Genomic DNA, 286,880 nt, shown 5'->3' with positions numbered 1-286,880 from the left:
AACTTTCATCCGTCTGGCAATGATTTTGCCTGGAGTGTGTGTGTGTGTGTGTGTGTGTGTGTGACTCGTGTGTGTGTGTGTTTGTATGTACTTTACTCCTCTTCCCAGGGATAAGGTAGAGATGGGCAGGTTTCCTTCTACATCATAATTTTCTCTCTAGTTCACCCTTGCAGCAAAGATATAGCCCTCTGGGGTCCCAGCTTTGAGCAGAGGGCTTCTTACTGGGTTCCCTTTCTTGGCTTTGTCTCCTGACCCCCACCTTTCATTGCAGCCATCAAAACAGAGATCCAAGATCTCCCATTGTATTAGGATTCATTTCGGGCATGAATACTAGCATACAAACCCAAACCACTTCGACTTACTTAGGATAGATGTTTCCTAGTCTGTTTCTCTCTTATGACCAATAAATCTGGCAGTGGTCAGTGCAGGGCTGGTTTGCTGATCCTCAGCATAAGGGGTCAAGGTTTCTTCTTTATGCTTCACTCAAGGTCCCTCACAGTCCAGAATGGCTGCTGCAATACCGGCCATTGTGTCCATATTCCAGTTATTGGGAAGGAGAAAGGGGATGCAGAACAACGTGCTGTCATTTTAAGGATGCTTCCTAGATACTTCACACAGCACTTCTACTCATGTTCTTAGGTCAAACTTAGTTATAGAGTCACCCCAAGTTTCAGGGGAGTCTGAGAAGTGCAGCCTCTATTCTGTGTGGTCCTATGTCCAGCTGAAAGTTGACAGTTCTGTTGTTAGGAAGAAGAGGAGGATGTGTGCAGTTTGGGAGCCTGCCACTCCAGGATGTGGTGGATACACTGAAGGAAAGCTGGCTCAAAGCTAGCTCTGTGACTACTTTGGGTTTTGACCTCTGAAGTTTCCTATGTTTGCCAGCTCAACAATGCAACTTAAAATATTTTAAGGTACATTTAATTAAGCTTGGTTCTTGTTTGTGTGGTAAGGAATTCAATGCTATTTAGTCTGCCATCTCGCCCGTAAAAGGAAGTCTCCCCAGGTGGACTTTTTTAAAATTTTTTTTATTTTCGGTATGCGGGCCTCTCACTGTTGTGGCCTCTCCCATTGCGGAGCACAGGCTCTGGACGCGCAGGCTCAGCAGCCATGGCTCACGGGCCCAGCTGCTCCACGGCATGTGGGATCTTCCCGGACCGGGGCACGAACCCGCGTCCCCTGCATCGGCAGGCGGACTCTCAACCACTGCGCCACCAGGGCAGCCCCCCAGGTGGACTTTTTTGGGAAAACTTGCTATTTCACACCTGGCTCTACTCTGTTCAGTTCCGTTCCTCGCACAGTGGTCAAACACATGTGCATGTCCATGTCGATCCTGGTGGGGCCTAAGTTGGGGTAGGGGGTGGGAAAGGCACAGCTGGGTCGCATAGACCCGCCTGGGGCGGAAGGCTGTTGCGAGTAGGCGATCGGGCAGCAGAACAGCCTCGAAAGCCCACGAACAATCCTCCAGAGGTGGTCTTGGTGGAGATGGTCGGGGGACCAGTATCAGCAAAGTCACAGATGCTGAAAGAACACACATGGGGCACCCAGGGTGCGGAGAGTGGGGTGCCCTGGTGCCAGAGAGGGGACGCCAGCTGTATGCGTCGGGGTACAGCACTGCTTCTTTAATTCCTAGCCCTTGAACTTGGACCAGTCCATTTCCATTCCCGTGAGCCATCCTTTCTTGGTAATAATTGACTCTTTAGAGCTGAGTTTCAATGCCTTGGATATAAAGATCTTACGACTCTTTAAGCTGAGCTGCAGTCGAGTTATTCCAATGAGGAGCTGCTTTAAATCACAGAACAATTTGCACTTCATGGCCTGTTGGAGAAGAGAGACTTGGGTCTTTTCAGCGATGGATAATATCCATGCAAACCCATTCGACTGTATTGCACTTTTTTGGTATTTATTAAAGGATTGTCTCTGTGGCCTTAAGACTCCAGCGATTGTAATTCAAGCACTGAAATGGTTCCCTGGTGTTCTGGCATCTCTTTCTGACTCTTGGCTTTTTGCTGGGAATGGTTGCGTCCCAGACCTGAAGATGCATTCGCCCCTCTCAGAGTCTTCCAAGGTGCCTTTCTGGTGGCAGGCTTCTAAGGAGGCGTAGCTTCTGCACCTTCTCCAGAACAGGGACCTGTGTCCTTCGGGCTCCACTGGACCTGCCCCACTTGCACCCGCTTCATCCTGCGTTCTGCAGAGCAGGCGTGGCACGTGGCGATGCTGCCGGGATGGTGAGGGCTGAGCGGCTGATCGCGACCCCGAGCGTAGCATCCACGGCGCATAATTAGCGTCTGCAATCACATCCCGTGAAAATGTTAGGGGGGCCCCCAAGGCTGTTATGGACCCCTTGACTGCCTTCCTGAATAAATGGGGTGGGACTGCTGAATCCTAACCCTCCGTACTGAGCTTTTCCGTGGAAGCTATTTAACTGTGAGCGTTGAGCTTAGCGCCTGAGAGCCCCAGGACCAGGATCCATCTTCCTGTCACCTGTTTACTGATGAAAAGCCCTGCTGATAGCTTTTGACTTCTGGTATTTTAATTGACTGTGTGGTCTGGCCACGGATTCACACTTAGGAAGACCTGCATTTGCCATCCTTGAAAGTGATCTCTCTGTATTTCTGGTGTTAGTTAATTTGTATCTTTCACTGGCCTTGCAATAATGGAAAGAAATTTGTGTCCAGCGTTTAAATGAGTGAGTTTTTGGAGACGTGCTCTGCCCTGGAGGCGGGGTCCTCGGGGTGAGGTGGAGAAGTCACCTGGGAGAATTCTTATTTTATGGACTGTCCCCTCCTCCCGGTTCGGCCCGTGTCACTCTTCCTCCATGAAGCCCTCCATCCTCCCGCCGCCCCTCCTGCTTTGGTTCCAAGCACCAGACCTGGACGCCTGCTGTTGCAGGGATAACCTCATCTCATCCTTACGACAGCTCTATGTGCCAAGAATCCGTATCCCGGCCTTACAGACAAAATTGGGGCTCAGAGAAGGAGGTGACTTTTTTCTCACAGCAACTCCATCCAACCATTGGTGGATCTGAGGTTCCAGCAAAGTCCCTTTGGTTCTCTCCTCTGGGCCACCGTGCGTCACCAGGATTTCAGAGCAGATGGGATCTCAGGGCAGCATTGACCCCCCTGCTCATTCTGTTGAGCGGGCTTGAGCCTGCCGGCCCACTCCTGGGTGCAGGCAGGGAGGTCTTGCACCCTGGGCCAGCAGCCGGCCTCTAATCCACCCTCTAGGTGTCAGCCCTGCTTCAGAACCAGATCTGACCACGCCCTGCCCTGCTTCAAACCCACTGGCCCTGCCCCTTCTCAGCCTCCCCTTTCTCCGCCCTCCCCAAACACCCCACCCCACTGCTTCCCAAACAATGCTTCTGTTCTCATAGAATGTGATGGCCAGTCCACAGAACCTGAAAGTGTGGGAACAGAGCCCCTTCAGCCTGCAGACTTGCAGGTGTGCCTACAATGCACTGTGCGTGCCTTCCCACTGCCAGGTCACTGGTCATCCCAGCAGGATACTCCCATGTCCCCCATCCTCTGCTCTCCCTGGTGAGGTCTTTAGTCTTCGACATCCCCCTCAGCTGTCACCACCTCCAGAAAGCCACCTTGATACGCCCTACAGACTTAAATACTCCCCTTTCTGGGCTCTTCCTCGACCCCTGGGCTTCCTTCCCTCGCCCTTTCCCCACCGTGCTATAAAGGGCTTTCCTCCTCTAGACCCTGAGCTTCCGGAGGGCACGGCCCATGTCCTGCTCTGTGTCCTTGGCCCAGAGCCTGGCAGATAAATGATCAGAATGGAAGCATCAGGGCCAGAGGGGCCGTGAGCATTGACACGGGCCCCAGAGGATGGAATGGGAGCTGTTCAAGTCACACCCCACCCCATCAGCTCAGGATAAGCTTTGGGAGGTGAGATGGGGCTGAGCCAGGAGGGTGAGGGGCTCTGCTGGTAACCCCCTCGGTGACATGTCTTTAGAGCATCATTGGTCAGTGCCCCCAGCCCCAGCCTGTTTGGATGGGGTCCACCAGACTCTAAACACAAGCCACCTGCTTCCCGCTTTGTATTTTATTTAGGGCTAATGCAACCTGGCGTCTTATTTTCCTTCATTACTTAGCAACTGTGCTCTGGGCGAACAGCTCCAGTGAATTTTTTTTTGACTGTAATCCTCCACGGGCCCGTTTTTCAGTCACAGGACTGAAGATCGGCCCACTAATGCCCTCTCCCTGGACTGCCTCCTTGGGGCCCCCAGACTAATTATTGCAAGACGTGCTAAGTCAAGTTCACGGTGTCGGGGAATTTTGGAAATCTTACCAGCTCTGAAATTACTGAGTGTCAGTGCGTTCGGAAGATGCAGTTAGCTGTGTCGAGTGGGGACTTGTTGGAAAAGGAAAGTTTGGGAGTCGGGCTCATGGCCACCCCACTGCCCAGACCCCCGTGGGCCCTCCCCAGACACGGGGCGGGTCGTACCGAGCTGCCCGTCACAGGAGGGTGCGCTTGGGGGTGAGCGTGTGGGGCTGGGCCCTAGAGGCTGCGGACTTCGCCCTCTCTTGGGACTGTCCGTCCCTGTGTCTGCACCCGCCTCTGCCGTTGCCTGGGTGGCGCTCAGAACGAGGCCCACGCGCTTCGCTCCATGACGTGTTTGCATAGTGGAAGCTGGCTCTTCTCTTGTGCTGCCTGGGGCCGCCAAGACCAGCACCCAGTGTGCAGCGAGGCCCCTTCTCCTGCGGTTGGGTGAGTGCGGGTCCCTAGGGTCCTCAAGTGCCTTAAAAATGCAGACCAGGTGAAGTGTGTGTGTGTGATGTGTGTGTGGTGTGTATGTGAGGTGTGTGGTGTCTGTGGTGTGTTGTGTGTATATGTGTGTGGTGTGTGGTGTGTGCGTGTGTATAATGTGTGTGTGATGTGTGTGTATGTGGTGTGTGGTGTATGGTGTGTGTGTGTGTATGTGGTGTATGGTGTGTGTGTGTATGTGGTGTGTGGTGTATGGTGTGTGTGTGTGTGATATATGTGTGTATGTGGTGTGTGGTGTATGGTGTGTGTGTGTATGTGGTGTGTGGTGTATGGTGTGTGTGTGTGTGATGTGTGTGTGTGGTGTGTGGTGTATGGTGTGTGTGTGTGTATGTGGTGTATGGTGTGTGTGTGTATGTGGTGTGTGGTGTATGGTGTGTGTGTGTATGTGGTGTGTGGTGTATGGTGTGTGTGTGTGTATGTGGTGTATGGTGTGTGTGTGTATGTGGTGTGTGGTGTATGGTGTGTGTGTGTGTATGTGGTGTATGGTGTGTGTGTGTATGTGGTGTGTGGTGTATGGTGTGTGTGTGTATGTGGTGTGTGGTGTATGGTGTGTGTGTGTGTGATGTGTGTGTATGGTGTGTGGTGTATGGTGTGTGTGTAGGGGCATATCGGGTGCTCACTTTTCCTAGGCATCCAGTCCATCACTCCCAGCAGATTCTCTCAGGGTTTAGAACCATAGAAGGTGAGGAATTCCTGACCTAACAAAGGCTCTACCAGGTGAAGAGATAATAAATATTCCGACACGGCTGGTGCTGTGATGGCACCTGTCCTGTGGGAAGAGAGGCAGCGGGGGAGGGAGAAGCAAGGACTCTCAAGCACTTACTCCCCAGGGGTGTGCAGGGCCTGGAGCTGGGGCTTTTTGATGTGTTATTTCATGCAATCCTTTGGTTACTGGCGGTTCATGAAGATTTCTAGCCAATGGGCACCTGGCCGTCCACTCACACCCGCTCGCTCCCCGCAGCTGTGCGCACACGTGGTTGCAGGAGAAATGGGGGGGTGGGCCCTAAGTAGCGCCGCGCCCGGCACATAGTAAGTGCCCCACTCCTAGCAGCTGCTGGTGCCGTGAAAAATGCAGACACCCTGGGGCTGAGTGACAGTTCTCTCCAAAGGACTATGCATCTCAAGAAAGAAACTATGACCACTCGGCACCCTGCGTGGAGGCTGCGTGGGACCAGCGCTTCTTAGCATTGGAAGGAGGCTTGAATGAAGCCGGGAACTTGGAAGTCAGCAAGACCCAGAGGAACTTGGGCCTCGGAGCCAGAGCAGGGGGCGGGGGGCGGGGGTGGGGGTGGGGGTGGGGGGCGGGGGGGTGGGCAAGTCTGGGCTGAGGTGGCGGGGGAGGGGCACTGAGACGAGTTCCGGGCTGCCTGCATATGGGGTCCCTCCCACCGCCCAGGTCCCTTTAGGGAATCAGCTGGGCCAGCAGGATGGAAGCACCCAGCTCTGCTGAGCCAGGAAGCCCTCGGGAGAAGTTCTCCATCCGTGGTTTTTTCACTCATTCACCTTAACGTCTGGATCAGAGGCGTCACCGCCCCGCCCATCCACGTCCCTCCAGAGGGCCAGCCCCAGGAGATCGGGACATGCACGGCTTTTCTACAAACAAAATTTAAGTGGTTGAAACAAAATCAAAAGAATGATCATCTTTCCCAACACATGAGCCGATGTCTGGTGTCAGCACAGCGGTGAAGGTTTACGGGCACACACCACCCCCGTTTGTCAACCTGCTGTTCCAGGCCACGTTCGCTCCACGGCAGAGTTGAGTAGTTAGGACCGAGGCTGTGCAGCCCGCGGGCTAAAAGGGTGAGTCTCTGGTCCTTTCAGAGCAGGGTCACCAAGCCTGGTCCTGGGCTGCTCACTACCTATGGTCTGGGGCAGGAGTCTCGCCCTGTGCCTGAGGGCTGGCAGGTTGCTGTCCAGCACTCAGGAGAAGGCTGGGCTGGAGGCCCACCTGAGTGGCTACAGCCAGGATGTTGGAGTTTTTTCATAAAACAATGAGATCACCTGGACAGGATGGAACAGGAATCCAAGATGGTTTCGTGGAGGCCGAGGGGTGAAGGCAAGGTGGCTCAGGCCTGGGAGGGAAGAGAGGGGCGTGGAGACAGCGACAGGCAGAGACACTCCCCTCCTGCACATCCCTAGGGCTCTGCCAGCCGTGCCCTCCTGCTGCCCCCCTGCCTGGTCCACGGCCAGTGTTCGGGGAGCAGACTGGGCTATCTCCTCTGCCTGAATCACCTCAGCGTCCCCTGGAGCGTGGCCCCGCACCAGGCATGCCGCTGGGCTGGGGAGGGGGGTGACGTCTGCAGCCCCTGGAGCTTCCACCTGAATCCCCCAAGAACAAGGCCTGCTCTGCTGTCCCCATCCTCCCTTCCGTGAACCCTGCGAAGGAGTGGCTGGGCCGGTGTGTTAGGTCCCTGCAGGTGCGCCCCCTCTCCACACCTTACCTCTCCATCAAGGGCCTCTTATGTTGGCAGAAAGCAATATCGGTAATAACCCCGCACATCTCTGCAGCAATTTCCAATTTGCCATGTCCGTTCACATCCAGGATGCCTTTAATCCTGCCCCGCGGGTAGCTGCCAGGACAAGGGCGATAATACAAGTTAAGCGCTGGTACAGGCCTGACCCACAGCAGGCACCTGAAAAAATGATAGCTGTGACTCTAAGAGGGGGAAGAAGGGGGGGGAAGAGGGAAAGAAAGGAGGAAAAGCAAAGGGAGAGGACGGGGAGGGAGGAGGCTTCCATCTGTTCAGGGGGAAGGTCTGGGCCCTGCCATCCTGAAACTTGCACTTTATCTCTTCATCCATCCACCCATCTACCCATCCATCCATCCATCCATCCACCCATCCACCCATCCATGCACTTATCTATCCATCCACCCATTCATCCATCCATCTACTCACCCACCCCCTCTCAATACTAATTTATCAGAGATTTACCTGGCACTGCTGTAGGTGCTGGGGATATAGCCTTCATCTGGAGGCTTCCTTGAATGCCCTCTCCTTTGAGCACCCCCATGCACACCTACGTGCACACACACACACAGAGCCATGGCCCCTGGCTTCCCTCCATCCTAGCTGGGCTGTCCTTTGTCCTTGTCAGTCACCCTCTACCCCGCAAATCCCCGAACAGGGTTCCACGTGGGCCAGGTCCTGAGGGAGTCCCATCTCTGTGGGTTGGTTAGATCACACCATGACAAAATGTGAGTTCAGTGAAGTGGCCTTGGCCCTGGATAGATTTTTCTTTCTGCCTAATTATAAAATCCATTTATTTCAGCAGAAATCACAGAACAGAACAACTTAGCTATTACAGGGACATGCTTTATACTCATAACTTAAAGAGCTTGTTTTAAAAACGAACTGTAAAACCACTTAATTACTTGGTTTTAAAACCAGCCATGTGGAAAGTCTGTTCCCTCGATGTACGTTCTGGAGGTGATTTCTGGCAAAGGGAACTCTGCGGTGATGCGGACTGTGCCAGGCTGCCTCGCACGTACATGGCCCAGACCATCCCAGGCTGCTCTCACAGAGTCCCAGCCGGCAGCCAGCTTGTCACCCCTCTCCACATGAAACGTGAGGGACAGAGGGACCAGCAACAGGGCTTTGTGATGCTTGCCAGCAGCTCATAAGAGTGAGGCCAGGACAAAATTCTGAATATTTTGCCTACAAATCTTGTTGTCTTTCTACCATGCCTGCATCCATCCATCCATCCATCCATCCACCCACCCATCCACCCATCCATCCATCCACCCACCCGTCCATCCATCCATCCACCCATCCATCCATCCATCCACACATCCATCCATCCATCCACCCATCCACACATCCATCCATCCATCCACCCATCCATCCATCCATCCACCCAGCCACCCACCCATCCATCCATCTATCCATCCATGCACCCACCCATCCATCCATCCATCCACACATCCACCCATCCATCCACCCACCCATCCACCCATCCATCCATCCACCCATCCACCCATCCATCCATCCATCCACACATCCATCCATCCATCCACCCATCCACACATCCATCCATCCATCCACCCATCCATCCATCCATCCACCCAGCCACCCACCCATCCATCCATCTATCCATCCATGCACCCACCCATCCATCCATCCATCCACACATCCACCCATCCATCCACCCACCCATCCACCCATCCATCCATCCACCCATCCACCCATCCATCCATCCATCCACACATCCATCCATCCATCCACCCATCCACACATCCATCCAGCCATCCACCCATCCATCCATCCATCCACCCAGCCACCCACCCATCCATCCATCTATCCATCCATGCACCCACCCATCCACCCATCCATCCACCCATCCATCCATCCATCCACCCATCCATCCATCCTTCCATCCATCCATCCACCCACCCATCCATCCATCCACCCATCCATCCATCCATCCACACATCCACCCATCCATCCATCCATCCATCCATCCATCCATCCATCCATCCATCCATCCATCCACCCATCCATCCATCCATCCACCCAGCCACCCACCCATCCATCCATCTATCCATCCATGCACCCACCCATCCATCCATCCATCCACACATCCACCCATCCATCCACCCACCCATCCACCCATCCATCCATCCACCCATCCACCCATCCATCCATCCATCCATCCACCCATCCATCCATCCATCCACCCATCCATCCACCCATCCATCCATCCATCCACCCACCCATCCACCCATCCATCCATCCACCCATCCAACCACCGAACCAAGTGCCATTTATCTGTACATTTATCTACCCATTGATGGTCCCATCCACCCATACAACTACCCACCCATCCATATGTCCATCCACCCATCCATCCATATATATTCAGATACACACCCATATATCCATCCATCCACCCATCCATGGGCCATTTATCTATACAGTCATCTATCCATCCATCCATCCATGTATCCGTCATCCACTCACCCATCCATTCATCTAGCCACTTACCCATCTGTTCACCCACCATTAAATCCACCCGTTTATCCACCTGAACACCAACCCACTCATTCACCTACCCACCCGTCCATCCATCCCTTTATCCATCCACCCATTCAACACGCCTTCATAGAACGCCTTGCATTTGAGTTTCTGGGCAAATGGAGGGAGGGGGGTGGGAACAGAACGCATTCCCTGACCTCAAGGAGCTCACGGTCCCCAGGGGGCTCATGAACCTCGATCCTGAGGTAGACTAAGTTCTGAAGTGGAGGTGTGTCTAAGTTTCTATGGAACTACGATGGGGGATTGGGCACCAGAAGGGAACAAGGAGTGTTTCCTAGAAGAGGGGACATTTGAGTTGGCCTTTGAAGGATGTATAGGTGTTGACCATGTGGAAGAGGGAAGGGCATTCTAAGCAATACTTTTAATTCTGAAGTTTAAGATCAAGGACCTTGAGTTCAGACTCTGGCTCTGCCAGCCCTGGCTGTGTTTCTGGAACGGGGTCTTAGTCTTCTCACTTGTAAAAGGGGAGACTCGCCTCCCACTGGCCTCCATGCCAACTCTGCTTCACTTTCTCAGCTCACTTTCCCTCTGGGATTCACGGCGGTGGGCGTGGAATGTTCCCGGATCCCCCTGCTTTTCCCTCTCACTTCCTCATCCCACCCAGTCTAATGGCTTCACGTATGCCCCCAGTTACCCCCAGCCCCAGTGTCCCCCGCAGACTCCGCGCTCAGATCTACCGCAGTCTCCACGACTCCTGCAGGGCATCGCTAACAGTCATCTTAAATCTGTCAGCTGCAGCCGGAACTCCTCCCATCGCCTCGCCGGACCAGGGGGCCACCCCCAGGTGGGCCAAGAGCTTCGGGGTCACCCTCGACCCCTCTGCCTCACCACCTACATCAAGTACATCGGCAAGTTCCACGCTGATGTGTCCAAGCTGCAACGCCCTGTCCACTTCCCACCCCACGGTCAGCACCCTGGCCCAAGCCACCCCCATGCCTCCATGTCCTTCCAGCAGGCATTTTTCTTAGACCAGCCCGGAAGCCTCAGGTCAGCAGTACCTCACTCCGCCCAGCCACCTCTGCAGTCCCCGCTCAGGGACGGGGGAGAGTCTCCTGTCCCGGCATCAGCATCGTGTAGCTGGGGGCCCAGCTCGGCCCCATGGAGTCTCTTGCCTGCCCCACCTCCCAGCCCCAGTGCTGGGGACCACTGGGCGCTTCTCACCCCCGAAAGCTCTTCAGCTGCTGAAGGTTCTGTTCCGGTTGGAGCAGACCTTTCCTGGACCAGCCCGTGCCACAATATCACTCTTTGTTGTTTTCCTCCATCTTAAAAGCATGAGGCAATCGTCCCGGGCTTTTGCTGAGAGCAGAGGCTTGCTTGATCCTGTGTCGTGATTCAGTGTGTGGCCGCTGGTCTCTGGGGCTTCTCAGCCTTTTATGGACCTGAGTCTTCACACTTCTGCAGCCCACGCTAATGGAGTCCTACCTGCCACGTGCCAGGCCCATGAGGACAGGGTGGCTGAGGTCCCCGCTGTCCAGGACCTGGCCCTGCCTCAGGAGACCACGGCTTGGAGCGAATGCAGCAGGCTTAGGTCAGGTTCCCCAGAAGCAGAGCCTGAGGCAGGGGTTTGGTGCACGTAGTGTACTGAGGGGGAGCTCTGGGGAGGGACCTGAGGGAAGAAGTGGCCGAAGGAGGATGTGCGCTCAGGCAGAGTCTGGCCAGGCCCTGTCCGTGATCTGTTCAGGGGCGTGAATCACAGAGCTGCCCCTCCTTGGGGCAGGGGTAGCCTTTCCCCCGTACATGCAGCACTGTCTGGGGTCCTCCGGGGGACGGTATAGGTTCCTAGGCCGGGGCCCTCATCAGCTGAGGGCAGTTTTCTGGGAAGGGGCTGGCGGCTAACGGGTCTGGGACTCAGCACAGCATCAGCCATGAGGCTCAGGGCACCATCGAGGTGGGCGTTTGTTACAAGCTTGATATGTGACAAAGCTGGCTTTGTCTCGGTTCCCATAGGCCGGCCTGCAGGTTGGCAAGGTGGGAGTTATCTGCCCTCTTCTTACAGATGAGACACTGAAGCGCGGGCCTGGGGGTTGGCGAGTTGGAAGGCCGGGACTGAGGGTCCCCAGGCAGGGGTCTCTTCCCTGGCCCTCCTGCTTCTTGGCCAAGAGGCCCGCCCTGAGGATTCCAGGCCACCCTGAGTGGTCCACTTCCCACCATCCTTCTCCTGTCTGCCACCCCCATAGTTAATCCACCAGCCTGAGACCCCTGGAGGCAGTGGCCAGTGGAGAGGGGAGGTAACTGGCTGTGGGTTAGACAGGTACAGAGATCTGGGTCCCATCCAGCTCTGGCCACCGTGGTGAAGGGACCCCCGGGTCCTCTGAACCTCAGACACGTCCCCTGTGGGGAGAAGGTGGGTCTGCCCCGGGCGGTGTGCTCAGGGCCAGTGGGAATGTGGGCAGCCTGCCTCGCCCAGAGCCGGCCCGTGGGTGGCGCCCAGCACACAGCAGCAGAGGAATCTTCTCCTTGGTTCTCCTGAAGAAGCTTTTCTTAAACACTCCTTCCCCTCGTTTGTAAACTGTGGGGTGTGTGTATGTGTGAGTGTGTGTGGCGTGATGGTGATGGGACAAAATCAATGCGCTGAACTATGTCTTTTTTTTTTAACATCAATACCTTTTGCTGAGCAAAATCCGATCAGAGAGGGCGGCTCAGCTGCTGGCCTGGAGAGTCCCTGTCACCAGCTCAGCCTCTTGTGAGCCGGGGGACCTCTGGGCACGGGGTCATCCTCTCTGGAAAGTGGGGACAATACCAGAACAGCTTCTCGGGAGGAGCCAGTGACTGGACACGCGTAAGCACTCAGAGCGGCATCTGCCCGGAACGAGTGCCCGCCGTGCTGTTACTATTATTGTTATTGCTGTGTGGTTATTGTCATTGCTAGGGTCATCGCCTGGCTTGCTGAGTTCTGTACATTGTCACAGACGCACCCTGTGACAGCCAGCCTGTGAGTTAATAATCAGCGTAATCAGGGATGGTGTGGGATTGTCATGACATGCTGGTCTGAGCAGGGCCCGGAAGTGCCCGCAGCCTCCCCAGAGGGCAACCCCTAACCCAGGCCGGCTCCCGGGAAAGGTGCCCACAGAGTAGTTGTGGGGGAAGTTCGGGACCACCGTGCTCGTCCCAGGGGCCTCCTCCCGTCGCCCACTCTCCCACCTCATCCTGAGGCTTGGGTAGAAGAACAAGACCGGCAGGGGAGCAAGAAGGGTGGAGGGTGTCCCCCTCCTTCTTAAAGGGTGGTGTCTGGGATCCCGGGTCCACTGAACTGACTCAAGGTCACACTGCTGTATGCGCAGGGCCAGAGCTCAGTGTAGGTCTGCTGGACCGCAAAGCCCTTTGTTCTGTGTCCTGCAGCGTTGAACTTGGTTCAAAGACAAACACACAGTCAGTAAGGTAGGGAGCCTCTCGTCACCGGAGGTAACCAAGTAAAGGGGCAGGGATGCTATTGTGGCAAATGCAGTATGGTCCAGTGAGTGAGCTGAGGGGCCCCTTGTCACAGGGTGTCCAGCAGAGGGACAGGGACCGTATCACAGCAATTCCAGCGTCAGAGATTGTGCCAGTCCGGCTGGGACTGTGGCCACCTCTGTGGCTCTGTGGCTTAGCCGACCACCTATTTCTGGGCGTCACTGTGTCTTGAGTGACAGGAGGGGCTGGATCTGCCCCATCCCACCTCCCACCCACCACCGTCTCTTCGGTCTGTGCCTTTGGTGGGGGGAAGGCCAGGCCCCCAGCTGGAGGGCTGTGGGGAGCCTTCATGCAGGATGGATGTCCATACTTCTCGATCCAGAAACATCAACACTGATGGTGTTCTCACAGGAGACCAGAGCCTGGGTTCACCTCGGGCTCCACGTGATCCTGAGCCCTCGGGAATCTCCTGCTGCAGAGCTCCTTCCCCAGGAACTTTAATTAAATCATCATTCATTTGCTGTCCAACGGATGAGAAGAAATTGACTAGACAGACTACTCATCTCTCCCGTTATCGCCGCGTGTTTGTCCAATTCATTTACCACTTATGAGGCATCTGTTCTGACATGGGCCGTGGGCGTGACCCCAGGGCCACTCCTTGTCCCTAAGGAGTAGAAGCCACAGGACTCACTGGTGACTGATGGCACGTGGTTAACAGGACAGAAAAAAGGGATGGCAGATAGCACCATCCCTACACCATCCCTCCTCTGGGGACACAAATGCCCCACCTGTGACGGTCAGTGGTGCCTGGGGACAGTAGTGCCCCACCTTTGACAATCATGGTGCTTGCTGGATCCTCCCCATGTCTGAGCTCTTTGTGGCACCGCCCTGTGCCCATCACCTCTGGCCCGTGGCTCCCCTGACCCTGTGCTCTCTGGTCCTCCTGTCACCTCTGTGCCCACTTCTTCTCAGTCTCCTTCTCTGGCTCAGCGTTCCTCCAACACTCCTTCCACCGGGGAGACTTTCAGTGCCACCGGCAAGGCACCGGGTCGATTTGGTTCACTGCTTTCCTCCCAGCATCCCAGGCAGGAGCAGGGGGTCTTTCCAGGCTCCCTGTTGCCCCAGCCAGTGGGTGTCCAGTCCCCCAGGTCTACCTTCTCCTCCCTTCCCCGCCCTCGGCCTCCCACCCCCTTCCTGCTGGACCCGGCCCACCTCACTCTCTCTGTGGTCTCGCCAGGGCCCTCCCTGCCCCTCACCGTCGTTAAGTGGCTGGGCCTTCCCCAGAGTCCATGATCGCCCAGGTATATGCTTCTTTGGTCGTTGTCTTCCCACTGCACTGTGTGCTCCTTGAAGCCAAGGACAGCTAGGCTGTGCTCACTGTGTCCCCATCACCAGCCGACATCGGTTCCGTGACGCACAAGTAAAGAGCAAGGGAAGGGCGGCGCGCGCCCCTGCCCATCTCTGCAGTGTGCAAGGAGGAAGTTCCCTTGGCCGCGTCCTGGCCTCAGCTCCCACCGTGTGACTTGGGAAGTCACTGCCCTCTCTGGGACTCATCGGCTTCACCCATCAAACAGGGATAATAACAGCCACCACCTCATCGGAGGGCTGTTGAAAACAGGAGTCAAGCATTCAGTACACTGCCTGGCATACAGTAAGTGCTCAATTAATGCCACGTAGATTACTTCATTACCAGTGCTGTTATCCGCCCCACATGATGTTTCATTCAGGAAAACCATGATACAGGTGATTTCAGCTATGGGACATTGACTGGGGGTCCCCCAGGTAGAGAGTCAATTTCCTCCCCCAGATACCGGGAAGCCGCCATAACGCACCTTTCAGCTGTGTCCTTACCTGATCCTACGAGCACAGAATGTCAAGTCCCTGCACTGAGGACCGTGGCCTTGGCCATGCTTTGCCAAGCCCGCACGGCAATAGTATCTCAGTCTGTAATCGCAAAGATTTGAAAAGAGAGCCTTTGGAGAGTCCACAGTCATTTCCAAAAGCTGTCATCTTTACCCAGGAGGCTGCCCAGGCAAGCCAGCATGCATGGAAAAGCCACCCTGCGAAGGTAGTGAGATCCAGTCCCTTGCTTTCTGCTGTTCAATTAGGGGCAGATGAATGAATAAGTTGTTCGCAGATCTAATCATGCATTGTTAATACAACTGTCCTGATAAAAGACGGTCTCCCCAAACACAGTCACTCCAGAAGATGAACTGTCCGCCACGCTCTGCCCAAGGAAGAAGGCTTTTTAGCTTTGTCTGCAAAGCGTCCTCAGACAGCCAAACGGAACACAGTTACGCTCTACTCACACCGAAGCCTCCGCGTACGCCCCTTTTAGAGAGCTCAGATCATCAGTAATTACGGGGGAGGCGGGGGCCTCTCATTTCACGAACGCTACAGACAAGGTTATTAATAAGTCCAGCCTCTATAATATTGGTGATGAATTGTTTTATATGTCCTGAAATACGTTTGCCTCATCTGGTTACTATCGATCAGACACAAGATCTTCCAAGTCAGCCTGCGGCCAAAGGGAAAAGGTTTGCCTCTCCGTTCAATTTACAGATGTTCTCAGGGATATTTCCTGGCATTTCAGTGCTTGTCAGGCTGGTAATTAAAACTGAGCCAATCCTTTCCTGACAATCAGTTCCTTAATTGCGTTTGAGTCGATGTTTTACTAAATCGTGTCGGATGCTTGTCGGTCTAGACACAGAGAAAGGACGAGGGCTCTCAGCATCAGAGTCGGGTCCATGCCGGGGCCAAGGCACACGGACTGTGTGGGCTGGAGCGGGTCATCTCACCCCTCCAGGCTTCTGGGTTTTCTGTCTGTAAAATAGAAACAAAAACACCCACCTTGTTGCTGTTGTGAAAATAAAATGATAAAATGCCTGGGCCTGGTGCAGGGCCGGGTACACAGTAGGTGCTCAGTAAATGTTATTTCCCTCTTACTCCCCCACCCCTACTTGATGGAGTTCAAGTTTATGCAGAGACAAGGCTGGGAGGCACAAGCTACTGGTGCCCACACCAAGAAGGGTGGATTCAGGGCTGGCTGCATGGTGATGGTTACAGCCGGCGACTGAAGTGTGCACAGGGCTCAGGGTGTGCAACATTCCCTCCCCGTGAGCTCTCTTCAGTGGGTTGATGGATGGAGGATGAATGGTGAATTGGGGTAGGGAAGGAGGGAGAGAGAGGGAGGGAGGGAGGGAAGGAGGAAGGAAGGAAGGAAGGAAGGAAGGAAGGAAGGAAGGAAGGAAGGAAGGAAGGAAGGAAGGAAGGTTGGATGGTTGGCTAAGTGGGGGATGAATGGATGGTGGATGGTGGATGGATGGATAGATGATGGACGGATACATGGATGGGTGGATGGGTGGTTGGATGTTGGGTAGAGAGAGGGAAGGAAGTACAGTTGAACTAAAATATTAATAACTGTTCACGGATTATCTAGAAGTAAACCTTCATTTAAAAAAACTTCTCTTCCTATCTTGTCTACTCAATAGAGAACTGAATACACATTCTTAGGCCTTTGCCCACAAGCAGATTCTTCTTCTCGTAAAATATACTATTGTTTTTTTCTGGTTACACATTGAACACATTTGCATCTTAAAATATTTATTTATAAAATGTATTTATTCACTCCAAAAATATGTATTGAGTACCTCTCCCATCTTAGATTACATATTACACACTAAGAATGGAACCAGAAACATACTCTAAGAAAGAAAAAACTTAATACCCAAAGTGTCATCAGCCAGAGACACACAGTGCTTTCTTTCATCCTTCTGGACTGTTTCATTCATTATTTTTCTATATATTCATGCATATGTATACCTCCTTACCCATACATACATGGAAGCTTGTGCGTCATATATACTGCGAGTTTATGCGTGTGTATACGTGGACACACATATGTGCATATAGTCATTTAATCACCTGATTTTCTTTTGCTTATAGTACTTCTCACTCTCTGAAATCATCGTATTCCTGCACTTGTTTGCCTCCCTGTCTCTCCCACTCAGGCCCACGGGAGGGGGATTTTGTCCCATCCTGTTCACCATCATCTCTTCAGCACTGGTGCTCAATAAATTTATGTTGACATAATCAACAAATTGAAAAGTAGGCATATCACATGTATGTCTTTCCGCCCCCTCGGTGATATGGGTCTTTGGGGCGTATCTCTCCTGAACGTCCTGCTCCCTGGGTTCTTCCAGATGCCCTCGGCTAAGCGGAGGGCAGTCAGAACGGCAGGCTGTAAGTATCGCTGCTCCAGGATGGAGGGGAAGACCGCCCACCTAAGCCCTGACGTCAGTCTGCTGAGCTCCTAAGACGTTTCCAAGAGGCGTCCGTGGATGGGCGTACCACGGGGGACAGGGGGCTCCCCTTCCTATTTCGGTATATTTTGCAAGGCTCTTTTAGGATCTGTGTTTTGAACAAATGGAGGCCTCTCCTGCCCTGATTTCTAGTTCACCAAGGGATCGTATTCATATTTTCGTTGGCAACGAAGTGCGCTTTAACTCACGACGTGCCTCTGTTGGTTGAGGAGGCACTGGAGGGACTTAGCCAAGCTCCTGGCCCTTGAGCTGAGAAGTCTCAAGACCTTTGGCAGGACAGAGCCCCCAAAATGTTTGGAAGACGCAGTGGCTGACGTGAAGGCCTGCGGCCGGGGGGTATGAGGAAGGGAAGCGGGATCAACTTGTATTCCGTAAAATGGTTCTGGATACATCACCAGTGGGAGCTTGATCGGAACACTCGAGGCCACTGGAGTGGGGAGGGGTTTAAGGCAGACACGTGGAGGCTGACGCAGTTGATGGGAGGCTGGGGGTGGAGGCCAGGGGGCGCTGCTGACGTCAGGAGCCCAGGAACCTCGGGAAACCACTGCCAGCGATGTCAGCTGCCTGCTGCAGCCGAGTGGGTAGTCCAGGGTATGCCGGAGACACCTTCGGCCGTGCGCCTGCCTGCAGACGCTGCTGGAGGCCTACGGCTTCCTCGTCTTACTGGCTGTCAGGTGAAGGCCGCCCGCTGGGGAGGCCGGGAATGTGGTCTCCGCGCGTCCAGCTCCTGGGCTCAGGGGTGGCTGGGCAGGGCTGAGATGGCCTGAGTATCAGCACAGACAGAATGCCTTTCCCTTATACGTTAAACTTTTGTGCAAAATGAGACTTAAATACGTTCCATCCACAGCGATCAGGAGATGATGTCAGAGCACCTACTCTGTGCCCCCTGAGGGCTTGGGACTCAGCAGTGGGCAAGACTCGTGTGTTCCCTGACGGCGGGGTGTGTGTGGGACCTGGCCGGGAAGAAAGTGGACCCGAGAATGTGCAAGGAGAGGGTGGGGAGTCAGTGTTTCGCGGGGACAGAGTTTCTGTTTGCGAGGATGGAAAGGCTCTGGAGACGGAACGTGGTGACGATGGTACAACCGTGTGAACGATGCCAATGTCACTGAACTGTCTGCTCGAGAGAGTGATTAACATAGTAAACTTCACATTCTGTATATTTGCCACAACTTACAAAATAATGCAAACGGATGTTTCTGGAAAGTGTTAATAACTGCTTTTAAGACAGTCAAAGGGTACCCTGGTGTCAGGACCTATTTAGACCGTGGGATCTCAGGAACAGCCGACTTAGAAGGTGGTCTTGGAGCTGAGCGAAGAAGGAAGCGGCCCCGAAGCCTCTGGAAAGGGCCCCCCTGGAGCCAGACCGTGGAACGGGAACAGTCTGAGGCCAGGCTGGCAGGAGCGAAGTGACAGAGGGATGGCAGGTGTGAAGCAAAGCCCATCAGGGCCAGTCACGTGGGACCGAGGGCCCAGGGGGACAAGCAGGGAGATCTGTGCGTGCTGGCAGCCCCAGGTGAGACTGCAGGAGGAGGGGATGGGGCAGTGGCAGACGGAATCTCCCTGCCCACCCATTGGCCCTCAGGAGATCCCCCCCTCCAGCTGCCCCTCCACACTCTCTGTGGGGTTCCTTCTGGTCCCCAGCCCAGGTCAGTTCTTTTCTCACTTTACGCAGCCCCTAGGGGGACTCATCCACTCCCAGGACCATGAGTCGCATGTCTGTGCACCTGCCCCGAACACCCACCCCAGTGCGGATTTCTCTGCAGAGCTCACCCCATATCCCAACCTCCCGAGCCCCTCCCTCCACCTGCGTGACCCTCAGGAGGCTCAGCTCCAGCGTGAGGCTCAAACTGGCCTCCTCTTCATCTCCCCTAAGCCGGCTCTCCCTCCTGTGTCCTCATCTCCATCCACGGTACCTCCCTCCACACACTTGCCCGAGCTGAAAACTTAGGTGTGTTCTCCTTATTTCTCCGTCTCTTTCCTCCTCACCAAACCCGCCGAACTCCGACAATGAAATGTCATGGACACCCGCCCTCTCCTCTCCATGACCTCTGCCCCAGTCCAGGTCACCAGGTTCTCTCACCTGGGTGAGCCCCGTGGCCTCCAAATCAGTCTCTGGCCTGCCCCCTCCAGGCCTCATTGCAGTCAGAGGGAGAGAGCCAGGGCTTCCAGGCCAAGGGAGTGTGAGGGTGCAGCAGACATCTGGGGACTTGGAAGCAGGCCGGGGTGGCTGGCCCCGGGCCGTGTGGAGGTCAGGTCAGCAGGGTGAGCTCATGGGAGGGGGGCGTGAACGCCAGACTCAGGAGCAGGGGCAGGAGAGGCCCTGAGGTGTTTCAAGCAGGGACACGATGCCGCACGCTTGCGTGTACGTCCATCCCCGTTATCCGTAAGGTCTTCAAGAATACACCTTTCTGGTTTAAGGAAGCACAAAAGTAGGGAAGAGCCCTTCTGTTTCCGCAGCAGTTTCGCATGCTGTGCCTAATTTGGAACCTCTACCCAGAGAGAGGATTGCCTCCAGTTTCAAGGTGAGGAGGGTGACTCGCCCAAGGTCACTGAGCAAAGCCGCATCTCCGTCAGACTCATATCCTGTGGCTTCTCCTCTGCTTATGGCTACTCAGGCCGGAAACCATCGCATGGAGTGATTTTCTCCTAAAGCTCTGGGTAGCTGATCTGCGTTTGTGCTGAGTAGCCCAGCGAGATGCGTTCATCCGCGAGAATGAAGCAGCGGGTAGGAGAGTTATTTTTGCTCATCGTGACTCACACCGGCGTGCATAAGACGCGCTGCGCAGATTCTAATTTGAGCCCCGGGGGTGGCTGCTGCTGCCTTTGTTTGTCTCCACTGTCTGCCTCTCCTGGCGTCAAAGCCAAGTTTGCTGTGTCCCCAGCTGGGCACATCTGTCTGGCAAGGAAGAGACCGGGCGATTGGGTTTCAAATAGAAAGGTAATTCCAGATGACACCCATCCCCAGGGGTGGGGAGGGAACCCTTTTAGGGCTCCCCTTGGTAAAGAGAAGATTAAAAGCAAATCCTCTCCTCGATAAAGAGTCTGAATGGAAAGCGGAGATCCGTGGCGCATTCAGCCCGAGCCCTGGCGGAGGTGAGAAGTAGTCTCTGGGCGCTGTTTGCTTTCCTTTTTTAACTCGGAGGTTCCACAGCTATGATTTGCATGAGCTTTGCTGCGAGGCAGACTGGCACGTTGGCACCGCCTTTTGGAGGAGATGGGTCAGAAGCCCAGCAGGGGACCAGGGAAGGTGACTTGGCACCTGGTGCGTGCAGGCAGGTCCAAGCAGGAAGCCAGGTGCACGTGATCCGGGCACGCAGGGAGGGTCAGGCCCGTGTTGAAGGGTCCCGTTAGGGCGTCCAGGGTGCCAGGTTCAGGCAGGTCTCCCGACCTGGCCAAGAGGGAGACAGGAGGCCCACGTGGGCATCTCACGCAGTCTTCCCGCCGGAGCGTGCAGCTCACCTTCGGGGAAACTTTCCAGACGGCCTCTCCTCTCCTCCAGTCCCGCCTGGGGGAGGGGCCTCCCTTCTCGGGGTCCCCTGTCCCAGGGCACTGCTCACACCGGTAAATGACTTCCCTTGTCTGCTATTAGCTCTTCCGGGGCAAGGATCCTGTGAGGTTCATCTCCCAGCTGCATGAGTCAGTGAATGGTCTTAAAGAATAGGATGGTGGACAAAGGAGAGGCAGCAAAGATGAAGGGGAAGAGAAAGGCACTCCCCCCGCTGCCCCCCGCCCTCCTCTGCCCCTTCATGTGGTCAGAAATCATCCCCCAAACTCGGGACGGACCTGCAGACGTCTGGAAGCCATGCCTAACAGTCTTGGGGATGGGAGTGGGGGGAATCTGTCTGGACCCTCCCAGGTCTGTTGCATCAGGATCCCCGTGTTGTTGCTACGTTCCGGGCCGAGGCAGTCACATCACTGGCCATGACATGATGCCGATGAGGGACACAGGGAAGAGCTGGGTGTGAACCCACAAGGGCTGTCTGGCCTCAGCTTCCCCATCTGAGAAATGGGGATGGTCGCACCTACTTAGCAGGTGTGCTGTGAGTATTAAGCGCAGGAAGCGATGCACTCCACCCCTCACCTGCCCCTGCCCGTCACCTCTACACTGCCTCAGAGCTGCCCTGCTAGTACTTCCTGCATCTCTCTAACCAGATGCTGGCAGGGCCCTGGGGCTGGCTGCCAGGCTTGGATGGGAAATAACAGAAGGGTTGTTAATTACCACGCATCCGAGCCCTGGCCACTTTGCAGGCTTCCCACCCAGCACATCCCAGCTGAAAGAGCTAAGCCGATCTGGTTTTTTTTGTTTTTGTTTTTGTTTTGCGGTACGCCGGCCTCTCACTGCTGTGGCCTCTCCTGGAGGCATGTGGGATCTTCCCGGACCTGGGCACGAACCCGCGTCCCCTGCATCGGCAGGCGGACTCTCAACCACTGCGCCACCAGGGAAGCCCTTTGTGGGTTTTGTTTTTGCCCCACTGCATGGCATGCAGGATCTTCGTTCCCTGACCGGGGATCAAACCCCTGCCCCCTGTAGTGGAAGCGCAGAGTCTTAACCACCAGACCGCCGGGGGAGTCTGTTATATACTTTGTTTCCTTTAACTCTCAACTCGCTTCTGCCATGGTAATTCCTATCTTCATTTTACAGAGGAAGACGTTGCAGCTCAGAGACGTGAAGTAATTTTCCTAAGGTTGCACAGCTCACAGGAGCAAAGGAGGGCTGAAGCCCAGCTCCATGGGCCTCCAGAGCCTGCACTGCTCCCGTCCAACCAGGCCTCTGCTGTGGGCTACGTGTTCCACGAGCAGCGCGGCCTGGACTCCCGGGGCCATCATGGGCACCCCCATCCTGCAGGACACCATCAGCGTGGCTGAGAGCAGGGCCGGGAGGAGTAAAATCCCGAGAACAGGGCTCTAGTTCACAACTTCGTCTCTTGGTGGGGAGCAGAGGCCAGGTCCACCGGCGTGCTCGGAGTTGCACAGCTAAATGGACACAGGGCTGAACCCAGCAGGAGCTGCGGCTGAAAGCAGCTCCCCCGCGGACAAGGGGAGGGCGCTCAGAGCTCACCGGGGGCGATGAGAAAATGCAGACCCTGATCCCGCAGGTCCGGATGGGGCCAAGACACTGTGTTCCTAACAGGCGCCAGGGAGGCTGCTACTCCTGGTCCCAGAGTTTATTAACTGAGTGGCTTTGGAAAGAGCCCACTTTATGGGTGTGTGACCTAGGCCATCGCAGGAGGACCTGTGCTTGGTGTGATGCTCCACTGGCACCATCTTGAAATTCCTAGTTCCTTTTGAACAAGGAGCCCCACCTTTGCATTTGTCCTTGGCCTGGCAGATTAAACCCTGGAACTCATGCTTCAGGTGGGCTGGCCATTAGTCCAATGAATCTATCAAATATTTGTCTGCAACTGTGTTGCCTCTGATTTTGAGACACCCACAGCCTCAAGGGCCCCCAGAACCTAGCTCGGGCGCCATATGCTTCCCCACAATAGTAAGCAGTGAAAATACACCATTTAAAGTAGTCCGGTTCCCAATTTGGGAGAGCAGTCTGCCGGCCTCCTCTCTGCACGATGCTAATTGCTTTGTTTTCTTTGCTCCAATAATCCTTTCCTTGTCAGCACTTTTTCCTTCCCCCGTCTTTCCTGGCTTGTCCCACTCCGAGGCCAAAAATAGCCCACAACCACGGATTGCTGGGCCCCCGGCCAGAATCACTTCCTCAGGTTCTTTTTCCTTCCGCCTCAGTTGCCACCACGGGTAGGGCCTTGGCTGTAACTGGGGGCTTTCGTGGAGAGGTGACCCGGTACCTAGAGCCCTCATTCTGTGTGGGAAAACCAACACCCATTTCTTGGACCAGGTCCCGTGCTCCGGCCTGGATGGCAATGATGAGGACCTGGGCCCTGCCAGGCTGCACAGCCTCCCCACCTGGAGGGAAAGGCAGGCTCTCCGAGGGTTCCCTGCGGAGAACCCTAGGAATGTTGGGCTGGAGCAAATGAATGTACAAGATGCTGGGGGAAGGGGCAGAGGAGGCATGAGAAAAACTCTGTTGGAGGATGTGTATCACAGAAGGCTTCCTGGAGGAGGTGACCTTCTAAAGGTGCCCCTGTGGATGAGGAGGCGTTTGATAAGCAGATAAAAGGGGGAAGATGTCCCATCATAAAAACAGGCTAAACTCATGCTGGGGACACTGGCAAAGCAGGGACGCCAAAAATAAATGAGAAACATTCAGTTTTGTTGAAGTTGCCCAGAATTCAGGGCTCAGAAAATTTCAAAGAAACCATTTTCATTATCACACTTGGATTTTGTGATGCTCTGAGATTTTAAAATCCGATTCTGAATTACCAGTGGTGATGTTGGGGGTGTGTTGATCCTGCTGGGCATTCCAGCCACAGGGGACAAGACACACAAAGGTGGTCAGGATGTGAACGGTCTCAGCGGGGATGCCGCCTGTTTGCCTTTGGTTATGCTGTCCTCTCTGGCTGAAACACCCTCCCCTGGGTCTGGATCAATTTTCCATTCGTTCTTCAAGGCTCGTCTGGGTATCACCTCCTCCAGGAAGCCCTTCCTTTTGTTCTGCACCTGGATGGTATTTTCCCCCTGCTCTGCTCCCGTAAAGCCCTGTGCATACCTAAATCCTTGCTTGACCTTGCAGTTTTAGCAGCTGTGGAAGAATGAATGAATGCACGAACGAATGAGCCTTCATTGCTGTGTGAAGCTTGGAGTGGTGAACAGGAATAAGTGAATGAGATTATTTATGCCTTCTGCTCTCCAGGCTACTTAAATATCCCTAAGGATGTTTTCCTCCCAGAGGAGAAAAACAAACAAACAGTTCTCTTAGAGTCACAAACTGAGCTGGAATTGCTCATGCATGCATGCATGCATGCGTGCATTCCTTCGTGTATCCAGCAGGGCTTGGTTGACCTACAGCTTGGGGTCAGGCCTGTGCAGGCTGCTGGAGAAACCAAAAGATTCCCTACCTCTGAGATCAGGGGGCACAGTCTAGTGGGGGAGGTAAATAAGCAAATAGTTGTATTGTAAAAACATTGTGGAAAATGCATCACGAGCAGAGTGCTTTAATGAGCTTCCCTGGCCAGACGGCCCGGATGGAGCCGGGCGTGAGAGCTGCTGCCCTGGGGTGGGGCGCAGAGCCAGGCCGACAGTGCCCAGTGGATACTGAATGAACCGTGCTGTATCCGGGAAAGATGTGGAAGGAGTCTTGGTGATTTATTTCATTTTTCCTGATTATCCAGGGAAGCCAGGTGCTGTGCAGAACATTTAGGAGTTGAAGGACGATGTCAAAGGAGACACAGGACCCCAAAAGACCTCCCAGTAGCCAGAGCTGGACCTATCTGGGCAGCAAAATAAGAAAATATTATTGGCTTCCCTGGTGGCGCAGTGGTTGGGAGTCCGCCTGCCGATGCAGGGGACCCGGGTTCGCGCCCCGGTCCGGGAGGATCCCGCGTGCCGCGGAGCGGCTGGGCCCGTGAGCCATGGCCGCTGAGCCTGCGCTTCCGGAGCCTGTGCTCCGCAGCGGCGGGGGCCACAGCAGTGAGAGGACCGCGTACCGCAAAAAAAAAAAAAAAAAGAAAAAAGAAAATATTATTGAAATACAACTCAAAGCATAAACTAAATATTTGTGGGTTCATAGTGATATAAATACATGATTGAATAAGTAAATAAATGGGGGAGAAAAGACAAATCTCCCAGGCGGAAGAATTCCATATAATGTATATAGCTACTCCACCCTCCAGGAGGGCCGCCTGCCTCTCCCCTCCCCCCGCCCCCAGGTGTGGGCTGCGCAAGACGACTTCCTCCCAAAGGGACAGGATGGAAGCAGGGAGGAATGGAGTAACGTTACAGGGAGACGCCTGGCCACTGCCACCTGGCCAGCGAGGGCAGCATCGTCAGTGACAGGTCATGTCCCCTGCACGTCCACTGCAATGAGGGAGGCACCCCTCATTTTGCTCCTTTCCCCCCCAAAACTCAGAACCACGGCATCAGCACAAGAAAAATATCAAACAGACCCAAATGGGGAGGGTCTACTGCAAAACCGCCAGCCAGTCCTCAAAGCTGCCATGTCATTAACAGCAAAGAAAGCCTGAGAAACTGTCACCACCCGGAAGAGCTGGAGGAGACATGACAACTAATGTCGTCACGTGGGAACCTGGAGCAGGGACAGAAAAAAACGTTGGTGGAAAAACGGGTGAAATGTAGCGTGTAGTTTAGATGAGACCCATGTATCGATGGTTGGGTCCTTAGTGGTGACGGATGTATGATCCTGACGTCAGCTGTTCATGAAAGAGGAAGCGGGGTGTGTGTCACGTGGGAACTCTGTGCTATCTTTGCAACTTTTCTGTAAATCTAAAACTATTCTAAACTAAAAAGTTTATTTTAAAATGTTTAAAAAGTCCTTCTAAACCCACCACTATTAACATCCCCCTGTGTTTCTTTCCATTCTCTTTTTAAAATGAAGATGTAATTGACATACGACATTATCTTAGTTTCAGGCGTGCAACATAATAATTCGATGTTTGTCTTGTGAAATGATCACAATAAGTCCAGTTGACATCTGTCACCATAGTTACAGAATTATTTTTCTTCTGATGAGAACTTTTAAGATCTACTCTCATAGCCACTTTCAAATATGCAGCATAGTTTTATTGATTATACCCACCGTGCCGTTCTTATTTATCTTATAACTGGACGTTTGTACCTTTTGATCCCTTTCACCCGTTTTGCCTACCCTCCTCCCCCCACCAGTCTGTTCCCTGTATCTATGAGCTTGGTTTTTTTTTTTCCTTTTTCCTTTTAGATTCCATACATAAGTGAGATCACACGGTACTTGCTTTCTCCTTCTGATTTATTTTACTTAGCATAACGTCCTTAACGTCCATCCATGTTGTCACAAATGCCAAGTTTCATTCTTTTTTATGGCAGAATAATCATCCTTCCATTCTTCTTTCTATGCATTTTCCACTGATAAAATTATACTTACCTTTATACACCTACCATTGACAAAATTATGATATACTTCCTTACAATTTTGTCAGTGTGAAATGTACAGAAATTAGACTCGCTTATAATTTTGTGCCCTGCTTTTTAAATGTCACGTGTGCATGAGCTCTCTTGTCACTAAACATTCTCTGTAAACATCTGTACACGCTCTCTGGCTCCCCTGACCATTCTCCCCCGCCCCATGTTTCCTGCATGTAAATCACACCATGAGGAACATCTCCGAGCACATCTTTGCAGGAATCAGGCTCCACGACCCGCCGTTTTCTGGGGACAGAAGGCTTTCGTGCTGGAGGAGATGAATGACCGCCCCTGGGGAGCTCATTAGGTTTCCCTGGAAAGAAAGAACACACTGGGTTATCATTTGTTCACACGAGACAGGAGTTTTGTGCAGTTCATTGATTGGTGCTCTCTGTGTTTAATTGTCTTCTAGAGCAATGTGGGAGGTTGAGGAAGGCCATCCTGGGGGGGCATCTCATTGCCCCACGCCCTCCCGGGGAAAGCCACCCATTTTGTGGACAAGGAAACTGAGGCACAGAGGGTGTTTGGTCACAGAGACATGGATTTGAACTGGGTTATCTGGAGACGGAGTGTGTGCCCCCAGCCCCCTACTCCACCAGCACACATGGTTCATTCACTCATCCCCTCATTCCCTCATTCATTCATCTGACTGCTGGAGTGCCCAGGCCCTGCAGGGGTGGGCTGGGGAGGGGGTCAGTAGTGACCTCCACAGACATGGCCCCTGGCCCAACAGGGCCTCAGTCCCTGGCGAGGAGGCCGCTTCCATGAAATGGGGTGAACGTGTGATGGGCAAGTCCTGGGTCCCCAGCAGCCTTGTGGCAGGAGCTCAGCCCAACCTGGGTTGAGGAAGGCCCACCCCAGGGTGGGGCTGTGGCCTATGCTGAGCATGGCCAGGGTGCAGGTGGAGGCTGGGAGGGAGGCCGGTCCAGGAAGGGCCTGGGGACCCTGATAGGGTGGTTGGTGTCTCCTTGGGGCTCCCAGGAACCATGAAGTTTCTACAAGGCCCATGTGTAGGAGACCCCCTGGCTTCCTGTGTGGGGAACGGACCTTCTGATGATGCTGGAGGTGGGAGTCGGGGCCACAGCGCTGGAGGGTGAACGACGCGGCTCGCGGCCCCTCCACCCCGCGTGCTGGTGCTCCTGGCACTGTCGCAGCCCACCCGGCCGGTCGACCTTCTCTGGCACCAGGGACACAGGAGCTCTCCCGTGTCCCTCCGAGGGGCCCTGTCATTCCACCAAGTGACCGCAGGGCGAGGCAGCCTCCCAGATGGCCCCTGCCTCCTGGGTGTACTTGACAGTAAGCCCTCCCCACTGTAGAGCTGTCGGCCGGGCAGGTCAGTGTGCTGGGGCGGCCGTACCAAAGTACCACAGGTGAGGCTGCGAACCACAGGAATCTGTCGTCTCGGTTCTGGAGGCCGGAAATCCGAAGCCAGGTGTCGGCAGGGCTGGTTCCCTCTCGGGGCTGCGGGGAACCCATTCCAGGCCCCCTCCCGGCTTCTGGCAGCTCCAGCAGCCCTTGGCTTGTGGGCGCATCGCCTGATCTCCACGGGGAGGCCTCACGCCCCACCATGTGTTTCAGATCATCCTCGTGAGCTCCGCTCTCAGCGACCGGGACCAGAGCCTCTTCCTTAGCACGGACGAGGGCGCCACCTTCCAGAAGCAGCTCATCCCCTTCTCCGTGGAAACGTTCATCTTCCACCCCCGGGTAGAGGACAAGGTGCTGGCCTACACCCGGGAGGGCAAGGTAAGCAGGCCTGGAGCCTTTCCGTCACGTGGGGCCCGGGACCCCCATCATCCCCTTCTCCCCTGGGCCGTGTGGTTGGACGCCACCAGCAGCTCGAGGCTTTGCAGGAGAACCGAGCGGGGGAGGTGAGCGGCGCACTTGGCACACATGGGCCCGAGAGCCGGTCGATAGATAGTGGGTGATCATGAGGACCCTTCCACTCTGCCCCCCTCTCTCTGCACTCCAGCCACAGGGCCTTCCTCTACTTCCAGAACATTCCACGCACCCTCCCACGCCAGGCCCTCCCCTCAGCCTGGAGGCCTCTTCCACCACCACCATGAGAGTGTATCGTCCTTCAGACCCCAGAGCAGCGTCCCCTCCTCTGAGGCGCAGAGCAGCAGGGCCCCAGGAACACAGGGCACCTTCACAGGGCGACAGAGGAGAGCGTAATGGGGGGCTCTCTCCAGGGCCAGCGTGGGTGGGCTAGGAGACACCCTGGGGCTGAGGGGGGAGCTTGCTGAGGGCCCGTGGAGGAGGGGCCCCCTGGCTGTAGGAAAGGGCTGTGTCGGTTTCCTGCGGCCACTGTAAGAAATGACCACAATACAATAGAAATGTATTCTCTCACAGTTTCGGAGACCAAAGGCCCAAAATCAGCTTCGTGGGGTGAACGCCAAGGTGTCTGTGGGCTCCCGCTCCCTCTGGAGGCTCTGGGGGGGATCCCTCCCTTGCCTCTCCCAGTCTCTGGAATTCTGTGGCGTGTGGAGGGGTCACTCGGATCTCCTAAGGCAGCGTCTTCAACCCTTCCAGCTGCATCTTCACGTTGCCGTGTGCGTGTGTGACCCAGGATAATCTTCCCAACTAAACATCTTCACTGAATCACACCCGCAGAGTCTTTATTTTCCTCCATCTGGTCCCACGCACAGGTTCCAGGGCTTATGACGTGGATGTTTTGGGGGGGCCTTTTTCAGCCAACCACCTTGCCCAGTAGGAGGCCAGGTCCCCAGAGCCATAAGGAACGGGCAAGGAGGAGGCTGGTCCAGGAGAGGGTCGCTCAGCCCCTAGGAACTGCGGCTGGGCAGTCGGAGAACAGGAGTCACGGTACCCAGCTCTCTCCCCTCCCGCCCTCCGGTCTTCTGCTGGTGCCTCCCGTGGTCTGAGTCCCACCAGAAGCCAGAGAGAAGGAGCCTGTGGATGCCGTCTACACAGGGCAAGCCCCCAGGGTTGGGAAAAGGTGGAGAAGGCAGAGCCGGGTCTGGACTAGATGGAAGCTGTCCAGATCGGGCGCTTCCTCGGAAGCCCCCAGGCCTGCTTGGGACCCACGGTGCCACACTCTCCCGGATTCCAGTGCCTCTCTTTCCCAGGACTGTAATTACGTATTTGTGCCACTAGTTGATTGTTGTCTGCGCCGAACACACACACTTGGGGTCAGCTGTTTGAGGGAAAGGGCTATGCCTGGTTTTTTTTCACCATTTTACCTCAAGTACCTGGCTGAAAATATTGGATGGATGGATGGAAGGATGGTGGATGGATGGTGGATGGATGGAAGGATGGTGGATGGATGGTGGATGGATGGAAGGATGGAAGGATGGTGGATGGATGGTGGATGGATGGAAGGATGGTGGATGGATGGAAGGATGGAAGGATGGTGGATGGATGGATGGATGGAAGGATGGTGGATGGATGGTGGATGGATGGATGGATGGTGGATGGATGGATGGATGGAAGGATGGTGGATGGATGGAAGGATGGTGGATGGATGGATGGATGGAAGGATGGTGGATGGATGGTGGATGGATGGATGGATGGAAGGATGGTGGATGGATGGTGGATGGATGGAAGGATGGTGGATGGATGGTGGATGGATGGAAGGATGGTGGATGGATGGTGGATGGATGGATGGATGGAAGGATGGTGGATGGATGGTGGATGGATGGAAGGATGGTGGATGGATGGTGGATGGATGGAAGGATGGTGGATGGATGGAAGGATGGTGGATGGATGGTGGATGGATGGAAGGATGGTGGATGGATGGAAGGATGGTGGATGGATGTGTGGATGGATGGAAGGATGGTGGATGGATGGTGGATGGATGGAAGGATGGTGGATGGATGGTGGATGGATGGATGGATGGAAGGATGGTGGATGGATGGTGGATGGATGGAAGGATGGTGGATGGATGGTGGATGGATGGAAGGATGGTGGATGGATGGAAGGATGGTGGATGGATGGTGGATGGATGGAAGGATGGTGGATGGATGGAAGGATGGTGGATGGATGTGTGGATGGATGGAAGGATGGTGGATGGATGGTGGATGGATGGAAGGATGGTGGATGGATGGAAGGATGGTAGATGGATGTGTGGATGGATGGTGGATGGATGGAAGGATGGTGGATGGATGGATGGATGGAAGGATGGTGGATGGATGGAAGGATGGTGGATGGATGTGTGGATGGATGGAAGGATGGTGGATGGATGGTGGATGGATGGAAGGATGGTGGATGGATGGAAGGATGGTAGATGGATGTGTGGATGGATGGTGGATGGATGGAAGGATGGTGGATGGATGGATGGATGGAAGGATGGTGGATGGATGGTGGATGGATGGTGGATGGTGGATGGATGGTAGATGGATGGAAGGATGGTGGATGGATGGTGGATGGATGGAAGGATGGTGGATGGATGGTGGATGGATGGAAGGATGGTGGATGGATGGTGGATGGATGGTGGATGGTGGATGGATGGTAGATGGATGGAAGGATGGTGGATGGATGGTGGATGGATGGAAGGATGGTGGATGGATGGTGGATGGATGGAAGGATGGTGGATGGATGTGTGGATGGATGGAAGGATGGTGGATGGATGGTGGATGGATGGAAGGATGGTGGATGGATGGAAGGATGGTAGATGGATGTGTGGATGGATGGTGGATGGATGGAAGGATGGTGGATGGATGGATGGATGGTGGATGGATGGATGGTGGATGGATGGAAGGATGGTGGATGGATGGAAGGATGGTGGATGGATGGATGGATGGTGGATGGATGGAAGGATGGTGGATGGATGGAAGGATGGTGGATGGACGTGTGGATGGATGGATGGAAGGATGGTGGATGGATGGATGCATGGGGGGATGGGTGGATGAATGGATGAATGAATGAATGAATGAATTTCTACCATCAGGGATCACCCAGGTCAGGGACCTCCGCATGGAGGCTCCTGGCTGGCCTGAGCCGTGGCTGTCTACAGGACCTGGCCTCCTCGCTGGTCCTCAGTTTCGTGTATCTGCTTTGACCTGGAATACATCACACCCATTCACACATCACTGGCCAAAGCAAGTCTTGTGCCAAGGTCTGGTCCTTGCAAACCGACTGAATTTCAGGATGTCCCTGAAATCTCCTGGCCTCACAGGCGGCCTCTGCTCTGGGTGCTTTCCTGTGGAGCAGCGTGTGTTCTGGGTATTAATCGTGCTACTTAGCCTTACATGTATTTAGACTAAAGCACAGTCACAGAGACTTATTTTCCCACAGAGACTGACTGCATTACAATTGCTCTTTAATTCATGGTGCCCTGAAACATTAATGGAGCTGAAATCTCAGTTATTTTCTTTGGGTCTTTTCTGTGACTATGAGGAAAGGAAAAAGAGGGAAGAAAGGTTTCACTGTGGTTGTAAAAGGAATGAGGAATTTGAGGACATTAATAACAGTGATAGCAGGGCTGTTTTTTTAGGCATTATGGTTTCAGCAGGATGGTTGGTCGGACAACACTGACTTTGACGCCAACAGACCTGGTGTGATAGGTAGGCGTCTGCTGCTATAATGCTGAGTAACACACAGCTCCAAACCTCAGTGGCTCACAACAGCAAGCATTCTTTCTTATTCTTGCATCTGCGAGTCAGCGGGGGTCCTGCCGGGCTCGCTTGGGACTGACTAGACAGGCGTGCCTCCTGGCAGGTTTCAGGTCTCTCGCTCTGGAACCAGCGGTTACTTGCAGACATGCCGTTCTCATGATGGAGGGCAGAGGCTCCGAGGGGCAGCCGAAACCCATGAGAACCTCCGTGTGTCCGCTTTGACCTGGAAAACATCACATCCTTTCCCGCTGGGCAAAGCAAGTCATATGCCAAACCCAGAGTCCACAGGCTGGACCTAAATGTCTCGCTCACAAGGACTTGTAGATTTTTACAAAAGCAAACGCTCTCTTCTATTCCCTCCCCTTCCTTTTCCTCCCAGATGCCTACCCCTTCCTCTAGCAAAGACTGTCCTTCCGCCCCTCAGACTGCCCTGTCTCCCTACTTCTAGTTCCCTCCTTTACTGTGTCATTAGAATTTGGGGTGCTCTGAGGCTACCTTATTTGGAGCCTGGACAGCTTCCTTGGGTGAGAGCTGAATGCAGTGGGTTTTTTCTTTCAAGGTTCAGCAAATTGCATCAGGCTCCTGGGATCAAAAGGATGTGAGAGCTGGGCAATCCCTCCCCACGCCAGCTCGCTGGGGACCCCTGGCACGAAACTGACCAGCCTGTTCCCCTCTGCTCAGACCTCAGACCTGCTCACAGGCAGAGCCCGGGGCACTTACCTCTAAAACATCAATAGACCCACTCATGTTTTATTCTGCTTCCCATCGAGAACTTCCTCTGCTTCCCAGCACTGTGAGAAATTGGCCTGAGCCTGAGACTGCCTTCCAGAAACTTAGTAGAGGAGACAAGACACCTTGGATGGCCAATCAGGGAAGCCTTCCTGGAGGAGGGGGGTTGAACAGGGGCTTAGAGAATGAGTCAGGATGTAAGTTTACTTTTTAATACAACTTCAGAACCACAAAGATGATCGCACAAGAAAAGAAAGAAAAATGAACCCCTGCAATCCTCCAGCCCAAATGAAGCCGCGTTTGCGTTTATATAGGCTGAAAAGGAGGAGGAGTGCTATCAAGGGGGTGGGGTGGGGCGGGCAAGAGCTCTCTTAAGAAGGGATGAGTCTTGGGCTTCCCTGGTGGCGCAGTGGTTAAGAATCCGCCTGCCAATGCAGGGGACACGGGTTCCAGCCCTGATCCGGGAAGATCCCACATGCCACGGAGCAACTAAGCCCGTGCGCCACAACTACTGAAGCCTGCACGCCTAGAGCCCGTGCTTGGCAGCAGGAGAAGCCACCGCGATGGGAAGCCCGCACAGCACAACCAAGAGTAGCCCCCGCTCGCCACAACTAGAGAAAACCTGTGCGCAGCAACGAAGACCCAAGGCAGCCAAAAGTACAATAAATGTTTAAGAATAGATAAATTAATTTAAAAATAACTTTTAAAAAAAGGGACGAGGAGAGGGTGCCGTCATCATGAGAACAGCTGTGTGCGCAGTGAGAACCTCACAGCTCAGAGTGTGTTCCTCTTTGCTCGGACTGTTGTGTTCGACAAGGCTCAGGGCAGGAAAGAGAACTCACTCTGGGTATTTTAAGCAGAAAAAGGATTTAGCGTGAGGCGTTGGGTGCTCTCTAAACTGTTGGGAGGGCTAGAGGTGCGGCTTCAGGCCAGACTCCCAAGGATCCTCCCAGAAGCCTGTCAAGCTGGGGGATTGGGAGCTCCACTGGGGTCACCAAGGTCAAGAACATGCAGCTGAGGCCGGAGTCCAGGCATCTGAAATCACCACTGCTGCAGCCCACACTGCCTGGGAACGTCCACAAAGACAGATTTGTCCAGCTGCTGCCTCCACCACATCTGCCCCTCCACCCCACAGAGCTGGAAGACGGATTCCGACCACAAGCCCATGAACTTGCTGGCCAGGAAAACAGAGTTACTGTATGAGCCAGCAATCCCACTCCTGGGCATATATCCAGAGAAAACTGTTATTCGAAAGATACATACACCCTCTATGTTCATAGCAGCACTATTCACAATAGCCAAGACATGGAAGCAACTTAAATGTCCATCGACAGATGAATGGATAAAGATGATGTGGTACATATATACAATAGGATGGAATATTACTCAGCCATAAAAAGAATAAAAGAATGCCATTTGGGCTTCCCTGGTGGCGCAGTGGTTGAGAATCTTCCTGCTAATGCAGGGGACATGGGTTCAAGCCCTGGTCTGGGTAGATCCCACGTGCCGTGGAGCAACTAGGCCCGTGAGCCACAACTACTGAGCCTGCGCGTCTGGAGCCTGTGCTCCGCAACAAGAGAGGCCGCGATAGTGAGAGGCCCGCGCACCGCGATGAAGAGTGGACCCCGCTTGCCACAACTAGAGAAAGCCCTCGCACAGAAACGAAGACCCAACACAGCCAAAAATATATAAATAAACAAATGTGGGTTTAAAAAAAAAAAGAATGCCCTTTGCAGCAACATGGATGGACCTGGAGATGATCATCCTGAGTGAAGTGAGTCGGACAGAGAGAGACATATACCCTGTGGCATCACTTATGTGTGGAATCTAAAAAAAATAGATACAAATAAACTTATTTACAAAACAGAAACAGAGCCACAGACATAGAAAACAAACCTATGGATATGTTAGGAGGCTGGGATTAACATATACACACTACTGTATATAAAATAGATAAACAACAAGGCCCTACTGTATGGCACAGGGAACTCTACTCGATATTTTGTAATAATATTTTGTAATCTATTCCTTTATAAGGGAAAAGAGTCTGAAAAAGAATATATATACACATATATACATATGCATATATATAAAACTGAATCACTGTGCTGTACACCTGAAACTAACACAACATTGTACGTCAACTGTACTTCAATATAATAAAATAAAATAAATGGCCCAAGGCAGCAGGGAACTGCCTCCATGGCCCCTTCCAAACCTCGCATGCGCGCATCTATCTGACCCAGAATTCTAGCTGCAAGGGAGTCTGAGCAATGTTGGATCTCAGCTTTTCAGCCTTTGCAGTATGCCCAGGTGCCCTACAGCAAGGGAAGGAAGGATGCTGAGTTCCAACCATCATACCCAACCTACCACTGAAAGCCGGGTGGAATTGCAATGCTTCTAATAATTGTGTGAGGCCTAATGGCACACATGTCTGTGAATGGAATGCACCTTCCCTCTGACTTCACCCTCCTCCTTTCCCTTTATTTCTCCCTTGTTCTCACTTCTGATCGTTTTACCTTTACATCAGATCAGAATATCTTCTGATCATTTTATTTTTCTTAGAGGAGTGGTCTAGAGGAAGTCGACCCTTCCCCAGGACATTGCTGTGCGGGTTTTAGCTGCAGTAACTAGGATGTCCCTGATGTGTTTATTTGCCGGTGTTTGTCCTTTATTCAGCAGAAATGTTCTATTTCTGCAGCAGTTGGTTGTGTGTTATGTAATCACCTCCCATGAGAGCAAATTGGAAAGGCTTCATGAAGTTCTGGGGCAGATGTCATAAATGCAAGTGCGTCGGTGGTGATGGCAACGATAACGCCATCCGTTAATCCGGAGGCTACATAATCCTGAGACTGATGGCCTCAGACTCCTTTTTATTCACTTATTGCCTGAGGATATGAGCTGTGCTCTCCCGATTTGCAGATGAGTAAAGTGAGACTGTCCTGAGAGGAAGGAGTCGGCCGGGGGGTGGGAGAGGGGAAGAGGGGTGTTCCAGGCAGAGGGAACCACATGTGCGAAGGCCTAGAGGCAAGAGAGAGAAAAAAGGTGGGTCAGCAAACAGCAGGTGCTCAGCAAACAGCAAGTCGGCCTCCAGGTGCTGGGCCTCAGTCTGTGCAAACGTGAGAAAACAGCAAGAGTTGAGTACAGCAGGAGCCTGGGGCTTGAGGGATTTGGGGAGGGGACACTGGCTCTAAGTAGCCAGGGTTTGGGGAGCCCTGGAGGGGTAGCTGGGGGCAGCGGCTGGCACCGGGTGGAAGACAGACTGAGATGCAGACTCTCAGCCTCTTTGAGTAAGAAAATCTCGCAGCCTGAGTGTTTTCTCCCTGCAGATGAGAGCAGAGGAGAGGAGCTTAACAAAGAAAACTCCCAAGTTTAAGAAAAAGGGACACAACTGTTATGCAATTGTCACCAGGTCACAAAGTGTCAGTCAGACAACTATTCAGAGTGACTCTCTTTCTAGAGGCTCTCGGTGATTTTTATGGGTGGGGACAGCCATCCTGAAGTGGGACGTCTTCTCACAAGACCCCGAGGTTAGGAGATGACCTGTTCAAGGAGGAATCACTCACGCAGGGGCCGGTCTGCAATCCCGCAGCCGCGGGGACGAGGGAGAGAATGTTTTCCTGAAATTTCTCTCCTAGGCAGCTGGGGAATCTGTAGTTTTCTGGGCTGCTGTTGGCAAGGGGGAAAGGCGATTCGGACACCCCAGAGCGACAATGTGGGCAGGAGCGGGACTGAACAGCATTGCGGGGCCAAGAGGGAGTGTTACACTCACATCTGCAGTCTCCGTCTCGCCCCGGGCAGCTCTGTCTAGGAGGACGGTGGGCACGACGCTCAGTCCGGGGGCGTCAGAGCCCCAGTTCAGCGCATGCCTTGCCTGCCTGAAGTCCTGACACGTGGGACCCACTTGAACCCTCCTGAAGGAGGATGTCACCCATGTTACAGCTGAGAAAAGCCGAGGTTCACCTGGGTGACTCCAGGAAGGGAGGGCAGGGATCTGAGCCCAGGTGTGCCGGCCCCAAGCTTGGGAGACAGGGGCCTGGGTTTCCGTGTTGCCGTTGGGGACTGCCCAGCCATTCTGGAGAGGGAGGAGGAGGCCAGGCCTCCTCCAGCAGGAGAAGGACCACTCCCCATCCCATTAGCCTCCCAAATAGAGCAGACAGAGGGCCACCACGTGAGCAGAGCTGCCACCACCTGCTTAACTCTTCCCTGACTCCCCACGCCTGAGAGGTGAAGTCACAGCTCTGCCCCATCCTCAGCACCTGGCTGTGCGCCTCACTTTTGCACAGACTGAGGCCCAGCACCTGGAGGCCGACTTGCTGTTTGCTGAGCACCTGCTGTTTGCTGAGCACCTCCCACCCCCTACCTCCTGCTCCCAGGCCTGTGCTCGGGAACTCCCTCCCCCTGGAAGGGCCTCTGCCCTCCTCTGCCTGCAGACATCCCCACGACCCCGATGAGGCACTGACACCAGGCAACAGGCGGTGTCCAGGGAGGAACAAGGAGCCTGCAGATGGCTCATGGAGGGACCCTAACCCGGGGAGTTGGTCACAAAGGCATCGGAAGGGCAACAGGCACAGAACAGGATGACGGTTTACCCCCAGAACAGAGGCTGCAGACATCCCCGCCACCCCCGGGCTGGAGCGGAGGGGAGGGGTATGTGGGGGCCAGGATCCCACATGCGCGCGCGTGTGTGTGTACGTGTGTGTATGCACGCTCCAGCCCCATGGGGCCAGGACCCAACGGGCGCCGGCTCCCTGCCTACCACCCGGCTCCAGTGAGGACTGGGGGGTTCAGGGGGCAAGTGAAAGTACGTGTTTGCTCGTGTGTGTGCGTGTGTGTCTGTGGGTGCGTGCACGCGTAGTTGTGTCTCTGTGTTTGTGTGCATGTGTGTAAGCACGTGCATGTCTGTGTCTGGGTGGCACGTGCGCTTGTGCGTCTCCCTGTGTATATATGCTTGAGTGTGTGAGCTTGTGTGTATACGTGTATCTGTGCACATGTGGGCTTCTGTGTGTCTGTCTCCGTGTGTGCATGTCTGTGAGTACACGTATGCATTGTAGGGGTGCTCGCACACGTGTTTCTGTGTGAGCTGTCCCAGGGCCCTGGACACCATCCTCCCTCCTGCTCCCCCAGCGTCTGGCAAGTGTCTGTGCTCAGGGACAATCCTTTGCCTTCGGGTCTGCTGTTTCTCCTCCTGGACCACGAGCTTTGCAGACGCAGGGCCGGGTGTGGCTCAGCCCCGGAGCTCTGGGCCGGGGAGCCTGTGCTGTACTTGGCTTCTCTTGGCCTCCAGGGCGTGGAGACGCATCTGGGGAAGCACCAGGGCTGTGATGGGGAAGCTCACACCTATCACGGCCACCTCTTGCACGTCACACTGGCTCCCAGGGCCTTGGTTTGAAAAATGCAGCTATTGAGGGGCTTCCCTGGAGGCGCAGTGGTTAAGAATCGACCTGCCAATGCAGGAGACACAGGATCGAGCCCTGGTCCGGGAAGATCCCACATGCCGCGGAGCAACTAAGCCCGTGCGCCACAACTACTGAGCCCGCGTGCCACAACTACTGAGCCCACGTGCCTGGAGCCCGTGCTCCACCAAGAGAAGCCACCGCAGTGAGAAGCCCACGCACCTCAACAAAGAGTAGCCCCTGCTCGCGGCATAGAGAAAACCCGCGTGCAGCAACGAAGACCCAACGCAGCCAAAAATAAATAAAATAAAATTTATAAATTTATTAAAAAAAAAGAAAAGAAATGAAGCTATTGAGTCCCAGTGGAGGTTTGTGCAGGGTGGAGCGGGTGCTCCAGTGTCGGTACTCCTCCCCCTGCCCTGTCCTGTGGTCCCCAGAGAGCTGTCCCCTCCCTCCCCTTCAGGTCTTGCCCTGTGGCCCCTGCAGGCATTTCCCAAGCCCAGTCTGCTCGTTCAAGGCTCTGTCCCCACCCGAGGTCCCCAGGTCAGAGCCCTAGACGCGGCCTCCCCCTTCCCTCCTCCCAGGACCTGTTCAGCTCTCTAAACAGGTCCCTTCCGGAGCCCTTTCCTCCTCTCCATGAGCCTGCAGCCCAGGGCCGGACCGAGGCCTGGCCTCCCTGGGGCCTCCCTGCCTCTGCCCCACGGCAGCTGGCCTCAGCCCTCCTGAGAGCCTCATCGTGTCCAGCGGCCTGGTGGTCTCAGACAGGGCTGGCTGTGTACTTTACAGGGTCCAGTGCAAAATGAGAAACGTTTAACAACTGGGACAAACCCTTTCTTCCATGGTCTTTTTCCAGCTGTCACGGTGTCTTTATGAACTACTAATATCATACTCCCTGTGCACAGGGACACAGGCAGGGTGGACGCAGACCTCCCAGGCTCCCAGGGCCTCAGGACTCAGCGCAAGGCCACCCAAGCTTGACCCTCCCCAGGCCCAGGCGCCCCCCCACCCCGGGTGGAAGGCGGCAGCGGCCCTGGAGGCGCTGGCAGAGCCACGGGAACCCGGGCTCCGAGCCCCACACCAGCTCATTGCTCCATCCGGCTCTGCTCACAGATCTCGAGTTCAGAGATAAAATTATTAGGTCTTTCGGGCTTCCCTGGTGGCGCGGTGGTTGAGAGTCCGCCTGCCGATGCAGGGGACACGGGTTCGTGCCCCGGTCCGGGAAGATCCCACATGCCGCGGAGCGGCTGGGCCCGTGAGCCATGGCCGCTGAGGCTGCGCGTCCGGAGCCTGTGCTCCACAACGGGAGAGGCCACAACAGTGAGAGGCCCGCGTACCGCAAAAAAAAAAAAAAAAAATTAGGTCCTTCAAGTTAGCGACCGCAGAGCATTAAACCCCAAGCACAGGCCCTGGGCTACCGTAGTGGTCAAGGCCCCAACCAGGCTTCAGACGTCTCTGCTGTGTCCTGAACTGACCATCTCACCTTTCCTGCTCCCTCCTCCAGAGCGCCCTCCCTCCGCCCCACATGCATAAAGGACATTCAGGTCCCTCCTGGGTGCCTGCACTCAGACACACCTCCTCCAGGGACCTCTGCCCCTGTCTCTGGGCTCCTACCAGCCAGCCTGGGGTCGAGACTGGCCCTTTATGGAGCCCCCGTGCCTGACCTTCCGCCTCTCGGAGGCTGGTCTGTACCCACCTGGAGCACAGGGCCTGCCCCCAACAGGTCCTCGCCAGGTGGGACAGGACCGGCCAGCCTCCCCCGGGGCAGTCATCACCCAGGGGTGATGCAGCTCTCAGGAGAGGCTCACTCCTCATGTCACGACCGAACTTTTCTCTCTCCTCCTTCTGCCTTAAAGCTCTACGTATCGTCTGACCTGGGGAAGAAGTGGACTCTTCTGCAGGAGCGAGTGACCAAAGACCATGTGTTCTGGTGAGCATGCCCCCGCCAGGACCCAGGGAGCCCCGGCGAGGCCAAGTCAGCCCCCTCGGCCCCCAGCTCAGGTCCCCCACCTTCTCTTCTCCTCCCCAGCCCTGCCCTCCTCATCCCAGGGGGGCCTCCGGGGCATCCTCTCTCCTCTGCTGGGGCAGCGTAGGAAAGGGTTGAGAGCTGGGGCTTGGTGTCGCTCAGGCCACGCGCGCACCCACGAACCAGCTGTGCAGTTTCGCACACGTGAATCTCCCTCTCTGGGCCTCCAATTCCCCCATAGTAGGGAGAGGCACTAATGCACATAGAGCTGGCCCAGTGCCCGACACACAGCAGGCCTACCGTCCCCCTCACCACGGAACCCCCTCCCCCCTGCCCCTGCCTCTCCTGTCCTGGTCCCGACTCAGCCCCCCGCTGACGGCCCGGCGGTGCAGCCTTCCCTGCCCCATGCCTTGCTCGGCCTCTGCCGGTCTTGGACCCTCACTCCTGCCCCAGCCGGCGCCCGGGCCCCCTCCGTGTTGGTGTCATCTCTTGGGAGCCACTCAACCATCGATTTGCGTGGAGGTCTAGTTTCACTGCCTCAGCGAGAGGCTCCGGTGCTCAGGAAACGCCTGGATAAGCGAGTGAGGCCCGCGAGGATGAGACATGGACGAGGTCCAGGGCTTCTGCAGAGGGAGCAGAAGCCAAAGGCGGGGCTCAGAGCCCGCGCTGGCGCCCCTGACCCGGCTGCCACCCACCCCCCGCCTAAACTACCTCTGGAGATGCATGCAGTGACACACGTGCTCTTTCCACCAAATTGCGTTTTCCTGAGTGTGAAAATGACACACACTCACGTCCTTTCCTTTCTTATCTCATTTGGGCTGCACACGTAGGGCCAGGCCTCCCAGCCAGGCGCAGCCCTGCGTCCCCAGGACAAACACCGTGGGAAGAGCTTCCCGTCCCGTCCTGTTCCGTCTGCGTCTTCATGCTAATCAGGGCCAGGAACTAGTTTGCAGACTCAGGGCCACAGGCTGAAGGGAAGCTTCGGTCTCGCCTCTGGAACAACAGCCTGGGGGTGTGCCTTCCGCCGCGGGGTGGGGGGCGGTGAGGGCTCCCTCCACGCGGCCGCCCTCGAGAGGTCCCGGGTCCTTCCTCGGAAACTGGAGCGCGGCATCAATCCCAGGCCCTGTCATTCTTGTCAACTGTTAGCCCGCAGGGGCTCAAGGAGGTGGGGAGGGGGGCCGGGAGGTGGGGTTTCTGAGCAGGGCGGCCTGGAAGGTTGGCAGATCAGAATTCGGGGGACTGGCGGGGAGCGGTTCTGCCAGTGTGTCCAGTCCCAGGGAGACCCCTGGGGCCACAGAGAGAAACAGCCCGCAGACACTGAAACCTGAGTTGGTGCTCATTCAGACACGTTGTCATCACGGGCAAATCAAATTATGTCTTCCCTCAGGTTTCTCAAATTGCTACAAGTCGTCATGCGAGAGGGATAATCACGCCAGACACTTGTCTGCTCGGGACCCGGGAGTCTCCCTGGGAACGTGGTGACAGCACAGGGACGGCGCCTCTTGTAAACAGTGAATAATGCTGTTTTGACAGCACTTCCAAGGCGCGCTCTGTTCTTGAACTGACAGCAGGAATCGCCAAAGCCCCGTGTTGTGTCTGACACTCAGACCCTTAATGTCTTGAGAAGCTTAAACAAATGAGCTCCTTAGACTGGCCTCGTGGGGCCGTGGCCGGAGGTTGGGAGACCTACTACGTTCTGGGCCCACGAATGCCCTGACGCGTCGCCTCCCTGCTAGTCTCTCAACGGCACTGGGACAAAATTATAAGGACCGCCCCGCAGCATCACGTTGTGAACACTGACTGCACCAGGCACCAGACCTCGGGTCCCAGTGCATCCTCTTATGAGATCCACACAGCGGCACCCAACTGTCCTCCCCTTAGGTTACAGAGGGGGAAACGGTGGCCCAGAGGGGCCAGGGCACTTGTCCTAGGTCACGGGCCATGGCTGCCTCTGTCCGTAGCCAGTGACCTTGCCCTTGGCCCCTCTGCCGGGCAGTCTGGCCGCCTGCACTTCCCCAGGCGTTTCCAATTCTTCCTCCGGCCTCGAACCCAACCTCACCCGTAAAGCCTCAGCCTTCCACTTCCATGAGCTCCAGTGCCTGCCCAGGTGTGAGGCGAGTGGCGGTACTTCTGTCCTGAAGGGAGGTGAGGGGGAGACAGAGTTCACCCCACAACAGCCCTGGTGGCGGTGTCTTAGAGGGTTGACCAGAACTGTTTGCATCAGAGCTTCCGTTAGCATCTAAAGGAGTAGCAACCCACTCCCCGTGCTTTGTCGAGCCTGCGTGGCCACAGGTCTTCTCATGTGACTGCTGTTCCTAAACAATAGACCAAGGGCCTTCCCCAGATACTATCTCCGGGGACCTTGACAAACAAGAAGGCCCAGGGCTCAATGCTTGTCCTTTCCCCCGGGGAGCCAGGCTTCGTCTGAGGGTGTAAATACAGTTTCACATGGTCTTCAAAACCAAGGGTTTCTGGGGCAGGGACCTCAGGCCCACTGTGTTCCCTGCCTGGCGCAGGGCCTGGTGTGGGCGTGCTGGGAAGTGGCAGGGGAGAGGCTCCGATGGGGAGTGAGAGACAGAGGGAAAGAGAGAGTGAGTGAGTGGATGAGTGACAGGCTGAGTGTCATGACCCCATTTACAGATGATGGCTGGTCAAACTAAAATTCCATCTGCCCAGCTGAGGACCAGTCAGTGCTCCTGGTAAAGGGAACAATGTCTCTCTTTATTCAGGAAAGAGAGGAACATGTCAGGCAGGAGACCTCCTTCCAAGGAGCTTACAAATGGTTTATTCACAAAACCTAAATCAACACTTCACCTTGCGATGAAGAGACTCTATGGAAAGCCAGAGTGATTGACGCTGACACCCATATTTGAAACATCACAGACTGCACATCCCGCCACGGGGGGCATCGTGGGTTTCCCCTGTCCACCTGGGACCACCTGGCCCCTGGAGGAGGTGAAGCAAACAGGCGCCCTGGTGCCAAGCCCGTTAGGAATCGGGTTGAGAGCTGAGAGAGGCCAGCTCCGGGGGCTGTCAATGGTGGGGACTGAGCAGTCAGTGGCAGGGACATCTCATTGGCCTGTCCTGGGTGCTGAGTGGCCGTGGGAAGTGACCTCTGCATCAGACTCTCCGTTTGTCTTTGGCAAAGTCAATGTGCTGCCTCAGGTTACTGTCCATGACAGGGTCAGCTTGGCGGATGGAGTTTAATAGTCAGACCGGCTGGAATGTACGTTATAACAAGTGTAATCAGCTCCCCACACCCATGACGCCCCGGGTTTTCTTGCTCTGGAGATGGCTGAGGTAGCTAGAAGGTTCTAGAGGGAGCTGACATACAGAACATGGCAGGAGATGACAGTCCAGTTGATACCTGGAACCGGAAAATCTGGGAAACCCTGGACCACATCACATCATCCGCTGAGACCCTGCGCTTCACCTCCTGGGTGCCAGGCCCTGTGCTGGGCTGGCGGGGGTCAGCGCCGTCCCCAGCTCCCCTGGAGGATGCAGCCCAGTCCCTGCCCCCCCAGGGTGTGTCTTCGTCCCGTTCTTCTCGGGCCTTGTTGAATGCTCCGTCATGGGCAGCCACGGTCCCCCTGTGCTCCATGCACTCCCCGAACCCCTGGAGCATTTTGGTCAAGGGAGGGGCCCGCGGCTGAGAGCAGAGCCTTCCCAAGGATGTACTGTGAAGGGGGCACGAAGGGGAGCAGGAACAAGGGAGAAGGACCCTGGTGTGAATCCGGGTCTGCGCCCTCGGGGGACTTGTTCTGTTCACTAACACACATGCACACGCGCACACACATACACACACCTACGCGCATACACACACCTACGCGCACGGATGTGAAAGTCTTCTCTAAACTACTCTAAATGGAAGAATGCCCAGCAAACCCTGGGCCCTGCAAGGCAGAGGCCGGGGCTCCATCGGCCTCCCAGGAGCAGGTGGGCTCTCGGGGAGGACTGTGTCCTCTGAGCCCCAGATCCTGGAGGCCACGTGGCTGCCTGGGGCTCGGGAACCACACAGGCCCCGCGAGAAGGGCTTGGGGGCTCCGTTCCAGACGCCAGCCTCAGCCGTTCTTTTCCAGGGCTGTCTCTGGAGTGGACGCTGACCCAGACCTGGTCCACGTGGAGGCCCAGGAGCTCGGAGGAGGTAAGCCGGGAGGGTACAGGAGCCAGGCGCCCCCACGTCTGCTCGCCCCGTGGCCGGCTCGGCTGCCCTCGTCCTTCGTGGCTGGCCCTGCACGGCTGACCTTGCTGTGTTACGATGTGGCATAATTTTAAATGTGCTTGTTTTCCAAGCGGGGATAAACTGAAGTCAAGGAGCTCCACTCCACTGGCAAAGTCTATTGAGAGGACAACTTGCTCTGGCCCCTGAGCATTGAGTGTTTCCCCATCTCTCAGCGCCCACCCTGCCCCCCACCAAGCTTGCTGAGTGCTGAGGTGGGGCAGGGCCTCCAATGGCTCCCCCCGCTCCAGTGGGGCAAGGAGCTTCGTGGCCGATGAGCCCAGGGGCCGTGCATGCTGTGAGAAAGGTCCTCTGTGCTCCTGGAGGAGTGGCACTGACGTCAGAACCATGGAATGTTCTAGAACATCAGAGCAGAGAGGACCTGTAGATTGTGCCTTCATTCAACAAACACTGACTGAGTCCCCTGTGGACCAGGCCCAGGGCTGACCCTGCTGGGGATGCAGCAGGGTCCCCAGCAGGGTCAAGAACAAGACGCAGCCCTGCCCCTTGCCTGGTGGGACGTCCTGGTTTCTCTCGGAGTGGAGACCCGGGCAGGGTCACACTTAACCGACAGTGGGAGCTGACAAGTGCAAACAGCTGCCCCCTGGCTGGGCCATACCATGTGGAGCGTAGGTTCAGTGGTGCCGGGCACCGGGGTCCTGGCTGGCGACAGAGGCGCTGGCGTCAGCTCCCTGCCCGCCACGTGCCAGCCACATGAGCCTGGCAGTGACCCTGCACCTCGGCCTCCTTGTCTGTGAAATGGGCCCCATACGTGGTGCTCAGCCTGGGGACGTCGTGTGTCAACGCGTGGTGGGTCCCTTTACCACGTCCAAAGCCCTCGACCCTTCCCCGGACCAGCCCCTGGGCCAGCCCCCGTCCTGCGGGGACGTCACTGTCACTTCAGCGTCACTGACCAGGAGCAGAAAGCTCACGGAGGCTCCAGGCTTTGCCCCAAATCACAGGGTCACGGGCCGGTACGGACCACAGCCCCACCATCCTCCACACACAAATCCCAAAGCGTCCAGGCCACACTCACGGCGACCTGATCCCCAGCAGGGCTCAACTCAGCAGAGGCGGGTGATGTCTCGTGATCCCACCTCCAGCGAGGAGGAACGCCAGGCCTCCATCCTCAACAAGGGGCGTCGTTTTCACCCAGCGATGATTCCGCGCAGCCCACCTTCCCCAGGGGAGGAGGGACCCTGAGCCTAGCAGCTGTGACGTGCACGTGAAGGGCCCCCAGGACGGAGCAGCGTCCCTCCCCCGTCTCCCCTACCTCCAGCCACCCCAGCCCGGGAGCCCTGTTAGAACCCAGTCCAGCCAAGCTAGGTGGTACAGCATCCGGGCCTTTAGGACCCACCCCACTCACTGGCCCCACCTGCCCTCCGGCCAGCCTGAGCTACGGGCCATTCCCCAAGGTCACCTTACACCTGTCCTCGCCCCTGCGGGAAGGCTGCTCCCCATCTGGCCACCTTGAACGTCTTTCTTGGGCTTCCCACCACCTCCTCTGGGCTCCACAGCTCCCGGACTGCCCTGTCACAGCTCCGCACACTCCCCCGGGCCTGGAGCTCCTTGGGGACAGGGCGGGGCCTGATCGATTCACCTCTGTGTCCCCAGTAGAGCCACCAAATGAATAAGCACGTGGCCAGGTGCCAGTCGCCCTGAGCAGATGCTGGGCCCCTGCGCTAACGTGGCAGGACCCTGCCGCCACAATCCGTGCCGTGGACACGAGGACGCTCACTGCCTGTCACACCACGTTGTCACTGTCGGTCCGTCTGCCTCTCCCCAGAGCTGCAGCTGGTGCCGGTTCATGAGAGCCAAGCGTCCCCCTCCCTTCTCAGGCCCGTGGTCAGAAACTTCATCTCGGCAGCTTGAGAATGCCCCCCCCACCGGGGTGGGGCGGTGGTTTACACCAGAGAAATTGGCAAGCTCTGGGAATCGGCATTTCTCCCACTGCACAAACCTTCAGCCCCGTGAAAGGGGGTCTTTGTTTGTCTCGCTGGCAGTAGAGCTGGAACAGGGAGGGATGAGTGAACAAATGAATGAATGCATGCATGCATGCATGAATGAGTGGGCAAGTGAGTAAATGAATGAATGAACGGGTGAGTGAGCAGATGGTCCACTTTGAGTCTGGCCTGGGCTCAACTCCACGGCGTGCCCAGCCAGGCCAGCCCACGACAGGAAATTCAGTGTTGACCACAGGGACTGACCAGGCCATTCAGAGGGGAGATGGAAGTGGTGCAGGAGGGGCCGTGGCACAGCGGTGGCTGACTGCGGTCCCCTAGACGCTCACCTGCTCTTTTGACCTGGGCATTAATACCCACGTTACTGTGGAGGAGCTGAGACCCAGGGGACCCTGCTGGTGAGTTAGGGCAGGTCCTCTGGCCCCCAGCCCCACCCCCGGCACTCTCCATGCTGCCTGGCCACCCAAGGCTGTGGGCAGGACGTGCCCCGAAAGCGCTGACGTCTCTGAGCACCCTGGCTGGGCTCCATTTGGTCGCCGTGGTTAAATGCCACTCCTGCCCAAAAGCGGTAGAGACGAGCTCCCCCAGGGCACAGGCTCCAGGCCTCTGCGCAAGTCCACTGGGGCCCCCAACCCGGGAAACAGGGCTTGACGTAAGAGCAGCGGCTGCCTGGCAAAACAGGGGTTCAACTTGCTTGATCGTAGATCTTTCTAAAGGGATGAAAGTGCTTGTCTAAAGTTAGGGGGGAAAGAACCCCTGAGTCCTACCCACACCCACCCGTTTAAGTTGGAGAGACTCCAGGAGGGTGGGAGGGGTCCCGAGTCGTGATGGGTGCCACGGCCCTGCACTGTTCCTTCCCTGGGTGACCACATGCACCCAGCTTGCCCAGGGAAGGCTGGTGGATGGGAGATGTGTGTGTGGGGGGGTCTCCTGCCCACCATCTCTCCAGACTGCTCCGAGGTCCCTCTCCCAGACAGAGGATACAGGTGGCCACGGATATACAGGTGCCGTGCCTACCCCTAAGCCAGGGGCAGAGGGCGCGTGGGACAGAATGTTGACCAAGTCCTGCGCTCACACGGCAGTGCTCCCCTGCACGGCTTTAGCCTGGGGTCAGCAAACGCTTCCCGTCAAGGCCAGCTAGTAAACGGTTTAGCCTGGCTGGCTGTGTGGTCTCTGCTGCCAGTGACTGCCGTTGTATGGTGAAGGCGCCGTGGGTGACGCGTAGACCAGCAGACACTGCTGTGCTCCAGTGAAACTTCCTCCAGGAAGAGCTGGAGGCAGTCCGGGTGGCCCTGAGGTAGACGAGTCTCCTAACCTGGAAGATGGGACCATCGTTGCATGGTCCTGAGTATTAGAACTCCTCGCAGTAGAGCGCCTGGCACAGAGCTGCCCCCGCTCAGCAGCAGGTGCAATCACAGGGCACACCGTTGAACATTCAGACCCACAAACAAAACCGGCGGCAGTGGTATCGGAACGCGGACCGAGCCAAAAAGGTTCAGCACTTAATCACGTCTTAGGCTGTGTCTGACTCCTTCAGCTGGAGTCTGAGTCTTTGAGATTTCATGCAGCGCGTGGCTGGCTCTTATCTCCTGCAGGTTTTCGGTACGTCACCTGCCAGGTCCACAATTGCTCCGAGAAGACGCTGACAGTGCCGTTCGCGGGCCCCATTGACCACAGTTCTCTGACCGTGCAGGACAATTACATCTTCGTTAAGGTGAGCTTCCTGCTGGGGCTCTTGGAAATCGGCAATAGGTGATGTGGAGTATAAGCCACTTGGGGGAAAATGGAATCACTCAAACAGGAAGCAATAAAATGGCTATGTTACTTTCAAGGGCTACTTAATTCAGTTTCCGCTGCCCCTGTGATGGTGGTGGAAGGCACCCCCCAAACCCCATAAGGCCAAAACACAGGGATGCCACCTGCTCCTCCCTTCTGCCCACCAGGAACTTCCCACAGCCCAGGGTTCCCAAGCCCAAACCCGTTTTGTTCCATCTGGTTCCGGCGACTTTGAAATGATATTCAAGATGTTGTCTCTGCTCATTTCTCTTGGCCACCAGGCATCAGCTATCCACAGCCCAGGGACCAAGCCCTGCTGCCTGTACACACAGGTACTCAGATCACAGTTGGGACCACCATGTGGTCTGACGGTTCAGACACTCCGGGAAGCAGCTGGTCATACCACTTCTTGATTACTTCCACCAACGAGGAGCTCACTCCTTCCAAAACAGCCTACCCCTCTCCTGGATAGCTCAAATCTTTGGAAATGTCATTCCAGTACTGAGACGAAGTGTTTCCTCTACTCTCATCCAGTGACCCCTGCTCTGCCCTCTAGGACCCCATGAGACAAATCCAAAGGCTCCTATGAAGATGGCCCCTTAGGGGCAGCCGCTGGTGTTCTCTCCCCTGAAGGCTCCCCCATCTCAGGGACCTTTCATCACCCCAGGTGCCCTTCTCCACACGCAGAGTGTACCAGGACCTCCTGAGGATTTGGGGGCTGGAACTGGCAGGGTGTGTCACGGCCCCCATTAGAGCAGGCCAGGCAAGAGGCTTCTGCCACCACCGGACCTGATTCCCAGCCCCGCCCCCATTCTCCTTCACCCTCTGCTGATGCCCAGCCCCACGGCTTCCCATCCCTTCTGTGTGTTTGCACCCACTGTTCCCTGGGCGTGGACCACTTGTGCCCCCTTCTCCACCTCCTCCCCCAACACTGTCGTGCACCACCTCCTCCAGGAAGCCTTCCCTGACTTCCACCCTACTTCAGGCCCACAGGTTGCCTCTTCGGAGCGCCCCCAGCTCTGTGCATTCCTCCATCACAGCCAGGCCACACTGTCATCCTTTACTGTTTACCGTAGACCCTGCAGTCCGGTGCGGGTGGGGGCTCCGGGTCTGTCCTCAGCACCGCTGTCTTCCCAGCACCTCCCATTGTGTTTCTGCAAATATCTACCAAGGGTTGGAACAATGACAGCATTGGCTTCTTTGACAACCGTATCTCACGTTGAGTGTTTTCTAAATGTTGTGATTGTCTGGTCTGCCAGCGCCCCAAGCCTGAGACCCCGGGGGCACAGCTGTGGCTGGACAGGTTGGGCTGGTCCTTGTGCAGCAGTAGGCACCATGCACCACGGGGCCCCAGGATGGGGTGCGGGGCTCAGTTAGAGGTGCTGGGAAGGCCTGGCCGAGGGTGGGCCATGGGAGGGGGCTCGGGGAGGATGGAAGATGCCGGATCGGGTGCTGTCGGGAAGCGGGGCCACGCTGTAACTGGGCTGCTCAGTGACCTGGTCTGGAAGGAGGGGGCTCAGGAGGCTGAGCCGTGATGGTGAAGGAGCCGCCCCCGTGCACTCAGCCTGGACGGCGTGCGGTCATCGCTGGCTGGTCTGTGTTCAGATGTGATAACGGCTGGCTCTCAGCTTTGTCACAGAGGCCTGGTCTGCCGCTGGTGACACTGTCTGTGTCCGACGGGGGAAGGCGCAGCCCGCAGTGCATGCCCGGCCGGGGCCAGAGGTCAGGGGCCACTGTGCCCTGTCCAGCTCCTGGCCCACTCCCTCTCCCATCACCCGTTTGCCCCCTTGTTCCTCGTCTTCCCTTCTCACCCTCTCCTCCTTGCTGCTGCCCCAAAGAAGCACATGCTGCTCTTTTCCTGGGTCTTCTATTATATCCCATGAGAGACAAGTTACTCCATCTCTGGGCCTCACTTTTCTCATCTTTAAAATGGAAATGATCACAGGTCGTGGAGTTGTTGGTTTTGATACCGATTAGCTGTTTGGGACAGTGCTGGCCACATGACTGTCTCAGGAGTGTTGCCTCTCGTTTTGTTTCTCTTGCCTCGTGGTCTGGTGGTCATCTTTTGTGGCTTGAGCTTACCTTTGGCCTGTCTCTTCCTCCACTCAGTGGCTCACCAAGTACTCTCCCTAAGAGGAGTTCTGGGGAACAGAATTTTCTTCACCTTGTCTGTAACTCAGACGTAGGGAAGCCAGGTGCTGAGAGAGCATGGGGAAGGAGGTTAGTTCTAACTGAGGGAGGTGGAGGAAGACTTCCCAGAGGTGGGGCATTTGGTGTGGGGCTCTGAAGGATGAATAGGAGTCTTCCCATTTCAGGCAGAGCATGTATAAGCAAAGTAAAAGGGCATTTTCACCAGGATTTGGCTCAACAAGAAACCTAGTCCCGGGCTTCCCTGGTAGCGCAGTGGTTGAGAGTCTGCCTGCCGATGCAGGGGACACGGGTTCGTGCCCCGGTCCGGGAAGATCCCACATGCCACGGAGCAGCTGGGCCCGTGAGCCATGGCCGCTGGGCCTGCGCGTCCGGAGCCTGTGCTCCGCAACGGGAGAGTCCACCACAGTGAGAGGCCCGTGTACTGCAAAAAACTTGTTCCCTAAAAAACTTGTTTTTCCCTTCCTGTTAGGCAACCTCAACAAACCAGACCAAATACTACATCTCTTATCGTCGCAATGAGTTTGTCCCGATGAAGCTGCCGAAGTACGCGTTGCCAAAGGTACGAGTGGGTTCCCCGTTCCGCCGGGCCCTGAGCCGGGTGCTGAGCCTGCCCTGACTCGTGGGCTGCAGGGCTTTTGCACCTTTGCTTGCTGGTGGCCAGGTCAGGATGGGTAAGAGCAAGCTACTGCCCCTCCCCCTCCAGCTACTGCCCCTGCCCCTGCACTCCATCCTCACACGTGCCCAGCTTCATTCTGTCTTAGAGCCTCTGCAATGTTCTTCCCTCTGCCTGGTCTTTCTTTTCCCCAGACTCCTGAACATGTGATGTTTCAGACAAATATCTCTTCCCACTGACCCTCCAGGCTGGTCCAGGCCTCGGTTTCCTGCTCACACTCCACCCTTCTCCTTCCTGACACTCAGGGTGCTGGGAACCCCCTGTTTCCGTCCTGCTTTCAACTAGAGTTTCCAGGGCTGGGGGGCCGTTTCTGTTTTATTCACCTCTGCATTCCAGCTGCCTAGCATTGTGCCTGGTAGATAGTAGGTGTTCAATTAATGCTACCTCCTTCCCCTTGCCTGGCCGACAAAGAAGGGGGACGTGGAGGCTGTCCAGACCCTGCCCCTGCCCTGCCTCAGGGTGAACTCCACAGCCCCCTCCCTACGATATTTTATTCCAACTTTACAAAGGAGGTGGTTGATGTTCAGAAAGGCTGAATATCCCGTCTGAGGTCACACAGCTTGTAAGAAACCAAAGCAGGTTTCAAACCGAGGTCCGAGGCCCAGGCGAGTCTGAGACCAGCCTTCTGCCACATCTCCCTCCAGAGGACGGTCTCCATCCCATGCACATAATTCAGAAGCGCAGACTGAAGCAGCCCTTCTCCCCCACATACTTATCGAGCATGAAATGTAAGCTAGGAACAGACGCTGCAGCTGTGAGTCAGACACCCCGGTTTCCTGCCCTGGCTGGGTTTTCGGAGGAAACAGGCAGAAAGTCAAGCAGACAGACAAACGTGTCAAATAATTGCAAGCTGTGATTTGTACTGAGAAGGAAATGAGAGGCCGAGGCAGACAGTGATGGAGGGTGGGGGAAGCTTCCCTAAAGGGGATGTCTCATCTGAAGCCCAGCGGTTGGGGGAAAGCTGTTCAGGTGTAGGACAGTGCAGGTGCAAAGGCCCTGGGGCAGGAGAGACCTGTCTGGAGGGTGGAGAGGAGGTGAATGCGCTGGCCCCTGCAGGCCCGGGGGCTGTGGCTTGCTGCAAAGGACTTGGATTCAGGAGCTGCTGCTGGGGACATCACAGACCCCTCCTGAGCCAGAAATGGGGAAAGTTCCTGAGACTTTTAAAACCTTTGAAAAGCATCTCTTTAGAAAGAGAAAAGGAAGAGGGGGAAAAAATGGAAAGGAAAGGAAAGAAAGAAAAGAAGGAATCTTAATAAAGTCCCTCCAGTGTTGGCCGAGTAAATAAATGAAAAGCTAATGGTTTCATTTATGACAAGTGCCTTTGGCATCTCTGGAGGGTGGGGGGCCTTTCAGCTTCTGAGAGGCTCTTCCTCTGCCACTGGGGGCCGCAACATCAGCAGCATCCTTTGTCCTAGTGTTGGGGGTGGTGGGTTGAGTGGACCCCTGGGTCTCTCCCTGCTCCCTTCTGGTACTGGGGCCTGGGCAGATGCTGCCCCTTTCCTGGGACGGGGGAGGCTGGGCCAGCGGCCAGGCCATTTCTGAGGGTCTTCTGAGGAGACTGCAGCCACAAGTCATGACCTCTGTGACCTTGAGCCCTGGCTGCACCTCCCTGGTCCGTGGCTGAGACAGCAGTGAGTGTTTCTTGGTCTTTGGGGGGAGGTTTGCAGGAAGCACCACTGTGAGTCCCGCTGCAGGCCCTTGACAGCACGTGCTACCTGCTAGCTTCCCGTTTCTGCAGAAATCAGGGGTCACTGAAAAGAGTCGTGAGGCTGTGATGTTAGTACTGCTCCCGCATCGTAAGTGATGACAGAAACAGACATGCCCCTCCTGCCATCCAGTTTCAAGGGATGACCAGGAACCCACTTATGTCGGTGGCATTTGCATTGACACTGTGTGTCCTCGCTCGGGGGTCCTGCCCAGGACCCAGTGACAGGCAGCGGAGGACCATGCACAAATCAGGCTGCTCTCAGGCATCACCCACCCCCACCCCGAGCCCTGCAGGGTCCTCAAGACCACATTTGGTCTTTGCTGAGAACCTTGCCCATCCAGGGAGCTGGCTACTTCCTCTCCACCAAATTCAGGAGAGCAGCCAGACGCCAGTGTCCCCACCAACAAGGAGAGCTAGCTAATTGAATTCCCTAATCAGATTTGGTTGTTATAAGGTGAATTTGTAACTCCTGCCTGTTTCCTACCCCCAAACCAGCCCCATCTTTTTTTTTTTTTTCTTTCATTGCCCAAGTAACATCATGGAAACAATAGAAATCAGAGCAGAGGGGAGCTCACCACAGCCTCCCTCCCTCCCTCCCTCCCGAGCCCTGTTTGGTTTCCCTCCATCCTGGGCCCCAAGCCAAGGCGACACTGCTGTAGCTGTATCATTGCAGACACTCTGTCTACAGCCTGGCTTTCACATGACGATGTCTCAGGAGAATTTTTCCCAAATGATACATGATACCCACCTTAAACGACTGCAAAACTTTCAACTCAGGAGACCGTACCTTGTTCAGCGAAGCCAGACTCCTGTTGTTCAGACATTTGGGTTGTTTCCATATTTCATAATTATAAACAGTGCTGCCATGAATATATTTGTGCCCAGAGGTATTTCTTTTTTTATTTTCTCAAGTCAGTCTAAGAAAAACTTCTGGACAAAGGATATAAATATTTGTGGAGCTTAGTTGCTTTCTAAAAGGGTTCCACCAGCAAAGTTAGAATAGACCAGTTTCAACACAGCTTTGTCAAATTTTGTGTTGTATCAATTCTATTTTCCTTGTACTTAAAAAGGTATAAAAGGTACCATTCTGCTGTTTGAATTCACCTATCTCTGAAACCTATAATGAGTAAACAGCTTTTATTATATTTGTCAGCAGGCTTTGCTTAAATTGTTTACTTGTAGAGATTTAAAAAAAAATTTACTCATGTTCCCTAACAGGAAAAAAAAAATAGGCAAAGGCTATAAACAGACAAAAGAGGGGAAAAATCCAAGTAACTATTGATTATATAAAAATATTCATAAGCATAAAGTAAATGCAAATTTACTTTAAAGTAAAAAATAGTCTTTTATCTGTAATATGTTTACATAAAATAAAATAAAACCCATAAAGTGTAAGAATAAAGGAGGAAGTGACATCAGGGAAGAGGGTGGAGTGGAAAGCACAGGGGTCTGTCTTCTCACTTAGACAACAATCCGCTGTCAGAATCTGCCTGATGTAATTGTTTTGGAACGCCGGAGTCTATTCAAAGGCTTGTAGCTTCCAGGGGAAGGCTTGCACCATAAATCAAGGTTAATATCCACAGTTTTAGCTCTTCCCAAGGAAGCAGCTACCCATCTCCTACTCCTGCCCCCCAGCCGCGTGGCCGGCAGCTCTGTACGTATTCCTAGAGCAGGCACACAGCTTGCCGGAGCCAGGGTGGGCATAGGACCTTGTCCTTAAATATTGGACCTTGCCCCTCAATATTGGGAGTCTGTGCTCTGATTGTTGCTTCTGATCATGCATGCAGACACCCAGGCACACAGCTATTATTGCAGCCACCAGCAGCTGAAGCAGCTTCTAAGGGATTTAAAGGGCCATGTTACCAAGCCAAACTTGGGTCCGCTCGCCCAGGTGCAGCAAAGTCAACCCACTGACACCAGGTTGTGGTGAAGGAAAGTGCAGCGTTTATTGCAGGGCACCAAGCAAGGAGTCCGGGCAGCTGGTGCTCAAAATACCCGAACTCCCTGACAGGTTTCAGGCAAGGTGAGGGAGGGGCATCCCAGGGTGTGTGATCAGCTCGTGCGCAATTCTCGTGATTGACGGTGAGGTAACAGGGCAGTGTCATAGGGATTAACATTATTAATCCTTGGGCACCAGTAGTTCTGGGACAACGTGCTCACGATCAAGTAGTTAACTCCTCCCATTTGGTGGTGGTATTAGCGTCTGCAAAACAACTCAGAAAATGTGCATCAGATACTATTACCTATGTCCTTTAGAGAGGAGATAAGCAGAGTATATGGAGGAGGGGTCTGTCCTGGGAAGTCCCCACAGGGTCCTGCTCAGTTACAGCCAGAACCTGTTTCCACTGCCACCCCACCTTTATTTTCCTTCCTTTCCTTTTGGGAGCCAACATTTAAGGACTAGGACATTCAAAAGCAACCACACATATGGAGGAATTTAGAAAGTCGCCAAGCATGCCCAGGAAAGAGCTCAGGCTGAGAAAAGACCTGAGGACTCCAGTGTACACCTCAGGCTGATCCCTGGCATGCAGAGAGCCTGCAGCCGTAAAATCTAAATAAAAAACTAAAAAAAACAGCAAACCCCGAGGGAGGGAGAGAATCTGATTTCCAGAGTTACCACATTATTAGATTCCAACATCCAGTTTTCAATAACAAAGAAACCACAAGGCAAAGAAAGAAAGTACAATCCATTCAAAGGGGAAAATACCAGCAGAAGTTGTCTCTGAGAGAGACCAGATGGCAGATCTACTAGACAAAGACTTTAATACAACTGTCTTCAAGATGCTCAGAGAGCTAAAGGAAATGTGGAGAAGGTCAAGAAAACAAAGTACAAACAAATTAGATCTATAGGCATACCTCACTCTGTTGTGCCTTGCAGATATTGTATTTTTTTTCCCACAAATTGTAAGTTTATGGCAACCCTAGCCCTGCGTGGAGCAAGTCTATTGGTGCCATTTTCCCAACAGCGTTTGCTCACTTTGTGTCTTTGTGTCACAGTTGGTAAATCTCACAATATTTCACATTTTTCGTGATTACCATATCTGTTATGGTGAGCTCTGATCAGTGATCTTTGAAGTTACTACTATGATTGTTTGGGGCCAACTTAATTGATAAGTGTCATCGTGTGTGTTCTGACTGCTCCTCCAACCGACCATTCCCTCATCTCTCTCCCTCTCCTTGGACCTCCTTATTCCCCGAGATACAGCAACATTGACATTAGGCCAATTAGTACCCTTACAATGGCCTCTAAGTGTCCCAGTGGAAGGAAAAGTCACACTTGTTTCACTTTGTATTAAAACCTAGAAATGATGACGCTTAGTGAGGAAGGCTTGTTGAAAGCCAAGACAGGCCAAAGGCTAGACCTCTTGCACCAAACAGCCAGGTTGTGAATGCAAAGGAAAAGTTCTTGAAAGAAATCAAAAGTGCTACTCCCGTGAAAACACAAGTGATAAGAAAGCCTTAGCGCTTATATGGAGAAAGTCTGAGTCGTCTGGAGAGAAGATCAAATCAGCCACAACATTCCCTTAAACCAAAGCCTAATCAGAGCAAGGCTGTAACTCTCTTCATTCTATGAAGGCTGAGAGAGGTGAGAAACTGCAGAAGAAAGTTTGAAGCCAGCAGGGGTCGGTTCACGAGGTTTAAGGAAAGAAGTGACCTTCGTGACATCCAAGTGCGAGGTGAAGTAGCAAGTGCTGGTGCAGAAGCTGCAGCAGGTTATCCAAAGCTCCAGCCAAGACCATTAATGAAGGTGGCTACACTGAACAACAGATTTTCCATGTAGACAACAGCCGCTATTGGAAGAAGATACCATCTAGGACCTTCATAGCTAGAGAGGAGAAGTCAGTGCCTGGCTTCAAAGCTTCAAAGGACAGGCTGACTCTCTTGTTAAGGGCTAATGCAGCTGGTGGCTTTAAGTTGAAGCCAGTACTCTTTTACCATGCCCAGAATCTTACAGCTCTTCAGAATTATGCTAAATCTATGCTGCCTGTGTTCTGTAGATGGAACAAAGCCTGAATGACAGCACATCTGTTTACGACATGGTTCATTGAATATTTTAGGCCCACTGTTGAGACCTACGGCTCAGAAAAAGATTCCTTTCAAAATATTACTGCTCATTTGACAATGCACCTGTCCACCCAAGAGCTCTAATGGAGACATACAATGAGATTAATGCTGTTTTCATGTCTGCTAACACAATATCCATTCTGCAGCCCATGGATCAAGGGGTAATTTTGACTTTCAAGTCTTCTGATTTAATACATGCATTTCATAAGGCTATAGCTGCTATAGACAGCGATTCCTCTGACGGATTTGAGCAGTCAATTGAAAACCTTCTGGAAAGGATACACCATCCTAAATGCCAGTAAGAATATTTGTGATTCTTGGGAAGAGGTCAAAGTATCAATATCAACAGGAGTTTGGAAGAAGTTGATTCCAACACTTATGGATGACTTTGAGGGGCTCAAGACTTCATGGAGAATGTCACTGCAGGTGTGGTGGAAAGAGCAAGAGAACTAGAATTGGAAGTGGGGCCTGAAGATGGGACTGAATTGCTGCAACCTCATGAGAAAACTTTAAGGAATGAGGAGGTGCTACTTATGGATGAGCAAAGAAAGTGCTTTCTTGAGATGGAATCTAGTCCTGGTCTAGATGCTGTGAAGATTCCTGAAATGACAACGAAAGATTCAGAATATTACATAAACTTAGCTGGTAAAGCAGTGGCAGGGTTTGAGAGGACTGACTCCAATTTTGAAGGAAGTTCTACTGTGGATAAAATGCTATCAAACAGCACTGCTGCCACAGAGAAAGTGTTCATAAAAGGAAGGGTCAGTGGTTGCAGCAAACTTAAGTGTTGTCTTCTTTAAAGAAATTCCCACAGGCACCCCAACCTTCAGCACCCACCACCCTGATCAGTGGGCAGCCAGCAACATTGAGGCAAGACCCCCCACCAGCAAAAAGATTATGACTCACTGAAGGCTCAGGTGATGGTTAGCGTTTTTTAGCAATAAAGTACTTTTTAACTAAGGTGTGTACATTTCGTGAGATATAATGCCATCGTACACTTAATCGACTACAGTATAGTGTAAACATCACTTTGATATACACTGAGAAACCAAAAAATCTGTGTGACTCACTTGATTGTGATAGTTGCTTTATTGTGGTGGTCTGGAACGGAAACCACGGTATCGCCAAGGTATGCCTGTACCAAAAAAATAGATAGAACACACAAATGGAGCCAAAAAGAAATTCTGGAGCTAAAAGGAACAATAATTGAAATGGAAACTCCACTAGAGAGATCCCAAAACAGACGTGAGCAGACAGAAGAAAGAGTCAGAGAACCTGAAGATAAGACGACTGAAATTACGAAATCTGAGGAACAGAAAGAAAAAAGATTGAAGAAAAGTGAACACCATCTAAGAGACCTGTGGGCCACCATCAAGTGGACCAATACACACATTCCATAACGCGTGTCCCAGAAGGAGAGGAGAGAGAGAAAGGGGCAGAAAAACTATTTGAAAAAATAGTGGCCCAAAACTTCCTTGAAATTGATGAAAGACATGAGTGCAAATATCTTTAAAAGCTTGGTGAGCTCCAAGTAGTATAAACACTAAGAGTTCCACACCAAGACACATCATAATCAAACTGTAGAAAGACAAAGAAAGAATTTGGTGAAGGTGTTCGTTCATTCGCCTGTTCCCTGGAGTTTATGTAAAAATCTATGGGGAAATTTCCCCTATCATGCTTGCTAAAAATGTTTTTAAACTTTCCAAAGTTACTTCTTTAAAATGTTTTCACTACAACTAATGGCATAATGCAAATATATACCATTTCTACCCGCTTACCTCTCCATTCCTCCTTTCCAATCTCACATCTTCATTCCTCAGCGTAACTGTTGTAGGAACTCTTAGAGGCATCTCAATATTCGTTTTTCTTCTTCATCTTAGTTTAACAAACCCCAAATTTTAGCTGGTGCATTGCTTCCCAGCTAGGACTATATCTCCCAGCTTCCCTTGCAGCTACATGTGGTTGTTTCTAGAATCTGGTCAGTGAGATTAAGTGGAATTGTCACATCTGGGAGACTTCTCAGAGTTCTCCTTTACAGGCAAGGCTTTCTCTCCCTCTTTCCTGCCTCCCTCCTGTTGCCTTACATGTTGACAAGATGGCTGGAGCTCTAGCAATCATCTTGAACCATGAGGACAAGGGCCATATCATGGGACAGTAGAATGGTGACCCAGAAGGAGCCTCTGTCCCTGGTGATTCCAGCTTCCATCCTGGAATGTCTATCTCTGGACCTCTTTTACATTCATGAGAAATGAGTTTCTATCTCATTTGAGTCACTTTTTTCCCCAGTTTCTATTACTTACAATCAAACCTACTTCTACAAACATTGGCAACTCTGGTGTTTCTTTCCACATATTTCTCTAGGCCATATAGCTATACATACATGCAAACACATATACATATGTGTAATTCTTTTAATGTCTTTTGTTTAAAAATGGAGTCAACAAACGTCTCTGCTTCTAACTTTTTACAAAAAGAATAATGTAAAGGCAAATTTAAGAAAAAAATTGCATATTATTTATCACTCTCTAATCAGCAAAGATTTTCAAAAGCCTGTTTCAATGCATGAAGTTAAATGAGCGCCCTCTAGCCCTGCTGGTGGGGAAGGAACGTATACTCTCAGGATGATGATTGAACAACACGTAACAAGAGCTTTAAAAATGTTCCTGCTCTCCGATGCAGCAATTTCCCTTCTTAGATTTATGGTGAGGAAATACAGAGATGCAGAGATCTATGTCTGGGAATGTTTATGACTGTCTTGCACATAATGCTGGAGATGCTAAAAGCTCACCAGTGGGGAAATATTCAATGAAATACGGTACATCCACAAAAGGGAATACCATGCAGTCATAAAAGTGCTGTTTATAAATAATGCTAACGACAGAGGAAAATGCTCCCCATATAATGGGAAAGAGCAAAGCTTCAAACCATACATGAAAAACTATATGAATCCCACTTGGGAAAAAGCCCAGAAGTAAACATTTTTAAATGTTAATGTCAGGTCTCTCTAGGGGTAGCACTACAGGAAGCTTTTGCTCCTCTTACACATTTTTCTTTGTTTCCCGGATTATAGTAAACATTTACCCAGGTGCGGGGGCGGCAAAGTCGGAATTAATACAATAACAGTAAATACTGATTGCTTCTCGTGTGATTAATGCCGGGCACTGCATGAGCTCAGAAACTCGGGCCGATGGAAGGCTTTTTCCTGCTGAGGCCGCAGAATGACCAGTATCCCAGTGGACACAGTGCAGCCTGGCCTGGGGCCAAGCATGGAGAAGTAGGAGGGGAGGTGGGCGAGAGAAGCAGAGATGACCTCACTTCCCAGGTTTCACAGGCGTCCCTCAGACGCCCTACCACCCTACTGTCCCATTTCACAGATTGGGACCGCCAGGCCTGTGACCCCTGACTCTGTAACCCCTCCCTGGCTGTGAGCTGCTTGGTCCACCCATGTCTGTGTGTTAGATTTACAGCCACGGACCAACGCCCCGCTCGTGCCGCAGGGTTCTCCCTGGTTGGGAGGTGCATCGCAGGTGTTTCACGGCACTGCCTCCCTTTTCTGCAAAGCCCCTTCTTTTGGCTGCACGGCTCGGGGGGGTGGGTGGGCGCAGGCAGGAGGGGAAGGGGCCTTCACCAGCCTGTGCCCTGCCCAGGCGGCCTCTTCTTCTCAGGATCGAAGGTCTTGCTTGGCTGCACAGAATAGGGACCCCATCTGCTATTAGAGAAAGAGAAACATTTCCTGTCTCTGTGCCCTAACATCAGGTGAGAAATGCAAAAGGAAGTGTACCCCCAAACTGCGCCACCTGCAGTGGGCGGGACGGAGGGTGGTAGCCAGCCCTCTCCCTCCGCCATCCATCTTCAGCTCCTGGATCTTGGCAGCTCTACTGCCAGAGGGGCAATAAAAGTCTCGGAGTGATAGAAGGCAAACAGTAGGGGCTGAGAAGAGCTCCTTATGGCTTTGAAATGGGCCTGTTCGGATGCCTTTTCACGCGCCTCCCGTGCAGTAGTTGGTGCCGGCTGGGAATGAAAAGGAAAACGAGAAACTAGGGTTAGCCCTGGGTTTCTTCTTCTTCCTTTTTATTCTTTTTTTTTTTTTTTTTAATTCTGAATTGTAAAATCTGGCGCTGACACCCCGGACGGCTGCCCGGCCCACTCAGGAGCTGCCCGACCTTCTGGTCCAGGTGGACCCCAGGCTCGGGGCCTTGGCCTTGGCTGCTCAGGCCAGCCCCCTTCCTGCCTACTGGCCAGGCGCCCGCCCTCGGCTCCCATAGGGCCCTGGGCAGCCCAGTGCCCTGGGGGAGGGGGCCTTGTTGGCTGTGTGCCTGGCGGGGGCCAGGGGTGACGGTGGCCTGGCCAGGGGGAGCTGTGGGCAAAGGGCAGCTCCCGTAGCAGGCCGGTGATGCAGTCCTGGGCGTGAGTCTGGAGTGAATTAATCCATCCCTCCCACCAGTGTACGTTCCCAGAGGGCAGAGGCCAGCGGGGCTCCCTGGTGTAGCCCTGGGCCTAGAACAGTGCCTCGCACACAGTAGGCTCTTAATGAATACGTGTTGAATGAATGAACGGACAGACGACGGGCTTGATCCTCGGGATGGGAGGGGGAGGGGCCCGGGAGGAGACGCCTCCGCGCCTCCCAGAGGTGATGGTCTGGGCTGCATTCTGACGGTCTGGGGGTGCGTGGAGCAAAGCTCCCCCTCCTCGCTGCAGGGGCAGATGGGAGGAAGTGTCACTGCGCCCCACCCAGTATAGAGGGTGGGAACGTCATCCCCATTTCGGAGGTGAGAAAACGGAGGCCCAGGGAGGTAAAGGGACTTGGCCAAGGTCATAGAGCTGAGAGGGCAGAGCCAGGATGAGAATCTAGGTCAGCCTGACTCCAAGAGGGGTGTGGCCAAGCCCCTCACCCCCGCCAGGCCTGAGGCCTGCCCCGCCCCCCAGGCCTGCTCACCCCTCCCCCCATTCCCCCTCCCCCCCAGGCCAGCTTCCCTCTCCCGCGTGGGCCCCCAGCCCGCCTCTGACCCCGGCTCCTCCGCCGTCCCCAGGATCTGCAGGTCATCAGCACAGACGAGAGCCAGGTGTTCGTGGCCGTGCAGGAGTGGTACCAGACCGACACCTACAACCTCTACCAGTCGGACCCGCGCGGCGTACGCTACTCGCTGGTGCTGGGGGACGTGCGCAGCTCGCGGCAGGCGGAGGAGAGCGTGGTCATCGACATCCTCGAGGTGGGACCCTCAGTGCGGGCTGTGGTGGGCCAGGTGGCACCCCTGTCCCGGCTTCCCCCCCCTCCCCCGGCTTCCCTCCCCTCCCCACCTCCACTGCTCCAACCCGGGGACCTCCCAAAATTCTGTCAAGGGGCAAATATTTTAGGCTTCGCCAGTCAAAAGGGTACTACGCAGGTACTTTTAGAACAGGAGAGAAAACTTGCTCTTTCTGATGAAATTCAAGTAACAGTAATGGAGTACCGTGTGATACAGGTCTGCTAATGAGAAGAATGGAATTTGGGGGGGATAACATTCTGCTGAGTTGGGGTTCAGGTTGTGGTCCCCATCATCGACTCGATCACCATCTGTTATCTGTTCAGGGCTCCTGCCCTGAACGCCACTGCATGAAACAGGCAGGTGACAGAAGCTGGGACCCTCCCCTGTCCATCTCCGGCCTCGCGGCCTCCCCGGCCCCAGCCCTGGTCTCCTTGTCCCTCCCCTCTGTGTATCCCATGTCCGTCTGGCTGTCTCTTGCTCCCTCTGTCTCTCGCTTGGCCCTGCAGCTCCTCTCTCTGAGGTTGGGGGTTGAGGCCTCCCCGCCTACAGTCCTCAGACCTCCCTGTGCCCTCCCTGGGGCCCCACCCCTATCTGTGTCCCATTTAAGCCGCTTGCTCTTGTCACGTGACACCGAGGGGCGGATCAGAGGCTCCGAACTGGGGCTTCCGGCTCCCACGCCGGGCTCCCTCCCGCGAGAAAACACCCACGCACCGTCCTGTACTTGGATTCCGTGAATGTCAATCCCTCACCCACGGTGGGCCCAGCCTGGACCTGGCCTTTCACGGTCACCTCCTCTGTTCTTGTCCACACCAGAGCCGGGGAGGGGGTCCCTCAGCCGCTTTACAGGTAAGGAACCCGAGGCTCAGACAGGGCAAGCCACCTGCCCAGGTAGACCAGAAGTCAGCGAAAAACCAGAAGTGGCCCAGGTCTGTCGGTCCAAGCTCCATCCATCCTCCCGGCCAGCATTCCCTCGGTAGGTCATTCACCCTTAAATTCCTCCCTCATGCCCTGCCCTCAGGGAGCCCCCAGCCAGTGGGCTTACCTGCAGGGGCCGTGTGTTCTCGTAGTAAACGCCAGTGGCGGTCCTGCCAGGCTCTGCTGTCCCTGCGGAGCTGGGGAGGGTGTCCCGTGGGTGGCGAGCTGAGCCTTGGGCATCAGTGCGTGTCAACCCGGGTGGGAGGCGTCCTCCTGGACAGAGCCAGGGCTGCAGCCTTCCTCCTTGAGTTGTCAACAGCTGAGCAGAACCGAGGGAGTAATGAATGTAATCATTTGTTTACAATGAGAGCCCATTTGTCAGGGTTTACTTCCCGAGCTGGACAGCCTGGGGCTCACTGCTGCTTGCTGAAAGTTACGCACAGGACAGGCGTGTAATCGACACGTAAGGAGGGCACCTCGGGCGGGAACGTCCACGGCCCACTGCGGATACCCGGTACCCCCTGTACCGCACACCAGGCTCCAGGCCCTACCCCCGGGACACAGGGAGGAGCAGACCACCTCTCACAGGGCTCCGGACTCTACAGGAAGACCAGCTCCCACCTGGTGTGTCAGCCTCTAGAAGACACCATGAGGAGGTGTCTTCCTGGAGGAAGGGGTGCAGACCGAATTGAGGCTGAGCAGAAGTTAGCCAGCTGAGGAGCCAGGGAACAGTGATTCACGCCAAAGACCAGGCAGTGAGAGGACGTGGGGATGGGAGGGAGTTCACAGTGGTCAGATCCAAAGCTGGGCCCCCTCGCAAGTGACTGTGCTTCTCTGAAATCCACTTAATGGGGATCACAGGTAGTGGTTACAAGCACAACTCCGGAGCCCCACTGCCGGGGTTCAAATCCCAGTTCTGGTATGTGTTTGCTGTGTGACCTTAGGCACATTACTTAACCACTCTGTGCTTCAGTGTCCCCATTGTGAAATGAGGACGACAGTAGTACCTTCCTCAGAGGGTTGCTGTGTGAATTCGAGGCCTCCGTTTCCGTTAAACACATACAGCAGCACCTGGTGCCAACTCAGTGCTTGGCAGGCTCTCGACAGTTTTCACTGCAGGTGCCTTTTCTGTGGATTCGAGATAGTGCATGGGAAGGGCCTGGCCTAGAGGTTCTACACATGCCCCAATTCCATTACTGTCATGGTTATCGTTCATCCGATGTCAGATCCAGGAAAAATGTCTTATCCCAGACGTCACGGGCAAATACTGACCCGAGAGGCCTGGGCTTTCAAGGGCCTGTGAGCTCTGACCTCTGCAGGATGAGTCCTGGTTCCAGACAAGGTGGCACCCCTTTTCTGAGGGCCTCTTTGTGTTGGAGCTTGGGTGAGGAAGGGGGTTGAGGGGGCTTCCAGTCTCGTGCCCTGACCCTGAGGAACCCTGGCCACAGCTGGGAGACGGTCACTGTAGTGGGCTGAACGGGGGCCCCCGAAAGCTACAGCCACAGCGAATCCCTGGAACCTGTGACCGTGAGTTTATATGGAAAAAGGATCTTTGCAGCTGTCATTAACTGAAGGATCTTGAGATGAGCTCACGCCGGACCCTAAACCAATGACAAGCGTCCTGGTAAGAATCAGAAAAGGAGACACAGACACACAGGAAAGAGGGCCCTGTGAGACGGAGCAGAGAGTGGGGTGATGTGGCCACAGCCCAGGAACACCTGCAACCCCTTGAAGCTGGAAGACACGAGGAAGGATCCTCTCTGAGAGACCAGAGGGAGGGCAGCCCTGCCAACGCCTTGGTTTTGGACCTCTGACCTCCAGACTGTGAGAGAACAAATTTCTGTTGTTTTAAGCCACCCGCCCCCCCCTCCCCGCCACCCGTTTGTGATGCTTTTGTGACGGCAGCCCCCAGGAAGTGAGCACAGCTATGACGGGGGCGGTTATGTGACGTGGGCACATCCATGCCGGAAGCCAGTGCTCAGCTGATCACACCCTCCCCAGGGAAACAGAGTGTACTTCCTGGCCCTTGACATTGGCCAACAGGGCGGCCTGTTACTACCTCTTCTGGGATGGGAGGGTCCATGTTATTTGCTGCTGAGTGTTTTCACGGAGACCAGTCGGGATATAAAAGAGCGCTTTCCAAATAAAGCAAGCCATCACTGGGCAAATCAGCAACGTGTCTGCCCCTAGGACATCAGGGGAGGCATCTAGACTCAGCACGGAGCAGGCCAGATGCCCGCCCCGTGGTGATGCCTCAGGTGAGCCAGAGACAGAGTGATGTCACCATGAGTGAGAGGAGGGGCTGCGGTCCTCCTGCCCCTGGGGCTGTCCCCCAGAAGGACCATCCCCTAGTCCTCGTCTGTGGAGGTGAGGGCCACACCCCTGGTCTCCAGCCCAGAGAGAAGCATCCTAGCAGAAGACACAGGCAAAGGGGGATTGAGGTTATAGCAATCGGCAGATGGGAAGATTTTCCAGAATTCTCCATGGGGCCCACTGCAATCCCTAGGGTCCTCACATGTGGAAGGAAGGGCAAAAAACACACGGAATCGTGGAAGAATGGCCAGGGCGATGCTGCACCGCTGGCTTTGAAGCAGGAGGGGCCCCAAACCAAGCACCCCAGCACCCCAGACACGGGGAAAGACAAGGACACGCGTCTCCCCCGGAGACTCCAGTTGCTTTCAGCCCGACGGGACCCGTGTTGGACTTCCGGCCTCCAGAGCTATAGCATGATCAACGTGTGTAGTTTAAGCCCCTCTGCCTGTTACCTGTTGTAGCGGCCACAGGAGGTTCATACACAGTTCACTGAGCGTCCGAACCTCTGGGATCCGCCCTGGCCTGCTCCCCACCTGTCAGACACTTGGCATTGAGGCTTAGGAAAGCACCAACCTCCTGGAGTCTGAGAATTTAATGAGACGGTACATTAACTCCCTCGCCCGCCACGTAGAAGGCACTTAACAACTGTGTAATATCACTCTTACCCTAAGCATCACACTTGGCCGTGGAACTTCAGGTAAATCCCACAACGCAGCCTCAGCTGCCTTGGCTTCCTGCTCTTTACAGAGCAGCAAAAGCTGCTTCGGGCACACGGGGGCTCCGAGGAGCTCAGGCCACCCCAGCGGGCCTCGGTGACTGGGTCCAAGTCTTCCGTGCCCAGGGAACTTGCCGAGAAAGTTCATTTCTGTGGAACCAGGAGGTTGAACAACCGGGAATTGCTGATATCTGACCCTTTCTTGTGCGCGAACTCAGTAACCGATGATGGGATGTGTGTGGTCACTGCCCTGGGCCCCTCAAGAAACCCTGAGAAAGGGGGCACAGGGAACTTCGACCCCCATCCAGGGCAGGCTGGGGCCGGCACGGACCCCGTCCTCACAGTCTGGCATCTGCGTGTGGCATCTGCGTGTGGGGCTGAGCCGAGGCAGTCCCCGGATGAAAGCCCAGAGCGACTCCATGGGTCCAGGCCCTGTGGGTCCACTGGGAGGGAGGCGAGGGGCTAGGGCTCTGAATCAGGAGCTCCGGCTAAAGACAGCGTGACCGAAATGCACAGGCACCTCGGGGACCAGGGCTCTGCTCGCCGTCCGACAGCCGGGGTCTGGACCTGGGAGGACAGCTCAGTGCTGTGAAATGCACTCGGAATTTGGGGTCAGACAGTACCTGCTCCCAGGCAAAGCTCAGGCCAGCGTCGCTGGTCCCTTTTCCCCCGCAGACCCACTTGCCTCCAGGGTGTATAGCCAGCTTCAGCTCCGGGCTGTTCTTGGGGTGAAGTGAGGCCGTGCACACAGAGCTCTCAGCAAGGGGCTGGGCAGGCTTTTGCCATCCTTCCTGTACTTCTGTCCCAGGTCCGAGGGGTGAAAGGAGTCTTTCTGGCGAACCAAAAAGTCGACGGGAAGGTGGTGACGCTTATAACCTACAGCAAGGGCCGAGACTGGGATTACCTGAGGCCTCCCAGCACGGACATGAACGGGAAACCAACCAACTGCAAGCCTGTAAGTGCCCTGCTCACTGCATACACCTTCCCCGGGGTGGGCACCGGGCGCTACCTCAGGACCCAGGGGTCGGCGATGCTGATGTCTGAGAAGGGCCGTCTGGGAGGCGTGGACCACCTCTGTCTCTGGGTGTGGTGGGGGGGCCACGTGGAGCTCCTTGCTTTACAGAAGAGTTAACTGCAAGTCAGAGAGGGGAGTGTGTCAGTCAGCTCCTGCCACAACAGTGCTGTGTAACAAGCCGCCCCAAACGGCAATCACTCTTCTCGAGATCTGTGAGGGGCTGGGCTCGTTCACGCACCTGGGGGTTGGTCGATTTAGGAAGGGATCTAGTATCCTCCTTCTGGGACCAGCCCATGCACATTGTCAGGCAACAACAGGGGTGCAAGAGAGTGAGCAGAAACATTGCAAGAACACTGCAAGCCTGCTTATGCATCTGTTAAGCCCTGTCGGCCAATGTCAAGGGCCAGAAGGTACACTCTGTGGAAGTGGGGGGGCTGGATAAGTGAGGGGGAGCCAGGACACAGCCCAAATTTCATGAGCCCTAAGCCAGTGCAGCTATTCCATGGGTGCCTTTCTACGTGAATATGAGTATAGGCTGCCCCAGTGTCTTCACTGCCTTGGGGGTGGAGAGGGCTGGAATGCCCTTTTCTTCTTATTCAGTAAACTCCTACTGACACCTGAAAACCCTGTCTAGATGTCGCCTCCACTGAGAAGGCTTCACTGGGCACACTTACTTCTATTTCCCCCTGGCTTCAACCGGAAGCCCCTCACAGTCAAGGACCCCCACCCATTGCTGTGCCTCTGTAACTGAAAGAATAACAGTGCCTATTTCACAGGGATAGTCATTCAACAAACACGTAAGGGGACCTACTATGTGCAAAGCACTGTTCTGGGTGTTGGGAATATATCAGCACACTAAACAGCAAACAATCCTGCCCTCCTGAGATCTGCCTGGATCTCTGCAGGGCCCCTGAAGATGGTAGGCACCCTGCCTGGACAGCCACTGACCACCCGCCGGGGCCGGGGTGGGGCTCTGTGCTCTCCGGGCAGAGCCTCGGCCTGGGCAGTGTCAGTCCCTCGCTCCCTGACCTCACCGACCAGGGGCCTGCGCTCGGCCGCTACGCAAGCCCCCCTCCCGCTAATAACGGGATAATAACACCTGTCGACCACCGGGGAGAATTAATCACCTGCCCCTTGTGAAATCTCTTCTGAGAAAAAAATTGCTGTGAAAGGGCTCATTTTTGTATCATCATCGACAAAGTTAAGCCATATTAATCTGTCAAAGCAAGTTCTCGCCAAGAATAGATTCTTGTCTGCCATTATGCAGCTCAGCGAGGAGATAACCTTTCAAGATTTATGTCCCGGCCTTGAAATAATAAAAGTAGGGGTCGGCTGGTAAGTGCGTGGCTGCAGGCAGGCACGCAGAGAGCCCGACGAGCACAGTGGACAGAGGACAAGTATCGGGACAGCCAGCTGGGCGCAAAAGCCAGAAATCGATCGCAGCCTTGGCTCCGAGGCCATCACGCTGTGTGTGCAGACCTGGCAGCCGCGGGTGGGGGCGTGCCGGCTGGGCCAGCGTGGCCCTTCTCCTGGGTCTCTTCTCTGTGTCCACTCAGCCACGCAGCCTCCAACTGCACAGGGCAAGCTACACTTGAGGGTTTATTTCTCATCAGAAATGTGATTCCTGCTTATTGCCAAATACTTGGAAAAAGCAGAAATGTACAGAAAGGGGTGTAAGTTACACCTGTAACCACGTCACCCAGAAGTAATGGTCCTCGGGCATTTTTCTGGTCCATCCTTCGGCTCACAGTCACGTTCAAAAGTCCTCTTTGGGATCCTGACACGTGTGTGATTTCTGAGTCTTCCATTTTTCTCTTAACTCTGGGTCGTGAAGGTTTTCCCGGGCCATTTGACCAGCTCTCTGGCTGGGGAGCTTTCCTCCCAGTGACAGGGAATAGATGAGTGTGGATCAGACCTGTTTTAGGGTGAGAAATGGCCCTTGGAAGACGGTTTTGCATCTGTTGACATCTGGACTCAGAAGGAAAACCCATTCGTGTTACTGCCCGTGGTAACGCTTCTCAGCCTCCGGGCTGAGCCGAGCAGTGGGGCGTCCGGCAGGGGCGGCTGGCGGTGTGGCCCTCCAGCCCTCCAGCAGTCTTTGCCACACGCCCCTTGAGAGCACCAGCCGGCCCCTGCATGTAGAGGGGCCGAGAAGGGGGAGCCTTGGGACGGTGTGGGCCTCCCAGCTCGGTCCGCGTCACATCCACCCAAGCGCTGCAGGTACCCGGGCCACCCCACCAGGACGAGGCATTCAGCACCGACTCCCCGGGCGCCAGCCTGTCCTTGAGGTCTTCCCACCCTTGGCCTGGGTGTCCTCGGGGGACCCTGCCGTGTCTGACCGTACACCCCGAGAGCAGCCTGGCACGCGATGCTTCCCGTCCCGTCACGTGTGCAGGTGCCCAGCGCCCTGGGGGTCGGCCTCTCCAGCCCTGCCTGGCCTTCCAAGCCCTTTATCAGCTCAGCTCAGTGGGCTGGGCCTTGCGTCCGCTTGTCAGATACCAGCAGAGCACCCGCTACAGCTCCAGGACCGGCTGGAAGGCATCTGTGTGGCCCTCCGCGGCGCCAAAGGGGACTGCAGCTCTGTCTGTGGGCCACTGCCGACCGCAGGGAACCCTGAGGAGTGTTCCACTTCTAGCTCCAACAGGCGACCGGCAGTCAGGACAGAGCAGCAGTGGGCTGGGGAGCGGGAGGGGCAGCCAGGTTCTATGAGCCACGGCCTCAGACCTCCTCTGTTCACTGCACGCAGAGACAGGGATATTGTGTGCACAGCGCATCAGGGAATGTGGAAAAGGCCGGTTGCGGCCTGGGGAGACCAGCCCAGAAGCTTGGCCACTCCAGGCCCCACCTGGCCCCCCGGGACCTCTGGGGCACCAGAGCGGGGCCATGCCTGGGCCGGACCTTCTCAGCCCGGGAGCATGCCAGTGGGACACAGGAGGGCGGGCCACGTCCCTGCCGAGGGTCCTGTTCCTCCTGACGTAGAGCTTCCTTCTGCAGGTAGAGACTTGGCCCTGCTCAGAGAGGTCATGGGCACCCCTCCCCCTGGACACGCCCTCCCCGTTACTGCCTGGTGGTTGGATGGGCGAGGGGGCCGAAGGGTGTCACCACAGGTATTAGGTCACCAACCTGCTTGTCAGCTGTAAGAGACCAAGAGAAATCCAGAAGGGGGGACAGCTTAACCTTCCACAGGGGGTCAAGTTTGTCCCGTTCAATCTAGGTGTTCCTGGATGGGGACTCTCCTCCGCGGTGATTCCGTGACCGGGCTCCCCCCGCCACGGGGCCCTGCCATCTTCAGCCTGGGGCTCCCGGCTGCCCCGGGGAGGGTCTCAAGCCCAACCAAGTCTGCTTCAGAAGGGGGCCTCTTTCAGCTCATTTTGCCCCCTCTTATTTTGTTTGTTTTTGGTAGCTTGACTGAGGTACCAGTCACATCCCATATAATTCACCCATTTAGGTGCGCAATTCAGTGGTTTCTAGTATCTTCACGAGCTGTGCAACCAGCACTGTAGTCCATTTTAGACCATTTTCATCCCCTCAGAAGGAAACCCTGTACCCTTTAGTCACCACCCCCCATCTCCCATCCCACCCCCTGCCCTGAGCAACCACTAATCCACTTTCTGCCTCTATAGATTTCCCTGCACTAGACATTTCCTGTCAGTGGAACCGTACAGCATGTGATGCAACAAATACATTTTTTTAAAACTCTGGTGCAGACAAATAGAGCCCATCTCCCACTGGATCGGGCCCTGGTGGCGTCTGACCCAGATCCACATCCAACGTACTGATCGGTTCCATTTTTAACTTCAGATAATCTGTGTAAAACATACTCAGTTCACGGACCAGAAGCAAGTGTGAAAGAAACATAAACTGTAGAGAAAAAACATCTCTCGGATGGATTTCGGTAGACAGTAGAATACAGCAATGACAGTGGAGCTCTGCAATGACCCGGGAGGTGTGGGCGACAGGCAGCCCCGGCTAATGGCTGGCAGGTCACTGCCCGGTGCCGTGTCCGGTGGCCTGGAGGGAGCTGTGCGGAGACCCTGGGCCTTGTCCCGTGCCCTTGTGGTCCGTTGTGGATGTGACAGAGGGACTGTGGCCTTGAGTCACCGAGGCCAGGGGAGAGGAGACTCGGGAAGGTCAGTCCAGAGGACACATCATTCTCAGCTCGTCCGTTCCCCCAGGATCCCCCAGCCCCAGCCAGGGGAGCTGGCTGTGGCCTCTGCCATCTCAACAGGGGGTGGGGCTGCAGGCAGCTGGGGTGGAGGCAGATGAGGGGTGTGGCAGCGCCGGGCAGGAAACAGCTCGTGCTTCCCGGTTCTGGGGGCTGCTGGCCCAGTTTGCCCGCAAGTACCAGACCGGCCACGGGGCTCAGAGCATGGACTTTGGAACCAGGCAGCCTCAGCTGTGGTCCCAGCCCCACCGCTGCCCTGGCAAGTTGCTGGTAAAGTACTGGTGCCGGCCCAGAGGCAGCGGAACAGCAACGTGAGTTGCCGTTGGATGTCTTATTACAACCAGTGTCTCTGCCCCTCCAGCCAGGGCACCAGCCGGGGCTGCGTCAGGGTTGCACTGATGCTCGTGAGTAAACTGGGCTCCAGCGTGCCTACCTTACCCCCTGACTCTCCCATAGGGCGCAGGGCTTACGGGGTGTCCCGCAGCTGTCGCCCGATGCCCAGGCTACCGTGGTCACCTAAGAGGCCCCCAGTAAATGTTCTGGGCGGATGAATGAATGAATGAATGAACGTGGGCATGGACCGTGCAGTCTCCCTCCCAGAGTCCCGTTCTGCAGCCCAGCTCCGCACTCAGGAGCCACGTTGGGGAGCCCACCCTCCAGCACCCAGGCTGGGAGAACCCTCCACTGGAGAAGCCCACCTGGCCGCCAGCCTCCAAGCCTCCTTCTGCCCTCCCCCGACCCCTCTGAAGCACTCCTGACCCTACCTTCACGGCCAAAAAGCCACAGGGGTGGATTCAGCCTCGGCCTTACCTTTTCTCAGGTCACTTCTCCCTCCCAAGTGCTGACCGTGGCTCCCTCTCTCCCCTCCGCAGCCGGACTGCCACCTGCACCTGCATCTGCGCTGGGCCGACAACCCCTACGTGTCAGGCACTGTGCACACCAAGGACACCGCCCCCGGCCTCATCATGGGCGCAGGTAAGAGGTTGCCATTACTGTCAGGAGCCATCACTGCCTGCAGGACGCTCCAGTTTCAAGGGTAGAACTTGATGGTCACGGGCCTGGGGCCATGGTGTATCCACTGGGGGCAGTGCCACAGTACCTCCAGGAAGCCAGCTCACCTGGCACATCACCCTGAGGGGTGATTGCATAGCCCAGAGTGGGCACCTGTTATGCGTTGACTAATGAAAGGTGGATGGATGATGGATGGAAGGATGGATGGATGGATGGAAGGAAGGATGGTTGGATGGAAGGATGGATGGATGGATGGAAGGAAGGAAGGATGGATGGATGGAAGGATGGATGGATGGAAGGATGGAAGGATGGAAGGATGGAAGGATGGATGGATGGAAGGATGGATGGATGGATGGAAGGATGGTTGGATGGAAGGATGGATGGATGGATGGAAGGATGGAAGGATGGATGGATAGATGGAAGGATGGATGGATGGATGGAAGGATGGATGGATGGAAGGATGGATGGATGGATGGAAGGAAGGATGGATGGATGGATGGAAGGAAGGATGGATGGATGGAAGGAAGGAAGGATGGATGGATGGAAGGATGGATGGATGGATGGAAGGAAGGAAGGATGGATGGATGGATGGATGGATGGAAGGAAGGATGGATGGATGGATGGATGGGTGGATGGATGGAAGGATGGATGGATAGATGGAAGGATGGAAGGATGGATGGATAGATGGAAGGATGGATGGATGGATGGATGGAAGGATGGTTGGATGGAAGGATGGATGGATGGAAGGAAGGATGGATGGATGGAAGGAAGGATGGATGGATGGAAGGATGGATGGATGGATGGATGGATGGATGGATGGGTAGATGGATGGGTGGGAGGATGGGTGAAAGGAAAATTGGATAGTTGAAAGAATGGATAGTCAGATGGCCCAATGGAAGAATGGATAACAAAATGGCTAATGAATACATAGAAGGATGGATGGGTGGGTGGATGGATAGATGGACAGGAGGACAATTTGCATCATGGTTGACTTTTATTGGTCCCTAAAGAAGGTTCTAGTTTAGTGGGGGAGAGAGAGACACATATACAACTAACATAAGGGGGAAAAAAAGAAGTATACATTGTGATTGTGTCTGTCTACTCCATTAAACTAGAACCTTTTTCAGGTATCACTAAATGTATGCTGATCTAAGAAAACTCTAAAATAAGGTTTATGTGAGTTAGAAGAATCATTCCAAATAAAATCACATGTTTTACAAGTCCATTGCCAGGTAGCGGCTGGCGTCTGGTTTTCCTTTTACCCATCAGCGTGGGGATAGCCTCACCAGCTCTCAGCAGCTAAGGCCGGGGAAGTGTCCCTGATGCCATGGAGACAAAGGCGGGGAGGACAGGACCGTGTGCGTCGTGTCCACAGTCGCTATGGTGGCCCTTTCTCCCCGGCCAGGCCCTGAACTCTTCTAATCACCATGACAACCCTGAGAGGTCAGTACCCCTACTTTATGGAGCCCAAGGAGAGGGAAGACTTGCCCACAACTTGCAAGGTGCCAACAGGAAGCTTGAGACCCACCCCAGGCTCCTCAGGGAAGGGCAGCCCCAGCCCCAGGAGGGGCTGCTGTGCCCCTTGAACCTGCAGTAGGCAAGGCTCTGGGGCGGGCCCATCAGGCCCGCCACTCATCCGGGCTGTGGAACGGCCAGGCTGAGGCTCTGGACAGCCAGGGTGCAGATGGGGCGAGTGGCAGTCGGAGAGACAGTGTCTCTGCCCATCGCACGGGAGGGACCACCAAGGCCTGGGCCGGGGCTCACAGCTTCCTGAATCAGGGGCTCCCTCCCTCTGTCTACTCCAGCACCATCTGCGACCCGGAGGATTTGCGCCCCAGACCCTGAGCTGGATGATGCATCCGCCCCTTCAGCAGACGTATCCCAGCACTGAGGCCCTGGCCTGGCTGTGTGTGAGAGAGTGAATGAATGAATGAGTGAATGAGTGAATGAATAAATGAGTGGCCGTGCTGAGATGGCAGGAATGGCCTTCCAGGCAGAGGCGGGAACGTGTTTTTCAGAACGACCGAATCAGAGCCCATGAAGGTGTCAGGAGGTGAGATCCCCTGTCTGCTCTGTGGGTCTCTGATGGCGGGAGACCTTGGCTATCCGAGGGGCATCTCCCGTTATCCTGGAGAGGTGGCTTTCCAGTAGGGGAGCGAGCGACACAACCAGACAGAGAAGACTGCAAGTAAAGCCTTTCATCTTCTGAGCGCCCTTCTGTTCATCTGCGGCCCCGGGGGTCTTCGTCAATGACTGCGATTGGGGCGGGGTCTGCCCGCTTCAATGACGGACGTGCGTCAATCGATGAAAAATCACACATCAGCCTCGATTTCAGTGCAGCTCATGGGGCTCCTGGTCCCATGCAGGGACGGGCTGGGTCGCCCATGTCGGGCACCCCCTGTCTTGTGGACTCTGTTCCCTGGACCTGAAGGCGATAGTGTATTTTTTTTTTAACATCTTTATTGGAGTATAATTGCCTTACAGTGGTGTGTTAGTTTCTGCTGTATCACAGAGTGAATCAGCTATACATATACATATATCCCCATATCCCCTCCCTCTTGCGTCTCCCTCCCACCCTCCCTATCCTACCTGGCGTGGACATATATACACTACCAAATATAAAATAGATAGCTGGTGGGAAGCGGCCGCATAGCACAGGGAGATGAGCTCAATGGTGTATTTAAAATGCATGTTCGTGATGGGTTGAAACCCCAAATTCTTGACCAAAGTACAAAAGGCGGAATTTCAAATGTTTCCACCGCTCAACGGCCTTGAAAGCTCTGGACGACCATTCCAGCCCCCCAGGGATGCTGTGAGGATCTGCAGGAGGTTCACTTCATTGTATGCCAGTCACACGGAGAGCGGGGAGCGGAGGGGGTGACCTGGCAGCCTCCCTCCCTCTCACTGTCCCCCCAGGGGCAGGATGCTACATTTATATTTCATTCTGCTGCTTTTTCATCCCACCCTGGCTCTCCTGAGACGGATCCATCCGTGCAATGTGGGCCAACTGAGGTGTAAACGTTTTACATCCTCCGCTCCCGCCCTGAGCGTCTGCTGGGAACAGAGGGGAAGGTGGAATGAGCTGGGCTCCCTCGGTCACCGCTGCGGCCGCCGAGCGGGGACCAGTTTCCCACTGGCGGTCCCCACAGCGGGCTGGACGACGTGGCAGGAGCAGTGGGGCCACGTGACGGCCTGTGCCTGGCTCAGCTTCCCGAGGCAGCCATGGGCGATGGCCGCCTGTTTCCAGGGAGTCTCTCTCCTGATCTCCCCGCCATCCATCCCTCATTCCGCCCTGAGGCAGGCAGGTGGGAGTTACGAGCCCCAGGTTCTGCCACCTCCAGCTGCGGGGCCTTGGGCATTTACTGGACCCTCTGAGCCTCAGCTTCCTCACCTGCAAAACAGAGGATGAAACTCCATCATAAGGCTGATCTGGGGATCAGGTAGAAAGCATCCACACCAGGTGTGTTCTACAGGTGTCCCTGTCATTTGAACAGTGTCTGGACATCACTGCCCTTCTACTGGGGACCTGCCCTCCGGTTCAGTGGACAGAGGCCAGACCCACAGATGGAGGTGGAAAATGGAGCCATGAATCCAATGAGAAAGGGAAAAGGATAGTTCAAGAAGCAAAGACCAGGGGCTTCCCTGGTGGCGCAGTGGTTGGGAGTCCGCCTGCCGATGCAGGGGACACGGGTTCGTGCCCCTGTCCAGGAAGATCCCACATGCCGCGGAGCGGCTGGGCCCGTGAGCCATGGCCGCTGAGCCTGCGCGTCCGGAGCCTGTGCTCCGCAACAGGAGAGGCCACAGCAATGAGCGGCCCGCATACCGAAAAAAAAAAAAAAAGACCGGAACTCGAGCTTCTAACTGCCAGGGTCTAGAAACAGCCATAGTGAACCCAGAAATAAACCCAGCGGCCGAGAGTGGCAGCTGGAATGTTCTTCCTGACTGGGCGTGTCAAGGGGATGCGTTCTGCAGAGGTAGCAAATCACAGACGGATGGCTGAGACAGAGGGCGCCGGGCCCGATTCTGACCTGGGCCTTTCCAAGCTCTTGCCCTGGGGCTCTGCATCTCCCTGAGCCTCCGTTTCTTCATCTGTGAAATGAGGGTAATAATCTCGGACTTGGGGGCACTGAAAGGTCTGATGCAGGTGGAAGGCCCTCCCTGCCCCACTGCCCTGCGCCCGTCCTGGGCCACCGCGCAGCACACGCTGCTTCCGGCTCCTCGTATGGACGTGAACCCTCAGGACCACACAGAGCACAGGCTGCAAACGCTTCCCGGACCCCGGCTCTGACAGTCACGTGACTGAAAAAACCTTGAGGGGCCTGGACGGGATGCTCGGAGCACCCCCGCCCGCTCTGTGCCTGGAAGACCCCCGGGGCTCCCGGGAGGAGCCCAGCCTGCCGGCCCTCCTGCAGAGTCCCTTCCTCTGTGACTCAGCCAGTCGGGGACCCGTCAATCCCATCAATCAACCTCATCGATCCCAGATGAGAGGCCGAGGGCCGGGAGGAGGTCAAGAGCCGACCCGAGGCCCATCAGCCAGGCGGGGTCACCCGGGGCCTAGAAGCCGGGGACTTGGCAGCACCCGGAGGACCAGAGGGGCGGTCCCCTTACTCCTGCTCCAGCTGCCGCAGGGCTTGCTCCGCCACGTTGGGGGCCACGGTGAGGGGTCCTGGGGTGGGTCTTGTGCTGTCGCTTTGCTCTGTTCTGGCCCTGAGGCCTGAGCCACTCCGCAACCTGAAGACCGAGGAAGCAAGGAGAGGAAATGCAGTAAGTGAGCGCTTACTGTATACCAGGCCCTGAGAGCACAGAAGCGGGGTGGAGGGGTCGGGGTGTTGGGGGAGGAGGTCCAAGGAGACCCCAGAACAGCCCGGAGGGGACGTAGAGGGAGGCCTTTCTTAGTCGCATCCCCAGGCCTCAGTTTCCCCTCCGTAAAGTGAGGGCACCAGCTCCCGTGTTCCTGCAGAGCCTCCCACTCTGGTGGCCTGTGGATGCGTTCTGTGAATTTCCCCTTAATTTCCCCCGGTGGCTGTTAGGTGACCGGCAGCCTGACAGCCTTGGTAGACGGAACAAGGAAAACAGGTTGCGTCACTCCAAAGACAGACATCGCACCCCTGAAATCATGGACTATAAATTTGCCTGGGAAGTAGAGCTGACGCCATATCCTTTGCCGCACGGCTTCTGTATTTGCCGCGCGGGTCCTGGCGTCCCTGCTGGCATCTGGAAGGATGGGGAGATAAAGGGCTCGCCTTCCTTCCTCTGCCCACGCCCAGCTGTTGCGTTCATTCACTCATCTCCCTCTTTTCATTCAGCAGCCTTTCCTCAGCACCTTTAGGTGGCCAGGCGGGTAGAAGGGAACCCAGCTCAGTACCTGGCCCTCTGCCCCACCTCCCCTGACTGACCTCCCCTCCCACCTCCGTGCTGTCGCCAAGGCCGGTCCCTCTGCCTGGCACACCTGCCCCTTTCCCTTGGCCGGTGGCATTTGTCTTTTGAGGCACAGAGCAGAGGTCACTTCCTGCGGGAATCTCTCCTTGATTCCCCTCCTGCACGGGTCCGTTAGCTTTCCCTTCTCTGCTTTCACAGTTTCCTGGGCTCGCAGGCATCCTGGCTCTGTGCACAGATGCAGGGCATCCTTCTTCCCCGGCTAGGTTGAGAGCTCCCTGGGAGCAGGCACATGGTTACTCAGCTTGGATCCCTCACAGCTCAGCACGAGGCTGGGCAGAGAGCAGCCACTCAGCAAATGCTGATGAATGTGCAGCAGTGGGTGAGTGGGTGGAATTGATGAAAAAGAGATAGATGTGTGGATGGAGGGATGGCGGATGGACCGATGGATGGACGATAAATTAATGAAGGATGGATGGAGGGATGGTAGACGGATGGATGGATGGACGATAAATTAATGAAGGGTGGATGGAGGGATGGTAGATGGATGGATGGATGATAAATTAATGAAGGGTGGATGGAGGGATGGCAGATGGACCGATGGATGGACGATAAATTAATGAAGGATGGATGGAGGGATGGCGGATGGACGGTAAATTAATGAAGGGTGGATGGAGGGATGGCGGATGGACCGATGGATGGACGATAAATTAATGAAGGGTGGATGGAGGGATGGCGGATGGACCGATGGATGGATGATAAATTAATGAAGGATGGATGATAAATTAATGACGGATGGATGGATAGATGGACAGATGATAAATTAATGAAGGATGGATGGATGGATGGATGGATGGAAGGTTTGGTGGTTGGTTGGACCTCAGAAAAAGGGCAGGTACGCAATCCCTCTGCCACTCTCCTTGGACTCACTTTGCCTCATCTATCTGAGGATAATCCGTCTCCTCTGGGATTTTCCAGTGACGTCTAAACTGGCTCTGGAAGAGAGGCTCCTGACAGCACCACGTGAATAAGTCTCCAAAGTGCAAGTGGTGCACACGTTGCCCAGGTCAGGGGCTCCAGGAGAGAGTCCAGAATGGCTTCAGTGTTCTCATAACAGGTCCCCTTCATCCCGGAAGCTCAGGCCCCTGGTCCCTGCCATCATCGTGTGGTCACAGTGGAAGCCTGCCCAATCTGACCCATCAGAAAATCCCATTGTCCAAGACCCTTCCCAGAAGGCTGTTTAGGGGCATCCAGCCCAGCTCAGAGACCACCGAGACTGTCCCGCAGCTGCGTCTTCTAGGTGGCCATCTGCAGGGGTCCACTTAGGCTCGGTTTCCTATCTGTCAGCTGGAATCACCTTGGATGCTAAGTGGGGATTCTTCCCCCTCTGGCAGCAGCCCCAGGATTAAGTGCCAACCCCTCAGAGTGGCCTTCAAGGCTGGTGACCCACCTGCCAGGCTGGTATGGATTCCAGTGAACCAGGACCCAGGAGGATCCTCCTGGCTGCCCAGCTGGCTGGGGGCCTACCTCACCATCCTCCCAAACCTCCCCTCAACAGATATTTAATGAGCCCCTACTTTGTGCTTACGCTGCCTCCCGCCTGGACTGCCCCAGCCTGCCCTGGACCTGCCTCTGGCCTTCCCCGCACCCGGCCCCCAGGGGGCCTCCAGACGCAGGCCCAGCTGTCTTGCCGCAGTTCCCGTCAGGGGCTGCCGTGTCCCCACACTGCTCACCTGGCCAGCATCCTCTCTAGCCTGTCCCCGACCCCCACTCCATGCTTTTTCTTCCTGAATCACACTCGTCACCGTGGGTCCCCCTGAAGCCCCCAAGCTCTGCCTGCACCTGGGCTCAGCTGGAGCTGCCTGAGGCTGGCTTTCTCTGGGCAAAGTTAATCTTTTGTTGCTCAGACTAGGACCCGTAGTGGTGACAGCAGGCCTGTCATTATACAAGGAGGGCAGAGAGGGGCATCCGCCGGTGGCTTTGGTGCTGGAGGTGTAGACCCAGAGCACATCAGACACCAGCCTTCCCGTCACTATACAAGGAGGGCAGAGAGGGGCATCCGCCGGTGCCTTTGGTGCTGGAGGTGTAGACCCAGAGCACAAGGCACCAACCTTGTGTGGGGACCTGGCTGCACTCAGACCTTGGTAAGGGGGAGAGTGGCCAGTCCTAAGAGCAACCCTGCCACTTTGCTTCCGAACCAGGTAACCTGGGCTCCCAGCTTGTGGAATATAAAGAAGAAATGTACATCACCTCAGACTGTGGGCACACCTGGAGGCAGGTAAGGTGGCAGGGAGGGGCCCGGAGCCCACCGTGCTCGCTCCGCCGAGGCTCCTGGGAGAGTCTGTTCTCTCATCCCCTCCCTCCCAGAGGAGTTCTGAGGAACGCTTCTTCATCTTCCCCGGCCTGAGGGGCTGCACACGGCTCCCTTTAGCAGATGTTACATCACCATCTGTGAAAAGAGAGCCCAGGCCAGGCTGCCCACACCGCTGCTGTTCTTTCAGCAGCCACTGCTGGAGAATTCCAGACCTGACGCATCTTCCCACGGTCAGACAGGTTACCATGAACATCGAAGCAATGGGGATCGATGCCCGGGACGGGCTGGGGGTGCTTTCCGGCAGGAAGCCACACGGGGACTCAGAAGGTTGGCTGAGCCCAAAGGCCAGGAAGTGGGGGCCCCGAGGACACCCCCCGGGTTCCTGGCAGGGGCAGCTGCTGAGTGGATGGCACAGACTTGGGAGAGAAAGTGGGGAGGAGCAGGTTTTGGGGGGCCACGGCGAGTCTGGGTTGGGCCTCCTGGGACACATCCATGAGATGATGATTTGACGCTCAGTGTAGCCCGAGAAAAGGAAAAGCAGGAAAGGGAGAAGAAACAGGAGAAAGCAGTTATGCAGGGAACGGCCCCCAGCACTGGGGGTCGCACTGTGAGGACCCCTCCCTGCTGCGCCCACATGCGGCTCAAATTCTCAGACTGGAGGGCGGGATGCTGCCGGCCAGTGGGCATCACGCAGAGCAGGGCGGGTGGGGAGCAAAGGCTGACGGTCCGGCGCCCTGTGCAGTCAGGCAGCCCAGGAGCCGAACCCACGCGCTCCGCCCCGGGAGAGGCCCCGTCGCCCTCTACCCTTGCTATTTCTTTCCAGCAAAAAAAAAGGCCTCATCTGGTCTGCCAGCTTCAGTGACAGTTTCTACTTTAACTGCTTAAGAAAATGCACTAAATTTTCGTGTGCATCTCCTCTTTCGGTGGATGTAAGAAGCTCTGTTTTCAGGTCAATTTTTTGCACCCCTGAGTATCCCACTTAGAGCCCCCTGCCCAGGTACCACACTGGACAACTATGTTAACCCCCAAAGTGTGAAGCTCACCTGTACCCTGGGTTTAAAGCCCTGGCGTTTTTTAATAATATGCAAGGAACAAGGAATTTTGAAAAGGGCAAAAGAGATCTATTGTGTTATAATAGTCCTATTTCACTAAAACTAGCGAAACATGTCTAAACTTTCTTAAAGGTCACCACCTGTCCACTGATTAGAGAAACCGCCCCCCTGCTCCCGGCTTGTTAGACTTTACAGACCAGGTGAAACAGAAGAGAAAGGCATTCACGGTGGCCACTTTTGTCAAGCAACTTGCTTAGGCTCCAAACTTGGGAACTTGTCAGAATTAAATGCGAGAATGTCTGTTCAAGACGGAGCTGAGGCAGCCATTTCTTCCCCAGTGATGGGGGAGGGGTGGGGAATGGGGGGGCTCGGGTGCTTGGCAGGGGAGCGGGGGGTGCCCGTGTGTGCGCGTGCGTGTCAGGGGGAGGGCGATTACTGGTGGGGGGCAGCAGGCAGAGGCCAGGGTGGGACAAAGGCACGAAGGCCAGACGACCAGGTGAGCTCAGGCCGGTTTGTCAAGGATGCGATGAGCTGTCTCTACAGGAAAACTCTTAGAATGTGAATTACAAGTAACACTGTGCGTGAGGCCTAAGGGACGTATCATTTTATTTTATTTTATTTATTTTTTAGGGGGAGGATGTATCATTTTAAAAACATGACTTCCCTGGAATGATCAAAACATAGAACACATTTAAGGAGCCCCCTCAGAACTCAGGGTGTGGGAGAGAAAGGATTGGGGGACCCCTGCCTAGGCGATGGTCAAGGCACAGAAAACCATAGCAAAGGATGTGCAAAGACCCTGCGGTCCAGTGGTGGGTGTTGGAGCCCCCTTGTTTCTGAGTCCCAAGCTAACGAGAGTGGAGTTGCCCATGGGGGTCCCCTGGGATGGCTGGGAGGCACCCCATCTCCTCAGTGGATGGACAGGACAAACGCCCCCCTGCCTGTCCTTGCGGGAGGAGGGTGCAAAGCATGTGGGGTCTGAGCACAAGTGAGGGTTGTGCCCACGTTCGGGGCCGCGCCCCGGAGCTAAATCCTGCTTGGGAGCAATCCCAGGACCCACTTCCGGCTCACCGTTCATGTACCACCCCTCAGATCTCCCCGGGAAGGGAAGCGGGTTAGGCCCCCGGTGGAGTGGGGAGGAGGGCTCCCACCGGGCGGGTGGGCAGAGGCCTCTGCAAGTTCAAAGGCAGAGACGGATGTGCTTGCGGCATGCCATGTGCCTCTAGGACCACGTCGCGGGACCCAGCGTGGTTTCCACCACCCTGCCCGGCAGCCCGGAGGTCCCGGGAGGGATTCTAGCTTCTCCTTGAATAATCCCCGGGACAGAGAGCTCACTGTTTCCTGGAGGAGAAGACTGTCTCCTTGCTTCACCTCCCCCGCCCCCCTCAGCGTCCCTCCCCCAGGAAGCTTCTAAAAGGGGAATCTGTTCCCCTCACTCCCCAAGTAAACCTCGGTGTCCCCCACCATCTACGGGAGGGTAGACCATCGGCTGACCCACGCCAGCCCACCCACGGGCCGCTCCATCTGCCCGCAGTTCCAGCCCCAGCAAACAGCTCGTGCCCCCCTCCACTTGGCCACACTGCTGTCTGTAACCTCCTCTGCGCACACTGTCTCCCCGCCCGTAATGCCCTTGCCCCGCCCAATGCGCTGTGACACCCCCGCCCCCACCCCCGGGGTGCCCACCGGCTCAGGTCTCGAGTTGAACTGGAGCACATCATTCACCCCCAGAACACGGGCTGGGAGCCCTGTACTGTGGGCAGAACCTGGGCTGGGCAGAGAGGGTGGGTTCGATGGGCTGCTTGTTGGTATCCGAGTGGGCGAGTCACTGGGTGGAGGTGGTCTGTCTCCTTGCGGGGGGCGGGCGGGGGGCGGGTGTTTCCCTGGGCTATGAATTTCTGGGGTGTTAAGCTTTCATTTCTACCTCTGGATCCCAGGACCCAGACAGAGGACATGAAACACTGGGTGTGTCTGACGGGTGGAGAGACGGGGAGGGGAATTGTGCAAAGTTCTTCCCCACGATACCTAAATCCGCACGACGTCACCTCCCTCATCCAGGAGGTGCTATCTGAGATAACGTAGCCGCAGGCAGCACACTTATCCAGAGTGCCACCCAGAGCACCTGCCAGAGCTTAGGACACCCAGGCCCGGGGACTCCTCTGACCCCGGCAGGCGCGGCCATGGAATCTGCGGGGAGGGAGATGCAGGGGTGGATCCGGGAGGCCCCAAGCTAGTGCTCTGGGCCCTCACCCCACCCTGCGACCTCGTCACTCGCAGGACACAGATCCTCCTCCGGCTGAAAATGTCCTGCTCGTGGCGACAGCAGCTCCTGGTGGATGCGGCCCGCGGTCCATCAGAGACCTGGGGTCTCTACCCTAGCGCTGCCAGTTGCTAGCTATGTGGCCGCAGGCAAGTCGCTGTGTGTCTCTGAGCCTCTGGTCTCTCTTTGGAAAATGGGGAGGTGACCTCTGAGCGTGGTTGCTATTAAACAAGGCTCTGTACGCACAGCAGAGGCCCCCGTGCCAGTCACCCAGTTCTCCCCTCCCCCGCATCAGACATGTTAAGGGCACAGTTCGCAGGTATCCAGGTCTCTTCCACCATTCTTCGTAAGGGACCTCTCCTCTTTAGTCAAGCCAGAAGGGTTTCCTAGAGAATTCCTGTGACCAGCGGGAAAGCCAGCAAGATGATGAGAAGGTGGAAATATCTGGGGAAGAGCTTTGCAGGCAGGGCACGGCATGTGCAAAGGGCCTGAGACGTGTTCAGGGAAAGGAGGCCAGGGTGACTGGTATACGGGAGGTGGGAGAGCGTGGGCAGGGGCCTCTCATACAGAGCCCCAATGACCAGGAGAGGGTGTGGATGTGATTCTAAGGGCCATGGGGGCCATTGGAAGGTTCTGGTGGGGTTAGGGGGTGTGGGGGTAATGGGATGTCAGGGCTGAGGGCTTGGCCTGGAGGCACCATCAGCTCTGCTGAAGTTCCCATTCCTAAGAGGTGAGGCCTCTGCTTGGGGTCCTCCCCGAGTGCCTCCCGCTGGCTCTGGAAAAACAGACATTCAAACAAAGGAAGACTCGAGATAGAAGATCAGGGGGAAGATGCTAGTTAATAGTTGTGTGGGTGTGTGGGGTTTTTTTTTAATGATTTCCCCGCTCCTGGTCGCTCATTGCTCTAGAACAGGGTCCCCGGGGTGTGGGAGCTTTCGGGGCTCTTTCTGCCGGGGCAAATGCAGATGCAGCCCTGGGTCTCCATCTGCTTGGAGATGCACTTATTCCGGCCTCGCTCGGCACCAAGCCCTGCAGCAGCTGCCTCCCCGGCCCAGGAGGGGCCCCAGAGCCACAGACACGAAGGCCTAGCCAGGCCCCTGTGCGGAGCGGCTGACAGCCGTGAGCGCGCAGGCCCCGGCGAGGGGCTGTGGGTGTGGGGTCCTGGCTCCATCCCGTCTCCCCCTGAGTTTCCCTGCACCCCTGCTACAGAACCCACAGGCCCTGAGACGGTCAGACGGGGTGGGAGGTGAATGGGGCCCTGGCCCGCTGCAGGTGGTCGTGATGGGGCCACGTCCTGTAGATGAGGTTCAGGGTGGCAGGGAACGTGGCAGAGGACACTGGTGCCCTTCTCTGTGTGGAGTCAAGACCCAGGCTGGCCGTCTAGGTGTCTGTGTTCATGGAAGATCTAGAGGGGGACGCCCGGTGTCCTGGCAGGACTAAAGAGACATACCCGGCTCTGCCACCCACCGGCTCTGAGGCCTTGGCTCGGCCCCCACAGCTCCAAGCGTCAGCTTGCTCATCTGTAAAATGGGACCCCATCCCAGGGCTGTTTGCAGACAAGCGAGGCCACCAGAGGTATTTCCTCCCGCAAGAGCCCTGTCCAGGCCACTCGACCTTGTGTCCCCTGAGGACTTGGTGGAGGTTCACTCATTCACTCATTCATTCATTCATCCGCCACACACTCCCTGAGCACAGGCACCCCCAGCTGTGAGCTGAGGCATGTGCCGGGCCACAGAAAGGATTCAGAGGCAGGACCGGCCTTTGAGGAGCTCCCTGGCTGGAGGAAACAATGACAAATTAGTGCAGTAAGTGCTGGGGCAGGGGGCCCAGAGCTGCTCCCCACCCAACCTGGCATCTGGGAGGGTTTCCTGAAGGAGGTGGCACATGGACTATCTTAAGGTCAAATAGAGGTTTGCTTTTACTGGCGATGATTATCCTAAATGCTTTTCTAAATTCCACTATTTCTCATCCTCACGTGTCGGCCTTTTTGGTGCATGCGTTTTTCCTTTAGGCAGGAACACCTGCAGTGTTTATTTTTCTCTCTTGTCAATGGTCTAGAAATCGCCATCTGCATCCATTCATCCCACACGTACTGAGTCTGGGTGGTTGGGGGAGCACGGGGATGGCCTGGGGACACCGGGAGCCCTCAGGCCAGCCCCGCCTCAGGGAACTGGACTCTGCTGCTGCCCCCCAGGCAGTGTGTCGGCAGTTCTGCCCCACTGGAGAGCGACCCCAGACCCTGAACAACCTCCGACCCTCCTCAGGGTCCCGCCCTCAGACCCCCACCTGCTGTCTTCCGCAGGTATTTCAGGAGGAGCATCACATCCTCTACCTGGACCACGGCGGCGTGATCGTGGCCATCAAGGACACCTCCATCCCCTTGAAAATCCTCAAGTAAGGCCATCAGGAGCCAGCACTGGGTGCAGGGTGGTAGGGGCTCTTTCTCCCCACCTGGGAACCCCTCAGAATAGTCCCCAGTCCCCCCCACCCAACAACTGCTTCTGGCCAGGCCTGGAGAGGTGAGGAAATGGGGAATGATGACCCAGCATGGTCGGGTGGGCCAGAGGGAAGCCTGGGGCTGTGAGGAGGCACCCACCCACCTCATCCTCGGGAAGCAGGGAGGGCTTCTCAGAGGAGGTGACTTTTATGCATGGACAGGAATTAGCTCAGTGGAGGAGGTGGGGTCAGAGAAGGAAGCCAGCAGCGTGTGCCCAGGTGAGAGTGGGGTTGGCATCAGCTTCAGACAGGTGAAGGTTTATTGTGGGGAAGTGAGGGCAGATATGAACTCTGGACTTGGAAGGCAGAGCTGGGAGAGCTGCCAGGAAGCCAGTATCACTTTAGTCTGAAAAAGATCTTTGTGCACTGCAGCTGGCTGTACTGATATGCCTCACTGAGAGACAGTAAGCTCCCATCAATGACCTGGCAAACCCTGGGCTGGCCTCGGGCATTGGGTGGGGCTGACCTGGATGTTTCCAAGGCCTGGATAACTGCAGTTCAAGGGGTACAAAGCAGCTTGGGACCCAGACCACACACCCAGGACTCCTTGACTGTGGTGTCACCAAGCAGATGTGGATGCCATCTGCTGGTGGTGGGTGGCTGCTGTGACCTCCCAGGAGAGCGTGAGGTCAGGGATCCTCTTGTGGCCGAGACACTGGACTGGCCCTGGGGTTGGCCACTGCTCTTGCCTGTTTTCCCAGCCACCTCAGCTGGACAGCTCTCGTCCCTGGGCATGGGCAGGGCTGGGTCCAGCGAGGCAGCTCGTCCTGGACACAGGATGTGTTCCCACCTGCCCCGAGGTGGTGACTCCCCTTCTCTCGGCAGGTTCAGTGTGGACGAGGGCCTCACCTGGAGCACGCACAATTTCACCAGCACCTCCGTGTTTGTGGACGGGCTGCTGAGTGAGCCGGGGGACGAGACGCTGGTCATGACGTGAGTGCCCACGGGAGGTGGGCAGGCAGGTCAGAGCCGAACCCCAGGCGGGCCGTGGCGGAGGGCCGCTGTGGGCCTTGCTGCTCTAGGCAGGTTCGACACTGACCCCCAGCCTCCTCGCTTTGGCCTCCATCTTCACACCTGCTTCCTTATCTCTTACCATCTACTGGTTCCTCTCATCCTCAGCCACCGGGAAGTGGCCACTCTGTCCTTAGGGACATTTGTCACCTGCCCATGATCACCTGCTGGTGAGGGGTGGAACCAAGAGTCAAGGGTCAGCTCTGGGTCACTGTCCACTTAACCTTTCAGATGGTGATGATGATGGTGGTGGTGGTGATGATGATGGTGATGATGATGATGATGATGATGGTGATGATGGTGATGATGGTGATGATGGTGATGATGATGATGATGATGATGATGATGATGGTGATGATGGTGATGATGATGATGTTGATGGTGATAATGATGATGATGGTGGTGATGATGGTGGTGATGATGATGGTGATGATTATGGTGGTGATGGTGGTGACGATGGTGATAGTGAAGGTGATGCTGATGGTGAGGATGATGGTGATGATGGTGATGATGATGACGATGGTGATGGTGATGGTGGTGATGATGGTGATGGTGGTGATGATGATGATGATGGTGGTGATGATGATGGTGATGATGATGGTGATGATAATGGTGATGGTGATGATGGTGATGATGGTGATGATGGTGTTGATGATGATGGTGATGATGGTGATGATGATGATGGTGATGATGGTGATGGTGACAGTGATGATGATGGTGATGGTGTTGGTGATGGTTATGATGATGGTGATGGTGATTATGATGATGGTGTTGATGATGGTGATAGTGAAGGTGATGCTGATGGTGAGGATGATGATGGTGGTGGTGGTGACAGTGATGATGATGGTGATAATGATGGTGATGATGGTGATAATGATTATGATAATTATGATGATGATGGTGATGATGGTGATGATGGTATTGATGATGGGATGATGGTGTTGATGATGGTGATGATGGTGATAATGATGATGATAATTGTGATGTTGATGATGATGGTGATAATGATGATAATTGTGATGATAATGATGATGGTGATGTTGATGGTGGTGATGGTGTTGATGATGGTGATCATGAAGGTGATGCTATGGTGAGGGTGATAATGGTAGTGATGATTATTGGCTATTGGCACCTGTGAAGAACTTGTAGGCACATGGCACAGAGAGGAGCTAAGATCCAAATGGGCCAGTGAAGGGCAGATCCAGGCTGTGACCCCAGCCCCTTGACCCTGGCTTAGGTCAAGCACATCCCTGTTCAGAGTGGCTCACAGCCCAGGAGCAGAGCCTGAGCAGGCGGGGATTGAAAAAGGCACCCAGGGCTTGACTGTGCCCTGTGGCCCCGCTGGGGAGACAAGGCGCTCACTCAGAAACCACGAAATGAGGGTCCGCCTTTGGAAGCCTCCTTCCTGGGTGATTCGCCCGTCTAGGCACCTGTTCAGGCAGAGCTGACTCACAAGCCAGCGTGGGGCCCGAGACTCTGCATTTCTAACAGCCCCGCCAATGCTGTGCATGCCTGGCTGCACTGGGTGCAGGAGATCGGGCCCTGTGCACTCTGCTTGGCTTTTATTGATGACGCCTGTACTGGGGAGAACAGCGTCCCCCCAAATCCACGTCCACCCAGAACCCGTGGATGTGACCTTACTTGGGAACAGGGCCTTTGCCAACGTGCTTAGTCGAGATGAGGTCACACAGGTGGCAGGTGGGCCCTAATCCAATGATTCGTGTCTTATACGAAGAGAGTTAGGGTTAGATACACAGCCACACCGTCATGTGAAGACGTGGCAGAGGCCAGCGTGATGCGACCACAGCCCAGGCACGCCTGGAGCCCCAGGAGCTGGAAGAAGCAGGAAGGACCCTCCACTGGGGCCTGCAGAGGAAGCCCGCTCTGTGAACACCCACATCGCAGGTTTCTGGCCCCCAGAACGGTGAGGAGATACGTTTCCATTGTTTGAAGCACGAGTTTGTGGACATGAGTTAAGATGGCCCCAGGAAGCCACCCAAGGCCCCATGACTCTTCCCCTCATGACAGCCCAATGTAGGCCAGGGCCACTGACGCTGGGAGGGGACCCGGCACTTTGGACACCTCGGTCTCTGGTTGGCCTCCCAAGTTACTTCCTCTCTCCCCCCAGCAGACTTTGAGGAAGCTTCCAGGGGGCAGGGCTGGGTCTGAGTCCCCAGCCCAGGAAGGCTCCTGCCGTAGCAGTAGGGAGTGAAAACGAGTAAGAGGTTCCCTTGCTCGCTCCCCGGGGTGGGGCAGGGGGCGAGCTGCTTCCTTATATGGGGTGAGGGTAGAGGTGTGTCCTGGGGTCAGCTGGAGGCGTGGCTTAGGAGGTTTGCTCACCCCTTAGGTGGGGTTGAGTGCAGGGGGCGTGCTCGGTGCCCTGCTTTTGCTCCCGGCTCTTCAGAAGTGGCAGTTGGGTTTTCGGGCTTTTCGTATCTTGTCCATAGTTTGCCCCAGCTGGGCACACACACAGTTATTTTTAGTCCCTTATAGTTTCTTGGTATTTTGTGGCTCAAGGAGACGTTTGTCCAGGTGCCAGCACTGCAGCAAAGGGTCCCAGGTCCCAGCCTATCTCAAGGCTAGCCCTTCTCCGGTCATTCCAGCCTGGCCTGCCATGTGCCACCCTCTGTCTGGGCACCAGGGACCCCGAGGACCCACAGAGCTGGTGGCCCAGGCAGACAGATCAAATATAACCAAGAGTGACACGGTTCCTCGCTATCGTGAAAGATGCTGATACAACAGGGCCAGCCAGCCGAGGGGCTGGGGGCTGAAAGGTCGCTTTTGGGGTGGGTGGTGATCACGGAGTCTCGGAGCAGCTGACCTTTGAACCAGGACTGGGCCAGTGAGACCCAGGCCCAAGGACGAGCTGTGGATACAGAAGGATTCATGCTTTTCCACGTGAGGATTTGAACGGTGCCCCAGCTCTGGCTCAGCCCTTCTGGAGCAGACGGGCCGGTTCCGTCCATTCCCAGCAGAGTGGCTGGGTGCTAGGACCCCTCACCCTGCCCGCTTGGCCTGGAGAGCATGTCCAGGTACGTGTGCCCAGCTGGAGTCATTTCCTGGCAGTGAGTCCCTGGTGAAAGAACAACTCATGCCCTCCTGTCTGCCCTTCCAGCTCACGATGGCTTTCACACCCCTGCCCCGGCCGGCTCCCCATCGCCTGTGAGGAGCCAGGTCTTCACCCTTCTGAATGCCCCAGAGGGGCCACTCGGATAAGCCCCCAGGGGTGCCTGGCCCCCAGCCCGAGGCCTGAACTGGAAGGAAACCGCCCAGAGTGGACGTTACCCCTCCAGGCCCGCCTCTGCCCTGGGGCTCCTGTGGGTGCTCATGTGAACGCCCCCTCGCCAGGCTCCTCTGGCTGCCTGGGATGGAGGCTGGGAGTACAGCTCTCGTAAGCCCCCACCGCGGGCCACCAGGGACCACGGCCGCCTGTGTGCCCACCGCCCAGGCTTCTGGGAACGGAAGATGGAGCAAAGGGACGTGGAAACGGTAGTGCGGACTCCTTTCTCAGGACGTTTGAGACAAGAGAGCCATCGAAGTTCCTGCCAGACCCAAATCCGGCTTCAGTGACCCCCTCCAGGGGGCCTCCCCTGCCTCCAGGACTGAGGAAGCCTGGCATCCCCCCACATCTTTCCCAGTATGGCCTCTTGCAACAAGTTCTGTAACGAAGCTTTATTGAGCACATACTATATGTTATGGGTCCATTTTTTTTATGTTATCTCATTTTATTCTCATAGGAAATCTCCAGGGAGGATTTATTCCCCCTTCGTCTAGAAGTGCTAAAAATCTCAATAATTCTGCACCGAGGGAGTGGTGGCAAAGGGGGACCCGTCACATCAGCTCTGCATGGGTCTTGGAGAGCCAGAGCTGGAAGGGGGACCCCAGAGGCTGTCCTATAAAAACTGGGTCAGGAATCATCACCTTTCTAATTCCCTAAACGCCTCACTTGTGCTTCTCCCTGCACACCTAGTTCCTCTCCTCCCTGGCCCTGGAATGAGTTAAATCCTTCAGGACGTCACATACTTATGCTCCCCTCGTGCCCTTGGAGGCTTCGTTCTGGGGTGGGCCGGGGAGGGAGGAAGACTCCAGCCTGGGCCGATGCAGGGCTCTCTGTGGTGTGGCGGCCAGGCTCAGCCTGGACCCTTTGCTGGTTGACCAGTTTTCCAGGACCGGAGGCCACGGAGCAGAAGGGAAGCGTCAGAAACACCAGGGGAGATGGCTGGCCCGTGCTGGTTTTGCAGAGGTTGAACAAGTCAGCTGGGTCTGAGGCCTCAGCTTCCCCAGCTGAGAAATGGGCGCACTTTCTACCCCAGGGCATTAACCTAGGAGCTCCAGGACGTCAAGCCCTTTGTCACCGCATCAGTGCTGGGTTTGGCCCCAGAAACAGCCTGGTTTTCAGCACTCATCAACAGATGGGGCGTTTTATTCCTGGAACACTCTTGGCAGAATTCAGAGCCAGATGCTATAACCTCAAGTTTTTTTTGAAAAAGCATCGGAACTGTTCCTACAGGCCTCCTACTTCACTGTGCCACATCATCAGACCACTTCCAAATTCCGGTTGACACAGAAACGATTCAAACTCTGAAAGAGGGAACATGCTGGCGTGTTAGAAGAAAGGTTCATCTCTCCAGACTGCTGGAAGCGCTCAGACCTAGCATCCTGTCTACTCCCACTCCTTCCCTTCCTGTCTCTCTCCTTCTCTCCCTCTCTCTGTGTCTCTCTGTGTCTCCCTCCCTTCCCCATCCTCTGTCTCTCTGCCTCTCTCTCTCTATCCCCCGCTGTCCTATTTCCTGCACAGTTGAGAGCATTTCCCCAGATGGTTCTTTATCCAAATCTGCCCAAAGGTCACGTCCAAGCTGACCGTAGTCACCTTTGGGGATGTTTCCCTCAGCTTGGATCACCCCTGCTCAGCCTCCCACCCCCACCAGTGCAGCCTCAGAGGTGTGAGGGCCCCCCAGGCCCTGGGGGGGTAGTGGGCTCCCAGATCCTCCCCGGGCTGCACTAGGGGAGGGGAGTGAGCTCTTTGAAGGGCGTGGGGCTCCTCCTTAACCTGCAGAGGCCGGCCCACATTTTCCTTATTAATCGTGAAGCAATAACTAGCCTCCCTCTGGCGTCTCCTTCCTAAAACTCAGAGTCAGCCGGATGACAGATACTTCTCGAAGTATCAGCTGAGCTTTTGGGTTTCATAGAAGGCAGGACTTCAAAGACACGGAGGGGATTAGTTAGATCAAGCAAGCCAGCCTCCTTTCAGGGACTTCCCCGGCGGGGCCTGTGCCGCCAGCCTGGGAGGCTGCGCGGTGGTCACGCTCGGGCCAGTGCGTGTTTCGTGGGCAAAGCATCCCAGCGCTGTGGTCGCCAACCCGGGACCGACCCTGGCTGCCCCGCGAGGTGGGCGGCTGCCGTGCCATCCCGAGGGGGTCCCTTGCCTCAGTCTCCTTGTCCGTAAGGTGGGAATGTTAACAGTACGTTCCGCACGGGGTTGGTGAGGAGAGGATGGGAGGTCGTGCGCGTAGCAGGTACAGAGTACAGGCCAGCAGTTACTGCTGCCGTCACCTCCGTTATAACGTGGCTTCCAAAAGAGCAAGAGACGCAGCTCAGGCTGTGTGAGGACCCGGAAACTGTCCCTTAGAGGCGTCCCTTCAGGGACCGAAGGCCCTCTCGTTCTCAGTAACCAACCCAGCAGGCTTTGCTTGGGAGAAGGGGACACTGTGACAAAGATCCCTACGTGGTGACGCTCCCAGGGAGAGGGCTGTCCGCGTCAGGATGGGAGTCGGGACAGAGGACCGGCACGACACCTTCACACCTTCACGGCCACGGTCGCCACCATCCGGGCCTCCTACGACCTCGCCATCGGAAACAGAACCTGCGGGAGCCACTGGGCCCGGCGAAGGAGAAGCGGGCCGTCTGGTCCTCGCTGGGCCGCATCCACCAGCATCAGGAGAGGCCCCGGGCTGAGAAACAGCGGCGGGGGCTCCGACTTGCACCTCGGGCAGGATGGGTTATTCACAACCAAACACGAGCGGGCGAGAGGCCAGGGCTGCCGGCGGTCGGGGAGCCCAGGACGGGAGGACGGAGAGGCGGACCACAGAGTCAGGTGAAGGCCGAGACGGAGGGAGGCTCCGGGGCCGCTCGAATCAGAGGAGGCCCCTGCAGAGGCTCGGGGTCTTGTCTGTAAAATAAAGGTCACGGTATCTGCTTCGGGGGACTGTTCTGGGCAGTAGAGGTAATGTGTGTGCACGTGAGAAGGTGTGAGCACGTGCGTGCGCACGGGTGTGTGTGCACAAGTGAGCGTGTGTTGTGCATATGTGTGTATAAATCTCCTACTAAGTGCCAGGCATCCTACACAAACCATTGCTAATCCACCACCCATCCTGAAAGGCCAGTGTTATTGTCCCCATTTTAGAGCCAAGGAAACTGAGGTACAGAGAGGAATGGACCTGCCCAAGGTCACAGACATAGTAAGTGGGTATCAGCCCAGGCCTACCTGGCTCAGAGGTGTCCTATGGAGCCAAAACTCCAAAACTCCTCTTCAAATATCAGCCTCGGACATTCAGAGCCATCATATCCCCCAGAACACACTCCGAGGGCCTTCTCAACTACTCTCCTAGAACGGGGTTTGCACCCTTTCAGACCATCACTGGCTTCCCCCAAGTATCGGGCTCCTGTCGGTGTGCGTGGAAGGGGTGCTTCACCTCCTCCATGCTTGACCTCTGATAATATGGCCTGGGTACTATAGGGTGGACTGGAGAAGGACCAGAGAAGTACAGGCTGGTCTCCTCTTCTGTGGTGGTATCTGGAGCCCAAGTATGAGGTGTTGGGAGGATCAGGTGGAAATCCCTTAAGCAGCAGCCTTCCCAGAGGGCGAGGGATCTGGGTACATGTAGGCACTCCACCAAGGCCTGCTGAGGGAGAAGAAATGGCACAAACAAGCTGTGTGACCTTGAGCAAGTTACTCAACCTCTCTGTGCCTCAGTTTTCCTTTCTGTAGAGTGGGCTGTGGTGAGGTAGACCAGATAGCATACACGGGCTCCCAGCACCCTGCCTGTGCTCCGTAGAGGACTGGCTTTTGCAGAGCCCCCATGGTGCTCTGTCCACTGCTTCTTCCACCCACCGAGGCCGGGGCCACGCAGCAAGGACCACTCTGAGATGCTTTCCACCCCGTCGCTCTGAGCCGGTGTGATGACTCGTTACCTCTCTTTGGATCGTCGGTTCTGCTCGGGGTGAAAAGGCTGTGGCCCAGCTAGGCGGAGCTGGCTGTCTGCAGCGCAGGCCTCCTGGAGTGGTCAGGTGGGAAGAAAGGCGAGGAGAAGCCAGAGAGCACAGGACGCAGACACCTGACCATGAATCATTCGGCAGAACAATTCTGCGAGGACGAGCGTGGGGGATGTGGGAGGCTCCAGGCTCCTGGCCGGGGGGCCAGGTGGGATGACCCCCACCAACACCGTCAACGAGCCATAGACTACACGTGATGACGGTGGGAATACTAACGCCGACGCCCAAATGCTCGTGGCCAGCGGGGCCCCGGGCAGGTGCCTGGTCACAGGGCAGCCCAGTGGGGGCAGGGGAGGGACCGTGGGGCCCGCTGTGCAGGTGGGAACAGAGGCCCGCAGGGGAAGCGGTGGGCACCTGGGGGACGGGCCAGACTAAGGTGGTTTCCCGCCCCTCCCCCTCCCCCCCTCCCCAGCGTCTTCGGTCACATCAGCTTCCGCTCGGACTGGGAGCTGGTCAAGGTGGACTTCCGGCCCTGGTTCTCCAGGCAGTGCAGCGAGGAAGACTACAGCTCCTGGAACCTCACCAACCTGCAGGTGGGCCTGGCCGCAGGCCAGGGGTGGGCACCGTGCAGGGCCCCCTCTGCCAAATTCCCCGTCCTGCGGGACCGAGGGCCTCCCTCAGATGCCCAGTCCTTCTTTGCGGTGTTCCGGCCCCCTCTGGGGCCTGGGGCTGCCTGGGCCAGAGTCTGCAGTCATACTCAGGGGAACAGGTGCACAGGGCCCCAGCCAGCCTGGAGACAGGCGTGCTCGGGGTCCAGGAGTTTTCAGATCGAGGGAAGGCAACAGGGCACGTGTATCATATATTAGGTAACACCCCAGCGGGTCTGGGGCAGCCCCACCCCATAATCTCAAATACATACATGTTTCTACAGCAAAATGTGTCATATTCACACAGAGAGGAATAAATGAGGACTCGAAATGGCCTCCCAGTGCAGTTCAGAGTGGGATTTCAGAGCGAGGGGGGCTCTGGAATTGCTGGGGGGACCCTGCACCACGGCTCCCGTTCACACAGGTGTGGCCTCTTCTGAGCATTGGCTGAGGACCTACTGTGTGTCCTGGAGGCTGCGGCTCACCCCAGCTGCACAGGGCCCACCTGGCACCCTCAGGCCTGAGAAGTGAATGCAAGGGGCCTCTTCCAGCAGCCCTGCCACCCCTCAGGGCCCTGTACACAGAGCCTGTACACAGTGGGAGCTCAGTGAATGCTAGGGCGGGTGGGCTGGGAGCCAGGCTGCCCTAGGTTGGCCTCAGGCACGGGCACCCCTCCCCCGGGGCCCGGTTTCCCGGCCCCTACGGCTGGCCGGCGAGTGAGGAACCGGCAGCAGTAGCGGTGGGAGCCCATGCAGAGTGGCCCCTCACCCCGGCCTTCCTGCACAGGGCGACCGCTGTGTCCTGGGCCAACAGAGGAGTTTCCGGAGGAGGAAGCCTACGTCCTGGTGCATCAAGGGTCGGAGCTTCACGGCGGCGCTCACGGCCCGCGTGTGCCAGTGCCGTGACTCGGACTTCCTCTGGTGAGGGTCCTGCTCTGCCCCAGGCCCCTGGGGCTGCCTGAGTAGCCTGGTGACCCGGCAGCCGCTGTCCCCGCAGGTGATGCCGGGGGAGGGCTCGTCACCCTCCATCACTTCCCCCCTACGCTGTGCCTTAGGACCCAGCCACTGGGTCCAGCCCGCATCAAAGAACTCGTGGGCCTCGTTTCCAAACCTGTGCACGTGGCGCTGCTCACAGGTGGGAGGGGAAACTGAGGAACAGGGAGGGCATCCCCGGGGGCCGGCTGTGCCACCCAGCCCCTTCTCCTCTGTCCAGAGACTCTGCCGAAAGCCCCCTGACCACTCCCCTGCCTCCGCTCAAGGACTCCCGTGGCCGCCTGCTGCCCACAGGAGGATGTCCGAGCTCTGGAACCTGCCTCCTTCCCCAGCCATCCTTACCCCTCTCCGTCAGCCACCTTCACCATTGTCTCCCTGCACCAGTGTTGAAGGGGCTCGTCCCTGCCTGCAGTGCCCTTCGCCCCCTCTTCCCCTGACTGCCTCTTGATCTTCCATTGAGATTCAGCCCACCTCCTCCAGGCAGCCCTCCAGGACAACCAGGCTGGGCTCAGTGCTCTCCTGTGATTCGCTGGAATCCCCTTTGCATCCCTTCTCACCTGGAACGTAACTGTCGGCCTTCAGTCCTGTCTTCCCTCTGGGACAGGGCCCTGTGGATCCGCTTCTGCGACCTCAGCATGAGGCCCCTGACCCCCGCTGTCTCCTGACGTCCGTTTTTCCCTCCTCCCAGTGACTATGGATTTGAGCGCACCCCCTCCTCCGAGTCCGACGCCGACAAGTGCTTTGCTAACTTCTGGTTTAACCCCCTGTCCCCGCCTGACGACTGTGTCCTGGGCCAGACCTACACCAGCAGTCTCGGGTGAGTAGCGTGGGGCAGAGCCAGGGTGGCCCCTTGCTTTCCTGCCTGGTGCCCGTGGCTCCCCGCATGGAGTCAGGGAAAGAGAAGTCGGGCTGAACGCCCTGTGTGCCGGGGTTCCTGAGAGCCACCCCAGGCACTGAGCCCCCGGGGCCCTCCAAGCAGAGCCCATGTGGGTCAGCGTCAGGGAGAAGAGGTGCCTTGAGCTGGCTCCGAACAGAGAACAACAGGCAGAGAAGGTCCAAGGGCTTTGTAGCTCACACCTGCTGCAGAGGCTGAGCCCTTCCAGAGAAGTCACACTCCTGGCCTGGTCCTTCTGAGCCCCTGCAGTGCTGGGACCCTTCTGCATTTACCAACGCTGAGTGAGGCAGGCCTGAGCTGGGCCAGAGGTGCTCACACTCCCTTTAGGTCTCAGCTTGAATGATGCCTCCTCCAGGAAGGCCTCCCTGACTCACCCTGGGCCCTGAGCTTACCCTGTGAGGGCGCATATCCCAGTTATTGTCACACTCACCCAGTCGTTCCCCCTGACTGGACGGTAAGCTCCACGACACATAGCGGGTCCCTCAGTGTGTGGTGTGGTGGACACACGCTGTACGTGAAGGTTAAGTGCTCCACAGGTGTGAGCCGTTATGACACACTTCCTCCACCAGAGGCTGACCACGTTGCGTGTCAAGGATGAACGTCATATAAAAATGTTAGGTGTGTAAAGGCTGTGAACCTGCGGCTCCAGAGGCCCTAAATGAGCTTTATCTGAAAGTCTCTGCTTCCCTTTGGGGAAGTTTTGACAGGGAGTAAACCGCCTATGGACTTATTAGAAAATCCTCATTACTGCCCCTGGGGACGGGGAAGGGCAAAGCCCGAGAAGAAAGCAGCTGAAGCAGAAAAGCAGGCTTGGACCTCAGCGGCTAAATCCCATCACCCATCCATCCATCCAGTCATCCAGTCATCTATCCGTTTATTCCTCCATCCATCCATCCAGTCATCTATCCGTTTATTCCTCCATCCATCCACCATCCAGTCATCCGTCCACCCACCCATCCCTCATCCATCTATCCATCCATCCGTCCAATCGTCCCTCTGTTTATTCTTCCCCTCACTCACCCATCATCCGTCCATCCTCCCATCCCTCCAGCCATTCATCCATCATCCGTCTATCACCCATCCATCCCTCCCTCCCTCAGGGAGCCGCAGCAGCTGCTCCAGGGCACCCACCAGGGCTCGGCAAGCAGGAACTCTCGTCTGAAACGGCAGAGCCAGGACCCAGGGTTTCATTTCATACCACCTGCACACTCCGGGTGCCAAGGGGCCATGGCTGGGTAGCTCGTAGGGAGCGTATTTTCTTCCAAACTAATCACATGCGTCTTTGCACGATAAGCTTCAGTGGCAGAGCCGTGAGGGCAGGCGGGGCACCAGGCACAGGGGGTGGGCAGATCCAGCCACTTTGGCAGTGATGTGAGTTTTGCAGACCCAGAATCCCGGTGTCGCCCGAGGGAGCATCACAAGTGGCAAGTCTGAAGATGCCACCCGAGCAGTGGTTTTCCCGTCGCCTCCTAAATGTTCACTAGAGCCCATCGGGCTCTGCCCACCAGCCCCTCCCCACTCTCATCCCACACCTGCTGCCCACTCTGGGCTTTGGTTCCCCCACCCCTCCACCACAGGGCCTTTGCACATGCTGTTCCCGCTGGCCAGGATGCTCTTCCCTCTCCTGTTCACCCTTCTGGTCTTAGCTGAAAGCCCCTTTCTCAGGGACCAGATTCCCAGGTGCTGCCCCTCCCCAGCACCTGTCCCAGTTGCCATGTTGCCTTGATGTGGGGGATGGTTTGGTGAGGGCTCCCTCCCTCACTGGACAGTCCTCTCTGCAACGGCAGGGCTGTGAGTGATGACCTCGCACCCCAGCACCTGGCACGTAGCAGATGCTCAGTAAATTCGTGTTGTGTGAATGAGCTGGTGAGTCAGGTTCATCTGGTCCCACTCTCTTGACGTAATAGGGAGAGGAGACCCCCTGGGAGCAAGTTTGCTCACAGCCATGTGGCGCATCAGCGGTAAGGCCCGGCCCCTCCTGGGCACTCTGTCCTCCCAGGACCGTATTTCCCAGCAAAGCCACAAAATTCCGACTGACTCCTTCAATCCTCCCCTCAGCAACAACAACAGCTGTTACCATTATTGTAAGAATACGAGCGGACCGAGGAAAGGTCCAGTGACGGAAGCAGGTCCTGCCATTACTGGTCATTCCCTCCCCTGAGCCTCAGTTTTCCCATCTCCAAAATGGGGCAGAAATAGCAAACAGGTGGAGTCGGGAAAAGGGAGGGAGTTGAAGAATGGAGTTCGCCAAGGCAAGAGCCACCTCTCGGCAAGCAGGTCCGGCGGGGCAGCAGGGCCCGCCCCACCCCCGCCTGTCTGACGCGCTGTCTGGCCGCAGGTACCGGAAGGTGGTGTCCAACGTGTGCGAGGGCGGCGTGGACCCGCAGCAGAGCCCGGCGCAGCTGCAGTGCCCCCTCCTGCCGCCGCGGGGCCTGCAGGTCGGCATCCTCGGCGAGGCGGTGGCCGTGCGGCCCGGGGAGGACGTGCTGTTCGTGGTACGGCAGGAACAGGTGAGGCTCCGCTTCAACCGGGCACACGGGGCGCCGGGCGGCGCTCTCTCCGCCTCCACGTCGGTTAGGGCAGCGTCTTTGGACCAGCGGTTTCCGAACTGCGGGAGGGGAGAGTGGGCCGGGGGCCCCTTCCCAGGTCCAGGCCAGCACTGAAACAATGAAACAGAAAAGTCGGAAGAGAGGTCAGAGGCAGGGAGGGAACGGAGCGGCTTGCAGCGAGCACAGGCCCAGGGGGGCGTGGCTTCAAACATCTCTCTCTGTGTGTTCACCGCGCGGTGACGTCAGATTTCTGTGGGCGCCGTAAAACTTTTTGAAACTCTCATTATACTGAGTTAGTTAATTTTGGAATCATAAGAAAAGCAGGAAGTTTTTCAAAAAATACTGTAAAAATAAATAAATGCGATGATGCAAACAAAAAAACAAAAAACCCACCGTTAGTTATAATCTCATAGCCAAAGACAAATTCCGTAATAGATGATAGATAGATGGATAGGTAAATGGAGAGACAGATATCGTTGATAAACAGATATACATAGACGATAGATTGATTGATAGATAATGGATAGACATAGATACAAATACAGATGGATGGATATAGAAATATTTTGTGTCTGTATATATATATATATACACACATATATACATACACACAAATATATATATACACATACCTATATATAAATATATAAATTTCCTCCCCACCTCCTAGTCTTTCTTTTTTTTTCTTTAGTACAAGTGTTACATTTTTTTCTGATTTTAGAAACAGTATATACTCACTGTAGAACGTTGGAAAACCACATTAAAAACATAAGAATATATCACCAAACATCCTGGTCTCCTTAGGTAGCCACTGTTGGTTTTTTTATTTCCTTCTAGTCTATTTAAACTAATATGCAGCATGCTTATTTTTCTGATTATAGAAGTAACAAATGCTCATTGTAGAAAAACGTGCAGGAAATTCAAAATGACAGAAAAGCACAAAGGGGACGTCAGAACCCTCTGTTCCCACCCCAGGGTCCCAGCCTCTCCCGGCGCACGGCTCTCTTGCGCATTTGGGTCTTCGGTTAACAAATATGTAACGTGAAATGAGTGCGGCTTTGTAACTGTGTATGCTTCGTTTAGAAGATGTCCTTCAAAATGTGCCCAGGTGGGGCAGGGTGATGCTGACAGAGGTCTTTGATGCTGGAAAGCGGGGGCTCTGGTCCAGAGCAAAGAGCGGTACTCGTGGGCACCCGTGTGTCATCCCTCCCCGTGCCTAAGGGCTGTGCTGCCATCAGCCGGCTTTGTAGCTGGGGATACCCAGCCTCAGACAGGGGCAGCCACTCACCTGAGGCCACACAGTAACAGTGCCGTTGGGTCCAGGCCTGGGGCTCCGTGTGGACTGCGCCTGGTCCACGGCCCCCAGAAATGAGCTGATCCTGGGGTGGCCTCCCCTTCCCGCCTGTCCCCGTCCCCGTGATGACTGAGCCTGGTCCCGAGAGTAACGCTGCAGCCGCGGGCAGCCCTGGGGTGGTGGGGGGCTCCGTTCACAGCAGAGGAGGATGCAGCCCCCTGCCCAGCTTGGGACCACCCAGACCCTCAGAGGGGACCCAGCTGCCTCCCGGAGCTCCAGGACAGATTTGCAAGAAAAACGGCTGCCTGCTGCCCCCTAGAGCCTGGAGTCCCAGCAGCTAAGTCACACCTGCGGTGCTCCATCCAGAACCAGGACAGGATACGCCTGGCAGCGCACCGGGCGGGCTGGCACTCTCGGCTGCAGCAGGCGGAGGTGAGGGGGCAACAGAAAGATGCTCTTGGGAGAGAGAGTCCAGCGCACGCTGCTGTCCAGAAGAGGCCGCTGGCTCCCGTGCCAGAGCCTTGGGAAGGAGTGGGTGCAGGGCTGAGGTGGGTACACACACTGTGGCACACTCGTTCTCACATACACGGACACTCACACTCACACACACACTCACGCATTCACGTTCGTAACACAACCACAGACGCACACACCCAACCCAGGTGTGGAAACAGCGCTGGATTTAGGGGGAATCCAAGTTCTGTAAATATTTAAGCACTGAAAATGAATCTGGTGGAGAACCCAGAAACAGACCCGCACAAGCAGGCCCGGCTGATTTTGGCCCAGGAACAGAAGCATCTCAGTGGAGGGAGGATGGGCTTCAGCACATGAAGAGCCGGTAAAAAGGAACCTCACACCCGACGCAGAATCACCTCAAAGTGGATCACAGACTTAAACGGAAAATGGAAAACTATAAACCTTTTAGAAAAAAGAGAGGAAAACAGCCGGAACCTAGGGCTAGGCAGAGAGTTCTCAGATTTGACACCACCAGCCCCATCCACGAAGGAAATCTGATAAACTGGACTTCGTCAAAAGGCGACATCTCGCTCCGCGACAGACCCTAAGAAGATGAAAAGGCAGCCGCAGAAGGAGATACTTACAAACACATCCACCAAGGACTAGTACCCGGAACCCATGAAGGACACTCAGAACTCAGCAGGAAGAAGACAGACAGTGCAGTCAGAAAATGGACAAAAGACCTGGAGACACATTTCCCTGAGGAGGAGGTACAGGTGGCAAATGAGCACATGAAACCATGGTCAGCATCATAAGTCATCAGGGAAATGCAAATCAAACCCTCAGAGCGGTGTCCCTGCACACCTGCGGGGACGGCCAAGCTAAAAACTAGTGGGACCACCCAGGGCAGGCGAGGATGCGGAGAAACTGGATCCCTCCTACGTGGCTGATGGGAACGTGAAATCTATAGCCATTCTGGAAGAGTCGGTCGTTTCTTTAAAAGCTGAACATATTACGCTCCTGAGAAATAAAGGCTTAACATTCACCGGGAAACCTGTGCATCAAGGTTCATAGCAGCTTTATTCCTAACAGTCAGAATCCGCAGACAACCAGATGTCCTGGATGGACAAGCAGATAACACGTGGTGGCACGTCCATCCCGTGGGGGGACCCCGAAATAAAAAGGAACAGGCTACACACCACAAGCTGGGGGAATCTCCGGAGAGCTATCCTGAATGCGAAAGCTAATCCCAATGACTCCGTGCTTTCTGATTTCATGTATAGAACATCCTCAAAATGACAAAGTTATGGAAATGGAGGACAGGTTCTAATCCCACGGAGTCAGGGATGTGATGGAAGGGCGGGTGTGACTGTGACAGGGCGGCAGGAGGGACCCCAGTGGATTCCCTATTTGTGGTAGTGATGTTTTGCGGGATGTTAGCACAGGGGGAGCTGGGTACCAGGGACCTGGGGCTCTCTGTGTTATCCGCTACAATTACATGTGAATTGGCAGTGGCTCAGCGTGAAGTATCTGAATGTTTTTGAAGCACTCAGTAATTAACACACACACACATCTGCCTGGAAACACTACGGTGTGGGGGGCGGGTGTTGCAGTGACGTCACCGTTTTTCCTTTCTAGCTCCTTCGCTTTGCCTTTTGTATTCTCTCCTTGTCCTACGTTGATACTGTATACTTTCCTGATTATGACGAGGTGTTTCAAACAAGGAAATGTGTCAATAGTTAAACTTGCACCTGTCTTAGCTGCTTGCAGGCAGGACTCAGGGTCCCCAGGAGGGGGTGGCACCTGCCCATCAAAGCCGCAGGTCCCGACTCAGCCAGAAGCACCCTCCTCTCCCAGGATGCAATACAGGAAACCCCTCCCTCTCGGAACAAATCGGACTTGAGACACCCAGCCCCCATGAGACTGCCCTTAAACGGAGAAAGCACCGGCCCGTGGGCCAGCCTGCAGGTTCTGGGCTCACAGAGCCTCAGTCTTCCAACCTATAAAATGGGGATAATAGAACGTACTTGTATAAGGTCCCTGAGGCCATCACAACAGTGGCCACGAACTGAGTGGCTTGAAACAGCACACATCTCTCCTCTCACAGTTCTGGGGGCTGGAAGCCCAAAATCAAAGTGTCAGCAGGGCTGCGCTCCCTCTGGAGGGTCCTTCCTTGTCTCTGCAGCCTCTGGGGGCTCCAGGTATCCCTGGGCTGTGGCCGCATTTCCTCCTGTCTTCACATAGCTTCCCCTGTGTCTCAAATCCCCTTCCTTTTTCTTATAAAGACCCCAGTCATTGGGGTCCTGTTGTAATCCGGTGTGACCTCATCTTAACTAATTACACCTGTAACACGCTATTTCCAAATGAGGTACATTCTGAGGTTTCAAGCGGACTGAATTGGAGCGGGGGCAGGGGTGGACACTATTCAACCTACTACTCCATATTTCTGAAGAAAGTTAGATGAACATAATTTACTTAAAAGTATCCTATCGAGTTTTAAGGTTTGGCAGGTGTAAGATAAGAGGATTGCTAAACAGTGATGATCTTCTTCGTTCTTGATCACTAGGAAATGGTTTTCTGGGTGTTTCTGCAGCAGGGGGAGGGGTGGCAGGAAGGGACGATGCGGGGTGGGGGGAGGGAGGGAGAACATGAGACTGAATATGAGAACCTCTTGCCAGAAAGTTGAAAAAGTTATTGTTCCCTTCACTCAATTTCCTCCCCACGCCTCTATGAGGAAAATACGGTTATTGGAAGGATAAGGCTTGTGGCGGGGAGTATATGGGTGATTGGACAGCTTGTGTGGGTGGGGAAACGCCTGGAAGAGGCAGCAGTGGGTGGGAGCCCCTTCCTGCACAGAGCCCGTGCATACGAGCATCACTCCTGGCACCGCATAGAGTGAGAGAAAAGAAAAATGCAGGAATCGCAGCATCAGAGAGGGAAAAGTAATGTTTTCTTAATTTCCTGGGAGACTAAGGGTCTTCCTACACACACATATCTTCCTAGACATGTTACTGAAACTGTCCAGCAGTGTGCTAGGCCCCTTCCCGCCCTCCCGGCTCCTGGCTGAGCCCTCGGTGGGCCTCCCTGGCCCCTATCCCCGCCCCTGCACTGCTTCCCTGCCCTCGCCCGTGAGCCCTGACCCCTCTCCCTCTCTGCAGCTGTGTGATCTTTCTAATGCAAACCTGGCCCTGGCCCCTCCTTCCACCCACCTCCTACAGCTCTCAGCCCAGCCCTCCGGGCTGGGAGCCCCAAGGGAAGAACAGATCTGGTTCCCTGGGGTCCCCAGGCCACTCACTTTGAGGAAAGGAGTGAGGGAAAGAACGATTGAATGAATGAGTGAATGCCTCATCGCTGGCCCCCAGCTTTGCACCCACTCCTAAGTGGCCCTGTGGTGCTTCCTGCAGGGCGATGTCCTGACCACCAAGTACCAGGTGGACCTGGGGGACGGCTTCAAGGCCATGTACGTGAACCTCACGTTGACCGGGGAGCCCATCCGGCACCGCTATGAGAACCCTGGTGTCTACCGCGTGTCCGTCAGGGCGGAGAATATGGCAGGACATGACGAAGCCGTGCTGTTTGTCCAGGTCAACTGTAAGTCCATCATCCCTTTGAGGCCAAGTGTCTCTCCCTGTGACAGAGACCTGGTTCTTGGGGAAGCACGGGGAGCCCAAGGGCAGGGAGGCAGGCAGGCTGGGCTCGAGTCCACACCCATGGTGGTCTGTGCAGTGGGGATAGTGGTGATGGTGATGGTGATTATGATGGTGGTGGTGATGGTGATGGTGGTGGTGATGGTGGTGGTGATGGTGGTGATGGTGGTGGTGATGGTGGTGATGGTGGTGGTGATGGTGGTGGTGATGGTGGTGATGGTGGTGATGGTGATGGTGGTGGTGATGGTGGTGGTGATGGTGGTGATGATAGAGGTGATGGTGGTGATGATGGTGGTGATGGTGGTGATGGTGGTGGTGATGGTGGTGATGGTGGTGGTGGTGGTGATGGTGATGGTGGTGATGGTGGTGATGGTGATGGTGGTGATGATAAAGGTGATGGTGGTGATGATGGTGATGGTGGTGATGGTGGTGGTGATGGTGGTGGTGATGGTGGTGGTGATGGTGGTGATGATAGAGGTGATGGTGGTGATGATGGTGGTGATGGTGGTGATGATAGAGGTGATGGTGGTGATGATGGTGGTGATGGTGGTGGTGATGGTGATGATGGTGATGGTGGTGGTGATGGTGATGATGGTGGTGATGGTGGTGATGGTGGTGGTGATGGTGGTGATGATAGAGGTGATGGTGGTGGTGATGGTGGTGATGATAGAGGTGATGGTGGTGATGATGGTGGTGATGGTGGTGGTGATGGTGGTGATGGTGGTGGTGATGGTGATGATGGTGATGGTGGTGGTGATGGTGATGATGGTGGTGATGGTGGTGATGGTGGTGGTGATGGTGGTGATGGTGGTGGTGGTGGTGGTGATGGTGGTGGTGATGGTGGTGGTGATGGTGATGATGGTGATGGTGGTGGTGATGGTGATGATGGTGGTGATGGTGGTGATGGTGGTGGTGATGGTGATGGTGGTGGTGATGGTGGTGATGATAGAGGTGATGGTGGTGGTGATGGTGGTGATGATAGAGGTGATGGTGGTGATGATGGTGGTGATGGTGGTGATGATGGTGGTGATGGTGGTGGTGATGGTGATGATGGTGATGGTGGTGGTGATGGTGATGATGGTGGTGATGGTGGTGATGGTGGTGGTGATGGTGGTGATGGTGGTGGTGGTGGTGATGGTGGTGGTGATGGTGGTGATGATGGTGGTGGTGATGGTGGTGATGGTGGTGGTGATGGTGATGGTGGTGATGGTGGTGGTGATGGTGGTGGTGATGGTGGTGATGATAGAGGTGATGGTGGTGATGATGGTGGTGATGGTGGTGGTGGTGGTGATGATGGTGATGGTGGTGGTGATGGTGGTGGTGATGGTGGTGATGATAGAGGTGATGGTGGTGATGATGGTGGTGATGGTGATGGTGGTGGTGATGGTGGTGGTGATGGTGATGATGGTGATGGTGGTGGTGATGGTGATGATGGTGGTGATGGTGGTGATGGTGGTGGTGATGGTGGTGGTGATGGTGGTGATGATAGAGGTGATGGTGGTGATGATGGTGGTGATGGTGGTGCTGATGGTGATGATGGTGATGGTGGTGGTGATGGTGATGATGGTGATGGTGATGGTGGTGGTGATGGTGATGGTGGTGGTGATGGTGGTGATGAGGTTGATTGTGACAGTGACTGATAGCAGCCTGTGCCATGGCCAGTGCCCTGATGCCCTCTAACCTCTAACCTTTTTCTGGCCCCTGCAGCCCCCCTGCAGGCACTCTACCTCGAAGTGGTTCCTATCATTGGCGTCAACCAGGAGGTGACCCTCACAGCTGTGCTGCTGCCCTTGAACCCCAACCTCACCGTCTTCTACTGGTGGATTGGTCACAGCCTGCAGGTATGCTGGCCTCAGGCCCCTGGAAGCCCCTCCTTCCCACAGGCTCCCATCTGGGGTGGAGAGTGGGGCAGGCCCCACCCTCCATACTGGGCAGGACACAGTGTGTGACACCATGGAGGTGAGGAAAGCACACACCGACTCTTCCTTCACCCTAAGCATCTGTTCGGGGTCCGGCCATGTCTGAGTGTGGTGGACGAGGGATGAATCGGGTCAGACCCTGCCTTTTCCTAGGGAAAGATGTGGGAACATAGTAGGTGACCTAAGTTAGTGTGTGACAGGTGTCACAGGAAGGAGACAGGTGACACGTCTGAAAGTTCCAGAAGAGATCAGGCCATTTCTAGTTATAGCATGGGAGTAGTCAGGGAAGCCTTCATGGAGGAGGGGGTCCCTGGGGCTGGACCCAACCTCAGAAGCCTCACCCAGGGCTGTGGGTTGTATCCTGTGGGCAGTGGGGAGCCAAGGGCAGATGCCTGGTAGGAGACCCTGAGGGCCTCTGCAGGTGAAGCTGCCCACCCTTAGGCCGGGGGGGGGCCTCAAGACCCAAAGGGGGATCCTTCATTTATTCAGCAAACGGCAGCCCTTCACCGCCAAGCAGAGAGCCCCAAACAACGGCTGAGGTCCCAACCAGGCGGGGCCCTGGGCTTCAGACTGTTTCCCTGGCATGGGGAGGGTCGAGGAAGGGGCTCGGGCTCCGGGCTCGAATGGCGACTCAGCCCCCTGCAGCCGAGCTCTTGGGGCCGGTTGCTACACCTCCCCAAGCCTCTGCCTCCCCGTCTACAAGGTCCGAGGCAATAGTGAGGCCCAGTCGGATGTGTGTGCCCACCCCACAGGGTGCGTGCTGAGCTGGCCGCTGGTGTCCAAGGATGAAGGTCCCATAGCCCAGCTGAGCGTGGAGGGGGTGAGAAGGTGAAAGGGATCAGGGTGGAGGCCCTGCCTAGCAGCCACCATGCGCCTTCGACACCATCCACGGAGGGGGGCTCGGAGCCTCTGGAGGGAAGGGGCACTGGGAGACGGTGCCTGTGCTGGGGAGCTCAGGACCGAGCGTCTCTGGGGGGCCTTCTTCTTACCCCCCGGGGGCTCTCAGTGCAGCCCTGGCCGCACACTGGGGCCAGCTCTGCGGCCCAGCCCTGACCCCCGCTCGTGCCCGCAGCCCCTGCTGTCCCTGGAGAACTCTGTGACAACGCGGTTTGGGGACACAGGGGACGTGCGCGTGACGGTGCAGGCTGCCTGTGGGACCTCCGTGCTGCAGGACTCCAAGGTGGTCCGCGTGCTGGGTGAGTTGCCCCCCTCCCGCCCCCCGGGACAGGCAGCGCAGCTCCTCCTTTTCAGGAGCTCAGGGTCGGGGGCAGGCGGTGTACATGCCACCGATGTCCTGGTCATCCCAGGCAGGGCTCAGCGGGGCAGAGGGGCCTCCATTTCCCCATCTGTAAAATAAATACCGACAACTCCTACGTCCATGGCATTCACAGGCTCCACGTGGCACAAATGAGGACGCGGCTGAGGGGCTTGACACGGTCACCCAGCAGCAACAGAGCTGGGATCGGGCTCCGGGTCTGCCTGCCCACCGGGTGCCTGTCCTCAGCACCCCCGTTATCTGAGGATCATCACGTGATTGTATCACTTTTGTTGAGAGTCCTGCTCTGAATCTGTGTCCCATTTATTGGCTCACTGGGGGCTCTGAGCCCCCCAGGAGACATTTACGATAGAAAATTAGTCCTAAGAATGGAAGAGACCCCCCCCCCGGCACCATGTTGCCCTCATCACCACACTGATAAACCCTCCTTTTGCTTTAAGAACAGCCTGTCCTGTGGACAGCAGCCATCAGTTAAATATTTAGGGAACTGCCCTCAGCCATTCCTTCATTCACGAGCATGTGGGCAGCAGGCCCTGAGCCCAGAGCCTTGAAAGTCATCTCCACCTGCACTGCATGCTCACACTTCACAAGGCACTCGTCCCTTGAGCTCTCCTCACCCCTGCAAAACCTCCTCCCATTTTACAAATCAAGAAACCAAGGCTCGGGAGGTAAGCGGAGAGATTGCAGTCCACTCTGAGACTCCTGGTGCCGAGTCTTTTTTTTTTTTACCACCTGCTGCTTGTGGATCTAGAATAGGTTTCTGAGTTGCAGACCCTGGGAAATGTGAGAGACAGAGAAGGTGGGGGCTCTGCTCTCCAGGGACTCTTATTCTGGTGGGGGAACCAGCCCAGTCAAAGTCCATGGATCCCTGGGGGACGAGAAGTCAACGTCGTAGGGTGTGTATGTCCTTGTGAGTTGATGGGGCAAATCACACAGCAGGCTTGGCCCTCCCTCCAGGGCAGCACTGCTGTCCTCGTCATTGTCACCTTTGTTGTTGTTGTTTTATTATTAAATGGCAGCCGGTGTAGTGGGCCCCGCCCGGGACAGCTGCTGGCACATACACTGGGAAGAACCTTGTTTTCTGAAAGTGGGCCACAGGATCCACACCCAGGGCCAGCCCTGGACCATCCAGGGGGTGTGGCCACCGTCCTCAGAGGAAGCGGGGCCGGGCGCCCAGGACTGACCCACTCTCCCATCTCTGCCTCTTTCCAGATCAATTTCAGGTCATGCCTCTGCAGTTTTCCAAGGACCTGGACGCTCACAACCCCAACACCCCCGAGTGGAGGGAGGACATTGGCCTCGTGGTGTCCCGGCTCCTCTCCAAGGTGCCCCCAGCCCACCACTGGCAAAACCACCTGCCCACCTCTGGGTTGTGGGTGCCCCAGAGAAGCGGGGGATGTGGAGCCCCCAGGAGAGGGCAGGCGGGCTGCCCTGCAGTCCTGATGCTCTGTCCTTCACATCGGCTGACAGTGGTGCTTGGAAGCCATGTAGGGTCCTCTTACCTGGCCCTGGGGGACATGCAGCCAGACTGTCACCTTGCAGAGGAGGGACAGGACTGCATCTTCCATGCACATCTAGTGAGCACCAGCTGTTGGCACAAGACACAGCTGCTGTCCTACAACAGAATCTCTTTAAAGGGATTTTCATTTACTCACCACGTTTCTCTTCTGGGCTGGACACTGGAGACAGAGAGATGAGTCAGTGTGACGGCTGCCCTCAGGGAGGTCGCAGAAAGCAAAGGCAGTGCATCAGGGTGGGCGTAGGGCACTCGAGGCCCTTGGGCCCCCAGTGGGAGAAAACCCAGCCCTCTAGAGTCAGCCAAGCCTGTCACAGACTGAGGCCCACCCTGGCCATGCCTCCCTTTGGCCCATTAATAATTTGGGTAATATTGTCCTGGGTGTTGAAGGATGAATAGGAGTTTGCCAGATGAACATGCATGGAGTGGGACTTTCAGGAGACAGAGCTTTGTGGGTTGAGGGAGTTGCATGGCCAGGAGCCCTGACAGTTGGATGGACAGTAGCCAGGGAGGGGCCTGCTCACCTGGGCATGGTGTGAGGAATGAGCTGAAGGGGGCAGGCCTGGCTGAGCGGAGGCCGGGGTGGTGGCCACAGGCTGAGGGACCAGGAGCGCTGGGCTGCAGTAGGTAGAGGGCAGTGCTGTCATTTGCTGGGGCCATGACTCCAGGTGTACAGGGGTCAGGAATGGCCAAGACTCAGGCCACTCAGGGAGGGAGGATATTCCTGGGCCCCTGGAGTGTGGCAGGGGACAGAGGAGGCCGGTGGATCAGAGTGGCCGTCTGTGTCCCCGCAGGAGACCAGCATCCCCGAGGAGCTGCTGGTGACCGTTGTAAAGCCGGGGCTGCCCACCTTGGCTGACCTGCACGTGCTTCTGCCCCCTGCCAGGCCCACGAGGAAGAGGAGCCTCACAAGTGACAAGGTATCTCCTGCGGCCACTGGGCCGGGTCCTCCCCACGCCGCCGACGGCTTGGTGGTGATTCCCGGCAAGCACGGGGACCTCAGCCTCCTGTCATCGCGTAAAGGCTTATCTCTCACCAATCACTGTCCCTCCTCCCCCTTGTGGCTACCCCAAGGTCACACTGGAGGGGGAGTGGGGGGGACCAGGGCATTGGGCAGGACCACCCCTCAGGGGGACGCTCCACTTTCACTCCCATTTCATTGGCTAGAGCTGGTCACACCGCCCCAGCCTCACTGCGAGGGGTGAGCACCGGCCAGGGGATCCTGGGCAACAGTTTCAGAGCATCCAACTAGGACGGGGAATCGAAAGATGAATCGGGGGGGACTTCCCTCATGGTCCAGCGGTTAAGACTTCACCTTCCAATGCAGGGGTTGGGGGTTTGATTTCTGGTCGGGGAGTTAAGATCCCACATGCCTCACGGCCAAAAAGCCAAAACATAAAACAGAAGCAACATTGTAACAAATTCAATAAAGACTTTAAAAATGGTCCACATCAAAAAAGGAAAAAGATGAATGGTAAGAACTTCACGCCGTCTAGGGCGGCTGGCTGTAATTCCGTACCAAGCAGACAGCAATGAGTGTGGACGAGGAGATGGAGAAACTGACCCCTCATTCACTGCGGGGGGCAGTGGAAAATGGTGCAGCCACCGCGGAAACAGTCTGGTGGTTCTTTAAACAGTTAAACACGGAGTTACCGAATGAGGCAGCGGCCCCACCCCCGGGCGTGTGCCACAGAGAACTGAAAATGTATGTCCACACACACACGTGTGTGCCTGGATGTTCACAGCCCCGAAGTGGAAACAACCCAAATGTCCACCCACAGAGGAGTGGATGAGCAGAGGTGGGCCATCCACACAGTGGAATATTATCCAGCCATCAAAAGGGGTGAGATTCTGATCCAGGCTGCAACTTGGATAAACACTGGAGACATGATGTAAAGTGAAAGAAGATGGTCACGGAAAGCCACAGACTGTGTGATTCCACTTATACGAAATGTCCAGGATAGGTGAATCCACAGAGACAGAGCGTTGCTGGGGGCTGGGGGCTGGGGGCTGGGGAGTGACTGCTCACGGTTTTAGGGGTTTCCTTTGGGAGGAAGAAGATGTTCTGGAATTAGATAGTGGTGGTGGGCGTGACTGTGAATATGCTAAAACAACACTGAATGGTACACTTGAAGAAAGTAAATGGCATCTCAAGAAAAGATGAGTCAGAACCGCAGCCGAGCTCTGAGCTAATCGAGAAGACAGGTGCTCCCGCAGATGGTCTGGGAAGAGCGACCTGCACGGAGGCACGGAGACAGCAAGACCAGCAGGACCCCTGTGGGCGGGTGGCAGCGTCCCATTTCACAGACGAGGGAAGTGAGGCTCAGTGAGGCCCCCGCCAGGAAGCACAGCGCGGGCGAGGAGCCCCACTGTCACTCTGGCTGCCAAACTGCTCGAGCCACTCCCGGGCGGCCTCCTGGTGGAACTGTGCCTGTGCCAGCCTGACCCACAGCCCGTCCCAAAGGGCGTCCGCGTCCGCACCTGGGGGCTCCCGGCCAAGCCCCCAGCCCCCGCTGATGCGGTGTCTCTGGAGGTGGGTCAGTGGCGGGTTGAGAGGCATCGACCCACTTCTCAGACGAGGAGCTGAGGGCAGAGGGGAAGGCTGCGGGGGTCCCGGGTGCCAGCACGGGGCTCGGGGGCTGCACCCACCCGGGGTGCTTCCGAGTGAGGGCTGGAAGGGAAGGAGGTGAGAGACGGGGGGACCCCACCCCCATCGTCCTGAGCGCTCAGAGTCTGCCACGTGCCCGAAGTCAGCGAGCAAGCTTAGCCACGCGCCACGGCCACGGACAGCAGCCTTGCCTTTCTGCGTGCGGAGCGTGGGGCCCAGGGCGCCACCCCCATGCTCCTACGATTCCTCACGTTGACCTGAGAACGGAAAGGTGCAGCGGCCCCTCCAGGCCATGAGGTCAAGGGGCAGAACCAAGTGTCTTCCCGGACCCTTCAGGTCTGGGGCTGTTGGCCTGTCGTTTACACAGTTCCCGACTCAGGACCCTCGTTCCGTGAGCAGGGAACGGGCCTCGTGGAGTCCCGGGTGCTGAAACGCCGCTCAGGGAAGCAGCCAGCAGAGTCCCCAGGGTATATACCCCCAACGCCCAGGGAGCAGAGCCACGGGGACCCCATCCCTGAGAGGGACCCCTCCCCCAACACATCTGCACCCACCTGTGCAGAGGGTGACACCTGACACCCACGTGGGCTGAGTGGTTCCCTTCTGAACACCAGGAAAACTCCCCACTCCTGAACTGCCAAACCAGCTGGGCGCCCCAGAGGCCAGCTGCCTCCTCCCCCCCACCATGATCCAGCAACATCACCTCCTGGGGTTTCTCTGCCTCAGGTGTGGGCTCACTCGCCTGCCTGGGTCACCTCTCCTGTCCCTGTCTTGTCTTCTTCCTGGTCTTCCACGTCCAAGAAGCCTCCCCTGATTACTTCTGGGGTTGGGGGCCTCCTGGAGCATCCCTGGGTCTCCCCAACTTTACCACACTCCATGGTCCTGACTAAAACTAGAGCTCTGTGAGGGCAGGGCCACATTTGGGTCACCTTGTGTCCCATTGTAGGTTCTTGGTGAGAGTTCATTGGTGGCTAGTATTCCCATTTTACAGAGGAGGCGACTGAGGCCTGGAGAGGCTGAGTGGCCCTCCCCCAGCCCCATGGCTCTGGAGGGTCCGGGCGGACATCTGCCCGGCTCTCCCGCTTCCTCTGCTGGGTCCCCGAGGACCCCCTCACTCCCCGCTCTCTTATTTCAGAGGCTCGTGGCCATCCAGCAGGTGCTGAACGCACAGAAGATCAGCTTCCTCCTGCGTGGTGGCGTCCGGGTGCTGGTGGCCACGAGGGACGTGGACACAGGTGAGAGGCCTGGCCGGAGCTCACCTCTGTAGGGTGGGGTGGGCGTGTGTCCAGGCCCCTCAGACGACACCCATTACTGTGGACGCTGGGGGCAGAGGGACCCCCCTCTGCCGCCCGCACACACGCTCCTCCTGGACGGGTGGTTGCCTCCGGTTAAAACCCCATCACACCAAGGGCCTCGCGGTGCTCTCCGCGGACACAGCACGGAGCTCTTGCTTTAACTTATGTCACTTAGAGTCTCAGGTGGCTCTGTCCCCGCCCCCCACCGTGGACTGTCCTCCCCACTTTGGGCAACGATCTCCGCAAGAGCTGAGGAGCTGCGTCCTGCTCTGTGCAGCCATGCGTCCACGCCAGCATCAGTGCGGACGGAGGAGTTCTGTCCACTTTCCAGGAGGAAGGACCAGGGCCGGGATTTACTCAGGGGGGGTCCTGGGTGCCAGGAGGCTGGCCGGTGCCCACGCTGACCGCTCACAGGCTGCTTTGCTCACAGATTCTCCAAGCCTGGGAGGAGGTGGCGGCTACTGGGCAGTGGCAGTCGTCCTCATAGGGCTGTTCGCGGTGGGAGCTTTCATCCTCTACAAGTTCAAAAGGCAAGGTCACCCGGCCTCCCTGGGCTAACTGGGCGTGAGGGCGGGGCCTGGTGGGGGGGCGCAGCTTCCCAGCAGGGCCTTGGAGGGTTGTGGCTGTGCCTGGGACGGGTCCTGGGGTGGGGAGGGGCCTTGTCTGGACCCACAGCCTGGATCTGAGTCACCTTGATCCCAGAGGGAGACAGCCGACCGCTCACAGCCCAAGGAGCCTCTTCCACCCCCATCCTCTTCTCTGCTCCACCCACCCATTTTACAGATGAGGAAACCCGGGCTCAGAGAGGTTAAGTGATCTTCCCAGGGCCACACAGCTGAGGAGTGGGGCTCTGACCCCAGGCTGTGCCCAGTCCCCACGCTTCCCCCAGCACCCATCCACCCCTTCCCTCCGCAAGCATGATCCGGAGCTGTCATGTGCCAGGCACTCCACTGGGAGGCGGCTCCAGCCTCCAGATGGAGCGGCTGCACGGGACACCCAGGGCGGGAGCGGGGGGCGGCTGACGCCCAGGGTGGGAGCGGGCGGGGGCTTGAGCCGAGGCTGGGTGGGTGGCAAGCACACCGTGCGGTCATTGGGAGGGGGTGTGGTGCCTCTCTCCCCCTCCGACCTGAGTCCTCAGCTGTGAAATGGGTTTAATAACCCTCGGTGCTGGGATTACTCGTGGGCCCCCTCGAGGGCCCGGGAATGAGCAAAACGGCCAGAAAGTGTCAGCAGACTCATTTCCTGCAGCGCAGCTGCCAGGTCTGAGCCTGTTGTTTCTCCCTGTCTTGCTGGTCTGGCTCCAGTGGCCTTGGGGTCTCCCTGGTTGGGGTCGCCCTTGGGAACAGTCCAGAGACGGAGCTGACCCTCCCCTTGCTCCTCTGAGGCCAAGGGTCCTTCCTCCCCGAGCCCTGGACACTTCTGGGTCTCTGTCCTCCAGCACCGTTCACACTGGGTGGCAGCCCCCCAACCTGCAGGACAGCCCAGATGGCAGCACGGCTGAGTCAGCCTCGAAGACTGGGCCACCATCCTGCCCTGCTGCTGACCAGCTCGGTGGTCCTGGCCAGTCTCTTCCCCTCCCTGAGCCTCAGTTTCCTCATCTGTAAAAGGAGACTAAGCAGGAGGAGGATAGGACAAGGGAAGAAGAAAAGGGGGAGAAGGTGGGGAAGAGGGGCAGGGGGCAGGGAGGGGCAGATGGGGAGGGGAGGGGGGTGGGCAGGAGCAGACGCAGGCCCCCAGCTCCTGCAGACCTTCTCCTGTGCCCGTCTCCCTTGTTGCCATAACGCCGTGTTTAATTGGGACCTTGTGAAAACCGCCCAGCTCAGGCCTGGCTGAGGCAGGCCATGGGGTGTGAGTCCTGAGAGGCTGAACGAGAAAACGATTCAGACGCTGCCTCCCAAGTCAGAGCCGAGTTGGAGGCAATGGCTGGGGTCGGGACCTGCCCCCACCCCTTTCTCTTTCCCCTTGGACCACAGGTTGCGTGCACCCATTTGGGCTTCTCTCAGCGCACTTGAGAATTGCAGGGCGGCAGGATTGCCTGGGGGTGGGCGGAAGGCAGGCCTGGCAGGTCAGGAGTGAAAGGGGCAGAATTCCGTTCTCTTTCGATTGCCTTCTTCAGACCCCCTGAAGGCCAGATTGCAGTTTCCACAAATTGCTCCAGATTTATCACACACAGTGTAAATGGCCCAGAAGGAACCTACTACCTTGTCCCCAGAGGATGGGGAGGGAGGAGCAAGGGGAGGACCTTGCAGCTGCAGAGAGAAATGCCCCATTTGTCCAGAGGCTTTAAGCTCTGTGGAGCTCAGGGAGCTGGGCTCTCCTGACTGACGCAGCAGTCAGCGTGGGCTGGGCCCGGCTGCGTAACAAATAGCCCCTAAGTCTCAGAGGCTCACAGCCATCGAGTGCTGCAGTCCACTGGGTCTGGCCACATGGCCCAACCCACCCTGGGCCCTGAATGTGCATCCTGCCATCTCAATATTTCCAGAGAACTTCCAGTGTTGGTGAGTGGCTCTGAGGAAGCCCACTCTCCCGCTGAGTCTAGTTCCCTCTTCTGTAAATTGGGACCATGGGCTCTTTTGGGGTTTTGCTCCAACTAACTGGGGTGTTGAACATGAAGGAGCGTGGTCCAGGGGCCCCGAGCCCAGTCCCAGCTGAGGCAGAGGGGGCTGTGCCCTTGCTCTCCTCTCCCTCTGCCCTGGAGGGTATGGGAACCTGAGGACGGTGCAGCCAGCCCCAGAACCCCGGGCAGGGCTCAGCAAGCGCCTCTCAGAGCCAGTCAACATCACGTGCCGTGTGGGAACGCATGCCAATCCAACCAGAGCCCTGAGGTGCAAGGTGACGGGGACCTGAAAGAAAATAAAACAGCCTCTCCCTGCAGCATGCCGAGGGGAGACGGATGGACAGCGAGCACCCCGTGTGCGGGGGCAGAGGGAAACCCAGGGCTGCCGGAGCTCACGGGACGGAGGGCTTCCTGGAGGAGGTGGCTTGGAGCAGAGACAGGGCAGGAGGCAGGCCCAGGAGCGATGTCAGCACCACACAGAGGGATGGCCCAGGGCTCTGCTGGGGGCTTCTGGGGACAGGCATCCTGGGCAGAGCCCTGAGTCCCCACCTCCGTCCCGCAGGAAACGCCCCGGCAGGACCGTGTACGCCCAGATGCACAATGAGAAGGAACAGGAAATGACGAGCCCCGTAAGCCACAGCCAGGACGTGCAGAGCGCCATCCAGGCCGAGGAGTTCATAGATGACGAGCTCCACTCACAGACTCTAGGTAATGCCCGCCCCGAAAGCTCCTCCCCTTCCCTCGCCACCTGCACGCCCCCGCTGGCTCTCCCCACCCGTAACAGCCGCTCTCTGCACCCCCTACACGGCGACCGCCCCACCCCTGGGTTGCTGTGAGGCCCCCAGACAAGCAGCCAGGAGGACGCTCCAGAAACGTGTCCCCGTCGTGGATTGTGTTGTCACCGCCCCTTTATCCCTCCCCACCCCGTACCCACTGTGTCCCTGGAGCTGTGGGAGGTGGAATGGCTGTCCTCACCTTTTAAATGATTGGAGGTGAGGCTCAGAGAGGTGACGTTGCTCACCCAGGCAGCACAGCAGACAAGCGGCCGGCCTGGGACCCAGACGCGAGCCTGCCGGACCCCAAAGCCCACGTCCCTCTTTTCTCCCTGGAGTGGTCGGGAGCTGACCACTCCCGTCCTCCACAGCTCCCCGACCTCGCAGCCCCACCGTCTCCCACAGCCGTCGGCCCCGCCGGGTTCCTCTCAGAGCTGTGGTCCTCAGCCTCCGGGACGGTGACTACAGCCCCGATTTCCCGGGCGCTTACTCCTCAGCAGGCCCACTGCTTCCCGGCACAGTCTCGCAGCCAGCCTGGGAGGCAGGCCCTGGCCGTGCGTCCATTTGACAGATGGGACAGCTGAGGTTCACAGTAGCCACTCGGTCTCCCAAGTCACTTAGCCGAGAAGACGCGCAGCCGATTCTGTGCCCCTCCCCCACGCTGCAGCCCAGGCTCGGGGCCAGCTCCCCCGTGCGCCCCAAGACCCCCCAGCCCAGGCCAGCAGCGGCTGGAGAGCGTCGGGGCCCCACGCGGCCATCTTCATCAGGCGGTGTCGCACCCCACGTGAAAGGTGGTGGCAGAGGCTCCCGGTGGACCCGGGCTTCCCAAGCTTGGACAGAGGGGTGGGCGTCCCAGGGAGATGAGAGAGCGGCCCTCCTGCCTCCGCAGCTCTTTGCCGTCAAGCCCCGAAGAGCAATGATAGCGTAATAATAAGGGATTCTTTCAATGGAGCACTTAGTGCGTGCCAGGCCCTGCCCAAATCCTCAGGGGCGGTCCCTTCCGGACCCCCCACCATCCTTTAGGGGAGGCCATATTATCGTCCCCAAGTTACAGATGACAAAACCGAGGCCGTGAGGTGACACGCCTTCATGAGGTCTCCCCCGGCACGCGGGGCTCACCACCCCATGCCCCCCCGCGGCCCCACTGCAAGCTCTGGGCCGCTTCCTCCCCACGTGCCCGGGCGTCTGGGGGGCTCTGGGCAGCCCGTGCCGGCTCCTTCCACCGGCCACGCCTACGGCCCCCAGGCTCAGAACACAGCCCCGCCCAGGACCCCGGCAGACCCCTGCCCTTCTGACCGTCACTGTGCCCTTCTCCCTCCGGCTGCCTCCTGGGGCCTTGCCTCGCCGCCCTGCAGTGCCCCTGCCCGGGGAGCACAGAGCCCCTCCTACCTCCCCCTGCCGCCGACGCCAGGCCGGCCACTGCAGGGCAGTGAGTATGGTGGCTGCTGGCGGGCATGGCCTCACCCCCGGAGGCCCCCTGGGTCCACTGCTTGTGCCGGCACCAGGAGAGCCCACCCTCAGTCACCCCTCCTCCCAGGAAACCTAGAGACGCCCACCCCTCCGCGCCCGCGTCCAGGCACGACCCGCAGGGCTTCAGCAAGCGCGGGACGCCCCGCACGCCGGTTGAGGCCACACCGTGTCCCGCACGGCCCTCCGTCCTCTCTCTGCCCCTCGGCCGGGCGTGTGCTCACACCCGGCATCTCTGTGCCTCCAGGGAATCACTCCGGCGTGGTCCTGAGCGTCAACTCCCGAGAGATGCACAGCTACCTGGTGGGCTGATGCCGCTGGAGGCCGCGCCCAGAGCTCTATCCTCTCCGCCGCTTCATCCCCCGTGGAGGGCACAGGACCACACGTGCCACCGGCACGGGGCTGGGACCGGCGTCCCCTCAGAGACCTCGGAAAAGCCTCCTTCTCCAGCTGTGTCCACGCAAGACGACAGATGCACCTCTGTCCAGCTCAAGCCCGCCCAGCCCACGGCCGCCCAGGAAACCCGCCAGCTCCTGCCTCCCCGGACACCAGGCCCACGTGCTGCCCGCTGCGCCGCCCGCCCTCCCAGACTCTGGGCACTTCTCTGGACCTCACACGGCCGCCCTGGCTGCCCACGGCTGGTCACCGCAGCTGGGCCTGACTTCTCGTGGCCGAGGCTGGTCCCCCAGAGGCTGGGAGAGGCCGGGCTCTCAGCACCGCAGACCCGCCCCATCACCTGTGCCGCGGGCTCCCGTCCCAGCAGAGGGACAGCGGGGCCCTGCTTCCTTCCTCATAACCTCCAGGAAGGCAGCTCCCACCGCAGGGCCGTCCCTCTGCAGGGGTGTCCACCGCCCCGCTGGAATCCAGAAAGCCAGTGGTAGGCCCCCCAGCACCGCCTTCCACACCTGCCGCTGTCCTTCCTCTTTTTAAACTGCAGATAATGTAAATACCTCTCTAGGTAGCTGATTGCGTTTGGTGGGGGGAGGGGGGTGTTCAACTTCCTATTTTTATTGCCAGGCAGTAGCCGCATTCTCGGGAACCCCTTTCCCAGAATGCCCAGGGATGCTCCTCTGCCCCTTCTGGCAGCCTTCTCTCCTGGGGCCCACAAGGCAAAGGCTCTCCCTGGCTTCCCCCCCCAGCTCGCCCCAGCCCCACACAGGGTCCTAGGGATCCAGCGCCTGCACTTCTGAAGGAAGCCAGCAGGCGGCGACCTCGCACGGGGGTTCCCGCCTGCGGGATCCCGTCTCAGTGGCCGCGGTGGGAACGGCCTCTAGATGCCCAGAGTGTTCTGTGCTTCCGCATAGCTTGAGGGACGCACTTAGGAACCGGGAACCAGGCGGGGTTTCGAATGGCAGAGCCCGAAGGGCGCCAAGTAGCGCGCTCCTCGTTTTGAAGATGGAGAAACTGAGGCCCAGAGAGGGAGTGATTGTCCCAAGGTCACACAGCAAGACGGCAGCAGAGGTGCCCAGGAGCCAGCCCCCTGCTCCCCGTGCAGTGTGATTCCACTCGCTCACAGATGCCTAGAATCAGGGACACTAGGGATATATGGGGGCAGATTTTCACCTTTTGCCTTGAAACTGGAAATCAGTATCCCCTCCCCATCCTCTCCCTCCTCCCCCTACCCACCCCGCAGGCTGGGCTCTTAGGTGGCCGGGGCCTTCCCCTCAGAGGCGGGGACACCACAGCCCAGGCTAGGAACTCGCTGGCCGTGGGAAGTCCGGAATGAAGCCTGGGGGACATTAGCCCACTTGCCCAGAAAAGAAACATGGCCTGCAGGAAGGAGACCAGGGATGCATCCTCACACCCAGAACACGTGGGAGGCCCTGAATCCTTGTGGAGTGGGGGACCCCTGGAGTCCAGCTCCTCGTGTCACAAACGGGGACTCAGACCACCCGAAACCAGCTCAGAAGGGGTCACTGCAGGTCACGGGGCAGGCGACAGAGGCGTCCCTCTCCCCACCCTGCCGGCCCACCGCCTGGAGCTCCTGGCCCAGCCCCGCAGAGCTCGCCCTGCAAGCCGTCCTCAAGACCCTCCTCGGGGAAGGGCTGGGGCAGCGGACCCCAGACTGGAGCTGGGGGGCTGTGTGGGAGAGGCTGGGTTCTCCGCAGCCTGCCCGAGGTCGCCAAAGACGGCTTAGGAACCCTCTGTCTTGCTGTCCACCCGCACCCGGCCCGCCCTGTGAGTGTCAGAACCAGGGTCAGACATGTGTCAGCACTGTCCAGGTCCAAGGTCAAGGTCAGCACGGACACAGCCCCCAGCTCAGCAGTGCCTGCGGGCGATGAGCCCTTTGCCCTTCCTTGACCCTCAGCTTCATTCTCTCTGTCGGGGTAGGGTTTTCGCTTTTGCTATTTGTGTTTTTCATGTATTTTATGTCATTATTTCTATTAAGAGCATCTTGGGTGTGTGGACCCAAGAACCTGGGAATAAGTCGGCACCTATATCCTGATACTTTCCTATTCCCATAATCGTATCAATCAACACATAGGTCTATGGATTTATCTGGTTCTGCGTTTGAGGTTCTGTGTATTTGATGTACAGGTACACGCGCCGGCACCTGGGAATAACGGGCTGGGCTTGGGCAGCTAACGTTTCATTCAACCGGGTTGAGCCCATACTTCGTATATGCACATAACAGAGATGCGATCGAGTCTTTCTTATTTTTCCTTTTTAAGAAACAATAAATCATTTGTGTTGCTTTTAACAAAGATTAAATGAATACGGTCAGCCTTTGCCTTATTACGAAGCTATTTGTCAACATTCCCTAAACACTCACCCAGGGCCCTAGAATTCGGTGTCAGGGACACTGGGAGAGGCCGGGAGGAATTCCCACACTCTGGGGGGCAGGTGCCTTGACACTGACCGTCTCCATCACGGGATCGGGACGTGCCACCCCCAAAGCAGTGATGTCACCACATCCTCACACCCGTGTCACCTCACTTCTCCCCTGATGGCCGGCTGAGGGGCCCTGGAGCACAGCCCGTTTGCCAGGTGAGGCGCAGAGGCCAGGGGTTGAGAGCCTGGCAGGGGCACCCCAGCCGGACGGAAGCCCCTTGTCCCTGAAATGCCGTCTGCTTGTCTTTGAGGAGACAGAGGAGTCAGGAGCAGATAGGGGAAGGCTGGACGTGGGCAGCTCACCAACCCCGTGCACACGCACACTCACACTCAGACACACTTACACTCACACAAATACAGATACCCCCCTCCTTCTCTGGATCATAATATGTGGGGTTCAGTATCAACACCCTCAGAAACTTCCTGCCAGATCTCACGCCCCTCCAAACCGACGCCAGGCCCTGGGCCGGGGCCGTGAGCGCCCAAGACGAAGGCCCTGGGCCTGAAGGAGGCCCCGGGCCGGCGGGGAAGCTGACGATGACCACAGGATCCAACAGGGAGGTGAGGGCCAGGGGCAGTGACCCCACCCAGCCCTTCCGTCGGAGGCCATGTTTGAGTGGGGCCAGCAGGACGAGAAGGAGGGGGGTGCTGTGCCGAGGCCAGGGTGCGGTGTGTACACACGTGTCTATGCGTGTGTGTGACGTGTGGTGTGTGTGTGTGACGTGTGGTGTGTGTGTGTGTGATGTGTGGTGTGTGTGTCTATGCATGTACCTGTGATGTGTGTGTGTGATGTGTGTGTCTAGGTGTGTGTGTGTGTGTCTAGGTGTGTGTGTGCGTCTAGGTGTGTATGTGTCTAGGTGTGTGTGTCTAGGCATGTGTGTGTGTGTCTAAGGGTGTGTGTGTGTCTAGGGGTGTGTGTGTGTCTAGGGGTGTGTGGTGTTTGTGTCTAGGTGTGTGTGTGTCTAGGTGTGTGTGTGTCTAGGTGTGTGTGGTGTGTTTCTAGGTGCGTGTGTGTGTCTAGGTGTGTGTGCGTCTAGGTGTGTGTGTGCGTCTAGGGGTGTGTGTGTGTGTCGGTGTGTGTGTGTCTAGGTGTGTGTGTCTAGGTGTGTGTGTGGTGTGTGTGTGTGTGATGTGTGGTGTGTGTGTCTATGCATGTACCTGTGATGTGTGTGTGTGGTGTGTGTGTATGTGGTGTGTGGTATGTGTGTGTCTGCATGTGTGTGATGTGTGGTGTGTGTGTCTAGGCGTGTATGTGTGTCTAGGTGTGTGTGGTCTGTTGTGTCTAGGTGTGTGTGTGTCTAGGTGTGTGTGTGTGTGCATCTAGGGATGTGTGTGTGTGGTGTGTGTGTGCATCTAGGGGTGTGTCTAGGGGGTGTGCGTGTGTCTAGGCGTGTGTGTGGTGTGTGTGCATCTAGGGGTGTGTCTAGGGGTGTGCGTGTGTCTAGGTGTGTGTGTGGTGTGTGTGTGTGTCTGGGGGGGTGTGTGTGTCTAGGGGGTGTGTGGTGTGTGTGCATCTAGGGGTGTGTCTAGGGGTGTGCGTGTGTCTAGGTGTGTGTGTGGTGTGTGTGTGTCTAGGGGTGTGTGTGTCTAGGGGGTGTGTGTGTCTAGGTGTGTGTGTGGTGTGTGTGCATCTAGGGGTGTGTGTGTGGTGTGTGTGCATCTAGGGGTGTGTGCGTGTGTGTCTGGGGGGAGGTGTGTTTCTAGGGCGTGTGTGTGTCTAGGTGTGTGTGTGGCGTGTGTGCATCTAGGGGTGTGTGTGTGTGTCTAGTGGGGAGGTGTGTGTCTAGGTGTGTGTGTGGTGTGTGTGTGTCTGGGGGGGGTGTGTCTAGGGGGTGTGTGTGTCTAGGCGTGTGTGTGGTGTGTGTGCATCTAGGGGTGTGTCTAGGGGTGTGCGTGTGTCTAGGTGTGTGTGTGGTGTGTGTGTGTCTAGGGGTGTGTGTGTCTAGGGGGTGTGTGTGTCTAGGTGTGTGTGTGGTGTGTGTGCATCTAGGGGTGTGTGTGTGGTGTGTGTGCATCTAGGGGTGTGTGCGTGTGTGTCTGGGGGGAGGTGTGTGTCTAGGGCGTGTGTGTGTCTAGGTGTGTGTGTGGTGTGTGTGTGTCTGGGGGTGTGTGTGTGTCTAGGGTGTGTGTGTGTCTAGGCGTGTGTGTGGTGTGTGTGCATCTAGGGGTGTGTGTGTCTAGGGTGTGTGCGTGTGTGTCTGGGGGGGTGTGTGTCTAGGGGGTGTGTGTGTCTAGGTGTGTGTGGTGTGTGTGCATCTAGGGGGGTGTGTGTGGTGTGTGTGCGTCTGGGGGGGGTGTGTGTGCGTGGTGTGTGTGCATCTAGGGGTGTGTGTGGTGTGTGTGCATCTAGGGGTGTGTGCGTGTGTGTCTAGGGGTGTGCGTGTGTCTAGGTGTGTGTGTGTCCGTGTGGTGTGCGTGGAGAGACAGGGACAGAACCCAGGAGCTGGCGCCCACGGTGTGTCTGCAGAGCTTCAGAAACTGGCCACGTCCTCTCCTGTCCGGCGCTGGGGGGCGGGGAGAATTCCTTCCCCCTCTGGTGGACGATCTTGATTCCCACTTCCACGCGTGGCGGCTCTGTCGGGGCCCTTCTCCCTGGCAGAGGCTGGTGGGTGTGATAAGATGTTTGCTGTTCCCATGTCGATCCATCTGGAACACTTTCCTGAACGACGGGCCAGACTGGGGCCAGGGAGCCACGCAGGGACCTTGGCTCAGGACGCCCCACGTCGCAGCAGTGACGGCTTCGTGGTAGGACTTCGAGGACACAAACATGCCCACGTGGCCGGCTACAAAGTGCGGCTCTGTGATCACGCTTGAGCTTCCCGTGAGTGGGGCAGGTATGAGTGTGCCCTGCTCACAGAGGAGACTGAGGCGCTTGGAGGGGGAAGTTATTTTTAGCCCAAATAAGAGGCGTTGCTCTAAAGCTCCAGAGACACCCCAAATCCCAGGCAGACTCAAGCTGGTTTTCACCCAAGACACCCAAGTCTGGCGTCCAGAGTCATCAGGTAGCAACGGATCTCAAAGGAACAGACGGAGACATGCAACGCCCTTGACAAACTGGAATCAGAGGAGCAGAAATACCTCCTCACATATCCGCTGGGCTCATCCCTCCAGCTCTGTCGCTAAAACGGAAACCCAACCAGTTTCACGTCGTCAATAACAGAGGGTCCCCCTCCAAGGACCTGGGGGTCTCCTTCCGGCCAGGGAGCAGCTGCAAGGCCAGCGGGCGACTCTGTGGGCCGGAGGGGCACCCCCTGCCCACGGCGGGTCCCCATGGGGAGGCCAATCCCATTCTGGTGGGGATTCGTGTAAAGTCAGGGTCAGGACCCTTTCGAGAAGGACCCCACTGAGTTGAGAGAGAGAGCACGGCGGCCCCTGACCTTGGGCCCCGCCGGGCACACACCGCGGGGCTGGGCCTTCCCCCGTCCGACACAGACAGGGTCACCGGCGGCAGACCAGGCCTCTGCGACAGAGCTGAGAGCCAGCCGTTATCACATCTGAACACAGACCAGCCGGCGACGACCTTGATGACCACGCGCCGTCCAGCTGAGCACGCGGGGGCGGCTCCTTCACCGTCACGGCTCAGGCCCCGAGCCCCCTCCTTCCAGACCAGGTCACGGACCCGCCCAGTCACCGCGTGGCCCCGCTTCCCGACAACAAGGCATCCGGCTTCTTCCATCCTCCCCAAATCCCCTCCCCAGGTCCACCCTCGGCCAGGCCTTCCCAGCACCTCTGGGACCCCCACCCGACCCTGGGCCTCTGTGGTGCGTGGTCCCCCGCTTCATGAGGACCAGCCCAGGCTGTCCAGCCACAGCTGTGCCCATGGCAGCATCCTTGGTCCTAGAGACAGGGGTGGCCCTGGGGGGGAGCAGTCTCTGTGTGGTCCAGCCACAGCTGTGCCCATGGCAGCATCCTTGGTCCTAAAGAGACAGGGGTGGCCCTGGGGGGGAGCAGTCTCTGTGTGGCAGTTGATGTCCACTCAGCAGGACCAACCGGAGGAGAGACCCACGTCCCCCGAGCTCAGCTCCAAGGAGGGCGGCCAGGTGCGCCCACCCGGCTTATGCGGTGAGGGTAAGGCCGGGCCAGGGCTCCGGCCACTGCAGCCCAGCCCCTGCTCATCCCGATTCCATTAGATGTGAAAACACCTCACAAGCCCCAGCCTGCTACAACGATCACCATGCGCTGCTGTTTCCACCACGGAGCGATGCCCAGGGGCCGGCCCAGCCACTCCCAGCCTCTCCCGGCTGCGCGGGGCCCATTGTTGCCTCATCTCCACAGCCGGGGCCTGCGAGGCCCGGGGGCTTTGGCAGCCCATCGAGCTCAGACTTGCCCGTGGCAGGCACTAAGTGCACCAGCCCAGGGGTTTTAATAGCCTGTGCTCATAGCCCACTGGCTCTCGCACGATGTTATAATTAGGTTGTTAATCTCCGACAGTACCGGGCTGGGCAGATGGTTTGTTCCAAAACGCTCCCTGGCCCCACACGGAGACGCAGCACCATTCTCATCATTGGCAGGTGACAGATTGCGGCCCCGGGGCTCAGCCCTGTCAACCGCCCAGCAGTACCTGCCTGCGGAGGCGCGGGAGGGGCCGTGCCGGCAGCAGAGCCACAAGCCAAGGTGACCGCAGTGGTGACGGCAGCTCCCACTTAGTCTCCGCCATATATCAAGTCCGATGTGGGCAACTTCCAAGCACAGGCCCGTAAACCGCGCTGACAGCAAGCCCACCAGATCGGTGCCCCAGAGTCGAGGGCAGCGAGGTGCAAAGCAATCTAGGGTTGGGATGCAGGCGGACATCCCTGGGCAGCCCAGGCCCTCCGCTGACCACGGCATTTCTGCAGGCAGAGGGAGGACCCCCTGTCGGGACGTGAAGGCTGCTTCAGAGCAGGGCTGGGTCAGCAGGGCCAGGGCTGCCAAGAGGGCAAGTCGTGAGGACAGAGCACAGGCAGGCATGAGGACAGACCCCTCCTGGGGGCCAGTCGAGGGAATCACGGGAGGTGAGGAACTGGACAGCCAGTGCACGTAATAATGCTTTCTGGAATTTTCTGGCGACTCAAGGGCAGAGAACTGTGGCAGCAGCTAAGGGGGCATGTGGACGAGAATGAGCTAATAGACGTGGAGAGACAGAAGGTACAGGAGGGAGAGGAGGGAATGCCCAGCAGCAAGTCCTCGAGGCGTGAGTGGGACAGAGCCCAAGCATGAGCTGAGGGGCCGGGTCGGGTGGGAGCGGGGACCACTGACCCTGGGGAACTGGAGGGCTTAGAAGCACGTGGGGTGGGAGCTTCTCTTCCAGCTGCTCTGTGTTCTCAGGGAAGTTACAGGTAAGGTCATCCCTGAAAGGGAGAAGAGGGAAAGGGGCCAGGGAAACAGGAGAAGGTATGAAATTTTAAAAAAGTAATTATTTTTCGTTGCATTGGGTCTTCGTTGCTGCACGCAGGCTTTCTCTAGGTGCAGCGAGTGGCATGGTCTCTAGGCACATAGGCTTCAGTAGTTGTGGCACGTGGGCTCAGTAGTTGTGGCTCGCGGGCTCTAGAGTGCAGGCTCAGTAGTTGTGGCACACGGGCTTGGTTGCTCCGCGGCGTGTGGGATCTTCCCGGACCAGGGTTCAAACCCATGTCCCCCGCATTGGCAGGCGGATTCTTAACCACTGCGCCACCAGGGAAGTCCCAAAGGTGTGAAATTTTATCGGGAGAGTGAGAAAGTGGATTGGCTAAGGAAGTTGTTAAAACTGCCAGCAGTGCGGAGGCCCCACTGAAGATTTGCACCACAGTGTTACATGGAGATCTTTGGTATGGCTCTGTTTCTCCAAGCCACAGTCCACCGCTCGGATACAGAGCCATGTAAGTGTCCTCAGGTCACAAAATGGCTGCAGCAGCTCCTGCCTGGGCATCTTCCTCTCATAAAGTCTAGAGGCTCTGGTCAGGTCACATGGTCATCCTGGAGGAATCCCTGTAGCTCACTGTCTTAATCTTGAGCTACATGTTCCCCCACCCTCACCCCGAACCAGAGATGGGGTAACCACGTATCCCTGTCTTTGGGACAAGGAACCACCTCAGAGGGCTGATGATGATGTCGATGTAAATGCTCGACTGTAGTCTTAACCCCAGACCACGGGGTCAATTCCAGAGGTGCACACACAGCGATGCCCTGCTAGATACCCACAATTCGTCTGGGGTGCACATCACGCTGCCTTTCAGATTAACGTGGAAAAGGATTCCACCAGCAGCTAAGAATGCAGCGAGGAGGAGACAGGACACAGCTCGTGAACCAGAAAACACTTGGCCTGGAGGGAGTGCACCTCATTCAAGGATAAGTAACTGAAGAGAAACACAGCCACAGCTCAAAATTGTGTGCATCGTGTCTCGATATGAATGCCAGAAAACATGCCCTCTTTGAAACCATATAGTAGAAGTTCACAGGCTGAGTAGGAGCGGAGTCACTGGAGTGAGAAGGAAAGTGAAAAGGCAGGAGAAGAATTAGCATTTATTTGCATAAAGATAATGAAGAGCAGAAGGCGGAAGACGATGTCACCACGGAAGAGAACGGATTACGCATCTAAAAATAACAAGGGAATGAGAGATAGAGTAAATGAAAGCCTCGTAAGAGACAGAGGGAAGGAGGTCTGCATGAAACACAGGCTTCCTTGGGAATCAGGGCACACAAGTGGAGCTGGAAAAATTCTGAGCCCGCAGATCAAAAGGCCTATGTAGTGTTGGGCCAAAGTCCATCCTGTAAGAATTTCAGAATTTGAACCATAAAGATTAAAAAGTCCTACAAAGTTCTAAACAGAATACTTACCAGGGGGCATGAGTAGGGCTGAGGTTTCCCTACTGTTCCGGAGGCCGGGAGATATTGGGGGGGTTGTGATGACTCAGCTCTGTCTGGGTTTTACTCAGTGGTAAAGGAAGTAGGGCACACGTAGATTTGAAGTGTTCAAAAATGTATCATTTGTGCACCTTCCAAAGGAAAAAACCCTCAAAGACGCCCTTTTATCAACCAAGGGGTGGTTCAAAAGCAAGCACCCCCTTGTGGGCAGTTTAGGAGGCAGAAGGGGATGGCGGTGGCATCAGTACCACGTGACAACATTCATCGTAATAAATGTGCAAACCAGAGAGAGCAAGAAGCTCGAAGGTCCCTGTGCGCTTGCCTGAGACCCAAGGTTTGGTGTGAGACTTAGGACAACTGCAGGGTGAGAGGTGGGTGCTTCGATCGGCTCCCGCGCCTTCTGTTTTGGCGTCGGGACGGAACGGCCCACGAGGTGACGCATCGCTGCCTTTACTTGTTCCACGTGCTGCACTGTCTGTCACCCACCCAGCATCACTAACATCTCCTTGGAAGGGCTCCTGAGAAGCTGGACAGAGGTGGCATCTGCCCAACAAGAGACACGTGTGTGGATTTGGACAGACTGGGGCCCTGTTATCCCAGGAGTTGGATACAGGTAGATGTACGGACGGACACGAGATTGGGAACGTTTGCTTTGCGGCCATAGATTCGGGCAGTTACTGAGAATTCCCAAGAGGTTCCTGAGATTTGCAGAAGCTTCTGGTTCTCGAGAGCTGCCCTCTTTAGCGCCAATGACTTAGGGAATCAAAGGTGATTCCTGACTTACTTGCCACCAGCCCTTCTCATGGTTGCACAAGCCTCTAGCTCCCTTTTCCGAAATCCTCCCGGTGTGCAATGCCCAGAGCCGCTGGTCATCTGTGTCCCACGAAGGCTTGGAGAGAACTTGCTGTTTTCTCCTCACCAGACCCAGTCAGCGTCATTGATGCTGCTGAGGTTCTGAAGGAGGAAATGCCAGCCTCCCTGGCCGCCTAGAAAGAGCTGCAGCGTTTGCCTGGACCTGTGAGATGCGCTGATTCCCTCCAGGTGGGAGCAACTTCACCAACAGGCACGGAACCAAAAGGGTCAGCTGCATCCCAGGCGCTGGGAGCTGTGCACATTGCCGTAAAAGGTGCCACCTCTGCATCAGCAGCTGCAACGTGCTCACCATCGTCTCTCACACGGAAAATGGACAACTGGATGGGGATGTGGGCGGAGTCACTGCCCTGTGACCTTCAGGTCCCGGATGGCAGGACTGTGCGGTTCTTCTAGGGTCGAAAGATCGCTATGTTTACTGTTTTAGGAGGAAGAGGACTTTGGGGGGGGCGGGGGGGCTTTCTACCACAGGAACCGACTGTGTCTGGAAACCAAGAGGGGATTCTTCCCATGGCCCAGGCTGTATTCCACCCACACTTTCAGGAACCAGGGGAATCATCACACCAGACCCCCTGTGGCACAGGCAGGGGCCAAAGGTCCACCAGGAACCCGATCCCCACAAACTCTGCTGTGGTCGGAGGGTCTCAGTGGAACTGGAGACCCCCAGGAACCTGCCTCGGACGGAAGCCAGCGTCCATCAACCCCCCAGGGTGCACGGGCTCTCCCCCAACCCCCAGCGCAGTCTCCCCCGACGTGCACACCCATGGGGAGGGTTAGGAGGGGATGCACGTTACAGAACCAGTTCGCCATGAGGCTTCAAGGGGATGCAACCTCCCCTGGACTCCCGGGGCTCCAGGTGCGTGACCATCCTGGTCTGGGAGGTGTTAACGGTCCCAACTGTCGTGGCGACTCAAGTTGGTCTTGAAGCACCAGGTCCAGAGTGTGTTTGCAGTTTTCTCTGTAGCGGTCAAGTTGGGAACTTAGTGGGATGTCCGTGGATCCCAATCCTAGGGACACCAGGATCAATGAGTCACCCTGACATCACCTGGGCTCTCCTCCTCCAGAATCTTCTTCATCCCACGGAATTCAGGGACCCAAGCTCAGGGGTGAGAGCTCCTACTCTCAGCTCGGATTTGCAAAAAGCAGCCACCACGGAGCTTTTGAAGAACACCCCGTGCCAGGGACCTTCTCCCAACACTGGTGCAGGAGTGTTCCTGGGACCTGCAAGGTCCCTGATGCAGAGGGGTGGGAATGAGCACGATAACGCCCGGGGAGACGACTTCTCCTTGTGTCCCATGGAGGGCTGTCCACGGCTCGCATCTGTCACCACCAGAAGCCGGGTGTCGCTCTTCATGGCTTTTCACAATTTATAATTACACGTTTATTAGCCAGGTCGTCTGTGCCAGGTGCGTGTCGATCACCAGCAGCAGTGAGGAACCGGTGCTGCCAGTTTTGTTTACAGTTTTGTGTCTCCAGTGCCCCAAGCACAGTAGGGGTTCAATAAGTAGTCCCCGAATGAATAAATGAATGAATGATTAGTTGAAGAAAATGGCAGTGTTTATCCTGCTGGAAAGACAACCCCCAGAGAAAAGGATTTCAGCTCAATTAGAGTCTTAACGGGTGTTGCAGGACAGGTCATCTCCCATCACTTGATACGCAGGAAACGCAGCCCATGCCCTTTCCACAGGACCGGGGGCGTTTAAACCGCATCCCGCAGTATGGAGGGAGGGCCAACAGATCAGCAGATGCCTGCCATCGAACAGGAAAGTTTGTCACACTCCCCGTTCCCCATAAGGCCACACCACAACAGGCCACGCCAGGCCACACAGGGCCACATGGGGAAGCACCAGGGCAGGGCAGGAGGCGGAGGGAGGGGGGAAAGTGGGAACAAGAGCTTTTCCTGTGGTTTTCACAGGAAGGAATGGGTGAGGCAGGGCAAACAGGCTTAGGATGGGCTGGTCCGAATAATTTCAGTGAAAGCTCTGGGACCAGGGGCTGTCCCAGCTGTCGGGCACCTGGCCCGGGGGTGACTAGGGCAGGGGACAGTGGTCCAGCATGTGCGAACCTCATAAAGGAGCTGGCTGGGCTGGGGACTCTGCATTGGTTGGCTCACGTATGAAAGGCCTGTTTGCAGGCAAGTCCTTGACGTCTCCGGGAACTGGGTGGCCCTGGGAAGGGCTGTCCCTCCATGGTCAGCAAGGTCCCAGGATGTCAAAGCATCAGAAAAAGAAGAGATGCTCAGCACATGGGCAGACCCCCGCCCCCAACCAGAGGCCAGCCTCCCTGAGGAAGGAAGCGGCTAGCTCTCAGCTCTGCTGCCCTGCCCGCCCACCCCTGGGGGTGGTTCCAGGACAGACCAACTTCTCAGGATCAGCTCAAAATAGCCCCCCAGGTGGGGAGGTGAGTATACCTGACCCACTTCATCCCTGCTACGTTTCCTGCCCTGTTTTCTAACTAATTAGTCCCTTTGTGTGAAAAGCCAGCCATTTTAAACAGCATCATAAAATCGATGAAGCTTCCATCATCAAATTTCTGGATCACAGACATCAGCTAACGTTTTCCCTGCTACCCATTAAAGAGCTGGGCTCCTGATTTATGCCGGCGAGGCTGTGTTGCCTGCTCCCAAAATCATAACTTGCGTGATATCCCTGAGTCATCTCCATGGTTCTAAAAAGCAAAACCGAGAGCTCTGGTGTCCTTTTGCTGAGTTTTAAAAGAAATTAAAGAGGCACTTCCTTTTCCTTTGGCAGCCCACCGGGACGTGATCCATGTTCAAGCCCAAGGAGAGCATCAATTAAGAGCAGGTCTGAGCTTCCCTGGTGGTGCAGTGGTTGAGAGTCCGCCTGCCGATGCAGGGGACACGGGTTCGTGCCCCGGTCCGGGAAGATCCCACATGCCGTGGAGCGGCTGGGCCCGTGAGCCATGGCCGCTGAGCCTGCGCGTCCGGAGCCTGTGCTCCGCAACGGGAGAGGCCACAACAGTGAGAGGCCCGCGTATCGCAAAAAACAGGTCTAATGCAGCGTACCCAGGCCCCTCGCTGAGATGAATGACCCGTCACTGGACAGCGAACACTGGGGCAGAGGACCACCTTTGAGGATTGCTCGTAGGACACTGAGGCAAGCTGAGAGCACGCAGACAGTGACTTTCCTGTCATCTAAGGTGGGCTGGAGGAATGACCTCACCTCTGACTCAGGGCGGTTGCTTCACTCTGCCAATGGAAGAGGCCCCTCATTATCTGGAACACAGCCAGCCAATGACCACCCCATCCCCAGGGAGAGAAGAATGGGAGCAAAGGAGGCACCACCCACTCACCTGGTCCTCAACCGCTGAAAGGTGGTTCCAGGTGCGTAATGTGTCACCTTGACGTCCCCAAGTCACACACAGGCCACGCCTCCCGCTATCAGACCTGGCCTCCCGTATATTGACACAGGTGTTCTGCAGGGCCCAAGATGCCACCTTATCCTCGCCGCTCTGGCCAAGCTCTGCTCCCCTGTATCCTATGTCAGTGACAGACTGGCTAGCGGCGGGGCCAGCTCCTCGGGGCTCTGCCGTCTGCATCTCCATTAGCCCTCGGGTGGGCTGTGCATCCGCGGCGGCCTTCCTGCTCCCGGCCAGTGTGGCCACATATGCCTGCCTGGGTCTCAGTGTGACTCGCTCCCGTCCCGCTGGCAGTGGTATTTCTAACACCAGGAACCTGGCCAACACCCCCGCCCCCGCCCCAAGAGAAGCCTTGCGTGCGCTCCACAGAGTCGCCCACCACCTGCAGACAGGAGGTCTCCAGCTGATGCAGCCCGCTCTTCCAGAGCCACCTTCCACAGCGGCTCATGTTCTCACCCTCCACCCTGGGCTCCTGCTGTGCCTCCCCTGCTTCTCTCCCTGCTGAACTCCTATTTAAACAGCACGACCCAGCTCAAAAACCCATACCCGCAAACCCCACCGCCAACCGCCTGAAAGGCAGCTGCTCTTTCTCCTGTGGTTCCAGAACTCCCCAGTCCCACACTCAGAGTTACCTGTGGACACGTCTGTGTCCCTGGCTGGAGTGAATGTCCTGAGAGCAGCGTCACATCCCATCTGGTCCTGTTTCGGGCACCGGGCATAGAGCTGCACTCAGCAGGAGCACAGACGCTCCTTGACCCGGATATTCAGGTCCTTGGCCTAAAAGCAACTTTTTAAAAAACACTATGTTTGGGACTTCCCTGGCGGTCCAGCGGTTCAGACTCTGTGCTCCCAAGGCAGGGGCACGAACTCCATCCATGGTCGGGGAACTAAGATCCCGCGTGCTGCACAGTGCAGCCAAAAATTTAATACATAAATGAAATGAAATACACGTTTCTTTCATGAAAGAAGGTTCTTGTCAAAGAAATAAAACACTTGCCCCACCTTGATCCCTCTTACATCCCTCCCTACTTGGCAAGCAAAATGCCTTGTCAGCAAAATGCCTCCGTTCATCCGAAAGTCCTTCCGTCTGCCCACAAACCGAGCTGGTCAAGACGCAGAGGCCGAGTTGGAACAGCGAGTTTATTAAGAATACACAAATGAGGCACGCCCGAGGGCGCCAGTCTGTGGGCTACACCGTGTAGAACTGTAGAAAAATCCATTAGTAAAGCAGAAAATTCAAGTAAGGCTACTACAAAATCCGGGCAAATGGACTGAAAACGAATATTTCCAATGCAAGTTTCTTCTGATAAAACTTTTTACTTTATGAATTAAATACATTGCGAAACACAGTGAAAATATATTTACAGTTATTTAAAATGGACACTGCCAACATATTTAATTAAAAAAATCTTTCCTGTTTCTTGCCTGCTTCTTTCAAAGAGAATTTTAAATATGACTTTAGTTTTTAAAAAATACAATAAGGAAATAATTACATTCTTAATATGAAAACAAACATTTTACAACTTATAGCCATGGTCAATTAATGCTGAATCTCTATAATTTAAAAGCTGATGCTAAAGTTTAAAGTTAGTATTTCCTTTCTCGTTAAAAAAATCAAATACAAAGATTATCTTATTAAAAACACCTTTGGTCCCTAAGAATTATGATCTGATGATCCCATCTCGAAAATGTTTTCCGTGGCAACTAACAGAAATACCTAGTAATACTTGTATGCTGTCAAGCTGGGCTTTTCTGGAAGGACGTAAGTGAATTATTTCACAAAAGATGGGCAAGAGGGTGCATGTGAGGCCACCAATTCCCTGGGCGTGAAGCTCCCTCACCTTCACGAATGACACGCTATCCCGCTATGGCTCGGGGGTCACTGAGGGGCTTTCTGTGATGCTGCACCGTGTGCGTGGGGGGGGGCATGAAAATGTTAGTTTATTTATTTTTAGTTTATTTCACAGTATCAACCCAGCCCATCGTGGGGATAAGAAGACAGTAATGACAACAAGAACAATAAAATTACCCTCTTTAAAACTATGCCACAGTCTGAAATTACTTAAGGAACTTAATTTAGAAAGAAAAGAGGAAGGCCATAGTTTAACACTGAGGTGTTGCCGTGACCTTCACGTGAGCCGCGGTGGAGACGGGCAGGCCCCCTGCTCCTGGAAAAGGCATCCCCTGGGCTGTGCGGGGGCCGGGCTGGGATGCAGCCGCCGCAGACGCCTGATTGCTCTGGTGGGAGAGGTCCTGCCCGAGCGCCCACCCCCGTGCCCAGCCCGGGAAGGTTCCTGTCGCAGGACGTGGTGAATAACCAGAGAACGCTGCCTGGTGAAGTAGGTCCGTAGGCAAAATTTACGTGCTGATAGAGTTACTCTTCTGGAAAGAATAAATGGGACCGCCAACCACGGAGTTCTGCCCACGACCATCGGGCCTACCCCAGCTGCAAAGCTGTCCCCTTGGAAACCTGTACACAGATTCCAAACTGTTGCCACGATTAACAGGAATCTGAAACTCCTCCCTGGGGGCGGTCTTCAGGGCCCAGGACACACAGTTTTTGAGACACTTTTCAAAGGTGGCACATTCCAACCTATCAGAGTCATCTTGGGTTTTCAGAAGGAACCCAAAATGACTCAGGGACCAGCAAGATGAATAAGGTGGACGGTCAAGCTGGACAACCCCAAGCTGTCTGAACCGAGGGGCCACGACTAGTTCTACACATGCGGCCAAGAGAAGAGCCCCGGGGAGACCGTTGTGCAGAGCCCCAGAAGCTGGGAGCATCCCCAGACCCACTGGGTCCCCACAGAGGACCGTCCCGGGGCCGGGCGGGAGGGCTGCTGGCTCCCCGGCCCTGGCCGACCGTCTGCGGCCTCTGGGCAGGGGGTGGTCACCTGCACCTGAGCCCACGTCAGGGGTGACCCAGCGCGCCCTCTCACCATCAATGTATCTCTGTGCAAAAGGCTCGTGAGTGAATGAAAAACATTATAAAAATATAAAAATGGAGAGGACTTTGAAGTTGATGACCCCTCACCAAAGCCAGAAGCAGACGCCTGAGGCTGACGATGGCCTCTGTCCTAAGGGAAAGGCCCCGTGGCCCGCAGAGGGTGGCGGTCTCACGCCAGCCCCCGGTCTGGCCACCACACGTGTCTCATTTCAGTTAGGATCCTGTTACAGTTTGGCCAGCACTCTGTGACCATGACTGTCTGTCAGAGGAATGGGGACATTTCTCAAGAATCCACTTCTCCGAGGGGATGGTGACCTGCACCCCGGAGCGAGGGCCAAGGCCGGGCCACCCCCGCAGCCTGGCTCTGTCACCGCTGTCTCCCGGCTGCCCTGAGATAAGGGGGGGCGATGAGATCACTGCCAGGGTGCTGGCAGGATGTCCACGGTGTGTCTAGTATGTACAGATATAAATTAAAAACTATATTTATCGAACATATACAAATAAATAACTTATTTTGAAGCAAACGCTTTAAACTAACTTTCTGATCAAATCTAAAGACATCGAGGGGACACCTCAAGGGCATCAAAGGAGCCCGGCGCTGGCGGCCTTGGCTTCCGCGTGACGCTGGCGGCCTCGGCTTCCGCGGGGCCGCTTTAAATGGCTCCGGGGGACGTAACGGGACTGAATCCACCACCCTCTTTAACAGGCTTTTGGTTGTGAAAGTGAATTTAAAAACCTGGCGTTTTTAAACACAGAATATGTACACCAGGAGCCTTAAGGCCAGGGTGCAAATCCCGGCTCTGGGACCAGTTGGCTGTGTCCTTGGGCGTGACCCACAGCGATGGTCGAGGTGACATTTGCGGTGACCTCTGCTAACGGCCCGCCCACCTGTGCCCACCTGCTCCCGGGCTAAGGTCACGTCTTCCCTCCTGAGCAACCATCAAATCTGGCTGCTGTCGTGGGCCAAGCTGGCTGCCAACCAGGATAGCCTGAGAGCCTTATCTGGGGAACATTCATTCGACCGGAAGGCAGCCAAGACCCCACTTTTCCCCTTTACAGAAAGTTAGCTTCCTACGATGCCAGCTTCCTACGCTGATGGGAGAACACGGGGAGAGGGGCTCCTCCTTCCCAGCAGGGCCGGGAAGGTGGGCCTGAGGCTTGGGGAGGCCCCTCGCTCCCCGCTTCCTACTTGGATTTCCCGGGGTCAGGGTTGGGGGGCCCAACGTGCTACGTGCAGGTGAGGCCGCCAGCAGGCAGCCCACGGACCTGGCAGACGGCTTCGCAACAAATCCAGGTTTCAGGTGGACTCCAGCTAACCAGCCTGCATGTCCTGCTGCAGAACTTTCTTAGCCGCTGAGACCGCACTCTGGCTCTGGTCAGTGAAACCAAACGGGCCCGTGCTGGCCTCGAGGGCCACTCCAACCCTGACTGGCAAGGCCCGGAGGCCGTGGGCGCCCCGGGATGTGCTCGCAGGCGCACGGTTTTCTTGCTTCCTGCTCCTGTATCTGATGAGAAGCAGAGGACGGCAGGCCTCCACCAACTGCAGGCAGAAGGAGCCCATCCCACGTGTGATTTGGGACCATCGGTCAGTCTGCCGAGGGCTCTGGGGTGAGAGATAGATTTTCCGGGCAGTGGCCGCACAAGGAGAATTCCTGAGAGGTCCCTCTGCAGACAGAGGAGAGCCGGCCTGGTTCTCGGACCCACATTACCTCTACCTGGGAACTGGCCTGTCCCCTTCACGCCTTAGTGTCTGAAGGCTTCGAGAAACATCCCTCTGGAGGCAAACGGGGAAACTCAGAGAGGCCCTACCTGGCGGCCGCGCCCTGAGGGAAACAGTAAACCAAGTCCCCTGGTGGGTCACAGGGGCGGGGGTGGGAGAGGAGCTCTCGGGGGTCCTTCTTCTGCCCTAAAGCTGTGCAGTTCCCAGAACCTGCTGCCTTTCAAAGGGCGTACGCGCCCCTCGGGAATGCGTGTGACCATCACCCCGAGGCCGACCAGGTGTCTGAGGGCCACCCGCTTGCTCTGAAGGGGTAGAAGGGGTTTGGACGCTGGGAAAAGCCGGGAAGGACACATAGGCGTGAAATATCGAAAACACTGCTGCCTTTCAAAAGCCGTACAAATAACACAATATGACACAGAACCTCTGAAAAACCCTTGCAGCTGTAAGCGTGGCACAGGAGAAAAAGAGAAAAGTTTTTAAAGTTTAAAGAAGCGTGGCAGCTTTTCATATCCTGGCGACAGAAGCAACTGTCCAGAAAATTTTTTAAAAAAAGGTAAAAAACGCTTCACAGCACAATTCTGCCGCGCCATTACCCCTAGTGACGAGGGGGCCGGGCGTGTGGGGAGAGGGGGGCGGAGACCCGGGGTGCGAGTTCCTGCTGTTCACGCTGCAGCGACATCCCTGGATCCTCCTGGCCGAGGCGCGGGCAGCCCGAGGCCCACGCCTCACACTCACACCCCCGCCGGGGGCACGGAGCACGTCCAGGGCCTGCTGGCCGTTCGTCTTCAGTCTGGGCTGGGAGTGCTGAGACTGGTGAAAGCAATCGTTTACCTGGGTGGGAAGATGCAGTTTCTCCATCCGCCAGGGGAGGCTCTCACAATACCTTCCGGCCCTTTTCTGACTTTAAACAAATGAAGTTGGAAGCCAAAGTGTTACAAGTAAATCTCTTTAAAGGGAACCATTATACAGTAGAGAGGATACAGCGGGCAGGCCCGGGTCCTGGCACCCAGGTCCTGGGTCCTGGTCCGGCCGCAAACCCCGAGTCCTGCTGCTGGAGCGCCCAGGCCAGCTCCCTGCGGCCACGCGATGGGACGACGCTGTGCGAGCTGGGCATCCGCGAGCTCTATGTCCCGTTCTTCAGCTCCCACTCCTGCCAAGCGAGGCAAGAGGAAGCGTGTACAGATCAAAAGGGCACATGCGGGGCTGGGACACGTCAGGCTGCATCCCATCCACACCTGTGCCCCAGAGGGTGAGGGCTCAGCTGCCGTGCAAACAGCGCCGAGGTTCCCAGGCAACAGGCTGAGGATCACCACACGGCCCAAACCGAGATGGGCCTGAGTCCCACTAAGGACTCTGGGCACATCTAGAGAACGTGCGCGTGGCGTGGCGGTCCCCACACGGGGCCAGGCGCCAAGCAGGGCTCTCCCGCCTGCCCTGGGGGCACCGAGCGCGGCAGTGCTGGTCTGATGCAAGCGCCTGACTCGCACTGTAAACCCAGGGGGTCATTAACTGGGCCGTGAGTACACTGCACACCTTCTCATATTGTATCAAATTAGGAATTTCATCCCTTTTTTTTAGCATCGAACTACAAGCTTGCTTCATTAATGGTTAAAAGCATGGTGTCAGCCAACGTGGCAGAAACAAAACCAAAACTGAGCCGCCTGCACCTCGTGAGCACGTGCAGGCGCTGGTCCTACAGAGGCGTGGACGGCCTCGTGGCCTCTCCCACTGCCCCACCCCCAATTCCGGGCTCCCCAGAGAGGATGCTCAGCTGCTCTGCGCAAAGGTGATGCTCCGGGTGGCAGGGAGCCTCCCTCCACCGCCGCCAGCCTCTGGGGCGGCGCCGGCTTGGAGAGAAGTCGTGTGTACGTGCCTGCACACGCTGCCAAAGCCCCACACGCGCGATTACGCGTGTGATCGTGTGACCAAGCACAGGTCACGCTGGCCACCAAGCAGGGCGCTCCACGGACACGCCCAGCCAGGGGGACATGGGGAGGACCCAAGGCCACCGTGTGTTTCACTGAAAAGGCTGCACGAAGGCGGGTGTCCCGTGCTCGGGATGGCCCAGTCCTCGTACGCCGGGACCTGGGGCACATGTGTCAGCTCTGAAAGCACTGCAGCCACCACGCCCCGGCTCCCAGAACGTCCCTCGGCACCCGGAGCTCCCAGGCTGCGGGGAGAATGCTGGGCCTGGAGCTGGACGTCGGGGCCCTTCAGCCCCCTTCTCGGCTGGGAAACCCCGTGACAGGTGACTTGAAACGCTCTGAGTTTCAGGAGCGCGCTCTCTCACACTCCAGAGCGTCCCTCATCGGGAATGGGAAATTATTCCAGGAATACAGCCTGGGGTAACGGTTTCCGAGCCCAGGACGCGTCAGACTCAGAAAGGTCCTCAGAAAAAAGGCCAGGGTGCAAGAGGAGGCCACGTGTGGGATGCAACTACAGGTGGACGGACGCTCCCAGAGGCAAGAGGCCAGGCCACCACCCCGCCCTCCAGCCGTGGGTCCCCTGCCACTATTCTCAGGAATCCTGGGAAACCCCTGCTCGATCCCACGCCTTCAGGGAGGATGTGGTCCAGTCTGAACGGCCAGCTGTGCATCTGAACCGGCCAAAACCACACGTTTTATATTTACTGTGAAAAGGGGGCAGGAAGTGCAGAGTACTGAGCCTCTGGACAGTGAGAGCAGGCATGGAAAATGTAGCCCTTTCAGAGGCTGGACTCACAGAACTGGAAACTGATTTCTTTGACAGTAGAGAAATAAATGAACTATTTTTACTGCGTTTCCCTTCTGCCAATAATTAGGGGGACTTTACGGGACAGCTCTATTCTAAACATCTCTCAGGCAAAACATACTCCTCTGCAAACGAAGAACACTGGACGCACGCCAAGGAAAAGGAACAAATGATGCGCAGTAATTCTTCTTTTCCCCGAATTTATCGACGCACAGGCTCAGTCAAACGCACACGCTACGAAGACAGGTATTCCAGGATGCTGTTTCTAACCCCCATCGGCAGGGACCCTCCGTGAACGCAGCAGCCAGAGGTTAACACGCACATTCACATCTGACACCACATCCGTTGTCAGAAAACAACAGGTTTCTAGCCAGTTTGGAACGGGTTCAAAGCTGCCAAAGCACGGAGGCAATGACAGCGAGAGAGGGTCCCAGGGACGGCGAGGGGAGGACGTCTGGCCTCCACGTTCATCACAACAAATTAAACACATCTGGATGCGTTAGCCTGACTGGACCAAGCAGGAGTTTTTCATACCACACACTTTCAGTTAAGCCGTCAGGAGCTGTTTGCTTTGATAAACTATAGTTTTTAAAAATTCTCTGAGATTTTAAAGCTTAGCATCAAAACTCGTTAGTGGCCAATCCCATCAGAAGACTGGAAGGTACTACAGAATGGCCCCTCGGGTACAGGCTACAGGCTACGGCGGGGCTGGGAAGCAGAGGGTATGGAGAAGAGTCTGCCTCGACTTTTGATTTGTTAAAGGATCCCAGCGGTCACTGGCCAATCTCTACGTCACCAATGAAAGAACAGGTCAGGAGAAGCCAGGACACAGAACCATGCTGCTGGTTTTCCTGAAAGCAGATGGTCCAGGCCTAGAGACAAGTTCTGGCCTTTTTTGCCTTTGAAAAGGAGGATTCCTGTAGGAGGGTCTGACTTTAGGAAACACTGGGAAGATACTCATGAAATGGCATCTAATATAGAAGCTGCAGAACTGGAACAGGAGGCCACACTGAGCTCCTGCACCCCACCCACAAAGTCTGAGGCTGGAGTGCCTCCACCACACCTTGCCATCCCGCCCCGGGATGCCCGCTCCCCAGCAGTGCCGGCGTCCCCCACCCGCCCCGGGATGCCCGCTCCCCAGCAGTGCATCCCGCTCCCCGGCAGTGCCGGCGTCCCCCACCCGCCCCGGGATGCCCGCTCCCCGGCAGTGCCGGCGTCCCCCACCCGCCCCGGGATGCCCGCTCCCCGGCAGTGCCGGCGTCCCCCACCCGCCCCGGGATGCCCGCTCCCCAGCAGTGCTGGCGTCCCCCACCCGCCCCGGGATGCCCGTTCCCCAGCAGTGCCGGCGTCCCCCCACAAGCAGGTCGGGCAGGATCTCACCTTGGCCTTCCGAAGCACGTGTCCCCGGCAGGGGGAGCTGGCGGGGGCCGGCTGGTTCTTCCTCAGGACGGCCGCACTGTTCACAGGCACTGGGCCCTCGGCATCACTGGTCTCACAGCTGGACATGGGCGAGTTCTCCAGAGTCCGGTGCCTAAAAACTGGAGACTGTTAATGGAAAGAGAAGACATTGGGTGAGGTATGGTTTCCACGTCATCAGTATTTTCCCCTAGGAAAATGGCTTAAGGAATAAAACAAGTTCTGGAAATAGGCAAAAACAATAACAACAGTAATAGGACCACCTCACAGAGCCCCGCTCTAAAAGCACCCTTAAAACATGCATTTTACAGCTGGAGAGACGGAGGCGCTGAAGGGCACTCTGCCCCGCACTCGGCGCGGGCTCTCCCGGCCCTGCGGGGGCGGCCTCTCCCGTGAAGGCCTGTAAAGCCCTTTCTGATTTCAGGGAGCTCCTAGGCTACGGCAGCAGGGGCAGAAACCACCAGTGACCAGGACGGGGGAGCACCAGGGGCAGAAACCACCGGTGACCGGGACGGGGGAGCACAAGCTCCCGGATCCACTGCCTTGGGGCGGGGCTCCCTGCAGCGACCGAGGATTCCCGACTGTTTACAGCACGTCTCTGCATGTCAAAGCAAGACTTAAGATGGAACGAAGAGAATCTGCAGTTGCCAAGTCTCCACGTGAGATGACAAGCTGCTCTTTGGGGAAAAAGTCGACAATCTGCTGTACTTCCCCCCCCAGAGGAGGTCTCCGCAGACTGACCTCTCCCTGCTCTGGCTGTGTTAATGTGTGACTTAAATACCGGTTAGGTGACACGCAACGTCATTTGAGGAGAACGGTGTCTTAATGGTCATTCAAATGGGCTGCTTAGAACCCCTCTGGGGGCGACTGACCGCGGGTCCCCAGCAGCCAGCTTTCCGCACGTGCTCGCTCACTTGGAAATGCCTCCAAAGGCCACGCCGGCCGGGCTGTGGGTGCCGCGGCCGGTGGGAAGGAGAGGACCACGCCGCCCACCCCCGGGGGGCTAAGCTGGGCTCCGAGGAGGGCGGCCCACGGCGCTCCCCTAGGACAGCTAATGAGCTGCTGGCCCAAGGAAGTGGTCAGGGTGGGGAGAAGGCAGAGCGTGGCACGAGGCCCGAGGAGGGGCCCTGCGAAGGGAGCAGCGGCCCCGTGGCCTGACGGCAGGCGCTTTATCAAGCCAGGCCCGTACCCTCAAGAGCACAGGGCAAAAGGAAGGAGAGCTGACGAGAGGGGGCGAGGGGGAGACCCTCAGGGGGGCAGAGAGAGCCCCGGAGAATGCAGGGTCACCCCAGACACAGAGAGCGCTGAGCGGTGCCCGGAGACGTCCAGACCTGGGGAGGTGAGGGCGGAGGTCACGTCAGGGGAGGCAGCTCCCGGGCAGCCGAACCGCAGCAGGTGGGTGAGTGGACACCTGGGCACAGGACAGCGTCTGCAGGGGACGTGGGGCTGGGCAGAATCTGTTTTGTAAGATGGGACACACTACAGACTGTCGATGCTTTGAAGGCAGCGAGGAGGGGGAGAGGTGAAGATACAGCAGGAGGGCGTGGCAGATGCCTCAGGGGTCAGCAGGGGGCGCATCTGGGGCCACATCTCCATCCAATGGGACCAAGGACGGCGATGCCAGCGAATCCTCAGGCCCCTCCTGGGAGGTCAAGAGGCTTTCCTGCCTCCAGTCTGCCTCCGACACGGGTCCCCGGGGGCCCTTGGGACAGACCCCTGCCCCGCATGGGCCAGCACTCACAGCCCTGCCACCACTCTTCGGGTAGAACCGGCCACCTTAGTACACCCTCGGTCCCCGGTTCGGCCGGACGCTGAAAAGCCCCTGCTGGACTGCTCCCCCTGGCACCTTTCAGTGCCTGATGTGAGTGTCTTTCCCGGGCCTAGCGGTCCTCCCTTGCTACAATATGAGCTCCACGGAAAGAGAGATTCTCATCCACGAGGTCCACTGCTGCGCCTCGAACCGTTTCCGGCACACAGATGGGGCACAGCCACATGTATCTAATCTGTTGAATGAGTGACTACATATCAACGAGCTGGTGAACACACGAGTGGATGGACACTTTCGCAGGCCGGGCACCATGCCCAGAGCTTTCGCACACACGAGCCCACGCAGGAGGCGACAGCACCACCCACATTTCATAGATGGAAAATCGAGGCCTGCGGAAGGGAAGTCGTCTCGAGCCCTGGCCTCTCTGCTCACAGAGCCTGCTTTCCTCAGCTCCCTGCTGTGCTGTGCCCCAAAGGACGGGCGGCTCGGTTGGTGTCATGGTTTTGGGGGTGGAAGCCCGCACTCTGCCCCTGGCTGTGCCAAGAGGTCTGGGGGTGGAGGGGGGATCCTCTGAGAGTGAGGGGCGGTCGCTGGAGAGGGGCCGGAGACTGGAGAAGTTTGGAGATGGTCTCTGCAGACAATGGGAGCATGAGGTGACCACTGCCTGGGGGGGGCGGTGAGGGTGGGCGACAGGACCTCAGTGGTGCCACATACCCGTAACCCAGAAACCTTGCCCGTGGGTCCCCCCAAGCCCCAGGACGCGGGAGGAGCTGGCCCCGGGCTGTGCTCTTAGGCAGAAGCCTCTGGCTCTTCATGGGGAAAACAGAAGCCATCACGTCTGACTCAACGGAACAGCTCGTGGAGAAGAGCAAGTTCTCCAATGACAGTGGGCAGCAAATCACTCGAGGTGCTAATTCGTGTCTAATTCGTTCGTTCTGTTAGATTCCGAGGTTACAGACGGTTTCACTCATTTCCGTGTCCCCAGCACCTGGCATCATTCTCAGGACAGACATGCTAGACAAGTTGTAAAACTCTGCCACACTGAACAAAGGTTTCTGTCTAATGCACTGGCATCAGATGAGGACGTGGCTCCAAAGAGATCAGAAGAACTGTACTCATTACACTCAGATTTTGCGCAAGGGGGGAAAGAAAAGAGACTCGGTGTTTCCACCACCTTTGAAAAAGTTCAGTGAAAGACATACGAAAATTCCACGTCCATGAACTTAAAACACAGCCAAGAAGAGTGTTTGAAATGGACATGGGAGCTGCGTCTCTGCGGTGCCGATGCTGGGGACGACGGAGGAGCAGTGACCTGAGGAAGCGACCCCCATCTCTCCCGGGGAGCGGCAGGCATTACCTGTGGACTCGACGTCCCCGGCCGGGGCTCGATGGCCAGCCCCAGGGTGACCCCGCCGGCCAGGGCTTTCTTGAGGCTCTCCTTGACCTCTGTCAGCTCCAGCTCCAGGTTGACGCGCTCCGTCTCCCTCTGCTTGCATTCCTCCTCCAGCTTCTTCAGCTTCTCTTCCAGGATCACCTGGGTCTTCCTGCCTAAAATCCCAGAGAAACACGACTGCTCCAGCCGAAGGCAAAGGTTTCAAGATAACAGAGGACGGCCATGCGGTGGCCCTGAAAGGAGCTCCGCACAATCTGGGGGTTGAGCTCCCCTGCCTCGGGTCCTTCCCACAAAACTCGAATCCAGCTCTTCCTGAAAGGAGGAGGGTCCCTTCCTAACTGTTCTCTTTTGCTGCAGCTGGAAGAATACGGACCAGGAAGCATGGGACCTTGACTCTCACAAATGCCAGGAGTTTGGGGTCTGGGCCCAATACACTCATTTCACTTTTTTTTTTTTTTTTTTTGCGGTACGCGGGCCTCTCACTGTTGTGGCCTCTCCCGTTGCGGAGCACAGGCTCCGGACGCGCAGGCCCAGCGGCCATGGCTCACGGGCCCAGCCGCTCCGCGGCATGTGGGATCTTCCCGGACCGGGGCACGAACCCGTGTCCCCTGCATCGGCAGGCGGACTCTCAACCACTGCGCCACCAGGGAAGCCCCTCATTTCATTAAAAAAAAATTTTTTTAACATCTTTATTGGAGTATTATTGCTTTACAATGGTGTGTTAGTTTCTGCTTTATAACAAAGTGAATCAGTTATACATATACATATGTCCCCATATCTCTTCCCTCTTGCGTCTCCCTCCCTCCCACCCTCTCCATCCCGCCCCTCTAGGTGGTCACAAAGCACCGAGCTGATCTCCCTGTGCTATGCGGCTGCTTCCCACTAGCTAGCTATTTTACATTTGGTAGTGTATATATGTCCATGCCACTCTCTCACTTCGTCCCAGCTTACCCTTCTCTCTACCCGTGTCCTCAAGTCCATCCTCTACCTCTGCGTCTTTATTCCTGTCCTGCCCCTAGGTTCTTCAGAACCATTTTTTTTTTTAGATTCCATATTTATGTGTTAGCATGCAGTATTTGTTTTTCTCCTTCTGACTTACTTCACTCTGTATGACAGTCTCTAGGTCCATCCACCTCACTACAGATAACTCAGTTTCATTTCTTTTTTGTGGCTGAGTAATATTCCATTGTATATATGAATACACTCATTTTAAAATGAGGAACTTGGCCTAGGTGGCTTCCAAAGGTGCCGCTGACTTGGAAAGTCCGCAGGTGTTGCTCTGCTCCGAGCTGCCCTGCTTGGCCCTATGGTCAGAATACAGCAGAGCCTGCATCTCCAGAGCACATTCGCTCTACTCATCTTATTGGAAATGTGTGACAGCGGCACAGGAAGGCCGGCAATTTGCCCACCGGACAGATAAGGAAAGCGGTCCCAAGGGTTAACTGACTTATGAGCACGGCCCTGGCCGACCGCCTGGTAGCATGTGACAATCTCTTTTTCAAGGCCCAAAGCTGATCTCATCTTTCTGCATCTTCACTGTCCTACAAACTGGAAACAACAGTGGGAAGAAATTCTCCTCCTGTCCTGCTGACCTGGAGGCTCCCGTCCAGTTCTCTGACGGAGCCTCTGATCCCCCGGGGGCGGGGCCTCATGGGAGATGCCACCTCCTGGCCCTCCTACAGGCTGTCTCGAACAGGCTCAGCCCACACCCAGCCTCACGTTCTTTAAACTCTGAAAGCACTTTCTTTCTTAAAAACCATATAGGCACGAAGTCAGGAAAGGCTGAACCTGACACCTAACTGCTGTAACACGCCAACTCCTCCGGCACAGAAGCCGCTGGAAAGGAGGTTCTTCCTCTCGGGATCATCCTGGTCTCTACATTCCTCCTCCTTACCCCCCGAGGCCGGAAACTGAAACCTAGAGAGTCGGCCTTGCCCCAGGATCCGACTCAGTCTTGAGCTGAGGAGACATACATTTCAGCAGCCCCAGCGCCGGAGCCAGGAACCACACGGCCAGCTCCTGCCAAGGAGGACAGACGGGCTGATCCAGAGACACGGCTGTGGTCCTCACCCGCGTCTCCCTCTTCTTTCCTCTCTGGGGTTGTCCCCGCTCCCCGGGTCCCTTCCACGAATCCAGCACGGTCTGGCCCTCACCAGTCCCTCCTCAGGGAACGGAGGGCTCCTTCTACCCACGCACAGACCTCTCAGCTGGGCTTCTGAGTGTGACCCGTCCTCCTGCTGAGACACCGCCCCTCACACACAGTGACGTAACTCCTGCGCCCGGAGGCTCGTGCTCCCAACGAGCTCTGCCGTCAGCCCCCGAGGCTGGGACAGCTCCCCGGCACCTACCCAGCCTCAGCCAGCGAGCTGAGGTCCAGGCCCGGCCTCCTGCTGCCTGGTCCATTATTCCACATTGTGGCACCTGCCCTGGGCTTACCACCAAGGCTTCCGAACTGCAGGAAGCACTGCATGGAACGACACGGTCTTACTAAGAGGAGAGCCTCGCGAGGTTCAGAGCCCGAGGGCGCAAGAGGATAAGCCTAGGCTCTGGCGCCAGCAGAAGCAGGCCCCTCGTACCGGTGTTCACTTCGATGGCAGCCCGCAGGCCCTTCCTCTCCTTCCGCAGCTGGGCCAGCCTGTCCCGCAGGCCTTCCCGCCTCTTCAGCAGCTCCTCCTCTTTGGCCTGCAGCCGCTTGGCATCCGCTTCCACCCGGTTCTTGCCATATTTGTACTGGTCAGCATCTTGAAAAGAAAAAGCATCAACAGGAAATTAGGTTTAACCAAGTAGATGACAGGGTAATTCATAAAGCCTGTTTAATCAGCCTACTCAGTGAAATAAACTCAAAGCTAGTCACTTTGCTAATTCAACAAGAAAGACAGCAGGACAGGTTTGAACCAAACAGAAAAGCGACCATTTCAGATTATCCAATATTCTTTGAAACAAATTTTTTTTTTTTTTTTGTGGTACGCAGGCCTCTCACTGTTGTGGCCTCTCCCGTTGTGGAGCACAGGCTCCAGACGCGCAGGCTCAGCGGCCATGGCTCACGGGCCCAGCCTCTCCGCGGCACGTGGGATCTTCCCGGACCGGGGCACGAACCCGTGTCCCCTGCATCGGCAGGCGCACTCTCAACCACTGCCCCTTTGAAACAAATTTTTAAAAGGAAAATAGAATGTTAGGAAATTCCTTTAACGCCTCCCTTTGGGGCATGCAACATATAATCTTCAGCAAGGTCGAGAGTGAACAAAACATTCTGTAATCTGAAAAGAGAGGGTCTACCAACATCAGAAATAATCTCTTGATGTGTGTAGTCCTCTGTAGTTTTCAAAACACTTCCATTACACTGTCACGTCTGATCCTTACAACTGTGCCGTCCAACTCTTTTGCTGACCTGACGGCGCTATCCCCACCTCCAGTGGGGCGGGTACCTGGCATGGACGGAGCACACAATAAACATCCGCTGAGTGAGTGACTGAGCAAATCAGAAAATGGAGGGGCACCCAGAGCCGCGTCTGGAGCCCGACCGCCCAGGTGGGAACCCCAGCTTGCCACTTGAGCTGTGTGACCTTCAACAAGGCACTTCATCTCTCCGTGTCTCAGTTTCCTCATCTGTGCAATGGGGTAATAAAAGCAGGTACTTCACAGGGTTGTTATGAGGATTAAAGTAACACTTACACAGAACTCTGAGCAAGCACAGAATGGGCACTATGCAAATGCTCATTAAATAAAGTGAGTGGATAAATGAATGAAGAGGAAACCAGCCTCAAGGAAAATTTAGAGACTTGGCCAACGTAACACTACTAGTTAATAGTGCGTTAAAATCCGACCCAATGCTCTTGTCCTCGAATTATTCTGGCCTTTCAATAGCAATAAGGGCTCACGATTCTGCAGCTTCTGTGGCCTCCCAACGGCCTCTGACAGCGAACGGCTCAAACCTGATGACGACCCAAGGCCTCCTGCACCTCCTGCACCTGTGAGCTCACATTCCATGGTATATACCATGCTGGTTTATTTGCATGTCTGACTCCCTTATTAGACTAGAAACGACTTCTAGGGAGAAGCCATGGAGGGCTGTGTAATGGTTAATAATAAAGGCAGTTGACCAGGGAAGAGACCATGATTGTGGACAAGCAATTAATCCCCCAAAGGCTCAGCTTCACCCTCTATAAAGCAGAAGTGCTAAGGCCTAACTTGTGGGGTTAAAAAAAAAATTCGGTACATGTACTAAAACCCACCTAACAGAATCATGTGGTACCCGGGCCGTGGTGGACACTCCCTGGCAGCTCTCATCCCCTGCAGTGATAACGGAGCCCCCGGAACCCTGTCCACTCCGCCAGACATTGGTGAGCCACTTCTAACGATTTCTAGCACCTGTCCTAAACACCGAATTCGCCGATTCTTACAACGCAAACCATCGTGACTGCATGGAAACTGCATTTATGAAGGCAGGTACAAGGTCATCACTCCCCGCTCCATCTTCCCCTCTCTAAAAACCAACCAACCCCACACACAGAATGATATTAAAAGGATCGCAGCAGGAGGGTGACCAAATCAACAACTTGAAACAAAAGCAGTGCTCTTAGTGGCTTGGGTAACCACATGTTCTATAAACAGAGCACAGTCCAAACTCTGTCCACTCACTTCTGATCTAAGATGTTTCCCCGACAAACCTGTATGCAATCACTTACCACCTTCCACATCATTTGGTCCCCATGCAATAAACCCCGTCCAGGCTATAATGCAACTGCCTGAACTCAGCAGAAAACCCAGAGCACAGTGATTTTTCCCTTTTTTCGTCATCAGATGTCACCAAAGTTAATAAAAATTCCCTACAGAAGCCCTCATACAATACAGGAATGCATCATCTAAGAAATAAAATAAGCACAGGTGCTGAGAGAGAGGGGGATGTTATGCAGACAGAGATCTCCTGCGGTTCAGGTCTCACATAAGAGAGCTTTTCAGACACGTTACTCCCCCCACCTGCCCCTCCCCAGGTGGACAACACTCAAATTTTAAGTGAATAGAAATACACCCAACTGCACGAGCGAAATGAGATTTGCCAGAAAAACAAGGTGAAAAAAGCAGCACAGTAAACGGATGAGGAGGAGGGTTTGGCCCAACTGGCTGCTTGAATGTGTGTCCGAGGAGAAGGGAAGCGCAGGTGAGCTGTGTCAAGAAAGCAAGACCAAAAGACAACCATCAGGATGCGAGAAAATATTTGCAAATGAAGCAACTGACAAAGGACTAATCTCCAAAATTTACAAGCAGCTCATGCAGCTCGATATCAAAAAAAACAACCAACCAAATACAAAAATGGGCAGAAGACCTAAATAGACATTTCTCCAAAGAAGATATACAGATGCCAACAAACACATGAAAAGATGCCCAACATCTCTAATCATTAGAGAAATGCAGATCAAAACTACAGTGAGGTGTCACCTCACACCTGTCAGAATGGCCATCATCAAAAAATCTACAAAAGATAAATGCTGGAGAGGGTGTGGAGAGAAGGGAACCCTCTTGCACTGTTGGTGGGAATGTGAATTGATACAGCCACTGTGGAGAACAGTATGGAGGTTCCTTATAAAACTAAAAACAGAACTACCATATGACCCAGCAATTCCACTACTGGGCATATACCCTGAGAAAACCATAATTCAAAAGGAGTCATGTACCACAATGTTCATTGCAGCTCTATTTGTAATAGCCAGGACATGGAAGCAACCTAAGTGTCCATCATCGGATGAATGGATAAAGGAGATGTGGCACATATATACAATGGAATATTACTCAGCCATAAAAGAAACGAAATTGAGGTATTTGTAGTGAGGTGGATGGACCTAGAGTCTGTCATACAGAGTGAAGTAAGTCAGAAAGAGAAAAACAAATACCGTATGCTAACACATATATATGGAATCTAAGAAAAAAAAAAAAAGAAGGTCATGAAGAACCTAGGGGCAAGACGGGAATAAAGACACAGACCTACTAGAGAATGGACTTGAGGATATGGGGAGGGAGAAGGGTAAGCTGGGACGAAGTGAGAGAGTGGCATGGACATGTATACACTACCAAACGTAAAATAGATAGCTAGTGGGAAGCAGCCGCACGGCACAGGGAGATCAGCTCGGTGCTTTGTGACCACCTAGAGGGGTCGGATAGGGAGGGTGGGAGGGAGGGAGATGCAAGAGGGAAGAGATATGGGGACATATGTATACGTATAGCTGATTCACTTTGTTATACAGCAGAAACTAACACACCACTGTAAAGAACTTATACTCCAATAAAAATGTAAAAAAAAAAAAAGAAAGCACAGGCTTCCTCGGGGCAGAAGCAGGAGCCCCGGGGCTCGTCCATGCGTGAGGCTAAGGACACAGCCACCTCTCACCAGCCCTGTGTGCTGACTCTGAAATCCAATCGCCGTGCACACAGGGAGCTCAGCAGTTAGGTGACCTGTCACCTGGTGTAGGGTTACTACCTGGAGGGAGCCTGGTCCACCAGGTACGCTGAACCAGGTTCAGAAAGTGTTGACACAGCTTCCCAGGTGTTCACATCAAACTCGGCTGGAGGCTAACTCCCATCTTCCTCTCCTGGAAACCGTCCCCGACAGGCCCACACCCGCTGAGGAGCTTCTGAGCCTGGGAAGAGTCTGTGCTGAGGCCCGTAGCCTGCGTCTGCGTGGGGGACCCGGCCGCTGCTCTGTCTTATCTTTGCAGTTCCCTCAGCAAGCAGAGGGCTGGAATGAACAGACACTGCCGGGCTGGCTGGCTGAAGAGGAATCCACCCCACACAGCCAGGGCTGAAGCAAATGCAAACACATGCGCTAACAGCACCCCTAGCGTCATGTATCTGCACATCGGGAAGGAAGCTGGGCGCGCTGATGGGCTGCCTTTCACTGGAGTCTCGCCGCTCCCCTGCCCGGTCCAGCCCCCGCCAGGTCTGGAACCGGAAAACCTGGTCCTCACGCTGGTTCTGTCATTTGCCAGCGGTGAGACCTCGGGGAAGCCACGCCATCTCTCTGAGCTTATGTCTACATCTGCCCAATGGGGTAGATTACGGCACCGCCCTGATCAAGTGGCCAGGAGAATGACACGGGAGGAGAGAAATCACAGCTGGGACAAGAATTCCTTACAGACCCTGACAGTCTCCCGTGCTCTGAGGTACACGAGTTACCCCAACTATTTCAGCCACAGAAACGTCTACACCTCTAACACACAGAGGCTGGCTTCAGAGAGTCTATGCGACTCAACCCAAGTCACTCACTCACTCAGCAGATCAGGGACACAAGCCGAGGTGTCCCGACCCACCGTCCAGGGCCACTCACAGCAGCACTGCCAGCCGCGCCCGCAAGCTGCCAACTGCACAGTTAAGCCAGCTTTGTCTTTCCTTGTATATGCAACAGTTACAAAATAAAAGCTGGGTTAAAGATCGTGGTCATTCCTCCATCCAGCAAACGAGGAGGGATGCGGATGCAAACGGTGCCACCTCTCCAGCTGGCCCCCAACCTGGCGTTCTCCACCTGGTCAGGTGAGGGGGGAAGGTGGCTAGACAGCCCCAACTCTGCACACTGCACCCAAAGCTAGAACGTGGGAAATCGAAGGATCAACTTACTTGAAGGCGTTCGCTTCACGCCAGCCGCTGAATCAGCTTTTTTTTGCTGACTGCTCAGAGCCTTGCCTTTTCCTGTAACCCCGTTGGATGCCACGGGGGGCGGCTTTTTACCCTTCAACTGTTGAAATAAACAAATGAGAGAATTAAAAACAAACAGACAAAAACCTTGGGGTTTTTGCAGTAAATTGTTTCAGTCCCTAGCTCTTCAAGTAGAACGTAGCATAGGCAGAAAAAAATGCGGGTAGTAGAAAACCAATCTGGTTTCCCAACGCTGCACTGCCGTGACTTTCCCAGAGCAGCTAAGAAGGTTCTAGCACCGAGGTTCAAAACAAACGAGGTACACTAGGATGTCTTCAGCTGGAACGCACCAAAAGTCACCTATTTCGACTAGGAGATCACACACGCCGACCAAGACACTGGCACAGACAGTGGGTATCTGAGAGCATTTGGTTGACATTTACTAAGAGTCTGTGTTTCCAAAGATAAACAGCTTTAATTTCGGTGGAACGCTCTTCGGGGAAGTAGCATGACCGTGCACTTAAGAGTTCAACTTCCAGGGTTTCTATACTGATGTCCTAACTGGATAAATAACTACCTGTTGATTCACTGACGGGGTCTGAGCAAGGAAGCGAAAGAGGCAAAATACAGAAACAGCAGGAACTACACTTTAACGAACCACAGGCTTTTAAAAAATTCAACATGCCCTCACTTCTCTGGTGACTGCAGCCGACCCGTGGTGCATTTTGCTTAAGTGATGCACGTGTACCTTGGCTGGGTCCTAAGTCCAGCCGAACGGCAAAGGCTGACTGTACACGTCCAAGCCCAAGCCTCTCTGCCGCACCACGTTTCTTACTGTTGTGGGCCTGGGTTTTGGAAGCTTCAAGTTCCCGCTCCGTCATAGGAGACGCTGAGCACGTCATTAACGTCTTCTGAGCCTCCGTGGGCTCATTTAAAAATATAAAGATACTGATGTCTCCCACACGGTTCCTCAGAAGGTTAACTGACACAGCACACACACCTACAGCACGCATACGGTAGGTGTGTAGGGAGTGTGAGCTCTCGCCATTAAACAGTAGGTCCCCCGTTCAAACAGCCAAATGAGGACACGACAGCTAAAGGCAAACGCCTTGCAAATGTGTTTCCTACTTAAAATAAAAATGAACAAAATACAAACATACATGAACCACGTATCGAATGACTGATTCCAAACTCATCTGGGACAATCCAAATGTACAAGACAGTATATTTTGTCCCATAATTTTTACCCAAGGGAACTCTAATACCAATAAAAAGACAGATAAATACATCGCCAGAGACACATTCACTTAGTGGGGGAAGCACATAACCTACCAGACTTTCCAGTAAATACTCAAAAAAACTAGAAGCCAATGGCTCCCATGTCTGACCATACATCGGCCTGGGCCCCTCAGATTCAGTGAATGAGAATCTCTAACAGTTGTTATAAATAACAAACAAACAAAAATCTTCTCACGTGACTTTGATGAAATGAGTTGGTTTCGAAGAACTGCTATAATTCTCTGAAATTCGAGAATCTTACTTGGCATTCATCATTTTCTTAAGCTTACTCCAAAAATGGAAGGAAAAGAAAATAACTAAAAATGTGCCCCTCTGCTTTATGTTTGTAGAATATTCTTCCATGTGGCGCTTAGATCTTTACTCAAAGCATAAGAAAATCTTAGGTTGACATGCATGAAAACACAAAATTATATTTACACTGAAAGGTTACCGTTTTTGCCACCAGTACGAGGTGTGAGATGGACGATAGTTCAATATCAAGGTTACTGACCATTCAGTTATAATCCAAAATCCTTATTATCGACTTGGTTTTAGGGAGTACACTTTTAGGGAGTACGTTATGGGAAAATACTGTAGTTCTCAGAATCATCCTATTTAATGTTTAAAGATCGAACAGCAATTGCCACGTGAAGCCCATTCCTCACTTACGTGTTATGGAAACACAGGAAAGGAACTTGCAGCTCAAAAATCTTCTGAAAACGTTTACTGTCCCACTGTCCCTGTCCTCTTTAACATCTTTGCCTTTAATTGCCGTAATTCACAAAATTCACTGGGGAACTTCCCAAGAATGGAAAGAGAGCCAGGCACAGGCAAAGAAATACAGAACGTAAACCGTGAGCTGGTTAGGTGTACAGTAAGTCCCCTACGTACGGATGAGTTCTGTCCCAAGAGCACGTTCGTAAGTCCAATTTGTTTGTAAAGTTAGCCTGGGTACCCAACTAACACAATCGGCTAAAAGTACTGTACTGTAATAGGTTTACAATACTTGTATAGGTTTATATAGTAGGTTAGTAATACTTGTACAGGTTTATATAATAGGTTTATAATCACACAAATAACACATAAGAAACAAACACAAAAAATAAAGAACGCATTTTTCATCTTACAGTACAGTACCTTGAAAAGTACAGTAGCCCAGTACAACAGCTGGCATACAGGGGCATGTTCACATCTTTGAAAAGTTCACAACTTGAAGGTTCGTATGTAGGGGACTTACTGTATTTAATCTGTTCCTGGGTGGCCAAACGTTGTGTATTTGCAGATTCTATTCTAGTTGAGGGAAAAAACTGCGCTTTACCCTTGATGGGGTTCACTGCCCACAAGCTGGTGAACAGACTCTCACTGCAAAGCCCTGAGGGAGGACAGTGACTTAAGGCGATTCTAGAAGACAGAATGAGATGCTGTACCTGTGAGCTGAGCCCGAGAGATGCCCTCCCCAGAGAAGAGGTGTTAGTGACAGACGGGGAGGCCGGCGGGCCAGAAGAGGCAGGGTGTTTGTAGTGGTTACAGGACAGCTTGTCAGGAGATGGCCTAGCGGCCTTCCTGTCAGCAGGAGGGTACCGAGCAAAGATTTTCGGAGACGGCAAGTTATCGTACAGGACCGCGTTATCATAGAGCGCCTCTTCTCCCAGGCCTCGGCCACGGGGAGCGGGAAAGCCACCGTCGGGTCCCCACTGTAACACACACAGCTTGTCGTTAGAGCCTCGGCCACAGGAAGCAAAGCACATTGAGATGTTATTAGCAAGCACCCCCCAAAAACGTGCACGTACCCCCAATAAAACACACACACTCAACTAGGTGGACTGATTCAGAAGAACTTTTCTACCTTTGGGGACTGAAGGATTCTTTTTTCCTTAAATCGTTCCCAGGGCCATTGGCTTATGATAATTTTTTTTGTTTTCTTTGTTAAAGCAGGCCATATATATATATATATATATATATATATATGACATTTCTTTAAAGAACTGGATTTCGGAAGTCCTCCTGACCCAGAAAGCTGAAGCAATGTGATGTGACGAAAGGAATGCTGGACTGGGGTCTGTCCGGAGACTGGGGGCTCTGATCCTACTGAGAAAACACGTTAAGGTCCCAGCAAAGCACTTTACCTTTTTTTTTTTTTAAATACTGACAGATATTATTATCTGTATTTTATTACTATTATTATTTTTTTGGCTGCGTTGGGTCTTAGTTGTGGCACGCAGGCTTTTCATTGAAGCGCGTAGGCTTCTCTCTAGTTGCGGCACACGGGCTCTCTAGTTGTGAGGTGTGGGCTCAGTAGTTGCAGCGCGCGGGCTTAGTTCCCCCGTGGCACGTGGGACCTTAGTTCCCCGACCAGGGATCCAACCCGCATCCCCTGTATTGGAAGGTGGATTCTCAACCACTGGACCGCCAGGGAAGTCCCCAAAGCACCCTATCTTATTTCACAGTAAAAATGACTCACATAATTCTCATAGCAATCTTATGAAGTAGGGGGAAACTGAGGCAGAGAGGTCCCACAGCTCTAAGAGGGAGAGCTGGAGTAGAGCTGTGCTCATAACTACACACTGCTTGGGGTCTGAACCTCAGGCTCCTCCAGGATAGGATGAGGGGCTCGATGCCAGAACGCCTCTGGACCCTTCCAAGCCTGCTATGTGGGCATCGGGGATTTAAGTTCTAAGGGTGACTGTCAGCGTCACCCCTGTTCCACACTTGGTTATGCCTGAAGAAAGTGCAGTAACCAAAAACACAGGCTGTTAAAAGAGAGAAATCGAATAGTCATAGAAAATAGGATGTTTCAAACTATAAATGCTAGAATGGCATTACTTTGGTGGAAAACCTTTTTACAAAGGATTAAAATAGCTACAAGCCACCTTAGAACATGAACATTAAAGTATAAATTAAAACCGAAACTTACAACCACAGCCAGATTCTTTTAAGTTTTAAAGGAATTGCTTTCATTTTTTTTTAAAAAAAGAGAAAATATTAATTCATATACTATACTTATCTTACTCTATTTTTATATCCTTCTTGCTGAGTTCCTTTCTGCCAGGATGTAATTACAGCCTTTTGTTATGAAAATAGAAAAGGTTTAAAATTTCATAGTAAGAGTGTTTTTTATTCCTTTGCAATCACTTCAGTGTGTCTATTTTTGTGATGCTGGGGACCCATCTACAACCTAAAAATAATGGTACATGTAGATAAACGTGGATGTGAGTTTCATAATGACAACCTAGCATATATTTGTCCAGGGTTATTAAAATGGTCTAGACCAGACCATCATTTTCCTAAAATACCAAAGGATTAAGTCACATGGAAGACTTAGAAAACAAACACCAGAGAACTTCTAGATTAAAAAAAGTGTGTGTGTGCCCATCAGAGGATCCTTTTTGGAGATTCACTTTCATCTAGGCCTCGGGGGGAACAATCCATGGGTAAGAATTACTGAAGTTGAAACATTGCTAAAATGTCAGGTATTGGCTCAAATGTATGAACCTCATAAAACTGAGAAGTGCAGGCTCTCGCAAAACAAAGGGCCCGGTCACAGAGCCCAGCAAGCAGAATAACAGTTTAAAGAGAGGCCTGAACGTCAAGGAGGCCCTTAACAAGCAAGTGAGCCACAGGCGCTGCGCACTGGACGTTCTGTCTTAATCACCTATGTCGTCCGCCCAGCGATGTACACGCAGAAACGATTCCTAAATGCAGCCTTGGAGAAGGGCAGCTTTTCATTTCTAAACCAGCTTAAGCTGCGCATGACCTAAAGAAAGCTCATTCCTGGGGGTGCCTGAACCTGTGTAGTATTCACAGGAATGAAGGGATGGGGGAACTAGACCAGCGTTTGTGTAGGTCCACGGTTTCTCTAAACCACGTGCCCAGGGAGAAACCCCTCTGGGGAAAGGTACACGAGCGGGCCTTCGGGCAGGAAGAGTCAGAGACAGGTTGGCGTGTTTTATCTTTCCAAAAAAGCTGGCGGTGAGATCAAGGCTCAGAGGAGCAGACGGTCCCACGAGGATGAGGTGGCGGTCGGGTCTACGATGAGGGCAGGTTCCACCGAGACCAGCAAGCAGAGGCCGAGAGCCGGGCACTCTTGGAAAGGGCACAACGACCAGGACGCAGGGCGCAGAGACTGGACTGGGACCTGCTCCTGTCGGGCCACCGCGGGCTTTCCCCGAGTGTGTGGCTCCCACAAGACTCTCTGCAGGGTGGACGGCTACGGCCACAGTGGGTACCACAGCCCCTCCAGCCCTGCAGACCCCGAGGCGAAGGTGGCGGTGGGGACGGGGAGGGGCAAGGAGGAGACCGACTGGGCCTAACGTGTTCTTGCTGTGGGACAGGACCCATGTCCCAGTCACCCCAGACCACCCCGGACTCAGAGGGGATGCCATCCCATGGGCTTTGCAGCTGGGACAGGATTTCAATGTGTGCCCGCGCCCCGACACCCAAGTCCTAACATGAGCCCCTTTGATGGTAATCTGCACTTGAACGCACTCCTTCCTCCAGGCTCCCCTTCTCCACCGGATGGGGGCCCCAGCTACAAGCGCACCCCACCCAGAGGATGCAGGACAGTGTCTGGAGCTGGCAGTAAGGTCATTACTCTGCAGCGTCTCCTTTCCGATGGTGATTTCTGACGGTGTTTAATGGCATTGACAGGAATGACAAACTGTCTGCTGGTGCCCGATTACCTGCGTGTTCAGATGCGGATTAAGATGAACAGGGTGTCAAAAAGGAGAGATGGGGTGGAGTTTTCATCTTGCCTCAGAGCGTAAGAAAGCTTTCTCTCGTTTGGACAGAAAGCAGGGGTGTAAGTCACAGAGATCCGCAGACCCCCGCCTTCCCGCACGGCTGACCTCGCTCTGCACGCGGCGCACTCACCGAGCCGCTGATGCAGGGGACGTCGTCGTAGTGCAGCGCCGTCCCGCTGGGGTGTGCGTAGCCGTTGGCGGTGCTCCCTACATACGGGTTAGTGGACAGAACACGCCTGTTCATGAAGCTGAAAGAGAGGAAACGAGTTACAACCCTCCGATTGATCACCAAGGCTTCCAGGAGCTCTGACGGATGCTCAGGCTCTGTCCGAGGCCGCAGGGTACAGAAGTGTTAGCACAGGACCCAGGCAGAACCGGGTGTTCCTACAGCCGTGGGGCAGGACACCACCCGCCCGGAGGACTGCGGCCCGGACCCATGATGACCCTGCCGGGTACCCAGAGCAAGGCCTGCACACACCCGGCACTCGGCAGATAACCCATTTGTGTTAGCAACCTGCTTCTGTCACCAGAGATTTACTGGAACACCTTTCTTTACCTGGACTCTTCGTTGATGAATCGTCTGTGGCTGCTTTTTTTTTCACATGCCTCTTTCATGAGCCTGTTAATTCTCAAAGGCAGAGACCATCTGGCCTGCAAAACTGAAGTATCAATATTTGCTCTCTGGCTTTTTTCAGGAAAAGTCCACAGACCTGTTCTATAGGCATTTTAGAACGTCTATCCCACAGCATTTCTTGAGTTCTCAGTGTTGGTTCAGCGTCACCACCCACCTTCCCCTCTGCCCTGCACGGCCCTGAACTTCTGGGAGCCTCTGACAGTGGCCACCTCCGTCCCTCGTGTCACGGCTCTGCTCAAAGCCCCGGCGGCTCCGAGAACAATCCAGGGCTGCATGGCCTGGGAGGCTCCGAGTGCCATGTCCGCTGCCTTCACCCCAGGCTCCTGGCAGCTCTCGCTCGCTGGCCAAGGGCACCCCCTCTGCCCACAGTGCTTCTCTGAGACCGCTCCTCCTTTCAGTCTCGGTGGGAACTTCCCGATCACCCCAGCCTCCCACCTCTGCGTCCCTGTCCTGTCCCCTGCTCCTTCCTACCACTAATCACCACCTAACACGCTGCACGATCGTGTGTCTACCGTCCGCTTTCCTCACTGGAACACGAGCTTCAGGAGGACACGGCCTTTGCCAGTTCCGTTCATCCGGCACACAAAAGGTGCCTGGCAAGTACGAGCTGCACGAATGAATGAACACAGGAAGGAAGGAAGGAAGGAAGGTGTGAATGGTTTGCTCGTGGTGCTGTAAGCGAAAACCCTCAATGCCTAGGGAAGAAACAACCCAGATAACATGTTTCTCCTAATTGGGAAAACTAAGACAGCCTGAAATGAAAAAAATAGTTTTCTGGGTTTTTTTCCAATTTTGCTTCTTCTTGGGATCTTACATTTCTATGGTAACTAGATGAATAAAAGAGAGCAAATGAGAAAGAGTGAAGGCAGTAAGCGGGGAGGTGAGAACTGCCTCTCTGACAAGAGGTCTTGCAACAAAACTACACTGGGATTTCTGGTTCTGAAGAGAATGAGAGGAAGGGGCTGTGAAGGGTCAGCCCCCAGGCTCAAGCTGCAGTTTCCACTCACCCAGCCCTGGCTGCAGGAAGGCGGCTCAGGTGTCCCTCTGCTGGGACAACGCGGCACGCACGGCGAGTCCCACCCTGGACACGGTATTCTCTTTAATTTACAAAATAACTCTTCCTGCTTTTTTCTGATACAAAAATGTATATCATTATTCTATACTTAAAATATATCAGGGCTTCCCTGGTGGCGCAGTGGTTGAGAGTCCGCCTGCTGATGCAGGGGACGCGGGTTCGTGCCCCAGTCCGGGAAGATTCTACATCCCGCGGAGCGGCTGGGCCCGTGAGCCGTGGCCGCTGAGCCTGCGCGTCCAGAGCCTGTGCTCCACAATGGGAGAGGCCACAGCAGTGAGAGGCCCACATATCGCAAAAAAAAAAAAAAAATATATATATATATATATCAACATATATTTAGGAAAAGAAAATGTACAGAAAAGAAAGAACAAAAGATTCTCCTTGTTTTTAGATACATATTTGAAGTTTTCTGGTTTAAACATCCCGTTTGAGGGTATTTTGGGGGTGAGGGTTTGGTCATGTGAGAGGCAGGACATGGGATGACCACGCCCTCCCCATGCCTGTGGTCCCAGGACGCTCCACTGCCCGTGAGCACTGATACCTGGATCTGTTCCACGTCCTGGCAGACGGACCCCCTGCCCAGGGACTGTCTCCTGCCTGGTCTGTGTCTCTGGTTTCTGGCGCCCAGCCTGGCACCCACACTGGGACACAGATGCCAGGAAGGAGCATGGACCATGAAGGGGCAGGACAGATGCTCACTCACTTGGAACAGACACCAGCAGGATGCTTCTGACCCACGGAACATAAGGGGAGGTCACAGACACACAGGATGTCCTGTCCCAGCTGGAAGAGACCTCGGCCACCAGCTAGGCTGCCCCTCATCTCACAGAGAGGGACCTGGGCCCCCAGACCAAGTCTCTGGGCCCGAAACAGCGAGTGGATCCAAGACCGAGTAAGAGGCCCCTCACCTTCTGGCCTGGCACTCTTCCTAAAATACGATCGTTAGACAAATAGGAAAGTGGAAATCAGATAAGAGACCATATGCCACTTGTTAAACCAAAAACGTAAGACAGAAGAAGGAAAAAAAAAAGTATAGGTAAAATATACATAACAGAAGTGTCACCATCTTAACGTTTCTTTAAATATTTTATTCATTTATGTATTTATTTATTCATTTGGCTGCCCCGGGTCTTAGTTGCGGCACGTGGGATCTAGCTCCCCGACCAGGGATCGAACCCCAGCGCCCCGCACTGGGAGCGCGGAGACTTAACCACTGGGCCACCAGGGAGGTCCCTACCATCTTAACCACTTTTAAGTGTACAGGTCTGGGGCACTAAGTACATTCACACGCTGTACAGCCATCACTACCACCCACCTCCAAAACCTGTCACCTTCCCAAAAGCTGAAGCGCTGTCTCCCCACCGCCGGCGCTGGCACCCGGCACCCAGCACCCCACTTCCTGCCTCTGGGGATTCGCCCACTCACCTAAGTGGATCACCCAGTATGCGTCCTCTGGTGTCTGGCTTATTTCACTTAGCGTTAATACCTTCAAGGTTCAGTCATGTTTTCAGGAAACAGATTTTAGAATAAAACCTCCCAGGGATTCAGATGAGAGGGTGACTCAAGGTGAAAGTTTCCTGTCAGTCTGCCTGCTCCCCGCTCTGTGTCCACACTGATCTACCGCTCGGATCACCGTCAATGTTGTCACAGCTTTCTTACGAGGCTCCAACCCAGCATGACTTGAAAAGAGTTCCAGAAGAAACTTTCAGAATATTTGCCCTGTGTCGTATCATCTATATACACCTCATTTAAAAACAGGCTGCAGGAAAGCACGTTTCAAATGTTTACCATTATTAACACCCTTAAATAGGCCACTTTTTCTGGGAGCCTTTACATTACTATTATTTCTTTTACTGTCCTCTTCCCAAAATATACCATTGACCTTTCTCCCTCAGACGTAATCCAATGTACAAAAATTTCCCCTAATAACCCTGAGAAGATTCATTAACTGGCTGACAATTTACATAAAGGCAAAAATTAATTCAACCTCAGATTATTTAACACACTGGCAAGCTACCATATTTTATAGTTTGAACACTGTTTCCTTGTTAAATCTCTTTTCTCAATTTTTACAGAAGGTTTGGCAGAAAACTAATAAATAAAAATAAACTTCATTGCTAAGTGACATCTCCTATAAAGGTTTTTCCTATAAAGGTTTTAATGGGGTAGCAAAGACTCCTGCAGCCACAAGCTCATTACATGCATACTTTTAATAAATCAGTTTTCAGAATTGCAATCTACATTCCTTTCTCGAAAATGTGACCTTCCCACATTTGGTTTAGATGAATATTCCACACTCATTTGTGCTACAGGGGAAATATTTTTAGTCAGGGTTTCTCTTAGATGTGGTCATCAGTTTGCTTATTATCGCTGAAGTTACACGCGGACTTAGCAGAGGCTTTTTGGAAACTAATAAGGTTCAAAATAGTATGGTTCACAACCATAAGCTCCTTTCTTTTATGTCACTCTAGATGGGTAGATTTTGCAAAAGTGGACTTAAGGATATTACGTTTCTTAAAAAGCTACTTTAAATGTGCTTTATTTACTGCACGATTAGGAGGTCCACTGTAATTTACCTACACCTTGCTGATTAGATAGAAGGTTATTATGGAAAAAATAACGAGGATGAACAGTCAGCACTTGACTATGTCACCCTGGTTTTCACACAAAAGAACAGAAGCGAGAATAAGCAGTTTGTACTTCAGAAGTCCTCCAGCATTACTGGAGATTTTCCAGTAAAGTCGTACAAGATTGATTCATTTTGTCAAGGCTATTTACCTTAATTGGGTGTAACATGGTGGCTTGATTCCTAATATGGACAAACGTTACCTTCATTTTACTCAGCCCCAGAATGTCCCAGGCAATCATTAAATAAACATTCATTCTACAACCCCATTCAAGATACAAAGGAAGAACGCTCCAATCTCCCATAAACACCACTTGGGTGGGAAAACTAGATGGCGCTGTTCTTATTAACCAGGCAAATGACAGCGTGAACATTGGAGTTTATCTTCTTCCTACTCAAAGGGTAGGAAGCTGATAGAACGTTTATCGTCACCTGCTGATTATGTAACTCCATCACCTGCTCTGTTTCAATCTGCCTCTCCTCAGCCCCAATCCAGACTCTCTAAAGATGAAGGAAACAGAAGGGGGAATCAAGGGATCAGAGCTATGGCAGCTAGAAGTTTCAGACATCATGTCGCCTAAACTCTCTGTTTTCTACACAAGGAAGCTGGAACACTAACAGCTTAGGAATGACTTGCCCAGACTTTCCATTTAGTAACTACTGCAGCAGGACCAGAACCCGATTTCCTTCCTCCAGCCCAGGGCGTCCCCTCGCAATCCCACGGGCACCGCTTTACACCAAGGATCAGCAAACTCCTGCCGGGCATGGCCACGTCCGCTGGTTTCAGGACTGTCCTGCTGCTTTTGCCCGGCCATGCGGAGCTGAACGTGGCGACAGAGAGGGGTCGTCACAGTGGAGAACATGTGGTCTGCAAAGCTGAAAATGTTCACCATCTTGCCCTTCACAGAAAAGTATGACCAACCCCTGCTTTAGACAGTGGACAGCATGAAATAGGAACCAGCCACTTCTTAATTTCACAGATCCATTCCTACACATCAGCAATCCTCAAGTGTTTTTCGTCTTTACATCCTTCGAAGTTACTGAAGACTCCCAAAGAGCTTTGTTCTATGTGGGTGTTTGCTAGCAGTGTTTGAAATTGAAACTCACAAATGTATTCATTTTTATTCATTTAACAATAATGGGAATAAATCCACCACATGTAAACATATTTCTATAAAAAATTAACTACATTTTCCAAAATAAAAGAAAATGAGCGAGAGAAGTGGTAGTCGTACATGCTTGTAAATCTATTCAAGGTTTGGCTTGAGAGAAGACGGCTGGATTCGCACACGTGCTTCAACATTCAACTGGTTGCAACAAGTCGCTTTGGTTGAAGCATATGAAGAAAATCTAGCCTCCCGCAGATATCCAGTTGTAAAAGTAGATAGCTTTTCCAGGTCATGGTAGATATTCTTTGATGCTACACCAAAGCTCGACAAGTAGTAATTTCTTAATGATTAATTTCCATGTAGAATCTTCACTATACTGCATCAAAAAAACCAGACTCAATATCACCACCAATCTTATAAGAAAAGTCTGAGTACTGGGAAGCTGTCAGCTCACAGTGGCAGATACAAATCTCCCCGAATTCTCATTTCTGAGTGCAAGCTCGACTCCACTGCAGGCAACAGACACTGGCAAGTGTTTTCCTCGAGGGGAGAGGCTCACTCGGTTCATTTCTGGAAAAGTGTCTGCAAATACTTACGTCTGAATAACCACAGTTCACCTGTTAGTTGTTCTTTCAAGTAAAAGCGAAAAAATGGTGGTGGGGTTAGGGAGCGGCTAGTTGAGTTAGCAACTCAGTCTTACAAGAGCGTCTCCTCAAGACAACATGACAGTTCAGTCAATGTAAGTGCTTTGTGTGTCCTGCCCACTACGTAAATGTTAAAAAGACACGTACTCGAGAGACTTCATAAAAATACCTACTATCTGGCCCTTCACAGAAAAAGTAATAATTGTACTGCTTCATCACAGACATCTTTTTGTTTTTTTTTTTTCCTTCTGGCTGCGCTGCATGGCTTGCAGGATCTTAGTTTCCTGGCCAGGGATCAAACCCATACCCCCTGCAGTGAAAGCGTGGAGTCTTAACCACTGGACCGCCAGGGAAGTCCCCATCACGGACATCTTAAGTGAACACAGCATATCCTTTTACTACAAGCGAGTGGCAATGGTCACAGCACAGTGTGGAGTGACCACTGATGGTCCTAAGGCACCTGCCAATCTATCCCCCACCACCGCCCTGCTGTTGCTTTTGCACCATCGATGCAAATGTCAATACAGCGAAGAAGAAAAATAATTTCTTAGAATTATTATGAGAATAGTTTTGACCTTTGGGACTCCCTGAAAGGGTCTTGAATACCCCCAGGGGTCTGTGGACCATACTTTGAGGACTGCTGCTATAATTTTCTTTGCCATCATTATGTTAAGGAAATATTCATAGTTTAAAAGGACGTTTTTGTACATAACAGCACTTTAAAAACAATCACATTTAAGTTTTAAAAGTATATGATTGATGGCTTTGAAAACTCAGTCGTCACTACAGCAATATGTCGAATTATTTATGCTTTATAGAACTGTTCCCCTAATACAGGGGTCAGCAAACTACAGCCCATGGGTCAAAGCTGGCCCACTGCCTGAGTTTGCAAATAAAGTTTTATTGGCACATGTCCATTCATTTACGTGTGTGACTGCAGTGGTGGAGCTGAGTAGTTTTAACAGGGAACATTTGGTCCACAAAGCCAAAAATATTACTATCTTGCCTTTTGCAGAAAAAGTTTCCCAACCTCTGTTCTAACAGAAAACACAGATGGTTGAAATGACAAACATTTCAGCAAAATTTGGGTTAATATTATACAAAAAGGAGTCTTCAGCTGTTTTTTTTTTCCCCCTTGAAGGCTATACACTTACATAAAAGGAAAAGAAAATTAGGGAAAAAATAAAGTTGTTTAATTTCAGTGCCGCTTCGCACGGCGGTGGATCTTACCAGAAGGTTTGCTTGGCCGTCTGAATGACACTGGCCGACATCTCCACGTCTATGTAATCATAGTGCAGGGCCCCAGGGTCTGTGGAGGACCCCGTCTCAGCCAGCAAAATCCCAATCCACCTGCCCATGTCTTCAGAAGAAGATGCCTGTTGAGGTGAAGGGGGGAAAAGTGCATTTTACTTAAGTAACAGTAAAGAGTTTTAACATTTTCATTAAAATGTCAAAAAAGAGACAACATAACAGGAAAGGCGGTGGAACACGAAGCACCTGAGGATGTAGACAAGGAGGCAGCCGCTACCTGAGCCACGGGATTAACACCGCGTCCACTCCGAGCCTTAATGCGGAAGCTGTATAACGGTTATTCCCAAGGAAATAAAAACCCGAGGTCCTAAGATGCCTCCCAATTATTTTGGGGAAAGGCACTAGGGTGGAAGACATGGAAATTCATGGAATTATTTAAATCTCAGCTAAAAGAAGCCGTTTAGAAAGGCTCCTTAATTTGGCAACAAAATCTGGGAAGCAGAAAGGGCCCCTCTAACCATAGCCGCTTAACCTGGAAACCACACCAGGCCACGGCCCCTGTAGGTCACCAACTCTGGTGACCAGTAGCCCCTGCTGTGGTCTCCTGAATGGGCCTGGAAGGGCAATTTTATTTCCCTGATTAGATGGTACAGAATATTAACCTACTTTCACTTTCATATTAGTCGTGTTTATATAGGTGTAATGTTTATAATCGTTGGGCTGCTTTGTGCATGTCATTCTTTAAGATGTTTGAAATGCTCCCCGGATGTCATCTGCCTAATTTGCAAGTCTGAAATATATCTTTAAGATTGGGTTCATTAAAATTTTAAGCCGTCCTTCTTATGTGATTTAGAAAATCACTTACATTACGTTCATAATGGTATTTCAAATGTCTAAATACTATTGGCTAATCAACTGTGTAAGTCATATTTAAAGTTTAGGGGAAACTGAGCTATCGAATGTGAGTTAACTGAATGTCAAAGAAAAAATAAATATTTAGCTTTTTGCAAAAATTACAAATTTTTTATATAAAGGAAGATCTGTAAGTTTAGCTTCAAGACTTAAAGGAAACTGGGTTTCATCATTATAACCTTGATGAGTTGAACAGTGATCAGAATACAAGTAATCATATATATATGCCCCATGGCAGGCTCTCGGGAGGAAGAGCCATTGACAAGGAAGGAGTTGTTTTTTGTGTGCTGATAGAATTGGCTACTGATACTGTACAAGCAACAGTATCATATGCGGCCATGGACAAAGTGAATGGATTCCAGTTACACGCCTTACGGAGAGTAAGAATGTAATCAATGTTTGCTAAATTGAAATGAATTGATTTGAGTGCTTGGATAATAAAAAAATCACAAACATGTTCTCTTCACTGGTCTTTTGTCCTCCTCCAAACGAAATCTATGTCAAGAATGTATCTACGACTGAATCTATATCCGTGTATCTATAACTATTTCATTTAAGCATTTTTAAAAGTATGTTAACATAATATCTAAGATGTGGTTGATACTATTAAACTGTTAACTATTTTCTTCATTGTTTAAGAAATTTCCTCGTAGGCTTTTAAAAAATAATAACTCTGTGGCCTTGGACTAAAATTAGAAGTATTAGCTACGATCTTGTGGTTTTTAGTATACAAATAGGTATGCATGCAGGTACACACATGTATATATGCACATGCATGTGTGTAATACGTATAACACAGAAACATGCCTGAATATACATAGGTACAAACATACACATACACACAATTTCCTATGACTACTGAAAAGGCCAGGCGCAATGACACCCCAGTAACTCTGAGCACGCCTTCTACCCAGATCCTGGTTTCTAAACACCATTACCCACTAGGAGTTGTCCACTAAGAGCTCTTCGGATCACGGCTGATTCCAAGAGGCCTGGGGCAGAGACAAGTACAAGATGAGCCTGGAACATCTTGTTGTATCATAACATGAGGAAAGAGCTCAAAGAAAGAAGGGGACCACGGACTGTGGTGTCTTTATTACAGGGACATAGCAAAGGCCACATGGCTCGAAGGGCTTTCTGCTGACCAACTCTGTTCATTTGACCAGGATAAATCATGACAATAAAGGATTATAAACACTGATTAAAACAATAATCTATGAACCCCTGCTGATATACATATATATATAAATGAATGAATAATTAATTGAGAGAAAGGGAAATCTTCCTTATAGTAGATACTAACTAATAAGCGTAGAAGGAATAATGGAATTAGAAAGTCCCCATTTAGCAGCTGTCATTTTAATAACTGTATCAGGCAAGAGTCATTCACGGATGCTAAGAATTAGTGGGTGAAATTGTGAGTGAGAGGATATTGAAAGAGTCTCAAAGAATCTTCCCGCATGAAGCTTATTAAAGACAAACGGGAAACACAGTAACTTTGCAGTGGGGAAGCCATGCAGACACCCCACCTGAGAGATCAAAGTTAACATCACCAGTCGTGGGACAAACTGACGGGCGTACCTGCTTAAGTGATGCAGTACCAAACACACCACTGCTTCCACGTGCCCCTGCCAAGCATGCCCACCCCAGATTCGAATTTCAAGGAAATGGCAGATATGCCCAAACTGAGGGACCGTCTACACAATAATGGTCTGTACCCGTCCCAAGTATCAATGTCATGAAACCAGACAGAGAAAGCCAAAGAGACTGCAGCTGAATGCAACACACCACCTGGCGTTTCCTTCCGCTGACAAGGGACATCATTGGGATAGCTGGGAAAATCTGATTAAAATCTGTAAGTCAGATAACTGTATTGCATGAGTGTGAATTTCCTGATTTTGATAATTATACAGTGGTTTTAGTAAAGAAATACCCTCATTCTGAGCAACTTCACACTGAAGTGTTTAGGGATAAAGGGGCAACACGTCTGTAAAAGGTTCTGAAAAAATTTACACAGAGACAGAGACAGAGAAAGAGAGGGAGGGAGAGAGAGGGGAAGAGACCATGCGAGAGATATCAAACATGGTAAAATGTTAGTATTTGGGGAATATGGGTGAAGGTATATGGAATTATTTGTACTAGTTTCACAACTTTTCTGTAATTCTGAAATTATCTCAAAAGTTAAGACAAAATGGTCTTAGAAAAAGTACAGAATACACTTTACTGGTCGGATCACTGCATTTCCTAACTGATTCAGGCAAACTCTTTGCTTATGTTGGAACACTGAGTGTGGTTACGTGTGTGTGTGTGTGTGTGTGTGTGCGCGCGCGCGTGTGTATCCGTGTTTGATTCAATAACTGGAATGGGAAAAGGCAATGAAACACAACCCCCATTTTTTGGGGACGTGAGGCTGCACCTACAGGAATGGGAGCAAAGACAGGACAGGGCCCTTCTCACCCAGCTGCTCCCCTGCCCCTGCCCCTGCCCTCCCCACGGGGGCTCCTGTCACCACCCGGTGTCCAGGCCAACGTCTCACTTTTCACCCCCGAATCCAGCGTGTGCCAACCCACAGCGTGTGCCTTCCTGTCCTCGCAGCCTCTCAGATCTGCTGCCAGAGCTCTCACGTGACACCTGAGTTGTTTGCATCCAGAGTACAGTTTCCTCATTTACGTTTTTGGCTTCTTTCCACTCTCATCCACCCTACAGCTCTCAGCCCTCATAAATGCTTACAAAGCACACCGACTCTAGCCCAATGCTCTGTTTTACAGACAAATAAAGAAGCCGAGAGAGAAAAACAGACTGGGTTGTGATCAAAGTCTGCAACAGAACTAGGACTGGGGCCCAGATATCCTGATCCCAGCCAGGCCTGGCCTCCCGTCTGGGAAGTCAGCCGCAAGGGCAGGCTCGGCCCTTCGACCTGTTATCTCAAACCATCCAAGCCATCGGGCAAGGAGCCCTGTGTGAGAAAGAACTACGTTGTTAATCTCTTTTTGTCCCCACCAAAAAAAAGCAGTCTCTGAAAATAACTCCTATCTCCTACTAAGACCTTCTAGGTTGGCTAACGGGGCCCCTTTGATCTTGGTCACGAGCCCACGCCCTTTCCCTCACTGGTCAGTGACACTGCAGTCATTTAGATTAGGCTCTGCATCTGATTAATTCAGAAGACACATGAGCCATGCCACCAAACCTAAAATATCCTCATTTCTATCAACTGTATAGCATAACTATACTTACACGTACACTCTGATATTTGTGTATGCGTGGATACACATATGTATGCGTGTGTGTCTTTGTATCTTAATCATGATAATGCTAAGTGAAAAAAAAAGACAAAGGAAAAAAGGTCTGAATTAATATTGGGTAGAAATAATAACAGACGATAAATAAAAATTTTAAATTTCAAAAACGAAAGTTTTAAGCTAAGTTTGAATTGCCTTTTTTTGCTTTCGTGAATAAGGAGGTCTGAAAAAGCAACCAAACAATAAAATGCATGCAAAGCCAAGGGTTCTTAAAAACCAAAGGTGTTCTTTTGTAATCTGGCTCTCTGGCCACTGTCGATAGGCAACTGGTAGTCAAAAAACACCTGCTCCATCGGTGAAGAAGCCCAGAACATTCCAAAGGACAGCTTGAAGGAAATGGCACCAATTCAGAGGCAGACCACGGTTAGGGGAGAAGTTTTACTGGAAATTTTAAAACAAGTCGTTTTGTGGCCACTTTTAGAAAGCAATCTACTGCCTGGAATTGTGTACTGAACTTCCACGCAAACACGAACAGAGAGGATATCAGACAAGGAGGTGACCCGGCAGGCAGTCTACCGTGGACACTGTGCAGAGAACTGGCTGTGCCGTCCACACAGCTGGGGCCCCTCGGAGAAGAAAAGCAGGACACGTGGGACGGGACAGAACCAAAGCTGCCATCAGCCGGCTGTGAGGACCTGACGGGGCGTCCAGGCCGGACCCTAGAAGGCAAACCACCGCGAGCGAATGCCCTGTGGCTCCCACCTCCAACACGGCCACCTCCTGGCCGTTGCGAAGCAGCCGGAACGTCAGGGGGTGTTTGGAGTCCAGCCCCGGGATGACCTCGCAGCCACGGAGCGGGATGGAGACGATGTGGGTCTTCAGGTCGGCCCTGTCCTTGTGGAGGATGAGCTTGTTTTCCTTGACGCGGCACCAGCGCTCCCGCCAGCGGCTGTTGGAGAGCACGTTCAGGTAGCCTGCAACGAGAGCAGGCCCGTCAGCCTCCCCAGGAAGGATGCGCCGCAGGAGGCCACGAAGACGGAACGAACCCTGCACACAGCACGTCTGCAAGTGCAGGCTCCTGGGAGCAACAAGAGCCACCACTGCAAGATGACTGACCTCCATCAGCTCTGGGGGCTGAGACAGGACAGACCACCCAGGAGCCCGAGTGCACTGTGTGATGCGTGCTGAGGACCACGTAGGGAACCCAGAGCTTGCCCGGTGAACGAGAGGTCACTGAGCCATCAGTGGCTGGCAGGAGAGAGGCTATGAGGACACACTGCCATCCTCAAATAGCTGAAGGGACCTCACCCAGGAAAGGGTTCGGGTTCATTCCGAGTAGCTGCAAATGACACCACCAGGGCAAAAGTGACAAGACAGGCAGATTTGGGCTTAACATGAGGAATAAGACTACCTGAAAATGAAAGCTTTCCACAAAACAGGCAGCCCTGGGAGGGGATGAGTTCCCCACCACTGGAAGTATTCCAGCAAATGACGGCAAATCCTCGGGATGGGATTCCTGCCCAGAGGCCAGAGATGCCCTTCCTCAGTGCCCTCTGACTGGAGGATGCTGTCTGACTGCTGAAGTCTAAAGGCCTGAGTCTGATGCGTGTGGAGTTTTGTCATCCACGTCTCTGAGGCTGCACTACATTCTCAGTGCATAACGGATGGAATGTGATGGAATTACAAGAAGAGCTGTCCTCATTTTTTTTTTTTTTTTTTGCGGTACGTGGGCCTCTCACTGCTGTGGCCTCTCCCGCTGCGGAGCACAGGCTCTGGACGTGCAGGCTCAGCAGCCATGGCTCACGGGCCCGGCCCCTCCGCGGCATGTGGGATCTTCCCGGACCGGGGCACGAACCCGTGTCCCCCGCATTGGCAGGTGGACTCTCAACCACTGCGCCACCAGGGAAGCCCTGCCCTCATTTTTAAAAAAAGGAAATCACCTCAAATACAAGAAACTGATCATTTTCACCTGTCACAAACATACAGTGCATTTTTCTGGAAATAACAAGGCAGGACAAACAGATTTCACGGGGTGACTTCTGACCTGTCCATAATGCTAGGAAGACGGAGGAAGTGAGTGAACAGCATATAGAGTCCAGGTCAACAAGGAAGAAGTGAAACAAGGATTCCTTAAGTCATTCGGCTGCTCTTTCGAGTCACACACACACATACACACACACGTGTACACACATACACACACACGTGTGCACACACGCACACACGTGCAGCTCAATAAATAAATAAATAATAAAATCCTTTCTGATCCTGATTTTTTAAATGTCTTTTTCCAAAAGGGATCTGGACGACGCCTTTTGCTTCTCTTCTGTCCTGCACCTTACACACTTTATTAGCAATGGATAAATGCTATAAAGGCCAAACCAAACGAAAACAAAACCCCAAATAGGGCTGTTAGAGGTTCCAGAATGATGCTATTTTATGTATAGACGTTACTATACATAATAGCTCAATGAATTCACTAGGAAAATGCTTATAATACTTAAATGTACGTTCAGGGCTTCCCTGGTGGCGCAGTGGTTGAGAGTCCGCCTGCCGATGTAGGGGACACGGGTTCGTGCCCTGGTCCGAGAAGATCCCACATGCCGCGGAGCGGCTGGGCCCGTGAGCCATGGCCGCTGAGCCTGCGCGTCCGGAGCCTGTGCTCTGCAGCGGGAGAGGCCACAACGGTGAGAGGCCCGCGTACCGCAAAAAAAAAAAAAAAAAAAAAGTACGTTCAGTTGAATATAAATCAGTTCTACCAATATATCCTAAAGGGTACCTGGGACTAAAACTTCCGTTTGGGACACAAGTTGCCATATTTGTAAAATTACAGAGAAAATGGAGAAGTGAGCCCATGAGCTCAAGTGCCCGGGACCTGAAGTTCCTTGCGCTTTGCACAATTACGAGGGACTGGAGGGAGGCGAAGACAGGCTGCAGAAGCAGAGTTCAGAAAAAGAAGGAGGCTCACACCCTGATCTCCTTCCTTCTTGTTCATGGCTACGCAGCGAAGACCGACCTGAAGCCCTTTGACAGTTAAAGATGGAAGAGAAAGAGCTGCTGTTTTCATTCTGGGAAATACTATTTGGAAATGACATAGTTCTGATCCACTTATTCTTTTTTTTTAAGCTCTACTTAAAACATATAGTCAAATGTAATATCTGAACATCTGAGTAACAGCTATTAGAACTATTTAATATCTCCGTCTATAAGTCATTAGTCACGCTGAAGGCCACATCTTTGGATTTTTTGGAAGTAGCTGGCAACTGCATCCATTGTAAATATGTCCCGAGCACGAATGGACACACGTGGTGTATGGACAGTGTGATGGCAGGCGTACAATTAAGAAGAAACAAACGGAAGCATGGATGGCTTTCAACGAACTTAGTCGATTGGGCACACAAGGTCGACAGGCGAGTGAACAGTTTGTAGAAGGAAGCACTAAGGCCCAGGGCACTGATGGACGTGACCACTGGGGCTGGCAGAGTGGAGGCTTACGTGTGCTCCGGAGTGGAGGCTTAGGTGTGCTCCGGGGCGGGTCCTCACCTGGGCCTTAAGGGGCTGGGGGATCCCTTCAGGCCTGGAGAAGCGGGGAGCGTGGTGAACTAAGACTTGAGACGTCTAGTGACCTGGTCACAGAAAACCTCGGAAGCTACTGTAGGGGCCCGTCCTTGTTGCAGAAGATGGCGGGGGTCACAGTGGGGAAGGAGATGCCCAAATGTTTATTGAGGAATTTAAGCACACCTGCCTCCTCAGTAACAGTGAGGGGATTCCTCTAAACTTGAACAGGACTTCTGGCCCTTAGAATTCACCACGTGGGTGCACCTGTCCCCAGCGCAGGGGGGCCGCAGCTTCTGAGTGCGGCTCGGCCAGCCACGCGCATGACGCATCTCCTGAAGAGGGGAAGGTGCTCATCAGGTTTTCTTCCCTGACCAAGTCACCAAATGCCATGGGTTTCTTGACATGTGAGTCACAAAAGGAATGATTACATTGGACAGATCCACACTTTAGTCAGAGCATGACTTCAAAGGAAATGACCATATTTTAACGCCTTCCTCATAATGAGTTACAGTTGCCCAAAAGGGAAAAGCAAAACGAGAATCACAGTGGATAACAGGCCTGTTTCTGTAAAGAGCAAACGCCACGGAAACAAGCCCACATCTGGCATTTGGCCCCCCCGCCGCAGGCTCCCCGCCTTCTCCAAAGAGGTGGCCGAAATTCCTACTTTCTGGGTAGGGACCCCGGATGAGGGAGAGACCACGCAGGGACATGGCAGGCAGCTCACCGAAGTACCCGGGAGTCAGAGGGCAGGGCCCATATCCCCTAATATTCTTTCTCCCCGCCACGACACGGCTAGGCTGTGAATGGGATCCCTGCCGACACAGGACCCCGTCAGCCCCGAGACGATCAGCCTGAGCAGACACCCACCACCAGGTGGCACCAAAGAGCAGCCGGACCCCTTCGCAGGCTCGCCTGGGTCAGGTCAGCGCCCTGCTAATAAGGCGATTCCAATATCACTTGATGTTTTGTTTGTCTCTTCCCACCTATCATGTTATGGTGAGATGTTACGGTATCGTAACCATCTGGGAATTTCGGTTTGGTGTTCTGAGGTTATCTTTGCTCCGAATTCTAAAGAAAGAACTCTAAGGCCTCTTGCAAAACTTGGTGACAAGTGCGTATAAGGTTTCATGAGGACGGCCTGAGGCTGACCAAACACTCACAACCACAGGAGGAGGGGACAGATGTGAACGGTCCCGCGGTCAGCTGCGTGGGGACCTGGCGCCTCTGGTCCAGCAGCTGCAGACGAGCAGACAGGGCCGCCTGGCCGAAGGGGGGCCCGCGTCCACTGACTTCTTCTCTAGGACGGGAAGGGCAGCGTCTCCGGTGCTCTGGTCACACTTTTGTGAGGACTTTCACTGAATTGCTCGTCTCATCTTAGCCAGCCTCAGACTGTGATCGGCTGAGAGGAGAGGGGCTGCTGAGAGCTGATCCCCGCCCTGCGACGCCGAAACCCTCCCTTCCCCACCAGAGGCACGCGCCCTCCAGCGGGCACCCAAAGAACCCGAGACACCCTTGACGTCAAGAACGCATCCCTCCCCCTTGATTAAATGTCACCTGACCTTCTGTCGGGTGGATTACGACAGGAAGTGAGAGGCATATAACTTCCCTGCACATCCACCAAAAATCCTACTGCTGAAAACGTCACAAAGTCACTGACCATTAGAGCCAGAAGGGGCCCCAGAGATAACCAGAAGGTCTTCCAACTAGCCCAGGTTACCCTGCCTCGGGTAGCCCTCCATCCTAGCAACTGGGGACCACTCCTTTCACTCAGCTTCTGTAGTTCTATGATCGATATTTTCAATGCCACTCATCCGGCATTGCCCTCATGGCGGCTTGACTATGTCTGGTACGCTTAGGTTTTTTTCAGGTGAACAAATGAATGATAATAGCGACCATTTACTGAGCATAAATTACTAAGTAGGCAATGAGCTTAATGTTTCATGATTTTATCCTCAATTCTAAGGAAAAGAAAGTAGTTTAAGTATAAGCCTATTTCATAGGTGGGGAACCTGAGGCTCAGAGAAGTGTGTGCGACTTGCTTAAGTTAATTCATTCAATTAACAAGTGTTTACTGAGCTGCTATTATCCACCAGGCTGTGTGCTCGGTGCTGGGAACACAACTGGTGGGTGAATTCGACCTACATCTTAATCCAGTAATGGGAGGAACAAGAAATTGGAAAATTCAGTGAGACAAGATTGTTAGAGGCCCTGAACTGACTGAGCACAGGATGATACGATTAGTCCAAGGTTTCAAAACTCCCACGGGGTAGCCTGCAGGGATCCAGAGGAGAAGAAGGTGGACAGTTGCGAGGCTTGCGGACGAGTCCAAACAACAGACAGAAACAGGCTGGGGAAGACAGAGAAACGTGAAAGGCATCTCCTGATGCCCTTATACGGTGACGATACTTCCGGAACGCCTGAGCACTGGAGATGGGAAAATAAAGGACCCATCTTTGCTCAGGGGTTTGTGTGCAAGTCTCGGATCATCCTGTGAAAGTGGCTGTTTGTGGGGTGGACCCGGCTGGTGCTAAGCGCAGCACCCGCTGGCTGAGGGCCCGAGAGAGGGGTGAGAGCCAGGCAGGACAGGCGGAGCGGGGGGCTGGGGTGGGCGCCTCTTCCCACCCCGCCTGCGGGAAACCTGCAGAGAGCCCTCTCCTACCTGCCGGCATTTCTCCTGCGCACCCAGAGCCCCAGCTGGCCGGGCTGCATCTCCCAGAAGAGCTGGGATTTGGACTCAGCTCCCAGTTGCCCTGGGGACGCTCTCGTCTGTGCCCCGTCCGCGTGGCACTCTGGGAAGGATGGGGTTCTTGGGCCTTCATCCAGCTACTTTTCCTGCCTGAGACTTTGCAGCTGTCCTAACATAACTGAAGACAGTCATTCTCCCTCTCGATTTCTCCACAGACTTCTCCCCCGTCCCCCGGCCCAGCAAAGAACTAGATGACAAATTTTAAAACCTTGTGCACAGAGGATGTTCTCTTAGTGGAGGCGAAAGACGTCCACGGAGAGCCTGGCAGAAACCCTCAGGTGATGATGCGGGGCTGCAGCTCCACCAGGCCTGCTCTCTGAGCAATTCCACTGTGCCCTTAGGCCAACTGCCCACGCAGCTGTTCATTAGGAGTCACGAGGGTGGCGAGCCCTGGGGGACGGGAGGGGGACGGGGGAGACCTGTGCTTCAGGACAGCGACAGGGTTGGCCGGCGGGCCTGGCCCTGTCCCCAGCTGGCCGTGTGACTCAGGGCAAGTCCCACAACCTTCCCGAGTTCTCGGTGTCCTCATTGTAAAATGAGGGGTCTGGACCACAGTTGCTAAGTTGCCTTCCATATGAATGTTTAATTGTTTTTCATGAAAGAACCTCTATTTCCTTTGCTGATCTGGGGCAGTTTTAAGAAAAAAACCCAAAAAACTAAAAAAGGAGTTCCCTTTTTGTTGGCTAATTCCCTCTTTCCATTTCTAACTCCTGACTCCTATCTCCTCTCCAGGGCTAATGCCAGCGGGAAACAACCGCAGATCACCCAGTGCTGTGAGCCGCTCCAGCAAGGGCAGAGGGCCACAGGCCCCGGCATTCACAGCCCCCCTGCAGCTGCCCTCCCGCCAGGGCTCTGTCCAGCTGGCTCAGCTTCCGCAGGGCGGTCGTTCTCAGTGGAAAGAGCATCAGTCAGCGTGCTTCTGTGACCCCACTGCCGTCGGACCAGGGGCAAGTTCACGACCTCTGCATGCACGGGGGCTCCCAGACTGCTGGCCTCCATCTGCGGCCACCATCTCCCCTCCCAGCTCAACCCACAGGCGGCCGCTTCATGGGGGCCTCCCTGGGATGACACCTCAACCCCGAGAGGCCTCGACCACTGCCCGCCCAGCCATCTTCCACTCCATACGCACTTCTGCACAGCACCCCAGGGGGGTTACTGTGTCACCAGAAGTCTATCAGGACTTCCTAGGGTCACACCTGTGAGGAGCTGGGAGTCCACCCTGCCCCCCCCTCGGGAGGCCCCCTGCCCCAAGTCTACCCGCGCTGCACTCCACAACCGACTCTTCCTGCCCACCCGCACAGCTCTGAGCTCACGGCGCCCTTCCAGCACAAGCCACCCCCTGGGACGTGATATCGGCTGAAGAAATGCATTTTTGCGCGTGTGGCCCAACTTAGGCACTAACGGGCGGCATCTAAACGCTGCTGTCTTTTGGCATCCTCAGTAACCCAGAACCGTGGACAGAAGAGATGCTCGATGAGAGAGGGAACAGAGAGAGAGAGAGGTAAACAGCGAGCACACATAAGAGCCATTACGGGACGGACGTGTGACGCGCCCTGTGGTCCGCAAGGGGACGTACAGCCCATTCTTATTTTTCCTAAAGGCTAAATATCCGTCTTTCAGCCTCTAAAGCGTTTCTCCTTAAAGGGGTCGCACGGTTCTCGTAAACGCGGTTGCCTAGGAAACACCGCGCACGTGTGGTCTAACTTCTCCAGGGAGGTGTTCCCTGAGGCGCCTCCGCGTAAGTCACATCCCCGCCAGACTCTCCCGCTGCCCCTCTCGTATCCCCGCCGTGTTCGTGATCAGAGTCAGTCACCACACGTTTGTCTCCGTGACCCCCTGCCTCAGGCCGCCCTTCGGGCGCTAGGCTGGATGCAGTGGGATCGCAGGAGTCACGTGGTCGTCGCGTCCCCTGCCCCGCGGACGCAGCCCCACCGCCAGCAGCCCAGAGAACACTTACTGGACGAAGACCCACGAGGGGAAGGGTCAGCCGGCCCGACTGCACTTGAGGCAGAAGCTTGAGAAGTGGAGCAGCCCCAGAAAGGTGAGTCGTGTGACGTCAGGCCAAGGGAAGGGGCTGCCAGGGACCCTGTAAACGCTCTTACACACCCGCCTCCGCTGGCCAACCGCCCATGCGTACGTTTCCCTTTAAAGACGCTTAAAAGGAATTTGGGGGCTTCCCTGGCGGTCCGGTGGTGAAGACTCTGTGCTCCCAAGGCAGGGGGCCCGGCTTCGATCCCTGGTCCGGGAACTAGATCCCGCGTGCATGCCGCGACCAAGAGTTCCCTTGCCGCAACTAAGGAGCCCTTGAGCCGCAACTAAGGAGCCCGCCTGCCGCAACTAAGACCCGGTGCAACTAACTAACTAAATAAATAAATAAATAAATATACAACAAAAGATAAAAGTTAAAAAAAGAAAACGGGATTTGGAAGAACCTCATGGGATCAAAGAGAGAATTTGTTTTTTGTTTTGAGAGAACTTCAGAGATCATCTCAAACGCCTGCAAGGCCTTCATTAATAAGCAGTGAAATGCAATCCATTCTCCACAATTTAACTGATCACAAGCCCAACGTCAAAGAGCCCAATCAGTAAGACTTAGAAGAACATGACGCAGAGGTGTCCCCGGAGAGGGTCTCCGCGTGCTCGGGGAGAGGGTGCAGACCTGGCAACCCCACGCACCCCCGTCTTACCACAAGTAGGCACATCTTCCTCCGCTGAGGAGGTCTGTTCATCCGTCGATGGCTTTTTCTTTCCCAAACCGATGATCTTGGTGATCTTTTTCCCGGTGACTTTAGACACAGTTCCCTTGGCCTCTGATTTGGAACTTTTTTTCCTCTTAACTGTGAAGAAAGGTGACGACAAAAAAGCATGTTTCAACGAGAGACTTTAACTGAAAAGAAACATCAAAATAAAGCGTGACTCACGGCCGATTTTCTTTCCCCAAATTTCTACTTACTGAGCACCTGCCGTGCCTCAGCTACTCGTCTAGATACAAGAGGACAAAGCAGAAAACAGGCACTCCCAGGAAGCTTGGGTTCCACAGCAGGCTGAGAACACACGCACACACGCACACACATGTACACATGTGCTCGCACGCACGCGCGCGCGCACACACACACACACACACACACACACACACACCCCTGAAGGAGGTCGGATGATGGAAAGGCCTTTGTAGACCTAAACTAGGGTTACGTGGTACAGTGACCGGGCCGTCAGGAAGCAGAGGAACTAAGTATCAGTACAAGGCAGCATCTGTGCAGAAACCCGAGGGAAGAGCCGTCCGGGCAAGAAGAGCATCAGCTAACACAGAGCCTGTGATGCTGGAAGGAGCCGGACACGTCTAGAAACACAAGACAGGCTCGGGCAGCTGCAACCTGGCCTGCACAGGGAGGGGTCCGGCAGGTAAGGGGGCAGGGGGACTCAGCGAGCCTCCACCAGCCCCTCACTGACCTGTCAGACTCACTTGGGATTCCGCCCCATCCAGAGCTGTTAGACCAGCAGCCTGCATTCCAGCCCCGCGTGTTCTGTTTGGCCTGCAGTGCTAAACCGTATGCACAAAATTCATGAATGTTCTGCATGAAGATGAATGACTTCTGGCCCCCCTTGGAAAACGGGAAGGCCTGGCAACTCTGAACCCACATTTTGGTAAGCGACAGCGGGCAGGGACAGAGCCTGAGAAGACGCAGCCGTGCGCAAGGACCTACGTGCCCAGCTGACGACAGTCCACGGACCCCAGCCGACTGAGCGCCAGCGGCCAGCTGCTATCCTGTGCCTGACCTGTGGCGGCAATCTGCCCTCTCCAGCTCCTGCGGGCTTTGCCTACGACCTACGACAGAATCACGGGGGTGGGGAGCGGGTGCAGAACCAGAGTGGGTGCTAAGGATGGTCCAGGACTGAGGGACAAGACCCTTCCCGCCAGAGCACTTCTGGCAGGTGAGTTGTCACCTGGGGCTGTTCTGTGCCTGCTGCTGGGGCCAAGGGCCTCGCTCAGAGGGCCCCGGAGGGACCCACAGCATCAAGGCCAGACACCATCACCTGAACCCCCGAGACCCCCAACGGCCCCTGCTCGGTCCTCTCCAGGAGGACCCCTCACCCCTCTGTAACTCAGAGGGTGGCACGGACCTTTCGGAAAATGTAATGAAAGTCAAGAATTCCTTCCCCACCCCTCTCCCTGTGGACACAGAACATGCACGAACATCACACAGGATAACTTCAGAGGAAGAGGATTCAGGGATGTGAGATTATAAACTATGGGCCTCATTCCTAAACCTACCCTCTAAAAGCGTACGCCCTCCCCCCTCCTTTCTACCACATCAGCTGCTCTCAGTGGGGGGGTGGGGAAGCCATCCCCTTCTCTAGTTCCACTCTGCCAGCCGCCCTGCGCCCACGGAACGAGGCCAGCACGCATCCACCCTCGCCCGGGTCTGCCTCATCTGGGCTCTGCAGGTCTTCTTCCCCCCACCCCACCCCACGGACTCAGCGAGGTCCTGTGAGGCCAGTCACTGTGCTTGAACACTAATTTCCTCTCTAGAAAGAAACGACAGTTAACAATGTCTAAGGCAGGAGGTGCTACATTATAGTTTTAAAAAGAAGCCGCACTAAACTTCAGGGTAATCAGCACTCCGGACTGAATGTTTGCATCTCCCCAGAATTCACATGCTGAAGCCCTAACCCCATAGTGTGGCTGTATTTGGAGATGGGGTCCCTAAGGAAGCACTGAAGGTTAAATGAGGTCTTAAGGATGGGGCCCTGATCCGACAGGATTGGTGTACTCGTGGGGAAAGGCCACATGAGGACACAGTGAGGGGTGGCCGTCTGCAAGCCAGGAAGGGAGCCCTCACCAGCACCCGACACTGACGGCACCTTGATCTTGGGCTTCTGGCCTCCAGAACTGTGAGAAATAAACTTCCAGTTTATTTAAATAAATTTGGGTATTTAAATAAATACCCAGTCTGGGGTATCTTGTTATGGAAGCCTGAGCTGACTAGTACAAGCACTTCTATGTTATTTTAAACAAATCAGGTCATATTAGAAACACAGGACTGTCACTCCCACCCGCTCCTGACACTCTCCCACCACACGCAACCCCTTGTAAAATAAAGCACCAAGAAACCACTTTGATCTCTTGGTCTGAAGGCACATCTCCTCCCCAGCTGCCATCAGACATGGAGTCCGAGGTTGGAATACCTGTATCATTGACTTCAGTTCAACCAAACCCACAGTGAAAGCAGCAGTGGATGAGCTTTCTTAGCTGTTTCTAAAGAGCCTGAAGTTGATCTCTGACCAGAACCCCACTCAAGCTAATAAGCTTTAAGAAAAGAAGATCCTCTCAGCGAGGACACTCAGTGCCCGGAAGGGACCTTCTGGGAAGCTCAGCAGCACAAGTCAGTCCTTCCCTGCATCTCAAAGTGACAAGCGAGAAAGCCAGGCTGTTAGATTTACTTCCAATTTTACTAGGATTTGCTCCTGTTGGGAAAGGACTTGCTGGGCTCTGGCTACAAAGAAAGGACATAATGAAGACTTTTAATTCCTTGAATGTCCACTGCTTTTTTGCAAAAGCAAAAGTGAGGCTGTCCTTGGAAGAAAAAGCCAAAGGATGTAGGAACGTGAGAACGAAATCACAAGAATATGTTGATGCCATTCAATAAACAAAAGTCAAAATTTAGCACATATAATAGAATTATGAAGGAAAACCTAAAAACTCAGAACTCTCAACTCACTGAAGTGTACAACAGAAAGGCTGCAGAGTTTAAATGGCATGTCAACGTGGCACGCTGGAGTGGAGGCGGTGTTGACAGGCACTGAAGCAAAGCTAATTCGCAGCATTTAAAGCCGTAAATGTCATAAACCCAGATGGTTCCCTCTAATCCTACATAAGTGGGAGTCTAGGTGTTTTGGTATTTAGGCAGGTGGGAGGAATATCATCAAACTACTGATATGCTAAGTCTACCAACAGACCCGTTAACCTGTGATTAAATGGTACACGTGCTCAATGCTAGTTGGGGACAGCTGTCACTTCCACACAGCTCAGCCCTAGGGACTCAATGCTCTCTGCTCATGTCAGCTGCAGTATCCGGAGCAGCTCTACTAAATTCACCCCAAATCGCACCATACTGGCTCATTGTGTGCCAGGGCCTGACACCTTGACAGAAGAAACCAGAGTTTTAGAGTCACTGCCTGCGGCTTTGGTCACAGAATCTGGATCGTGTCCATGTACAGTTGGACAGTCTAACATTTAGGAGAAACTGCAGGAGTTGGGGATTTCTTCCATGCAGCCAGCAGAGAAATCTGTCTGAGTCACGACATGGCTGGGATCAAGGGAGCTTTACTAGAACTTCTCAACTGCAAAGTAATCAAGACCGCACAGCAAGGATAAAAGCTAAGGTAGACGGTCAGAATGTATTTAAGCTGTTAGCTTCCTTCAGTGACTATTCACTGGGGGTCTACTATAGGCAAAGCACCACTGCCAGGCAAAAAGTGTCTCAACCAAGGTCACCTTTACAAAGCATAGAAGGCTGCTCTTGTTAAAAGGAAACAGAAGAATATCAGACATATTCACTTACCTGTATATCTAGACACATATATATATCATTCTGTAGAAGCTAATTTCATGCAGGGACACTGGGAGAGGAAATCCCAAACAAGAAAAGAGACCAGCCAAAGCAATGCCCGCTGAGCCTCGGTGTCTGAGCGGGAACCCTCAGATTGTATGTTCTGTTTCAGGGCAAAACTTAAAGATAGCTTTCCTGGCTTTGATTACACATAATGTGTCCTGTGAAGACACAGATGATACCTTCCACTGAATAACTTCCGATGGAAAGAACTAAAATTACACTCAAGATGCAACCGAGTTGGACAATCACATGGGCCAAGGCAGAGATCACGACCCTCTGGCGTGAACCTTGAAATATCACAATAGCCCAGATGGTTTAGGCTCCAAGGTTCTTAGTGGCCGGGATTGCTCTTTGGTTTAAGGCCAGGAGACCTCTGTGTGTCTCTGAGCCAGAAGACACCTGCACCACCCCGGCGACTGAGTGCAACTGAACTGCACAGGCAGAACTACTCACCTGGGAAGCACAGAGGCTCCTGGCCTTGCACAGGGAAAACTTCCTCACCACCCACTAACCCCACCCCTCCTCTGGGCCCACACACTGCGTGGGAAGCTAGAAGTCAAGCCACAGACTGGGACAAGATGTGTGCAAAAGACATCTGATAGAGCAGGGGTCCCCAACCCCCAGGCCGCGAGCCAGCACCGGTCCGCAGCCTGTTGGGAACCAGGCTGCAGAGGAGAAGGTGAGTGGCGGGCAACGAGCGAAGCTTCATCTGTATTTACAGCTTCTCCCCATCGCTCGCGTTACCACCTGGATCATCCCCCGCCCCGGCCCCGGCCGTGGAAAAACTGTTTTCCGTGAAACTGGTCCCTGGCGCCAAAAAGGCTGGGGACCGCTGTGACAGAGGACTTGCATTCAGAATAGATAAAGAATTCTCAGAAATCGGCATGAACAAAACAATCCAGTGAGAATATGCAAAGACAATAAACGGCTGGCAAAAAAGCACACTGAAAAGTGTCCGACATTGTGGGTCGCAGGGAACCGCGTTTGGAGGTCACAAGTACACGCACTACACACCTGTTAAGGCGGCTAAACGAAAAGAGCGAGCGGAGATGGCAAGGGAAGGCTGGCGAGCAGGCACGCGAAGGCCTGTGGCCACGGAGTCCCACTCTGCAGCATCAGCTGAGAGAAATAAAAACGTGTTCACACAAAAGCCTGTTTGTGGATGTCTACGACGGCTTGACTTGTAAACCACTCAAACCTGGAAGCAGCCCAGCCGTTCTTCAGTCGGGGCGTGGATAAACTAACTGGTCCATCCACACTGGAATCCTCTCAGCCTAGAAAAGGGGCAGACTACTGACCCACCACGTGGACGCACCCCAAATGCAATACACTGAGTGACAGAAGCCAGACCCAGGAGGTCGCACCCTGTATGATTCCACTTACAGGACAGAAAACAGGCCAGTGGTTGCCAGGGAACATTTTGGGGTGATAGAAATGTTCTACATCTCGATTGTGATGAAGGTTACATGCATGTGTTTGTCAAAGAACCGTACACCAAAAAGGGTGAATTTGACTCTATGTAATTTATAGCTTTATAAAGCTGACTTAAAAAAAAAACAAGAATTCAGGGCTTCCCTGGTGGCGCAGTGGTTGAGAGTCCGCCTGCCGATGCAGGGGACACGGGTTCGTGCCCCGGTCCGGGAAGATCCCACATGCCGCGGAGCGGCTGGGCCCGTGAGCCATGGCCGCTGAGCCTGCGCGTCCGGAGCCTGTGCTCCACAACGGGAGAGGCCACAACAGTGAGAGGCCCGCGTACCGCAAAAAAAAAATTATAGAGACAGAAAGTAGAATGGCAGTTGCCAGGAGCGGGGGGAGGGGAGAATGGGGAGCTAGTGTTTCGTGGGGACAGAGCTGCAGTTTATAAGATGAGAAAAGTTCTAGAGACCCACGGTGGGGACAGTTGTACAACACTATGAAGATACTTAATGCCGCTGAACTGGGCTTAAAAATTGTTAAGACAGTAAATTTCATGTTATCTGTATTTTACCACAATTAAAAAAGAATTTTTTTTAATGAAGGTGAAATAAAGATATTTTCAGACAATCTTTTTTTTTTATTTTGCAGTACGTGGGCCTCTCACTGCCGTGGCCTCTCGCGTTGCGGAGCACAGGCTCCGGACGCGCAGGCTCAGCGGCCATGGCTCACGGGCCCAGCCGCTCCGCGGCATGTGGGATCCTCCCGGACCGGGGCACGAACCCGTGTCCCCTGCATCTGCAGGCGGACTCTCAACCACTGCGCCACCAGGGAAGCCCCAGACAATCTTTTTTACAAAGATCGGCAATCTGTGAGTCCGGCCTCCTCATTTTAAGGATGGGGAAACTGAGGCTCACCAAAGAGGAAAAACTTGCTCACAATCTCGCGCTCCAGCAAAGGCAGCGTTGGGATGGGCACGGGGGTTCCCGGTCTCATCATCCAAAGCTCTTTTCCCTGAAAATCACGTCTCCCAGCAAGATGCTGGCGGCCCCCCAGTGCAAATGTGTCTCAGTGATAAATCAGGTGAGGAAGTAACCTGCTGTAAGTCATAATTTAAAATATACGCGGGGCCCATATCAAAACAGTAGGGAGAGAACCTAGGCCAACGTTTGCTGGACTGAAAGACATGGAGGAGGAGCACCAACCAGAGGGGTTTCTCTGGATTTCTGCACGTGTGACACAGGATGATGACATCTGCATAACTGAACTACCGAGGACATTTTCCACACAGAGTTTACAGACCTGGCTGCAGTGCTTTTGTTTTGGGTTGTTTTTTTTAATATATATATTTTTGGCACGAACAGAACTCACCTTGTTCTTTTCCGTTACACACAGCAATTCCATTTTCTGTAACACCCTCCCCATCTGAGCTTGGTCTCTCTGAAGACAGTTTCTGTGAGGATCAAAAGATTAAGTTATTCTTACAATGGCCACACTGACCAAGTGCTGCATCATGGATCAATCAAAAGTCATCTCAAAAGCGAAAGAAAACGTGGGCTGCATTCCTAGTAATCTGGAGACAGGGCCCAACTGTAACACGGGCTACCTGGGTGGTTTGCTACAACGGCTTTTAAAGCATCGAAAGAACAAAGAAAAAAGTCGCTGAGGTTATACTAACACACGCTATAGTACCAAGCTTGTTTCAATCAAATCACTTTTTCTTGCAAATAATTTTGAAAAAAATATTGGGTTGGCCAAAAAATTTGCTCGGGTTTTTCCGTAACATCTTACGGAAAAACCCAAACTAACTTTTCTGGCCAACGAAATATTAGGAGTACATAAAATATTCCCCCTCACCAAGCCACATTATCCTTCCAGAAATAAATCCTACACCATTCATTTAATTTCCCCCCACCATTCACCAATAACTGGGCGAGTGTCAAGCATCTGCTCACAACAATACAGTCAGAAATACACACAGAGAGATGAGTTACTATCAAAGCCATCAAAGGGCACAGGGATGCCCGTAATTATTTTAATCCTAATATATGGATTTGAGGAGCCTAATTAGGATTCCAGGTTAGTTTCAGGAGAAGAAACGTAGTTCTGAGCAGAACCTCTTCCATTCCAACCAGAGACCCTGTGGAGTCACAGTGAAGGAATTGGCTCTAGAACACCCCTCCTCAGAACCTCAAATTACACCCCAGGGCCACAGAGACTGGCCAGCCGGGAGACAATCAAAATATCCGGATGATACCAGAACACAGGGACACATGCGCTCACCTCGTGATAAGAGGTCCAGGCAGTGCTGGGCCAAGATGGCAGGCAGGTGCCAGTAACCCCCAGTGGTACCGGCAAGAGACAAAGTAAAAGAATTATGGCTTTAGCGGGACCCTAGTGTGTGCCACATTCCAGTGATAGAAGGACTAAAAGCCCAGCTCTCAGGCCAGGAAGCACCCCTGGGATCTGGGTCAACAGGTCCGGCCAGGCACTAACAATGCCACCTTAGAGACCAAGACAGTAAGAGAGCTGCCAACTCCCGCGTGAGTGGGTGAAAGAAGAGCCCCGACGTGTTGCTGATGAGAAACAGAGTAGGATCAAACTTTCGGAAAGTAACTTGCTTAGTCCCATGAATCAAAATCTTTAAAAATTCTATCCTTTGGTCTAGTAAGCCAGCTTCTAGGAATCTCTTCTCAGGTAATAGTCAGAGAAGCAGGAAAGATTTACACAAAAGTGTCAGGTTATTTTACACGACTCAGAAAAGAAAAAAGAGAGCCTAGTGGGGGGGTACATAAATAATAGAGTTATATGAATTGGATATTATTCAGGTGATGAAAATGCAAACATGCTCGTTGCATGTTATGTGTTTTCAAAAACCTGGAAAACTGCTAATAGTATAAAGGTTAACTGAAAAGAAAAAAGGAAAAAGCAGCATAAGAAATTTTATGCATCAGATTATCCAAACTGTAAAAGAAACACACGAATAGAAGAAAACTGGTTTAAAAACATGCAGAGCTTTGAGAGGAGCTCTAGACTCCTAAGTGACTTTATCCATCCTATTTCTGGTTCTTTACTTTCTAAATTTTCTGCAGTGAGCAGGCATTAGTTTTGTAATCAGGAAAAAAAGAGAAATAGACCTGCTATGTCACAATATCAGGGTGAGGGTTGTGAGGTTAACTTTATAAGTCAACTTGGAGGGCGTTTGTGGATGAAACTAACATTTGAACTGGTGAACTTTGGGGCTTCTCTGGTGGTGCAGTGGTTAAGAATCCACCTGCCAATGCAGGGGACATGGGTTCGAGCCCTGGTCCAGGAAGATCTCACAGGCCGTGGAGCAACTAAGCCCGTGCACCCCAACTACTGAAGTCTGCGCTCTAGAGCCCGCAAGCCACAACTACTGAGCCCACGTGCCACAACTACTGAAGCCCGTGTGCCTACAGCCCGTGCTCCACAACAAGAGAAGCCACTGCAATGAGAAGCCCGTGCACCGCAACAAAGAGTAGCCCCGGCTCGCCACAACTAGAGAAAGCCCGCGCACCTCAACGAAGACCCAACAGAGCCAAAACTAAATAAATAGATAAATGAATAAAATAAATTTTAAAAAATAAAAAAAATAAATTGGTGGACTTTGAGTAAGCAGATTGCCCTCCACAGTGTAGGTGGGTCTCACCCAAGCAGTTGAAGGTCTGAATTAAAAAAATAAAAACGGGCCTCCCAAGCAAGGGGTGGTGGGGGGCAGTCCTCCCAAAGACTTCACCTGCGTCATCAGCTCTCCTAGGTCTCCAGCCTAAGGCCCCACGATGCAGATTTTGGACTCACCTGTCTCCATAACCTTGTGAGCCAATTCCTCATGATAAATCTCTCGGTATGTATATAATTGTATATGTAGAATTTTATCTTTATTGAAATTTTATGTATATTTTATAATATACATACATACACACCCCACTGGTTCTGTTTCTCTGAAGAACCCTGACTAAAACAAGAATAGACAAAGAAGGATGTGTTCACCGGCAGGGCAGGGGCCAAACAGGGAGCGCTCAGAAAGTTCCTGAGACAGAGGCTACCGACAGAACACGGTGGGGCACAAAGCCAGGGATCTCCATGGAAACGAGATCTCGGCACATACAGGCAACAGAGTTCCATCAGGGACAGACAGCAGGAGTGGCGGGTTCACGCGCTCTGGCAGGAGGGCTAGCCCTACCCACCTGCTGCGTGCTCACGGCGCCCAAGTACAGAGCAGAGAAGGACAGGAAGTGTTACCCGTCTGTTGGGAATAAACCTCTGGGAAGGTGCACTGACGAAGCACCTGCTGTATTCCAGAAGAACACAGAGCTGCCTGCGGATCTCACGCTGCTGTGTAACAGCAGGTGACCTTGATCACCTTAAATCCTGTGCCACCCTGCATCTACAGCTGGGAAGCATAAAACTAACCATGCAGTCTGTAAAACAGCCAGTGTGAGCTTCGTACAGAGCAGGCAGAGAGGAAGCAGGGCTGCATTATCTTTCTCCTTTTTTCAACCAGAAGTGCTGAAATATCAGAGGTGTTATGAAAACTTCGAGGAAGGTCCAAGTTAACTGTAAGGTTAATTCCTAGAAAGAAACACGCCCCTTACCTTCTCCAGTTCTGCCTTGTGCACCGGGGAGCTGGAGGGGGGAGGACATTCCGAGTCTGCTGGCCCGCTGCAGCCGCTGTAGATCTCTCTGACCACCTGTGGTGAGTGCACAAGGGCAGAGATGGTTACACAAGGGTCCAAGCAGAGGCAGGAGGTGCGGTAGGAAAGTTCCGAGGGGTCAGAGGCATCTGGATTTAAGCTCCAGGATGCCAGGCACTCGTTTGTTCATTCTTTCACTCATCATTCACCAAATGTCTATCCCATCCTGGTACTGACAGAGGTTCTGGGATACAGAAGGGAACGGTGTACGTGAGAGTCCTGCCCTCATGGGGCTTCCGCTCCAGTAAAAGTTAGATACCACGATAAACAATGAATATCACCAAAAAATGGAGGTAAGACAGCAGTCAGCGCTACAAAGAATAGAAGAGAGTCTTTAACAAAAAGGGGTGGCTGATTTAGATCAAGAGAGGCCCTCCTGGGATGACATGTAAGCTGAAAGCTGAGCTCAATGACCAGAAGGATGCAGCCACGTGAAGAACCGGCGGAAAGGGCTGTAGGCAGAGGGGACAAGGTGCAAGGCCCTGTGGTGGATGTGAAGAGTTTACGGAAGACCCAGAGTACCAGGGGCCAGGAGATGGGCTGGGAGAGGCCAGCGGGAGCCAGGGGATCACTGTCAACAGGCTGGTGCTCATGGCCATGGATGGAATGAGCCAACGGGGCGAGGGTGAGACAAAGCAGGACGGAGACCCAGGAGGAGACCTCGAGCCAGTCAGTACACGGGGTGGGGCCAAAGGAGAGAAGCAGCTGGAAGAGTCTGAGCTGCGATGGACAGGGAAGCCAGAAGCAAACCGGAAGAGCTCACCTCCAAGAAGAGGGAGTAGGAGGGAGGGAGGCGGTGGGCATGGCCGGAGGGGACACCTAGGGAGGAGCTGAGCAGAGGAAGGACTCCGCAGAGACGGGGCGGGCTGGGCTCTAGAGAAGCAGGGGAGGGCGCAGGAAGGCCGGCGCGGGCGGGCGGCAGCAGGAGTCTGAGAAGGCGCCTGACTGCTCTGTGAGGCAGGCACAGCAGTACTGGCTGAGAGGCGTCACCTCTCTCACCTCGGCATCCTCACTAGCAAGGAAGGCGCATCAACATGACGTGCCTTGTATTTACGGCTGAGTGAAGAGAGAACGTGACCCTGCATGCAAGATGCCTCAGCCAGCACCTGCACGTGTACACTGTCACCAGCACCGTCATCACTGCCAGCACCTGCACGGTTTACGCTGAGAGCTCAGAAAGGGATCCTGGCCCAGACCCGCAGGTGTCAGGACCATCTTGCGGCACTACTGGCAATCACGGCCACCCCTGCGGCCACCCGCTGTCCCTCCCGTCCTTCCTGAGCTCCTGCAAGGAGGTGGGCATGGTTCTGATCACTGGGGACGTGCAGCAAACCAGACAGACAAGCTCCCGGGTTGGTGCAACTTACACTCTGGTGAATGAAGAGCTAGCAGGCAAAGCTTTCAAAATGTCTTCTATTCTTTTTGGAACTAAGCTGCAATTTGGGTTCAACCCAAGTGCCTTCTAAGAAAAAAATAAAAAAGCAATGCCAAAGCCCCAGCTATCTGTGTAGTAACTTTGCAACATGATCTCAGCAGACACATCCAGATTCCCTTGGCTTGCTCTGGGATTGGGATGGGAGCCAGGAACGGACAGGAGGCCGGGACAGCATTTCCAGCCATCCTGCTGCCCAGCCGCTTTACGAAAAAGCAATGGAGTGAGGTCCACGTTGCAGAATAAAACAGGAAAAAAAGGAAAAGAAGAAACCCAGAGAGCTTGCTGCAATGTTTTTCTCCTTGTTGAATCTGAGGTGTGAAAACGTAAGCAAAGGTGACACCAACCAGGTGACCTGCACCTCCTGAATGTCTCTAAGCAGAAAAGGTTCCCTCAGTTTTGCGTTTCATGCTCATTTCACTGCTGCTTTTTCTGCAGCAGGTCTTTATTCCCTCACCTCCCCTGTGTTTATCAAGCCTTCAGCTGACAAGGCACACTTTTATCTGACCTAAGGAGGAGACGTTTTCTTCCCTCTTGGTAAAAAGTATAATGCGATGGAAAACTCCTGGGCTTGTGCATCTGATGGGAGCTCGGGCTGAAGCCCCAGTGCCACCACCAGCTCCAGAGGCACGGCTGAGCCACCATCTCTGCCCAGAACGTGTGAAAGCGACGCCCACTGGGACAGCTCAACGAGGATGCCAACGTGTGCTCTCTTCCCACGAAAATGCGTTCAATTGTACACACACAGCTAAGGGTCTCGAGGCCCTTGTTTCAGACTAGAAGGCTAAACCCCACAAAACACTACCTGCAGAAACCTATCTCTGGCAAAAGCTTTTATGCAAAACACAGTTGTCTTTTTTCTTTCCTTTTTTTTTTTCTTTTTTCCAAAGGGGGAAGGATCTACAAAGCTCCAGTCAGATCTCAGGTATCTCCTGGAGAAGGTGTGCTCCCCTCTCGGCTGGACGGAACTCATCCTTCATGAGCAGCCTGGGTTCCCCGTGACCAGGAAGCCTGCTTGGACCCTCCTGCATGGGACACAACGCGGCTGCCCCTCCACGGGCCACGCACTGCACTCAGGCCCTGGTCACGGGCATCCTGGACCCGCAGGTCTGCTTCTTCTATCGAGCCAGGCTCATTTTGAGAGAAGGGGCTCTGTCTCACTTAGGCTGGCATTCCCAATGTCTAGCACATAACAGCGACTAAAAAAAAGTTTGATGAAAGAAAAAGAGGAGGGAATGAAGAGATAAATTCGACCTGAAATTCCCTATGAGAAAAAAAAAAAAAAAGCTGTGAATGAAAAACAGAAGGAAAGAGACTAGGCCATCACATGAGAAAAGTAAAAGCCTTGTGACAAAGTTTCCCTAGTCCTCTGCATAGATTCCTAAAATCCTCAGGGATGGGGAAGTTTTAAAAAATAAAAGAGAGAGAGGGCTTCCCTGGTGGTGCAGTGGTTAAGAATCCGCCTGCCAATGCAGGGGATACAGGTTCGAGCCCTGTCCGGGAAGATCCCACATGCCGTGGAGCAACTAAGCCCATGCGCCGTAACTACTGACTGAGCCTGCGCTCTAGCGCTTGAGAGCCACAACTACTGAGCCCACGCACCTGGAGCCTGTGCTCCGCAAGAAGAGAAGCCACCGCAATGAGAAGCCCACACGCAGCAACGAGGAGTAGCCCCCGCTCGCCACAACTGGAGAAAGCCAGCACGCAGCAACGAAGACGCAACGCAGCCAAAAATTTAATGAATGAATGAATTACTTAATTAAAAAAAACCAGAGAGAGAGAAAGAAAAAGAGCATCAGCTAAAAGCCATGCCTGCAGCACAACACACCCCAGCCTCACCAACTTCCTCCCACTCCTGGTCACTGGACTGTCCCCTCCACTCTCCCCCGTCCCATATCAGGTCCTGTTTTTCCCGCAAACAAACGTTTGGGGAACCGAGGAATCTCTGAAGTTCCGAAGCCAGGGGAGCTCACCGAGCCGTCAATGCCAGCTCACGAAATGCAATCACCCTTCTGAGAAGCCTTTCCTGATGAAGCCAACCCAAATACCCGCATGCTTACAATGCTGTACATAGATCAACTATACCCCTTCCTCCCTATTAGTTTCTCCCTTCTAGGACTTGAATTCCTCGTGGAGAGAACAGAATGAGGTGGATTCGGTAGACCAGAGGAGACCCAGCACGCCTGGGGCCAGGTGGGGTTATTCATGGTATCCCAGCAACATGAGACTGTTTAATAATAGTAATTACATCCCAGGTACAGAGAAAGGCACTGCTGCAAAGATCAATGAGAGAAACCAGTGTTTCTTTCGATGGGTTTAATCAAACGGTTGGATTACTTCAGGTTATCTTCACGGAACTGTCTTTCTTCTCTGATTGCTGTTTATTGCCACATTGCCCCTGCAGAGTTCATTCGGAAGTAGTAAATAAAAGGTTTATCACCCGATTTCTCAAATAGCTGCAAATGAGGTTTTTACACTAATATACTTCTTTTGAAAGAGCCATGTTCTGTGAGAAGTTTAATACGTATTTAAGAGAACTGGATCCAAATTCAGAATCACAAATCCCTCAAAATACAAATTGTTATATGTTCTGTGGTATTTTTGTTTGCTTTTAACTTGAGCCTGCATCTCCAGAAACACAATCTCTGCACATTTTTTAAGGAAATCTGACCACTCCATTTCTGGGAATATTGACTCTTGTCTTCTGAGTGACCCCAACAAGATGGTTCATGTTTTCAGCATCTGCACACACACGCACCGAGAGGGAACTTTGGCAAGAGCTGCTGGTAATGGAAGTTGCAGACCAAAAGGACAGAAACAAATTTGGTAACGATCCTTGAAGAAGCGTCTGTCAAGTCCTGTACTGGCCCAACCAAGGCCCCAGGCTTCTCATACCTGACAGAGGGAGTGCGTGTGACTTACCAAAAAGGTCTTTAATTGTTACACTGAAGCCACGTTTCGAAATACTGAACACCTGGATAATAGGTTTAGGACAGTGCGGGAGAAGAGGAGTTTATATGAATAAAAGACTTGGCATCTGTCTTACAAAGCAATTCATGACAGAGAGTTGTTAGAATTTTCACAGAAGGAGTCCTAAGACGTGGTAGTAATAAATCACAAATTTCAACTGTTTGTTACAGTTCTGAGAGTGCGTTTATGTAACTTTTTCATTCTAGCTTTTGGACCATTCTGATCAGTGTTATTTCCACTTGATAGATAAAGGGGAAAGAGTTTGCTGACCAAAAATATCATAATGAGTTAGAGGCATTCTCAGAATATACTCCAGATCTCCAGACTTTTCATTCAATCTTCTGCCACTCTAACACGCTATCATCAAGATAAAGCAGGGTTGTTTCTTTTACGATAGTTCTTTAAGAAGAAGAATCTACTTCAATCATAAAGATGTGGCCTTGACAAGGTGAAATAAAAAAAACATGATGACAGCATTGACTTCTTACACATAAAACTATGACTTCAAAGTTTTTAATCATTTAGAAAAAAAAAGTTGGAAGCCACATCCTAGCTGATTTCAAGGCTCTCTCTAAAGCTGCAGCAATCACGACAATGTGGCAGTGACGTGAGGACATACAAACAGACGAACGACACAGAACGAGGAGCCCAGAAAAGGACCCACACATTACACAATCAACTGATTTCCAACTGTGGCAATTAAGTTCATTCCAATGGTACTAAAACAACAGACTATGCATATGGAAGGAAATGAATCTGGACTCCCATATCTCATCCTGTACATGAAAACCGACATGCGTGAATCAGAGACCTAAATGTAAAGACTGAGGCAGTAAAATTCTGGAAGAAAATAACAGGTTCTATCTTGGTGACTTGGAATATGCTAGAATTGGGGGGGGGCAGGATGCGAAAAGTACTGACTACAGAAGTAAAGACTGGTACACCAGATTTCAGATTTAACAATTCCTGTTCATCAAAAGGTACCATTAAGGAAGATAATTAATCTACAGATTAATCAGAGAGTAATTCTTTAAGGCAAGAAACACTGAGAGGAAGAGGGACATTTCAGGTTTTAACTACCAGTAAATATAACCATTTAAATTTTGTATGCAGCAAATAACATAGCCTCAAAACTACTAAGCAAAAACTAACAGAAATAAAAAAGACATAGATAAATTCATAATCAAAGTGGTAGATATTCCCACATCTCTCTCTCTGAGTAACTGATAAAACAAATAAATAAATTAGTAAGGATATAGAAGATTTGAACATGACAATTAATGACTGTGATCTAACAACCATATATAGAAGAGTACACCAAGCAAATGCATAATACACATCCCTTACAAGTAGACACTGAACACTTACCAAAACTGACTACATGCTGAGCAATAAATCAAGTCTATAAATTTCTACTTTGTGAAACCATATAAAGTTCTGTGACTAGAGTGGAATTAAACTAGAAATGTAAAACAATCAGGTAATTTTTTTAAAAATCACTGAATACTTGGAAACTAAGCAATATATTCCCAAATAAACCATTAGAAAAAAGGGGAATCACAACAGATATTAGGAAATATTTTAAATTGAATGATAGGGGACTTCCCTGGTGGTGCAGTGGTTAGGAATCCGCCTGCCAATGCAGGGGACACAGATTTGATTCCTGGTCTGGGAAGATCCCACGTGCTGTGGAGCAACTAAGCCTGTGTGCCACAGCTACTGCGCCTACGCTCTAGAGCCCACATGCCACAACTACTGAAGCCCATGCGCCTAGAGCCCATGCTCTGTAATAAGAGAAGCCGCTACAATGAGAAGCCCACCACCGCAACGAAGAGTAGTCCCCACTCGCTGCAACTAGAGAAAGCCCACGTTCAGTAACAAAGACCCACTGCAGCCAAAAAACAAAACAAAAAAACCCATTAAACTGAATGATAAAAACACACACACACACAAAAATCAAAATAGAGGATGCAGCTAAAACTGTACTTAGAGGGAAATGCATAGCTTTAAATCCACACACACACACACACACACACACATGGAAAGGGCTAACAATCCATTATCTAAGTACACAATTCAAGAACTTGGGATAATTACAGAAAATTAAGCCAAAACAAAGTGAAAGAAGAGAACTTAATAAAATAGAAAACAATAGTACTATAGAGAAAAATCAACAGAGGAAAAATTTGGTTTTTTTGAAAGAACTAATAAGATAGATAAACTTCTGGCAAGACTGATGAAGAAAAAGAGGCAGCACATGGTATCTTGACTTCTGGTTGCCACATAGAAAGGCACGCAGGCCACCACTCTCACCTTGACAACTGAAACAAGGTCGGTGAGCTCTAAAAAAATTCAGAGAGAATTTTTCAGAGAGAATACCCCAGCAAACCAAAGAGCTGGCCAGCATCAGGCCAGAAAGAAAACCAAGCTGGTCCAGAAAGCTAGCATGTGTCTGTAGCACACAGAGACCTCCAGACTTCCACCACAGCTCAGAACCTGAGCCACGCTGATGGAAAATTCCAGATCCAGCCCTGAAACCATGTGAAGGCAATAGCAAAGTGAATTAAAGTAAAGCTGCAGCCCAGTCCAGGTCTGCCTCAACTAGTGAGACGGAGGCAGCCCACCTATGAGCAGCAGACGGGAGAAGGGGCACACCCTTTTCTGGAGGAAACAGTAATTACTTCAGTCTCTACTGTTGTTTTACACAAAGCAGATGGAATACAATGTAAACTCATGAGACAAATTCAATAGAAACTGTCCTAGAGGTGATCCAAATATCAGAATTACAAGACACTTTAAAATAACTATGATAGGAAGTCAAAACGGATCGTGAAAAAGGCATTAAGACATGTGTGAAGAGATACAGAATTTCAGAAGAGAGATGGAAACTATTTTTTTTAAAGAAGCCAAAGAAAAATGCTAGAAATGAAAAATAGGATGTCACAAAAGAAGAATTCATAAGATGGGCTTAAGGGCACACTGGACACAGAAGAGGAAAGAACCAGTAAACTTGAGGATGGGTAAATCTAAAGTATCCACCCAAACTGAAACACACGGAAGAGTGAAGAAAAACAGAACAGAGAATCCAAAATCCATGGGATATTCCAAATGACCTAACATGTACCAACAAATTTTAAAAGGAGAGGAGAGAAAAAATGAGCCAGAAAAATATCTGAAAAGATAATGGCCAAAAACGGTCCAAAACCAATGAAAGACATCAACCCACAGAACAAAAAAAAAGCTCTGAGAAAGATAAAAACCTATAGAGCCACACCCAGACACCTCACAGTCAAGTGCTGAAAACCAAAGATTAAAAAAGCAAATCTTAAAGGGAGCCACGAAAAAAAAAAAATGACACATCACATTCAAAGGCACAATTGATACAAGTGATGGCTAACTTCTCACCAAAAGTTAAGGTGAAATAAAGACATTTCTAGTCAAAGCTGAAAGGAGAAGAAAAAAACCAAACAAACAAAAAGCTGAAAGGAGTTATTTCCAGAAGGTCTGCTCTATAAGAAATCATTTTATTTTATTAATTTCTTTAGGGTGAAAGGAAATGATGACACTACATGAAGGCCCTTCTTCAGGAAGAAACAAAGTAAGGGGAGATGCCTGGGAGAATACGAAAGACCTTTCTTGGGACTTCCCTGGCAGTCCAGTGGTTAAGACTCTTCCACTGCAGGGGGCGCAGGTTTGATCCCTGGTCGGGGAACTAAGATCAACCTTTCTTCAAGGACACACAGGGTCAGGTTCTATGAGCTAAAGTATACAATAAACTTGTTTGTGATCCTCCTTGAGAAGTCTGGCAAAACCACAACGATACTCTCCCAGCACGTTAAATCATGCTGAAAACTCTTTTCAACTGTATTCCTCTAAAACTGCTTGAAACCAGGAGGTGCTGTAAAACCCCTACATTACCCAGCAGGGAATGGGGGGGAAAAGCAAGAAAAGGACGGATGCAATTTACCAAGGTCAGCATTAGGACTCTCACGGATTCTCATTAGAAAAGGACAGTGGTGTCTACAGTGCAGCCAATTTCCCTTGAACATTCTCTTTGGTATAGACCTTTAAGAGTTGTTTGGGGATGTTTATTAATTTATTTGCAATAGGGGATACGGCAGATGACTGGCACATGGTTTCCTCCCTATGGGCACACAGGAAGATGTTTCCCAGACTCCCTGCAGGTCTGGGCAAAGGAGGGTGGGAGGAAGGGCTGTGAACACTCGTAGCTCTGGCCCCTAAAAACATCCTGCTGTCATCTTGATTTCCAAACAGATTTCAACAGGAGCTCGTATGTTTATTAACACCACCAATAACAGCAGCTCGCACCTACATACGTGCTCACAGAGGCGAGGAGCTCTTCTAAACACTTCATATCTTAACACGGTTGCAGCCTCACAACAACCCTAAAAAGCAGACACTACTGTCAACCCCTTGCGTTTTCACAGATGAGAAAACTGAGGCACGGAGAAGTCACGGAGCTCAGCTAAGACACTCAGCGAGTGACTGGCGGGGCTGAGGTCAGAACTCAGCGTCGGACTCCAATCTGAGCTCTAGCGACACTGTCTTTCTACACAGTGCTGGCTCACCACCTTCTCCTTCCCGGCTCCTTTATATTTATTATAATGAATTTCAGAAGCAGTTAAAAGAGTCAAATAAAACTTTAGTGAAAATGGCTGTGGAATGCCATTTGCCTTAACAGCCTATCTGCCTGCAGAAACACTTACTTGCTCTCAAATGCTCTCTTCCATGAGGACTTTTATCCAAGTGGAAATGAGTAGGCTGAGCTAGAGCTGTGATTACCAAACCTGGCTTGGCATCGGGCATCAGGAGGTTCCTTAAAAATAGATTTCTGAGCAGAATATCTACAAAAAGGGCAAAGGATATAAACAGTTCACGGAAACAGTAATACAGCCATAGGCTCTTGAACCCTATAAAAAGATGCTCAATGTCACTCATAATGAGAGAAATGCAGATTAAAACTAGATGAGATATCATTTTCCCTTATCAGGCTGGCAAAAATTCAAAAGTTGGTAACACAGGCTGCTGGCAGGACAGTAGCGGGAAAAGGCACTCACATGCTTTTGGGAGGAAAAGGCACTCACACACTGGTGGGGGGAAACGCACTCACATACTGTTGGTGGGAAGGTAAACTGGTAAACCTACGAAGTGATTCAACTGTATCTCAAAATTACAATTGCTTATAACCTTCATGCAAACAATTCCTCTGTTTGGAAATACAGTTTACAGACTAGCAAAACTGTGAGCTCATGCGGGCACAGGATTAACATCATAGAACTCCCTGTCACATCAAAAGAATGACAACAGCCCCATATCCACAAATAGAAGATAAGATTTTTTTAAAGTATATTCTATTTATAAAATGAAATGCTATGTATTGTAAAAGGGAAAAAGTGCTCTATCCTCTAACTTGGAGAAAAAAAATCTCCAAGATACTCTATTTAGGAAAAAAAAACAAGGTGCAGAACCTTGTTTCTGCACCCTTTTTATGAGGGTGGGGGGACGGGTATTGAAATTTGCATTTCTATTTGCTGCATAGGTACAAAGAAACTCGAAAGAGACATACAAAGTGATTGCTCTCACACATTGCTGGTAGAAGGACAACTGTACAAACAACCCTGGAGAACAATTGGCGAGGCTCTAGTAATGCTGAAGGTGTGCACATGTCAACACCAGCAATTCCAACGTACGGTCTCCATCCTAGAGAAACCAGGACACCGAGACCAGGCGACCCGCACGAGAATGCTCACTGAACACTGCCCGTGACAGTGAGGGTGCAAGCAAATGAGGGAAAAAGCTGGATGCAGAATACGTGCAGTTTGAAGCCATTTACGTGGAAATTTTAAACATGAAAAATAGTATCATTTCTTGTTTATGAGTACAGACATTGTAAGTCAAAAGCATTTCTAAAGTATTCCTAGATAATAATAAAGACCAAATTCAAAGATACAAGTAACCTTGGAAGACGGAGAGAATTTTTATTTTTAATGATAAAGCCCTTATAAATGGTTCAAAAAGAATAAAAAGACACAATCGAGGGAGAGAGAATAGGGCAGGCATGTTTCAATTACATCTGTGGCTTTTTGGATCTTAAAAAGGGTAAAAGATATAAAGTAAAAAGAAAAAAAGTTCTTAGGTCCCAAATGAATCTAATCATTAGGGATTAGGATTGTTTTTTTGTTTATTGGTTGTTTTTTTTTTTAAATTTCCAGTTGATTCTGATAAGGCAGCCAATCTAACAACACTATCTGGATGAAACTAAACTAAAACGTCTCAGGTCTCTGCTGATTTTAAAAAATTAAAATTCTGTAACTGATTGATTGAAAGCAGTTTTGTCATCAGACTTCCATTTCTAATGAAGACTTCTTAGGTTCTTGTATTACAATATGCAATGGAAGTAAAGCACAAACATTAAGTGGAGTAATTAATCAAGTTAAACCCTTTAGAAAAAGATAACTTAGCAAGTATTGACTTCTTTTTAAAGCAATATCAGCAAATGCTAAAAAGTTTTTGCAGTTAAGCTCCCGTTGACAGTCATCACTCTATAATTAGCTAAGGGCCTGTGATCTGTATCTCACATCTGCTGAAATAAGGTGTAAGACCATTTCACCCCATCAGCACCTGACATCTTGAAAAAGTTTTGTCTTTGTCTATTTGTGAGCTGCACTGTCCGCTCATTCCTATTTCCCAGTGAAACAGTAAAACCCAGTGAACGCTAGATGACTTCATGTTAGACCAACACCATTCACAAGGGAGCTGCTCGTTAGTACGCATAAAATACTCAACAGACTGCGAGAACAGATGGAAAAGAGAAGAAAGCTTAGGTTTCAGAGTGGCCTTTCTTGGGTTCTCCACTAGGGAACAGAAAATGTTCACAAAAATGCAGAAGGCCAGATACAGGTAACCAAGACTGGGACCAGGTGAAGAAAACAGAATCACATATAAGGCTCCTCATTTACTTCCTCATTCTCTCCCTCCTTACTGAAGGAATGGTGCTAAGAACCTAGAAGTGAGGAATAAAAAGAGAGAATGGCAAATTGTCAAGATGGCCCAGCAGAATGAAAATGAAAATGACGCCAGGAATTCAGAGGTCAACGCCTGCCCCCATCACTGGTTGATCACTGTGACATCCCGTCTACCTGGGACTCGGTATCTCACCTGTAAAATGAAATGGCCAATAGTAACACCTTTTTCAGGCAGCGGTTTTGAGGATTAAGAGATAATAATGATGGAAAAGTACTTTGGTAACACCAGTGGTTGACATGTAACGTATTAAGATTTTGTGTCTGGAAGGCTAAGCAAATTCAGCAGCAGAAACTCCTGATCACAGGACTCCCATTAAAAAAAAATGCTCTGCTCCATCTCCCAAATTACAGAGATGAGAAAAGCCACATCTATGTGTTCTGCGCCAACAGAAACCATCATTGCTGTCATCACAGAGTCTGACCCTTATACTTTCCTGGGGGATGAGAGGGAAGTGAGGCTCAAAGTTTAAAGGATGCTGGCATGTTACAAGAACCATTGTTATAAAATGTCTCATCAGGATTTCCCACCCACTCCCAACCGGTTTTTCAAAGCAAGTACTAGCAGGCAATGATGGACTAGAAGGTTTGGACCAATTCTCCTGATAAAGACAATGAGGAAAGCAAGATGAAATATACACAGCATCTTCCTAAGAGCAAGAAAAGAGCTATTATCATAGTGTGGAATTACCTGGTCATGATCCAAAAGTATATGGGAATCCAGAGAAGTAGCCCAGCAGCCGGGACTGCCTTTGATTCCCCCCCAGAGGAGGTAGCCAAGAAGCTACGTAGCACCCTGACAGCTCTGGCGGAATAGGGACCGAAAGCTGGAGTCCAGGGCTCGCCAAGGATGAGGCCCCTGGCAAAACCCTCACGCTTAATATTAGGGCCCCAAGATTAGTAGCTGGAGTAAGACTGTAATAAAAATAAGCCTGCCCGGGCTTCCCTGGTGGCGCAGTGGTTGAGAGTCCGCCTGCCAATGCAGGGGACACAGGTTCGTGCCCCGGTCCGGGAAGATCCCACATGCCGCGGAGCGGCTAGGCCCGTGAGCCATGGCCGCTGAGCCTGCGCGTCCGGAGCCTGTGCTCCGCAACGGGAGAGGCCACAATAGTGAGAGGCCCGTGTACCGCAAAAAAAAATAATAAATAAGCCTGCCCTTGAATGGACTGCAGGCTGACTTCAAGTCACCTGGATGGCTCTGAAAATCTCAAGCTCTGAAATTAAATTAAACTGATTTTGGAGACCTACTGCCCCCTCAAGCACGTGGCACAGGCAAATGCTCTTGGATAGAAAAAAGCACTGTGCTGAGAATCAAATTATTTCTATAAGGACAACTAGACACACACAAGAAAAAGAATGAAATTGGACCCCTACCTCACACTACAAGCAAACACTACATCAAAATGGATCACAGACTATATTTATGAGCTAACACTATAAGGTTATTACAAGAAAATATAGGTGTAAATCTTAAGGCCTAGGATTAAACAATGGTTTCTTAGAAATGACACAAAAAGCAATAAAAAGGAATGAGATATTAATCCATATACAACATGGATGAACCTTGAGAACATTATGCTAAGTAAAAGAAGACAGTCACAAAAGGACATATGTTGTATGAGTGCGTTGGCAAATCTGCAGGGACAGAAAGCAGATGAGTGGTTGTCTGGGGATGGGGCTGGGGGACATGACTGCTAGCATAGTGAGGACAGCTTTTCTCTTTGGGTTCATGAAAATGTTCTGAAATTAGATTATGGTGATAGTTGCACAACTCTGTGAATATACTAAAAACCACTGAATCGTATGTTAAAAGGATGAATTGCATGAAATGTGAATTATACTTCAATAAGCTGTTATTAAAAATGATTATAATATTTTTTCCAAATAAAGTGCCCGGCATGATCATTAGATAACCTGGCATGCAAGACGACAAAATGACATGAACAAGAAAAGGCACAACAGATAACAGAACCAGGTCCAAACTCAACCAAAACCACTGTCAAAACAATTATGTCTGTTATGTGCTTGTTATTGGAGAGAAAAGCCAAACAAACATTCGTAAAAAGAAATAACCAGAAATTCAAGAACTGGAAACTACCATAAACAAAATTAAGAATCCAGTGAACGGGAACAAACTTAACAGCAGATTAGATCCAGCTAAAGAGAGACATAGTGAGCTGGAGAGTAACAAGAAAATATTAACCAGACTAAAGGGAAAAAAAGGATAGTAAAACACAAAGAGAAGATAAAAGTGGAATATAGTGAAAAAGTCTAACATATATTTAAATTAGTTGGGGGAGAGGAGGAAATGGGCAAAGTTATATTTTAAGGGAAATGGTTGAAAATTTTTTCTAAAACAGAAAAATACCAATCCACAGATTTAAAAATCCCAGGGAATCCCAAGCAGAATAAATAAAAAAGAATTGACATCCAGATACAATAAAGTGAAACCAGAAAATCAAAGTAAAAGAGAAAGCTCTATCCTCCTTGGAGAAATGTCTGTTTAGGTCTTCTGCCCGTTTTTGGATTGGGTTGTTTGTTGTTTTTGTTATTGAGCTGCGTGAGCTGCTTGTATACTCTGGAGATTAATCGTTTGTCAGCTGCTTCGTTTGCAAATATTTCCTCCCATTCTGAGGGTTGTCTTTTCGTCTTGGTTATGGTTTCCTTTGCTGCGCAAAAGCTTTTAAGTTTCATTAGGTCCCATTTGTTTATTTTTGGTTTTATTTCCATTTCTCTAGGAGGTGGATCAAAAAGGATCTTGCTGTGATTTATGTCATAGAGTGTTCTGCCTGTGTCTTCCTCTAAGAGTTTTATAGTGTCTTGCCTTACATTTAGGCCTTCAATCCATTTGGAGTTTATTTTTGTGTATGGTGTTAGGGTGTGTTCTAACTTCATTCTTTCACATGTAGCTGGCCAGTTTTCCCAGCACCACTTATTGAAGAGGCTGTCTTTTCTCTATTGTATATTCTTGCCTCCTTTATCAAAGATAAGGTGACCATATGTGCGTGGGTTTATCTCTGGGCTTTCTATCCTGTTCCATTGATCTATATTTCTGTTTTTGTGCCAGTACCATACTGTCTTGATTACTGTAGCTTTGTAGACATTTCTCCAAAGAAGATATACAGATTGCCAACAAACACATGAAAGGATGCTCAACATCACTAATCATTAGAGAAATGCAAATCAAAACTACAATGAGGTATCACCTCACACTGGCCAGAATGGCCATCATCAAAATATCTACAAACAGTAAATGCTGGAGAGGGTGTGGAGAAAAGGGAACCCTCTTGCACTGGGAATGTAAACTGATACAGCCACTATGGAGAACAGTATGGAGGTTCCTTAAAAAACTAAAAATAGGGCTTCCCTGGTGGTGCAGTGGTTGAGAGTCCGCCTGCCGATGCAGGGGACGTAGGTTCATTCCCCTGTCCGGGAAGATCCCACATGCCGCAGAGCGGCTGGGCCCGTGAGCCATGGCCGCTGAGACTGCGCGTCCGGAGCCTGTGCCCCGCAACAGGAGAGGCCACAACAGTGAGAGGCCCGCGTAACGCAAAAAGAAAAAAACAAAACTAAAAATAGAACTACCATATGACCCAGCAATCCCACTACTGGGCATACACCATGAGAAAACCATAATTAAAAAAGTCATGTACCACAATGTTCATTGTAGCACTATTTACAATATCCAGGACATGGAAGCAACCTAAGTGTCCATCGACAGATGAATGGATAAAGAAGATGTGGCACGTATATACAATGGAATATTACTCAGCCATAAAAAGAAACGAAACTGATTTATTTGTAGTGAGGTGGATAGACCTAGAGTCTGTCATACAGAGTGAAGTAAGTCAGAAAGAGAAAAACAAATACCGTATGCTAACACATATATATGGAATCTAAAAAAAAAAAGGTTCTGAAGAACCTAGGGGCAGGACAGGAATAAAGACACAGACGTAGAGAACGGACTTGAGGACACAGGGAAGAGGAAGGGTAAGCTGTGACGAAGTGAGAGAGTGGCATGGACATATATACAGCACCAAATGTAAAACAGATAGCTAGTGGGAAGCAGCCGCATAGCACAGGGAGATCAGCTCGCTGCTCTGTGACCACCTAGAGGGGTGGGATAGGTGGGAGGGAGACGCTAGAGGGAGGAGATATGGGGATATATGTATACATATAGCTGATTCACTTTGTTATACAGCAGCAACTAACACAACAATGTAAAGCAATTATATTCCAATAAAGATGTTAAAAAAAAAAAAAGAAACCTCTAGAAGCAGCCTGTAAACAGGGGGTATATTGCCTTTTGAAGACAAAATTTAAAGTGATTAACCTCAAAGTAATCAGAATATTCCGCTATCAAAGACAAAACTATTCAGGTTAATCCATTGTTCACCTACGCTTGGAAAAAAGTACAAATTCAATAAAACAGATCTCAGAAAGAGGTTTGGGAAAGAAAATGTCTCAGAAACAAAAGCAACAAGTTACCTTCAGCCACTGTTCGGCCTGCTCCTTGCTCTGGACAGCAAGAACAAGTGGGTCTGTTCCCTGCTGAGTAATTTTCAATTCATGCTTCTTCTTTTTGCTGTCTTTTGGGATGTATGTAATGTTGCAACCTTGGAGCGGCAGTTCCATCTGGGGCTGCTGGTCCTTGGAACTTTTGTAGCACTGCATTGGACAGGAGAAATCAAAGTTAGGCTGTAAGGAAGTCCAAGCAGAAACACTGATAAAACTCCGGCACAATGAAAACAGGAGTACTGGCGAAGCACCTGGAGGTCCGACTGAAGGGTGGAGATACTCAGAGATTGGAAGAGCGACCTGCAGACACTGGGACTCACATACAGAGCACCGCTCCACACCAGCACCTCCCCTCCATGTGCGTGCAAAAACATCTGCTCGTTAATTCAGCAGAATTTACCAAGCACCCAGGAGATGACTCGGTGGGAAACAAAGTCCCTGCTCTGATGGAGCTTATGTTCTAGTGGAGCTTCCCCATTAAGCGACACGAAGATACTAGATTTGCTGAAATGGCGCTGCCGCCCTATTGGCAGACAGGACCTTGGATACTTTACTCCACAACCTATGTTGTTTGGTCTCCTCCTATCCCATCCCTATCCTCCTTCTGAAAGACAGGTGAATGATTTTATGAAGAGTATACATATCAACATATAACGGACAAAAAAGTCTGCAAAGCTGTGCTTTCTGGTTGAGTAGAGGGTCCAAAACGCACGCTGCTCCGTCTGCATCACTGACATTCGCCCTAGAGCTTTCAGTGCTGTGGGGACACGGACACTGAGTTCCCATCACTCTCGCCTGATCTAGACCTCTCAAACCAGATCTTTGTCCAAAGGCTTCCCCTCCTGCCCAGGGCTCACTGCATTACTGGGGACCAAAAGCACAGCCCGTAATGGCAATACGTGCTCTAAGAGTTCAGGTGTCTGGGTCCCAGCTCTGCGACTAATTTAATCCGGGTTCCCACAAGTCGTTTAAGCCTTCTGAGCCTGCTTCCTTTTTTGTGAAATGATTTATTGCTGTTTTTATTATTATTTTATTGAATTACATTATTATTAAATAATTAGCAACAATAACAGTGGCTACCAAATACTGAGTGTCTACCTTATGTGAGGCATTTCAGACATCTCATTTAATCGTCACGTTTGTCCATTTTGCAGATTAGGAAATTGAGGTTCTGGTGGTTGGAAAACTAGTCCAAAATCAGGCATCCTGAACAGTGGCAGAGCCAGGGCTCTAGCCCCAAACTTTGTGAGTGCAGAGCCTGCACCCAGGACCCTAATCCATCTACTGACGAAGGAATGAATGAACAGATGCTTCTTTTCAGAAATGATTTCTAGAGCCCTTTCCTGTTTTACAGTTCTAAGACCTTGGCTCCTAAATGGCACCGGTATGGAAGATACCCACTTTTTTAAGAAGTAAAACTGATGGCCACCCTGCCTAAAAAGGAAGAAAAAAATACACCAAAAACAACTAATCTCAGGTTGCTATGAATGTTTACCATTTACCAGACTTTTCACATTCTCAGCATGTGCAAAAAAAAAAGTGAAAAGGAAACTAACAGTAGAAGGAATTGGAAAGGAATTTTTTTTTTTTAATTAAATGAATTTATTTATTTATTTTTGGCTGTGTTGGGTCTTCGTTGCTGCGCACGGGCTTTCTCTAGCTGTGGCGAGCAGGGACTCCTCTTCGTTGTGGTGCGCGGGCTTCTCATTGCGGTGGCTTCTCTTGTTGGGGCGCACGGGCTTCTCATTGCAGTAGCTTCTCTTGTTGGGGCGCACGGGCTCTAGGCTCGCGGGCTTCAATAGTTGTGGCGCTTGGGCCTCAGCAGTTGTGGCTCGCGGGCTCTAGAGCACAGGCTCAGTAGTTGTGGCGCACGGGATTAGTTGCTCCACGGCATGTGGGATCTTCCCGGACCAGGGCTCGAACCCGTGTCTCCTGAATTGGCAGGCGGATTCTTAACTACTGCACCACCAGGGAAGTCCCAGGAAATTTTATAGCTTATATTTTTGCTTAAGTTAAACACTTCAAAATGGACATGTTATCAGTAATACCATACAGTAACGTCTGGAGCTCCCTGCAGGTTGGATTCCCAGGGAAGATGACTGTGAAAAAGAGCAGCACACGGGATATTTATTAAGGGGCATTTATTTAAGAGCTATGCCTGTAGGAGGACGGGGACTGGGTAGAGGAAGAAGGTACGCTTCAGTGCAGTCCAAATACAAGGCCCTGAGGAACCCCACGGGAGATCTGGAGCTGGACCGCGCCTGCAGGCTGGTCCCACGAGGCGGGGCATTCACACTCAGGATCACAGCGGATGCAGACGCCCTGGGAAGGGACGTGACCTTGGGTAGCTGTCTGCCGGCAGCCGTCCCCACAAGTGAGGGAACCGAACGGGTCTGTCCACCAGAGAGCTGCCTGGGCATAGAAACGAACAGGTTCTGGAAGGCTACTCAAAACAGCTGGTCGTGGTGGTGCCTGTGCGAAGACAGGCCGGGAGCACTTAGGAGAAGAGGCTGGCTTTCTGTTCTGTCGATTTTTTTTTTCACCATCAACAGGGGTCATTTGGGCGGTTGGATCATAGGTCATTTTTGAATGAAAAAATGCTTCTTAATGAAACTTTGATTCTGCATTTCATCAAAGACGGTGCTTTCACATGGCTTTCCATTAATCTCTTCTTAAATATTTACGACTCCTATAAATGGCAGGCATTATCATCCTGGTTTGGAAGATGGGAAACCCGGTAGGTGATGCAAGAAACAGAAGATGAAGAGGGAGGGAGGGAGGAGGCGAGAGCAGGTGTGGTGGAGCGGGGGCTGGGCAGAGGGTCCGATGTCCGCTAACCCTACCCTCCACCACAAGCTGCCCACAGTGCGTTTTACATGAGAGTCGACTGTGTAGTTTTAAAATGTTTATATAATATATCCACTTCTTGCAGCCATTATGTCAGATTGTAAATACGGACCATATTAATCTTTTTCATCTTTTTTTTTCTTTCGTTCTTTACTTTAAAATTCCCCCATGGCATCATCACTTTTGGCATATTCTAAATTTGGGAGAAATTCAGGCCACACATGTGGAAAAAACATGTACTTGCGCTGTTTAAAAAAAAAATTTTTTTTTAACAAAACCATTAATTAAAAAACATACAATGTCCTAAGAATCTAGTAAATCAGATTCCCATGATTCACAGATGAGACTGTTTTTTTAACGGGGGTTATCTGCTCCACTGAAAAATGAGTTACAGAATCATACATTCTCATGTGTTCTGTTTTAATATACTTTTGAGTGATTTTTTTTCCTCAAGGTTAATTTGAAGGGAAAACAAAATACAATAACACACTCTTAACATTCACAATGCCAATAACCAGCCATGGTTTCTACAGCTGGGAAGGAAGGAGGAGGGACAGACGGTGTGTCTCAAAGGCTCTTGCTTCCTTACTGGGTTCCCCGGTAGACTAACACCTACAGCAAAGGGTCTCTGTCCTCCTGTCTCCGTTCCTCTGTTACTTACTCTGTCTTTCTATTCTGCCTCTCTGAGTTACAAGAAAAGAAAAAAAAGAGTCAGCCTTTTGCTTTCCAAAAGAATTTCCTTTCCTGGGCACTCTCCCCCAGACCTCGCCTGGCCTGCCCGGCCCACTTCGATGACCTGGCTTTGAGGAATTCACTGACTCACTACAAATGAGAAAATCCACCCTGCGACCTCTGGCAAGTTAAAGCAGCGTGCATTTCCACTGACATGAACCGCAGACGCTGGCTCCAGATGGGGATGGTTTTGCCCGCTGGTTGCTTCAGGGGGGCTGGCGAAACCAACAGCGTTAAAGCCATGGTAGCCTCGGCCAGGGCTCACTGACGGCCCATCACGGGCCAGCCCTTGACCGCTGTTCCCTCTCCCTCCGCCCTTGACCGCTGTTCCCTCTCCCTCCCGCCGATGTTACCGCCACCCGCCTGGGTGTACATTCCACCCAGTTAGACGGCCGACCACATCTTACCGACTCTACACAAGAGCAACCAAGTCGCAAGGCTTTACCAGTAGTTTGGTGTCTTTGATGACGCAGAGTAACTTGGTCCACTGCCCGAAGCGTTTCTTCCGCAGCAGGAAGGCACAGATCTTGGCGTCCTTTACCAGGTCCATGGAGGCCTCCTCCGAGGGCCACTGGTGCCGCGTTTTCTTCCCCTTTCCGTCTTCCTCCTCTTCGTCATATGATTCGTAAGAGCTACTCATTGCATCTGAGTCATAATCTGTCAAAAGTAAGAAATAAAAGTAAAAACCCTGGTTACAAAAGCCTTACCTTGAGAACCACCTACGGGCTACAGGCCACATTATTATACTCATAAACGAGAAAGGGGCTTCTGCCTTCAAGTAACTGGGGAAACGTTAGTTAGCAAAAACAGGGGAAAAATAACTAAGGCTTGGGCAGCGGAAACTCAACGAAGAGCTTTCAACTGAAGTGACTAAGAACGCCACATTTACAAAAACCGCTTCTGGACTCTTCTATACGGGCCCAGCACCTGCAGACCCTACGCTGTCGAATCCTTGCTGCATTCTTGCCGGGCACCACGACCCCCATCTCGCAGAGAGTTGCGCCAAAGAAAACTCCCACCCACGCCTTCACGTTAAAGTCCTTTCAAGTCTGCAGTGTCCTCGTCCTTCCTGGCATCGCCGCACGCACAAACCCTTCCTAAGGTTCGAGATCCAGCCCAAGGCCACCCCTCTCCTTCAGGTCATCCGTGGGATTTTCAGAAAGGTTCACACCTCCTTCTGGCTCTGCCATGCACCCACACTTAAACACCGGGTTGTCTTAGTCTCCCAGCTAGATCCCACTTTCCCTTACCTCGGGGTCTCACACGCTGCTCTCACCCAGGCTTCACACTCATCCCACTCAGACTCCTGCCTTTGCCTGGACACGGGCTCTCATCACTCAGGACTTAACTTACAGCACCTCCTCCCTGAAGCCCTCCCTGGATCACCAGCACTGACTGCTATAGACTGAATTGGGTGCCCCCCAAATTCACGTGTTGAAGCTCAAACCCCAATGTGACTGTATTTGGCGACAGGACTTTTAGGAGGTAATTATGGTTAAATGAGTTCGTAATCCCCTTAGAAGAAAAGAAAGAGGGAGATCCCACGCTCTCTCCCTGCCGTGTGAGGACACGGGGCGAAGGCGGATGTACATAAGCCAGGAAGAGAGCCCTCACCACAGGCTGACCATGCCAGAGCCCTGATCGTGGGCTTCCAGCCTCTAGAACTCTGAGAAAATAAATGCCTACTGTTTTATCACCCAGTCTATGCTATTTTGTTACGGCAGCCTGAGTTAAGACACCAGGTGAAATGCCCCTCCCCTCTGCTTCCACACTACCCAGCACAAAACTTATCTCACTGTATTGTCACCTCTGTTTGTCTGCCTGTCCCACATCAGGCTGTTAAGTCCCCTGCAGGAAGGGAGGCCACCCTGTTGGATGTGATTGTCCCAGCACTTAACAAACTACCTGGCACAGGGCCAGTAACAAATATTTATAGAAGGGAGAACTGTTAGATCGACTGAAATTCAATGCAAAGCCCTCAGAAGGACGGCTGGCTTCTTAAAAGTGATGAATAAATACTAGTGACTATGAGTGATCTTATTAATTTCAGCCCTGCTGGATCATAAGGTCCTGGAGGCCGTGTCTGATTCATCTCTGCACTCCCCTCAACCCCCGGACACATCTGGAATACATTTGCTTTCATAACACACGTGAGGAATGAACACCTAAATGAGGAATGAGCGACAGATAAGGAGAAACCATGGATGAAGCAACCGATTGCACAGACGGGAGAAGGGGCAGAAAAGGCTGACCTTGCACACAGCAGAACTCACTGGAAACCGGGCTGTGATTTGTACTCCGTGGTCACACTTGCATGTTACTCTCCCCACAAAGATTTATTTACTAAGCGGGGGGAGGAATGGAAAGACTGGTAGTTTAGATTGAATTTTAAATCCTGATAAAGTAGTCAAGGAAGGATTTTAAGCAAGAGACTAGGATGACCGAAGAGGTAACTCTGGCAAGTCATATTTTATGCACTTTTTTATAAATATATTTTATAATAAAAGGTTTTTAAGTTTAGCACAGTGGGCACGTAGCACATGGGGAAGGAAGTATGAAACCATGAAAGACCACGTGCTGCTCCATGGCCCAGGGTTCACTGAGAGATTTCAGACGGACGGTGGAGCAAGTCCTAATTTATCCTGGAAAGATGCTGCTCACAACAGCTTGGGGGGCCATGAACCCCTCAGCGCTTAGCTCATTTTCTAGAACATCAAATTCAGTAAACACTGAATGAACAAATGAACAAAAGAATTAATGACTAAATCAGTCAGAAATGGGAACATTTCATTTCATTCATGCAACAAGTATTTATTGAGCGCTCACTATGTGTCAGGCAGTAGTTTTTATACTTGTATCTGTACGCCGTGGGATAAGGCTGTGAAAAGAGGAAGCCAGCTCTGCACTTACACCCTCTGCCTTGCTGGCCGTCTTAGCCACCCGGAGGCGGGCACAGAGCAGTATCCTTATCTCAGAGGAAAGGAACGAGGATGCTGAGAGATCAGGTGACTCATCTGAGACCCCATCCTGATGAAGGATGAAGTGAAAACCTGATTCTGAACTGAAAACGTAGACCGTGCCCCTGGCTACCCAGGGGTTGAGATCCACGCCTGGAATCCATGGCCCACCTTCTTCTGAGAGAGCAGGACTGATGGAATGACGTGACAAGAACGTCAGCCAACTTAGCAGCAAACCAAGCAGTCTGAGCCCACAGGATGACCCGCTCACTGGCAAGTCTCTTGGGACCAACAGAGTCCAGGGTTCCTCCTGGGGGCTGTACAGGATGTCAAGGGGTCCGGTGTCAGGGCTGGGGTCGGGATTTCGTTAGGAGGTAACGAGGGCCCCGTGGAAAGCTAAGAAAGACACAGAGCTGGGGAGGAGAGCAGAGAATCACCGACGGCGTGTCCTTATCTCCTCTAGCTCTCTTCCCGACGGCCGTTCTGACCAGGTGCTCGGGCACACCTTCAATAGCTCCGCCATCATGTGAGGTCGAACCCCTGGAATCAATCTCCCGTTCCACCTCGTGGTGCTGCTTCTCCTCTGCTCAAACCCTGCTCTAGAAACTGGAAACAGAAGCCTTTGGCAGGCTCTCACAGGTGAAGCTCAGTGCCGACCCGCAGGATCTCAGGGCGCAGCGTTGGCAGCCTCTGCTGAGAACCACTTCATTTTGAGAGATGGCCTTGGGCGCGCCGCCACCGCCCTAGTACAGTCTAAACACTTGATCGCGGAGCACCAGGTTACCATCAACCTGAGCTGCCCCGCAAGGGCTCCGGGTCATCCAACCCGCTGAGGAGCACGTGGCATCGCATCGAAGCAGGCGTGTGTCCACTGGGCTCCATCAGGCCCTGAAGACGTAAGCGAGGGGCGTAAGCAAGTGGCTCGGAAGCCTGTGCCCCTATTCTCTCCGCACTGGTTCGTGGGCACGCCTGGCATTTGCTCGGACGGTCAAGACTCGAGAGGGACTGGCAGCAAGGAGGTCTGCGGAAGGGGCTGTGAGTAGGGCTCCCGAGGTGAGCACCTGCACGTCGGGTGGATGCTTAGCAAGGGGCAGCCTCGCCAGAATCACCAGCAGGCAACCACACGACCCACTACATAGACGTCAGTGAGCTGCTTTGCCCAGACTTCTTGTGCGAATGGACTCCTGCACAGGCAGCTGGTGTCGGGGCGGAGGTGACACATGGAACTCAGCAACATGGACTTCCTCTCAACAAGGGCCATCCGACTCCTGGCACTTGTGAGTGTCCTGCCTGCACACGACACTGTTCCCTGGGCTGTCAGCCAGCCGCCTACTCACAGGTTATGCCTGGACCACGTGCACCATGGAAGGGCAGCGCTTTATTCCCACTGGAGGGGATAAAGTAAACCCGCTGCCCACGACGCTCCTGCAGGAAGCGTCATCCGTGGGCTGGAAGCCTTGCTTCTGACCCCGGAACTCATTTTACAGCAACTGAAGTTGACGGCAATGGGTTCGTGCTCATGAAGCTCACTGGTCTCGCCTTGTCTTCGTCACCCTGAAGCAGCCGACGCAGCAGAGACCAGCGCAGTCCCTTCGGAATATTCCATTTCAGGCCCGGCCTGACTGGTCACACCTGTGGGGCTGGGGGTGGGATCTTCCAGAATATCTCCAAGCACAGGTCTGGGAACCCAGGGGTGAAACGGTAGTGACTCCACTCACTATCACCCCTAGGCATCCGCTCACTAAAATTCTGCTTCCGTTCCTGGAAATTTTGGCTCTGCTGCGCACAGGTCTTTCTCTCTAGGGGCAGAATGTCCCCTCTAAGGGACACAGCGATGGCTCCACTGGCCGAGAAGTGGAGACAACAGACAAACTAGGGGTCCCTGCGGTGACTGGGTGACTGGTCCCGCCCACCAAGAAGCTGTGACCACACATGGGGAGAAGAGCACGTCCAGGTCCAGCAGATCCCTGGGACGTCCTTAGCACTCGAGTCAGCGGGACACTGCCACAGTCCAGTACAGGTAGTCCTGCTGGAGCCCAGGCCTTTCAGGAAGGAAAGCCAAGCCACTGTACTGGACCATCAACCAAGGTGCTTGCTGAAGGCAAAGGGGACATGCAGGATGTTATAAATACCAGCTAGGACCATGGACCGTCTGTGGAAGTGAGGACTGAGCCCTTTACGAGGTTCTTGTCCATATTCTGATAGGGCTCTAACTGTGTACGTATAATCGAGTCCTTTTCTTCCCCTCTCACGTCCCCTACCATCTAACAGAGAAGTGCTAACAGCAGTTGACCCTGGCTTCATCTTCTAGTGGCAGGCTCCCAAAGGGGAGAGTGTGACTTGGCCAGAAGAGAACGAGGTCACCCCAAAGTGGACAGAGGATGTCATACCCTCTGGGGAGTCGGGGCGTTTCCGTCACACCAGTCACAGTTGAACCCTGTTACACTGAACCACCACTCTGCCCCTGTCTTCGCTTGCACATCCACTGCGGGTAGAGAGCTGCGTGGGTGTCAAGCCGACCCAGGAGCAGTGGTGGTGCTCTTACGCTGTACCCACTCGGCAAGGCTGGGACGCATCCCCCCAGACTCCCTTTGCTGGGTGCTTCTGGGCTAGGACTGGCCACAAGAGAAGTCTGTGAGCAACCTGGACATCGGGAGGGTGCCAGGCGCTGCAGCTTGCGCTCGCGAGTGCTGGGCTGCAGGCCTTCCTTGTCGGCGCTCCCGCAGGGTCCCCTGCCCGGCCGCCTCTGGGTCCTGGCCAGGCGCGTGCGGCTCCACGGAGCCGCGGTCCGGCCTCCCGCACGGGGCCCCGCGTCGGGGAGTGAGAGGCAGGGGGGTTCCCAGCATCCTTCCTCGCCCCCGGGCCTTGTGCAGCTCCCCTTGATGCCGGCCGGCCCCCCAGCACGCATCTGCCCTGGTTCCCACGACCCCACAGGGTCTCGCGTCTACAACACGCCCCTGCCCCACGACGTGGTTCTGCTTCTCCAGTAAACCGGGCCTGACTCAGGGCTCGACAAAGCGGCCATGCGTAAGCGAAGGCGGCGCGACCCTGGCCCGACCCGGCCGCAGACCCCTGCCACGGCTCCCCACGCGGAGGGTCCTGGCCGGCAGCCGAGGCTCAGGCACAGATGTCTGAGCGAAGTGCTGGCACTGCGGACCCACTGTCCCTCCCCAGGCAGCAGTCCTTCCATGGCCCTCCCTCTGGGCTTAGCTCAACCAAAGGGGCCCAACCTCAGCAGTTAAGGACACGACACACCGGTCGCGTGGGCCTTCTCGGACCAAAGACGACCAAAGGTCCCCGCAAGTCAAACAGAATTACTCTCGGTCTCTAGTCTTGAAAGTATGTTGGAGCGGGACAAGGAAGGTGGGAGAAGGCTGGGACCCAACGTGCCCAACGGTGGGAAATACCCTCATCAGCAACTGTTTTTCCTTTATTCGTTGTTTTCAGAAAGAGAGGAATCCACTGAAGTTTTGAATTTTATCAAGCCGTTTAATTTTTCGTGTTTTCTCATTAATTTACTATCTTCTGAAACAGTGGACACTTAGAAATTACTTGAATGCATTTTTCCCAAATGGTTCTAAAATGAAAGAGAAATTTAAATATTTAATATTCGGATCTCAAAACCCAGCATTTCACAGCCTCCTCGTCAGAACTGTCCCTTCTCTCATTCAGAATTCACTAAGAGGCCCTCAAGTCTCTACTGATGCTGGGCCGAGGCTGTGTCGGCCTGCTCCAGAGCAAACAGGCACAAGAGAGCGGGAAAGGCCACTGCCCTCCAGGGCCTAAGGTCCCGCTCGCCTGGCTTCTGTGTGTCCCCCTCACGGTCAGAAAACATCCTGGGGGTATTTCCTGGAACGATCAAGTTAGATTCCGCTTTGCTGAAATGGCCCTGCTTGTTTGCTGCCAGGGGAAAGAAAGATCAGAAAACTCCAAGTCTGCACGAAGCAGAGACTTCAGGGGACAGGCCGACGGCGACAACGGAGAGCGCTTCCGTGAGCAGAGGGAGGAGGTGGGAGAATGGGACACAAGATGCGGAGACACGGAGGCCTCTCCGTGACACGAGCAGATCACGCCTTCACTCCCCATTTTACGCATGTTTTACAGGAAAGGCAAGCTGGATTCCCTAAGGCAGCACACTCAGATATGCCACATCTGCCGCATGGCGAGACAAAGCACGCTGCCTGCTGCCAGAGTATCGGGAGCAGAAGCAAAGGCAAGGATCTAAAAACAAACTGCAGAGGTAGTTACAACAGGTGCTCAACGCCACTGCCCTTCTGTGCCTGTGAAGGCCGGCTGCCTACAAAGGGGCACTTCTGAGTGCCGGCAGGCAGCTAACGATCGTGTCACGATGGCCCTAACGTAGGCCAAAGCATTCTTGTAAAACCTGTATGAATGGGGAACAAAAAAAGAAACAGGAAACAACCTAAATGTCCGTCGACAGATGAATGGGTAAAGGAGATGTGGTGCATACACGCAGTGGAATATGACTCGGCCATAAAAAAGGGCAAAATAATGCCATTTGCAGCAACTAGAGATGATCATACTAACTGAAGTAAGTCAGAGAGAGAAAGACAAACACCATGTGACATCACTTACATGTAGAATCTAAAACAGGACACAGATGAACCTGTCTGTGAAACAGAAACAGGGACATAGAGAACAGACCGGTGGTTGCCAAGGGGGAGGGGGGTGGGGGAGGGCTGCAGTGGGGTTTTGTGATTAGTAGATGGAAACCGGTGTATACAGGACGGATAAACAACAAGGTCCTACTGTACAGCACAGGGAACTAGGTTCAGTACCCTGGGATAAACCCTAATGGAAAAGAATAGGAAAAAGGATGTATATATACATATAACGGAGTCACTTTGCTGTACAGCAGGAATTAACACAACATTGTGATTCAACTACGCTCCAGTAAAAAATAAACTGAAAACAAACAAACAGCTACGAGGAGACGCCTGCTTGCTGTGTTTATTTTACAGACACGCTTTCTCGGAGGCACCATGAATGCAGCCTAAGAGGGACGTGCCCTGGTCAAGGCGGCGGGGAGGGACCCCATGAAAACATGCCTCAGAAAGTCATTCTCTTCTGACCACAGGGAACACGTTTCACTGGCTGACGCATGCTCCCACAGCAGCAAGATTTCACAAGAAATCTGAGTCACAAGAAAAGACAACAATCTGAAATTACCGAAGGTACTTGGTGGACACCTTAGACTTTTCGAAACCCTTTCTGTAGCCCCCTCTCCTTGGGTTCAGAATTTCCTGAAGTCCACATTTCCATGGTGTTGTGTAATGCCCCTACCCCCCTTCACCCGAAAAGCGGGAGGGCTCCCCAACAGCCCGGCAGGTCGGGGGGCCACTCACTTGAGGTGATGTATTCCGGAGCCTTCCCGGGACTCAGCGGCACGGCCTCCTCGTAGTAGCCTTCCGGGAGAGAGGATGTCGGTAGCGGTGGTGGCCCGCTGTCAGGCGGCTGAGCGAAGAAAGGAAGAAACAACAGAGCATGATCGTTAGGGGGAAATTCTGGGTCTGCACCTAACAGGTGTTGATGGGCATTTTCCTCCCTCCTTTGTAAAGTCTCTGGAGAAAAAGAACATCGTCCAAAGAGCTCCCAACGTTCGGCTCTTGGCGGGATCTGCGCTGCCCGCCCGCTCACGGCCACCCTCAGCCTGGCCCTGTCCACGCCACTCGATCCACACGACCTGCCGGCTGTCACCAGACGCGCGCTGGCCCTCGCAGACCCCTCCCCCAGAGCAGAGACAGGCGTCTCTCCCCCCCTCTGCCCCACGCCACCGCCCTCCCAGATGCCCAAGCTGACTTTCCCCTTCACGGCCTGCGTCCTACACTGGAGACCCCCGAGGGGCACAGAGACGGCTCAGGTCCACCCATGCTCATCACAGGGCAAGCACCAGGGACACAGCAACTGAACACGTGAGTACGTTTGTCCACACAATCTCACCACACTCCTCCTGTGTGCCAGGGAAACTTCTCAAAAAAGAGAAGAGGAAATCACCTATGAGCCCACCTCTAAAAGGAACTGGAAATTATCCTCTGGAGAAGGAATCTGACAGACTCTGAGACGGAGGCACCCTGATTTTGAAGCCGTAACTTCAGAGCATGGAGAGCTGGCAGGCTCAGGACCACCCAGATTCAAGCAAGACCGGCTGAAGCACCACTCCCTCAGAAGTCCCTGAGGACTCGAAAGCAGACCCACCTCTTCTTCCCGTGAACACGTATGGGATCTGCTCATTCCATCCCTCACTGGTCCTTAGGTCAACAGAAACAGGTGAAGGGCACGAAAGCCAACATCCTCCAAACGCCTGCTATCTGCCTGGCAGTGTCCTCTGCAGCCTCTGCACCGGTTACAAGCTACATCAGTCATCCACCCAGGGACCCTTCACGGTCGATATTCCATCACCCGATGTTTTACAGATATGGGAAGTGAGGCTCCGAGTCCAAAACCTCGTGCTCAAGATCAGACACTGTCCACGACCAGCTGGGGTTCTCGAGCACCAGGTCTGTCCAGTAAAGAGCTTTTTCATATTCATAGTCTCTGTTTCTCGCTCTCTTTCCCTTTCCTAACTAGTTCACACCACCTATATCCTATAAGCTAATGGGAAAGATGTCGCTGAGAGTGGAAGAGAACAGAGGCCCCAAACTGAGGACCGACCAAGTGCAGTTTCCAAGAACAATGCTCCACAGAATGTGAAACTCCACCACTTTTCCTGTAACTCAAGTCTGGAGCCAAGAAGTCCTCTGCGAATGACTGATCGCCGCTGTGCGCTCAACCCACTCCTTCCTCTCGCCAGATGAAGGAAGATAACTGACTCCAGGTCATCTGCGCAGCGTTCCTCCCCGTCCTCGAAGGCAGTTATCCCCTTGCACTCCCCTCCCCGGGCTGAGGCCCGCCCGCCATCACCCTGTGCTCTCACGCTGGACCACATCCACTCCTATCATCTGGAGGGGAGAGGTGGTGCCTACAATGTAACCTGACACACTGTCCTCCCCGGGTGAGGTCTGAACAGGAGTCCAGGCCAGGGTTAAAGCCTCCGCGTGGTGCTTTTGGAAGGGGGCTGTTTGATTCCCTCATGAAATGAGGGTGTTTCAGCTTCCCCTTAGTATGCTGAAACAGTCGGATTATTCACGTTTCTAGAAAAGCATTACAAGTGGCTGGATCGAACAAATGTTTACGAACTAGCACAGGCCCCTTCCTAGTGCTGCAAAGGTGTGTAAGGCAGGCGCTGACTCTCAGCTGATGGGACTTAGCAGACTTTCAGACCCTGCTGGTGGTCGTGCTTTCGACACAACCACTCGATACATATGCCCTTAAATCCACAATTCCACTTCTAGAAATATATGCCAGGAAGGTCAACTGGTCAAACAAGCAAAAACATATAAGGATGTTCAATAAAAGGTTTTCCCTCCCAAGTTAAAAACAATCTAAACATTCCCTGAGAGAAGAATGCTTAGGTATCCTGACACAGCCAGGTGCAGACATGTAAAAGGACAGTGCACATCTGCAGTCATTTACTTGAAAAATCTCTACTAGATACTGCCAAGTGAAAGAAAACAGGTACACTATTAGCCTTTCTATCAGAGCTGCGCTTACACTCACATCTATACAAGGGCAGGTCACTCACCAAAATGTTAACACAAGGTTACTGATTTTTCATGCAAATCCATATAGCTTGCATTTTCTACATAATATTGTTTTTAAAATCAGGGAAAAAAATGACTTTCATTTGAAGTAATACCCCTCAAATAATAATACTTATAGAGAAGCACTCTCTTTCTCCAAAAAGGATCTCTCACTCCACTCCCAAATACCATTTGCCCTTGAAATTCTGCCACACGGGTTCCAGACAGAGGTCTGATGGTTTGTTAAAGGGCAAATGAGGGAGAGACAGAAAAAATGTTTTCCCTTTCCTAACTAGTTCACACCACCTATATCCTATAAACGAATAGGAAAGATGTCACTGAGAATGGAAGAGGACAGAGGCCATGGGTGGATCAGAACCGCTATTTAGCACCATTGCTTTCAGAGGAAAAACTTCTGTCAGATCCTTCCCAGTAGGTCAGAATTCGCTGAAATCACAATTCACAGGAATTTTAAACAGTACAAAATGAGGAAGGCAAGTTTCCAAAGGGGGTCATGGAAACCAGAGCACAGGCAGGACACTAGCGTGTAGGGTGAAGAAGACCAAAGTTCCAATGCTTGGCACGTGGCAGGCCTAGCTCCAGCCTCGGCCTTGTTTATGCAGCCTTCCTCTGTATCTGGGTACCAATCTCCTCCCTGTACATGAGGGCGTGGGATCATATAACCTCTGATGTCCATCCCGGCTCTGAGATTCCAACTGTAGTATCCTTATAAGGGTGCAGGTCATCAGTCAACAAAGCCAACTTTACACACTTCTAAACTGTAGTGAGAGTTGACTTTGGGTCCTCGCTACCTGATTGATGACACTGTCATCTCTGGCCAGAGCACGTACTCAAATGTACCTTCTGACGGCAAGGCTACACACCCACGTGACGCCACTCTACTTTGGATCTGACAGCTTCCCTTCAATGCTAGAAGAGACCCAGTCCACGCACAAAGCTCGGCACCGTCTGGCACTGGTCACCAGAGTCTTCCTGGACTGGCTCTCAGAAGACACATGCTCACAGAATACGGGACTCAAGTCTAACCCTCACAGCCTTCTCAGATACTGACAAAGAAGGATGAGAAACTGTTTTCCTCAAGGAACGACCGATCTGTGCTGCGCCCTAGACAGGAAAGTAGAAACGGCATGGTACCGGTTACTAGATAACCTTTAAATTCACTGAAATATTTCTCCCACGAATGAATGCTTACACGAATGTGACTTTTTTTTTCAGGAAATCTTATCTGCCTTAGGCATTGTAAATTTCTCTTTTTAAGGTGTCAGCGTCTTATTAGAGAAGACCAATACTTACAACTGGATAGGAATATAATCGACAGGCTTGCTTGGCTCACAATACTGGCCATAATTTAATTTCTACCTTTTTGGAAAGAAAAGCCCATTAGTATTGGGTTGGCCAAAAAAGTTCGTTCACGTAACCCAAACAAACTTTTTGGCCAACACAATATTTGTCTTTGCTACTTTAAGGAAAAGCCTCATAGAAAATTTTTTCCATTAATAATAATAAATATTAAGATATAATTATATGGCATAAATACAATGATTGTTATTGCTATTATTCCAACAAAATAATGACTGTTTACGGTCTGCCTTCCGTGTGTCACGCATTGTTCTGGAACACTTTATATATTTTTTCTCTTGTTGAGAAAACAACGCTGAGAGATTGGTATTCTGATTCTGATTTTACAAACGAGGAAACTGAGGGGGATGCAAGACCCTGCCCAGCACCCCCGTGCTGCAGAGCTGCTTACTGGAGAAGCCAGGAGTCGGCCGGGTGGGCACAGACGAGCACTTACTGCTGCGGCGGCCGAGCCAGACAGGATGCAGGGAAGGAACGTGCAACCCACCAAGGCCACTGGATCCAACCCGATGCTCCCGGCTCCCGCAGCACGGCGGGATCCGTGCGTTCCTGAGGAAGGCACGTCCACACCGGCTCTACCTCCATGCCCACTCTGCCCTTCCTCCCTCTCCTCTCTGCTGCTGCCCCCCACCTTCCCCTCCTCCGGCCCCCATTAATCACTCAGTCCTTTGCACCAGACACACCAATGAACTTGAGACCTAATTTTAGCAGAGAAAAACACCAGCCTAGAATTTGGAATCACTTTCTGACTTTAATTCTGTACATACAGGGATACATCCAGATTCTATCTTTCTGGTTACAGTGATTAAAATCTGTTAAGAGTAGCAGCTAAAAACGATATGATCTGACAGAAGACAGGGAGGGTTCACGCTCTAGCTCTGCCACGTATCGGCAGAGCCCTTTTTGGCTGAGAGAATACGGCAGCAGCACTCCACAGCATCACCTAAGCTTCCCGAGGACGGGAGGGAGGGATTGTCAACAGATAACAAAAGCTGATGGCCTCAAGTGTAAAACAGGGTTTCAATCCTAACGTCAAGAATTTTGAGCAGATACTCTTCTTGGCAAAATAAAAGTTTTTGTCCAAATGACACCCCCTTCCATTCTGATCACTATTTAATTTGCATTCCAACAGCACTTGAGTAAACACTGGGAAATTATTCACACATATTTTCTCAAGTTTTATTTATACATGACTAAGAATGAGAGCCCATGGGGCACATGTTCTTCCCTTCCTTCTCTACCCGGAGGCGGGCTCCCACAGGGAAGGCAGGACAGTGCAACAGCAGTGGCAACGGGACACGGAATAAATCCAAGATGAAGACGCCACGGGAGTGAGACGTGACACTAAACTCTGCGATCGAAAGACAAGGAGAAAAGGAACAAGGACAAGGACAAGGATGGTTCACAGCCACTAAAAGGATCACATCTGACTTCTCCGGGATGGTTTTGTTGTTTTAAATCTCGGGCTTTAGTTGAAACTCTGCAACTGACAAAATACCTGATTTTGTCAGTCAATCTCAAAGAATCTCATAATCCCATCTGTCAAATAGAGATAATGAAGATGCTGTGAAAGCACTTTAGGAAGGATAAAATGCCATCAGCAGGCAGGCGGTAAGGGCTGGGACCAAAACATCATTGTTTCCTAGAGACAGGAAGTAGGATGCTGGCTACCAGGGGCTAGCGGGGTGCGAGGCATTGCTTACTGCGGACAGAGTTTCAGTTTGGAAAGATGAAACGTTGTGGAGATGGGTCGTGGCAATGGTTGCACAACAACGTACGTACTTTACACCACTAAACTGGATACTTACAAGTGGTTAAAATGGTAAAGTCTGTGTTATGTGTATTTTACCACAATAAAAAAATGACCTGGGACTTCCCTGGTGCAGTGGGTAAGACTCTGCACTCCCAGTGCAAGGGGTCTGGGTTCGATCCTTAGTCGGGGAACTAGATCCCACATGCATGCCGCAACTAAGGAGTCTGTGTGCTGCAACTAAGAGTCCACATGCCAAAACTAAGAAGTCCACATGCTGCAACTAAACATCCCGCATGCTGCAACTAAAGATCTCGCATGCCGCAACTAAGACCTGGTGCAGCCTAAATAAATAAATAAATATTTTTAAAAAAACGACCTTGCTGCTATCTGCTGATATAATAAGGCATCACATTTACATAAGGTCTAGCCTTAAAATAGCAAAACACTAAATTGCGTCTTCTACCCCATCTAAACACATCTAAACTGTCTGCCCTTTAAATGATCAAATAAAGATATTTCTAGAAAATGCCTTGACGGGATATCATACAGAGCATATACAGCCCCCAAAGGGGTCTCCCTGCTCTCTTCTCTCAGCCAGGAAGGTCTGACGTCTCCCTGTCCCGTAGACCCACTGTTCCCCTAAGCGGAGGAGGGGAGGGCAGGAAGCACAATTCCCGACTGTCTGGATCAGAGCCGGCTGGTGGGCTGGGCGGTGGGGCCTGGCGGCCAATGTCAACACAGATGGGACCCATTTCCGGATGAACCGGCCGCCTTCGCAAATGCTCCCTCAGCACGGGCTGCATGCTAACTCAGTACCGTCCCTTTGATAGCTGCACAGCTCTCGGTGTGAAACAAAACCCAAAATCTGTCGAGAAGCACAGCCCTTCCCGGAAATGTTTTCATTATGCATATGCATATTTTGGCCCGCTCCAATCTCCCCTGGAAAGCGAGGGAGGCGGATGGGTCTGTAAACACGCTGCACACTGGACCTCGCTCTCAAAGGTCAAGGGAAGTTCTGAATTCCACGGAGCGCACACCCACACTCCCGCCGCCCGGCCCGAGCTCCACCGGCCACACTGAAGGGGTCGCCGGTTCGCCCAGGACCCTGGGCTGCAGCCGCATTGACTCCAAGAGCAAAACAGAAACACGCACTATTCCCTTCCTGTACAGAAGCGTCATCAACGTTACAAGACGGACTTTTTGATGTGGCTCCTGACCTTGAGCGGCCGTCGGCATCTTCTGCTTTGTCATATGAGGAACACAGAGGAGGAGAGAAACAGGCATCATCTTCAAAAGGTTAAAGTTTAGTTTAATTAAGAGAATGTCAAAATGAGGCACTGCTGATCAGTGGGTATAAAGTTTCAGTTATGCAAAATGGAAACATTTTAGAGCTCCACTGGACCCCTTTGTTTTCTTTTACTGCTACCACCTGAGTGTAATTCACCAGCCAACCGGGGCACAGAGACCTGTCCAGTCTCTGCCACACCTGTGTGGGGGGCCCACCTGGGTGTCAGCCAGCAAGAGGGGAGCGCTGATGCCTGAGAGCGCCGCAGAGAGCCGGGTGAGGGCCCTCAGCCAGGGGTGCGCCAGGCCCGAAATGGGGGGTGAAGGGTGCCGAGCGTACTCGGGAAAGCGGCCAGTGTGACCCCACCCTCCTGCCCAGCCTCTCGAGGGTCCAGAAAAAAAAAAGGATGTCAAGAGATAGTTAACAATAACTGCATAGAGCACTGTTCGGCACTAAAAGGGATAAAAAGATAGAAGCGGACTCATTTCTCGGAGATTGTAACACACATAGCTGTGATAAAAGGCAGTATTCCTTCAATACATGCCATGAAAGAGTAAAACATGCAATCGTGGTTCAAATGAGTAAGAAATAATAGCCGTTGGAGCGTCCTACGTCTTACACTAAAAACAAACCCTTCGGTCATTCATAGTTGCCTTGAGGACCATCCCAAACTGCTCTGCAGGCCCACGGGCCCCTCGAGGTTTAACCCCTGCGGCGTGTTCCGGCCTCATCCGCGGACGACTCATCCAAATCCTATTATTCAGCCGCGCAGAGGGGCCTGTAATGCTCTAGTCCGTCGGGGTCTTTCTCGGGTCTGTGCCTTAATTTGTGGTACGTCCTCTGCCTGGCGTAGCCTCCTACCCAATCCCACGTCTTGTCCGCTACCAGCCGTGCCAGCAGCGAGTGACCAACTGGACAAAAGCCCCCTCATCAAAGGCAACTTACTGAAAGACAGGCTTACTTGCTGAATGACGAATTCCCTGATAAACTACCAGGAAAATACAGCAGAGCTGTCTTAACCTCTCTCCACTTCACTGACTCACTGAGCTGATAGACGTTCTTCATTCTGTCCGTAAAACGCCCTGACGGGTATCCACAAAATGCTGACCCTTCGTGGCCAACGGGCTCCTCTCCGAGCGCCTACGAAACAGCGCCATCGGCTGAGTCTGCACCATCGCCAACAGTCAGCTTTGTTCTTTACATCCTTATGCTTATGACTATTTAGTTTACTCTATTTGGTTAGCTACTACATAAATAAATCAGTGAAAAAACAAGTGCAAGAGGAGAGCTGACGATTCTCTGAGATGCCTTAGGAAGGTTCAGTCAAGACAAGCTGCAAGAAAAGAAAAGACCCAGTTATTCAGTTAGGAGTGGTCACGTCAGCTACGAAAGGCGGCCCTGGTAAAATTCTAGGGACTCTGAAGACCAGATCGTTTCGCAAGTGTCGGAATTTAACTCCACTTTAAGGAAACAAAAACTGGGAATTGTTAGTCCTGTATCACAGGTACGGATTATGCAGAAAAGACAACCCGTAGCCCCACACTCAGAGGACGCAGCTCTTGGCCCTACATCAAGGTCTTAGGAGTTCTATATCAAGAAACAGCATTGGCTTAGAGGCTGAGTTTGGAAAACTCTCTTGACACCCATGTCGGGCACCAGTAGGGAGGAATTACCCACTGGTCAAACTCCTACTCAAAAATGATTGGTTTAAATCGGAAATGTTTAAAGCACATGATACCCTTTTAGAATTCCTCACTTGAACCAACATTTTTAATTAACCAGCTACCAGTTCCGACTCCACTGGTAGGACGGCTTCTCGTCCACCTTAAAACCACAGCAGTTTGCCACGCTGCAGCCAAAGATGGGCAGGAGACAAGGAGAGAAGAGGGAGAGAAAATAGTGGATGAAGAATAAACTGCATCCGAGGAAAAATCCATGGAAAGGGATTGACTATTCAACCGTCAAAAATGGTACAAAATGCTGACCATCCAATGAGTACTCTGTTTGAAACTGGCACTGAAACTGAGATTCACTCCCCCCGGCCTGGCGCATCGAAGACAAGCATTTTAGTCCAGGCCGGCTGGGTAGCACTTCATGCGCCACTGAAGAACAGTCCACGACATTCCTATAACCACCGCTACTGTTCCGGCTGCTTCGAGAGGTCTGCATTTCACCTTCAGTCTTGAAACACCTTTCCCAACCTGCATTGTGCTGATGAAGTACGAGACACAGCGTATTGAGACAGATCGTGAAGTCAGTTCAGAAAGAAAAATACAAGTAAACCAGAGCACAGAGACCAGGAGCTTCACGAGCCACCGATCTCTCACATCTCGTCTTTATCTTGTAGACAAGCAATGTATCAGTAAACAGGATTAATACTACGATTCCGTATTAAATCTAAAAACATCAAATGAGCAATGAAAAAGAGCTATAATTGAGTCACAGTTTCTACAAGAAACAGGAAGAATTTCTTAAAAAAGGAAAACAATTATTAAAAATAAGTTTATAAAGGAAAAATACATAATGTTAAAAAAATAAAAACAGCATATAAAAATCATATATTCAATATGCTTTCCACAGCGGAAAGATTAAATGTATAAAACAAAAGAAAAATAAAGCAAGCTACATATGTAATTTAAATTTTTCTAGTAGCCATAGAAACGGATGAAATGGGTCTTATTAATACATCTTCTTTAACTCAATATATCTAAAATATAATTCACGTTACCAGCATATCAGAATGTCCATTTTTAACACGCTCCCCGGAAGTCTGAGAAGCACAGCCCCACAAAGCAAGAGCCGGCTCTCACACGGGGCTTAACAGACGCGAGGCATCTATTCCAAGCACTGGAGGTCCATCAGCTCTTTTCATCGCCACAAGAATCGCACTAAGTGGGCACTATTACCACACTCGTTTCAGAATGCGGCGTCTCAGGCACAGAGACGTGAAAGCCGCAGTCTGAACTCACACAGGAAGTGTCAGAGCTGGTGCCTGGACGCAGGAACCGTGCTCCCATCCACACCCTGGACCCCGCGGCCTCCGCAGAGCCCAGCTCAGGAACAGGCTTAGGTTCCTAAGAAAACCTTCTCCCGTCGGTGAGCGACGCTGGCATCGGCGTTGCTGCCATACCTCCCCGAATAGTATTGCTGAGAAAAGGCTGGATTTGAGATCCAAAGAATACGTTACAAAAAACCGTCTTTCTGCCTTTCCTACTGCCCTTGAGCATCTTCACTGGACCCACACTTCCTTTTCTGGAAAATGGAGATGCACACTATTCACATGTTTAGGGGGATTTTAGGGGTTCCCTGAGGTCAGGTTGTAAGGATTAAATGAAATTATAAGTGAAAAAAAGAGCAAACGTGATCTGTGACAGGTGGCAGGGACCCAGTAAGCACTGATTTCCTTCTATCTCCTTTACAATGATAATTACTGAGTCCTCGCTGGACATCAGCCATGTGCTGGGGCCCAGGCAGAACAGAAACAAATGAGATGGGGCCCTGCTTTCCTGCAGTTCCTTTCCTGGTAGAGAGAAAATCAGATGATTCATAGAGAAAGCAAATGTTAAGAAGAGAGTTGCTAAGTAACTGATTTTGCTCTGATTTTGAATAAAAGCCTAATTTCCCTGAGCAAGCAAATTAGAAAATAGCAAAAGGCAGAAAAAGCCGAATGGTCCATGAAGAATGGCATAGGTGAGTATCCCCAGATTGCAAAAATAGTAAAAGAACTCCAAAACCAATTGTGAATGCAGAAAAGCAAATAAAACACACATTCCTGGACCATGTACATATTTTTCTTCTTGGGGGGAAGAAAAGAATATTTAATCCCAGAAGAAGCATGAGCATTAAAGTTTCAGGCTAAGGTATTCAAATTCAGAGTTAACCCAGAAGGAGGGGCAAGTCCCTAGGCTCTGCTGTCATTGTTTTGCCTGCTAAATCATCTGAGTTTTTTAAAATCCAAGTTAACACCAGATTTCCATGGACCTGTAGCTCCAGCGATTTTCAGAGAGCCATCAGCCTCCCAAGAGAAGGTACATTTGCAGCCTCCCACTTAGCCATTACTAGCATCCAAAACACACACTCAAAGGAGTGCCTTGGGCAACACGTAGCCTTTCTTCCAGAATTGGGCTTTTATCACCTGCCCCTGGAACCAAAAGTAACACAGACATCTGGTGATTCTTGTGATGGTGGGACTTGAACTCACCAGCCACGGCTGCGGGATCTCTGGCAGAGGCATCTGGGGAGGGGCCGGCAGGCTGTTGGGGGTCTCTGGCTTCGCAGCATGATCTTTCACTTCAAAACCTGTACCAACCAAAACCACAGAACTGGATGAGGAGAAGAAGGAAGAGAAAGGTGGCAACTGCTGGCGGCTATCCCCTCCTTGGCCCCACACCGAATACATCGCAGACACGTCTTTATTTTCTCTAGTCCTTTACAACAATCCTGCGAGGTGAGTGTTCTTCTTCTCCATTCTACAGGGGAAGGATCTGTGCTGGAACGAAAGGCTGAAGTACTTAATTGGAACACGGACAGGCAGAAATGACGGAGAAGGCACCAAAGTCGACATCCTTTCCAATGCCAGGCAGCCTCTCAAAGGCGAGCTGCCTCTCCTGAACGTCCACTCAGGTTAGTATAGACGCTTACCCACGTGCTAAGGGGGCAGACGCTTTCCTGGGAATCAGTAAATCTGCATCAAGGACCCTCCTGAGGTCCGATGCTGTAACAGACACGCTTATCGTTGACAAGGCTGATAATAAGCTCATACCCTCAGGGCATCATATTCACAACAGGCTCTCAGAAACCGTGCGTGGCGAGCACTGTGCCAGTGAAGGCAGGAAAGAGGAGGAAGCTACTTTAATCTGGGCACAGTGTTATTTACATGCCAAGGACTCACCGTTCTAGATCTAGAAAAATAACTGCTCAACAATGACCACCTATGATGGGTCAAGCACGACGCTGCAGGCTGGGAAAAGACAAAGACCCTGACCTGCGGAAGCGACAGCAAGACTGGAATTTTGGCAGAAGCCTGGAAACAGTAAAAAAAAGAGAAGAAAGAAAGAAAAAGAACAAATGGAAACTCTACCATCAAACCATCAGTGGCTGAGTTTTAAGCAAATTAAAGAGCCGAAGAGACAAATCAATGAATTGGACAATAACATCCAGAACAAAGCCTGGAGAGAAAAGGGGTCGAAACTCATTGGGCAGAGCAAGAGCGGAAGGGAAATCACGAGAAAGCAAACGGCAACGCCGGAGGCAGGAGGCCCAAACTGCAGTGTTCCCAAACTCCTGGCTGGGAAACAGGTGTACGCAGAGGAGAGGAGGTCGCAAGAAATGCTCCTTGTACCAGTAAACTCAACAGGAGGAAATAGCAGCCAATAGCTGCTGAGCGTCTGCCGTGCGTCAGGCCCTGCTTGGAAATGTTTTATATGATCTCGTCGATCCGTACAGCATCCCTCCGAGGTGGGTGCTACTGTCCGCCCTTCTTACAGGTGAGGAGGCTGAAGGGATTAAGTGACCTGCTCGAGGTCACAGACTGGGTAACAGGCAGAGACAGAAAGCAAAGCCCCTTTGACTGTACAGCAGACAGGCGTGACCACACGTCATAGGGGCCTGGGGTTCAGCCACGGGCAACGGAAGATACTGAAAGGGCCCAGGCAGGGAAGCGGCAACATCATTTCAAAGCGAACTTTCATCTCCGTCTTTATCTTCATCTCTATCTCTGTCACTGTCTCTATCTATCCTACTGCCCCTCAGACATGGTCCTCATCCTGCACTCCTACCCTCAGAGATTGGTCCCACCATCCACCCGGGGCCTCACATAGCTCTCATTCAATCTGCAGCCAGATCTTTGAACCCACTGCCCAGACTGACAAGGTGAGCTTTCTGGAACGCAAATCTAACTGTGTCAAATCATGGCTTCGTAGGCTAAAAATCAACGAATTGTACATTCAGATGGGTGAAGTGCATGGTATGTGAATTATATCTCAGTGAAGCTGTTTACAATAAACCTCATCTCATCCAGGTATCTCCTACCCAGCCGTCAGGATTCTAACACCACACCCTCCAAGAACTGCCCCCCGCCGCCCCCCTCCCCATTCTCCCTCTCACTAAACTGGTTTGGACACTCCTCTTGGGTGCTCTCTTAACACTGATGCCCTCTCCCTGCTATTCTGTCTTACCCACTGTGCACAAAAGAGTTAACACAGCAGGCCTGAGGCTGCTGTCTTTACCAGGGCTGGCATCTGGGAATGTGGCTTTCAGAAGTGTTCCCACCATTCCCTAATCGATAAGGTTGGTCTACTCTGCCTAGACTGTTTGGGCAAACAACATGATCTCACGCCAAATACCTGCTGTGATGGCGAATTCTGTGTGCCAACCTGACCAGGCTCAGGGATGCTCAGAGAGCTGGCAGAACGTTATTTCTGGGCGTATCTGTGAGAATGTTTCTGGAAGAGATTAGCATTTGCATTGCAGAACTCAAAAGGGGATGGTCCTCCCCAGGGTGGGTGGACATCATCCAACCTGTTGAGGACCTGAACAGAACAAACAGGCCGAGGAAGGGCGGGTGCACTCTCTCTGCTTGAGCCAAGTCGCCCATCTTCTCCTGCCCTCGGACGCTGGCGTTCTTAGTTCTCTGGCCAGCACTTGAACCATCAGTCTCCCTGACGCTCAGGCCTTTGGACTCGAACTGAACTACAGAACTGGCTCTCCTCAGTCTCGAGTTTGCAGAGGGCAGACTGTGGGACTTCTGAGCCTCTGTAATCACAGAAGCCAATCCCCACAACAAATCTCCTCTTTATCTCTATCTCTATCCCTCTATCCTCTTGGTTCTCTTTCTCTGGGGAACCCTGACTAATACACCTGCTTTCCTGGGTGTCTGGGATTTTGGTACGTGCCAGGCGGAGGGTGCCTATGTGACCCGCCCCCAGTAAAGTCCTCGGGCACTGAGTCTCCAGTGAGCTTCCCTGAACAGAAACCTTGCACACAGGCTGCTGCATTTCTGTTGCTGAGGGAAGACTGTGATCTGTGTGACCCTCGTGGGAGAAGGAACATGAGTAGCCTGCACATGGGCCCCTCCAGGCTTGGCCTGAGTCTCTTCCCCTTATGATCTTTTCTTGAATCCTTACTATCCGTGTGATGAATCCCGGGCACGAGAAAGTACAACTCCATGCTGAGTCCTGCTAGCAAATCCCCCAGTGTTGGGGCGCTCTTAGGGACCCGCCCAACACACCTACTTTAAGCCTGACCCCTTAAGGTCTTTATCTTTCTGAGCGCAGAGACTAGCACAGTACCTGGCGCGTAGTAAGGCCTTCGATGACAACTTGATGAATGAACACATTCATTCATTCATGAATGTGTTCTGGAAAGATGAGAATTAAAGATGGCTTCGAGGCAAAAAGAGACTGGAAGAAGAAAGACTTGAGGTTTGAACGAGACGTACCTTTGGATGACTGTATCCTCAGCAGGATGTCTGTGATAACTGCCTTTTTCTCCCTGACAGTTGAGGTTAGATATTCATGGTCCAGGAGTTCAAGAAAGAGACGAAGTTCAACGATTAACTCTTCCATTGCTGAAAACAAAGGAGAAAGGGAAGGTTCTATGAGACCCACCAATTTGCAGATGTCAAGACAGGAGTGCTAAATTTTACTCAAAGTATTTCGTTTTTAGCTTGATGGCTGAATATTGTGTTCCAACAGGAAACACAAGTTAGCTGAAACCGGGGCGTCTAAAAGATTCACGCATCATCTTCTAGACAAATGTGCTCCTCCATCACTTCTGCTCTGAGGCAGAGGTGTTCGGCTGGGAGAAGCCCCAGAGCCACACTGCCAACAGATGGAGTCACGACCCAAGAGCCTGACAGCATCATCTGCTGTCAACTGCATGATATTAAATTTCAGTGTCAGGAAGGAGACGGGAGTTTAAAATGCCAAAGAGTCTTCAGATAACTACTACAGGACGTGGGAACCCAACACCCAACTCTGTGCTTTTGCAGGGCGGGCTCCCTCCCCAGGAAGATTGTGAGCGCCTTACAGTTACCACATGATGCTGGGTGCCGGGGAGGACCTCGATGTAAGTTCAGATCCTGACTTCCATCATGTCTTTTCTTTCTGGGATTACAGCAGACTTCCCCTCTGACACCCGTAAGACCGCACCATGGGGCTGGTGTCAGCAATTTTTACCCCGAGATGTGAACCTCTGAGTGATGCCAACGCCCTTTCAGGGTGTCCGCGAGGTCAAACTATTTTCATAATATATGACATTATTCACTTTTTCCTGCGCTAATGGTGCAAATGAAGGGGTGGTTAAACTTCTGGCATCTTAGCGCAAGTCAAAGCAGTGACACCGAACTATACTATACTGTACCCTTCACTTACACACTAGCAGTAAAATAAGTAAATAGATAAAAGTTTTAAAATGCTACTTTCACTTAAGAGTGTCTTTGATGAAGCAGTAAAAATCACTGCTTTCATTAGATCTCAACCCTGGAGGATACACCTCTGTCAGGTGCTGTGTGGTGAGGTGGGAAGTACGCATGAAACACTTCTCTTGCGGACTCAAGTACCACGGTCGTCTAGAGAAGAAGCACGTGTACAACCTTCTGAGCTGTGAGTTACACTAAGCCACTGTTTTCATGCAGCACCAAAGAAGAAATGATAGACAAACGGCGATTATTCAGAGTTGAGTATGTGAGCGACATTTTCTCAAAAATGAACAAAGTAAGCTTATCACGTCCAGGTAAACAATGACAGCATTTGTTGCCAATGACACAATTTAAGCTTCCGCGGGAAAAGAGAATTTTGAACACGTGTATCCACCACTAGGAACATGACAGCTTCTCAACAGAGACTTTTCCAATGAGATCAGGAATGACACTGAGGTACCTGATCTCCTGGTGCATAAAGCAGTGTGTTGACAGCTGGAAGCTCTACACAACTCAGGAAACCATGATGTCATAGAAGCCCACCTGGGTAAAGGTCCATCTAATGTGTAAAATAAGCTGAAATATCTTCATGTAACAGAAAATGAAGTGTTCTTTGATACAGCGCCAGATCCCACGTTGCAACTAACCTTAAGAAACTACCACGTGTTGAGTTTCGGTGTAGTATCAAAGAATATTCACCATTTTCTGAAAAGGCACTAAAATACTCTTCTCTTTTCCAAGTACAGAGCTTTGTGAGGCCAGATCGTCTTTATGTACTTCCACCAAAACAGCGGTCCATCACAATCAGAATGCAGAAACAGATGTGAGAAGCCAGCTTCTTCTGTTAAGCCGGATAGTGAAGATACCGGTAGAAATATAAACAATGCCACTCTTTCACAAATTATCTCGTAATGCAGTTACTTCTCATAAATATATTAATAAATATCTTAAAAATCTGTCAGGTTTAAATTCTAATATGATAACCATCTACAGATATAACCATATAAATAAAAGCTCTTGGGGTCCTCAATATATATTTTGAGGCCAAAAAGTCCTAAGCAAAAAAGTTCAAGAACCACTGGTCTATGGAATTCTTCCCAAATTTACAATTCCACACGTCTACAACACACTCCAGAATACAAGATCTTAACTGAGGCCACCCTTTTATAGCTACCAGAGCTCTCATAATTTTAGACAAGTGGGGAGAGAAATTGCAAATGAGTTCAGAGTAGGCGAGATGTGTTCGAGGCTGTGCACTTTTCCTAATTGGGCAATCTCCTAATTTCCCTTCTATGAAATGAAGGGGCTGGATTAAGTTAGCCTTTAAGGTCTTTTTCATTAGGAGAACAATTTCCCGATGATTCTAAGTGGAAAACAATCTCATCTATACGTTAAAAATGATGGGCTGCTAGTGTTATTCGTAATAACACAATGTGGAAACAACCCAAATGTCCACTGATGGTGAATGGATAAATAAAATGTGGTCCATCCATACAGTGATATATTATTCAGTCTCAAAAAGGAAGAAAATCCTGACACGTGCCACACCATGGATGAACCTTGAGGGCATTCTGCTGAGTGAAATAAGCCCGACACAGAAGGACAAATCCTGTGTGCTTCCACTTCTGTGAGGTCCCTAGAGTCACCAAACTCATAGAGGAAGTAGAACGGCAGGTGCCAGGTGCTGGGGCAGGGCGGGGAATGGGGAGTGAGCGTTTGCCAGGGACAGAGTTGCAGTTGGGGACGATAAAAGTTCTGGTGACGGATGGTGGTGATGTGAATGTACTTAATGACACTGAATTGTATACTCAAAAAGGTTTAAAATGGTCAATTTTATGCTATGTATATTTTACCACAATAAAAACAAAATCAACCTTGTCCAAAAATGAAGGGCTGCTGAAAGCTATAAGCAAAAACGTTAAAAATGCTTATGGGTCTATGTTAAACTTCCAGAACCCATTCTCCATCCCCATTCGTATACTCATCAAAAATGCTTCTCTTGCATGGAGCCAAATCATATTTATCCTGCAGGATTTCACCTGGGTTTCACCTAGCAGCATCAAAATATCTGAAGAGGACCAAAGACTGCATGCATCTGTCCTATCTCGTCTTCAACCTGAGCTTCCCTTACAGAGCTCCCATCGGGGATTTCACGCAGACCCCTCTGGGCTGCGAGTTTATCATAACCACAGTCAGCTTCCCGCCGGCCCACGCTCCTCAGAGGGCAGCGCCCTCAGCTACAAGCTGGACCCTCGGCAGCGACAGCTACACCACCGGGCCCTGCAGGCCACCTCCTGCTCCCACGTCATAAGTGGACCACCTTAACCCAAACTGGTCCATCAGAGTCTCCTTCCTGTATATACTGCCTGGGACAGGAACTCTTAGTCAGTTGCGATCTCTTGAACTGAAGACGAGTAAACTCAGGAGCTACGGAGCTGCCACGTTTCGGCATGTATGTGCCAGCAGGGGAAAGTCATTAATAGAGGAAGAAAGAACGAAGTTAACACCCTCAGGAGCACGCACAGATACTCAGAGGCAAGAGAGAGGAAGCGCCGCACAGACAGGGCACTGGATGGATTCCTGAGACCTTCCTGGACTTTTCTCAGGTACCTGTGAACCTGGACTGCAGTGAATTCCCTGAGGTATCTGCATCCTTCTAATGATTTTTCACTTCATCGTTTATTAAGCTACTCTGTGGTTTTCTTTTCACCTGAAACTGCACCCAAAAGATTGTCAAACAAAGCTCTTTGCACCTCAGAAAGCAAAACATCCCCAAATCAGAGAGATGCAGTTGTTAAAAAAGTTCCTCCTTTCCAGGACCTGCACGGACTAAACAAACCACATCTTACCCTCAACAGGCCCTTCAAACACCTAAACTTACATCCCCTCTCTCCTAGCCTTCTCTAATTCAACATCCTCCACAAGCTCCTCCCCAAAAAAATCCTCCCAAGTTACTGAATTCTTTTGTCTCTTACCAGCTGTACTGATAACCGGGTACTGAGCGACCTTAAGGTGTTATTTTTTTTTCTTTTCTCAATATAGCTAGTCAGCTGGTTAAGAGTAGGCTTTATGCTTTGCTTGTCTCCGAGTACCTTACAGCAGCCTAGCAGGACAAGCCACTAGAAAGCATGCAAGGATTTTTGATGAGCAAATTAATAAAGTAAGAGAATTAATATTTTCTGAGAATCTGCTGTGTCAAAGGCATTGTCCTAGGCATCTACACATGACACTTTATTTAATTCTCACAATAATGCTGCAAAGACGTGATCGGCCCCCTACACGGAGGAATTAGAAGCCACGGCCCGTTTGTTTGCTTGTCTTTAAGCAAATGTTTACACGGCAATCACAGGCATGGGACACTTCTAGTCCCTTTACACGTATGAGTTCATGTGTGTTCCCAACAACCCCAGGAGGTAGAAGCTGGTCTTATCCCCATTTTACAGGCGAAGAAACTGAGGCTCGGAGAGGTTGCCTAAGGTTGCTAAGCAAATAAGTGGCTGAGCCTCTCCAGGTAATAATATGCTTGCTCACAGCCACACGGCTGGAACGTAACAGAACGAACCTGAACGCAGTTCTGACTCCAAAGGCCCTGCTTTGACTATTTCATGAGAATCACTCCATGGATTACGTTGAGATAACGCTGGCCTGGTGAGTGGCTATGGCCATTTTTTAAAACTTTTTATGGAAATGTAGATTATATATAGTTCCCTGTGCTATACAGTATGTCCTTGTTGGTTATCTATTTTATATATAGTAGTGTATACATTTTAATCCCCAAACTACTAATTTACCCCTCCCCCCTCCCTTTCCCCTTTGGTAACCATAGGTTTGTTTTCTCTGTCTGTGAGTCTATTTCTATTTTGGAAGAGTGGGTAACTCCCCCAAATTATGTCGTCCTTAAAATGAGATGATTATTAGGTATCTCAGGACTGTAATGAGGCTAAAATGAGCTGATATCCATACAGAGGCAAGCATTTCACAAATGGCAGCTATTACCATTATTATAGCATATGCTCATCTTATTAGAACTTTACTTTAAGCCTTGGGATCCACAAACACAGCAAGTGGACATGACCCATGACTTCTGTCTTCTAAAACTAGCAGGTCCTTAAATATCTACCTCCGCCTTAAGAAAAGTCATGAAAGACTATTCTGTACAACTCTATGCAAATACATTTGAAACTAGGTGAAACAGACAATTTCGTAGAAAAGAATATAATTTACCAAACTCTATTTACCAAATTACAGAAAGCTTACACAGAGAAAGCAAAGAAAGTTATCAAAGAATTGTCCTCACAAAAAAAGTACCAGACCCAGATGGTTTTACAGGGGAATTGTACCAAACCTTAAACATCAAGACTACTATCAATACATAAATTGTTCCAGAAGATGGAAACAGATAAACAATTTTCTAATTCTTTCTTTTTTAGGAGTAGGTATAAAAATGATGCCTAGGGGCTGCCCTGGTGGCGCAGTTGTTAAGAATCCGCCTGCCAATGCGGGGGACACGGGTTTGAGCCCTGGTCCGGGAAGATCCCACATGCCGCGGAGCAACTACGCCCGTGCGCCACAACTACTGAGCCTGCGTGTCGCAACTACTGAAGCCCGCGCACCTAGAGCCCGTGCTCCGCAACAAGAGAAGCCACTGCACTGAGAAGCCCGCACACCGCAATGAAGAGTAGCCCCCGCTCGCCACAACCAGAGAGAGCCTGTGCAGCAACGAAGACCCAAAGCAGCCAAAAATAAATTAAAAAAAAAAAATGATGCCTAAACCTAGTAGAGATAGCACAAAAAAGAAAACCAAAGACCAATCTTACTTATATCAAGTGCAAAACTCCTAAATAAAATATTAGCAAACAGAAACCAACACTACCTTAATGGCACACATGACCAAATGAAATTCATTCCAGGAATGCAAGGATGACTCCACATCACAAGATCTACTAATATACATTCACCATATTAATAGATCTAACAGGAAGATCATATGATTCTCATCATCCACAAATGATGAAAAAGCCTTCAAGAAAATTCAATACCCATCCCTGATTTTTTTAAGTCAACACAATGGGAACTGATATGTACTTCTTTAGTTTGATGAAATACATGCACTAACTGTTATAGGCTGAGTGCTTGCATCCCCTCTGCCATTCTGTTGAATCCCAACCCCCAGTGTGACGGCGTCGGGGGGGGGCCTCTGGGAGGGGACCAGGTCATGAGGGTGCAGCCCCCAAGACCAAGATCAGTGTCCTTACAAAAGAGGCCCAAGAAAGCGCTCTCACCCCTTCTACCATGTGAGGACACAACGAAAAGACAGTCGTCTGCAGCGACTGCAGAAGAGGGCCTTCAACAGAACTTGGACCACGCTGGCACCCTGACCTTGGACATCCAGCCTCCAGAACCGTGAGAGATGCACTTCTGCTGTCTATAAGCCACCCTGTCTGTGGTATTTTGTTACAGCAGCCCAAACAGACTAAGACATTAACATAAAACAAAAACTGCATCTTACTTAATGAGGAAACACTGCGGGCATTCCCAGTAAGGTCGCAAACAAGTCAGGGAAGCCCATTTCCCCCACCACTTCTAACACTGCACTGGAAGTATTAGCCAATGCAATTAGAAACTTCAGAATAGAAAAGAATAAAGTTATCTCTATGTGCAGCTGATGTGAAAGTATACCTAGAAAACCCAAGAGAATCAATGATAAAACTACTGCCAAAAAAATGTTAATAAAGTCGGATACATAAAAACTATTGCTTTTGCACGTGATGTTTATACCAAACAATAAACAGAAGGTATAAATGGAATAGAAAATTCCATTTAAAAAAGCAACTAAAAAAGTGAAATACTTAAAATAATTTAGCAAGAAACATGTAAAACTTACAGCAGAAAAATTTTAAAACACTCCTGAAAGACAAAGAAGGAAACTTGAACAAACGGAAAGTACCCCTTGCCTTTGAACAGAACAACTTAACATCCGACAGATGGCAACTCTTTCCGAGGTAACAGCTAAATCTAATGCAAGTCCAATAAATATATAACAAATTTTGTTTTGTTTTGTTTTGTGTCTCGAACTAGACGAATTGATTCTAAAAGGTTCATAGGGAAAAATAAGGGATGCCTGAGAACAATGAAGAGGGTCCAGCCATATCCTCTGTTAAAACATAATATAAAGGTTCTATCATTAAATGGTGTTACAGCAATACATAAATTCCCAGTAGGATCAATAGTATAGAAAAGAAAGTCCAGATATAGACCCAAATACGTATAGAAATATAGCCTATGATAAAGCTAGTATCTCAAATCAGTGGGGAAAAGATGGACCTCTTGATGACTGGGGTCAGGACAACTGGTAGCCATTTGGGGGGGAAAAAAAAGATAAAATTAAGTACATCTTACACCAGAAAGAAACACCAAAGATACCTGAGAATGTAAATGAAACCATTCCAGTCCTAGAAAAAAGAGTAGGTGAACTCCTTTGTAACCTTGGTATGGGAAAAGATTTTCTAACTCTGACTCAAAATCAGACATAAAAGACAAGACTGACTGATGAGACTATAAGAAAATAAAAGTCTGAGCGCCTAGAATAAGGACTGAATTACGGACTGCATCTCCTCCACCCGCCCTGCACAGAACTCACACAGACAGTACATCCCATAAACTCCTGGGGCCAATGGAAAATCCCTGGCCTGCCATGCACCTGCCCCTTATGCTGACTGTCTCCAGAGGCTGGGTCCAGGGTCAGGACCCTGGAGAACTGGTTTCATAAAATCCCATCTCATCCCTCTCACTGAGGACCGCTGGGCTACGCTGCAGGCGCCTCAGAAACTTGCCCTGACTCCTACACTCATTCTTCTTTTCAATGACTTCTCCTGACCTTGGAGCGGAATCTTAACTCGCCCTTGCTTATTTTTCCAGACGCCGCTTTCCACCTCCCACCCGCAGCTCTTCTGAACGACTCAGTTTCCCACATACACCAGGCTTGCTTTTGCCCTGGACTTCGGCTCGCACTGCTGCTCTCTGCGCTGCGCCTTAACCCTGTGCGTCCCTGTCTGGCCCCCGTCTCGTCCCCAGTACACCCCACGCACGTCTTCTACCAGCGACCTCTTACCTAGTTACCCCTGGAGACTCTAGGCCACCTGCATCGCCGTTCTCACCTCATGCTGTAACGACGGGTTAATCTGTCCCTCCCTCCACCCGTCACGAGGCAGGCTGAAGTCGGGGACCACGTTTGACTTCTCTCTGTACCTAGAACGCGGAGCACACTGCCTGACACGGAAGCTCGAACACAGCAAACACTCAGTATGCGTTTGGTGAATGAATTCACTTGCTTGTTTCTGGATCTCAGAAACATAATAGACATAGTTCCTGAGGTTTGTTCTGAGGAGAAAGTTGCAGAGGAAAATGCCATGCATCGTCCTCTCACAGTTAGTAACTGCGTCTCCGGGATGTTCTTAGAGCGTGCACATCAAAAGCGGTTAAAAGAATGGTTCTGACGAGTTCACGGTCTCAGTTTGACCAGCACCTGGTCAGGGCCCTGTTCTGCTAAGGTTGCAGAGACACGGCAGGAGAGCACTTGGAAGAGGCTTAGGGGCAGGACTGGCGTGGCACTGGGCCAAGGGGCCAACACTCAGGCAAAGCACTTGCGTATTTTCCCTTACAGGGTTGCAGCTAAGACCCTTCATGCAGACTCTTCCAAATATTTCCACAGCCTCCGCAGATAATCCAAGTGGGCTGCCTAAAAGCTGATCTGAGAAATCTCCGAAAAGCCGCACAGCTGTAGATGCCGTCTGGCTGGAAAGTTTCCCTCGGCTAGACTACATCTAAAATTCCTTCAAACTCTAGACGACCGCTGTTGGAGTGACCAGATGACTTGGAGCACAAACCACTAAGCTTCTTTGACTCCTGGGGCCCTTGTCTGTAACTTGGGGATAATAACAGTCCTGTGTCAGCAAGACTGCAGCGGAGAATCCAGAAGCCACTGTGAATAAAAGCCCCTGAGTTCAGGGACATTCGATCAAGGCTAGTTTAATCTGAATCTGCAAAGAGAAAGTAAATAAGGTCTCTTCTCTCCTTGTCAGGTTTCTGAACAGGACTTAGGACAAACACAGCTTCCTTGCAGCACTGACTCTGAATCTTTAAAAGCTTTATCAATATCCTAAGGGAAAGTCTGTGCCTTTAAAAGGGTAGGTGCGTACACGTACGTTCTGAGTCCTGAGACTCCTCCCTTCTGGGTTATACGCAGCCAGCAAGAGGTCCCCAAAGGCACTGGTATAAAAACCCACAGAACAAATTCTTTCTGGAAATTATCATGATTCTCAAAGGTCAGACTAATAGAGGGATGGATGATGCAAGCCTTAGCAGAAAGATCGTGCTATTGTTTTGTAGAAAGTAAAAGACAAAACCTAGATCTGGACATGTTCTTTATTAATCATAATAATCTGTGTAACCTGACAACACCACAGGAACCAGATTTCCTAATACATGAAGCCTGATTCCTAGGCTGCTATAAGAAGACTTGACACAGAAACTAACATACCACTGTAAAGCAATTATACTCCAATAAAGATGTTAATAAATAAATAAATAAAAAGAAGACTTGACGAAAACCAAGCTGGTTGCTGACAATAGTTTTAAATAAGATATCAAGAGCAAATATTTTCATTCCACTTACATCGGTTCAAGTTAATTTAGTAACAAGTTGTTAAACGTGAGCTTGTTTAAGACACTGTACTCAATGTCTTCAAAGGCAAGTCTCTGACACACAAGGGTTCACGATCTAGAGTAGCAGATAAACATCTGGACTCACAGAACCATTATCCTATGAAAGACGGAGTCACGGGTTGTCAGGAAAAGTGCCGCTGATGGAGCTCTATCCCTGAAAAGATGACGTATCCTGGCAGCGGCACTAAGGATGGACTGGTGCAGTCAAGGGCTTGAGAAGGAATAGGCACACTCCGTCAAAAGGATATGGAGAGATGGGGATATGTGTATATGTATAGCGGATTCATTCTGTTATACAGCAGAAACGAACACACCATTGTAAAGCAATATACTCCCATAAAGATGTTTAAAAAAAAAGGATATGGAGAATGACAGCAATAGGAGGATGGAAAAGAAAAATGCAAATGGATGCTCTATTTATTGTAAGATATTTAAAATATTTACTAAAAAACACTCGCAAAAATCCCTGAGGGCATAATTGCGGGGTATTCAATGTTAAGCAAGACAAACATGATCTTATATTCACATCAGAGAGACAAACAGTATGCAAATAAAAACAGCCAGAAATTATGACGGCAACTATGGAAAAGCTCCCACCAATTCTGTGTCCAAGTGTCCGGCTCCAAATCCCTACTTCATGTCAGAGGTCCCCTGCTTTAAACAACGGCTCTGTATGCACGACAGCCAAAAGGGAGAAGCAACACGAGTGCCCATCAGTAGATGAATGAGCAAATGAGATGTGTTTTATCCAGACAATGAAATACGATTCAGCCTTAAAACGGAAGGAACTTCTGACACATGTTACAACAGGGGGGAACCTTGAGGACATAATGCTAAGTTAATAAGCCAGTTACAAAAGGACAAATACTGTAGGATTCCACTTATATGAGGCCCCCAGAGTAGTCAAACTCCTGGACACAGAAAGTAGGATGGTGGCTGCCAGGGGCTGGGGGAGGGGGAATGGGGAGTTACTGTTGAGTGGGTGCGGAGTTTCAGTTTGGGTAAGATGGAAAGGTCCTGGAGATGGATGGTAGTGATGGGCTCACAACAACATGGACATACTTAACGCCACTGAACTATATATTTCAAGATGGTTAAAATGGTAAATTTCGTTACATATATTCACTATGGTTTTTTATAAATAAATGAAAAAAAAAAGAAGAATGGCTTATCTCCTGGGCTCATAAACACACAAGGGCTCCCAAGCACCCGCTGAATAAAGTTTTAACCTTGTCCAGCAGTAAACCTCTTGTCAATCTGGCCCCAATGTCCTTAGAAACTCATCACCTGCCATATTCCACCTTTCGTGCTTTGGTGTGGCCTGATCCAGCTACCACTCATTTTCAGAACATTCCTCATGTTCCCGCCTGACCTTAGCGCGCGCTTTTCTGAAACACCCTCGCCCTGGCACTCACCTTCTCTACCAGCCGAGATTTCTGTAGGTGCAACCAAATGCCACCTCTTCTGCAAAGCCTTCCCAGACCAACTCAGTGGAGCGGGAATGCCCCTCATCTGTCTACTTATTCTTCAATTTGTCTATAAAATAATAAACTCCTCACTAGCGAGGGACAACTGAAAAGTGAAAGAGAAAGAAAATCCAGTACTACTTATAATAATAGCATTAAAATACATGAAATACTTAAGGATAAATTTAACAAGATAAGTGAGAGGTCTATAAACTGACAACCATGAAACGTTGTTGAAAAAATACAGTGAAGATCTAAACAAAAGGAGAGATGCCATAGTCACTGATTTGAGAGATTCTCCCCCCAAATTAATCTATAGACTCAACACAACCCCAGTCAAGATCCCAGCAGCTTTTTTTGCAAAAGTGCATTGACCGGCTGATTCTAAAATACATGAAAATGAAACAAATTAGAATAGTCAAACGCTGGGGAGAAAAAAGAACAATGTTGGAGAACCCAAATCACCTAGTTTCAAGGCTCAGTACAACCTACGATAACCAACCAGTGTGGTTCGGCGTCAGGACAGATGAGCGGAACAGAACAAAGTCCTGAAAGAAATCCCCACACAAACGGCCAAACGACTGCTGACGAAGATGCCAATTCAACAGGAGAGGACAGTCTTGGAAGAAATAGTGCTCGCGGAGTGGATCCCAAAGTGGGAAAAACTGAGCTCACCCCGTGCATCACACCATACACAAAAGTGAACTCCAATGGACCAGAAACCTAAACATAAGAAGTAAAACTTCAAATGTCTAGCAGAAAACATAGGAGTAATTATTTATGACTTTGGAGTGGGCCGAGATTTCTCAGGACACCAAAAATACTCACATTTTAAAAGAAAATAATTAATAAATTGGACTTTTTGAGAGAAATCGTTAAGAGAAATCGTATTTGCAATGCACGTGGCTGACAGAGCAGCTATATCGACACATACTCGCAATTCTGAGAATGTTTACAGATAAACAACCTAATTCTTTGCCTAAAGAATCAGGCAAAGGAGCTAAATACATTTCACACACAAAGACACAGATGGCCAAGACGCACGTAAGAAGACGCTAACATCATTAGTCATCAGGTTAGTGCAAATTTAAACCACAAGGCACCCCTATACATCCACCAGAACGGCGGGAACTGGAAGGACTGCTCGTGTCAAGCCTCACTCTCCTGCTGGGGGTCCACGAGGTACAACTTTAGGAAAATTAGCAGTTTCTTATAAAGTTAAATGGACGTTTACTATGTGATCCAGTAATTCCCCCGCCAGGTATCTACCCAGGAGAAATTACTGCACGTGTCCACACAAAAACATTTGCAGCTTTACTCATCACAGCCAAAAACTGCACAAAACCTAAGCAGCCAGTAACAGACGTACCGGTAACAGATTACAAAGGATTCATACAATGGAATATTTCTTAGCAATAAAAAGAAACAAACTACCCAATGCATAACTCAGAGGAATCTCAAAAAAGAATCTAAGAGAAAGAAGCTAGACACACAAAAGGCATACTTGCATGATCCCATTTTTATGAAATTCTAGAGCCAGCAAAACTAATCTGCACTAACAGAAAGCAGGTCAGTGGCTGCCTTGGTCTGAGCGGGTGATGGACACGTTCCTGTGTCTCCATGCACGGAGACCCTGGGCTGAAGGTAAGCACATTCGAGGTGGGAATTAAGGGTCAGAGGGAAAAAAAAAAACCTAACTAGTGAAGGTGAAGTAAAATTAAACAGAAGACACTGCATATTTCATCTGATAATGCTGGATAAATGGAATTGTAAGAAAATCTAGGTAAATGGAACTTTAAGAAAAGATTCTGCCACACAACAGCAATAAACAGGGCGTAAGAGCACTGGACTGGCTCAGTACATGGAGAGCTAATTCTGCGTTTACAAGGAAGAAAGCGGGGTTCCTAATCTTAGGCAGAAACTCGGAAAGCTCTAATGAGCTGAGTTCTCTTCGTTACCATAAAGTTGCATTGTATCTTTATTCATGAATGAGTTTTCCTTCTCATCAGAAGAAGGAATACAAACAAAGCGCGAAGGAAAGGAAGGCTGGACGTACAAACATGGTCTCGTTGAAACAACAGGCTTTACGATCGTGTTACCCGTGAGGTGGATGAACGCAGCCCACACCCCGGGAGGAAGGAACAAATTTCACCCCAACCAGTTCTATCTCCTTCCAGAGGTGACAAGACCCTGTTGCAGTGCAAGCCTCTCTGCTGGGCAGGTGGAGGGGAGACGTCTGGCTACGTGAGTTCACGGTCCCTCTCCACCAGGCAGGGAGACAGGCCACGTGCCACCCCTGGATCCCCAAAGACCCGGCGAGGAAGCGAAACCCAGGCCAGGTGAGCAGGAAGGGAGACGCTTCCCAGCCCCCAGCCCTGCACCCCCCGCACGCATCCCTCCTGTGATCCATTTCACACAGAGGCAGCGAGGGGCTGAAGCATTTGCTAAGCGTCTGCCATCCTACTGGCTGAATTCTCCCGACACGACAAGGGCTCCTTACCTAACACTCTGGGTTCACAGATGTAGTCCTGGAAGCTCAGGGAGGAACAGGGACTTCCAGGCCCCAGCCCAGCTGACGGCACACGCTCCGACAGTGCGCTTCCTATAACACCGCCCTGCCCCTAAAGCCCCTGGGGACGGTGCTAATTCAAGCCCTTGGGCACAAAAGGGGCCCTGGCACCACCTCTAAATGGAGAAGCGTCATTTAAAAAGACACGGAGGCCCCTCTGCTCAGAATGAAAGACTGCCCTGCCCGCCTGCGCTGCGGCCACCAGCTGCCCAGTCGGAACACCTAAGGCTCTGCAGATGTCCAGAGTGACCACTGGGACAGCGGGCTTTGTGGAGGAAGGAGCCGCAAGAGGTTCCAGGGTGAGAAGGCTGCTCACAGGGCTCTGCACTCCCTGAGGGGAGAGGGGAGGGGGGTCCAGGGTCATTGGGATGCCCTGCCAGCTGTAAGATATCGTGTTTCCCATAACTGAGGCAATAGGTATTTCCTATAAAACGCCATCACTTCACACTTCCAACTGGATTATAGCATCTCTGCAGCCACTACTTTGTTTGAATCAAAAAGCCCGCCCTAATTAAGTCATCTGAAGCTAGACCTTTGGATCTGGTGGATGAAGTCGAGGCAGAGGCTTCCTGGATGCTGACGATACCTCCAAGACTTCAGACCTTCCCAGTGAGCAAGCCTCAATCGCCTGCAACTCCCCAGAACTATGTCATAACGACCAACGGAAATGGCGACGCCTCGGCATGCTGGCCTTTCCTTTCAGCAATTCTGAAGCTCTACAATTACAGCCCATCTTAGATCTCACCCTTGACCCCTGCCAGCTGTGCTGAAATTGCAGAGCATCAGTCAAAAGTGGGAAGGGAGGAGGGGGGCATATATGAGAACAGGGGACGGAAATCTCCAAATCTCCCCGAGATGGCGGGGGCAGGAGAAGGATCAAAGCACACTGCCTGTAAAAGATAAAACAGAATACCTGCAACCAATAGGAGCTTTACACATCGGCCTGTCCTGACGGTCGTGCACCACGCAGGAGACACTCAGGCCCAGAGAGGTGGAGGGATCTGCCCAGGTCATGCTGCGAGGGGGGTCCTTTAAGGAGTCTAGAATTTTTACACCACGCCACCAGTGGGCCATGACATCCCTTTCCGGTCAGGAGAAGAACAGACAATTATGACACTTATAGGATGTCTGAAAAGACGTAAGTCTGCCTTCACAGCTCTACAGTTGACTACACTTTCAATACTAAAAAACTGAAGACGAAAGGGTCTTTTTCAGTGCTTCCTTTCCGTCCTCAAGGCGGGAATACTGTAAACAGGCGCTTCTCAAACTTTCATGGGCTGCAGCTCACCGAGCGGACTGGTGAAAGTGCAGGTGCCGACTCAGCAGGTCTGGGGTGGGGCCTGAGAGCCTGCATTTCTCAGGAGCTCCCAGTCCCCGGGTCCCACTTAGAGAAGCCAGGCCCTAAGCCACGCTGAGTCTGATGCACCCAGGAAAGGGCGTGTCCAATGCAGACACGGAGAGCAACAACGCTCCTGAAAGAGACAACGGAAACATTGCTGCCTCACTCACCCTCCCGCCACAGCCTCCGCGAGCACCAGAGGCCTCAAGAGAACCCCCATCCAAAGCACCAGCAGAGCAGGCAGGAGAGGAGAGAGCTCCACAGAGAACCACCCCCCAGGGACGTGCTTGCATCTGGGTGACGTTCTCCAAACGGTCAGGCTCAACCGGATCTAAGATGACTGGATACCAGGCTTCAATGTGTGCGTAAGCTTAGCCTCAGCCTCATGCAAGGTGCGGGGTGGAGGGGAAACTGCCCAATCTGGCCGGAAGCCTATTTCTGTAAATACGGTTTCACTGGGGCACATCCACGCCGCTTCATTTATGTACTGTCTAAGGCTGCTTTCCCGCCAGGAGAGCACAGTAAAGTGGAGGCAACAGCGACCTAAAGCCCAAACATTTACAATGTGACCCTTTATAGGAAAAGTCTGTTCACCTCTGACCTGGGTATTCAGGGAGATAAACTCCGGAAAGGAACACCTGAAATCCAAGGCCCTGGAAACACTTCCAACACTGCGGAAGCAACTAGACCAGTGCAAGCTCGGGGACAGGTAAGAGTTGTATTTTAGGGGGCTTCTCCTGATAGGAACACAGCATAATTGAAGCGCTTAGTCAACTTGTGACGGGTCCAATAAGAGGGACAAGAAAAAACTCATTTTAAAAAATCATGGTGCAGTAATTTTAAAAATTCAATATGTACCAATATTTACAACCAATAAAGCATACATTAAATGGGCGGGGGGAAGAACTGTATTTTAAGGCAAGCCTAGTAAAAGCTAGAAAACAGGGATGCCAGTTGGAAATGAGAGGCCCAGTCCACTGCCCAAGTGCAGTCGTTTTCCTGCTATTAACGCTGACTCTGCATCACAGGGAGACAGAGGATGATCTGTGTTTGAATCCACCAGCCTCCGTAGCTGTTTCCACTCCTTATGGAAATCTGGTCCATCATCCTTTCCTTCACGGCCCCCTTACGTGACAGGTCTCCAATGGACAAGCCTGAAGTTGGGCTTCTGAATTAATCTGGTTCCCACCTCATGCCAGCATGAGACGCTGAGGCCCCAGGCTCCTCTTCCATCCTGGTCTCTCTGACAGCAGAAGAGGGCAAGCCTCCAGGGCTCCTGACAGCAGGTACAGAAGGAGGCTCAAACTGGAGGGGAAGGAGGGGCTGCCGGGCTCACCCCCAGGGAGGCGGCAGGACGGCCGTCTGTCTCCCGGCCCCTGCTCCCCTGGCAGATGGGGCCCGGCACCGTGATGTGCGGATGGGGAGGGAGTGGGCACCCACGTCTGGGTGACATATGTCCATGTGCTAATGGAAGCCAATTAAGGAAGGCGGGTGGTCTCACAAGAGCTTTCAGGGTTTGGAGCCGCGGCGCCCAGAGAATGCACGTGATCCAGGAGGGATCCACTGAACTGGGGGGACAGCGTGGTCCCCGTGCAGCGAGAGAGCACGGACTCTGGTGCTGAAGGGACTGGGGTGAGATTGTGCTCCACCACTACCTGGATGCGGCCTTGCGTACACGGGGACATTATCATCCCTCCCTCCAAAAACTGAGGGTGAGCAGAGCCTTGTCAGCAGGTCTTGGGGGTCTTTTTTGTTTGTTTCTTTTTTAAATAGCTTGCCTAATATAGAGCATTCACAGCACATAGTAAGCGCTCAATAAACTATAGCTGCTCCTGCCCCAGAGAAACCAAATCTACCGTCCCTTGTATATTTCACAAACCACCAATAAACCTAAGGAGAACTGCTCTTCCAAGCAAGTCATTAAAAAAACTTAATAACAATCTAATCTGCAGGGTAGATACTGTCATTTCGTAGAAGACAAAACTCTCACGAAGGATAAATAACTTACCTAAGGACACAGAACCAATATATAACAGACTGACATCTCGTTAACAACGTCTCTCTCTCAAAAATATTAGCAGTTTTAGCAACTACCAGCTCAATAATCTTTGCTTCAATTAAAAACCCCACTCTCTAGGGGCTGCCCTGGTGGCGCAGTGGTGGAGAGTCCGCCTGCCGAGGCAGCGCACGCGGGTTCGTGCCCCGGTCCGGGAAGATCCCACATGCCGCGGAGCGGCTGGGCCCGTGCGCCATGGCCGCTGGGCCTGCGCGTCCGGAGCCTGTGCTCCGCAACGGGAGAGGCCACAGCAGTGAGAGGCCCGCGTAGCACAAAAAAACAAAACAAACAAAACAAACCCTCTCTCACCTTATATTTACATAATAAAATGTGTATCCTCCTGTCAAGTATTTCTTTTTAGAATTAACCCAAAGAGCCCCGTTTCTACAGAGACAATTCTCTTTGCAAAGCCCAAAACCCCTCCAGCCCACAATTAAAAGAGACGTTTTTATACACATTTAGCTTTCTGGCTAAAGGATGTTGATCTGCTCCCCAGGGTGAGGGTCCAGAGGTTAAAAGATATACTGAGTCACACTTCACACCACCATGACCAAGCATCTAAAATAAGCCTTACTCAGGCAAACCAGCCACCTCCACAGAGACGTCTACGTCACGTCCCCCTCTCTGTCCAGCTCCATCATCCCTCTGTCCCCACCCTCCCGACACAGCTCTTGTAGAGCCACCAGTGGCACCCACCACAAGCCACACCCTCACTTCACCCACCTGGCGGCGTCCGACGGCGTACCCGTCACCCGCCCTTCTGGAAACACTTCCTAGCCTGGTTGCCGGGCACCCCTTCCTTTACTTCTGTCGCCGTGCTTCCCCTGCTGTTTTCATCTTTCCCATCTCCAAATGTTGAAGTGACCCAGGTTTGGGCTTTTCTTCTCCCCTAATTACACTCAGTCCCTGAGAGAGTTCCTCCAAGCCCATGATTTTAACTACAGTGGTCACCCCTAAATGTCTGCCTTCAGTTTAGACCTTGCCCTCAACTCCAAACTCATATTTCCAGCCGCCTTCTGTGGGGAAACTGAACTGAATCTAACCTTCCTGCGGGATGCTCGGGATGCTGAAGGAGATGGCGCATCGCATGTGGGGGGGGGGGGGGCGGGCAAAGGACAGGCGGTGGTGGCAACAAATCATGGAAACAAGAGGTCAGAGGAAACGGATGGCGACTTGCGAAAACCAGGAGGTCAGCGCGAGCTCAGTGCGATGGCTGATGCAAGCTGAATACCGGCCGTTTACTACTGGAGGGAAAATGCATGGACGGCAGCTTTCACCCCAGGCAACCGGAGCTGAGCTTTGGAGCCGCTCTACGTGCAGAGTATTGTTTCGCTTAATGATAAAAGCAGCTGATTCTATCTTTATGAATTGCTCGTGTTCTTTGGCGTCCTGCTTTCTGTCTTCTCACCCCAACACTTCATGGCCTCTGCACTTGGACCTCCGATTTAGCATGCCCCCCCAAAAACTGCCAAAACCCCCTCCCCCTCCCCCATGTCTTGTGCATCCTAGTAACAGCATCTCTGGTCTTCTGGTTACTTAGGCCAAAATTCCTGAAGCCATCCTCAAAACTTCTTTTTCTCACTCGCGTCATCCAACCCATCAGCAAATCTTACAAGGACTCCCTTCAAAATATGGACCAGGCCTAACCACTTCCACTTCTCACTTCCCTTGCTGTTCCCAGCCAGGCCCAAGCCATCACCTTCTTGCATCTGGAAAGGCTCCCGACTCATCTCTTCTCTTCCACCTCTGCACCCCACCCCTGAAACCTATCCTCCACTCTCAAACATGTCAGGAAAAAAAATAGAGACAGAGACAGAGAGACAGACAGACAGACGGAGAAGGAGCAAGTGTTGTAAAATGTTTGGGGAATCTGGGTGAAGAGCACACAAGAATTCTTTGCACTGTTTTTGCAGCTTTTCCATAAGTCTGGATTATTTCAAATGGAAGAGTTGTGAAACGACCAAAACCCACTATCTCCCTCTGGGAACCCAGCCTGTGTCCCCCCAGCCAACCTGGGGACAAACTCCCTTAAGCCCATCTATTGTTTCATGAAACACTAACAAGCCCTTGCCTATCTTGTCCTACTGTGCTAGGCAGTATGAATAAAACAACAACAACAAAAAACTGGACCCAGAGCCCACAGCCTGTCCTTAGACAGTTCTCAACTGAACAGAAAGGAGCGATACATGAGCAGAGAATTTCAGAACAATGTGTTGAGCACTTTACAGGGTGTGCAGAGCCATGGAAGCATGCTGACAAGATGTGTAACCTCCTCGATGAGGTGATACCTGAGCTGTCTTGCAACTGACAGCATCCCCACAACGGCACTTACAAAGATCTAACCGTTGTGCATATTAGTTCCCTGCACCGATGGTTTCATACGGGTTGGTCCTAGAGCCTAGCAGAGTGCCTACCATGGGAGGACCACACGCACTGCTCAAGAAGCAGTGGCTGAGTGAATGACGAGCTCAAGAACAGCTGTCAGTCATGTGCAGGAATACAGGATGTGCTGATACGCAAATCGCATTTTTCCTGCGGGAAGCAAGGGTGGGTTCACAAGCTCTCTCTCCCTAAGAAGGGCAGAAGTCAAAACATTTCCCACCCTACTAAGCACATTGTGAGTTTCCTGCACAAAATAAAAAATCTCATCATTAACAAATAGCACATGCACCTAACAAGCCCCAGCCTCTGATGACTCCCGCCCATCCCCAGGGCAGGATAAGACCCTGGTAATCGTGAAGGCGCGCCCAGCCCCCCCCCCCCATGGCTTCCAAGAGCTGAGGACAGATGTCAGAGGCACGCTGACTGGTGATACCAGGGCAGTGGGAGAGAAACAGAAGTAACACTGGGCTTGGGATACATTTGAACCAGAGATGGCAAATAGGGGCCTGAATGATAGTGGCCACCCAACGGGCTACGGTCGTTTTTAAAAAAGTGTGTGTGTGGGGGGGTATGGTCTATTTTTTAAAAAGTGTGTGTGTGTGTGTGTGTGTGTGTGTGTGTGTGTGTGTAGGAGGGCTCAAGAATTCATCAGGCCTGTTAGCCATAAAAAGAAACGAAATTGAGTAATTTGTAGCGAGGTGGATGGTCCTAGAGACTGTCATACAGAGTGAAGTTAAGTCAGAAAGAGGAAAATAAATACCGTATGCTAACACATATGGATGGAATCTAAAAAAAAAAAAAGGTTCTGAAGAACCTAGGGGCAGGACAGGAATAAAGATGCAGACATAGAGAATGGACTTGAGGACATGGGGAGGGGGAAGGGTAAGCTGGGACGAAGTGAGAGTGGCATGGACATATACACACTACCAAATGTAAAACAGATAGCTAGTGGGAAGCAGCTGCATAGACAGGGAGATCAGCTCGGTGCTTTGTGACCACCTAGAGGGGTGGGATAGGGAGGGAGGGAGGGAGGGAGACACAAGAGGGAAGAGATATGGGGACATATGTATACGTATAGCTGATTCACTTTGTTATCCAGCAGCAACTAACACAACAATGTAACAGCAATTATACTCCAATAAAGATGTTAAAAAAAAAAAAGAATTCATTAGGCCTGATTGAGAAGCATGACAGTGATTAGTAAACAATACGGCCCAAAGCACCTGGCTGTGTTTCAGTTAATAAACTGTGTTCAAACTCACGTACTTCCCTTAAGTCTGAGCCACAGCGAACACCTGCAGCAGCCCTGCCAGGAGAACATCTAACGTACACATCTGACCAGGAATAAAGCTCTCAATACCAAATTAACACGGAATAAATCCTGGCCTCCTAGAACCTGCAAGAAGGACATGCTTGATGATTACAAGTATCACTGAATCATGTAACTCTGCATATGATTATAAGGCAAACTCATAAGTAAGATGTGAGATGGAGCAATCGTCCGTGTCTGCCTCATAGGAGGCGGAAGAAGGGCTCATCTAATGAAGCTGGTGCACCTGTTACACCGGAACTTTATTCTCATTCCACATCCCTGACTTCCTTCTGACATCAAATGTCGGGTATCACACACTTTTCCATGGCTTTCCACCCACGATTAAAATACCCGGAGCACTGTGATGAAGAGACCCCATTCCCACCACCTTCATCTCTCATTTTGAGGAACGACGTATGCTTACTGTGCTGCACAAGGACCAGAGGCAGCAACGATGGCAAGACTGACCTCCGCCGGGTCAGCAGGCGCTGCAGCAGCCCCGTGCCTCACCCCGCGGGCCTGCAGGGCCTCGGAAGACTGCGGCAGCGCCATCCCTCTGATGAGAGCGCAGAGGTGGAGGGGGAAGGTGCGTGGCCAGGAAAGGACCTTCAGTGACTGAGCCATCCAACTCTGCGAGGCAGGGAAGGCGCCACCCTGCAAGCTCCTTTGGATTTTATGGAGGTATGAGCAGGGGGCTGGACTACTTCTATTGCTGTTTTTTAAACACTGACGTAAACTGTGAACACAGACAAAACAGAAGGAGATCTCTTTAATAAACGTATGCCTCTGGTGCACGGCGTCATGCCCGGATAATCGTTTAGAGAATCCAGTTTATGTTGGAAGTTTCACATCTTCGTGTCAACAAAGTCCCAGGGGCTCTGCAGTGGAGTATATCTCACTCACGTCAATAATATACACAATTAACGAGTAAAGAAGACTTTTGTTTGCTAATGTAATTTTTAAAAATCACCCAGATTTGAACTACACTAGAGAAGACAACCTTTGCATAGCTCTGCTTCGGAATTTGGGGTGGTGCAAATAAACTTTCATGCTTTCAAAACGATCAGCAATCTATCTTTACTAACTACTACAGGAGCAATCCTTCTGCACCCAGTAGGCGATGAAAGAGCCCAGCTGGTGAGGGGACGGATAACCACCAGTGCTCCGTGGGCTCAGCCAGTCTCAAATCCCAGTGCAATGCACGGAAGTGACAGCTAGCGATGGCCAAACAGCTAAATACGCACCCCCCCCCGCCATCTGCTCCCCCGTCATCCCAATTTAAAATTAATAAGACCACTGTTAGAGGGCGGGGTCGGAGCCGCATCTGCTGTTCTAAAATCGTGGAGGATGACCAGACACACGGCAGCTCCTCATCAGGTCCCAGCTGTGCCTCAGGCAGAGCCTCAACTCTAGACGGGGGGAATAAGAGAGAAACTGTAACTCTCTGATCTGATCATTTTCCTTTTTCTAAAGTTGCTGTTCCCCCAACTCCTTCTTTGGTCTTATTTGTTTTATAAAACTTATGAGAAAATGAAACACATTGTGAAATGTAAAGGAATTGTGGAAAACCGCCACTCACTCTGGATACAAGTTTTGTGGACATTACTTTAAGCTGCTGGGTTTTTTTTTTTCTCTCTGCATCCTGGGACACCTGAGAACATTTTCGCCCTTGTTATTACATATTCAGAGTCAAGGCGGATGGCTTTAGCAGTAAAGAGGGCGTGTGGTGAGCAGTTAAAAGGTTCTGGGAAGACTGGTCCCAACTCGACCTGGGTGACCTTGGGCAAATCACCTTCTTGTGCCTCAAGCTTGATTTTCATCTGCACTGGGTTGTTTTTTTGGTTTTTTGGGTTTTGTTTTGCGGTACGCGGGCCTCTCACTGCTGTGGCCTCTCCCGTTGCGGAGCACAGGCTCCGGACGCGCAGGCTCAGCGGCCATGGCTCACGGGCCCAGCCGCTCCGAGGCTTGTGGGATCCTCCCGGACCGGGGCACGAACCCGCGTCCCCTGCATCGGCAGGCAGGCTCTCAACCACTGTGCCACCAGGGAAGTCCTGCACTGGGTTTGATAAGCCTGAGATTCTAGGCTCCAGCAGCTCTTCACGTAACACAGACGGCAACATCACATCCCTACCTGAGAAGCTGGGGCACTGAGCTAATTTCCCACAGGTCCCCTCTCCGTGCTTGTTACTCCAGACACACACCTTCCTCCAGGTGAAGTATTTGGGATGAAAAGCCATCCGGCAGCCACCCGCAGAACCCCAACTGCTGACACTGCTCCCCGTTCCCTTTCAGACAGCTTTGTCCAAAAGCATTTTTCATGACGTGGCAGAAGGAAGAAGAACAGGTTTTTTTCAGCCCATTCATTCAAGTGTTGATTAATCTACTGCCAGGCACCATGACAAAGCCGTGAACACAACAGACAGTGATCTCGGCCTTCAGAGAGGCGGAGACAGACAAACCAAAACACACCCTAGAGAGCGAGAGATGCTCTAGGAAAAAACAGAGCCGGAAAGGGGAGAACGAATGTCTCTGCCGCCGGACAAGACACCGAGAGGCTCACGGTGTGAAATGTAAACAGGGAACAGGGTACCAGAGGGAGGACAGGACAGACCGACTGGAACAAAAGCCTTTGCAAACTGACACTCTCCTCCCCTCCATCCTTCCCTCCTCATAATGGAAAAAAAAAAAGTGAATGTGTGCTGAGGCGGTGGCGGGGAACTCATCAAAATTAGGGCAAGGTTTTAAAACAGCTTCAGATTTCAGATGTCTGACAGTCCGACTCACACGTTTCAAGGAAAAATCTCGAAACCATATGGTCGATGGCTGAATGCCTTTTTTTTCTTTTTAAGAGAAACTTTTAAATAGGGGCAAACGTGTTTGTTTATCTCACTGCCTCGTGCCTGTGCGCGTGCAACCCGGGCTAACAGACGGTCCGTGTCCTGCTGCCTTTGCCGGCTTGCGTACACAGGCTTCCGCGTCTTTTCTAATTGTTTATAAACAGCACAAACACCCAAGTATGCAGATCAGGGCAAGCTGTCCCTTCGGCAACTGCTGCTCTGATGACAGCAAACGACAACTGGCCAAATCAGACGGCTGTCAGATGGGTTCCACGAGGCCACCCCTCTTCCCTTGACGCGCGAAAAACAGGAGGCAGCAGCTCACCACACACACAGGCAACACTTTGCTCTCCCGATAAATACTGCTTCCTGCGTTTTCTTGCTCCATCACCTCAGGCAACTTTCAGGTTTGTCGCGTGTCCTGTAACCCTCCCCCGCGGTCCTGCAACACAGACGTGCTTCCCTTTTACAGGTGAGAGAACAGGGGAGCGGGGAATCCAGAAAGGTGCCCAGATTACACAGCTGCAGTCTCCTGATGCCTAAAGTGATGCTCTCTCCACCACACGATTTATACGGCATCGAGTTCAAGTTCCTTCCAACACGGCAACAGCCCGTAATACGTTTTCCTCTAAAACTTGAAATAATAACAAGGTTTACTGTGCACTGACAAGGTGCCAGGCTCTGAGTCTCCTCTCGCTCCAACCCTATTAAATCAGTCCCACATCCTCCCCACGTTATAGGTGAGGAAACCAAGGAGGAGCATACGAGGCAACCACGTCGTTTCTCCATGGTCACAGGTTATTCAGTATTTTTTGTCCAATTTTCAAAAGTAAATCTTGCTTTAGTTGCAAATGTTATCAAAACTTAAAAGTAGTCGAGACTCAGAGAATTATAAAACAGCACAGTAAACATTCAGACCTACACAAGACAGGGAACTCTCCCCCTTCACTGTAATCTCCAATCCCAATCCCACCCTCGGAAGCAGCTGATGGTAACCGAACGTCACATGTCCCTCCAGCGCGTCCTCCTCGCATTCAGGAACAACTGCACACACGTGGGATGAACACTACACGCTACCCCTGCTGTATCACCCAAGGGGCCTGAGGGGGCTTTAGCTGCGACACTCCCACAACCCACGAGGCACCTCCAGACCACCTCAAATGAGCACAGTAACGGACGGTCCGTGGGGACGGACGCCTGTCCCCCGGAAGGAGGTAAAAGGCCAGGCCACTTTAGCCGGAAGGAGGCGCTGTGGCAGCTGGTCCAGGCCTGCGTCGTACTTTGCCGCCGACCCTAACATCTTCCGGCAGCCACATGTGCCTCCGCAGAACCCAGCCGTAACGGGATCTGTACTCCCCCTGAAGACATCCTCAGCACAACTGACTTTTCACTTCTGCCCTCAACCATCTCCTGAGCTGTTTTCACAATTCTGCGGGATTAGTTCGCTTATTCAGGTTCTCCCTTTGTGGGTCTTTTTCATACTTCCTGATAAAGGCGTGGAGCCGTCCTGGTGGAGACACTGACACCGTTACAGCCACAGTGACATATAGAGGGCCTCCTCCTGTCCAGTCTCTTCCCAAGAGCTGCCACCGCCCTCGCTGCCGTCCCCGGGCTGTCACTGGCTCTTTCCCACGGCAGATACTAACCGCGATGCACACTCGCTGCCGTCCCCGGGATTTCACTGGCTCTTTCCCACGGCAGATACTAACCGCGATGCACACTCACTGCCGTCCCCGGGATGTCACTGGCTCTTTCCCACGGCAGATACTAACCGCGATGCACACTCGCTGCCGTCCCCGGGATGTCACTGGCTCTTTCCCACGGCAGATACTAACCGCGATGCACACTTGCTGCCTTCTTTCTTAAGGACGCGCTGAGTCAGTGGGTGACAGATGCCACGCTTCTCATCCTAACCAAAGCCCGCTTCTCCAGCACCGGCCGTGGACGTCCAGCTGTGCAGGCATACAGCAGACACAGCAGAGGGACGGTGTAGGGCCTTCAGCCCAGAATAAGAGGCAGAAAATATCTGGGCAAAAGGTGGAAAATCCCACTACTCTCGATCCAAAAGATCTGAACAGATGAGCCAGAAAAAAGAGCTAACGAACACGTGACAAACCACTCAACCTCGCTGACACTCAAAAATGCAAGTTAAAACATACCATCAGTTATCTATCAAATGGACAAATAACTGTTTTAATGATATTTAGTATCAGCGAGGATGCATGGAGAGCGCTGCCCGCGTGCACCTCTCACAGTGGTGTGGACGGAGACCACCATTCTGATGAACAATGTAGCGTGTCTATCAGATCGCACACGTGATCACCTCCTGTCACCTTCTCACTCCAAGAACAATCTGTCCCAGGAAAATAATCACAGATGAACACCAAGTTCTACAAACAAGGATTTTCATTACCTATAATAGCGCTATGAATTGGAAAATTCCAACTCCTAACATCACATAAACCTTTAAGACACAATTTGAGATAAATTATAAATCATGTTTTGAAAGAATATTTAATGATATGATAAAATGCTCATTGGTATTTGTTGAATAAAAGAGATCTCAAAAAGATACAATACCCATTTTATTAAAAACATCTACTATTTATTAATGCTTAGAAAAGAAAAGGACCTCCCTCTGTCAACCACCCCCAGGGTCGACGGTCGGCCAGGAGGACTCACAAGAGAGAGTACAGGCACACTCAGAGCTGTGATGTGTTACCGCGGGAAGGTACAAAGCGAGTCGGCAAACCGACAAGGCACACGGGGCGAGATTCAGAGGAAACCAGGCACAAGCTTCCAGAATCCTCTCCCCGTGGAGTCACACGGTGACAACACAAGCGAAGTACTGTCCCTCAGGGAAGCTCGACAGAGACCCAGTGCAGAGCTCAGTGGGGGCTGGTCCCACAGGCCCCCTCGCCTGGTGTGTCCAGCTCCAGACGCCCAGACGGAAAGCAGGCGTTGAGGCACGAGCCATACGGTCTGTCCGCACAACAGCTAAGGCCCCGGAGGCGCCCGTACCAGTAGGGAGGTGGGACTGTCCTGAGATCCAAGTGCCCAGAGCCCAGCCGATTACATATGCTTCAAAAATACACACAGGCTTGACATTTTCCAAAATTTAAAAATACACGTAAGCACAGGGAATTAGAGCCATTATCTTCCAATAACTTTTAATGAAGTGTAATCTATCAAAATACTGAATCACTATACTGCACATCTGAAACTAATATAATTGTGTTCATCAACAATACTTCAATTTTTTAAAAAGTACGAAGCACTTTCACACATATTACCCCACTCACTCTTCCAAAAACCCTTCGAGGAAAGCACGACAGAAAGGGAAGGTCACTCAGTGACCCCAGGTGACTTATCCGAAGTCAGAGATCCGGGCGGGAGAAAACCAGGACACCTTACTTCCTACAGCCTGTGTGCACACACCCATTCAGCTCCTCAAAGCTGAAAGAGATGCCAGCTTAGAGGCATGGGACAGCGATGGGGAAGGACCAGGATGCAGACACGTGTCTTGTTTTTCAGCTCTGACAGCATCCCTCTCCCTTCGGCTGCGGAGGCGGAAACCAGACCCCATTCCCAGAGCCCAAAGCAGTGTGCCTGGTTCTTGGCGGGTCGTCATCTTTCGGGTTGAACAAGCAGGAGATCGTCCCACAAAATTACTGTTAGACTTCTCAAAAAGGAAGTGTGATTTTATAGAAAAAAATCTTCTGCATTTGGGAGAAAGGTCCAGTAAAGCCACAAAAGGATAACAAAGTCATACAACATCGAATTAAGTTCATGTGTCACGAAGTGAAACCCCAGAGCCCTCTGGGCATACAGCTGCTTTTCGGAGCTGAAATTAAATCCCAACCGAAAAGCAGGTCCACTTTTCTAAAAAGATTTCTTTTGCAAAGTCTTTAGTAAAAATTCCTTTAACTGACTTGCCGTTTTCCAAATTTACTACCTTTGCTGGCCTTACACTCAGGCATAGCAAGCACTGATCACACGCTGACTGCGACCCAGACACCAGGTAGCACTGCGGCAGTGACACAGATGAACGTGACCCGGCCATGGCCCTGAGTAGCTCACACTGGGGAGCGGAAGATTCTACATCACGATTTTAAGGCAGCTCGCTCACTGCCATCACTGGTTTCCACTTTGGCCCTCACTAGCTTGAATCAAAAAGAAAAGAACCTAGCACACACCAAACCCCATTCCTTTAACGAGAGTGATGTTCAGGTCAGTCCAAGCCGGGCATGTGGAGGTGGGCACAGGGTGGGGTCCCCTGTCTACAGCTCTTTCAGAAGGTTCACACAGCCCCACACACAAGGTCAGCCTGCGGCCTTCAGGGATGGCCATGCATCGGGAGGAAGGAGACAGAGGATGGGACATCGAAAGGCTCTGAACTGAACTGAAACCTCCCAGAACCCCTCCCCAGATGTAAGGGACCCACAGAAGACTAACCCGAACGTGTGCCGTTATGGGGTGCAGAGCACTGTCGTGACAGCAAGGAAGGAACGGGGTCACCAGAGGTCCGAGATCTACTCCCAGCTCGGCCGCTAACTCAGCCCACGACCTCGATCAAGGCTCTCAACTTCCGCAAGTCACGGTAAAGTCATTGGAAAACAGAGGCATGAACGCGGACCTGCCTTTTTCACAGAACTGCTGAGAGGATAAGATGAGATAATGGATTCAAAAATTCCTAGTGAACTATGAAGCAAAACACAAATGTAAGAAACCATGGTTACCATTAATAACAAGCATGTAAAACCGAGTTAAGACGAGAGCCTCCCCTCCCTCACCCCCGCCTTCTCCCAACCGAAAGCAACGGAACATGCAGCCGGGGTCTAGGGCTCGGGTGCAAACAGCCCGCGACTGGCACTGTGTCACACCCTCCAAGGTCTCCAAGAGAGAAGCAAGCTGACATACAAGACCACGTGTTATCTCCTCCGCGGGCTTGAAGTCACCCAAACTTAGAGCAGGGCTGAGCAGAGAAGCGGTCTGCCTCCGCTAGACTCAACGGCTGTGTTTGCACATTCCTGCAGCGAAGGTAAAAGAGTGTTCGAACGTCACATGATGATATTCAATTTCCTGTGCTGAATCCAGAGACATCACGCTGGGTGGAATCCCGAAAACACATTCAGGGCGGAGATTCCGTGAGTTCTGCTTCAATGCGTTCAGCACCCGCTAACGCCCGGACCTCAACGCTGCTTCCACTAACGCCGAGGAAAGTGAAGACACTGCGGACCCCTCGCAGCTGAGCTCCAAGCAGACAGCTCGCGGATGCTTCTCCCTGAGCTCGCTGACGGCGACCTTCACCCAAAATTAGGCTGCAGAGTCCCAGGAGCGGAGGTGAACAGTTCCCAAATTGCCCTGTCCTTTCTCCACTCCCGAGGAAGATGGATTGAAAGGATCAGACTCAGAGGCAGAACTCAAAGGTGCTTCGACATCAGATGGCCCAGCCCTCCTGGTGCCCAGGTAACGGAAGCAAATAGTCTGGTTTAGTGACAGAGCCAGAAACAAAAGCTACTCGCCTAGCCTCTGGTCCACAGCTCCTGCAGCAATGCTACCCTGTGTTTTTTTTCCTAGCGAATGAAAGAAAAACGAGACCCAGCCAAAAGCCATGCTATCCATATTAAAGCCATCAGAGTTTATTTAGCACCTACTTGAAGGCAGGTGCTTCCTGTAAAATGTACAAGCATGAGTATGTAACAAGTGACTTCCATTGTGTTTGCACTTGTCACCCGTGTTCACAAAGCACAATCCCTACCCTCTGCTCCAAGGGCACACGGTGTGCCCCGTACCATCTTATATCACAGCTGTGCGTCCATCCACCTCACCAGACCGCTTGTTCATGAGGGCAGGGATCAGATATCGTCCTTCTATCCCCAATGCCTGGCCGGTATGACCCTCAATAAATGACTACTGAAGTAAGTTAGCTACTAAAACATTTTCAACTTGCATTAACAAAACCGATGTCCTAAGTTGGGTGGATGTCAGATTCATACCACACAGCTTAAATCTTCACTTGTGGATTTATCCTGTGTTCAGCTGGATTATCATTCGCTAAATATTTAGTGAGCACCTACTATGTGCGAGACATTGCTAAGCACGGAGGACCTGGCGGTGACAAGAACAACCAGAGTCCTGGTTCAAATAGAACTTCAAGTCTAATGGGGAACGGACAAAAAAAATATCAGCTTGATGAGAGAGAGCTAAGAAGAAAAAGCACAGGTAGCCATGGGAAGCACATAACTTTGCCCAGATGGCACATAAATGACACCATCTCAGCGCTTCCTACAGCATAAGATCATATTCCCTAAGGTTACTAAGGAAGCCGCAATAAAACCATCCCCTCAGTACCAGAACTCACCGCAGACGAGTGTCCAGGAAGAAACCAAAGAAACAAATGGAGCTCCAGGACTGGTCACCCATACGGATTAAAATCAGCTCTCAGACGCAAGGTTCCAGTTGTGAAATCCCTTGGCTACACTCGTTTGAAACAAGGTGCTAAAGAGGCCCGTGTTTAAGTGGTGAGTTAACCCTACCAGTTAAAACTAGAGAAATCCTTGGTTCAAGGTCTAAGGATGACTTATCTTTGACAAATTTATTAACTTTGAATACGTACACTGAAAAACTAAACTATTAAAAAAAACCTAATAAAAAAAGAAAAACTACGATGGGATGACATAATCATGACAACTTTACTGAGCACTTACTATGTGCTAGGTACAGGCGCTACACTATGCACTTACATACATGTTTGCACTTAAACCTCTGAACCATCCTGTGAGATGATAGTGACACCTGTTTTCCCATTTTATAGAGGAAGAAAGTGAGGTTCAGACAAGTTTAACAACTTTCCCCAAATTGCACGGCTGGTCAGCAAGACCGAGGCAGCCTGACTCCACAGCCCTTGCTTAGAGGCGATATTTATCAGCTGCTGGGCACAGAGCTGGACCAGACAGGAGTGCAACAAATACCTACACAGCACTTCACCCCAGGTCATTCCATGCCAATCAAACCAGACTTGTAGTAGCCCTGCATAACTAACTGTCAAATTGTTATTTCGTGAAGAGAAAGCAAAAGGCGTATCAGAATAAACTGAGGGCCTGGTAGGCGTATCCACGGCAGATGGTAGCAGGACACGGCGTTTATTTAAGTTCCACATCTATTTGCACAATGCTCTTTAATCACCCCAAAGCGCCCAAAACCCTTCTAAGCTGATGAAAGCAGACAACACTTGTGTCACCTAGGACTCTCACTCACCTTGGACAGGGGTTTTCAAACCTCACTGTCTACCACAGTCACCTGGGGCTCTTTTAAAACTTACAGCTGCCCAGGCACCATTCTGTTTCAACAGGTGTGCAGTGAGCGTGCACCCTCCACTTCAGGAGAGGCGGTGCGACCCACTGCCCTGACGCTCGCACACTTCTGCCCAGTTCACCAACACTTATTGAGACTCTAAGCACTGGGGACCCAGGTCAAGTAAGACAAGTCAGGCTCAACCCCCTAAAAAATTGTTTACAGTTCTTTCTGCTTTTAGGATAAAGAAACCAGTGCCAGAGATGTATTCCAGTCCAAACCAAATAAACTCCCAGGTGGAAAAATACTCTTGTATAAGTTTACATACAAAACAACTTCCTTTATCTTCCCCGTCAGTAGCCAGGGATTAACTCTGAGCCATGAGAACACAGCATGAAAGAAAAATTCAGGTCTGGGCCACCTGCCATTCTTAAAGTGCACCCTCCCCGCTAAAAGAGCACAGTACAATTTAGATTTACCGTCTTGTCAAGGATGGAAACAGAAAAGCAGCACAATACAGAAAACAGAGCTGTTGGGAATCAAGGGGCTGGGGACTCTAGTCCTGGCCCCGGGGCCAATTTGCAATGTCACCTTAGGTAAGTCCATCCTCCTCTCTGGTCTCAGGGTGGCCAACAGTTAAATGAGAGGGTCAAGTATAAAAGAAGACAGGTATGACTTCAAGCTCCAGAGTCTAACAGTGATAAAAAGGAGCTTCTGCCACTGACCAGAAAAATGACTCAAGGAAGGACCTTTTCCCATTCTTAAAAAGTCCAAAGGGAAAGCAGAGAACTAAGCACCCATCCTACTTAGTAGCCTGGGACAGCGGGACACACACGCTCTGGTTCTCACCCCAACAGCTGAGGGATTATCATTCATTTGCACATTCATTCATGCATTCATTCATTCATTCCTCCAATATCTGAAGTACCTTCTGTGTGCCAAATGCTCCCCACCGCCCCTAATTCAAGCTCATTTCCTGCAAGCCTCCTAAACTCCCACATACATTACTGCATTATCGCATCTAATTGTCAGAGAAGCCCTTTGCTGTTACCGATGAAAATTACTGCAGCCTAAAGTGGTTAAGAAAAGTACTTGAGAGATCCCACTTAGGCGTCTCTTTTCAGTAACCACAGCCAGGTCAGAGCAGCAGAGCATGGACGGTCTTCCCTCCCTTCCCCAGCCCCTTGGCTGACCCAGCATTCCCCAGAAAGCTATCGAGTCCTGGCAGCTCTGTCACGGGCTGTTTTGAGGCCACAGAGCCATTAATGGTCGGGGCTATTACAGTCCATCTGCCTCTAACGGATCTTTGACTTTCCATGCTGGTCCCTTCTGTGCGCAGACGGGTTCAGAAAGCCTTTGGCAAGTTACCATGAAGCGACTTCCCCTCCCCGTTCTCCCCGCCCCGCCCCATCACCGTGGGGTGCAGGCTAACTGGCTAGCGGGCAGTGAGCTCTCTTCTCCACAATCCACTGCTCATTCCCGTCGTCCCTAAAGCACTGAGCTGATGCCACCATATATAGGCAGGAAAGAGCCGCCTCTTTTCTAGGCAGAGGGCGGGGGAGGGGCATCCTCTTGGGCATCTCTGACTCTGCAACAAGAGGGACTCTGAGCTGAGCTGGGCCTCCCCTGTCATAGGAGGCACCCACGGGTGTCATCAGGCAGGCACCCACGGGTGTCATCAGGCAGACCTACGACCGTGTTTAAAGCGTTTCATACAATTATTCCAGAAATGCTGTTGACACCGCTCCGCCCCTCACATGCACGGAACGCTTTACAGGCTGCAAAGGATTTCCGCCCTGCATCTCCTCTGCTCCTCCCAGCGGCCCTGTGTGACTGCAGAGTATGTTTCATCACAGCCCTGTTTTAAGAGAATGAAACCAAAACTCACAGAAATCAAGTAACTTTTCCAGCAAAGAGGACAAGAACCAGAACAAAAGGCCTCTTTTTTTTTTTTAAGTTTTTATTTTACATTGGAGTATAGTCGATTTACAATGTTGTGTTAGTTTCAGGTGTACAGCAAAGTGATTCCGTTACATTGACACATATACATGTATCTATTCTTTTTCAAATTCTTTTCCCAGTTAGGTTGTTACAGAATATTGAGCAGAGTTCCCTGTGCTCTACAGTAGGTCCTTGTTGGTTATCCATTTTCAATACAGCGGCACGTATGTGTCAATTCTAGAACCAGTACTGTTGCCAACATCCCACATGGTCCCTCCAGGGATTCTTACATGATCTTAGACATGAGCACGTTTGTCTCCCTAGACTCCTTGGGCTGCCCAAAGATAGGTAATAAAATTTCTAACAAAAAGCATACACTTGTTGAGATGGTTACGTAGGCTGAGCTCGTTTGCGTTTCAGGAAGATCATTCTAGTGGCGATGTGGAAACGCAATGCGGCAAGAATTCTCTGATGACGCAGAGAAGGAATTAAATGTTTATTACAACAAATGCAACACGATGAGGTTCTAGCCCGGGGCCATACCAGTGAGGCTAGATAGAGGAAAAAAATACAGTTGAAAGAAATGTATGGTGAGGTCCAATTAGACCCAGAGGTGAAAGAAGGGGATTAAGAACATGGAGGTTTCTAGTCTGAAAGACGGATGAGTAAGGATGCCATAAACTGAGTAAAAACAAACCAGGCAGGAGAAGCACGTCTGGAAGAACGATGTGGATAGGTTGCATTTGAGATGCAGGAGCAACTCCAGGTGAGGGACACGTGCGATCATTTTTGATTTCCCAAGTCCAGCACAGACCAGACTGGACACTTAAAATCGTGGAAGGGAAGGAAGCCACGTAAATGAACTCAGTGGCAACCACCATTAGGTGGCTAGTCTCCAGATGCTGGAGGCTGGGACAGAAACTAAGCGATCATCAAAATGTCAGGTTCACCGGCACCTTTATCTAGTCAACAGCTATCTGAGTGCCTGGATGACCCCGCAGAACCTGTTACACAACCTGGAGCTCAGAACCGAACAAGAGACACACATGACCAGACAATCCATGAATCACAACAGAAGTAAGCACAGTGAAGGAGCAGCAGAAGCAGTGGCAAAAGTTCATTCTTGTTTTCTGGGGGGTTTTTTTGTTTTTACTCTTGCAGTACGCGGGCCTCTCACTGTTGTGGCCTCTCCCGTTGCGGAGCACAGGCTCCGGACGCGCAGGCTCAGCGGCCATGGCTCACGGGCCCAGCCGCTCCGCGGCACGTGGGATCTTCCCGGACCGGGGCACGAACCCGCGTCCCCTGGATCGGCAGGCGGACTCTCAACCACTGCGCCACCAGAGAAGCCCTGGAGTGATTTTTAAAACATTCACGTGTGTGCTTTTCTGCATTGTTTGATTTCTTTACAATAAGCAAATAAAATCTCAGAAGAGCCTTAATGATTTTCAAAAAGCCAAAAGCTCTTATTTAAATTCCTCTAGAGGAGTTTTCTAGTAAAGAATGAAATCAGTTGAATGCGTAGCAGCCAGCATGCTTTTAATAATTAAACTTTTTATTTTGAAATAATTGTAGATCTACATGCAGTTATAAGAAAGAAAGCTCATACACTTTTCTTTTTAATTTTTATTTTATATTGGACTTCAGTTGATTTAGAATGCTGCGTCAGTTTCAGGGGTATAGCAAAGTGATTCACTTATACATACACATGGAATCCCACATACTCTTTGCCCAATTTATCCCAGCAGTAACATCTTGCAAAACCGTAGTAGGATCTCACACCAGGATGCTGGCATCAGAAGAGTCAAACCACAGACCATTTCCAGCACCACAAGGATTCCTCACGTTGCCCTTTTATAGTCACTCCCACTCCCCAACCACCTCCTCCCCCCTTCTTAACCCCTGGCCCACTAATCTGTTCACCATTTCTACAGTTTTGTCATTTCAAGGATGCTATATATAAATGGATTCCTATACTTATTTAAACTCTGGGAATTGGCTTTCTTTTTCACTCAGTATAATTCTCTGGAGAGTCATCCAGCTTGTTGTGTGTATTAATATGTTCCTTTTTATTGCAGAGTAGTGTTCCATGGAAGTGGATGTGCCACAGCCCTTCAGGGATGAACCCACTCAGCCCCTGAAAACATCTGGGTTGCCTCCAGGTTCTGGGTATTACGAGTAAAGCTGTATGAACATTCACGTTCAGGTTTCTGTGTGAACATCAGTCTTCGCTTCTCTGGATAAATTTGTCCCGGGTTGTAAATACTGAGTCCTATGGTAGTTGCATGTTTAGTTTTTTGTTTGGTTGTCTTTTAACTTTTTATTTAATATTAGAGCATAGTTGATTAACAATGTTGTGTTAGTTTCAGGTGTACAGCAAAGTGATTCAGTTACACATATACATGTATCTATTCTTTTTCAAATTCTTTTCCCATTTAGGTTGTTAACGTAATATCGAGCAGAGTTCCCTGTGCTATACAGTAGGTCCTTGTTGGTTATCCATTTTAAATATAGCAGTGTGTACATGTCAATCCCAAACTCCCTAACTATCCCGCATGTTTAGTTTTTTATAAGAAACCGCTAAGCTGTTTCCCAGGGTGGCTGCACCACTTCATGTTCCCTCACCAGCATTTGGCGGTGTCGCTGTTTTTATTTTAGCCGTTCCTGGAGGTGGGTCGTGATACCTCACTGTGGTCTTAATTTGCACTTCCCTGATGGCTAATGACGTTGAAAATATTTTCATGTGCGTACTTCTCATCTGTACATCCTCTTTGATGAAATGTCTCCATGTCTTTTACTCATTTGCTAATTAGATTGTTTATTTTACTGTTGAATTTCGAGTTTTTTTTAATATATATTCTAAATACTAGTCCTTTATCACATGTGGTTTGTAAATATTTTCTCCTGGTCTGTAGCTTGTCTTTACATCCTCTTAACACAGTCTTTTCTTTTCCCTCTGCACAGATAACTGACATGTTTGATTTATTTATTTTTATTAAAGTATAGTTGATTTACAATATTAAATTAGTTTCAGGTGTACAACATAGTGATTCAATGTTTTATAGATCATACTCCATTTAAAGTTATCACAAAATATTGGCTATATTCTCTGTGGTCTACAATACATCCAACTTACCAGTTTTTCCTTTTATGGGCTGTGTTTTCTGTGTCGAGTCCAAGGAAGAATTCTTTGCCTAGCTCTAAATCTCAAAGAGTTTCTATGTTTGTTTCCTCAGAGCTTTATAGTTTTACATTTAAGTCTGTGATCCATTTTGAGTTAATTTTTGTATATAAGGTGTGATGAGGTTTAGGTCAAGGTTTTGTTTTGTTTTGTTTTTTTGGTCTGTGGATGTCCAATTGCTCCAGGCAATGAGCTCCATTTTTTTAATGAAATTAAAAATATGCGAGTGTGTCATCCATATTACAGGTAAGTATTGTTTTGTGAAGCTTTAATTCCAACTGTATACTGAACAATGTAAAATGTCTAGTTTGAAAGTTTGAAAAATATAACTCTAAGTATTTTTTCCTAAATATTCTGATTTCTACCTATGATATCAGATCCTGTTGACATGCGGACCACAAGCAAAGCCTGAACAACAGCTAAAAATGTATAAAAATTAAAATGATTAGTATGTGTGTCTATTAATTAGGGTTTTATTTCCCACTAATTGTGGGGGAAAAGGTCATCATTGTAAAGCCCTGTGACTGGATAATAAATATTTATATCCAAAACAAACCTAAAGTGTTATTTCTCTATCTTACAAAATTCAGGGCTGAAATTTAAACTTTCAAATACTTCATATTTATCGAAGGCAGGGAAGTTTAGTTCAAGGAAATGTCTAGGGTCAATAACAAAGATACAAAAAGGCCCTCTACATCATAGCAATTCCAATCCAAGTTCAGCTCTTTGGCCCCAGGATTTAAGAGCCCATTTTGGAATCAGACCATCGGTCTGACGCAGACAATCTGTGTTTAGTTCTACTTTGCCACTTTCTAGCTGTGTGACTTTGGGAGGGCCTCTCAACCACTCTGAGCTAAACACCCACCTCAGTAACTGGGGGTAAACACCACCTATCCCAGCTGATTGAGTGTCAGGATTGAAAGCCACTTCTCAACGCCTGGTACAAGGTCAGCCTCTCAGTTAAGAGTAGCATGCTTCCCTGGTGGCGCAGTGGTTGAGAATCCGCCTGCTAATGCAGGGGACATGGGTTCAAGCCCTGGTCTGGGAAGATCCCACGTGCCGCGGAGCAACTGGGCCCATGAGCCACAACTACCGAGCCTGCGCGTCTGGAGCCTGTGCTCCGCAACAAGAGGGGCCGCGATAGTGAGAGGCCCGCGCACCGCGATGAAGAGTGGCCCCCGCTTGCCGCAACTAGAGGAAGCCCTCGCACAGAAACGAAGACCCAACGCAGCCAAAATTAATTAATTAATTAATAATTTTTTTAAAAAAAAGAGTAGCTATTATCATCATGGAAGGAAAGTAAAAACTTTTTCACTGTCCCAGGCTCACTCTACATGCAATTAGCAAAGAACAGCAAATGAAGGAAACCAAAATACTTGCTCAATTTTTAATAAGAAATGTTTTTAAAAAAGAAAGAAAGAAAGAAAACAGGGAGAAGGAAGAGGAGGCACAGGAAGGACAGGGGTCTGGCACCTCGCAAGTGCCCGGACGACACTCATTACAGGCCTTGTTGACTTGCACAGTCATCAGAGACCACCAAATGGGGAGGGGTACTTCCTCTATCCAGAGCACCATCTCCCAAGGTGCTCAGAAGTCGGGAACACCTTGAAACGGGCAGCAGGCTTCGGACAGGAGAGCCACAACTTCCTTACAGAAATCACGGCACAAAAAGTGACCCATGTAGGAAGTGCCAACTGCTATAAATACTCGATGGCAGAAGCTGATGTCATGGCTTCTGTACGGGAGACACCCAAATCAGACCTGCCAAAATAGCAGGGAAAGCACAGAGCAGAAACCCACGCCATCGTGTGCAAGTCTGACGCCGCTGCTACAGAAACATTTATAACCAATGACCCCGCTGCCCTGAGTGCTACTTCTTTCCACATTTCCCAGAGCTCTGTGATTGCGCTCGCAGAACATGTGTATCAACCAGCAAAATGCCAGGCCCTGCTCTAACCCTGCAGCCTCGCAGCAAAACCCAAAGACAAGTGAAAACTTTTCTTCCGAGTGGGAAAGAAAGAGCAGGAAAGTCTGATCCATCACAACAGCATCAAATCCACTTACGAGGAGACACCCACATAGCTGCTTGCAGGTACATCACGCTAGTCCCTGGGTGACTCCCCTTCCATAGGAGCTGGGGGGTGACAGCAGGCCAGCTACAGGGGCACCAGCACTAACCTTGGAGGCCATGACTCAGGCAGTTTTAAATCAACGGTCACTCAGTCTCAGGTGAGCCATAATTGAAATCAAAATCAGGTCTCTCTGGAAGCATCTGTACAAGAACTGGGCCTTGGGCCAGACTGGCGCAAACGTGGATGTCGCAAGCACTGTCCAGAGACCCCCTCCCCGTGCCCTCTGCTCCCCACAGGGCCCCTCCCTCCTTGCACAAGTGGGGCCCCGTGCCTGTGGACATCTGCCCGTTACCCCATCCCAAATGTGCTTTCAAGAAAAGCTTCCAGGACAGCACCCAACACACAGGGTGCGCTCAATAAATACTTTCTGAAATGAGCAAATGTAAATTACTTCAATTTAACAAGACTTTTTAAAAATGTGTTGTCTCTCTTGGAAATAATGCCACGAGCTTGAGCAAGCAGCTTAGCTGCTCTCCACTACAGTTTTATCATGTGAGATGTTTCATAATAACAGTGTTCATCCATAGGGTTGTTGGGGAAAATCATAAGACCTAACTCGTGTGGCAAGCTTAGCAAACAGGACCTGGCACACGGCGAATGCCCAGTAAGTGCCGGCTGTCATGAGCTATTAGGACCTGGCTCTCCAAGGGCAAAAGGAGTAAATCATATCCAAATGTACGTCATAAACGGCTGTCCCTGTGGACTGCTGCGGCAGAGCCATGGGACAGCATGTAGCAAATACTGTTTTGTTTTGTAAAAATATCCCCAAAATGTACATATATATTTGCATGCATACTGGAAAAGAGCTGAAAGGAAATACAGCAGTTGTTAAATAGTGGTCACCCTGGGACTTCCCTGGTGGCATCGTGGTTAGGAATCCACCTGCCAGTGCAGGGGACATGGGTTCGATCCCTGGTCCAGGAAGATCCCACATGCCGCGGAGCAACTAGGCCTGTGTGTCTCAACTACAGAGCCTGCGCTCTAGAGCCCACGAGCCACAACTACTGAGCCCGTGCACCATAACTACTGAAGCCCGCGCGCTCTAGGGCCCACATGCTGCAACTACTGAGCTCGCGTGCTGCATCTACTGAAGCCCACACGCCTAGAGCCTGTGCTCAGCAACAAGAGAAGCCATCGTAATGAGAGGCCCGCACACCAAGAGGAGTAGCCCCCACTCACCGCAACTAGAGAAAGCCCGCGCGCAGCAATGGAGACCCAACATGGCCAAAAGAAAAAAAAAGAAAAATAGGGGTCACCCCAAAGACAGCAAGAAAAGAAAGATTTACCTTTGCTCTTCATCTTATGTACTATTTCAATTATCTTCAGTGAGCATCTATTCCTTCTATAAAGTTTTTCCAAAAAATTCACTGCAAATTTTCTGGAGAAACAAGGGGGTGCACCAGGAAGGTGGAAACACAGGACAAAACTGAATGAACCAAGAGTCGAGTCCAGACTGGGCAAGCCGCTGCAAACCACAGCACACCTTTCTGCAAACTCAGGACACCGTCCCCCACCTTCCCGCTGGTGAGATAATCCAGGACACGGACACTGAGATTTTTCTCAGCAACCTCATGCCTTTTTGCAGGTGTCTTCCTCAGGTCACATCAAGCACCCTGAGGGATTTGGAACCGCCCTTCCAAATGCCTTCGGTCTGTACCCCTGCCCAGCGCTGTCAGCTTCCATCCTGTGTCTGAAACTAGATTGCAACCCTAGTGGTTACAAATGCGCCTGACGTTTCCTTGTTGTTTCCACTGTACTTGGCACGGTGCAGAGAACAGGTCAGCGGCTGACCACGCTGGAAGGCACCTTAGGAAACACACCATCTGCCATTCTACTTACAGAGACACAGACCAGGGAATGGACCTGGCTTTTTTTGGTAACTCAACTAGTTACCTGCTTGAAGCAGGGCAAAGCCAGGTCTCGGGACTCCCAGGTTGATAAGCAGCCCCATGAGAACTGCTGTTTCTCCTGCCTTGAACACATGCACCACTACAGAAGATGAGGATGACTTCTCGCGAAACTGCTCGGCCCACAGCCCTGAACTCACACTGGTACAAAAACAGTAAAGTCCAATGAGATAGAACGATGACCCATCACAAAGAGAATGTGGCCAAGATGGGGAAGGGAATTCACACAGGTTATCATGAGCTCAATAACCAAAACAAAAACCAAACAAAGAAGCCCCACCTGAGTAGGAAAGATACAAAACAGATCCATGACACTAGTACCATCATTGTTAAAATACAGAGGCATCAGATAAGCGCGTGTACACTTTAAGGGTGAATGCAAAACTTCCCCATTTTTGGAATAAGAGGGCTACCTGGAATTCGTAAGAAAAGCTATTTACACAGCGTTATTGGATTCCTACGTCATAAATAAATAAATATAGGTTTATAGTCATATACACACACAATCAATTCATATATGAATTACATTATTCAGTTCATATATGTGGGAAGTTTGACAATATCAAAATAACCATGCACAATCTTTTTGGACAAATTTATAATTTGGCGTTCAATGCTCCATATTTGGGGGTCACCCTTCTCTGGATGACAGCAAAACCCAGGGGCTTTAGAAGCAGATTTTACGCTATCACTACAATGGATAAAGGAAAGAAGGAAAGATAATTTAATTATCAAGGGAGTGAACTTCATTGCTAAGCTATATTTGTGTCTCAAGACAATCTTCTAACTCATATGGAAAATATAGTTCACTGAACACAGAAGACCTTCCCAAATTAACAGGGTTACTAACAAAGTTCTCTTTCTCTTACCAAGAAAATTGCAATCCTTAAAAGACAGGTGGCCTGGACTTCTCCCTTAGAATATATCTTAATAGCAGAAGGTTTGCAACATCAAAAGACAATTTAGATATGTTTTGAGAGTAAAAGGCTGAAAAATCTACATTATTTTATGATCTGCATTGCTTTTTCAGGACTGTCCTAGACTCTCAATAAAAAATTCTCTAAATCAAAAACTCCCCACCCCAAAAAAGGCTTATAATCTAGGAGAAGGACCAAGTAGACAGTAAGTATTATCTTGTCAAAGGCAATATATATTTCATACCAGCTTGCCTCCAAAGAAAACAAAACTTGCAATTAGAAGACCAAGTTCAGGTCTGCGCTTAACCATCTACTGTGGGCTCTGCCTCATCTCTCTTAGCTTCAGTTCTCTAGTCTTTAAAGTAGGATGAAGCCCAACAGTTTAGAGTCACTCTGAATGTGAGCGTGAAGAACTTCTTCCTGAAGGCGTGACATCCAAACAACTCCTAACACATCTAATTTTTCATTTAATATTTTTACCAGCAAGAGAAACATGAAAGACAATATACAATGACAATGGCCAGACCATATAAAAGCAGGGCTCTGACCCTCGGGCCGCAGCCGCCAGCCCCGGGAGCCAGTCTGCTGGGAGTTGGACCTGCAGGAGGGCAGACTGCTGTCTCTAATGACAAGCCAGGAGGCCAAACAGCCACCGCTGGACAATCGGCCAGGACTCGATCAATACTGACGGCCTCCCTAATCGTCGTCCTGCCTCCGACTCGGGACGAACCGCAGAAGGCCGCGCCTGCCCCCTGACCCGGGATGCACCCCCTTCAGTCACCCTGAAGACCCCCCCCAGGCCTCCAGCCCCATCAGGCACCCTGAGCCCCCTTTTCTCCACTGGGAAGCTCGCCCACGCCTCTGCCTGCCTCTGGGTCTCCGCCAGGCTCAAGTGATTGTGGCCACTCCCTTGCCACAAGCCAGCTCTGAATAAATAGCTTTTGCCTTTTCCATGTGGTTGCTCTTTGTCTATTTCCACAAAGAAAAGTCTTAAACCAGGGGCTTCCCTCCAGATGGTCAGCCCCTAATTTAGAAGCCCAGTGAGGCAGATTCCAAGTCTGGAGAGACTTCCTGTCCACCAGGCCCTCTTTCCACGAAACCTCACTTTTTGAGCTCTCAGTCACTCCCCCGCCGTCCAGGGAAGAAACCAAGTGTTAAGGAAAGATCAAGGGCTTTGAGGTCAAACCCCTGAGTTCATCAAGAATTTCATTTTTCCACTTATAATTATGTGACCTTGAGCAACTTAACATCTCTAAGCCTCCGTCTTCATCTGCAATAGAAATATTTACCTCTAAGATTGTATCAAATGGGACACTTATGTAAGGCAGCTGACGAGTACTGGGTGCTCAGCAGGTGTGGGCCCCCTCCTCCCAGCCCACCTTCCCCCACAAGGAGAAACACAAGACGCCCCAAGAGAAGACTGGTGACCCCCGCACCTGGGTACCTTTTATTCACACGAGTCGCAGTGGTATCCAGAGTGCTACCAAAAGACAAGGTTTGTTTCCACTGTTCAACTGGGTGTGGGTCACTTCTAACTCACATTATACGATCCATAATAAGGAAGTAATTTTTCTACACAACCCCATAGTTGTATTTTTAGCAGACTTTATTAACTCTAAATCCACTTCAGAACCAAAAACAAAACTTTAATCTGTGACACTGTTATAAGCAGAAAGGGACCTATGAGACAAATTGAACTTTTGTCCAAAGAAAAAAAGAAAGCGGTTCTGGAACACTGGGCTGGCTGTGAGAATGTGAGAACATTACTTATGTTCACAGGGGGCTGGACAAACACCTGCCCTGGCAGGGTCAGAAGCTGGGTTTATGGCACCTCGTATCGTCTGCTCCAGGAAAAGGACCAGCACACAGGTTGTTCGTGCAGTCAAGGTCACCCATCACGGGTAAAGGTCTCCTCCCTCTTCTGTCCAAGGGGTCCAGGTCTTGAGGCTGCTCCAGGGCCTCTTCGTCAGAGCAGTGAGCCCAGCCGCCTGGGCCTCTTTCTCTGGCAATATTACCCCTTCTCCCTCCACCTTCCAACCAGCTGGACTAACCTGCAGAGTGCCTCTGTTCAGTCTTCAGGGGTCCCAGCCAGTGTTTAGAACAATTCCAAGATTTAGGCTCAGGCTTAAAGAGGTAAAGAAACCTCAGGTAGACACACCACCTTGACAAATATCACGTGGACTCTTGCTGGAGGCAAGCTTTGCGAGCATGAGGTCTCCATGGGCAATCTAGAATGATCGCTCAGAGCTCTGGAGCCAGGCTGCCTGGGCTCACACCCAACTCCAACACTTCCTGGCTGTGTGATGTGGACAAGGCCCCCAACCTCTCTGTGCCTCAGTTTCCTCACTGTAAAACAGTCACAGTAATAGGGCTGTGACTAATAGGGACTTCCCTGGTGGTGCAGTGGTTAAGAATCCACCTGCCAATGCAGGGGACACGGGTTCGAGCCCTGGTCCGGGAAGATCCCACATGCCGCCGAGCAGCTAGGCCCATGCGCCACAACTACTGAGCCTACACTCTAGAGCCCGCGAGCCACAACTACTGAGCCCGCGTGCCACAACTACTGAAGCCTGCGTGCCTAGAGCCCGTGCTCCGCAACAAGAGAAGCCACCGCAATGAGAAGCCCACGCACCACAGAAGAGTAGTCCCCACTCGCTTCAACTAGAGAAAGCCCGTGTGCAGCAACAAAGACCCAATACAGCCAAAAATAAAATAAATAAATAAAAATTAAAAAAAATAAAAGGCTGCTCTAAAAATAAAATGAGTTGGCATGGAGAGGGAACTCCATAGACACGTCCTGAATACCGAATAAACGGTAGATATTATTAAATACATATGTATACTCCCATTATATTTATAATGCACAAAAAACGTGTGGAATATAAGCTTCACTAGTAACAGTGGTTACCCTGGAGGGGTGCAAACTTCAGCATTTTACTCTATGTGTCTATGCCTATATCACCCGAAATATTTAAACAAATGTGTGTGCCTAAATTTGCTCCAAGACAGGTAGCTGGACCACGTGATTTTGACCCCCAAAATCTTCGAACCATAATGAGATTGTTCCAGGAAGGCAAAGTAATCGAAATTCCAGAAATCAAGTCTTGCTCCAGTGTGAATGCGTTGAGGTCATTTAAACGAGCTGGTGCACAACCAGTGCAGACGCTCCGAGCCCTTGCTTACTGTCATGACACAAAACGTTTGGGTTCTGTGGACCTCCCTTTACCTACGAAGTCACAGTTCAAGTTACAGACCCAGAACCTGGACTCAGCTCTGCTTTGCAGTCCAAGTTTTCTCACATCACATCGATGCATTTTTCGACCGGCAGCTTTAGCTGAATTGAAATTGCCACCAACCCCACTGACACATCCCCAGCTCTGCTGTGCACGACTCAGGGAGTCCCGAGATGAAGCAGGCATCTGGCCGCTGGCGAAGAGCCCAACCTTCGCCTATTTACAGTAACAAAGCCCTTCGCTCCTCGACAGGCTCTCCCCAAAGTCACCTTCTTCTAAGCTCTTTCACTGGCTCCTACCTCGAGGTGGCCCGGCCAGGAGAACCCCTCATCAGCTTCCTCACGAGGAAAGGCTGTAACTACTATCAACAGGGCCAGTCAGCCTCGTTCCATTCAGTGCTCACCGGACGCCCCCGCCCCCCAACGTCCACCGCTTCCCTCAGAGAGGCAGCCCGGCCATCCTGGCCTTTTCCTCTGGCGACAGGTACTGCACTGACCTCCTATGGAAGCGGCTCATGGAAGGTTAAGGGACCAGCCCAAGATTCCACACTGTTGATGACTGGGTGGCAGAGCCGGAACACCAGCCCCGGTCCAACAGGGCCTGTGATGCTGGCCACCCTCCCTAAGGCCCAATGGATGCTGACAGATGGCCAGTATTTCAGAGGCCTCAGAAATGCCTCCTGCTGTGGTACGAAGGATGGTCCAGTCTTGGGAAGGAGGCAGGGTGGGGATCAGTAGAAACCCTTCCATTCCGGGAGGTTATCCCATTCGGGGGACACACTAAATATACTGGGTCTTGTCTTTTCAGGTGAAACGTCTCTCGGCGCCGGTGGCAGCCGTCTTTGTGCAGCTAGGTCTGGCCGGCTCCGAGAGGTTGCATTGTAACAGCTCTTGGGCACACCAGTCACCCGGTGTCAGTCGCTGGAAAGCCCTAACAAAGAGGCCGTGCCACACGCTAGTCAGATCCCACCTACTACGTTATCTTGAGCGAGTTCCCCCTTGTCTCTTCACCTCATTGTTTTTATCGCCGTGTAACTGACTAACAACATTGTATTAGTTTCAGGCAGACAACAGAACGATCTGACATATGTGTGTACTGTGAAAGAATCACAGTAAGTCCCCTTAGCATCCAACACTGCACTTAGTAACAATGTGTGTGTGTGTGTGTGTGTGTGTGTGAACTCAAGATCTACTCTCCCAGGAACTTTTAAATACACGATACAGTATTGCTAACCCTGGCCACCACGAGACTTCCGTCTCATTTTGGCAACTGCAAATTGAGAACATTACCTACCCCACAAAGTTGCTGAACAGACTAGAAGAGATACAGATGTAAAGCGTCTGGCACGGTGCCTAGGACATAGTAAGCGCTCAGCAAACAGTGCCGGTAGTGACGGGGGTGGTGATACAAACTCCAAAGACTATAAATATTAGCCTTTTGGAACCATTTGGTCTCCCGTATCGTGAAGACAGAGCACGTCTGAGCTTCTCAGAGGGTCCTACAAACTGAATGTCTGTGTCCCCTCAAAATTCCAATAATCTCCAGTGTCTCAGTATTTGGAGGGGGGCCTTTTCGAAATGAATAGGTCATAAGGGTGGAGTCCCCCTGTATGGGATTAGTTCCCTTATAGAAGAGACCCCAGGGCTTCCCTGGTGGTGCAGTGGTTGAGAGTCCGCCTGCCGATGCAGGGTACATGGGTTCATGCCCCGGTCCAGGAAGATCCCACATGCCGCGGGGCGGCTGGACCCGTGAGCCATGGCCACTGAGCCTGCGCGTCCGGAGCCTGTTGCTCTGCAACGGGAGAGGCCACAACAGTGAGAGGCCCGCATACCGCAAAAAAAAAAAAAAAAAAGAGACCCCAGTCAGCATCCTTGTCCCTTCCAGCATGCGAGGACATGGCAAGAATATGCTGGCTGTGAACCAGGTCCTCACCAGACACCGAATCTGCCAGCACCTTGATCTCCGACTTCCAGCCTCCAGAACTGTGAGAAGCAAATTTCTGTTGTTTGTGAGCCACCCAGGCTACGGCATTCTGCTATGGCAACCTGAACAAACTAAGACAGAGGGTCGCACTTCAAGCACAGGAAAACTCAATCAACCCATCTGGAGAGAAAAATCTCACGTAACTTAGGACCTCCCAACACACAACTCTGTAGTCGTGGGAAGAGGGGATTTAAAAAGAAAGCATCATGCCCCGCATCCTCAAGAGCCATCCTGACTCTCACAGTTAAAGTAACTCGGAAGCACACGCTGTCCATGTTTGGGAAAACCCTGTACAGGTTTCGAAAGTCATTCCAAAAGTATGGCTCCCAAACAGTTTTCAGATATATTCTCCTTTCTCTTCAGACATCCGCCGCAAACCTCTTCACCAAATACCCGCCCAGGAGGCACCGCGTCCCGCTCCCAACAAGCCATTCCTGTAAACTCCATCTGACAGAAAGGTCCAGACTAGATGACAGTCCCCAAACCTAGCTCCACCTACCATGGCAAAAAATACCCCTCGTTTGGGAATTCCCTGGCAGTCCAGTGGTTAGGATTCCTCGCTTTCACTGCCAAGGGCCCGGGTTCGATCCCTGGTTGGGGAACTAAGATCCCACAAGCCGTGCGTCACGGTCAAAAAAAAAAAAAAAAAAACCCTCATTTCTCACACCACTATCTAACGTCCAGAGCAAGAATCCATCATTTTTACTACTTCTTTTTCCTTTTCTTGATAAACTTATGATGAAAGTACAACCACAAAAAGGAGCCTCCTCAATGCTACTGCCCCCAGAGACGCTGCACAGACCATGGACACTGGGTCAGGTAAAAGGAAACTGGATTTCCAAACCCTGAATTCACGGGCGGCGGCTCCTCACAGGAAACTAAGCGACGATCTTAAGTACACAAAACAAAAGGCGAAGTCAGCTGCAGCGTGGGCATGGATGGAAAAGAAGTGTTTTCAATGGAGGTGTTTGAGGACATACAAAAGCTATCTTCTAGGGAATTCCCTGGTGGCCCAGTGGTTAGGACTCTGCACTTCCACTGCAGAGGGGCACGGGTTCGATCCCTGGTTGGGAACTGAGATCCCTACATGCCACTCGGCACCGCCAAAAAAAAAAAAAAAGCTACCTTCTAATACCACCAAGGGCCGAAAATTAGGTCTTTTTTCCATATTAAAGAATAGATAATGGGTGGAACAGAAATTTTTCTTTCAAACTATGGAAGTATCATGAAACTACTCTCAAATCCTTCGGGCTTTATCAGATAATCAAGCTGGAAAGCCATGAAAAGATAAACCTTTCCTCCAGGATACAGGTGTAATAAACCTCTGACCACGTCCTCGGAACAAGGGAAGACGGTATTTTTGAAAAATATTTTCAGGGACTATAAAGGAGCCTTTGAAATTAAAATAATCAGAGCAATACAAAATTCAGAGAAGGGTTTACTGGAGAAGTTGGAGAAATCCCAAAAAGGAAAACAAAAAGACAAAGAAATGGGAAAAGAGAAGACATTTAAGGAGATTCGGGATCAGAACAGAGGACCGGCGGTCTATAGACGGAAGACGCCCACCCAGTGCCCATCACAGTGAATGAGGCAAGATCCACGTCACGGCGCGGCCACCATGACATCTGCAAACACGAGGAATATCTACAAGAGCCTAAAAACTCACCCAGAGGAAAACACGGGCCACATACAAAGGAATGGCTCTGGACACATCACCTGTCACGATGAAGCTGGAAGTGAACTGAGCAGTGCCTTCCCAAGTCCTCAGGAAGATGATTTCTAACCCAGGATTCTATACTCAGCCAAACTATCAATTAAACGAGAGTAAAATGTTCCAACATTATACGAGATCTCAGAAACAATTATTTCTTGCAAAGCTATGGTGACACGCTCAACCAAAATAGAGAGAAAACTAGAAGGAGGCATCTACCCGGGAAAGAGGTGAGAGGAATTCTCAGGGTGATCGGGAATGTGCAGCAGGTCTAGGAAGCAACCAACTTAGAGGAAAGCAGGCTGGTGAGCGGTTCAGGAAGAATTATGCTAAGAAAAGCACAAACTGGATGATGCCCTGTGGTCTGTGAATATACAAAGAGGAGACTGCAACTTTGGGGGGTGGAGGGGGAGAAGTGACAGCACAGAAAACGACGCAAAACAAAGCAGGGCAATTCTCAACTCTAGGAAAAAGAAAAAACAACTGTAGAAGGGAAACGTAATCAAAATCGACTACATATCTCAGCTGTGAATAATGTTTCCATAATCATAATAAGTGCTGTTGAATATTTAACCAAAACCTTTAACGTAATTATACTGAGAGGACGGAGGAAAAAAGAAGTGGGCAGTGCAAGAAGGAGTGGGTAGGAGACCTAAATCGTCTTCTTCCTTAGCAGGATGTCTCTCACCCCAAATCTGGAAGAAATAGCTAAAATGTTGAAAGGGGAAGCCTCTGGGGAGCAGGAATCAGGGTGGAGAAGGGTGGGGTAGTGACTGCTGGGTTTTTGTTCTAAATCCTGCAGAACTTTTGACGCTTAAAACTATGCGCCTGTATAACTTTGTTTAAAATGGGGTATTTAATTTTTAAACAAAATCTGATACTTGACCGGCAAGAATATCAGATTAAGCGGTGTGTTCTTAAACTTTTTGGAATTCAACCCCTTCGAAAAAGAACGGAAAGCTATAAATCCTCCCCCCAGTACACACACACACAGGCACAGACACACAACATTTCTGCAAAGGGTATCAGGCAGTTGGTAAATTCCTGAAGGCCAGGTTAAAAGCCTTAGGATTTCTAGATTCTGCTTTCTTATAGAAGGAAAAAAGAGAAATCCTAATGAAAAACTATTAAAAACACCTACACGATCAGATGAGATCATGCTTGGTCTTCGATGCTGGTGACCATCACCTGCGGTTTCCTTGGCCACAAGATGCACCTCGTTCCTAACTATCAACGGAAGTATGAACTCTGTTTACTGCACTTTGCTTCAGCCTTGAAACAGGTTCTCTAAAGCTCAGGAATGTGAATCCCTGTTGGGTTGACTCAGCTGTTTCCATTCGAGAACCGGACATGGAATTATGCACTCTTCACCCCGTGAGGAAGAGTCCTTCACGTCCCAAATCCCCCAGGTGGGTGTTTTTTCTAACAAAGCAATTACTCTGATGACTTCTTGGCGAAACTTCTGTAATCAGCGTGGCCCGTTTAAGTACTCCAAAACACAAAGTTTCCTCTGCTTCTGACTGACCTGCTGCTATAATCCCACCATCAGCCCCATGTCGAGTCAGAAGCACTGTCTTACCGTTTAACAGCGATCTTAACGGTTCCACCAATTTGCTTAAAATATCTATGCCTTTTCTTTCTCTGTGAACTGAGGGTGACAATAACAGTGTCACTGGACGCTGTCATAAATGGATTGGGTAACTGTGGGAGGCCCGTGTGCATCCCCTGGAACCTGTGATTTGTCACATCTGTCACATTAAAGGGGCTTCGCTACAGACCTCAGACAGGGGGATTAGACAGGGGGATTATCCTGGGGTTCTAGGTGGGCCCAATCTCATTGCATGACCCCTTAAGAGCAGAGAACTTTCTCCAGGCAGAAGAAGAGAGATGAAGCAGAGGGGACACCAGACAGCTGGCGCGGGACTGGCCGGCCCTCGCTGGCTCTGGCAGCCAGGGGGTTCCGAGCAAGGTCCAGGAAGACGCCTCTAGGAGCCAGGGGCAGCCTCCCGGCTGACAGCCAGCAAGGAAGCAGGGTCCCCGGCCCTACAAGTGCCAGCTACTATCGGCATATTCGGTGGACAATCGGAATGAGCTTCCCTGCAGTTCTCCTCCAGATTCTCCAGTAAGGAACACAGCCCTGCAGACACCTTGTTTTTGGCCCGGTGAGACCCGAGTCAGACTTCTAACCTACAGACTGTAAGATAATAAACCTGTGTTGTTTCAAGCCACTCAGTGTGGGGCAATTTGTTACAGCAGAAGCAGGAAACTCATACAGTGATATATGTGAAAACACCCAGCAGTGTCTGTCACATCATCAACGTTCAACAAGAGTCAACTGACTTCCTTAAATCAAAAGACAGGGACGGCCGTACTCCATCCAAAACAACAGACCATAGACTTGTTCTGATAAATGCAGATTTGGGGAATTATAAATTGCCCAGAATATCTACATATTCTAGGCTTCAGGTAATTCACTGCCCTTCCGTTCATTTATAAACCTGTCACTGCCTGTCTTGCCTGACAAACTCTAAGTGCCACGGAGGAGAATAAATGCTGGACTGTCCGGCTCCCAAACTCTCCTGCGTACCCCTAGCAGCACCTACCACCTGCACTGAGCGATACCAGGTCTGCTTCTCCCGCTACACCGTGAGCCTCCAGCGATTCTCCAGTGAGGACTGGGCCCCACCTTCGAATCTCTGCATGTAGCCCATACTCGGGCACATCACGGGTAATCTATCTGAATGGCTGTCAAACTATGTGACGGTGCAACGTACCATCTGCATCTAAAGTATAAAGTGCACTGCAGTTTCCAAGGTGGCTTGAGGACAGAAGGCCAAGGACACTGTGGTGCTGAGGTCAGGTTCACCCTGATGCCTGCTGCTCACTCTGCTGGAAGTTTCAGAGGTGAACAGGCCAGCCCTCAAGACAGGGCACTTAGGAACTAAAGTGCCCAGCAATTATGCTTCATTAAAGAAAGGTTCATAGGAACAAACGTATGAGACAGACTGTTAAAGGCTACATTTCTGCACGTTCAGTAGCCTTACTTACAAAAAATTAACGTCTCTGAAACTTGAATTTGATGTTCCCCCAAAAGGCTAAGATATCAAACAACACGGGCCAATGAAAGACAGAAAACAATCCTAAATGAAGTTGCCTGACACCCTTCAAGTTAAGGATCATCTGTACATTAAACATCTGGAGTTTTAAAAAACCCAGGTTCATTACATTCTTAATAAAGCACTTTTTTTAAATCCTTGACAACATAATATTTTACAACTTACAAAATTACGTTACATTCATGATTTCATTTTATCCTCAGAACAATCTCTTGAGCTAGATAGAGCAGGTACTACCAACAATTAACTCCATTTTACAAGTGCGGGAACTGCAGTTCAGAGAAGTACTTGGACTTAACAAAAGCCTTACTGGGGCCAGCTTTCCTGTGCAAAAGAACAGGAGTAAGTTATCTTTACTACACTATTCATATTACATCCTGTCAACATTCAAAACGGTTTTGATGTAGCCAGCAATGATAGACACGTACATGATAAGATCTTTAAAATGGAAAAGAAAGAAGAAAAAACCATTTGGTAGGGCTTCCCTGGTGGCACAGTGGTTAAGAATCCGCCTGCCAAAAAAAAAAAAAAAGAATCCACCTGCCAATGCAGGGGGCATGGGTCCGAGCCCTGGCCCAGGAAGATCCCACATGCCACGGAGCAACTAAGCCCGTGCGCCACAACTACTGAGCCTGCGCTCTAGAGCCCACGAGCCACAACTACTGAGCCTGCGCTCTAGAGCCCACGAGCCACAGCTACTGAACCCTCGTGCCACAACTATTGAGCCCGCGTGCCTAGAGCCCGTGCTCCACAAGAGAAGCCACCGCAATGAGAAGCCCGCGCACCACAACAAAGAGTAGCCCCCGCTCGCCGCAACTAGAGAAAACCCGCAGGCAGCAACGAAGACCCAACGCAGCCAAAAATTAATTAATTAAAAAAAAACATTTGGTAGGTGATGTGGGATGGGGGGAAGTAACAGCGAAGACTTAGATTTATAGTCTAAGAAAAAAATTTATCACTGAATTTCTAGTTCTAGGCAAACAATGCTTAAACAAGATGATGTATAGAATACCATCATCTAACGGCGAAAGCACCATCGGTTCTTTAAGGTGGGGTGGATTCAGCGCTCTGATTAGGCCACCAGGGAAGAACTGGTTAACCCTCTTCCTCCAGTAAAGAACAAGAGGAACAACATGGAAAAGCAGAGCTCAAACGCTATCTTCTCCATCCCCAGGCATTCTCTTCCATGAAACACCCTTTTCATTTAATCCAAATAAAAATCAGGCCTTCTTGCAGAACAAGTACTAACTAGTTTTCAGTGAAAACATTAAGACAATCTAAGGAAAAATTCAAAGAAAAAAGACAATCTAAGGAAACCACAAAGAAAATCCATTTGTGTTTCTGAAGACCCCTCCCAAAAAATAAGATCCCTAACAGAACAAACCGCATGGAGTATGTAACAGAGCGCTTTTTTAAAATTAATTAAAGACCACAACTCAAAACAAGGACAAAAATCCTACCTAACATGAAAATATAATTTGATGGCATCACTCCTTGACCAAACAGCTACCGTCTATGTTTAATCCCTGTAATGATCCAAATAAGAATAGCAGAGAGGGAATTCCCTGGAGCTCCAGTGGTTACGACTCTGTGCTCTCACTGCCGAGGGCCCGGGTTCAATCCCTGGTCGGGGAACTAAGATCCCACAAGCTGTGCAGCGCAGCCAAAAAACAAACAAACAAACAGAATAGCAGAGAAAATCGTGTATCCTTTTGACAGACATGTGGCTTTAAAATAACCGAGCACACCAAATTCCCATCTTGCCAAACAGATGAATTGGGAGATTAATATTTTGAAGGATTTATTACTAGAGTCCTTAGAAGTAGAGCACATACACTTACTCAAGGTACTGCCAAAATTCACTTACTTCAGAGTCTCCGCATTAAAATCTCTGTTAGAGACTGCGGCATAAGAGAAGCCTGCAGTTGGCCGACTTCATATGACACTCAAAAGATCAGCAAAATGCTCCTGCCAAGAGTTCTGCATCCAACAATTTCATTAAGGAAAACTTCAAACCAATTTGATAGAGCACAGATGCTGCAAGCAAAATGTGGTTATGAAGAAGATGCAAGACAATATCAAAAAGTGGCCTAGGGCCTTCCCTGGTGGCGCAGTGGTTAAGACTCCACCTGCCAATGCAGGGGACACGGGTTTGAGCCCTGGTCCGGGAAGATCTCACATGCCGCGGGGCAACGAAGCCTGTGTGCCACAACTACTGAGCCTGTGCTCTAGTGCCCACGAGCCACAACTACTGAGCCTGCGTGCCACAACTACTGAGCCCATGCGCCACAACTACTGAAGCCCGCACGCCAAGAGCCTGTGCTCCACAACAAAGAGAAGTCACCACAATGAGAAGCCCACCCACCGCAACGAAGAGTAGTCCCCGCTCGCCGCAACTAGAGAAAGCCTGCACGCAGCAACGAAGACCCAACGCAGCCAAAAATAAATAAATAAATTTATTTTAAAAAAACAGTTGCCTAAGCTTCCATCATAGCCCTGCTCCTTCAACTCTGAGACAAAGTATACACCCATGCAACTGTGGAAAGAAAAAAAAAGGGAAAGAAGGAAAAAGAACTTCTACTTTAGATCTACATTTTCAAAGATCCCCATTATTTATACAACTGCCACTAAGAGAACTTTCCTCTGCTTTATTTGGTTGAAAGAATTTAAAGGTTTAGGGCTGACAAGGTTCTTACCTAGTTTAAAAACCTCAAAGGTGAGGAAACTGAAGCCTAGTGGTTCTGCAGGAACAAATGGCAACTTTATTCCAGAGCCAGAATCAGACCAAATAAATTCGAATCAAGTACTCTACACTGTACAACAAACACCAGGAAGTTACAGCAAATGTTAATCTAAAAACCCTTAGGAGAATTGAAGAATTGCAGATTTTAAATCACAGGAAAGACTTGGCCCCGTGGTGCGGAAAAAGGACCTCTCATTCAGGAGGACCTCTCATTTTGATACACCTCTTCCTCTCTGGGTACTACAGCAAACCACCCTGTCCTTGAAGACCACAGCTCTCAGAGGGCTGGGCGTGAGGACGTCAGGGAAGACTTCAGAAAGAAGTCACCTAAACTGAGACGGTAAGAATGGGTGAAAGCCTGGAGCCGGGCGCAGGGCAGATGGAAGAGAGAGGGCAGAGAAGTCCGAGCGAAGGGCCTGCAGGCTGTCTGGACTTCCTAACAGCGACAGCTGCAGCTAGGGCCGCATTTTCATCTTGCATGCCTGCTATTTATACACCATCTTGTTCACAAAGAATTTCCATTTGGGCATGAGAGCTACTTGTGCCTATAGCTCAGTTTTCTGTCTTGGACCAGAACACTCTGGAAAGGAAAAGACTTTTCAGAGTCTTGTTAGACTTGCAAGTCTAACAAGGCTTGTTAGACTTCGCGTTCCCCAGGGAAAAGAATCATCCCTGGAACATAATAGGTGTTTTCATACGTTTGATAAAAAGGTAAGTGAATGACCCCAGTTTATTTAAGTGGCTGAGAGACACACAGCCTGCAGGGTAGTAGCAGATCTTCTTGCCATCAGGCTGAAATCCAAGTCTCCCGATCCACAACCTCACCCCTGCTATTCCTTCTGTAAAGCTGACCTCTAACTGTAACTGCCTTGGCCTCATTCCGTGGGTGTGGATTCCCCTCCTTCAAACGCACTTTCCAGCCCGCCAAATTCTTGGGAAAGTTTCCTCCACTCTCCAGGCTCTGAGAGAGCTGCAAAGTTAAATCTGGCTTTCCAGACCTTTTTTTTTTTTTTTTTTTTTTTCCCAATCCTAACGGAAGAAATCAAGAAGCGCCGGGCAGAGGGACCAGGCTCCCTCCAATCAGAGCCGGCTCCCGCCGGGCCGGCCAAGCCTCGCGCCTGAGCAGGAAACGGCGGCCTGACTCGCGGTCCCCAGGCGCGGTGACAGCCCCGCGCTCCCCGGGGACCCGGCCGGGGAGAGGAGCGGGTTCCCGGGGAAGTGCAGCCGCTTCTGCTCAAGTGGCAAATAAGGCAATAAATAAAACAGTGGGTCAGCTGTCAGACGCAGGCCATCTGCGTGCCCCACGCACAGCCGGCTACAGCCCGACGGGCGCCACTACCCGCACAAAGACACCCCGAAACACATGAAACCACCAACACACACGCACGCACGCGTGGGGCAGAGGGGAGCCTGCCCCCGGTACTGATCACACCCCGACGAGATGCGGGGGGAGGGGACGGGGCACAGCCCTCCAACTCGCAGGGTGGCCAGGACGCCGCGCGCGCGGGTCCACGCAGAGCCACCCTCAGTGACACACACACACTCAGTGAACCAGTCATGGGGGTGGGGAGCGAGAAAAGGCCCCACTCTCAGAGTGCCCAGGATCCCTACAATCGAGGGTCCACGCGGTCACCCTCAAGGAGACACAGCGAACCAGTCACACCAGGGGTGAAGGGGAGGGGGGACAGAGACAGTCTCCCACTCTCAGGATGTCCGGGATCCCCACGCGCGAGGGCCCACGCAGAGCTACCTTCGGTGACACAGCGAACCAGCCACTCCACGGAGTGAGTGGGGACCGAGACAGTCCCCCACACTCAGGGTCACCAGGACCCCGCGCGGGGCTTCACGCGCGGATCCACGCGGAGTCGCGGCAGGCGCGGTGCCCCCTCGGTGCCACCCCGAGGCCGAGACCATGCCCGGCGCCCAGACGCGCGACGGCCCGGTCAGTCCCCCTCTGCGTCCCCGTCCCACAGTCGCTCAGGGCGGCGGCCGCCAGCTCGGGTAGCGACCTCGCGGCGCCCCCCTCGGACCTGCCACACCCGGCGGGGACCCCAGCTCGGCCCAGGACCCCTGCCGCCTGGGACCCCCGTCCAGCCCCGGGACCTCCGCCCGGCAACCTCGTCCGGCTCGCGGACCTCAGTCCTCTCGGGGACCCCCGCCCGGCCGGGGACCCCTGTCGCCTGAGTCCCCCGCCCGGCCTGGGACCCCTGTCCGGCCCAGAACCTCGCCCGGCTCCGAGACCCCTGCCTCCCGAGGACCCCCCCCCCCGCCCGGCTGGGACCCCTGCCGCCTGGGACCCCGTCCAGCCCCGGGACCTCCGCCCGGCCGTGGGACCCTCTCCCAGCCCCGGGACCCATGTCCGCCGGGGACCCCCGCCCGGCCCGGCCCCGCCGCCCGCCGCCTCACCTCAGGCCGCCTCCCGGGCAGCACTCACTCCTTGCCGGAGGTGCCCTGGCCGAGCGAGACGGAGCCGAGCAGCCCGCAGAGCCGGAGTCGCCGCAACAATGGAGCCCCGGGGCGGGGCCGCCTCGCAGCCGTCTCAGCCCGTCTCGCGCTCAGGGTCCGGCTCCGTCTCCCGCTCCGCGAGGAGCAGCTTGCCGGCGAGAGGTTGCAACTGGGCTCAGGCAACGCGCAGGCGCACTCGCCCCACCCGCGCCCCTCCGCCCCGCCCCCGGCGGCGCCCGGCGCTCGGGGCCCGCCCCCCAACCAATGGAGAGGGAGCTGAGCGCCGAGGGCGGGGCCTGTAGAAACAAAGGGAGGTGGGGCGGGGCCGTTCCAGGGCTGGGCTGCTGGGTCCCGCGGGGGCCGGACCCAGAGCGAGCGGATTCGCGGTCCAACCCGGTCCGACCCGGGGAGGCCGGGCGTAAAGTCCACTTGGAATCCGCTCAGCAAGCCGTGCTCATCCCAAACCCGGAACTCAAGTTTATCGGATTGGCCTGCTTTACAGAAAGGGAAACTGAGGCCCAAGGAGCGAGACCACCTGCCCCCCACGTCACAAAGTCCCATTCACTCGTTCATGTTTTACTCATTAAACAAACATTTTCGCAGCCCGTGAGGTGTGCGGTCGGAGTGGAGTAGAGGCAAACTTGGCCCTCCCTTAAGGAGCTCCGCCAGGCAGGAACAGAGATTTCTCGGAGTCACTTTAACCCACGATAAAGCAGCGCAGAGCAGAGCTGTTTCCCTTTCCTACCTCAAAGCTTTTGTGGCTACGCTGTTCCGCATCTGCAATGCTCCCCTCTCCCCACCTGTCACCCCCCGTATATCCAAGTACCAATCACCC

At 52.1% G+C, this 286,880-nt stretch overlaps 3 protein-coding genes across 7 annotated transcripts in view; 2 read left to right on the top strand and 1 right to left on the bottom strand.

The window, feature by feature from the left end:
* Nucleotides 1–120,448, top strand: part of SORCS2 (sortilin related VPS10 domain containing receptor 2) — a 484,396-nt gene extending 363,948 nt beyond the window's left edge. For both annotated transcript variants that reach the window (XM_060298929.1, XM_060298930.1), the window contains exons 4-27: nucleotides 28,118–28,282; nucleotides 40,088–40,161; nucleotides 44,277–44,341; nucleotides 47,973–48,091; nucleotides 50,774–50,863; nucleotides 61,781–61,960; nucleotides 66,748–66,894; nucleotides 71,992–72,094; nucleotides 79,708–79,784; nucleotides 85,432–85,523; nucleotides 86,451–86,558; nucleotides 94,321–94,441; nucleotides 95,282–95,415; nucleotides 96,176–96,304; nucleotides 98,721–98,892; nucleotides 104,086–104,272; nucleotides 106,036–106,169; nucleotides 107,320–107,443; nucleotides 108,736–108,848; nucleotides 109,834–109,959; nucleotides 112,780–112,879; nucleotides 113,370–113,469; nucleotides 116,059–116,204; nucleotides 117,984–120,448. In XM_060298929.1, coding sequence (XP_060154912.1) covers nucleotides 28,118–28,282; nucleotides 40,088–40,161; nucleotides 44,277–44,341; nucleotides 47,973–48,091; nucleotides 50,774–50,863; nucleotides 61,781–61,960; nucleotides 66,748–66,894; nucleotides 71,992–72,094; nucleotides 79,708–79,784; nucleotides 85,432–85,523; nucleotides 86,451–86,558; nucleotides 94,321–94,441; nucleotides 95,282–95,415; nucleotides 96,176–96,304; nucleotides 98,721–98,892; nucleotides 104,086–104,272; nucleotides 106,036–106,169; nucleotides 107,320–107,443; nucleotides 108,736–108,848; nucleotides 109,834–109,959; nucleotides 112,780–112,879; nucleotides 113,370–113,469; nucleotides 116,059–116,204; nucleotides 117,984–118,048 — 2,871 coding nt within the window. In that variant the 3' untranslated portion in view covers nucleotides 118,049–120,448. The remainder of the gene's footprint in view (nucleotides 1–28,117; nucleotides 28,283–40,087; nucleotides 40,162–44,276; nucleotides 44,342–47,972; nucleotides 48,092–50,773; nucleotides 50,864–61,780; nucleotides 61,961–66,747; nucleotides 66,895–71,991; nucleotides 72,095–79,707; nucleotides 79,785–85,431; nucleotides 85,524–86,450; nucleotides 86,559–94,320; nucleotides 94,442–95,281; nucleotides 95,416–96,175; nucleotides 96,305–98,720; nucleotides 98,893–104,085; nucleotides 104,273–106,035; nucleotides 106,170–107,319; nucleotides 107,444–108,735; nucleotides 108,849–109,833; nucleotides 109,960–112,779; nucleotides 112,880–113,369; nucleotides 113,470–116,058; nucleotides 116,205–117,983) is intronic.
* LOC138842689 (uncharacterized) lies at nucleotides 8,538–18,193 on the top strand (the record flags this gene model as incomplete). The annotated part of the gene is made up of 5 exons (XM_070045523.1): nucleotides 8,538–8,931; nucleotides 9,004–9,215; nucleotides 10,408–10,790; nucleotides 17,728–17,851; nucleotides 18,146–18,193. Coding segments are annotated over 5 exons (1,161 nt in total), but the record flags the coding sequence as incomplete, so codon positions are not given.
* A 12,308-nt stretch (nucleotides 120,449–132,756) lies between the features above and the next one.
* AFAP1 (actin filament associated protein 1) lies at nucleotides 132,757–286,201 on the bottom strand. 4 transcript variants are annotated; one of them, XM_030876858.2, is made up of 18 exons: nucleotides 286,007–286,201; nucleotides 229,778–229,906; nucleotides 226,541–226,638; nucleotides 215,648–215,756; nucleotides 207,770–207,981; nucleotides 203,716–203,895; nucleotides 187,684–187,779; nucleotides 184,439–184,520; nucleotides 177,728–177,877; nucleotides 169,502–169,713; nucleotides 164,568–164,713; nucleotides 157,380–157,497; nucleotides 153,938–154,204; nucleotides 151,215–151,332; nucleotides 146,186–146,350; nucleotides 143,574–143,764; nucleotides 140,413–140,577; nucleotides 132,757–137,452 (listed from the first exon to the last, which is right to left on the bottom strand). In XM_030876858.2, exons 2-18 carry the CDS (start codon nucleotides 229,902–229,904, stop codon nucleotides 137,426–137,428), a joined length of 2,463 nt encoding a protein of 820 aa, XP_030732718.1. In that variant the 5' UTR covers nucleotides 229,905–229,906; nucleotides 286,007–286,201; the 3' UTR covers nucleotides 132,757–137,425. The 4 variants fall into 4 exon arrangements, with proteins under 4 accessions (XP_030732718.1, XP_060154909.1, XP_030732716.1 ...); XM_060298926.1 differs by having other exon boundaries at nucleotides 132,757–137,203; XM_030876856.2 differs by lacking the exon at nucleotides 153,938–154,204.
* Nucleotides 286,202–286,880: the final 679 nt, after the last annotated feature.

Source organism: Globicephala melas, chromosome 5, assembly GCF_963455315.2.
Source record: "Globicephala melas chromosome 5, mGloMel1.2, whole genome shotgun sequence".
NCBI lineage: Eukaryota > Metazoa > Chordata > Mammalia > Artiodactyla > Delphinidae > Globicephala > Globicephala melas.
Note: the sequence above shows the minus strand (reverse complement) of the source record. Positions and strands in the feature narration are given on the sequence as shown.

Excerpts from the sequence above, each read along its gene's own strand:
- AFAP1 (XM_030876858.2), bottom strand. The coding sequence starts at position 229,904 with ATGGAAGAGTTAATCGTTGAACTTCGTCTCTTTCTTGAACTCCTGGAC. Across the intron at positions 177,878-184,438 it reads GTGTAACGGAAAAGAACAAG|TTAAGAGGAAAAAAAGTTCC; the intron begins GTGAGTTCTGTT and ends CTTTCTTCACAG. Across the intron at positions 164,714-169,501 it reads AGGAGGTGGCCGTGTTGGAG|GCATCTTCTTCTGAAGACAT; the intron begins GTGGGAGCCACA and ends TCACCTCAACAG.